The sequence below is a fragment of the Oryctolagus cuniculus genome, chromosome 21, assembly GCF_964237555.1.
Source record: "Oryctolagus cuniculus chromosome 21, mOryCun1.1, whole genome shotgun sequence".
Taxonomy (NCBI): Eukaryota; Metazoa; Chordata; class Mammalia; order Lagomorpha; family Leporidae; genus Oryctolagus; species Oryctolagus cuniculus.
The window spans coordinates 15,366,635-15,642,230 of NC_091452.1; the positions used below are offsets into that span (position 1 = coordinate 15,366,635).

At 50.8% G+C, this 275,596-nt stretch overlaps 1 protein-coding gene across 1 annotated transcript; it reads left to right on the forward strand.

The window, feature by feature from the left end:
• Positions 1-49,083: 49,083 nt before the first annotated feature.
• Positions 49,084-238,806, forward strand: CCDC60 (coiled-coil domain containing 60). The gene is made up of 14 exons (XM_051826621.2): positions 49,084-49,528; positions 130,227-130,306; positions 163,369-163,539; positions 170,029-170,133; positions 190,734-190,841; positions 203,594-203,684; positions 208,299-208,533; positions 227,239-227,323; positions 230,769-230,840; positions 233,153-233,215; positions 233,761-233,883; positions 234,844-234,975; positions 237,345-237,534; positions 238,452-238,806. The coding sequence occupies exons 1-14, from the start codon at positions 49,439-49,441 to the stop codon at positions 238,551-238,553; spliced, it is 1,647 nt and encodes a 548-aa protein (XP_051682581.2). The 5' UTR covers positions 49,084-49,438; the 3' UTR covers positions 238,554-238,806.
• Positions 238,807-275,596: the final 36,790 nt, after the last annotated feature.

Sequence of the window (275,596 nt, forward strand, 5' to 3'; positions counted from 1 at the left end):
TTTCTTCCGCAAACGCGGATTAAGCGCCTGCCTCGAAGCAAGCGCTCTGCTGGGTCTGGGAAGGGCGTCTTTCCCCAGGGAAATCCGTGAAGAGGAGTGGCTGATGCAGTCAGAAGTGACCGTGCGAATCATCCGGCTCACTTCAAGACGGCCTGATGTCATTTTAAGACAACATTTCAAAATGGACGTTTGCCACTTATTCACAAATTATAATTTTTGCAAGCAAAACATGGAGTGGCCTTAAGGTTTGCCCTCGGAGAAGGACAGCCTGACTTCCTGGAATGACAGTATCTCTGCCAGCTTCACAGTATTTGCCATTTTTGTGTATCGCCTATTCATTTTTGTTTAATATTATTAAATTAATTAACTTTCAGCAGTTCAATACCTGTATTTCAAGAGGAACTATAATGGAAAGCCAGTAGCCCTGTACATTAAGTAGAGGTAAAGTTAAATACAACAGGGGCTGGCCCTGTGGCATAACAGGTGAAGCCACTACCTGCAGCGCCAGCATCCCATATGGGCGCCAGTTCGAGTCCCGGCTCCACTTCTGATCCAGCTCTCTGCTGTGGCCTGGGAAAGCAGTAGAAGATGACCCAAGTCCTTGGGCCCCTGCACCCGTGTGGGAGACCTGGATGGAGCTCCTGGCTCCTGGCTTCAGATCAGAGCAGCTCTGGCTGTTTTGGCCAATTGAGGAGTGAACCAGAGGGTGGAAGACCTCTCTCTGCCTCTGCCTCTATTTCTCTGTAACTCTTCCTTTCAAATAAATAAATCTTTAAAAAAATAAATACAACGAGGCCGGCGCCGCAGCTCAATAGGCTAATCCTCCGTCTTGCTGCGCCGGCACACCGGGTTATAGTCCCGGTCGGGGCGCCGGATTCTGTCCCAGTTGCCCCTCTTCCAGGCCAGCTCTCTGCTGTGGCCAGGGAGTGCAGTGGAGAATGGCCCAAGTGCTTGGGCCCTGCACCCCATGGGAGACCAGGAGAAGCACCTGGCTCCTGCCTTTGGATCAGCACGGTGCTCCGGCTGCAGCGCACCGGCCGCGGCGGCCATTGGAGGGTGAACCAATGGCAAAAAGGAAGACCTTTCTCTCTGTCTCTCTCTCTCTCACTGTCCACTCTGCCTGTCAAAAAATAAATAAATAAATACAACGAAACTATAGAATGTGCCTGCATCTGAATATGGTGACCTCACAGAAACCCTGATCCTCGGGCCCCCCCTGTCTCTCGTGAAAGGGGACATCAGCGAGGGCTGTAAGGTTAAGTCACGCTGGCCCCGTAACGGAGGCTTTCTCCTTGTTGTGTTTAGAGCCATTAGCAGAAAACCGAAAGGGGAGGACCAATTTCTCACGGAGGATTTCAGTCTTATTTAATGCTGCCCCTGGTACCACCACAAATTATCTCTTTGGCACAAAGTATGTTACTTTCTCATTCGCGGAGGAACACGATTCTGGCCAAATCTCATTTTATAGCTGAGCACATTTTAGCCCCGAGAGATAATAAGACTCTCCAGCCTGCTCAGCGTCCCCAAATCCAATCCTGTTTGATGCCTTTCATTGGCTATATGTCATGATTACCTTCTCATTAAGGCAAGTGACTCTGGTTTTTATTTCTGATAATGATGCCAGGCTTCCTTTCAAAATAAGCATTCTGGCTCTTTCCCCCTCCCCCCCCTGTTGAGACTCACTTGAAACAAAGCCTCAACCGTGCCTGCCGGCCCCCTGTTCCCCACCGCCACCGCCACCTCCACCTCACCTCCAAGGCCAGGCAGGCCCGGGGCCTTGCCCCGTGCTGGAACCCGGGGGATGCCCCATGACGTGGGTCGTTCCTCCCCACCAAGGAGGCAGAACTAGCAAGTAAGGTACAGCACCTGCTCAAATTCCAGCACAGGGCTTCTCAATGAGTGTGCGCTGTCTGGGGCAAGGGTGGGGCTGCCCTGCGTGCTGTAGGATGTTGGGCGCCCGAGGGCGTTTCCGACAGCCAGAAACTTCTCCAGGCACCGTTGAGTGTGCCCTGGGGACACAGCCACCCCAGGTCACAACCAAGGAGTGGCTCAAGGCTGACATGTTCCCATCCTAGCCCTTCCGGTTTTCACAGTGAACCTGAGATACAGAGCATTCCTTTGCTCTAAGTCTAAAAGATGGGAGCAATTAAAGGTCACTTTTTTTAAAAAGAGTAGGAAATGTCATAAGCAGAAAGTCTATGAGATCACCGGCCCGCCCACCATAGAGCTCACGCCCTCGGCACAGTCCTCACCCCCGCGCCCCTCCGCGTCCTGCTATGCCGGTGCTGAGTGCGTGCTCCACTTTGTCACAGCCCCTTTGCCTCTGAACTTTGGAAACCTAAAAGCAGGGGCGCTTCCATGCCTCATTTCGACATCTGGAGCTGGTCAGTGGCACGAGGTGTTGATGACCGCCTGCTATGCTAGAGAAAACCTGAGCAGGACTTAATGCCCCAGAAAGGCACCTGACCTTCTTAAAGGGCCATCGATGCTAAAAATGCTGGGGGTGGGGGCAGGCATTTGGCACAGCAGTTAAGGTGCCACCTGAGACATTCAGCTCAGCTCCCCGCAATTGTAGCTTCCTAGCAGCGCAGACCCCGAGAGGCAGCAGGTGATGGCTCAAGTACCGGGGTCCCTGTCACTCATGTGGGACGCAGTATTGGGCACTCCCTTCCCTCAAGCCTATCATTGAGGTCCATGGGGTCTCTGGGAGGGGACAGGGAGACCAAGATAGAAACCAAAGACCCTGATACTGTGTGTGCCCAGGAAGCTGCCATAGACGGAACACGTCCCCAGGCACGTTCCACAGACAGTCAGTTATTTGAGGATTAAGTCTTTCTGGCCTGAAGTTGCTTAACAGAAAGTCAGGGATGGGAAACAGGGCTACCAAATTTGGAAAGAAAATCTCTCTTGATGGATGCAACGGGTAGCACATGGGACTAGCATTGTGGCGTGGACAGGTTAAGCTGCTGTTTGCAATGCCAGTATCCCATAGGAGTGCAGGTTAAAGTCCTGGCTGTTCTGTTTCCAGTCCAGCTCTCTGCTATGGCCTGAGAAAGCAGTGGCCCAAGGGCTTGGACCCCTGCACCTGCGTGGGAGACCCAGATGGATTTCCTGGTCCAGCCCCTGCCATTGCAGCCATTTGGGGAGTGAATCAGTAGATGGGAGCTCTCTCTCTCTCCCTGTATGTGTGTGTCTGTGTGTCCCCTCACCCCGTAACTCTGCCTTTCAAATCAATCAATTAATCTTTAACAACAGCTACAAAACCTGAAGTAGGTAGCACATGGCCCTGGGAGCAGGAGGAAGAAGCAAGACAGAGAAAGAGAAGACGCAGTTGCGCGTGGCAGCCTCTGCAGGGAGCACCTGTGGTCCCCGCCCAGGCCCCTGGGAGCTGCCGGGCCCAGCAGGATGCACAGAGCTCCGTCCTTGGGGCCTCAGAGGCGTCTGGGCAGCTCCTGGAGGCTGGCAACAGAGCAATGGGGTGAGGGGCTGGGACGCGTGGGGGCAGATGGGTTTAATTATGCAGGAGCCATTTCCTGTTTACATAAAAATATCTTGAGTAATCAGTGGTGATGAGCAAAAGAAGTGAAGAGGCTGTCTGAGAGTCTGAGGATGCTGCCATCAGTTAGATGCCAACTTCCCAAACGCGTGCAGAGGCGAATGTTAAGGTGGAACTGACTTTAACGGGACAAAGACAATCTGAAATTATTTTCCTTGGGGGTCCAGGATACGCACCTCACCTGTGTCCCTGTCTTCACAGGGGGATATGGCTGCATCCCCTGCATGTTCTCGCCCCCGTAGTTTTAGAGTGGGGAAAACAAAGCAAAAAAAAACCAAAAACAAACCTCTAAATTACCTCTGTATCAGGTGTGTTGTAAATCTTACTTCTGGCAGGCGCTGCGGCTCATTAGGCTAATCCTCTGCCTGCAGCACCAGCACCCCGGGTTCTAGTCCCGGTCGGGGCGCCAGATTCTGTCCCGGTTGCTCCTCTTCCAGTCCAGCTCTCTGCTGTGGCCAGGGAAGGCAGTGGAGGATGGCCCAAGTGCTTGGGTCCTGCACCCACAAGGGAGATCAGGAGGAAGCACCTGGCTCCTGGCTTCGGATCGGCACAGCACACTGGCCGTGACAGCCATTTGGAGGGCGAACCAACAGCAAAAGGAAGACCTTTTTCTCTGTCTCTCTCTCTCTCTCACTGTCTAACTCTACCTGTAAAACAAAAATCTTATTTCTAACCTGTAATAATAGGTGCTATTATCTCTACTTTGTAGGTAAGGATGTTGAGGCTTTGAGAAGCCTAAGGCTACCCAGCCAGATGGAGCTGGAGGGCCTGACTCACAACCATGCAAAGCTGGTGCCACTTCCCTGTTGGAGAGCTCAAACTCACCGCTATTCCAGAGGACAGAGCTGAGCCTGGAGGAAGAACGGGGCCAGGCCGAGGCAGCTTGGGCCCTTCGTATCCCCAAGAGAATGCCGGGATCTCAGTCCTGGCTCTGCCCCTGATTCCGGCTTCCTGCTGATGTCACCCTGGGAGGCGGCAGGTGATGGCTCAGGGTAGAAGGGTCCCTGCCACCCACGTGGGAGACCTGGGTGGAGTTGCTGACTCTAGGCCCTGGCTCTCAGCTCAGCCTGGCCCAGCTCTAGCTATTGCATGCATAAGGGGAGTGAACCAGTGGATGGAAGGTCTCTCTCTCTCTCTCTCTCTCTTCCTTTCAAATAAATACTAATTTTAAGAAAAAATTTTGGCCGGCGCCGCGGCTCAATAGGCTAATCCTCCGCCTGCAGCGCCGGCACACCAGGTTCTAGTCCTGGTCGGGGCGCCGGATTCTGTCCCGGTTGCCCCTCTTCCAAGCCAGCTCTCTGCTGTGGCCCAGGAGTGCAGTGGAGGATGGCCCAAGTGCTTGGGCCCTGCACCCCATGGGAGACCAGGATAACCACCTGGCTCCTGGCTTCAGATTGGATCAGCGTGGTGCGCCGGCCACAACACGCTGGCCGCTGCGGCCATTGGAGGGTGAACCAATGGCAAAGGAAGACCTTTCTCTCTGTCTCTCTCTCTCACTGTCCACTCTGCCTGTCAAAAAAAAAAAATTAAAGAAAAAAGAAAAAAATTTAGGAGACCTCCACTTCCTACAGGTGAAAGGTACTGGGTCAGCCATAAACAGACCCCTGCACATCCTGCAGCCCCGGCTCGTCAGCGGCTTCGACCGTGGCCTTGTCGTTAAGGAGGAGAAGGAAACACTCTGGGTAAAGGAACAAGGTGGAGAATCCATCACTGTGGGGCCAGACAGGCTTCACCTGCAGGCTGCGTGGCCTTGAGAAAGGCGCGCAACCTTTCCGGGCTCCAGTTGGCACATGTGTGAGTCAGTGGTAATGTTTGTACTAATCAGTGCAGGATGAGTGTGATGATGTCAAGTTAATGCCTGGCACCCAGTGGGTGTTCGTCAAAGTCAGTACACTTCCTTCTGCATCATTCGTTCAAGGTCAGCCCTGCGCGTGGGGTCCTCACCTCCCCCATGCAGTCCCACCTGCCACGAGGGGCTAGTGTGTTCAGGAAGGTCTCAGCACAGTCACCGGCACAGCTCAGAGCAAGAGCACAATGAACAGTAACAGCTGCAATCAGAATTATTCCCGCCTTTGGTATTTAAAATATATGCCCCTTTCGTCTAAAGATAACCCCCGTGAGCATGTTCCATGTACACTTACAGATATATAGTGTGTGAGAGAGAGCTTTCCTCGCTTTGTCCATCATCATGTGTATTGTGAACCTTTCTCTGTGTCCACAAATATCTACAGCATTACTTGCAAAAGCCGTGTAGCAATCCAGTGCATTTCCACGCCCAAGCCCTTCTTGTTGGATGTTTCGGTTTCCATTCTTTTTATGCTTTCTTAGAGAAGTGTGCAATAAGCAGCACCTAGCTAAGCCACTGTGCACATCTTTCTGCATAATCCTCAAAGACACTGCTTTAATGCCCAGAACACAGGAATGTCATAATTTATTTACCAGTCTGTTCATTTATTGAAGCCAGTGTCTGCCTGTTAGGTATTTAGATTATGTTCAATTTTTTGCTCCGATAAATAATAATATGACTGTCTGGATACCACATCTTCACATCTTATCTAATGATTTCCTTGGGATAGATTCTTAGGGGGGAAATGAACGGGATCTTGGGGGAACTTACATTTTTAAGGCTTTTGACACTCTCAGAAAAATGCCAATTTATTCACTCACCATCTTCCCCCGTCGCTTGGGTTCATTCAACAAACATGCGCTTTGTTAGGAAGGGCTGCTGGCCCTCTCTCTCCTCAGCACAGTAATGCAAAGATGCCCCTGGGACTCAGCCAGACCTGCACTGGAATCCCGGCTCCGTCCTTTCTAGCCGGGTGACCATGGACCTGTTCCAGCAGCCTCTAGTTGGATGGTGATTATCCCGTGAGATGCTGGGTTATTTTAAAGTTTTATTTATTTACTTTTATTTATTTGAAAGGAAGAGCAACAGAAAGAGACAGGCAGACAGACACACAGACAGACAGAGATCTCTCATTCTCTGGTTCATTCCAGAAGAGCCAGGGCCAGGCAGGCCAAAACTGGGAGCCTAGAACTCAATCCAGGTCTCCCATACGGATGGCAGGGGCCCAAGTACTTAAACGACCGTCTCTTGCCTCCCAGGATGAGAAACTAGATTTGAGAGAGCTTGGAGGGCTGAACAAAGAGAAAAGACTTATTGCTAACACAAAGAGAATTTCTTATGCAGCATTCTCATTATTTTGGCTTTTTTTTTTTTTCACAAAACTGTATGTTTGCCATGAGACTCCTTTTCAAATTTTCTTAACTCTCGCCTGCTGTGGTTTCCAAGACACAGATTGAAAATAATGTCTCAAGCCGGCGCCGTGGCTCAATAGGCTAATCCTCCACCTTGCGGCGCCAGCACACAGGGTTCTAGTCCCGGTTGGGGTGCTAGATTCTTTCCCGGTTGCCCCTCTTCCAGGCCAGCTCTCTGCTGTGGCCAGGGAGTGCAGTGGAGGATGGCCCAAGTGGAGGATGGCCCTGCACCCCATGGGAGACCAGGAGAAGCACCTGGCTCCTGCCTTCGGATCAGTGCGGTGCGCCGGCCACAATGCGCCGGCCACGGCGGCCATTGGAGGGTGAACCAATGGCAAAAGGAAGACCTTTCTCTCTGTCTCTCTCTCACTGTCCACTCTACCTATCAAAAAAAAAAAAAAAAAAAAACCTTTAAAAAAAGAGAGACCCTGTGGCGTTCCCTGGCCCCCATGAGCCTCGGGCCAGCTAAGACGTCCATCATCAGCCTGCTGTCTGGGCCGTGTTTCTTGCTCTTGCAGGTCATCAGCCTACAAACAGATACTACCCCAAAGAGATGCACCTGTATACATAACGAATCTCATGGCGCCAGCAATGTAAAATGTAAAGACCATCTACTGTTGAGAACTTTGTAGCCAAATAAAATCCAGTGACCCTTTGCGTCTCTTTCCAGAAGCTTGGGGATGATCGCTGAGGATTGGAAGGAAGAGGGAGGGGGGTGAGACGGCAGATTCCTGGAGCACTGAGATCACCGCTTGCTTCTGTATTCACCCTGCTCTCAGCACAGCGCTAGGCCCTCTGCGGAGGCAGCCGCTGAGCCGTAGAATAAACATTCATTTGGAAGCTGCCAACCCAGGCTTGAATCATAGCTTTGTCCCTTTCTCACTGATCCATCAACACAGAGCGTACCGGTTGCCCGTGTGAAGTCAGACACTGCCAGGGGCTTTTAGCACGTTTGACAACTTCTCTGAGCCTTCGTTTGCTACTCTGGGTAACAAGAATTGTGATTCCTACCCACTATGATTTAGAAGGAAAAACCCGAGAGGGAGGCCTGCACCCATGATGGAGGTTCAATGGCAGAATGAACTGTGCAAGATGCGTAAAATGACCAAGCGACACAGCAACATTTCTTAGTTCAAATGTATAACCACAGGTGTCTACCTGGAGACTCCATGGGGTCCATCTCGGAAACCCCAACAAAGGCAAGTGTGACTGCCCTCCTAGAGTAACCCCTCAAAGCCCATAAAAGAGGCCATGTTAGTGATTCACATCATACATGCCTCTAGCTCCCTTCCCTTGTCCACAGCAGACATTGCTAATCAAACACAAAGATCATTGCTGAAATGCTTCCCAATTACAAATTCTAGCCAGTTGCCACTGACAGACCAGGCTTGACTAGTGTGATGAGACCCAGACAATCCCAAATTTAGTTGATGAGCGCACTGTTACATTAAATAAGCCTCCTTGAGATTTTCTCCCTGCAGTTGCAAAAACACAACCTCTTGAGACCACACTGGAGAAGAACCAGTTCTGTGTACTAAAGACCATCAAAGCAATCTTTCCAACAGTGACCTTGTACCCAGTGGGCTGCAGGAGTAGCGTCTTTCAAAAACAGGGAATGCCAGAAACTCCCCAAGCCAGGAACACTTAGGGTTGTCAAAGGTTAGGTTTTGGCGCCAGCTCAACCAAAGCGATCCCCTGTTCTTACCTCCCAGCCTATAGAGAAACTAGCCTTCCCACTAGATATTTGACCTTAGACGAGTCACTTAGCCCTGCGTCTCAGTTTCCAAGCTGTAAAATGGAAGCATTTGACAACAGCTACCTGCAGGTTTGATTAGAACATTACAGAGATAATGTGTAGTGTGTGTGCATACGCTCTACGTATTATGAGCTACTATTAATAAGCACTTAACAAGTGCTAGGCATCACTGAGCATTATCTTGTACCTCTAAAATAGTCCTATGAGGCAGGTTTCCTGTTGTTAATTTTTTAAGCTAATCGTTGTTGATTGATTTGCACAGGCATATGGTGTTTGTTGAGATAAGGCGTTTAATGAGGAGCTGGTTTCGTCCCGCGCCCACACTTTCTTCCTTGGCAGCCCTGGCCCAGTGTGAGGAAATTTCTATGTGGAAGGTAGAACGACCTTCGTTGTGCGTAGCTTTCAACAGGTGATGCAACAGTTACCTGGGGAGGCGAGGTTTGAAGCCGCCGTGTTTTGGCTCTGGGGGCCCTGAAGCTTGCTTTGGTCTTTTTCTGCTGCCCGTCTGCTGTGTCCAGAATGGTGTGTCGCCCTGGATACATGCACAAGCTTGGTCCCTCTGTTAATGATATTGAAAGAGTGGAAAACTTCATCCAGTGATGGTGTTTAGAGACGAGGCCTTGGGGGAAGTGATCATATCAGACTGGATTGGATTGGATTGAACTGGATTAGGTTGAGGTGGAGCCCCTGTGATTGAATCCAGGTGACTTTATAAGGAAAGAGAGAGGCTGGCGCCGCGGCTCACTAGGCTAATCCTCCGCCTGCGGTGCCGGCACCCTGGGTTCTAGTCCCGGTCGGGGTGCTGAATTCTGTCCCGGTTGCCCCTCTTCCAGGCCAGCTCTCTGCTGTGGCCAGGGAGGGCAGTGGAGGATGGCCCAAGTGCTTGGGCCCTGCACCCCATGGGAGACCAGGAGAAGCACCTGGCTCCTGCCTTCGGATCAGCGCGGTGCGCCAGCTGCAGCGCACCAGCCGCAGCGGTGATTGGAGGGTGAACCAACAGCAAAGGAAGACCTTTCTCTCTGTCTCTCTCTCACTGTCCACTCTGCCCGTCAAAAAAAAATAGCATAAGGAAAGAGAGAGAGACCAGACAGAGACACATGCACTCCCAGCGGGATGTGAAGCAGCCCGGGGGTCCTCATCAGAGCCTGCACTGTGCTGTTGGCACCTGTGCCTCCAGAACCAACACAAACCTCTTCTCTCTCTCTCTCTCTCTCAAGCAGCCTGCGTCTGGATCTCATTATTGCCACGGAAAGATGACTAATACACCCCCCACCCCTTTCTCACACGTTTTTTGAGAAAACAGATGTCAACAAAAACAAATCAAAGAGAAATGGACACCGGTGCCACACAACCTCTTAGGTTGACCCTCTCTGCTCTACGCCATCATCACAGTAGTCCCCCAAAGTAGGGATGGTTGGTTTTCCTGTTATCCAGGAGTCCTGGAGACCTGCTGAACACTGAACGGAGGAGTGATGGCCTTGAAAAGCGCACTGCTGGCTGAAGAGCCCCACCCCACCCCTGCGGGAAGCTGAGCCAGTTAAGGAACTTCCATCTCCATTTCCTAAAGATGGGAATAATTACCTCCACCTCCCAGAATTTTCCTTTTTTTTTTACTAGACATTCATGAAACATCTAATGTCAAAAACGGTGCCATGCACACGATAGATTCTGCAAAACAAAGTGGGCGTCATTGACTCTAAGGAACTTCCTGTCTGGGGTTAAATGTAATTATTTATATAAAACCCAGAGCCTGGCAAATAAAGCATGCTACACAGTAAGCTGACATCATGTTTACTGCTGTTATTAAGACCAAGGCAGGATTTGAATAAAAGTTTTCTTGACTCCAAAATGTTTTCCATAAAGACGGGACTGCTTCATCAGATAGAAACAGAAGGAGACTTAGGGATATCTGGAAAAAAAAAGACTTCAGACATGACATTTTTAATATGGGCAACAGCAACCTGCAGGAGTCCTTATATTTGCAAGTGCTTTTAGATCTTCTCATTTTCTTTCTCATCACCCACCCCAGCTGGATGGAGCCACGTCTTTGGATTTGCATAAACCCACCTCTCTCTGTGGGAATAAATCTATCTCTCCCTTGAATGTGGACCTCATGTGTTTTAATTGCCTGGAAAGGTGTGGAAACCACCCAGACATGGTGCTAATGGGATATGACAGAACTCACAGCTTCGCAGGGCCTGGGAGGAAGAATGTTGACGAAGGGAGCTTAATGAGCTTCCACCCACATTTCAATTACCCTAGCAATCTGCCAAGGGAAGCCCTGTTTGCTGTGCTGCATTCTGGAAAGTTTTGACAAGCCCAGGAGGAATCTGTCCAGGATGAAGCCGAGAGTACCTAAGAAGGGAAAACAGTCTTTGTCTGGAAGGGATTTGTAAGGATGACAGGGCCAACCTAGGCATCAGCCTTGTCATCTGATATTCGGAAGGGCCTCCTCTGCTCAGACACCACTCCCGCGTTAGCTATCCCGGTGCAGTGTGTCCATTGTCCAGGGCCATCTCAATGCTGCATCTCAAACAACCACAAAGCCGCACCCTGGCTGACCCATTCCCTCCCAAGTCCGTAGGTCGGCTGGGCTGTGCGGATTCGCAGAGCTGGGCTTGGTGGCGCTCACACCTGCCTCTGCTCAGCTGGGTGGCTTTGCTGGCCTTGGATGGGCGCCCTCACACATCAGAGACCAGCAGGCTGCTTCAGCTCGTATCCACGTTGTCCTTCATCCTAGCCCTGGGATTGTTCACAGGGCAGCAGGAGGTTCTTAAAGAAAGACCCAAATCATGCAAGACCTCTTGATCCCAGACTCAGAAAAGGCACAGTGTCCCTTGTAGCTTGTGCTGTTGGTCAAAGCACTCACAAGGCTAAGCCTGAATCCAAGACTTCATTCCTTGATGGGAGGCTGCTGCTAGACACGTGGGAAAGGGTGTGGACACAGACGCCGCCAACTGGGTCTGTCCTCGAAGGATGTCTCCCACAGCAGTGTAAACAAAACAAACACACTGCATCGGACAGGAACGGCATGCCTGTGTCATGTATGTAATGCACCTGTTGGTCTCAGCTGAGGGCTCTGGCCAACAGTAGGAGGAGATGCTCAAACACCTGACATTGGCCTTGCAAAGCGTCTGGGTGACTTCTCGCTCAGCACCAACCTCCAGGTCTACAGAAGGTTGACGCTGGACACTGGGGAAGGGAGTGTTCAGAGCCCCTCTGACCGCAGCCTTGCCCTGAGAGGAGCTTCAAGGAGATGTCTCTGGTTTGCTACAAAGTCCCTGCAGTCTGGGGAGATCAGAGTATAGGTTTGTCCAGCTGTGATCGTCCGTGGCCCAGGTGCCAAGGTTGCGTGAAGCCATCCGTGAGTCTAGCAGGTGTGGAGGAGCTGGACTGCGGTTGTCTTAAGAGCACTGCACAAAAGGAGCGAAAGGAGGCAGTGGGATCTCTCCCGGCACAGAGCTGAGAAAGGGGCCTCACGGGGGGCGGGGACTGAGGAACCCCCACCTGAATACAGTCCTCTACTGAAGAGTCAGGGGCCCGTGCAGCGAGGAAACCTGGAGAGGGCCCTCAAATAACCCACGATGAGAGCGCGGGGCTCCTGCACCCTGTAGGTGGGAATGTAAATTAGCACAACCACTCTAGAAGACAGTACAGAGATTCCTCAAAATATCAGAACTTCCACGGGATCCGCCAATCCCGCCCCTGGGTATGTGTAGCCAAAGGGAATGAAGTTAGTATGCTCATTGCATCATTGTTCACAATAGCCGAGACAGGGAATCGACCTAAATGCCCATCGAGGGATGAATGGATAAAGAAAATGTAACACGGAATATTATACCTCCATAAAAAATGGCATCCCATCATTTGTGGCAACACAGATGAACCTGGATGACATGATGTTAAGTGAAGTGAGCCAGTAAGACAAATATGAAACAATGAATGAAAAAATAAGTTTATTTTGGTGCAAAAAATTTGGAATCCATGCATAGCTTTTCTCATAATATGCATTTTCCATACATTTTGAAGACCCCTCCTACTCATGGGGTGCCAGTCACAAGGCCCAGCCCAGAGGGAGGGATTGGGTAGAATGTGACTATCAGGAGATAATTAGGTCGTCATCATGGAAGTTCCTATCCACATAACAAACAGACTGACGGTTACAGCAAGACACCATGGCCGTTGGCCAAAGAACTGTTGTAATTAACACATAGATCTACAACGTCTATATACGAGCAATGCCCACGAGTCTTACATGTTTTAAACCTGCCAATCGCATCTGGATGGCAGGGGAATTAATAACATAAAGTAGTAAAGTAAGCAGGGCTCTTCTTGCTTCCTTTCTGTCCCAGCTCTTGGCCTCCAAACCCACTAGTTGTTGAGAAGTAAATCTTAGACATCACCTTACTAACGCAGGTGAGTCTCTACACAGCACATGTGCCATCGCATAATTAATAAGTATTCCTTACTTTCATCTACCGTTCATTCAATGGTGTCTGCATTTCTCCAATTATTTCAGAAATCTCCCTCTCTCCCTCTCTTTTTGTTTTACAGTTGGTTTGCTTGAAAAAACATTTTAACCTTAAATGGAAACCGGAGTTTTAGTACTTAAAAGCAGGCATTTTAATTACCGAGACAGAACTACTCTGTGAGTAAAAATGACTGTAGAATGTTTAGTATCCAAGAATGACCAGTCAAGTAAGGGTGGCTGCCCAAGATTGCCCAGGGGCGGAGAAAGCGCCAGCTCACCACAGCCTTGTCAGTGAGACAGTGGAGAAGAGACAGAGGCTGCTTTGTCGCACCTTATGGAATCCTGGTTGCTTTGGGTCAGCTGTTATGATCCTCATTTTTACAGATGAGAATATGCAGATGTGGGAGATGCATCCGATGCACACAGCTCTGTTTGAGGGCACTCAGATTCCGACTCAGGTCTGCTGAGCCCAGGGGCCTCTGGAAGCCAGCTGCACACTGACACTGCGATCATGGCTGTAGGTACTGGGGCTGTGTTTTCACTCAACCCCCTCTCTCTCCTCCTTGGGAAAGCCTTTTTATTTGATACTGCCAAGAACCGAGCCATGGGCGCTGTTGACTGCTGTTTCCCAGTGCTTGGTGCAGAAATGGGTGCATACCTGCCGGTTCTTCCTCACCCTTGCAACAACCATGGCTCAGGACCTGATATGAGGAAACCCCAGTTCTGACTGCCAAACAGCTGCTTGGAAAAGCAATGTCTCTCCACTGCCCCAGCCACCATCACCTGGATGGCAATTCTTGTCTCCTTGACGACAGTAGCAACAGTGGAGGCAGCATCCAGAGATGGGGGAGAGACAGATTCATGCGGACACTCCGGGAACTGACCCGTGAATATTCCATTTTCCTGCAAACCAGGTATGGAAAGGAGTCTGGAGGGGAGACTCCAGCAGACTTTCTTTGGATGGGGCAGCTAGGGCCAAGCAATCTGCATTCTCCCATTCCATGGAAGCTCTCAGAAGCCATTACCGCTGTCAGAAAATATCCATCCCCTTCTCTTTGCCTGACGAAGTCGTAATCCTTGAGGGCCCAGTACGAATCTCATTAGCTCGGTGACGCCTTCTGTCTTCCCCGGTGAAGGTGCCTTCCTCTCCTGGAGACACCTATCACGTGTCCAGTCTGTCTTTCTCTCAAAACTAGACACCAGGTAAGACAAAGACTGCTTCTGTCTTGAATCCAAAATATAGTAGGCAGTCAATAATATTTACCAGCTGATTGATTCTTTAAAAAAAGAAAAAACAAAGCACAATTTGAAAACTGCATTCCCTGGAGTCTCTTTGAAAACATTGTGGAGCATAGAAGCATTCGTTCATAAAGTAAAGCAAAACTGAAATTGGCTTCCTTTTCCCCATTGTGTTCCGCCCAACTCATTCCAGCAAGTGTCTCGCCCTGGTTTTGTAAACTGCCTGAAATCAGCAAACCCAGCCAGGCCTCTGCTTTGTCCTCTCTCCTCTTCGGAAGCAGCCCTTTCTCCTATGAATCGGCTCTGCCGTTCGGTCTCCTCGGAGCACTTACCAATTCACCAGAATCTGGGAAATGAAACCAGAGACTGCCTGAGAAAGTGGGAGAGGATCGGACGCCCCAAAGGCACAGATTTCGGCTTGTTTTGTTCCCTGCTGCACTCTCCGCGTTTAGGAGGGTACCTCTGCCTGGCGTTGGTGCTCCATCAAGGAGGATTGGTTGAATAATATATTTTCTTTTGAACGTGTCACATTTTTGTTGTTCTTGTTGAGGAATAAATAACAAGAGGTATTTCAGCAGAGACAGGAAGCCAGGGAAAGATTAACAAAAATATTTTCTCTGGAAGGCTAGGATGGGAAGTTTGCCTGCAGTACCAAGCGGCTGGACCAAGTGAAACACAGCCCCTGGTCATTCTCCAGCCAGGAGGGCCACATGCTGCTGAGTCAGCAGGAGACGGCACGGCTGGGGACAGCTCAGCAGTGTGACAGCAATTTGGCTGACAATTTCCTTCTATGTTTCAGCATAATTGAATTAGCATCCATGGAGACTGTCTCCCAGACATCAGCAAATGCGATACCGTGGCGCAGACACGACAATTCATCTGGCATTACGAGGGATTGAATTGCCATCCAATCCTGCACCTCTCCTCCTTGCTTTGTGTGTGCTCATTAGAGGAAATTAGGTGGATGTGATGAGCCTGGCAACAATTAAAATCTTCCCACTTAGCCGATTCCCAGCAGCGATGTCCAAGTTCTCCTGATGGGCACGCACGCTTGTTCTACTAGCACGTGTAACTTTCCAACTATGCTCTCAATGTCTGACCTATGGCTACAAACATGCTGCGCTCCCGATAAGGACATGAACTTACAGGGACAGCTAGAGTGTGGGGCCCCCAGAACATCAACCCATATTGGGTAGCATCAACAGCCAGAGTCCCGGAGCTCAGTCCAAGAGGAAAGAGTATTTCTCAAGGCAAGTCAAGGGCGTGGGGTCAAGGTTAAGGGCCAAGAAGACAGCAGGCGACATTGAGTCCAAGGAGGTAATTGAGAGTAGAGCAAATGATGGCAGAATTCGGGTTGTGAACATCGAGAGAGTGGTGGATTACTCTAGAGAGTGGTGGATGACTCAGGTTGATGCCACAGCTGACCACTTAGAGGACTGGGTTTTACTGGCCGGGGGAAATGACCATCAGCAGCTAGGGAGAAAACAAAGCAGATTTTTTGGAGTGATATGGACCGAGGTTGAATCCCAGTGCTGTCGTGTTGGATGGCTAAACCACGTGAGCCCTCAATTTTCTGCTTCTTCAACGTACGACCGTGCAAGACTGGGAGAAGCTGGGGACCAGAGGGATCAGGATAACCGGACTTGGTCTTCATTTGGGCCCCGGCAGCAGGGTGCGCTGGGAGGAAGACTTGAGAGCAAGTGGTTTATTCGGGAGGTGACGGAGGGACGTGGGGGAAGTGAACAGAAGCACTGGCCCGTGAGCATGCAGCCATCTGGCCGTGTTCTGCTTGGGCGTCGACATGGCAGCCAAGAGAGGCCTACTTGTAACTTGCGAGAGTCAGCATCCCTTGGCCAAGCTGAGATCTGAAGGCAGGAGAGAGCTTTGTTCTAATTCTGATGAAGGTTTTGCTGTGTTTTGGAGCCTACAGAGTCCCAGTTCCCAAGCACAAAGTAACTCCTGCAGAGCCACACTCACGGCACTCCCCGCGAAGGGAGACAGACCTCTCTCTGCCTCTTTCCTGTCCCCTCTGGGTCCTCGACAACATCAGAGGGCAGGGGCAGCCTGGCTGGGGAGGGGCTCGGGGGGCAGTATCAGCACCCACTTAGAGGAAGCTCAAGGAGCTGACCCTGCCCGTTTCCCACTGCGGCTTCTGCCTGTGGAGTTGCAAATGAAGCCTAGAGGTCAGACCACTGTACGGAATTGGACATACAAGCGCCCAGCTGAAGTGGTCCTGGGGGACCACAAATGGCAGCCTTTGTCACCTGTAAGTAAGCAGGTGAACACGAGGACCTGTCCAGTGTTTATCAGAGACTGTGAGGACCAGTCCTGCGAGGATACAACTGGCCTCGGGTGGAGTAGGGGAGGGCAAAGGCAGCTTTATGGTCGCCTCCCCCAAATCCTGCTCTTTCAATGCAACAGGTTATTTGTCGCTCCCCCTCTTCGTGGAGGAACGACACAGGACCCTGCGCTGTTCTTTCGTCTGCTCGGCCCTCCCCAGGTTTGCTGCTGGTTCTTCCCGGGTTGGCTACTATCCCTTCCACCTCCGTGGAAGGGCGGTTCCCCCTGCCACTTTCCCCACTTCCGCGGGGGAGCAGCACACCGCCGGCCGGCTCTCTGGGGGGCTGCACAGGTGTTCCCCTTAGATGTTCCTGGTGCATGCCGTCTCTCTCCTCCTTTATAGTCCTCCTCCGCCAATCCTAACTCGGCTGCCCACACGCCGAGTACGCTGCTCTCCAATCAGTAGCAAGTCCTGCAGCTTGTCAAGTTGGTGAGAGGCAGCTGGGTAGAAGCTGTTGCCTCCTCTCCCAGCGCCATATTGTGGGAGAGCAGATGCATAGAATAAGTCTTAATTCGAGTAACAGTCTAGTCCGGGTTGCTCCCCACAGATCCCCCTTTCTTTTTATTTTTTGGCGTTGATACGCGCCTGTCTTCGGTGTCCCGCGGCACACACTCTGCTCTACTTGCTAGAGTTGCCACAGGTTCTTACAAGTCCTATCAATCAGGCAAACCGAATCCGGGTCCTCTCTTCGCCATGTTGTGAGGAGGTTTTTAGGCGCTGATGCGTGCCTGTGTTTGGTGCCCTGCAGCGCATGCTCTGCTCTGCCTGCAGGGGCTTACAAGCCCTATCAGGCAAACCGAATCCAAGCCTTCTCATTGCCATATTGTGGGGAGGCTTATTGGTGTTGATTCGTGCCTATCTTCGGTGACCTGCAGCTCATGCTTTGGTCGAGCTGCTTGCTGGTGCTTACCGCCTTAAATCAGGCAGACCGAATCCAAGCCTCCTAATTGTTATATTGTGGGGAAGCCTTACTGATGTTAATTCGTGCCTGTCTTCGGTGACCTGCGGCGCATAAGCTGCTAGCCGCCCGCAGGTGCTCATCGCCTCACTAATCAGGCAGATCGAATCCAAGCTCTCTAATTGCCATGTTGTGGGGAGACCTTTCTATTTCTCTATTTCTCTATCTCCGGGCATTCCTATTTCTCCCATTTTACTTCTATCTTCCAGCATTCCTATTTCTCTCATCTTACTTCTAAACTTCTATTTCTCTTATCCCCGCAGCTTCCCGCTGCCCGCCCCGAGGCTGCTTCTCGGCGGCTTCCTGGCTGAGCCGCTTCAGCCCGCGCCTCTTTCATCTGCGCAGCTTCCCGGCTTTGCGCGGCTTGGCTTCGCGTGCTCCGCGGTCTCCACGCCCTTCGCGTCTGCACCACGGCCTCGCGCCAGCCCCGCGTTCCCTATCTATTCACGCCCCGTGCTCTCTCTGCACGCGGCGGCTTCCGCGAATGTTTCCGCCACCACCGGCATTCAGTCCAAGTTCCCCGGACTAACCTGGCGAATTTCAACCTGGCGGCCCACGTCTCTGGTTCCAGATCTTCGCCTCTTGCTCCCCGGGGTGACTTGAAGAATTCCAAGGTGGCTTATGTCTCCGCCTTGGCCTGCACTCGCGGCTTCATCCTCCCTAACATTTTTCTCTACCCGGTATGTTTCCTTAAGTTTTCTTCCAACAATATTCCTCTCATTTCTCCTGGCCTCTCCCCACAGTCCGTATCCAAGTCTAAGTTTCTTATAGGTTTCACTTTCACTTTCAACCTGCAGTCCCTATCTGAGTCTAAGTTTCTTCTTGCTTTCACTTTAAATCCTAACTTCTTTCCCACAGTCCGTATCCGAGTCCAAGCCTCCTCCAGGTTTCACTTTCGCTTTCAATCTCCTAGCTTCCCCGCCATAGTCCGCATCCGAGTCTATGAAAGCTTTCACTTTCGCTTTCAATCCTAACTTCTTTCCCACAGTCCATATCCGAGTCTATGCCTAGGCTTTCAATAGCTTCTTCCAGCACCTAGGCTCTTTGCTAGTCTCTCTCTCCGGTATTTTCCATTTCTTCCCGTTTCTTCCCTCCTAAGTTTCTTATCCGTCCTAGGTTTCCTATCTGAGTCACGGCACCATTATGTCGCTCCCCCTCTTCGTGGAGGAACGACACAGGACCCTGCGCTGTTCTTTCGTCTGCTCGGCCCTCCCCGGGTTTGCTGCTGGTTCTTCCCGGGTTGGCTACTATCCCTTCCACCTCCGTGGAAGGGCGGTTCCCCCTGCCACTTTCCCCACTTCCGCGGGGGAGCAGCACACCGCCGGCCGGCTCTCTGGGGGGCTGCACAGGTGTTCCCCTTAGATGTTCCTGGTGCATGCCGTCTCTCTCCTCCTTTATAGTCCTCCTCCGCCAATCCTAACTCGGCTGCCCACACGCCGAGTACGCTGCTCTCCAATCAGTAGCAAGTCCTGCAGCTTGTCAAGTTGGTGAGAGGCAGCTGGGTAGAAGCTGTTGCCTCCTCTCCCAGCGCCATATTGTGGGAGAGCAGATGCATAGAATAAGTCTTAATTCGAGTAACAGTCTAGTCCGGGTTGCTCCCCACAGTTATTTAGAGAAAGCATCCAACAGGCATCGTATGTGGAAAGCACCAGAGAGGTGGACAACAGATGGTAACTCTTATCATGAGCTAGTTGTATAGGCAAAGGATCCTCCAGAGTTTCGGAGCTATACCCCAACCTATCTGTATTTGCCCATCAGTCCTGGGCTGCACAGCCCCTGGTCCAGTGGAAGGAAATGATAGCTGAGAGCAGAGTCCCACCGCCCCACCAGGAAGTTCTACATTGGCTGCATCCATGATGCCAGCTGGAAAAATAATTGGAGAGAGAGAGAGAGAGAGGCTTGCTCACGTTTCTTCCTTCAGCTAGACCTCGGGGTGGGTTGGAGGGGGGCAGTGGGTGGAAACGGGACTGCTGACTGCTGGTGCAGAATGCACCAGACTGTAGAGCCAAGCTCAGCACAGACTGCGGGAACTCCTTTGGAGTTTAGGGAAAGTGCACCTGCAGACTTCAGGCAGGTGCCAAGAAAAAATAAAACAGGACTAAGACCAAGGCACACGCACACACAGCCTGCACGCCGATGGCCCTCCTTCCTCGCGGCTGAGAGATGGAGACACACGGCTTTATTTATTAGGCGTGATTCATGGATCAGCAGGGAGCTCTTTAGCTGAGCTTCTGGAAGACGCACAGCTCCTTGAGGGCAGGGACTGTGTCTTAACTCACCTTTGAACTGCTGGAACCCAGCCCAGAGCCTGAAGTAACGCAACAGAAGAGTGGACTTTGCACACATGCAAATCCAGGTTTGAGCCTCCACTCTGCCACGGACGAGCTGTGGGACCTCAGGCGTGTCACATGACTCCTCAGAAGCTCAGTGTCCCTGTCTGAAATACGGAGATGAAGATACAGACCGCCCACCTGGGGGGAAGCAGAACCATATCTAATGGGCTGATCACAGCCTTTGAACCCTGGAAACAAAGGGTAGTCGTCATTGTCGTCATCGTTCTCATCATCGTCGTCGTCGTCTCCCACTGGCCTCCCCTCCTGCCCTCAGCTCTGTTCAGATGGCCCCGGTTATCTTCCAGAACGCACTGCAAACGTGGCCGCATCTCCTGAGACCACCTCCTCTCTGGGGCCCTAATCCTTGGCTTCGCAGTCTGTAGATGCCAGGAGAGCTGGAAATACACTTTCAGTGTCGCAGGCGAAGACTTCCTTCCACAGCCTCTCAAGGTCCAGCTCGGCCCCTGGGCGGGCCAGCGGGAAGCAAACCCAACATTTTCATCCATTCCCAGAGTGCCAGAGGCTCGCCGCACCTTTTGTTTCCAGACAACTTCCACCACATCAGTTTGAGACTCAGCAATGCACCTGTGCCTCAGGTGCCCCATCTGCAAAGGGCGGGGGGTGGGGTCTGTAAACTTCTGTCCTCGTCATGTGACTGGGGAACGTGGCTTGTTCTCGCTGTCACTTTTTTTTTTTTTTTTTTTGACAGACAGAGTTAGACAGTGAGAGAGAGAGAGAGAGAGACAGAAAGGTCTTCTTTCTGTTGGTTTACCCCCCAAATGGCTGTTAGGGCAGGCACACTGCGCTGATCCGAAGCCAGGAGCCAGGTGCTTCTCCTGGTCTCCCTTGTGGGTGCAGGGCCCAAGGAATTGGGCCATCCTCCACTGCACTCCCGGGGCACAGCAGAGAGCTGGCCTGGAAGAGGGGCAACCGGGACAGAATCTGGCGCCCTGACCGGGACTAGAACCCTGAGTGCCAGCGCCGCAGGTGGAGGATTAGCCTAGTGAGCCGCGGTGCCGGCCATCGCTGTCACTTCTGTCAACCTCTTCTGGGCCAGTGGAGCAGCTCCGTGGTTCCAGTCTTCAGGCACTGTTTGCCAACAGTGTCCTGGCTGCATTTGGGCAGATTGGTTCTTGAGCCAATCTGACCACCTGACACTTGCGGCAAATTCTGATCCAATACTCCATGCGGTGGGGCTGTGGGGTTCTGTTCCGGTTTATTCCTCTCAGGGCTCTGTAAGCTAGAGAGAGGACGGAGCCTTTGGGAGCTGGAGGCACCTGCCGCAGGCTTTGGGCGTCGGGGCTGGTAAGAGCAGGGCAGAGGTGAAGGTGAAGAAGCCGGGGGCAAGTGTCTGAATATTACTCCCTGGGTGTCAGGGAACGGGGAAAATCGGAACAGGAAAAGGTGTCTCTCTCCTGTCTGACTCAGCCACGTGCCTTCGCACAGAAAGATGTGCGTGCGTTTGGTATTCGAAACCCCCCAAAGAGAAAACAGGAGGAAGGGAGGTGGAATCAGAGCTGCGGCTCCAGCTTCCCTTTGCACGCAGAGTGTTTGCAAACCGCAGAATCACCGCATGGCGGGTAGCGTCCTCCTCCGCACACAGAGCTGCTCCTAGAAACCCAGAGCGGTGACTGCGGCCGGATCCCCCACTTCGACCTTTGCTGGCTGCCAGGTGGCTGGTGGTTCCGCCCCTCTTCGATCTTCTGCTGGGTGGCAGGCTCCTGGGCCAAGCACCAGGTGAGTGAGAATCAGGCGAGGCAAAGAGTTCCAGGGCCAAGAGGCCAGCGGAGCACAGAGAGCACAAACCACTGACCGCCTGGAAGGTTCTGGAGGCTCAGAGAGGTGCAGTCACTTTCCCCAGGATGCACAGCCAAGATACGGCAGAGCCGAGATTGGAGTCTAGATTTATTCAAGGCTAAAGGCTTGGTCTAAACTGCCATGCTCTACCACCCCTCCCATAGCCTGCAGCCTTGAGCCGCCCTGTGTCTGCCTGGACAAGGGGTGGCCCACTCCTAGGAGGGCTGCGGCAGCGAGGGGCTGACAGTAGGGAGAACAGCACAGGGGCCCCGCCCCTCACCAGCTGTGTGTGAGACCTTGGGCACGTGCCTCAGTCCTCTCACCTGTGGAATGGGAACATACCATGGCGTTCTTGGGGGGACTCCACACAGGTCCTTGAACACAGGGAATGGGCACCCTGGGCATGCCCCCCCCACCCCTTCCCAGCAGTGTCGCACGCGGGCTTCGCTGACCCAGAGGCAAAACAAAACCCACGTAGGCCCAGGAATCGTGAAGGAAATGCTGCTGCCGGTCACCAAAGCCTTAAAAGCATCACCTTCGGGGCCGGCACTGTGGCTCGGTAGGTTAATCCTTCACCTGCAGTGCAGCATCCCCTATGGGCGCCGGTTCAAGTCCCGGCTGCTCCACTTCCAATCCAGCTCTCTGCTGAGGCCTTGGAGGGCAGTAGAATATGGCCCAAGTCCTTGGGCTCCTGCGCCCACATGGGAGACCCAGAAGAAGCTCCTGGCTCCTGGCTTCAGATTACCCAGCTATGGCCATTGTGGCCATTTGGGGAGTGAACCAGCGGATGGAGGATCTTTCTCTTTCTCTCTCTCTCTCTATGATTCTACCTCAAATAGATAAATAAATCTTTAACACACATACACACCTTGGCAAATAGTAGTGATGGATAGTGTAAAGCAGTTGTTGATGGGTTATTTGGGGGTATTGTCTGAATAACAGGCATCTCTCTAAGAATGTATTTGATAAAAACAAAACCTTGCCAACTCTGTATCTTTCATAGTGAAAACACATCCAAACATGTAAGGCATGCTTGAAATAAAAATCTATTTATAACCTCAAATATGGAATTCACCCTTTGAATCTCTTAGTTTCAGCTGTTGGTGACAAATTTCTGATTCTCTTAGAAGGTCAATGAAATATGGGCATTTATTTATTTTCTGAGAGACAGAGAGAGAGAGAGAGAAACAAGACCAGGAGAGAGACAGAGGGAGGGACAGAGCACTCCCGCCCCTGGCTCACTCCCTAAAAGCGCACAGTGCCCGGGGCCTGGCCTGGCTGGAGTCAGGAGCTGGGAACTTTAGCCGGACCTGCCGTGTGGGAGGCAGGAACCTGAGGACTCCAGCCAACACCGCTGCCTCCCAGGGGCTGCATGAGCCAGAGGCTGGAACTGGGAGCAGAGCAGGGACCCGGCCCCAGGTGCTCCAGTGTGGGGTGCTGCTGTCCCACCGGTGGCTTAACCAGCGACTTAGTGATCACACAAAGCACCCACGTCAGAACATTTATCTTTTTTTAAATTAATTAATTAATTTATTACACAGAGAAGGAGAGGCGGCAGGCGGGGGGGTCGGGGGTGGTTCTTATATCTGCTGGTTCACTCCCCAGTTGGCTGCAATGGCCGGGGCTGTGCTGATCTGAAGCCAGGAGCCTGGAGCTTCCTCCGGGTCTCCCACACGGGTACGGGAGTCCAAGCACTTGGGCCATCTTCTACTGCTTTCCCAGGCCATAGCAGAGAGCTGGATGGAAAGTGGAGCAGCCAGGACTCGAACCAGCGCCCATATGGGATGCCTGCACTGCCGGTGGTGGCTTGTACCCACCACGCCACAGCACTGGCCCCTGGAATATTTATTTTGCACTTAAAATTTATTTTCTTCTTTTTCTCTTCTGCCATAAAGCCTTCCTCACCAAGACCCCCTCCACTCTCCAAAGGAGGGACTTGTCTCATGTGCAACAGCGGCGCTGAGCTAATCTTCTCTGTGTCTTGGGGAATTCGCTGGCCTGTTGACCCAGACGCCCTATACATGCTGACAAAGCCCACCTGCCAAACTCCATTAGCCAGTTAGGCTGCAGTGGGGGCTGAGCGCAGTCGCTTCTTTTCTGGCATTAATTTGAAACATTTTCTCACCTCTGCAGGCATGCTTCCCCGCGTTAGAGGCTTAGAAAATGGATTGCAACGGATTTTGTCACAAATTGCCCAAAATCAAAATGTTTGGTTTCATTTCCTGTTTCGTTTCCACATGATTAGTAGTGGCTGCCGGGAGCACCTGCCAAGAAGGACCCAGAGACCACTTCCAGGCAAAACCGGCAGCAATCAAAAGGCACACAGCCTTTGTAAATTAATGTCTTCTGCTCCCGGTCCACTGACGCCTTCCGTAGCAGGACACCCAGGGCTATTGGCATATCTGACATCCCAACTCTAATAAAGCGCCGTCTCCTTTCAGTCCCAAGAAGCAAACTGGCAGGAACCTACTGGTGCAGTGTGGCAATAGCAACAGCTATGATTTATGGAGTGCGACTATGAGCTACGGGTTTTTCCGGACATGACAGGTTTTATTGCACACCTCCCCCGCCCCAATTATCATAACAGTTTTGGTTGCAGGTGTCAAACAGCTAACTCAGACTAGCTTAAGTAAAAAGGGAGCGTTTGGGTTCATATATCTGAGCCCGAGGTTGGAATCCTAGGAAGTTTCCGAAATCAGCATCCGTGGTTAGATCCAGAGATGTCCGTCTTCCCTTTCCCTCATCTCTCCTTGTCTCTGGATCGCCTGCTGATCCCATTTCCCCCTCTACAAACAGATCTGGCACAGATGAAGAGAAACAGAACCGCATTTTCCCAACACATATAAAGTGCTACTTTCCCCCCCAACATATGTAAATAGCAAGACCAGGAAAGAATCTGATTGGTCGGTTTGTGTCACATGCCTGTTCCTCTACCCAGTCACTGCTTGTTGTGATGTTTTGGCCAGAACTGGCTTATACTTCCAATCTGTTGTCCGCGGGGTCTCTGTCTGCTAATAGACGAGTTAAAAAAATTTTAACAAGCAGATTGAAACAGAACCACCAGGAACAGTTGTTCTGGATGCACACTACACAAAGGCTCCAGTGGAAGGGCTACATAACAAAATCCTGCTTGTGCCCTGTTCTGTAAACCATTCATCTGGCTTGCATGAACCCTCTGCTACAAAGGGAATGGCTGTTTCTAATTTATGCAAAGATGTTATATGGGGGCCGGCGCTGTGGCGCAGCGGATTAAAGCCCTGGCCTGAAGCGCCGGCATCCCATATGGGCGCTGGTTCTAGTCCTGGCTGCTCCTCTTCCAATCCAGCTCTCTGCTATGGCCTTGGAAAGCAGAAGATGGCCCAAGTGCTTGGGCCCCTGCACCCGCGTGAGAAGACCTGGAAGAAGCTCCTGGCTCCTGGCTTCCGATCGGCGCAGCTCTGGCCATTGCGGCCGTCTGGGGAGTGAACCAGCGGATGGAAGACCTCTCTCTGTCTCTACCTCTCTCTGTAACTCTTTTAAATAAATAAAATAAATCTTAAAAAAAAAAAAGATGTTTTATGGACAGGAAGAATTGCAGCAGCCTTGAGCAAAAGCAATAGCAATTGTAGGCCCCCCCCCTTTTTTTTTTTTTTTTTTTTTGACAGGCAGAGTGGACAGTGAGAGAGAGAGACAGAGAGAAAGGTCTTCCTTTGCCATTGGTTCACCCTCCAATGGCCACCGCGGCTGGCGCACTGCGGCCGGCGCACCGCGCTGATCCGATGGCAGGAGCCAGGAGCCAGGTGCTTTTCCTGGTCTCCCATGGGGTGCAGGGCCCAAGCACCTGGGCCATCCTCCACTGCACTCCCTGGCCACAGCAGAGAGCTGGCCTGGAAGAGGGGCAACCGGGACAGAATCCGGCGCCCCGACCGGGACTAGAACCCGGTGTGCCGGCGCCGCTAGGCGGAGGATTAGCCTAGTGAGCCGCGGCGCCGGCCTTGTAGGCCCATTTTCAAAAGAGAAAATAGAGGTCATAGAGGTAAAACGATTTGCCCAAGTTTACACGGTAGGAAGCAGTTGGGTCAGGATCTGAATCCAAGTGTACCTGGCTCCAAAGCCCATGTGTTCATCCACCTGTGGAAGTGGGGCTCCCCTGGCCCCTAAGAGCGTGAAGAAGGAAGTGAAGTCACCTGTGGGAGAGGCACCCGCTCTCCCAGGTTCCTCTGTTCACGAGAGCCGTGGCGTGGAATCTACCGGAGCACCCGTCGGCTGTTGAGTGAGCAAAGCAAACGTGCTGCATAGACTCGATGGAACACGACTCAGCCATGGGAAGGGTGAAATTTCGTCACTTTCAGCAACATGGATGGAGCTGGAGATTCACCATATTAAGTGAAATAAGCCAGGCGAAGAAAAACAAGTGCCGCACTGCCACACGCCCTCACTCGTGTGTGGAACCTAAAGAAGTTGATCTCACACACGTTGAGAGCAGGGCGGTGGTTACCAGGGGCAGGTGTGCGCGAGGGAGGCCTAAGGAAAGGCTGTTTAACGGGGGCACCGAGTTATAGCTGCAGAGGAGAAAGACGCCCGCTCTGAGGGTCTCCTGCACACTCGGGTGACTATTGTACAGGATAATGTGGCGTGTATTTCTCTTTGAAAAAAGCTATGTGAGGGGCCGGAGCTGTGGCGTGGAAGGTTAAGCCTCCTCCCGCGGTACCAGCATTTCATATGGGTGCCAGGGCAAGTCCCAACAGCTCCACTTCCGATCCAGCTCTCTGCTGTGGCCTGGGAAAGCAGCGGAAGATGGCCCAGGTGCTTGGGTCCCTACACCCGTGTGGGAGACCTGGAGGAAGCTCCTGGCTCCTGGCTTCAGATCAGCTCAGCTCTGGCTGTGGCGGCCATTTGGGGAGTGAACCAGTGGGTGGAAGACCTCTCTCTCTCTGTCCCTCCCTCTCTCTCTCTCTCTATAACTCTGCCTCTCAAATAAATAAATAAATCTTATAAAAAGGTAAATGAAAAGACTTTGAATGTTTCACCACAAAGAAATGATGAATGTTTGAAGAGAGATCTGTTTACTCCAATATGAACATCACAAAATGTATCCATGTATCAGCATACTACATAGAACCCTGTAATATGTACGATGGTTATCTATCAGTTACAAATAAAATTCACAAGGAGTAAGAGATGTGTTCTTTGTGCTTTTTCTCTCTGAAAACCCAGGGGGTCCGACAATCTACTAAAAAAAAATAATGAAACCAAAAAACAAACAAAAAACCAAGCCGATCCCCAAACAAGGCACTCCATAAAAGCTGTGCTTGCAAACAGCTTGAAAGTCATGGTGTTTTGCTTAAAAAGGTAATTTCTTGCTTGGAACACTGAGAAATTAGACTCAATCTGGTTTGATTTCTTCCCAATTCAGGACACGCTTCACTGACCCATCTGAGCACACGGCAGCGTCCTGCTGTCTGCAGGCCGCGCTGGCTTGGTTTATGTCTCTGTTCATCAAGGAGGCCCGACGCTTCCCCCCCAGCAGAGGGGCCTGGCAGAGGCGCAGCTGGCACAGAGCCGGGCTGAGCTGGCTCTTTCCGGATATTCTCACTGCTGAGAATCACAGTAACCCCCCGCGTCCTGGGCAGTTCCTCTGGGTCAGGCTTGGGGCTGTGGGCCTGCGTCAGCACGAAGCCAGCTATTCAGCCTCAGGGTGGGGTTTGAGCAGCCTCCATGCTGGGGAGACTCCCCCTGCCCGATGCTTGCTGACAGGAGCTGCACCTGCTTCCCCCCACAGACGCAGAACAGGCCACAGATGCAGGAGCCTAACAGTGTCCTCCCTGGACATGCCAGCTCTAACAAATAGATGCTGTTCTTTTTTTAATTTGAAAATGAGAGAGAAAGAGAGAGAGAGAATCAGGGGGAGAGAGAGAGAGAAATCTCCCATCCACTGGTTCACTCCTCAAGGCCCACAACAGCTGGGGCTGGGCCAGGCGGAAGCCAGGGCTGGCAACTCCGTTTAGGTCTCCCACATAGGAAGCAGGGATCCTGGTGAAGCCAGGCCTGAAACCCAGGCCCTCTGCTACGGGATGCAGGCCTTCCAAGCAGCAACTTGACCGCTGTGCCAAATCCCCCCCCCCAATAGACAATTCTTTAGAGCAGTTTTAGGTTCATAGCCCAACTGAGTGGAAGCCACAGAGACATCACCCACTTCCCCATCTATTGGCTTTGCAAACTTTCTTTTTTTTTTTAAGATTTATTTATTTATTAGAAAGTCAGAGTTACACAGAGAGAGGAGAGGCAGAGTGAGAGAGAGAGGTCTTCCATCCGCTGGTTCACTCCCCAGATGGCCACAATGGCTGGAGCTGCGCCAATCCAAAGCCAGGAGCAGGAGCTTCTTCCGGGTCTCCCACACGGGTGCAGGGGCCCAAGGACTTGGACCATCTTCTACTGCTTTCCCAGGCCATGGTAGAGAGCTGGATTGGAAATGGGGCAGCCGGGTCTTGAACCAGTGCACATACAGGATGCTGGCACTGCAGGCAGTGGCCTAGCCTGCTATGCCACAGCAAGGACCCTGGCTTTGCAAACTTTATCAGCTCCCCCACCAGAGCGGTACATTTGTTACAACTGATGAGCCTATCACTCAAACTCTCTAGTCCCCACTAGTGTTCACTTTCGGCATTGCACGCTCTGTAGGAACTGACATGGAATGACACGTGTCCACCATGGAAGTGTCATACAGAGGGGGTTTACTGCCCTCAAAATTCCCCAGATGCCACCTACTCATCTCTCACTCCCCGCAAACCCTTGACAACCACTAAGCATTTGGCTGTCTCCGTAGTTTTGCCTCTCCCAGAATGCCACGTAGAAGGGATCCTATGGTATGTAGCCTTCCCAGATTGTCCCCTCTCACCTGGTTTTATGCATTTAAAGTTTCCTCCGTGTTTTCGCATGGCTTGCTAGCTCATTTCTGTATTCCATATTTACCAAATGATCCCTAGTCTGATTCCGTCATTTACATCCAAGAGCCCACTGCAGACATGTGTTATAGCCTTTTTACAGATTAAAGAAATGAGACTCAGAGACTTGGTGAAGGGATAACAAAGCTAGAAAGGGCAGAGCAAAGCTAAAGAGTGCACAAAGAGAAAACACTGGGGTTGGGGCTGGCGCAGCTTTGTAGCCAGGCTGACTTGGAGATGGAAGCCAGCGTTGTCACCCACCGAGGCGGGGGCCGGAGGTGTGGAGACCTCTGGCTGGTTATTCAGACTCTCCCTGGGTCTGCATTTCAAGATCCATAAAATGCAAGTAGTCGTGTCTATCATGTGGAATTCCTGGGAGCATTAAAAAAAATGACCCACACAATGCCCCCCACACAGTGGGCGTGGCACACAGAAGGCATTGAGCACAGGCCCCATAGCTATCGCATCTGTCACTGGTATGGGTGTTCATTAACTTTTTCTACCCTATCATGTTCTACATGGGGGTTGTCTGACTGTCTAGGAGAATTCTGTTTGTCCTATTTTGTCTTTTCTCCAACCCTCTTTCCCCAGCTGAGGGTAAGTACAAGCATACTTCCAAAGTTTAGTAGAAGATGGAATTAAAAGACGGGTGAATGTGGCTGCCGTTTCTTTAATCAAGCATAGTTTTTCCTAACACGCATTCCCACGACCCTTTGGAAGTCGCCTCCTACACAGCGATTGCTCTGCCAGGGCGTCCCAGACTTGGGGGTGACTTCTGAAACCAACCACACGTCCGCTCGGTTCTCCCCGCGTCTCTGGAGGACCCAGCACAACTCCACAGGATTCAGCCTGCGCTCGCCGACCCCACTCATGATGATGGATTTCCTCCCCTTTGCCACCTGATCACCGGCTGCCCAGGGCTTTATCCTCAGCTCCCAGGGCCCAGCAGGCCACTCCCAGCCCTGCCCAGGAGCCAGCTCGGCCTGTCTCACTAGTGTCACCAGAACAGAGCCACATTCCACCCCTTTAATTACAAACAGTGCAGAGCGCCAATAACACTGAACAAAGGACAGATTTACTTACCCCGGGATGTAAACAAGATTATCAGAAACAAGCACTGGCTCCTGGGAGAATTCTAATTTGCTGACCCCTGCCTTTCAGAAATCTTCAGTCTTTACACATAATTATAAAACCCCAAGAGCCGCGCCTGCCTGAGTTATTTGTTGGCACACATTCACCCCCCGCGCTCATTGGTCGGGATAAGCTTCTCTGCTGGGGCTTCACTCTAAGCTTTTTGGAGACTATGCAGGAAGCCAGAAAGAAATTCTCTTTCCCTGGTGAAATTCTTTTTCCCTAGAGGCTGCTGGACCGCTGAGATCCATAACCAGGAGGGAGGAGGTGGCATAATTACACTGATTAGAACACCTCTCGCTGCAAATCACTTAACCCCACATCGAAGTGGCATTCAGCCAAAAAGGGAATCTATTCTGAGTGAAAAGGCTACCTTTAAAGCCAACGTCAAGCGTGGCTCAAATCGCCTTCTGTGTCCCTCTCCACGGCTTCCAGCACTCCCAAGTGTGCAACCCATCAGCTCGGAGACTCAAGTCCCCTTGGACTAGCTCTGATCAAGGGGCCATACTTAAACCAATCACTGTGGCTAGAGGATATGATACTCACTGAGACTCAAGTCTCATTGGACCAGCTCTGATCATGTGCCCCTGCTTAAGCCAATCACGGTGCCCACATCCCATATTGAAGGGCCTGGTATGAGACCTGGTTACTGCCTGCTTCTGATTCAAGTTCCTGCTAATGTGCCTGGGAGGCAGCAAGTGGTAGCACAGGTCCTTGGGCCCCTGCAGTCCATGCATGTAGGAGATCTGGAAGGAGTTCCTGGCTCCTGGCTTTGGCCTGGCCCCACCATGGCTGTCTCAACCGTTTGGGGAGTGAGCCAGAGGATGAAAACTCTCTCGGCCGGCGCCGCGGCTCAATAGGCTAATCCTCCACCTGCAGCACCGGCACCCGGGGTTCTAGTCCCGGTCCGGGCGCTGGATCCTGTTCCGGTTGCTCCTCTTCCAGGCCAGCTCTCTGCTGTGGCCCGGGAGTGCAGTGGAGGATGACCCAAGTACTTGGGCCCTGCACCCCATGGGAGACCAGGATAAGTACCTGGCTCCTGGCTTCGGCTCAGCGCGATGTGCCGGCTGCAACAGCCATTGGGGGGTGAACCAAAGGAAAAAGAAGGCCTTTCTCTCTGTCTCTCTCTCTCTTGCTGTCCACTCTGTCTGTCAAAGAAAAAAAAAAAGGAAAATCTCTCTCGCTCTCTCCCCCTCTGTATGGGTATGTGTGTGTGCATCTCTCTCTCATTCTTTCTCCATCACTCTGCCTTTCAAATAAACAAAAAATGTTTTAAAAGTAAGAATGTGGGCCGGTGCTGCGGCTCACTAGGCTAATCCTCTGCCTTGCGGTGCCGGCACACCAGGTTCTAGTCCCGGTCGGGGCACCGGATTCTGTCCCGGTTGCCCCTCTTCCAGGCCAGCTCTCTGCTGTGGCCAGGGAGTGCAGTGGAGGATGGCCCAAGTCCTTGGGCCCTGCACCCCATGGGAGGCCAGGATAAGTACCTGGCTCCTGCCATCAGATCAGCGCGGTGCGCTGGCCATGGCAGCCATTGGAGGGTGAACCAACGGCAAAGGAAGACCTTTCTCTCTGTTTCTCTCTCTCACTGTCCACTCTGCCTGTCAGAAAAAAAAAATTAATAAGAATGTGGATGCAGCGTGTAAATGTGGGTGTGCTGGTTAATTTTACAAGTCAGCTCGGCTAGCCCATGAGGTACCCAGCTATGTGGCTGGACACTGTTTCTGGGTACCACTGTGACGGTATCTGATTCTGAACCGAGTCAAGCAGACTGGTCCCTGAGAATGCGCCTGATCCAATTCGTGGAAATCTCTGAGTAAAATAAAAATCTCAGTGGGGGAGAATTTTCTGTGTCTGCTTGAGTGTCTCTGAGCTGTCCCATTGGTCTTGTGCCTTCAGACTCAAGTTCAGGCTAAATCTTATGCCGCTGACTCTCCGACTTTCTGACTCTGCTGTGGTCTGAATGTTTGTCCAAAACTCACATGGAAATTTAATTGCCCATGTAGCTGCATTAAGAGGTGTGGTCTGGGGGCCAGTGCTGTGGCATAGTGGGCTAAGCCTCCTCCAGCAGTGCTGGCATCCCATAAGGGCGCTGGTTCAAGTCCTAGCTACTCCTCCTCCAATCCAGCTCTCTGCTATGGCCTGGGAAAACAGTAAAAGATGGTCCAAGTGCTTGGGCCCCTGCACCCACGTGGGAGACTTGGAAGAAGTTCTTGGCTCCTGGCTTCGAATGGGCACAGCTCAGCCCATTGTGGCCAATTGGGGAGTGAGCCAACAGATGGAAGACCGCTCTCTCTCTGCCTCTCCTTCTCATTGTGTAACTCTTTCAAGTAAATAAATTAATCTTTAAAAAAAAGAAAGAAAAATGACATGATTCATATTTTAAAGAATATGATAAGGCCACAAGGCCTCGACTCTATGGGTGAAATTGGACCCATAATTAAAAATAAATAAATAAATAAATAGGTTCAGTCCTTTCTTGCCCCTCCCCCTTCTGCCATTGGATGATACAGCAAGAAGGCCCTCACCAAATGCAGGCTCCTTGATACTGAACTTGCTGACCTCCAGAACTGTGAGCGAGAAGTCTCTGTTCATTACAAATCACCCAGTGCTGGGTGTTCTGTTGTAGCAGCAGAGAACAAACTAGGACAGACCCTGCCCAGAACTTGACCATCGGCTCCTGCGGGGCCGGAATTCTCGGCTCTGTGACCCTGGGAGCCAATTCCTTACAACAAATATGTATCAGTACAGGGTCTATCATGCGAACCCCGACCAGCACACAGGGCCATGGGGCACCATGACCTCTTGGCAAGAGTGGGATTTTCTTTGAAGGGAGTGGAAACTCCCACTGCCAGTCATCTGGGAATGAGGCCAGACACGAAGGAGGCAGAGGCCCACAGCGGGCAGTGGTAGGCGACTGTGAATGCCAAGACTGGCAGTGCCCCGAGCCCACAGGCACCAACAGGATGGGGGCAGCTCTGGCACTCACCGCAGAGTGGGCTCCACGCCTCTGAGCCGTGGTCTCCAGAGCAGCTGGAAACAGCTCCTTGCCTCTGCTTCCCGTCTACCCGTCTGGAACTTCCACTCGCGTCAGCGTAGTAAGTATCTCGGCCGGTGGGTAGCCACCTCCAGGGGAGACGAGGAGAGACTGTGCTGCGCTTGAGGGGAGACGCTCAGCTCGAGGCTGCAGCCGGAAGCAGCAGGCAGGGAGGTGGAGGAGGGAGAGCGCGTGGGACACGTGAGGCCGCGGTGCAGAGCCACGCGGGCTGGGGTGACACGCCGGATGGATTTGTGCAACACGCTGCGCTCCCAGCGAGGGACGCCTGCCTCCAACAGGAAAAGAAACCGAAAAAGGGAAAGTAAAATAGGGGGAGAGAAGCTTCTAGAAATCAGTGGAAGACTTAAAAGGTAGCTCAGCACCACAAACTGGTACAATCTGGAGCCGACTGGTAGCGAAATACATAAAAATCAAGATTTGTGTTTTGCAGCAGCACTGAGACCTATGTGATTTTTCTTACTTTATAAATGAGCAGGGTGAGGCTTGGTTTAGATAAATGGCTCCCAGTCCCAAGGCTAGGAGTTAGTGCAGGGAGGGTTGAGCTTGGGCCCGTCTGACTCCAGATATGGGGCCGAGGTCCTAAGGGGGCGTTTCTACAGATCAGCATGTCCCAAAATGTCTCTGCTGAAAATGGAGGGAGAGAGTTGGCTAAACTGGAACTGGACCACAAGGCATATTATCACCCGCCCCGGGGGGGGGGGGGGGCTCACAACACAGCAGCCTCTGTAAGGGGCTGTTCCAGTTATCTCCTCCTGCAGCAAGCCGGCCCAGTACTTGGCTGGCCCATGGTACCAGATGTTTTGTCAAACGCTAGTCTAGATGATGCTATGAAGTGGTTCTTCCCTTCCTCCCTCTCTTCCTCCCTCTCTTCCTCCCTCTCTTCCCCCCCCCTCTCTTCCCCCCTCCCTCCCTCCCTCCTTTCTTTCTTTCTTTCTTTCTTTCTTTCTTTCTTTCTTTCTTTCTTTCTTTCTTTCTTTCTTTCTTTCTTTCATTGACACTTAATGCTACGGGTGATCCCACTGCAATAAGTTGAAGGTCTAAAGAGAAAAAAGACAGCCCTTCCTCAAAGAAGAGGAAGATCTGCCTACAGTCTCCCTTTGAACTTGAACCACGATGTCAGCTCTTCTCTGGGCCTCCGGCCCCCCGCCTGCCACCCACCCGGAAAAGAGTGGACTTGCCAGCCATCGTAAGTGGATGAATCACCTTCTTAAAGTCAACCTCTTTCTCTATACACAGTTTCCAACTTTAAATGTCTGACGATGCTGCAGAAGCCGTAGGTAGTCCGCGGAAGCTCTGTTTCAGATTTTGAATTTTGATCTTTTCATGAGCTAGAGCCATGTGCCCCAAGATGCCAGGCCGTGGCAGCTGCCAGTCAGCTGGTTCCAAGTCAACCCCATGACCACGAGGGGAAGCGATCAGTGCTCCACAGTGGACTGTGCTGCGGAGCTAATAGGCTCAGCAGGCCGGGCAGAGTGTTGCATTGTCGGTTTATGATGTTTTCAACATGTGATGGGCTTGTCAGGATAGAACTTCATTGTAAGTCAAGGAGTTTGTGTGTGTGCATGTGTGTTCATATGTGTGTGTGTAATGGTTCTCCGGAGAAACAGACCAAAAGGAATGTGTATGTGTGTGTCCTATGAAACATGCATTAACCTATGGAAATTACACACACACACACACACACACACATTTCTGTGAACTTCCAAGGTAGCTTTCCTTTTGTTCTTAGCTCTTGTTAGAAATCATCTCCATGTCCCACCTGTGAGGGACTGCTCTGAACTGGAGCAGGGAAATGGGGAATTCAGCCGCTCATGAATCTCCCCCCAGGTAATCTCTGCCAAGGGGTGTGTGCGGATGGGCATCTCACTGTGGCTTATTATTTCTGTCATCCACCACTGATTCTCTTTAAGTGAACTTGGTCAACTGGAGACTGCTCCGTCCTTGCCCACGTCAGTCCCCAGGGCAGGTGGCCAGTCCCAGTTCCAGGGTGAACACCTGATCCAAACCTGGCCAATCAGAGCACTCCATTCCCCTCGGCCAAAGGCGGTCAAACAACCCTTGGCCATCAAAGGAGAGTTAGTAGTGGATCTTTTAGGGAAAAACACTATTGAGAATCAATACCTGAGAGTGAGGTCTACGTAGAGAAAAGAGCTAGAAACAGACACCAAGTTTCAATGCCATTAGTCAAAGCCCGCACACACATACAGGGTGATTGGTGTATTCAATTTCACAAGCAAACACACACCCCTAGCTTTTGTTTTCTTAATTCAATTTGAATTGCACTTCTATCACTTGCTCCTGAGAGAGATCTGACTTCCTGAAACCTTGAGCAGGTAGATGAATTTACATCACAACAATGCAAGTAATATGAATTCAATATTCTATATTCCTGTTTCTAAAGGCTCTTGGCTTGTTTTGTTAATTCGGGTTCTGCCCGCCCCTCCTGCCCTGTATTCCGCACTGCTGTTTATTCGAAGTGTAGAGTGGTTCTGCTACTCCCCCTCCCCGGCAACACCCCTCAAATAAGCACTCACAAAGGTATTTCCCTAAACAAAGAAAATGCCCTCCCCGAGGGGGATTCTGGCAGCAGCTATGGAGAAAATAAAATATAACTCCTGTGCATATAAAATAAAGAGGCTGGGCAAGACCTTCCTCTATGATTCTGCACAAGTTAAAAACTCTGGCGTACAAAACATAATAAAGCCATTAAAACTGTAGCTTAGGAGACTGTTTTTCAAAATGCAAGTCACAGCCTATTAGTGGGTCATGAAACCAATTTACTGGGTCATAACCAACATTTTTACAATATGAAAGGGAATAAAACATGAAATAACAGAGTACGTCTTACATAATGGAGGTGAGTATTGGTTCAATTATAAATATATACGTACTGTATACACACTGTACTTGATCATAGTTTAAAATGCATTTCTCACTGCATGTCACAGTACAAAAATTTTGAAAGCCACTGGTGTAAATCAGTACTCGTTGAAAGGAAAGCTCTTGGTAAGCTAAAAAGTAATATATTTAATGCAATGCAATTTCATTTTTAAAAACAACAGAGGGGCCGGCATTGTGGCACAGTGGGCAAAGCAGCTGTTTGCAACACCAGCATTGCTTATCAGAGAACAAGTCCTGGCTGCTCGCTACACTGATCCAGCTCCTGCTAGTGCACCTGGGAAGGCAGCAAAAGATGGTGCAAGTGGGAGACCAAGATGGTGTTCTGGGCTCCGGGCTTCAGTCTGGCCCAGCCCCCGTTAGTGCAACCATGCGGGGAGTGAGTCAGTGGATGGGAGATTCTCTCTGCATCACTCTGCCTGTCAAATAAATAAAATAAATGTTTTTTAAAGAGCAAAAAAATAAGATATGGATATAGAGGTAGATATAGGTAACAGATGAAGAGATATCTAAAAAATACGAATGATATATACCAAAATGCTAAATTATTATCTTGGAGGTTAGAAGAATCATGGTGCTTTTCATTTTCAAATGTATACCATCATTTGGGGATGGCACCGTGGCGTAGCGGGTAAAGCTGCCACCTGCAGTGTGGGCATCCCTCATGGGTGCCAGTTTGAGTCCCGGCTGCTTCACTTCTGATCCAGCTCTCTGCTGTGGCCTGGGAAAGCAGTAGAAGATGGCCCAAGTCTTCGGGCCCCTCCACCCACGTGGGAGTCCCAGAAGAAGCTCCTGGCTCCTGGCTTCGGATCGGCTCAGCTTTGGCAGTTGCAGCCATCTGGGGAGTGAACCATTGGATGGAAGACCTCTCTCTCTCTCTCTCTCTCTGCCTCTCCTCTCTCTGTGTAACTCTAACTTTCAAGTAAATAAATACATCTTTTTAAAAAGAAAATGTACATACACCATCAGTATTATCTGTTTTTTAAAAAATTTATTTCTACAGTCAAAAATTTTTTGCTTATTCTTTATTTTGAGTGATATACTTCTTAAAGGCGCCTAAGAAAAATATCTGGAAAAAATGTACCCAATATTAACAGTGCTGACGGTATTCATCTGTCTCCTGTTCCCATATAAAGAGAGAGTTTATGTAGCTTGCCGTTTTGAGGTGAAAAATCCAGACCTTGTGTCATCTGCTCTGGCAAGGGCCCCCCTCATCTGTGTCACCTGGCATCCCGGTGGGGCTCTGAGCACGAGGGAGAGACCAGGTGGTGCGACAGAGCAGCAGAGTGATTCAGGATCAGACTCACTTTTTTTTTTTTTTTGACAGGCAGAGTGGACAGTGAGAAAGAGAGAGACAGAGAGAAAGGTCTTCCTTTGCCATTGGTTCACCCTCCAATGGCCGCCACGGCCAGCGCGCTGTGGCCGGCGCACCGCGCTGATCTGATGGCAGGAGCCAGGTGCTTCTCCTGGTCTCCCATGGGGTGCAGGGCCCAAGCACTTGGGCCATCCTCCACTGCCCTCCCTGGCCACAGCAGAGAGCTGGCCTGGAAGAGGAGCAACCGGGACAGAATCCGGCACCCCAACCAGGACTAGAACCCGGTGTGCCAGTGCCGCAAGGTGGAGGATTAGCCTAGTGAGCCGCGGCGCAGGCCCAGACTCACTCTTGTAGAGCAACTCGCCATGGAGGGAACCCTCTGGGGTCCCAAGAGGCCTGCCTTGGTCTCTGAGGACAGCGCCCTAGCCAGCCCACCACCTCCACCGGCTCTCTCTTCCGGCTCCCACCTCCCCAGCAGCATGCTGGGAACCAGCCTTCCAGCATCTGAAACCTTGGGGTTTCATCAAAACCATAGCACCATTTATTGCATTTATTGACAAGGTAGGTGTTTTTGGTTGGTCGGTTGGTTGGCTTTTTTGTTGTTGTTGTATTTTCATTCTTTTCTGTTTTCTTTGTATTTTATAAATTTCCCACATGCAAAAGCAAGAGGGAACATTTTGGGGGTTTAGCTTTGTTGTTTTGATTCCGTGGTTCTATGGGATGAGACAGAAGTTTGCAAATAAAACCTGAAAAATAAAAATAAAAAGTCAAGCCAAAGAATGACTGGGTGGAGCCAAATGGGGCATGGGGGGTATGCAAATGCTCTGCATTGATTTTCCACATCACTGAGCTCCTTTTGTTCTTTTAGCTCCGGTCTGATGAAGGTATATGTTAGAATGCACCTGTTAGGTATTCCAAATGTCACATTCCTCAACATCTGTTTGAAGGAGCATGATTTATTGAGAAAGAAGTGTCAGCGAAGCTAAGAGAAAGACAGTTTCTATCCAAGTGCAAGAAGTCAGACGGCGGGGACTAGACAGGCAACGGCAGAGAGCCTCCAAGGCTGCCCTTGAATGAGACACAGACAGTGGCAGAGGGCAGCGTCCAGAGGAAGACGCTGTCAGGGAGCTGCAAACCTGGGCCACCGCACCCCGTCGGTCTGCAAGAAGACCAAGGTGGGACCCTTGCTCCCCAAGTGGCTGGTTGAATTGCGAGTTGAAAATTGTTAAGCTAGGGAAAGAAATCTTGGAGGGAGAGGGTAGTGGTGGGGAATTAGGGCGAGGGAAAAGAAGAGAGGCAAAGGTAAACAGTAGCGGTCAACTAAACTCAGCTTTTCAGAAGAGCAAGGAGAAAAGTAGCTCAGGGAAGAGGTGTGCTGGGGGCAGACACACGGGAGGGTGAACGTTGCAAACCTGTCGTCCTGGTGACCCCTCGGACCTGCTGCAGAGTCAGATGGAGAACAGACCACTGCCAGCCTAACAACAAGGATCTGGTTGAACCACCAGTGGGCAGCCAGCAACTAGAACCACATTGCAGCAAGCACCCTTTTTAAAAACACAATCAAAATGCATCCGTAGAAATGAAAGAGGCTATGATCTTCTTCAGGGCGAAAGCAGCTTTCGAACAAAGTCTGCAGCAGAGATTCTGCCCCTACCTGTGTGCCAGAAACACCTGGACTTTCATTTTATGGAATCGAATATTCAGTGGTGCCTACTATTTAATTTTAAGTAATCAACTCTGCAGAGCTCTTCTGCAGTCTTCCCCTGCCATTCCAAAACCTTCAATAAAACCTGGCCATATACAGCATTGGGACACCAGCATCGTGAAGGCAATAACTTGGAAAGAAACAGAAGCTACAGCCAAGATGGGTGGCATATTACTTTCCTGGGACTGCTGTAACAAGCGACCACAAACGGTGTGGATCAAATGAACAGAAATGGATTACCTCAGCCCCAGAGCTACCAGTCCAAAATCGAAGCATTTGTGAGACAAACCTTGCTCGCTCTCCGTAAAGACTCTGGTGGTTGCGGGGCGGCCAAGGTTGGGGGGACGGGGAGAGGCCGGTGTTGGTGCTGTGGTGCAGCAGGTTAAGCCACTGTCTGCAGCACCAGCATTCTCTATGGGCACCGGTTCGAGTCCCAGATGCTCCACTTCTGATCCAGCTCCCTGCTTATGCACCTGGGAAAAAACAGAGTGTGGCTCAAGTGCTTGGGCATCTGCACCCAGGTAGGAGACCCAGATGAAGCTTCCAGCTTCTGGCTCCAGCCTGGCCCAGCCCCAGGCGTTGTAGCCATTTGTGAGTGAACCAGCAGGTGACAGATCTCTCTCTCTCTCTCTCTCTCAAATAAATAAATAAATAAAATATAAAAAAGACTCCAGGGAAAGGTGCTTTCTTGCTTCTCCCCAACTTCTGTGGTTGGCAGGAAATCCCTTCTATTCTTTGGCATGTAGATGCCTCATTCCAGTTTCTGCTCCATCATCACATGGTATTCTCTTGTGTGTCTCCTGTCTCTGTGTATAAAGTTCCCTCTTCTTCTAAGGACCCACGTGCTTGGATCAGGGCTCACCCTAATCCAACAGAATAGAACCACATCGTAACCTGACCTCCACAAAGTCTCTGTTTCCAGATAGTGTACCATGCACAGATCCTGGAGTGAGGGCTTGGCTCTACCGTTGTCAGGGTAGCATCTTGCCTGCAGGAGGAAGCAGGCTGGAGGGGATGCTGAACAGGAAACTGAGAGCTGCTTGGGAATCCATGGAAAAGCTGAGAGAGAGGTGCCTTCTCTCAGGCGTCAGGAATGGAGAAGCCTTACTTGGATGTTAAAATGTAGCAAGCTGGAGAAGTCAGTCTTCCGGCCAGGTGCCCTGGAAATCCCAATGATGTGTTGTCTTGGCAGAGCTAACTACTGAACTGAACCCAAAACATACACACGGGCTGCACTGAACACACACAGACATGCAGACACACACGCACATGCACACTGAAATGAAAGAGCATTAAGACCATGGCCCAGAGTGCTACATGACATCACTGAATCAGGAATTTAAAAACTGGAGTCTCAGACAACTGCTGCTACTAATTACTGGAGCCCAGCACTTGCTTGCGTTTGTATCTTTGGGAAGCTGGATGAGTAAATCCACCATCCCCATCTGGCCGCCTCCTAGGGGACGGTGTTGAAAGCTCCACTCACAGAGCTAGCTTGGGCCCCGGAGCTGGACAGTGGGAAGGGAGCTCACTCAGGATGCTCCTGGGAGCCCTCCACGTCTGCTCCTAGACCGGGCGAGCCGAAGAGAGAAAGGAAGGGAAGGAGACACAGGGTGCCATCGCACTGTCACCTCTTCATCTCCCGATTTACCTCTGCCACTTGGACCGCAGTTTGAGACTAGGGCAGGAATGGGATGTGGGCCGAGATCACCCCCCTCCCAAGGCAGCGCCACCTGTCATTGTCTTTCCTCAACCCAGTGAAGTGCAGGAATCACGGAGCTGCTACAAATACGAATCAGGCAGTGGCATTTCATCCTGGAAGCCGTCATCACCACAGTGCCAGCTACCAGGTATCCAGGGAGCCCCAAATTTTACTCTTGCCATGGGCCTCCCAATTGGCAACTCTAGCGCTGATGACATTTCAGGAAAGACAAAAAAAAAAAAAAAAAAACCAGAAGTTTTCTGGGTGCCGAATGCAACACAGAAAAGAATATTAAATAGACGTGGAAAATGAAGACTTTCCCAATAGGTTTTTAATGCTAAACATATGTAATACTGCCTGAAATTCGAGTGTTTACCAGATTTTGAGATTTCACTTCAGCCATCCCAGCTGGTGTCTGACACATTCCAAAATTTTTCTCCTACTTGATGCATCTATTTTTAATCCTTTCAGTTGCCTTTCTTTGTGGCAAATTGGGAGGAGAGAATGCCTGTCGCTTCAAGTCCTTCCGTTCCTGTTTTGCACAAATCAACCAGGAATTAAGAATTCAACAATGACTTCATATCTCGATTGTCAAATATTTCACTGCTGGGCAACGTAGTTGCAGCCTCTCGGTGCTGCTGGCATGTAGAAAACATCAGGAAACTCTTTAAGGGGTGGGCGGCTGGCCTGTGCTTGAGCTGCCACGTTCTGTATCAGAGTGCTGGGTTCAAGGCCAGGTTCCGGCGAATGTGCACCCTCGGAAGCAGCAGGCCACGGCTCAAGTAGCTGGGTTCCTGCTACACACATGGGAGACCCAGCCTGAGTGCCCAGCTCCTGGCTTCCTCCCACCCAGCCCCAGCGATTGCAGACATCTCGGGCAGTGCGCTCTCTCCCGCTTCGCAGACAAGTCAAATGGTTTCAAAGCGGAACACAATAGTTATAGCCATGAGAGCCATGGTCAGAAGAAAACTATGAGACTGAAGTGATTCAAGAGGCTGAGAAGCCCACGTGATGGAACAAGGGTGAGAACATCCAGGCGCCTTGGCAGTGAACTCTGGCTCAGCTTCAGGGTCCGAGTTTCCAATTATGCCCCTGTCAACACCAACCTAGGTAGGAGATCCTAGGATAAGAGTTTGGTTTACATCATTCATTTGGCAGGCCATCCAGAAAGTGTTAGAAGGGAAGTGAAGAAGTGGAGAGGTGAGACAGAGGAAGGAAAGAAATTAATCTGGTGTATGTTGGTGCACAGGCAGCCACTATGGGCCATGGGGTTGCCTACACGCTCCAGAGATGCCCTTCCCCAGGGGCAAGGAGGTGGAGTATTTATGCACATGCTCCTGCCAGTCCTTACCTAACGGCTAGTTCATCGGGGGTTCATTTCTTGTCCTTCTGCACAAAGGAGGAGCTGTGACAAAGTGGTCACAGCTCGGGGTTTCCCAAACAATGCATCAGTGCTTCAGGGTGCACTGAAGTCACAGAAGAGGCCCAGGATGTCTGTAGCTTTTGAGGGAAACGTTACAACAGTCACTGCCCACTGCAGGCATGACCAGCTCCAGCAGATCAGCGCTGGAGACGGAACTGCGCGCCCGCTCCCCTCAAACTCGAAGGTTGAATCCTAACCCCCTGTATCTCTGCACGAGACCTGATTTGGAGACGGGGTCTTCACAGAGGTCATTAAGGTAAAGCGAGGTGGTCCATGTGGGCCCTGATCTGGCTGAAGGAGAGGAAATAGGTGAGAGTCCTCTGTAGATGACTACAGAGGGAAGGCGATGTGAGAACGCGGTGAGAAGGCAGCCGTGTTGCAAGCCGAGGAGAGCGGCTGCGGGAGAAATCCATGCCGTCCACACATTGACCGCGGAAGTCTAGTCTCCGAATTATGAGAAAATAAATCTCTGTTGTTTCCGCCACCCAGGCTGTGATACTGTGTTAGGACGGCCTCAGCAAGCCACCATGCTCAGTTCAACAGTAGACTGTGTGATCTTCCTCGCATGACGTCATATCTTTGAAAAGCTGGGTTTGGGGCAGTCACTGTGTTAAACGTGAGAACTGTGAGAAATCAGTGTGCTACAGAAAATGAGGCCGATGGTGCCCAATTTGATTCCAAGGGTAGAGAAGTTGAGCAGTGCCCACCAGATGTACCTGCTTATAAGTAAGCAAGTGTGGGTATTTAAAAATCAAATACGGGAGGCTGGCACTGTGGTGTAGCAGGTAAAACCGCTGCCTGCAGTGCCAGCATCCCATATGGGTGCCAGTTCAAGTCCCACTGCTCCACATCTGATCCAGCTCTCTGCTATGGCCTGGGAAAGCAGAAGATGGCTCAAATCTTTGGGCCCTTGCAGCCATGTAGGTGACCCAGAAGAAGCTCCTGGCTCCTGGCTTTGGATTGGCACAGCTCTGGCCGTTGCGGACAGTTGGGGAGTGAACCAGTGGATGGAAGACTCCTCTCTCTCTCTCTCTCTCTGTAACTCTGACTTTCAAATAAATAAATCTTTTTTAAAAAGAATAAAAAATGGATATTATTTGGGAGGATATAAATACTAAGAGGCAAGTGTTTGACACTGCAGTTAAGATGCCGTTTGAGGTACTCACATCCCAAATCAGAGTGCACGGGCTCCACTCTCGATGCAGCTCCCTGGGAGGCAGCTGGGATGATGGCTTGAGTGCTTGGGTCCCTGTCACCCATGCAGGAGACCAGCATTGAGTTCCAGGCTCCTGGCTTTGGCTGGCCCAGCCTTGGCCACTGAGGGCGTTTAGGGAGTGATCCCAAGGATGTTTCTCTTGTCTGCCTGTCTTTCTGTCTCCCTCTCTGTTTCTCTGGCTTTCAAATAAATTGAAAGTAAATATGTAAAATTAAAAAAAACATAGTAAATTATATGGAATGAGCTAGTTAATAAATGAAGTTATTAAGATTTTTTTTGGCTTAGAGGTGCTATAAAACATTATTGAGAAACAAAGGGTGCTGTGAGCCAACAAAGTTCAAGGACTTGTGCTGCAGTCTGAAGTAGCCTCTGTGGGCGTGTGAGTGCCGAGGAAGACGGGCTGGACGCCAACAGCGTCAGCTGTCGCCACTGCGCCCTCTGCTCACAGAAAGGCTAAGCTCTGGAAACCGACTTCACAGTGGCCGTGGGGTCCAGCTGTATCCGCGCCACATCCCCCAGGAATAGCTGGCTTCGTGGACTTCTGCACGTGTCCAAAAGGCACAGCTGCAGCATGTTGGGAGGACGGGCGCTGCCCTACTCTGTGCAGTCCACGCACTGTGTCCCCAGCAATTCGGATGCGCAGATCTGGGAGGCAGGACCCAGAATCAGACCCGGCCCCACGCCTCTGCCGTCCGGTGACCCACAGAAGGAACGTGTCCTTCCTGCTTCTGCAGCCCAGACTCTGCAGGCTTAGGGGGCTGGGGTCACAAAGTGCGTGTGTGTTTGCCAGGGCACACAGCATGGACCGTATTGATTACTAGCTACACTTGTCATGGGGATAGTTCAGACTCCTTGTCCTCAGTGGCCAGCAGGGGGCGTGACCGTTTGGCAGGGCTAACTCTTCCTGGTTGGCAGTTACACAAGAGCAGTAGGAAGGAACGCACGGAGCACCTGAGGATCCAAAAATCTCAGGCGCCTCCGACTTCTTTTCAGCTGCAGCCAGGAGTCAGTATGGGCAACGAACCAGTGAGGAATGTTTTTAAAAGGGGCAAGTCGCCGCTTTTTTTTTTTTTTTTTCAAGATTTATTTATTTAGGGGCTGGCGCTGTGGTGCAGAGGGTTAATGCCCTGGCCTGAAGCGCTGGCATCCCATATGGGCGCCCGTTCAAGACCAGTCTGCTCCACTTCTGATCTAGTTCTCTGCTATGGCCTGGGAAAGCAGTGGAAGATGGCTCAAGTCCTTGGGCCCCTGCACCCATGTGGGAGACCAGGAAGAAGCTCCTGGCTCCTGGCTTCAGATCAGCACAGCTCTGGCCGTTGTGGCCATCTGGGGAGTGAGCCATTGGATGGAAGACCTCTCTCTCTCTGCCTCTCTTCTCTCTGTGTAACTCTGACTTTCAAATAAATAAATCTTTATTTAAAATACAGAGTTTACAGAAAGAGGTAGAGACAGACAGAGAGAGGTCTCCATCCGCTCCTTCACTCACCAAATGGCCACCACAGTCGGAGCTGAGCTGATCCAAAGCCAGGAGCCAGGAGCTTCCTCCTGGTCTCCCAGGGGCCCAGGCACTAGGACCATCCTCTAATGCTTTCCCAGGCACATTAGCAGGGAGCTGGATCGGAAGTGGAGCAGACAGGGCTGGAACCAGCACCCCCATGGGATGCTGGTGCTGCAGACCGGGGCTTTGACCTGCTGCACCACGGAGACAGTGAGGAATTTATATTTACCGAAAGGCTCAGAATCCTCAGGAGTGGCACACCGTCACCTAGACACCGCGATGAGCCAGGGGCGAGGAGAATTTAAAACAGGGAGGGAGGAGGAGGATAGGTATGAGTTTCATCTCTGAGAGCAGCTGCAAGTATGAGGGCTACTTTGTCCCACTAAGAGAGGCAGACAGGAGCTGCGACAGAGAGAACCTGTGTCCCGAAGTGAAGCGTCGCAGCCCCAAAGGTGGCCAGGAGCGGCCCTGGAGATACCAGGCTTGAGCGTCTCATCTAGGGGAAGCTGTAGGGAAGGTGGCTGATTGACAAGTGCTGCGTCTTTGGACTCACTGCATACTTTGGATCCAACGCACTCACACCCTTGCCCAGCTCGTCCAGGCGGCCACTGAGCAGTGGAGGGGGCCTAGAACCAGCCCTTTCCTGCTCGAGGGGATTCCGCTATCAGCAGCTGGCTCAGGGGCTGCCCATCAGCCCGGCTGAGTCTCTCCCTCCCGCAGGTGTCTCCGTGTGTGGCTCCTCCCATCCAGTCCTCTCCCTCCTTCTCCTCTAAGTGGTCTTTCCCAGCTATTTCTGCTTTCTTCTCCTTTTTAACATTTTCCCCAACAAATATCCTTCACTTTGTGTTAGCTCATTTCCTCCTCTGGGGAACTTACCATGAAAAGGGGTTTATTTAGCTCACAGTTTTGGAGGCTGAAAACCCAAACAGCCAGCTCTGGGGAGCACTCTTCTGACTGTGTCTCTTCGTGGCAGAAGGCACAGGAGAGAGGGAGAGACCCCTCGCTGAGACAGGAAGCAGGGGAGACCAGCGAGGGCCCGGCTGGATCTCTTACAACAGCCCTCTCCCTCTCCCGTGAACTCACTGGGGTCCCACGAGAACTCGATCGATCCCTTCCAAGGACAGCACCCTCAGCGACCGAGTTACTTCCCACAAGCCCCTGCTGCTGAAAGGTTACACACCGCCTCCCAAAACTGCCAACTCCCAACACATGGATCCTTGGGGAGTGCACTCAAACCATAGACATACAACAGCACACATCTAGTCCCGTGCTGGCATTCTCTTCTTGGAGAATCGCAATCTGCGTGCCCTGTTGTATTCTTGTGCATCAGGTGTGTGTGTGTGTGTGTGTGTGTGTGTGTGCACGCATGCGCTTTCCACCAAGCTAGACTGGGAGGTGAGACCAGGAATTTCTTCTTTTAATGCTAATTGACCCCAAAGAATACTAGATTCTAGAAAACATGCTGATTGATATTATCATAAAATAAAAATAGCAATCACTTATCGAGCCCTTATTTTGTGCAGGGTTTGTGCTAAATGCTTTATGTACCTTACGTTATTTTCTTATAGGCACTGTGATTCCCCATTCTATAATCATCAGAAAGCTAAAGCTCTTTCGGTCATCACACAGCTGGGAGTTGGCCGGTAGGGATTTAAACACTGGCTTAACCAATATTCCGCACCGTCTTCCAAGTTCTGCTTGGAAAGAACCTTACATGTCATCTAACACCCTTGAGAGATCACCCAGGAAGAGGCCGCATAGCCTTGGGTCGAACACCTCTTGTGCCGGGGAGCGCGTTCCCTCCTGATGGAGACAGAGAAGGGAAGCAGCACACAGCGCATCCTCCCTGGGCGCAAGGCTCTCTTCATTTTGCTCAGCCCTCCCAGGAACAGGCTTCACCCACCACACCGAGTGACGGGTACCACCACCACAGGATAGGCATGTTGAAATGGGGGCTTGGAGGAGCCAGTAACGTGGCCTAGGTCTTGTCCCCAGGGAACGGCACAGCCAAGATTCGGATGCAGGTCTTTTCCACTGCAGAGCCCTTTCTACTGCTCACGTGGCTCTGGGAGACGAGTACCAACAACAAAGTCTTAAGAGCCGACATCATTGAGCACTCCCTTTGCAACAGGCTCTGTGCTCTGCCTGGATGACGCCACTTGCTTTTCATTATAGTCTTAGAAGAATTTTTATCATTGAGGCTACTCCATCCCCTGGCTCACTCCCCAAATGGCTGCAAAAGCTAGGGCTGGGCCAGGCCAAAGCCAGGAGTCTAGAACTCCATCGGGTCTCCCATGATGGCGGCAGGGGTCCAAGCACTTGGCCATCTTCTGCCGTCTTCCCAAGCGCATTAGCAGGGAGCTGGATTGGAAGTGGAGCAGCTGGGACTCAAACCAGCACCCATATGGGAAGACAACTCCACAAGCGGCATCTTAACCACAATGCTGGCCCCAGCTCACACCTTTTAGGACAATGCTCTGCTGTGTATGTATGCCCTTGTGTTGAGCCTGAACCCTCAGTCCTTTCTCTGGTCTCAAACAGAATTCCTGAAGCCCCCATTTCCCAAGTCATAGAACTGGGATGAGGATCACCTTCTATTGTCACCCCGGTCACCCTCAGCCCCATCCTTGGAAGGAGATTCCATGTATCTGTCCCCCGCCCTGAGAGCTGCCAACTGCTGGGTGCTGACTGCCAAGGAGGAGGACCATACATTCCGGTGAAAAGCAAAGTCAGATCGGCTCTTCAACTAACGGTGAGAAAGCAGTGACTGCCAGGCACCCGCACCGCAAGACGCATGGCAAGGCATTGTGCATTCTGGGGAGTGTCCTCCTGCAGGGCTGCCTTCCGGGGGGACAGGGAGGCAAGGATGAGAGCATGACCCCCCGCAGCTCAAGGGTTAGGGATGATATATGGATCGGATCGATCCAGTGTGAAATAATGCCAAGAATAAGGATGCAAATCAAAACCCAGGCAATAAATCTGCTGGGAGCTGAGGACTTATCTCATAGGGTTATTGGAAGGATTAAATGAATTAATGTATATAAAGTGCTTAGAACCGTATCTGGCACAGAGCAAGCGATCAATAAATATTAGTTAGTATTAATATCGGCTTTGAAATAAACCCAGCACGGTGAGAATGTCTCGTTCTTCCCAGGGAAGGGCTGTCAGGAAATAATAATAGTACCACTTACCCCAGACTGCCCGTGAGCTCAGCCTCGTACAAGGACGCATCACCTACTTCAGTCCCAACAACCTGTGTGTGGTAAGGCTCTCACCCTCACTTTAAAGATACGGAAGCCAAAGTCGTCCAAAGCTAGGCATCTCATCCCCGGCCGCGCAGCAAAGTGGTTAGGAGCTGCGGCTTCAGAATCAAACAGTTCAAGCTTTGAGTCCTGGCTCGGGCTTTGGCTGTGTGACCTTAGGCACGTGATGGAATGTCTCTGTGCCTCGAGTGCCTCATCTGTAAAGTGAGCTGATGAAAAATATTTTCAGGGTGCCGTGGGCGCAGCAAGTTAAGGCACCACTGGGAATGCCGTCTTCCCATATCAGAGCACCAGTTCAATTTCCGGCTGCTCTGCTTCCAATCCAGCTCCCTGCTAATGCGCCTGGGCAGGCAGAGGGAGATGGCCTGAGTGCTTGGGCCCCTGCCATGCACGTGGGAGACCCAGATGGAGTCCTTGGCTCTTGGATTCCATCTGGGCCAGAACTCCTGGCTGTTGCAGCCCTTTGGAGAGTGAACCAGTGGATGGAAGATCTGTTTCTCTGCCTTTTAAATTAAAAAAAAAAAAACTTTTAAAATTAAACAAAGGGGTGCTGTGAGGATGGAGTTACTAACGCATTGTAAAATACTTAGAACACACTCTAAGCATCCCATAAATGTCACACACACACTTACACACACACTAGGGCACTTGAAAATGTTCATGGAAAATGGAATAAAAATTAAATTTCATTTGGTGCAAAACATTTTGAAACCCGTGCACGGATCTTTCATAATACACACTTTGCATCAATTTTCTGATGACCCCGGGTGTGTGAATTTCAGTTCAATTTGGATTTGAATCCAAATGAACTTTGACTCCCATGCCCCAGGAGCCTTTGCGGTACCCTGGTAAGTGCGTATGCGTTTTTACATGTGCCTACGTATGCGTGCATGTATGTGCACCTGTGCACACGTGTACGCACGTGTGTGTACGCATGGGCGTGCGTGTGTCTACGTGGGCTTTGAGGGATGCACAGGAGTTTGCCAGGTGGAGAAGGGGAGAAACAGTGACAGGGCTGAGAGCACACACGGAGCCTCCCGCCCACAGCACCGTGGACTAGCTGAGCCCTAATCAAGGGGCAAATCGCCCTTAGCTGGAGAACAAGGGGCGGGGCTCCCCGGGGAAGAGCTTGGAGAACTTGGTCTCCCTGCCCGCCTCTGCGCATGGCCAGCAGCCCAGCAGTCTGGGAGTTCGCGACCCCGCCCCCAACAATCCCAGCCAATGAGGATGCCCACGTGGCGTCCCGTTGCCAGGCAACCGAGCGGGCCGGTCCTTAGGGTCAGCACGGTTAGCGCTGGTCGCCGAGGGCAGCAAGCCCCGCGCTGGGCCTCCCGCAGTTCCGGGGGCCGTGAGAGCGTGGGAACTTTGCCAGCGGAGTTTTATTTTTATAGTTGAGATTTTATTTTCATTTTTGGGAGAGGGAGAGCGCCCCCTGGCGAAGGGGAGTGTAACTTTCTAAGAAGTTCCTGGTTCTGGGCCCTTCCGAGGCTGCGTAGCTGGGACTTGGTGACCTGGGGAGACTGCTGGGCCGCCTCTCGACGTGGAAGGTTCTGGAAAAACCCCTCCCTTGGCGCAGGCTAGAGCCTGAAGGATTCCCAAGATGACCAAGGTTTCGGCCGCTAAGAAGGCGCAGACTTCCCCCCACGTGGGCGCCGTGTGGCCCCTCTGCACCTCCGAACACCTGATGCAGGTAAGTCCCCCCTCTCTGCCCAGAGAGGCCCCGGGGGCGTCAAGTTGGCCAGACAAGGTCCTGATGCTCTCGGGGGAAATGAAGATGAACGGAGGGTTTGTCGCCAGCACACTTATTTCCAGAGCCGGGCGGGGCCGGCAGGGTGGGGGTCGTGCACATCCCCCTGCCCCCGTCAGGCTTTTGGGGCTGACGGCTGGGTTGCTCCTCCCTTCGCGTCGCCGAACCTTTTGTTTCTCGCGTCTGGGAAATGAGAGCAGGTCCTTGCGCTGGGCCGGAGCCCCTGATGCCGTCGCTTGATAGCGCGTGTTCCTGTTCGGGACGTGAAGTTGTGTTGGCTTGAAAGACGGGGAAGCGTGGGCTGGTGCTGAATGAGTGCGGTCAAGGGCCTCTGTCTGTAACCCACAAACAGACGTGCGTTGTTGGTACCCTCAAACCCCCGCGTCCCCACGGCTTAGCCACGGAGGTGAGCAGTGGGAGCGCCACCCACACCTTGTGGCTCATGGCCAAGCCCCAGGTGGCCTTGGGGAGTGGGGGTGGGGATCAGTTCGCCAAGAAGAGCCTGAGGTGCAGGTGCACTTTATACAGGGTCCGGAATAGTCTCTGGCTGCTTGCTGTCTAAGGATTCGCATATTTTAAATCACCCCTCCATACTCCGCCTTCCTAACGTGGCCGCCTTGCAAGACTCGGCTTTCACACACCTGAAAATGCCACACCCAAGCGTGTTCAGTGTTCAGTCCGAGCAGCGCCCTCTGGGGCCGAGCCCCCCAGCAGACCCGTGGGGCAGAGAGAATGTGAGCGTGGGGGCAGCAGGTGCAGCCAGCCTGGGTTTAAGCCCTCTGCAGCCCCGGGCCCTGGTCAGGTGGTGGAACTTCCCTGCCCCTGTGTTGGAAAGGGGGCTGTCTTTGCACCTGCTCCTGGCCGGCCCAAGCTCCTTAGACCCTCCCTGCCACGCCGCGAGCTCTCTCCAGATTTCAGCGGCAAGGTTGTTTTGTGCATTTAGCAAAGATTTATTGAACTCCTGGTCTGGGCTAAAACACTTGGCTTTTGTTAGACGAGACACGTCATTAAGACTCTCAGTCTAGAGTGTGTGTGTGTGTGTGTGTGTGTGTGTGTGTGTGTGTGTGTGTGAGTGATGGGGAATGAGAGATAAGACACAGCTGCTTCTGATGCAGGGCGATTAATGTGAGCCGGGCAAGGATCCCAGGGTGCTGTGGGGGCGCAGAGACAGGAGCAGCTACTTCAGGCTGTGCGGGCGCCCGCACGTGTGTGCTGGGTTTGCAGCAGAAGTTGTCACGACCCCAAGTCCCTGCAGTAGAGCTGTGCATCGCAGAGTGGCGGAAGATCAGAGAGGGGGAGGGGGGACTTCAAGGAACAGGGAGGAGGCTTCTAGGGAGCTGGCAGGGAAACGAAGACCCCAGGCCCTAAAGCCTCTGCAGACTCCTGCTGCCTTGGCCCCAGGTTCTAGGACGTGAGGAAGACCCCAGGGTGTCCTGGCTCAAAGGGGAGTGTCTGTGGACTTTCAGATTTTTTAAAGATTTATTTTTATTTATTTTAAAGGCAGAGTGACAGAGGGAGAGAGAGAGAGAGAGAGATCTTCCATGCACTGGTTCACTCCCTAAATGGCTGCAACATCGGGGCTGGGCCAGTCCAACGCTAGGAGCCAGGAACTCCATCCGGGTCTCCCACGTGGGTGGCAGGGGGCTAAGCACTTGGGTCGTTCTCTGATGCTTTCCCAGAGGCCTTAGCAGGGAGCTGGATTGCAAGTAGAGCAGCTGGAACTTGACATGGCCCTCTGCTGTGGGATGCTGGCATCGCAGGTGGCAGCTTAACCCGCGAGCACAGAGCACAGGGCCCACGGGCATGCACGCTGCTGACCCTCATCCAGGCTGCCCGGAGAGTAACACACCCAGAAGCTCCACCCAGAAGCGACCTTTCAGAACCTCCCACAGTGCTTCAAGGTGTGGCCAAGGCTCAGAGAACAGAAGTCCCCTTCCCACGGGTACACAGCCGGCAGGGAGCAGAGGGGGGACTCGAACTCGGCTCTTTCTTGCTCCAGACTTCCAGCCGTCTGCACCTCTCCATGCTAACCAAGCGGTGCAAGGGATTTAGAAAAAAGGTGCAAGGCACAAGCAAAGGGCTTTGGGGTTGGTTTGGGGGCGGCGGGGGGAATGACACCCAGAAAGAGAGCAGTGGAGTTCTGGGCAGCCGGGTAGCAGTCCAGCTGAGAGTGACCCAGCGCCACCCTGTGCGGGGGGGGTGCGGGGACACTCCTGGCCCTGCGGGGCTGCATGGTCTCCCTGGCCCACCGCGGGCTGGCGTGGTTCTTGGTCAGACCCCTGAAGGACGTTGGGACGAACCGTTTCCCCTGCGCACGGGGAGAGAGCTTGCCGTCGTCTCATGGCCCCTGTGCTGCGGGTGTCTGTCCGGCGGAAGGAGGGTGAACAAGGGGCCAAGTCCTCTGCGTGGAGGTCGTCTGGGTGGGGGGGTGACCTTTCAGTTTGCCCCAGCTCGGGCTCCCTGGGACCCGCCTCAGGCTCCCTTCTTCCCGTCGTTTTCCAAGGAAGCAGGAGAGAAGTCTAACGGGATGAGCTCTGGAGGGAGGGAGGAGCAGGCTGGTCCTGTGCCTTGAGTGCGGGATTGCCGTGCACGTCCGGTCTGGAAAAGGCTGAGAAAGGGGGCGTTAGAATGCCCTGCGCCGCGGTCTGGGGTGGAAATGCAGAAACAGCACTGGCGGAAGCCGAAAAGCTGCCCAACCCTTTAGCCAAGCGGTGTCACCGGCGGCCCAGGGCAGAGGGCACAGGTGCTGATGGGAACGCAGCCAGACCTGAGGGTTTTGCTCAGATCCTGGCGCGGAGACCGCAGGAGCAGACGGTGGACTTGCAGGCCCCAGCTCTGCCGCTTCCTGGGCTGTCAGGTGAGTGCCTCTCTGCGCCTCAGTCTCCCCCTCTGTGAAATGGGGGCGCTGTGCTTTCTCCACTCCAAGACAAGTCATCAGTTTCTGGGTGCCATTATGAAAGAAAGCTACCAGGTCGACAACGACAACCCTGGGTTGTGTGTCCCAGTGTCAGAGATGTCAGAACACGGAAATAAAGGGTCCATCTTGGAGTGAGTGGAGTGGGCTGAAAGTGGCGCCCCCTCCCAAGCCTACTCTTGAGGGGCAGCGCAGACACCAAACGTTGGCCAGGACGCTGGCAGGCTCAGACGGAGCCTCGGCGCCGAGGGCCGGGCCGTACAGGACCAGGAGGGAAGAATGGACACTTCGGGAAGGATTTGCCCCCCGGACAGACTCCCAGCACTAGGCACAGAGCCGAGCTCCTGCGTGGGTGTGGGCGCTCAGCGGGGGACGCCAGGCTGCGTCAGCGGCTGAAGCTGGAAGAGTGAGGGGCGCGCCCTGTGTGCGGGATGCAAGAGGCCAGTCCACGTGGGGAGGGGTCGGGGGGCAAAGTCTCGATGTGGGGGGGCTCTGCCTGTGGAGGCAGCCTGGGCTGGGCTCTGCGCCCCTCATGGTCGCTGGGCGGTGTGAGCGCCTAGGCGGCGGGTCGGACAGCCCCGAGGTCTCAGGTCCCCGAGGCAGAGGTGTTGGGAAGAGGGGGCCTGTGCCCCAGGGAGCTCGGTGCCCGCGCCCCCTCCCCCGCAGGTAGAGGCGCTGGTTCCTGGTTCCTGGTTGCTGGCTGGAGGTGTGAGGTCCAGAGGAGGCGGAGCGCAGACGGGAGCGCCCCCGAGCAGGGCCCATGGCCAGCGGTGCCTGTTCCCGTAAGGGTGGAAGGGGAGGAGCAGCTCTGGTCTCACCTCTAGGACTGGGGGGGAGCGTGTTTGCAGGGGCCGTGGTGTGTTCCAGGAGAGCTTGCACCCCAGTGGCAGAACCGCTTGACCCGGCCAAGAGCTGAGCTGTGGGGAAGGGGGTGAGCAGGGTTCGAGTCCCATTCTTTGTGTTGGATGCCCGTGGAGAACCAGAAATCAGTGACCAAACAAAAAACAAATCCCAAAACTTTTTATGGCTGCAAGTAGAGTGAAAACTAGAAAACAGTAACATAAACAGATATGAACTTAATTTTCTCATGTGAGAAGTCTGGAGGTAGATGACAGCTGGTATCGGTTCAAGAGTTCACTCATGTCAGGGCCGGCAGAACCTCTTCCTTCACAGTTACAAAACAGCTGCCCCAGCTCCGGGCATTACACCCTTATTCCAGCAGAAACAGGAAATAGTGGAGAGTTAAGAGCTGTGTGTAAAGCAGGCAAAGGTTTTCCAGGGACCTTCCCAGTGGATCTCCTCTTGTGTCCGATTGTCCAGGAAGAGTAGAGTCCTCCAGTGGGAATATTCGTTCATGCAATTAGAGTGAGCTCCAAGAATGCACCAGGCATGGTTCTAGGTGCTAAGCTCCAAGTATGTACTAAGCGTGGGGATTCAGAAATGATAAAAACAGGACCGACAGGCAGAGGGGCCCGGCCCAGGGCAGCCTGTGCCTTCTACTGCCCTGGCCACCGTCTGTGTCCCCTGCATGTGGGAATCCTGGCTGGACAAAGCTTTGCACAGAGGCGGCAGAGCCCTGCTGGTGACCCCCTTTCAGCGTCCCCGCAGCCCCTGCACCCCCAGCCGTCAGCTGTTAAAGGCAAAGGCTGCAAGAAGCCAGATGGGGTTCAGCGCAAGCAGCCCTCACACAGAGTCTGGCAGAAGCCAATTAAACCTTTCCCGGACCGAGCAAACCGATGTGCTTTTCTCGGCGATATTTCCGACAGCGAAATTCAAAATCCTCACCGCTGGTAATGGGGCGCCTCCTATCACGAGGCGGTGGCCTTTTCCCTTCCAAATTCCTGTTTCCAGACTCCGCTGAGAAATTTCTTGCCTGGGCTCAATTTTTGAGCTGATGGGTTTCTGCCTAAATTGGAATTTGTACAATCAGTAGTTTTATTTAATAACTTGAAAATTAACCACGGCTGGCGATCTGGTGGCGAGCCTGGACGTGCCTCCGGGGTCCCTGGGTGTCGTGGAGTGGGGAGATCATACAACCGGGAGGGTTTCCGGGGTGGGCGTGGCTTTGGGAGGGGCCTCGGTGCCAGAAAGCACAAGGTCGAGCCGGGCGTGGTCATCTGTGGAGGCCTGAGCACCTGCTCCCTGTCCAGTGCTGGGAGACGCTGCAGTGAATCGGATGTGGAGCCTTCTCTCCAGGAACCCTCAGTTCCATGAGAAGAAAAAGCAAATCCAGAGGAACTGCCTGGCGCTGGCCTAGAGCAGGGCCGAAGAAGGAAGGCAGGACCGAGGTGTGCCGTGGGCAGACGCCGCCAAGCCGCCCGATCCACACCGTGCACGTTGTTGGTTGTTGGCTGGGCGTCGACGGGCGGGACAGGAAAGGGAGCCCACGCCGGAGTGCAGGACCATGGAGGGGGCGAGTGTGCGACCGTTCTCTCCCCAGGAGCAGGCTCTGTCCTGGTTCCCATCTGACAGAGGTCCCGGGCCAGCCCTCTCCCGGCTTCCCATTCCCCGCACAACCCGGAGGCTGTCGGGAATTCCCACTAAGGCTTTGCGTCGCTGGTGAGGCTGCCTCTCCCCAGGTTCTGCACTGAAGGCAGAGCCGAGTCTCAGACCTGGCTCCAGGACCTGGCAGGATGTCGAGCCGCATCCCTGGCTGCTGTGCGTTCCGTGCCGGAGGCGGGTCCCCGTTGCATGACCAGAAATACCTCCATGTAAGGAAGGGGCATCGCCGCCAATGGAGATCCACGAGCAGAAAGCTGCTGAAGACCTGGATGCTCCTCTCCGCCGGGCGCTCAGCCCATGGTGACCCTTCCCCGTGCAAGCAAGCGACATCGACGGGGCCCCGGCTGTTCAGACAGAAAGCAGAGCTCTCCCTCACCTCCGTCAGCTGCTGTGGACAGAGGTTGTACGAACCAGTCTGCTTCCTGGGGCCATGGTCACGGCCTCCTTCCCAGGTCACAGCCTCCTCCCCCAGGGCAGCACCGCCGTCTCTCGCCTGGACTGTGCCGTCATCCACCTTGCTGCCCTCCTTACCTTCAGTGTGACCTTCTGCCCCGCCGTCCTCCCCAGGGCTGAAACAATGCGGTGGGCGCCCGCTACCCTCACCTACCCTCACGGTGAAGACGGCTGTCTTTATGAGGTCAGGGGGGCTCCTCAGATCCAGGCCTTGCCAGCCTCTCCAGCCGCAAACTCTCACCACTCAGTCAGGAACCAAACTGGTTTTTTTGTAACATGCTGTGCCCTTCATCTTCCTCCTCCTAACGCCCATGCCCTCCCTCCCTCCTTCCCTCCCTCTCTCCCTCCCTCCTGCTTCCCTCTCTCCCTCCTCCCTCTCTCCCTCCCTCCCTGCTTCCCTCCCTCCCTCCTTCCCTCCCTCTCTCCCTCCCTCCTGCTTCCCTCTCTCCCTCCTCCCTCTCTCCCTCCCTCCCTCTCTCCCTCCTTCCCTCCCTCCCTCCCTGCTTCCCTCCCTCCCTCCTTCCCTCCCTCTCTCCCTCCCTCCTGCTTCCCTCTCTCCCTCCTCCCTCTCTCCCTCCCTCCCTCTCTCCCTCCTTCCCTCCCTCCCTCCCTGCTTCCCTCTCTCCCTCCTTCCCTCCCTCCCTCCCTCTCTCTTTCCCTCCTTCCCTGCCTCCCTCCCTCCCTCCTGCTTCCCTCCCTCTCTCCCTCTCTCCCTCCCTGCTTCCCTCCCTCCCTCCTCCCTCCCTCCCTCTCTCCCTCCATCCCTCCCTCCCTCTCTCCCTCCATCCCTCCCTCCCTCCCTCCCTCCCTGCTTCCTTCTCTCCCTCCTTCCCTCCCTCCCTCTCTCTCTCTCTCTCACACACACACACACACACACACACACACACACAGGTCACTCCTCCTCCTTTCAGTACCATCCTAGATGTCCTGTATCCTGAGAAGCCACCCTTGACCACCCCCTTCCAACCCAGGCCACGTGCTTCCTGTGCACCGTGAGATCCCCTTCATTGCATCACCCTGCCCTTCATTGCGTCACCCTGCCCTTCATTGCGTCACCCCGCCCTTCATCATGTCACCCCGCCCCGAAGACACTGGGCTCCCCACAGGCAGCATGTGTGTCTGCCCTTGGTCGTGGCCACGGTAATGCTGCAGCCCAACCTGCCACCCAGTAGCCATGCAGCCAAGACTGGGTGGGTAGGCTGAGCTCCCCAAGGCTCTCTCGTCTCACAGGCAGCCATGGTTTGGGACAGAAAGAGGAGCCCAAAGTGCAGACAGACTAGGAGGGGACTGACCCTCGAGACCTCCCCTGAAACAGCCAAACCCTGGCTGGTTTTAAACGGTGAGATATTTCCGGAGCTCTCAGTAGCGGCAGAGCAGGTGTAGCCGTCACCCGGAGCCAGGAGGTTCCCAGCCCTCCCACTGCCTGGCTGGACAGCGCTGGACAAGTCACTTAATCTCTCTGGTTTCCTTATCTTCATCTGCAGAAGCAGAGTCTAACCTGGATCTTTCCAGACCACCTCGCAGCCATGGGACTCCAGGAGGAAGATGATGGCCCCCGCAGTACATCTGTTACGTACTGTGCACGTTATTCAAGGAACCCCTCCATCCTTTGGAGCTGACATAACCCATGTTTGTAGAGGCAAAGAAGCCAAAGCATGGAGAGAATTCTGACCTTCCTTCCCAGAGACAGCAGATAAACAGGTGGTGGAGTCAGGATTCGAACTCAGGGCAGGTAGCTAGAGAGAGCCTGCTCTCCTGGTGAGCCCAGCGGGCTGCAGTGAGGAGGGGCAGTAGACAAGTATTTGCTCAAAGGGGGCATCCGTAGGAGCAGTTTGTAAAGAGAAAAAGGAAAGTGCCAGTTTTAGCTGCAGGCAATGCAAACAAGGATGCGACTGTGCCTGTGACCACAGACAAGGACATTTACATTTCCCCGAGCTCTTGCTAAAATATGCTAGCAAGTTTCTGGCAGAGAAACGCAGCTAAGAATGGAGAAAAGAAAAAAAATTTTTTTAGAAAGATGTTTGTGGCTTAGCCTCATCTCTTTCTAAACAATGCTCATTTCAGTGACGATGTATCAGCCATTTCTAATTAGAGTCACCTTTCTAAGAAAGGCGTATTTCGATTCAGGGTCAATACAGCGCCGAGCTGGCGCTAGATGAAGGCGGGGAGGAAGATGGCCCCAGCCAGTGAGGGATGCGGTTCTGGGATGTGTGCAGTCTTCAGCAGCTTAATTGGGTTAAATAATTCAGGTAAATATCGAGCTAGGGGACTCGCCGCGAAGCCAATCCCTGACATGCTGAATTTTTTTAAATTTTCTACAACAACAAAAAGCCCCCGGCATCAGAACTGCCTGTTTGTCTGTCTGATCTCACCCCTGGGGAAAGGTGACCACGACCCTGGGCTCTGCCTCACAGCCTAAGGCTGGGAAGAGGCCCGAGTCTTCCAGTCTCTGGTTTCAGGACCAAGGATAGCTCCCTACACGGAGGCAGGCGGCACCACTGTGGATTCCATGTAGACAGGGGCTGCGTGCTCGCCCGTGAGCAACCATCGCGATGCGTGCTCTCTGACCGTGTGCCTCAGTTTCCCTTTCTTTCATGGGAAAGCAGTAACAGCTCCCACCTCCTGGGGCCGTTGGGAGGAACAGTGACATCATCTTAGGAAAAGCCCGCCACACACAGCAAGTGCTCATCAGATGCAGGAATCAAAGCCCGTGGCCCCCAAAATACCAAGAATCAAAACATTTAAATACTGACATTTCCAGAGATGATGACTCTGTTGCTGATCTTTTTTTTTTTTATAATGCATTCAGGAAAAGGCAGCCCAAAGGGTAACGGGACCAAAATGTTTCATTTCCAAGAGCCCTCAAAGAAAACGCCCAGAAGGCAATTAGCCGTCGCTTGTGTCGCTGTTACTTATTAGCCGATGCCAACCTCTGCTAATCAGACTGCTGCTTTGATATTTTTAGACCTTTTAAGAGAGGCGTCTCAGAACTCAGGGAGCCGTGCTTGTTGGCAAGCACTCGGGAATTGGGGAGCACAGGAATCTGGCATCTCTGTAGGACACGGGGAGAAGGCGGCAGTGCAGGTGCGTGCCCGGGATGGGCAGGAACTGGAGTGGGCAGCTGGACACCTGCCTGGCCTCAGGGGCCTCCTCGCCTTTTGTTCCCCGCCCCTCCCCGCCGCCGCCCTGAGTCTTGGGGTGGGAGTTGTCTCGGTGAAAAAGCTTCCTCCACTGACCACAGAGGCTCACCAGGGCTCAGGGACATGGCACCTGGCCTGGACGCTGGCTGTACGTGCTACGTCTGGATTCCAATGCCACTTGCCTGCTCCCTGGCCTTAGGCCATCAGTCCTGCCTGTCTCGTGCTGAGTTTTCTCACCTGCCGCCGAGTCTGGTGAAGAGTCAAGAAGACGCCTATGGAGACTGGGTCTTGGATAACTAGAATTAATTCACAGCTGAGATTCCACCCCGTCGGTGCCCCACGTCCATCCCGGCCATTCCTGTGTTCTGTTGCGTGCAATGCTGACATTTTTTTTTTTTGATCCATAAAAGATGGTATAGTGTTGAGGAAAAAAAGTCTTAACTCCTAATGAATCATCATTCTTTTTTTAATTATTTTTTTGACAGGCAGAGTGGACAGTGAGAGAGACAGAGAGAAAGGTCTTCCTTTTCCATTGGTTCACCCCGCAATGGCCTCTGGGGCCAGCGCGCTGTGGCCAGCACACCATGCTGATCTGAAGCCAGGAGCCAGGTGCTTCCTCCTTGTCTCCCATGTAGATGCTGGGCCCAAGGACTTGAGCCATCCTCCTCTGCACTCCTGGGCCACAGCAGAGAGCTGGACTGGAAGAGGAGCAAATGGGACTAGAACCCGGGGTGCTGGCACCACAGGTGGAGGATTAGCCTAGGAAGCTGTGGTGCCGGCCAATGAATCATTCTTTCACAGCTGTCCTGGGTATAGCGAAATAAATGGTACTTTCTGCCCTCCATGAGATTAAAAATAACATAACTCTTTATTCAAAGTTTAAATTTAAATAAAGTTTACTCTTTATTTAAAAATAAATAGTAAATTCTACAGCCATAATGGTAATAGGAGTAATTGACATAATTGGTTGAACACTCATTATGTGCTGTGTGCATGCCCACCACTTACAGGAGTGATGCCGTCCCATGCCTGCTGCAAGGTAGTGAGGTAGCCGCAGGGTAGGCACTCCTGACCCATTGTGCAGGAGCGGAATCCCAGGTTCAAAGACTTGATCAGCTTCGTTTTCAACCTCTCACTGTTCCCTCTGCGTATTTTCAGTGGAGGAAACCAGGCATCCCCTGCCTTTTCCCCTTGACTTGGTGGTAGGCGGTCTCGTCATATCTCTAAGCCATGGAACAGAGTCAAGATCAGAATCTAAAAGAACCAAGGCAACATCTGACCCTCCCCCCAAGAAGAAGAGGGTTCTCTCTCCGCTCCATCCAGGGCGGGTGTGGGTCACGCCCCTTCTTCTACCCACGAAGATGCCCCCGTCCCCTTCGCCTTCTCGCTGCCTGGGCTGGCAAGGAAGCTCCTCTAGGTTCTGTTGTCGATAGCGCCATCCTCCCTGGGTGCAGAGGGGCCTGAAGCTGGTGCACTGCCCCCTAAGCTCAGAGAGGCTCTCCCCTGCAGCCCTCCCTCTCCAGCCGTCTGCACACTGCCTCCTGGCTGCACCCACAGTTCGCTCCACCCAGACTCACGGCGTGGGGGTCGCCTGTGCCTCTGGAGGGCCCCAGGCTGATGCTCCTGCCCCAATGTCACACGCCAGTGGCATGGTGACGATGACAAGCCCCAGTCCCCAACACAGCAGCCGCTCTCCATCTCCACGCCCTGCTCCAGGGGACCCCCTCACCGGCTCTGTTCTCTGGATTTCCCAGGAGGCTGCCAGAGACCAGCCCACCTGCCTTCCAGCTGCAGGGGGGGCAAAGGACAACACATCCTCTTCCGTCTGGAGTCAGGATTCAAAGCATCACTGAAGTGGAAGGAATCACAAGTCCTGCCCTCACTCTTTCTGCCTATTTTTATATTGTCAAGGGGCTAAGAATGGAGGGCCCCACGCTTCTGTGTCCACCTCAAAAATCCCTTGAAGTTGGCCCCCTCACCTCCCTTTGGAGGCGGATGCCCATGGTATCTTGACCCCCCCGTCTGCCTCAGCCCCCCCCACCGTTAGTCTGTCCTGCTGCCCTGCGAGCTGGTTTACAGACGTCGTCTTGAGGTCCTGTGACAAACCCTACAGGACGGCGTCGCTTCCGTTTTACAGGGAAGGCAGCTCAGAGAGAAGCGTGGCTTGTGTGAAGTGGCACCACTAGTGGATGGAGGGGCGGACGCTCAAAACCAGGCCCTGGTGCTCCCCTCTGTGGGATGCCCAGAGCTGCAAAGACGAGCTGGGGTGGAGACGTGGCTTCACTCTCTGCCCTCTCCAAAAAGCCCATTTCCAGCCCACACTCGCGGAGCCCATGGTCTTCCCCTTCCCGGTCTGTCTGTCTGGAGCTCACCAGAAACCACGGGAGCGTGGGGGGAGGGGGGTCAGGCAGACGTCTCTTGGTGACTCGTGAAGCTGTGTTCCCTTTTCTTCCTTTATTGATCTTCGTGGTCCTCCTGTGAACTGGCCTGCAGGGAGGCCTGACCCCGTGGAGGAGGGACCTGACTTTCATCCACGGTAGGGGCCTTCATGAGAGCGTGGGGGGGGACGTGGGTCAGAGGTCAAGTGCTCCCTGAGCAGCCAGCCCTGACTCGGGGAAATCAAAGCAGTTCTATTTCTCCAAGGACTTGGAAGTCGTGCATTAAATCTCTCCCTCCCCGCCCCCACCCGCCATTATGACACCTGGTAACATCGACAGTCATTTCTGCTTCCTCTGGGCTTCTGTAAGGATTACAACGGGCCAGTGCCGCGGCTCACTAGGCTAATCCTCCACCTGTGGCACCGGCATCCTGGGTTCTAGTCCCGAATGGGGCACTGGTTCTGTCCCGGTTGCCCCTCTTCCAGTCCAGCTCTCTGCTATGGCCCGGGAAGGCAGTGGAGGATGGCCCAAGTGCTTGGGTCCTGCACCCCATGGAAGACCAGGAGAAGCACCTGGCTCCTGCCTTCAGATTGGATTGGCGCAGCGCGCCAGCCGTGGCAACCATTTGGGGAGTGAACCAACAGAAGGAAGACCTTTCTCTCTGTCTTTCTCTCTCTCTCACTGTCTAACTCTGCCTGGCAAAAGAAAAGAAAAAGGATTACAATGATCTCTCATGTTTAAAAGGGAGAGAGAAGAGCCGTGGCTGTCCCCTGGACCAGTCACTACGCAGTATAGCCCCGCCGACGCCCGGGTTCCTTCCCGTGCTTTGTCTGCCCTGCCTTGTAACAGGAGTGTGTGTGTGACCGTGTGCTTTAGGTAACTAGCCCATCACATGAGATGGAGAGCAGGGTGGCCCAAACAGTGTTTTAAACCCAAAGCGAAAGATCATGACGGGGTCTCCAGCTGTCCGGGGCAGGACAGTCCCTGAGGTTTTGGTGGCGAGTCGGCCAGGGGTTTCCGGGGTGAATCGCCATTTTCTGAGGGGTTGCCTTTCTGCTGTAACAAAGAAAAGGCAGCTTCTCTTTGCAGCCACAACACAGGGCACGGGGCTTCAGGCAAGTGGACGGAGGTTTGTTTTGATAGAGAATTCGATATCGAGTTACAACTCATTAGTGTAGACCAGTGTTCTTGCAGATAATTTCTTCATTTTACAAAGCCTGCTTCTCAACAAAGCATACTATTGTCTCCAAAGGAAAAAAATAAAAAAGAGAGTAGATAGCACGAAGGCCTAGCAGGCTCAAGACGGGGAAGGCACAGCTGTGTAGAACGCACAGACTCGCCAGGGTGCTTTTGTCACTGGCTGTGCCAAGATCCCTGGACACTCAGCCCCTGTCTTCATGTTCACGTGGAGGTCAAATTCAGCCCAGCAGAGACGGTGCCAGAGAATTCCTCTCTCAAGGAGGCAGCAAAATCCAAGTCAACACATTTCCCAGTTCTGAGAAACCCTGACAATGCAAACCCATCTGAGAACTGCAGAGCCCCAGAGAAGCGTGGGAGGGGAATCTAACCGGCTTCCTGCCCAAAGCCGGGAGAAGGCCGCCGTGTCTTTGCGGGTCCCGGGGTCTGTCTGGCATAGTACACGCCCTGGCTCTGCCGTCTCCCTCTGATCATGAGCAAATCATCGCTCACCCCAAGCCTTGGTTTCCATACCTGAGAACTGGGGGTGAAGATAGTCCCCGCTTTTAGGAGCCTTACGACGACATTGAGTTTGTAGGGTACCCGGTCTGTGTGAGAGAGGGCTGGTGAGGGCAGGCACAGGACGTAAATGGAGCTGATGCTCTCTGTTTTCTTCCTGTTTGCTGCTAAGAATACTGACTTGGGTCCAGGCACATAGTTGGGGCTGATTAAAACAAGATGGATTAGGAAGTTTTTCCCTTTGTCGCCTGCGTCCCCAATTCTGTGGCGTTCCACAGTTACAGCCCTCATCATGCACTTGATAATACCTCTGTGAGACCAGCAGCAGCAGGTCTGTGGGAGCAGGGACCACCATTTAGAGTCCTTGAATTCATTCATTCAACAACTGTTTGCATCACACCTATTAGGCGCCAGTTGCTGTACCAGTCAGCTCTCATGGAAACACATAAGTATTTATTGAATAAATTAATCCAAAATCTTCCTTGTTAGACCTATGACTCCTTGCTAATCTGCTTTCTCTGAACAATACAACTTTATTTAAATGTATTTTTCATGGTATTTTTTGGAAACTTCTACTCATTCTTACCCTTATGTTTTCTGGATTATTCCAGACTATGTGTTTCTGGTACATGCCTGCCCATCCATGTTGGGTGGAAGTTCCTTGAACATCTGAGCTTACCAGCGTTCCCTGGAAGTCAGGCTGTCCTTAGATGCCGTGCCCTTCCCTCATGATTAGACCTGTGCATTGCTATGCACTTCATTCCATACATAACCATTCATTTTATTCATTTCATTCAAAGTTTCATTATCTAGAGGACTTTACCCATCTATTGCTATATTCCTAAAGACTTTGACCATGAACCCATGTAATCTCTTAACCAATTTTTAGACTACTTCCCTCTAAAGACTAGTGCACAATGTGATCAGAATTCTCTTCCTAGTACAACACTAATCCCATATACAGGTCCTGTGGTCAACCTTCCCCCAAGTTCCCATCAAGTTTGCCTACTTTTTTGCTCCCTGGTCCATTTTTCACTTTATTCCTATGTCTTTTCGGAGACTACATTCCTACCAGTGCAAATGAGCAATATTCCAGATGCTTCACTTTGAATTTATAAGAAAGACCTGAAGAATTGGCCTCTCATCAAGGCAGTATCTCACATCAGGACCAATTCTTGCAGTTTCTTGCGTTTGCCTGTATGTTCTGAAGTCTTTTTCCACTGGTACATTTTCCCCAAATCGTTTTATTCTCACCCAAAGGCTTTCAAAAAAAGAACAATTTTATTGAAGTATAACACAGAGAAAAGTATCCAAATATAAGTGTGCAGTTTTATGAATTTCTGCAGTGAGAAGATCCTCAAAACCTCTTCATCAGAACCAAGATACAGAGCACTACCAGTTTTATGGTTTGAATGTCTGCTCCCTCCAGTACACACATTGAAATTTAATTGGCACTGTAACAGGATGAAGACATTGGATCTTTTTTTCTTTTTTTTTTTTTTTAAAGGTGCTTTTTATTTGAAAAGCAGAGTGATTGGAGGGGTGGGGGCGGAGATCGACCGTCGTGTCTGCTGGTTCACTCCCTAAGCGCCTGCAACAGCTGTGGCTGGGTCAGGCTGTGGCCGGGACAGGAACTCCATCCGGCTCTCCCAAATGGGGGGTCAGGAATCTAAGTAGTTGGACCATCCTCTGCTGCCTTCTGGGGTGCATTAGCAGGGAGCTGGGTTGGGAGTGGAGAAACCAGCATTGGAGCTGGCACTCACTTATTGGATATAGCTATCCCAAGCAGTGGTTTACCCTGATACATCGCAGTGCCTACCCCTGGATCTTTATTATTATTATTATTATTATTATTATTATTATTATTATTTTAATTTGAAAAACACAGAGACAAAAACTGAGACACACAAACAGATCTCTTATCTGCTGTTTCACTCCCCCCAAATGTCTGTAATAGCCAGGGCTGGACCAGGCCGAAGTCAGGAGCCTGGAACTCTGTCTGGGTCTCCCATCTGAATGGCAGGGACCCGAGTACTTGAGCCGTCGGCTGCCTCCCAGGGTGCACGTTAGCCGGAAGCTGCATTCAGAGATGGAGCTGAAGACTCCAGCCCCGTCGTTCTGACGCGGGATGGGGGTGTCCCAAGTGCAGCCCTCACTGCTACACCAAACGCCTGCCTTGAAAGCTTGGATCTTTGAGAAGTCAGGAGGCCACGAGGGCCCCACCCTCATGGGTGGGATCGGTAGCCCTGTAAAAGGGCAAGCTGGCGGACTGGGGTGGAGCAGCAGTTTAAGCCACCGTTCGCAATGCCAGCATCCCATATCACAGTGCCAGTTCAGGTCTATGATCCGAGTCCCATATGCTCTGCCTCTGAGCCAGCTCCTTGCTAAGCAGCGGGAGATGGCCTAAGTGCTTAGGCCCCTGCCGCCCAGTGGGAGGAGGAGATGCAGTTCCAAGCTCCTGACTTCAGGCCCCAGTCTCAGGCGTTGCAGCCATTTAGGAAGTGAACCAATAGATGAAAAAATCAATCTCTCTGTCTTATCTCTCTCTGTAACTCTGCCTTTCAAATGAATCTTTATCAAAATGGGGGCTACAATTGGACCCTCTCACCCTTTCTCGCATGATGATGCTGCAGGTAGGCCCTCACCAGACACTAGCATCTTGACGATGGACTTCCCATCTGCAGCACTCTGAGTTGCCCGGTCTCCTTTATTCTGCTACAGCAGCACGGAGCAGACTAAGACAGCCAGAACTCTAGGAACCCCTCCAAACTCCCTGCCAGCCATGACCCCCAGCCGGGACTCCCCAGTTGTAACCACCGCCAATCAGCCTTTCCTGTCTTCTGAACTTTGTACACACGAACCATGTAACGCATGTACTCTCAGACCTGGATTCACCTGCACAACATCCTGTCTATGAGAACCAATTGTGTTGGCCGGCACCGTGGCTCACTAGGCTAATCCTCCGCCTGTGGCGCTGGCACCCCGGGTTCTAGCCCCTGTCAGGGCGCCGGATTCTGTCCCGGTAACTCCTCTTCCAGTCCAGCTCTCTGCTGTGGCCCGGGAGTGCAGTGGAGGATGGCCCAAGGACCAAAGTCCTTGGGCTCTGCACCTGCATGGGAGACCAGGAGGAGCACCTGGCTCCTGGCTTCGGATCAGCGCAGCGCGCCAGCCACAGCGGCCACTGGGGGGTGAACCAACGGAAAAGGAAGACCTTTCTCTCTGTCCCTCTCTCTCACAGTCCACTCTGCCTGTCAAAAAAAAAAAAAAAAAAAGAATCATGTTATCGTGTGTACTTTTCATTTGCTTGTTTTCATTGCTATATGGCAAATGTACCACCATTCACTTACCCATTTAATTCTTGAAGGACTTTGGGGCTGTGGGGGTGGGGGAGACTCAAGAGGGAGAGCTGTGACTGCTTTTTGTACATGCTAGCTGATGAGTGAATGCAGGTTTCCTCCTGGGTGGAATCGCTGGCATAGGCTGTGCACATGTTCTGTTCAGTAGATGCTGCCAGGCTGTGACCATGACCTCTCACCACCGGAGCAGGAGAGTCCTAGCCGCCCCGCATCCTCCACGGCCCTGGCGTCTCCACTGCTGTGGTCCGTGCCTAGTGGCACCGTATTGTGCTTTGATACGCATTTCCCTGACAGCCAGGGAGACTGAGTGTGTTTTCCTCGGTTTATTGGCCAGTTGGGTACACACTTCTGCACAAGGCCAGTTTGTAGGCTTATTGGCCAGTTGCATATACACTTTTGCGCAGTGCCAGCTAAAGTCCTTTGCTCAGTTTGTTTGTTGTCATGTCTGAGGTCCACCTGCAAGCATGGGGAAGTGGGTACTTCCAGACAGCGTAGAGGGGAGTGAAAATCTGTACCTCTTTAGAGCATGGTTTCAAATACATAAAGATACCTAATTAGTAATCCTACTGTTAGGTGTTGGTTCACTGTAAATACTGCCCTCGGGAATAAATAATTTATATATATATGATATGTTCTTGAGACATATACTCTTGAATATATATGCATATGTTTCTTACTATAAGTTGATCTGCTTATCACAGCTGTATTTCGTCAAAACTCTGAGTTGTGGGTAACAGAAAGTCCCCTCAAACTTGCACAAGCAAAACTGGAAAGAAATCAGAGGTTCACAGTGCAGAAGACTCAAGGGGGTGTGGTTTCAGGCATGGCTGGATCCAGGCACTTAGATAAAATCATCGTGAGTCTGCCTGTCTGTGTTCGTTGTCTCTACTTCCATCTATGACGGTTTCAGTCTCAGATACGCGCTCTCCACTGAGTGTCAGAACAGTCACCAGCAGCTCCCAGCTTAAATTCTTATTAAGGAATATCAGGAGAAAAAAAGGGTATTCTCTTTCTCGAAAGAATCCCTCCTAAACAGCCCAGCGACCAGCATCACTCACATCCGAACCCCGCACAGCAGGGAAGGAGGAGGGGCAGATCCTGCAGGGAGAATGCAGGCGCTTTGATCACAAACAGGCCGCTCGAGCGTCGCCAGGGCAGAGCCAGCCTGCGCCCAGGCCCATCAGCGTCGGTAGCGTTATCAAATACCTGGTGGAAACCTCAGGTCTCTGTCACAGGAGTAGCCTCTGAGTTTACCCCTTTTGCCTGTGCACGGACGTTGGAGTTGGTTCCAGTTTTCCTTCCCGTAGGGAAACCGTAGCACCGTGAGTAAGTCACTGATGCCCTGATGCCCAGCCTGGCGAGCAGAGCACAGCCCTGGCCCTTGCGTCAGCTGCAGCGGGAAACTCACGTTGCGTGAGTCACTCCAGGCGTGGTGAGCAGTGCAGGAAGGCAAGCCAGCCCGGGCTGTCACGGGCGCAGGCGGCAGGAAGACCTAGCGTGGTCCAGGAGTGCGGGGAAGGCTCCCTGCAGAAACTTCCGAGCGAGCGGCCAGGGCGACTGGGAGTGAACGGGGGAGACTGGAGCACGGAAAACTCCGCGGACGGGGAAGACGCGAGCAACCGGCACGTAGGCAGGCAACGCCGCAGGGAGACGGGTGTTCAGGATGGACGTTTCTTAAAACCAGCATTTCACGTCATCCTCAGAGCAGTGAGGAACATGCTCAGCTGCATCGTACAGAGGAGAGGTTGCAGATTCAGGGACGTGAGAGGCCGCGTCCCAGGCGACGCTGTTCGTGGGAGTCGTGGGATTTGAACCCAGCTCTGTCTGGCTGCAGAGTTCACACCTCCTCCCCAACCTGGGCCAACCCTGCCTAGTCTGATTGCAGGGGCGATGGAAAGAACGGGTCAGATAAAAGAAAGAGCAGCAGGTCCCTGGCGTGGAATAGACGCCAAAGATAGTTATACAGGTGCATACGCGTCCTGAAAAAGGAAGCTTAAAAAAAAAAAGGTTTATTTTATTTATTTGAAAGGCAGGGTTACATAAAGAGAGGGAGAGAGACAGAGCAAGAGAGAGTGCTTCCATCTGATGGTTCATTCCCGAAATGACTGCAGCTGGGCCAGGCTGAAGCCAGGAGCTTCTTCCACGTCTCCCATGTGAGTAGCAGGGACCCAGGCACTTGGGCCATCCTCCATTGCCTTCCCCAGGTGCATTAACAGGGAGCTGGATCAGAAGTGGAGCAGGCCAGACTCGAACTGGTACCCATTTGGGATGCCAGCGTCGCCGCGGGTGGTAGCTTTACTCACTATGCCACAAAACTGGCCCTGAAAAGGAACATTTTCCCCATTATCTCTGTTTCCTCATTTATATCTATTTCATTGTTTGAAAATAAAAATTAAAAGATTTTTTTCTCCCAAATACATCAAATGCTATCCATTCTGCTCTCACAACATCACATTACACAGATGTAGAGCTTGATATCGTGGGTGTGCGTGCATGTTGTTTTGTTTCTGTGTGGTCAGAGGTAAGAGCTAAAAGAAAGTGGGGGCCAGGCCGTGGCTCACTAGGCTAATCCTCTGCCTGTGGTGCTGGCACCCCAGGTTCTAGTCCTGGTCGGGTCGCTGGATTCTGTCCCGGTTGCCCCTCTTCCAGGCCAGCTCTCTGCTGTGGCCAGGGAGTGCAGTGGAGGATGGCCCAAGTGCTTGGGCCCTGCACCCCATGGGAGACCAGGAGAAGCAGCTGGCTCCTGGCTTCAGATTGGCGCAGTGTGCTGGCTGCAGCGCACCAGCTGTAGCAGCCACTTGGGGGGTGAACCAACAGAAAAGGAAGACCTATCTCTCTCTCTCTCTCTCTCTCTCTCGCACTAACTCTGCCTGTCAAAAAAAAAAAAAAAAAAAAAAACTAAAAGAAAGCGGGATCAGAGAACTACCAAGAGGTGTTTACAAAGCAAAGGACAGAGGGGCCAGCACTGTGGCACAGGTTAATCCTCCGCCTGTGGCACCAGCATCCCATATGGGCACCAGTTCTAATCCTGGCGGCTCCTCCTCCAATCCGGCTCTCTGCTGTGGCCTGGGAAAACAGTAGAAGATGGCCCAAGTGCTTGGGCCCCTGCACCCAAGTGGGAGACCCAGAAGAAACTCCTGGCTTCAGATCGGCCCAGCTCCAGCTGTTGTAGCCATCTGGGGAGTGAACCAGCGGTTGGGAAACCTCTCTCTCTCTCTCTCTCTCTCTCTCTGCCTCTTTGTAACTCTGCCTTTCAAATAAAATAAATAAACCTTAAAAAGAAAAGCAAATCTTTGCTCTTCCCACTCCATATCTCAAAAAAAAAAAAAAAAAAGGCAAAGACAGAGTGATCCCTGCGTTCACCAAAGCGAGATAAGTGTAAGTGCACTGCCAGTTAAGTTCATGTTCAGAAGCAGTGAGCAGAACACGCTGCCCAAACGGTGAAGAGTTGCCGTGAGCCTTCTTCGCCTTGGGTGTTGTCTGCATGTGATCTGTCCCCTTATCCGTTGAGATGTAGAATCCTGGAGGCAGCCGGCTTTGTTGGGAGGCACACAGGCGCCCGACAGGATGGAGACCAGAGCGGTCTCTCCCCGGTGAGCTCACAGATTGCAGGGAGCACCGTCTGCCTAATAAGCCAAGGGCTCTGGGGCCACGAGGGCGACGTCTGAAGGTGCAGGCCTGCCGCCTGGGGTCCCAGCCTCGTGCCGGTGGTAACAGCAGTGGTGCACGGAGAGCCTAGGTGTGTGCAAGCTGCACTAATGCTTTACATGAACGCATGCACCTCATCCGCAGCCCTCCAACGGGAAGAGACCGTGTTATGCCCATCGAAGAGGTTAGGAGACTAAGGATAAAGGCTCAGCGGCTGGACCATGGATAGGAGACCAGGAGCCTCTTCTGTCTTCTGTGGGTTTTAATCTTGACTCCTTGTTGTACCCACACTGCGCGGGGGAAATGAGCAAGGGAGTTATGGGGCAGGGCACAGGATGATCGACTGCCTGCCTGGGGGTTCTGAGACACCCACTTCCACAGAGACAAAGCTGTGCCATGGAGGTGGGGGGGGGGGTTCCACTCAACTCGCCACCTTATTCCTAATACTCCCCCCACCCCACTCCAATGACTCGTTTCTGTTCTCCTCTGCTGCTATTAACCTGGTCCATTTCCAATTCATCTCCTTCCTTCTTTTTCCTCCTCTTTGCTTTTCCAAATTAATATTGCAAAAGGAGAAAGAAGTAAGAAGGGGTTGGGGTGGGGGGAACCACCTGTTCCCTCGGGTGACCCGGGAGGAACCGTGGAAGAACCGTGGAAGGCGGAGCAGCATCCAGCCTCACAGGCGGTCTCGGCTGATGGGGTTCCAGGCGCGAGATAAAAACCAGGCGGGCAGGTTTATGCAGGAAGATGAGACGCTCACAAGCGTGACCTTATATGGGGCCTCTCTCTCCTCTGCTGGAGGAATGAACAACACTGTAGCCAGGCCCGAGAAGTCACCGTATTTGGGGAGAAAGACGCTCGCCACGGAGGTTTTAAAAAAGATTTACAAGGCACAAAGCCCCAAGCCTCCTCTCCACGCCAGTCTCCCCCTTCAGCTCGGAGAGAGGCAAAAATGGCAAAGGAAGGGTCCACAAACAGCACTCCCGGGGTGGGGAGAGAGGCAGCCCCGGTTCTACTGGGTTGAAAAAATAAAAACGCCACTGGCGTCGCACTGCGTTTCTTAATTCAACAGAGCAAGAGAGATTCAGAGGCTGGCGGCAGCTTAAGGCCAGATGAATCCCTGAAGGCTGATGTAAGCTCCGGGGATCAGGCTGAGCAGAGCCGCGGTGATGGGTACAGCTTAGGAACGTGGGGTTGCTCACCAGCTGTGCAACCACAGGCCAGACACCTCGCCTCTCTGGGCCTCGGCATCCCCTTCCACAAGCCGGGAACCCCTACAGCACTGAGCTCACGGGGGTGTTGTCAGCCTGAGCGGGAGAGCAAGCTGCAGCAGCATCTAGCCTGTCCCTGTGCCCAGCCCCCAGTCCGGGGCCTGGCGGAGAGCAGGTGCCAGGAAGTGGTTGTCAGATGCATGAAAGTGATGCTGAGCCCCATCCAGGGCAGCTGTAAACGCCTCCGTTCCTCGGATGTGTGTCTCTTCACCAGCCTTGAAAGCAGGGATTTCAACTGTAAATGGGTTCAAAGCCCAGGTAGGGGGAATGGGCGAAGGCAGCCTGGGAACCGAGACACAGTCCCGCCCTATCAAACACAGAGCCTGTCAGAGACGGCGGTCACTCAGCCTCTCGCAGCCTGCCTGACATTGATGCCATCCTGCGCCCCGCCCCCATGCTCAGACCATTCCAGAACAACACAATCCATCTCTAAAGTTCAACCTCTCTCCAGCCCTCAGAATCCATAATGAGCTCAGGAGAGCATATCAAATGGAGTCACGCAGGGTTGTTCAATTCTTGGCCAAGTTGCCACGTGTCAGGCTGCCGGCGCGCCCTCGATGCATTCCGGCGTCTGGGACCGCGGCTTAAGTTGTCACGATAATGAATGGCCCTGCTCACTTAGGCTTGGGAATGGGTCCAGAATATCAGGCCAGGCTGAAAAAAGAAGCACCTTGCAAAGGTGACACTTGTAGCTCCTTCACAAGGCAGCGATCCCAGGCACACGTGACAGTTACATGAGTGAGGGAAGGTTCTCTGAGGGCCTGCAAGCTGTCGGAAAGGGTCACAGGGGTGGAGCAGTCCACTGTCCCCTGTCCATCTCAGGAACATGTCTGCCACCTCCCCACCAGCCAGAGGCAGCAACTTAAGCCTGCAGGAGGCGGGGACCCTTGTCAGAAAACACCTGCCGTGTTCCCCAGCAGTTCTGTCTGAATGACCTTGGGCCTGGGACCCACACACATGCCTCTGCTGTCAGGCATCTGGGCTCGCTCTCAACCCAGTTGCATTTCTTAAGATGTCTTTGTGTTTCTACATCATCGCTGGGAAGTTTGGTCTCTGCTGTAGAACAAGACCTTGTAGTTGTGTGTCCATCAGCAAGATGGATACTTGAGATCATTAGCAATGTGCAGAACCGCTGCACCACCAAATCATTGCTACATCTGAGGGGCAGGAGGTAGAGGGGAGCGAGGGCTTAAGCCTAGAAAGTTCTAAGGATTTGTTGTCCTCAGCACCCAAGTCTCAAACATAGTTCCTGGCCTATTCCCAAGACCCGGACAGAGCAGGGACTTGATACATGGTTGTGGAGTGAATGATTGACGTTTCCCTGTGTATCAGGATGTAAGCTTTCGCAATCAGAGTGGGATAGACTCTCTTTCTCTCTCCTTCCCTCCCTCCCTCTCCCCCTTTCAAATAAGTCAAATCAAGTAAATAATACTCTAAGGAAAGAATTCCAGTCTGCCACCTTACCAGCTGTGAAATCACAGACAAGAGCGTTTACTTTCCTAAGCCCAGGTTTTGCCCCTGTCGGGACCTTGGAGGCCTCCTAAGCTGATGTTCAGATTTCCTACCACAGACCCGAGCCTCCACCCAGCTCTCCCAGCAGCTGTGCCTTCTGACCCCAAGGCTGCTCATTTCTCCAGGAGAGGCTGCCTTCCAGACCTCCACAAAGACTGTCTGCTCCCCGCAGAGCCCGGCCAGGGGTCTCTGCCCCAGTCTCTGGGCAGAGCCCAGCGGCTGTAGCCTACATCCATTACTGAAAGGGACTTCTGCTGAGCTCCTGTGATGATCCTACCCAGGGACCCCCCCTGATCGGCAGCCCCAGGTGGGAAGGTGGCAAGGGGACAAGATCCAGACAACAGCAGAGCAGTGTCTTGAAGAGCTTGGGCTTTGAAGTCAGACTCACCTGGGCTGGCACCTGGGCTCCTCATTTGACACCGATGCACAGGACCGAGGTGACCGGGAGCCACCCTCCATGGCCAGGGCATCAAGGGTCCCAGGTGGAGACCAGCATCAGGCAAAGCCTTAGAGATCTGGTAATACGAGGAGACTGCTCTGCACCATGGAAGTCAGGCAGTGCCTTGGTCCAAACCTTCTTAAAAGCAGCTCAGTCTCCAGTCTCCACCAGAGCAGCCCCACTTGGAAGGAGAGCCCAGTGCTTGGGTCCCTTGTCCACCCGTCAGCAGGTGCACTGTGGATTTCACACAGCACCTGGCCTCGGACACTGCTACACAGGCCGCTGGTGAGAGACAGAATGAGTTCAAGTGGTCGGACACTTGTTCACCATCTGTTCATTTCCAGGATACGTCCAGGGAACTCTACTGAGCTCATCCAAAGTCATGGTATCGTGCATACCACCACTTGGGAAGGGTTTCTGTTGCTAAGAACACAGGACCACAGGCTGGGTAAGACACGAAGGAAAGCCACTTTATTTTGGCTCACGGTTGTGGAGATCAAGGTGGAGGGAACAGGGAGCCCACGTCCTTCCCCGCCCTCAAGGGCTCCTTGCACCTGACAGAAGCCTTGAGCAGAATGGACCGAGAGCAGGGGAGCGCAGTGACTCTAAGTCATTAAAATTCCCTGCGCTTCTGTGCACATCGGATGCAGTCTGGGGGCTCTCTCCAGAAGACCCCCAGGGCCAGCTTGCAGAACGAATCGAATCCACTGCACCTGCCTCCAACAGCCTCCCCCTCTCTCAGAGTTCCTCGTAGGAAGTCTGACGAACGTAGAGGCACCTAATTAACTCGCCTATTCTCTCTTGGAAATATCTCCTCTCCTGGCTTACCTCCGAGAAAAGAGCAGGGCAGTAATCAGACGGAAAGGTCACAGTATGCCAGGAAATGCGACTGTTGGCAGAAGGCCCACATCCCCAGCGCCCCCGGCCAGACTCCTGTGTTGGACACATTTTCTCTCCATGTTTCATTAATAACAAAGAAAATGCGGCCACCTTCCGGGAAGCCCAGCGAACCTTAGCTGGCCTCACTGGAGCGGCAGAGACACCGCGTGTCTCCACACTGAAATCTGGATTCGCCAACCTGCCTTACGCCATAAGGGCTCTTCCTTGACCACCTCAGTGCTTCTGGTTCTTTATTCCAGGAACCCCTGTGGGCATCCACTTAACCGGGGTGAAGAAACTGGGCTCTCTGTGGCCAGGAGAGCATGGGTGCTTGCATCAGTTCTGGTTCCTTTGGGTAGCAGATGTCAAGACAGAAGGGCAGGCGGTTTTGGGAGTAATGCTTGTGAAAACTGAAGAGGGAATGAGGAGGATTGGATAGGTGGTGCCTTCAGACTGCCATGCAGGTCTGAGAAAGAAAAAAAAAATGGGAGGACAAGGGGTTGGGTAGGAGGAACCTCGGATTCCAGCACAGCCAACACTCCCTGTACAGCTCCAAAGCAAAGTGCCCAGTAGAGGAGACCCAGGCTGGGCAGCCAGGACCAGGTGTACTGCACTCACAGTGCGTAGGCTTTGGCTAGAGCTGTCCAGGGACGGTGGGCCCTCTGCCCTCGTGCTGCAGTGGGTTGACATGTGAGCGCACGCCTTGCAGAAGGGGAGCAACTCATCTCCGCACCTGCCTGTGTTCAGGGTCTGTGCTCTCATGTGACACTGGGAGGGCAGAATAGGTTCCGTTTGCCTTCTAGTAACTCAGGAGATGGACCTAAGTGTGCAGAAGTGACTCCAGGCTGCTCCATTCTTTTTTTTAAGATTTATTTATTTATTTGAGAGTCAGAGTTACACAGAGAGAGAAGGAGAGGCAGAGAGGGAGAAAGATCTTCCATCCGTTGGTTCTCTCCCCAAGTGGCCGCAATGGCCAGAACTGCACTGATCTGAAGCCAGGAGCCAGGAGCTTCTTCCAGGTCTCCCACATGAGTGCAGGGGCCCAAGGATTTGGGCCATCTTTTACTGCTTTCCCAGGCCACAGCAGAGAGCTGGATTGGAAGTGGAGCAACTGGGACTTGAACCGGCGCCCACATGGGATGCCGGCACTGCAGGCAGCAGTTTAACCCACAACGCTACAGTGCTGGCCCCTGCTTCATTCTTCATTTGGTTCCCATCCTTAAGCAGATGGCCATGAATATTTCCAACAGTTGGGCCATCTTATGGGAATGGATGGTGTCAGTAGTAGGAAGTGCAGTCACTTTCCCATTTCAGAATCTTGGGGCTCTTCTGTAACTGCAAAGACTTGGTGCTAGAGAAAGGCTTTGGTCTGGAGAATACTTGGAGGGTCCCACCAGACCACGTGGATGGAGACTGTTGTACCTTCAGTATTCCAGCCTGAGCCTCAAGAGATGGAGAAGGAGAGCAAGAAGAACGTCTCCATTGTCATGAAGCCTTGTCTTTATGGGTCACAGAAATCTGGGAAACTCAAATCGCCCTTTGCAGTGATTTGCATGCACAGATAATAGTGTAAGTACGTCAACTTTATAAACAGAGTAATTATAATATCAAGAATTAGAGGGGAAAAACCACCCAGAACTAGGTGGCATTAGCCAGTTAATGTGATTTCTTCCCTATCCCCACTTTTATGTACAACTAATAAGTGGGAAACTTGGACTCAAACCCAGGGCAGTTTGGTCCCCAAATCTTGCCATCTTTTCTCTACATATTTTCTCCTACATTAAATGTAACTACCCTATGAGAACACAGGCTCTTAAACACTTGGCCATAAAGAAGTGCTTGATGGATGTCAACACTGCAGAGAACCTCAATTAAGTTTACAACAATAAGGTGGATTGTTACTGGTCCCATTTTAGAGACATACAAACTGAGGTTCAGGAAGATTAAACAGCTGTCATAGAGTTAATAGGCATGGCCAGTGCTGTGGCACAGAGAGTTAATGCCCTGGCCTGAAGCACCGGTATCCCTTATGGGCACCGGTTCGAGACCCAGCTGTTCCACTTCCAATCCGGCTCTCTGCTATGGCCTGGGAAAACAGTAGAAGATGTCCCAAGTCCTTGGGCTCCTACACCCATGTGGGAGACCCGGAAGAAACTCCTGGCTCCAGATTGGCACAGCTCTGGCCATTGTGGCCAACAAGTGGAAGACCTCTTCTCTCTCTCTCTGCTGCTCCTCTCTCTGTGTAACTCTGACTTTCAAACAAATAAATCTTTTTTTTTTCATATAAATACACACATTTAATGAACAGATAAAGTAGCTTCATAAGGATTTTCCAGTTTAGCATTTATCACATCACGGTAACAAATTACTTCTAATATTTAAGGTGAAGACAAAGATTAACTGAGCCCTATTAAGTGGAATATTAAAGGTAAAGGGAAATATAAACTTTTATCAAAAATCACATGGTCAGAAGTCAGAATTAGGATCTTAGCCGGCAAAAGAGTTAATAGGCATCCGGCATGCAGTTGGAACCCGGATCTGTCCATGACTTTAACAAACATGAGAAGACTTCAACACATTTCATGGTGGAACCAGTGCTGTGGCACAACTCCAAGTCCTTGGACTCCTGCACCCATGTGGGAGACCTGGAAGAAGGCCTGGGCTCCTGGCTTTGGCCTGGCCCAGCCCCAAATGATGTGGCCATCTGGGAAGTAAACCAACAAATGGAAGGTCTCTCTCTGTTTCTCTCCCCCTGTTGTTCTGACTTTCAAATAAATAAATCTTTAAAAAAAAACAGTTCATGGAAATGGAATTAAAAGATGTTTATTTTTGGTGCAAAAATTTAATGAAATCCTTGCATAGTTTTTTCATAATACAAATTTTCCACAAACTTTTTAAAGACCTCCATTATGGCACCTGCCTCTGTGGACACAGGGAGACATTTGCTGTCTCTTCAACAAGTGGCAGATTCATTGCCAAAATTGGTTTCTTTTGCCAAATCCACAGGCATAAGCCTAGATAATATCCCAGGCAAAGCCCTGTGCAGCAGCCAAGTTTGACACAGGCTTGTCAAGACAACGGGCAGTGGGCCTGCTGGACGTTAACAGAGAGCCAGACCCGTGGCTGGAATGCTCCCTCCGTACTTGCTGTGCAAGCTACTAATCTAATATATCGGTTACAATCAATGCTGCCCAGAGCCAGTACAGTCTGGTGGGTCTGGAACCAGGGAGCAAGGTCATTAGATGATTGGCTCTATCCAGGAGTTCTCCACTCATTCTGGAAACCTCCAGCTCAACCTGGCTTGGTTGGACCAGACAGAGGCCAGTTCCAGCATTGACAGAAGAAAGAAAAGAAAAAAAGACACAGCAGGTGCTCATGCCAAACCTCTACTAGCAATTTAAAAATAGCTGTTGCTGCCGATGGCCGCAGATCACGGAACACATATGCTGGCAGAATAGCCCTGTGTAAAAATCACCCCGTGAGGGGCGTCCTCCAAGCCACTCATAATTAAGCTTAAGTGCTGATATGGAAAACGTCATTTTTCTGAGTGGAAGACAGTCCAATGCTTGGAGGCCTGGGCACCCAAGAGATCTTGAGGGGTGGGGATGGGGGAGAAAGAGGCTGGGTTGGACTGAAGAACAGCCAGGCTTGTACCTGGAGCCACTGGCAGCCTCACTGCCATCACCAGGGGTTGTGGAGCCCATAGCACTGCTCTCAGCTTTGTTGTGTTCCATGAGCAGAGAGAAAGCACGGCATGGCAGAGGTGGGTCGGCTTCCTAGTTAATGCCCGCCACAAGTCTTTAAGATAAACACTGCAATCGTCATGTAATGCCTGGCACACAGTGGACCTCGACGAAGCATTATCTAGACACTGTGCTTCCTTGAATATGTGTATAGTGGAATGTGCAGACAATTAGATGAAGACTTGATGGCCAGGGTGTGCACAGAAATCCACCTGCCTAGAGATGGAGGTGGTGAGTGATGTGTGGGAGATGCTACATCTTGAAGGAGGAAAAGAGTGTGACCAGTTTGAACTGACCCAGGCAAGCTACTGCTATGACTGAATCGGGTAGGAGTCTGAACACTGGGTACAAAGCAAAGCTCTCAATGAGAATATGCAAGTGAAATACACCTGTGAATTCAATAGGCACAAAGTGGTGGTATAGTAAGATAATAGCTTGGGTGTTCCTCAAAGACTCGTGTAGTAAAGGCTTAATCCCCCAAAGTTTTACGTTAACGGTTGGTGGGCTAAGGTTAGTGGTCAGTGGAGTGCGGGTGGAGACGAGATACAATTACGGTGTCTAGGAGGTGGGCCCGTGGGAGGTCTCTAGGCCGCTGGGGCTGTGCCCTCAGGAGGTAGTTGTCGAGAGGGGGTTGGTTATATGTAAGCTGAGTTGAGCCTCCTCGTCACTGCTTCTGGGTGCGCCGTGCCTTCTGCTATCCATCCCTCTCATCAGCCAACAGGCTAATCGAACCTCCAAAACTGTAATCCAAGATAAACTTTCTTCCTTTTAAGGAATTGGCAAACACTATAAATCAGAGCAGTTTTATCCCGTAGAGAGTAGACTGTTAGAATTTGCTGCACTTACCGCCTGAAAGATTCAAATCAAGAAAGTAGAATAAGAGTGTGAGGTCATCAGATCACAGGGCTGGAAGGAATTCTAGGCCTTTTCTTATGCGCTCTCAGATTTGGTGCTAGAATTCTTCTCCCAGGGAGGGAGGCCTGGTACCATCTAGCAGGAGGTGGGATGCTTTTTTTCAGTGTTACACAAAATAACTTGAAATTTCGTAGTGGAAAATGTATTTGGTAGTTGTTTTTAAGTCCTCTTCTGTCCTTTTTTTTTTTAAAAAATATTTTATTTATTTTTATTTGAGAGGTAGAGTTACAGACAGAGAGAGGGAGAGACAGAAAGGTCTTCCATCCGCTGGTTCACTCCCCAAATGGCCAGAGGTGGGACAATCTGAAGCCAGGAGCTTCCTCCAGGTCTTCCACATGGTTGCAGGGGCCCAAGCACTTGTGCCAGCCTCTGTTGCTTTCCCAGGCCATAAGCAGAGAGCTGGATGAGAAGAGGAGCAGCCGGGACATGAACCTGTGCCCACATGGAACACCGGCACTGCAGGTGTTCTAACTACGCCACAGTGCCGGCCCCTTTCACAAATACAACGTCCCTGCTGAGTGCCAGTTCGGTCTTTAACACTCCTCCAGCACTTGCTTTCTTCCCTTTTAACAAAGAGAGGGCAAGACATTAGGCTCAGAGCCCTGTGTAGGCAATACTGTCTTGCTATAATTGAATAGCCTTGCTTTGTTTTTATTGTGCTTCAAAAAGCTCACAGAAAGTGGAATTAAAAGATAATTTTCCTTTGTTGCCAAAAAAGAAATCTATGCATGGCATTCTTCATAGTACACATTTTCCATGAACTTCCTGAAGCCCGTGCATCTTGGCTTGTAGTCACCCTGTATTAAATTCAGCGATGACTTTCTGCCTCCAGTGGTGGGAGATCCAGTTTCCTTTTGCCAAGTCTTTCAAATGATTACATTTAAAGGCACAAACACCCAGACGTTACTAATACAAGTGGTACAGAGAAATGGCACATGGGAAGGGGGGTCTGTGAGTGATCAAAATGTACCCCAGTTGCTGGATTACATCCAGTGACAGGAGAGAGGTCACCACTTGCAAGCTGTCCCTTCTGTTACTGTAAGTGAAATGTCTCATTCAAGAAAAAGCCCTGTGTTCCCCTCCCACACACACCCACTGCCACCATTGTCTTAAAATTAAGTAGATTTTCTACGATAATCCTCCAAACCGGCCCAAACCACTCAGTCCTTAAGACTTCCAGTTTCGTGGCCGGCACCACGGCTCACTAAGCTAATCCTCCGCCTGCGGCGCTGGCACCCCGGGTTCTAGTCCCAGTTGGGGTGCCGGAATCTGTCCCAGTTGCTCCTCTTCCAGTCCAGCTCTCTGCTGTGGCCCGGGAAGGCAGTGGAGGATGGCCCAAGTGCTTGGGCCCTGCACCCACATGAGAGACCAGGAGGAAGCGCCTGGCTCCTGGCTTCTGATCAGCGCAGCGCTGGCCGTAGCAGCCACTTGGGGGGTGAACCAATGGAAGGAAGACCTTTGTCTGTCTGTCTCTCTCTCTCACTGTCTAACTCTGCCTGTCAAAATAAATAAATGCATAAATAAATAGACTTCCAGTTTCTGCGCAACCAGCATGGAACTGAGAGCTGCCTGTGCATTCTCTCACTCAGAGCTTACAGCAGCCCTGGAAGGCACCTGTCCTTACTGCCTCGTTCTGGACAGGATGAACCTGGAGCTCAGTCGAGGCCACTTGGCCCGTCAGCAACAGAGACGGGACTCTCGGATCCATGAGTTGTGACTTGTGAGCCAATGACAAGGGTTTGTCGTCTCCAAACCCCAGACCTACAATGAAAAGTTGACCCCAGCAACAAGGGGAGTGTCCGCACTATACCAGAGACGCTTAGAGAAAAGACCTTATTTCTAAAGTCAGAAGAATGAGCAGGAAAGTGAACAAAAGGCAGATTGGCTCTTGACAGACATCTGCCACCTGCTCGTAATCTTCCCATCCTTTATCTGCGTTAGAAAGAGACAGGGCCGGCACCGCGGCTCACTAGGCTAATCCTCCGCCTTGCGGCGCCGGCACACCGGGTTCTAGTCCCGGTAGGGGCACCGGATTCTGTCCCGGTTGCCCCTCTTCCAGGCCAGCTCTCTGCTATGGCCAGGGAGTGCAGTGGAGGATGGCCCAAGTGCTTGGGCCCTGCACCCCCTGGGAGACCAGGAGAAGCACCTGGCTCCTGCCATCGGATCAGCGCAGTGCGCGGGCCGCGGCGGCCATTGGAGGGTGAACCAACGGCAAAGGAAGACCTTTCTCTCTGTCTCTCTCTCTCACTGTCCACTCTGCCTGTCAAAAAAATTTTTTTTAAATTAAAAAAAAAAAAAACAGTAAGGGATCAAAACGGTCAGACACACACAGGGGTAGGCTTTACATACCCTCATCCAGACAAATCCATACTCTCCTCACCCTGATTTTTTGGGTGCTTTTTCTCTTGTGGGCAACCTGTGAATGAGCTTGATAGGAGTCTGTAGTGTTTCACCACGAGGCAGGGGATCTGTCTTCCAGCCCTTTTGACAACTTTCACCCACTCGGCAGACATGGCCTGGTACCGTACTGCGTGCGAGTACAGGGCAGGTAAGTGGGCACCGTTTCTGCCCTCCGCATCCGTCCCGCTACATCCTTACCAGTGACAAGGAGAAGCCTAGGCTGCAGAATGCTATGGGAGCACTGAACCGGTGGAGAGGCAGAGGGGCGAGCGCTCCCCACAGGTGCATCAGCCCCGAGATACAAGGGGGAGGAGTATAAGGAGGTGCGGTGTGACCCATGTGTGGTAGGCATTCAGTGAAGTCAGAGTGACTGAATGAATCGGCGCATGAGCAGAGAGCGTGATTGGAAGCAGTGAGGGTGGAGATGTTCACTTAGGCTGAGGCCTGGAGTTTCTGAAGTCCGACTGCGAGGGGAGGCCAGGAAGCAGTTAACTAACAGTGGCATGATCATATGTATGTCTCTCTAGAAAGATAAGGCCCCCGAGCAGTGACTCGTCACCCACCCATCCTAACACCCTCAACGAAGCTTTAATTCTCCCTCTACTCCCAGAGAGGTGAGGTCGCTGAAAATGCAGCAACTCCTGGGAGTCGTCTCTCCCCTCCATCCGCCTTTCCTCCCACAGTCGGTTTTGCACATGGGAGAACTCCACGGCCTGTATGCTAACCATGTTCTTATGTTTTTTTTTTTTTTTTTTGACAGGCAGAGTAGACAGAGAGAGAGAGAGAGAAAGGTCTTCCTTTGCCGTTGGTTCACCCTCCAATGGCCACTGCAGCTGGCGCACCGCGCTGATCCTATGGCAGGAGCCAGGTGCTTCTCCTGGTCTCCTGTGGGGTGCAGGGCCCAAGCACCTGGGCCATCCTCCACTGTACTCCCTGGCCACAACAGAGAGCTGGCCTGGAAGAGGGGCAACCGGGACAGAATCTGGCACCCCAACCAGGACTAGAACCCGGTGTGCTGGCGCCGCAAGGCGGAGGATTAGCCTAGTGAGCCGCGGCGCCGGCCTAGCCATGTTCTTGAAGCTTGGCTCATAGGTGTGACTCCGGGTGGTGGCCACACTAGATTATTTTCCTCTGTCAAAGTTGGTTCCTGCAAAAGCAGAGAAAAGGAACTCGGGAGTCCATTTGGGAAGTGATCCTGGGCTGCAGGAATGAGAAAATGAGACAGAGAAAGTTGAGAAACCAACAAAGGATGCATCACTGAACCTGTCACCCTTGTGGGCAAAGCAGGGTTGCAAGCAAACCCCAGAGTGGGACGCTGGAGTCATTATCCACTGACGTCCATCCTGCGTCGACTGGAGTTGTTTCCAGGTGTGTGTTCCTCCCAGAACTTGTGAGCTGCATCTACACGGAGGCCCAAAAGGTTCCCAGGACTCCTGGAGAAAGACCTAAGGCATAAAGGAGCCACGCAGGTGTTCAAGGTGGGACTGTCCCACCATAGCAGCTGACAGTGGGGTCACACAGGTGTTCAAGGTGGGACCGTCCCACCATAGCAGCTGACAGTGGAGTCTCACAGGTGTTCAAGGTGGGACTGTCCCACCATAGCAGCTGACAGTGGAGTCACACAGGTGTTCAAGGTGGGACTGTCCCACCATAGTAGCTGACAGTGGAGTCTCACAGGTGTTCAAGGTGGGACTGTCCCACCATAGCAGCTGACAGTGGAGTCTCACAGGTGTTCAAGGTGGGACTGTCCCACCATAGCAGCTGACACTGAACGTGAGCTGAAAGGATGCAGGTGCTCTGAATTGCGTTTACTGGACACTTGCTATGCACCAGACTCATCATGTCACATTTTCTATACGCTGACTCACTGAGCACAACCACATGAGGTATCTGTTACCACCCAACCCCACCTCATGTGCAGGATAAAGACACTGAGGCTTAGAGAAATTAAGTATTTTATTGGGAAGTGGTTGACGAGCTGGGACTTAAATCCAGATCTCATTTTGGCATGTCTTTCTGGAAGTTCTGGAGAAGCCATCCTGGCTCCACCCACATTCCAGCTCTGGGACCGGAAGCTGTGCATAGCCCCGCCCCCTAGCCACAGAGGATCGGACCAGGGGAAGTCACCCTATACAAGCCGCACCAATCAGGTTTCCTCTTCTTGGAATTTAGGTTCTGGATGCTGGGGGAGTGGTGCAGATGGCTACAGAGTGTGGAGATCAAAGTCCAAGAGGCTCCAGGACTGGGAGTGCTGTTTTAGCACAGCTGTGGTGGGTTCTATAGTAGAGCAGAAGGGGCCATGATACCTTGAAGAAGAAGAAAGAGGCAGGTTGCCGACAATGAGAGAGCTGGGTCTCCACGGCATCCTGAGAGCCCAGGAGACAGAGCAGGTAGCCGAGCTTTCCCGTCCTTGGAGTCCACGAGATTTCCTACATCTCTAAATATGCGAGTTGGATGAGTGCATTTCTGTTTCTGCCAACCACAGATCTTTGCGTAAAACCCAGTCTAAAAAAATACAAGAGACATTCGCGAGGGCATGTTCATGAGATGCATGAGTGTTTTACAGACAGATGAAAAGATGGGGTGGGTGTCCGTGGCTGTCTCTGTAGCATCTCTGCCTAGCGGCTTTAGAGAGAGGAGCAAAGATAGCATGCGGATGAGAGAGAGTGACGGGAGAAAGGTGTCAAGTGCGGGTCTACAAAATGAAAGATGCTTCATTAGGGGTTCAGCATCTGCTTCTTAAAAAGAGACGAGGAGCACGGCTCAGGCCTCCTCTCTCCCTGCAGCTTTCCTGCTAATAAAAGCAGCTGGGTGATGGGTTTCTGGATCCAGCGAATCTACTTTATTTTTCTGTCCCTCTGTCGACTACAATGTAAGATAGCTGGAGGAGAAATTAATACTCGGAGTCAGTGTCAGTCCTGCTGACAGGCAGATCAAGGCTGAAAGACAAATTGCTCATTACAGTTCAGGGAGCTGGAGTCGGGAGAAGACAGCCATGCACGCTCCGGGCGGTGCCCACCAGGGACTAACTTTGCACGGGACCCGCTCTGGCTCCTACTTGCCTGCGAGGTTTGTGGGTGGTTGCAGGGGGCTGGTTCGGGGGGAGCAGTTCGTGTGTTACCCTCAGGAATCTAAGTCAGCTGTTTCTATGCATCTCCTGTCACCTGCCCAGCCTGGATCACCCTGCTGACCCAAATGTGATGTGGAGACCAACAGGCAACCTGCACTGCACTGGCTAAACCATGTACCTTGGCACAGGGTTGCATCCACCTGGGGAGGGAGGGGGTGGCTTTTGTAAAATTAGTGTGAAGGCTCTGCTCCTGTCAGCAGAGGTCATTCTGTTTCAGAGCTCTTGGCTTAGGTGCTTATTGTCTGTCTCCCCCCCACAGAATGTGAGCACCATGAGAGCAGAGAATGTGCTGGAAACATTTTATCTGGCTCTCCAGGACCACTTTTCACCCTCCTCTTCCCTGCTCTATATCCCAGGGGGATGACAACTTTTTCAAACTATTAATTTAACTTATTTTAAAGGGAGAGAGAGAGAGCGAGAGAGAGAGAGAGAGAGAGAGCTCCCATCTGCTGATTCATGCCCCAGTACCCTCAACAACCAGGGCTGAGCCAGACTGAAGCCAGGAACTTAATTTGGGTCTCCCGTGTGGATAGCAGGGACACAAGCACTTGAGCCATCACCTGCTGCCTCCCAAGGTGTGAATTAGGAGGAAGCTGAATCAGAGGCAGAGCTGGAATTTGAACCCAGGGACTCCAAGATGGGCATCCTAACCAGTGTGCCGGATGCCCACAGGGGGATGACACATCAATGATGTCCCTTGTTCTCCAGCTCCTGGTTGGATTCATCTACCAGAAGTTCCCTCCCTAGGGCTGAGACGGGAGGGGAGCTAGAGCGGAGATCCGAGTGTTTATTTCCCAGGTCCCCTTGCTGCTGCACTGACTTGGTTGTTTGCCACTCTGCAGAGAGCAGCGGTTCCCTGCTGGCTTCTGCTCTCTGCTCCCTGGCTTTGCCTCCCCAGGCCTAAGCAGGGGTGACGGCTCCCCGCTGTTGCTGCCAGCCCCCAGGTGCGCAGGACCCCTTGCAGGTCTCTCTATACCCCGCCTCTGCCTTTGTGAATAGTCCCTTTGTTCAGCTCACCTCAAACTCCCCATGTGGTGTGCTTGGTTCATTGCAATCTCTCCCACACCCAGAAGGGTGCCCAGCGCAGAGCAACCACCAGGATTTGTTGAATGAATGAATGCTGGTACCCAAACAGGAAGGGACTTGTTTGCCCGGTGTTTTGTCGGAAAGACTCACCAGCCCGACAGCTTGGAAACTGGTCACAAGGGCTGCTCTTCCCATCTCATCTTTTCTGTGTTCAGCAGACCTCAAATCTCTGTGTTTTCAACCATTTATTTCGTATGACGATTAGACCTTGTCTGAGAAGTTTTGCATCTGTCTTTTGCCAGAAGGGGGAGGAAAAAAAAAAAGAGGAGTATCCTTTTTGGATTTCGGGGGTGGAGGTGTGTGTTTGTGTTGGGTGAATATTTTCCCTACTGTTCTTTTCTTTACACCCATTCGTCAGCCCTGATCTCCTAAATTAGTGCTAGTGGGTGCTCGCCAGCCAGGATAATTCCACTCCGAAAAAGCAGGACGCAATCACAGGCACGCCAGAGCTGTTTCGTCTGGGGAGGCATTGTGCAGTGGCAACAAAGGCACGTCTTCAGGGGCAGCGGCTCTGGGGCTGTTGGGCATAATGACCAGGCGGGCGCGTCTTCAGGGGCAGCGGCTCCAGGGCTGCTGGGCATAATGACCAGGCGGCGGCATGCCTGTCCCCGGGATGGAGCACAGTGTTTCCCCCTCAGGCTCCTGCAGAAATGACACTGTCAGGGAAAACAATGATTTAATGGCCACACGACAGGAGCCTGGAGACTAATGGTACCCAACTCAGAGAAACGCAGGCGACAACTGGAAGGCAATTACGACACAGTCCGTGCCTGCGACTCTGTCATTACCGGCCGAGCATCGCGAGGCAGCTTCTCTCCTCCGGAAGGTCAGATTCCTGTGGTGTCGGAGCAGAGCTGGTTCTGCAAGACTCGGGGTGGATGCCTCCATGGAGGATTCTCCAGAACTGTGGACGGAGCCTCCCCATCCGTGCCCCCTCCCACTCCCGTGCCTTCCTCCCCCTACCTCTTCTCTCCCTCTCCCTCTCCTCCACCCCCCAATCCCACAAATGATGCAGCTCTTCCATTGTCCAAACCCAGTTCCCACAAAGCTTTGTTTACTCAGGCTGGGAAATGTGACACTGCCTACTTGACAAGTAGCTTTTGATTAAAAACACTGAACTCTGCCCAACTAATTGTGCTGCACACAAGGAAAACCTCTGAGGGCCAGAGGAGGGGTTCCTCTTTGTGCCCAAGAAATCTGAAATGCTGATTTAAAAAGGAAGGAAAAAGAACGCTGTCTTGCATGGGATGAACAAAACTTATATTGATGCATACTGGTATTTGCCAGATTTTTCTATAATGAGCATGTGGAATATTTTCTGAACACATTTATTTTGGAGAAAAGTCAGAAATGCACCCATTTGTGTTTCCAAAAGGACAAGTGCTATATGTGATAAAGTGGAAGTCTTTCTTAGTGATCACTGCTGTCCGTCTCCCATCTCCAGATACATTTGGTGTGGCTCCTCCCACCCCCTTTACTGTAGTTTTGGAGGTATGTATGTGAGTCTTGACATGTTTTCTTTTGAGGATTATTTTAGTTTTCATAAACAAGTTATACCACATGCATTTATTTCACAATGTTTTAAAACTTAAGAATGCGCCTCACGTATCTTTCCATGTTGGAATTGCTACGTAGAAAATGACCTTCGTGGTTTGTTTTTTTTTTTTTAAGATTTTATTTATTTATTTGAGAGGTAGAGTCATAGACAGTGAGAGGGAAAAGCAGAGAGAAAGGTCTGCCTTCCATTGGTTCACTCCCCAAATGGCCGCACGGCTGGAGCTGCACCGATCCGAAGCCAGGAGCCAGGTGCTTCTTCCCGGTCTCCCATGCAGCTGCAGGGGCCCAAGCACTTGGGCCATCTTCTACTGCTTTCCCAGGTCACAGCAGAGAGCTGGACTGGAAGAGGAGCAGCTGGGACTTGAACTGACGCCCATGTGGGATGCCAGCGCCACAGGCAGAGGATTAACCCACTGCGCCACGGTGCCAGCCCCAGACCTTAGTATTTTTAATGCCAGGAGAATTTGGTAGTGTTACTGAACATTGCTGTATTTCAAGGGGTCTGCACTGATATACATTCATGCTACTCCTGTGTTCAATTTTAGTTGCAATACTAAAATACTTGCGCATTCCCTGTTTGGACACGTGAGCCCCTACTTCTGTATGGGAGAGATAATCATATCAGTTAAGGTACTTTGAGCTGCCAATGAAGGAACACCCCAGTGGCTAAACAATAACGGCTTTATTTTCTCATGTTCGCAAGAAGTCTAAAGGTAGAACAGTTGCACGACAGTGAATTCAGGGGCTCAGGGCTGCCGGCATCTTTCCATCTTTCTGGTCTACCATTCTCAGTGAGCTGGGCACGAGTCCCCAGTGGTTACGTGGTGGGGGGAGGTGTTTAAGGTGATGAGGGCAGTCACAGCTCCTCAGCATCCATCAGGTACCACTGGCCAAGACTGCACTTGTCATCGGGATGGGGAGTGGAAAGATGGCGTGGACAGCTCATGGCTCTGCTCAGGGGTCTTGGGAGAATAGGTGGATTTATTAATCAAGATCCCTTCTAGAAAATCTCAACGATTCACAGCCCACATATGATAGTACCTGAATACCACTTACTTCTCCTCCTCCTGTACTGAGTGTTTAAGTTTTGCTGGAGTGACAGGCATCTCACTGTTGTCTTATTGCACCAACCTGGTTATTAATCAGATTGAAAATCATCTTTCTATTATATTGTCCATTTGTATTTTTCTCTTCTAAGAACTGCCCGTTTCTGTCATTTGCTTTGTTTTCCGTTGGATGGTTTGCTATGCTTTTATTGATTTGTAATTGTTCTCTGGCTAGTTCTATATAATCAAGGCATTTTAAAAGATTCTTAAGACTAAAGAACACTTCAGGGGCTGGCGCCGTGACGCAGTGGGTTAATCCTCCGCCTGCAGCACCAGAATCCCATATGGGCACTGGTTCACGTCCCAGCTGCTCCTCTTCCAATCCGGCTCTCTGCTATGACCTGGGAAAGCAGTAGAAGATGGCCCAAGTGCTTGGGCCCCTGCAGCTGCATGGGAGACCAGGAAGAAGCATCTGGCTCCTGGCTTCAGATCAGCACAGCAGCGGCCATGGCGGCCATTTGGGGAGTGAACCAATAGAAGGAAGACCTTTCTCTCTGTCTCTCCATCTCACTTTCTGTAACTCTACCTGTCAAATAAATAAATAAAATCTTTAAATAAAAAAGGAACACTTTAGTCATCCACATTTGTGGTTTTTTTGCGGGGGGGGACAGGCAGAGTTAGTGAGAAAGAGACAGAGAGAAAGGTCTTCCTTTTTTCCGTTGGTTCACCCCCCACGTGGCCACTACAGCCGGCGTGTTGTGGCCGGTGCGTTGCGCCAATCTGAAGCCAGGAGCCAGGTGCTTCCTCCTGGTCTCCCATGCGGGTACAGGGGCCCAAGCACTTGGGCCATCCTCCACTGCCTTCCCGGGCCACAGCAGAGAGCTGGACTGGAAGAGGAGCAACCGGGACAGAACCGGGACTAGAACCCGGGGTGCCGGCGCCTCAGACAGAGGATTAGCCTAGTGAGCCGCAGCACTGGCCTGTATTTGTTTTTACATAGAGCCTCCAAGGGCTTCAATAACAAATCAGGGAGCAGAAGAGCATCCACTCAGGAGAAGGCCGTGGTGGCACGCTCTCCAGACTGTGCGCCTCAGGACACACGTCCCGTGACAGATGTTGACACACAGGTGGGAAACAGCACACAACCTGCTCATCACTCAGAGCTTCACTGTGCACAGGGAGATAGAGGCCAGCTCTGCTTCGGTCAGGACCGCGCCCAGCTCAGGACCTCAGGCCCTCGTGCCACCTCTCTGAGCCTTGTTTCTTCCTGCCTCTCAGAGTTGTCAGGAGGTAGCAGGCAGCAGATGCGTCATGGCTCTGCCCCTGTCCTGTGGGGCTGTTTCCACGCCACTGTGCATCCAGCCCTTTCTAAGCAGCCCCTGTGGCTCCCCACCTCCCCTCTGGTGGTCTGAGGCAGTCCAGAGTGGCGAGAGGGCAATACCTTCGAGGAGCAGCCCTCACCAATGTCAGACAGGTGTTGGTGGACGGACATCCAGCTGGCCTTTACCTTCCGTTGTGGCAACTCTGAGACATAGTCTATACCGGGGGTCGATGAGTTACAGCCTGGCAGCCAACTGGCCCACAACTTGATTTTGTAATAAAGTTTTTTTAAGACGCAGCCATATTCACAGGGCAGCTTAGTGCGACGGAGACCATACTGCACAATGGCTGAAATACTTATGGAGGGGGCTCTTTCTAGGCAAGTTTGCTGACTCTCTGATCTACGGACCCCCTGCCCCTAGTGGCCCCAGCAAGGTGGGACCCAAGTTGCTCAGTGGAAACCTGCTTACTCGTGAACGTACCTTGCGCTCCGCCTCACCCCTCTCCCCGTGCTCCGTGAGGTCTCCTCATTACACTACTTGTGCTCCTAAAGCTGTACTGCCCTAGGCATTCTTGGAAAAGGAGTAGACGGAACGAGACAAAGCAGGGCATTGCAGATCATGGCGGGTCTGAGTACCAGGGTCAAGGCATCTCCAGGGTTAGCCTCTGCCTCAGCTCACATCTCGTTCACAAATCACCACCAACTCATTCTCTCTCTCTCTCTCTCTCTCTCTCTCTGTCTCTCTCTCTGTCTCTCTCTCTCTCTCTCTGTCACACACACACACACACACAGCTTACCATTCATTTGGTTGGAGACTTGCAAGGTAAGTGGAAGACAAAAATGCCTTTCTCCTCTGCACCAAGGACAACACCCTAACTCCTGTCTAGTGTGTGAAGATGTGTAAGAGGTTGGCTTTCCCCACAGAGAAACATACCTGTGTGGTCTGTAATTGTGCATATTTCCATATGTAAAATAAATGGGTGAGAGTGGGCATTTGACACTGTAGTTAAGTCACCACTTGGGACCCCACATACCACATCAGCCTGGCTCCTTCAGTTCTGCTCCAGCTGCCTGGGAGGCATTGAGTGATGTCTCAGGTCTTTGGGTCCCTGCCACCCCTTTGGGAGTTGTGGACTGATTTCTGGGCTCTTGGATCTGGCTCTTGCTGGTTTTGGGATAGTGAACACGCAGATGGAAGATTTATCTCTCTCTCTCTCTCTCTCTCTCTCTTCCCTTCCTCCCTCCCTCCCCTCTCTCTCTCCCTCTCTCTCCTTCCCTCTGTGTGTGTGTGTGTTTCTAACTTTCAAATACAGAAAAATACATAAATAGGTCATCATCATCTCTCCTAACACCTCACTGCTCTGTGCAATGCTACGATAGTACCACTTTCAAAATTCAGAGAACAAAGTTATAATGTCTTACACACATATTGCATCTTCCCACCTTTGGACATTTGCACAAGCTGCCACTGCTGCCTAGAACACTATGTTCATGCACGTACTTTTGTAGTGATTTGGGGTCTCCGTTTGGTGATCCTTTCAGCAAAGAAGCGTTCCTTCCTCCGTCTTCTGAGCATTCTCAGTCACACCAAGCAGTTAAGGTCCTTTATTTATTCATTTATTTATTTTTGACAGGCAGAGTGGACAGCGCGAGAGAGAGACAGAGAGAAAGGTCTTCCTTTGCTGTTGGTTCACCCTCCAATGGCTGCCGCGGCTGGCACGCTGCGGCTGGCGCACCGCGCTGATCCGATGGCAGGAGCCAGGTGCTTCTCCTGGTCTCCCATGGGGTGCAGGGCCCAAGTACTTAGGCCATCCTCCACTGCACTCCCTGGCCACAGCAGAGAGCTGGCCTGGAAGAGGGGCAACCGGGACAGAATCTGGCACCCCGACCGGGACTAGAACCTGGTGTGCTGGCGCCGCAAGGTGGAGGATTAGCCTAGTGAGCCACGGCGCCGGCTAAGGTCCTTTAAATAACTGTGTTTGCAGGACTTAATAAATGTATCCATTGAGATTCTTACCATAGTGCTGAATTGGTGTCTTCCTCTCCCACCAGACAATAAGCTTCTTGAGGTCAGGAATCACATATCCCTGGTTTATAGCCAGAGCATCAGTGCCTGGCACTCTGTGGATACTCAGTGTGTGCTGAAATGGATAAATGGATGGATGGATGAAAAGATGGCAGATGTCTGTGTGGATGGATTGGCTGAATGGAAGGATGGATAGGTAGATGGATGGAAGGAAGGGAGGGAGGGAGGGAGGGAGGGAGGAAGGAAGGAAGGGTAGATGGATGGGTTGGATGGATGGATGGATGGAGGGATTGAGGGATGGATGGATGGATGGGTGGATGGATGGATGGATGGATGGATGGGTTGGTGGATGGATGGAGGGATGGAGGGATGGAGGGATGGGCAGATTAATGGAACCCTTAGAGAATTCAGTGGACATTCTTCTGGTCTAGGAATTCCAAGACAAATCAGGTAGTGACCTTAGGGAGCTCTCTGCTCAGATTCTAAGGTGCACACCAGTCACCTGTCGCCTGGACATCTTGTTAAAATGCAGATTCTGACCCAGTAGCTCCAGGGTGGGGTCAGGACTCTCCATTTCTAACAGGTACCCAGGTGGTACAGATACTTCTGGTTCTTGAAACGTACTTTTAGTAGCAATGTCATAGATTATCTTAACCAAGAAGAGTGGCAGGTGAATTTATTGTTAAGATGCTCCTTCTTTTTGCCTTCCTTGATATTTATTTTTATAAAAGTTCTAAAAGCAGCAGTACTTCCAGGCGAGGCAGCCTGCCATGTGGCTTAATATCCTGGTGGTAAACCTTAGATTTGCTACTCAGACCTCAGCGCACACCCTTGATTCTGCACGAGGCCATCCCTCAGTTGGTAGCAGGTTGTAACCACTTGCCTCTCGGAAGCATGCACTTCCTTATGATGACACTGTGCAGAAGGAATGTGAGAGGAGGGTGTGGGGTGCTGAGCTTAATCAGATTCAGAAAACTGGCATCCATTGTCCTGGCACCTCCCCCCATCTCCTCTGTGCCACACAGGGACCAGTAGCCTTGTTGTCATTGTTTATGCCACTTGTGGCTACTTTTCCCAAGTATGTACATGTGTGTGTGTGTGTTTGTGTATGTCACACACACACACACACATAAATGTGTATACCTGTATTCTCATATATGCATATACATATACTTGTATATATATATGTTTATATGTTTGTGTCTTTTCTTTTTAAAAAAGATTTATTTATTTGAAAGGCAGAATTACAGGAAGAGACAGAGAGAGAAAAAGATCTGCTATCCACTAGTTTGCTCCCAAAATGGCCACAACAGCCCAGGGCTGGGCCAGGCCAAAGCCGGGAGCCTGGAGCTCCATCTGTGTCTCCCATGTGGGTGGAAGGGGCTCCCAAGCACTTGGGCCATCTTTGGCTTCCCTTGCAGGTGCATGAGCAGGGAGCTGGGTCAAAAGTGAAACAGCCGTGACTGAAACCAGTGCTCTTATAGGATGATGATGTCAGAGGCAACAGCTAAACCCACTGCGCCAATGCTGGCCCCTTGAAATGCCATCTACACATATGCATGTGTGCACTTTCTGGATTTACACACAATCTTCTCGAGCTATAGAGCCTAAGGAATTTGGCACGAACTGTAAACCTGAATACCGGGTTGGGCACGCATGTAATGTTCCAGGTTAGACTTCTGTCTAAGATCGATTTGGATGGGAATACTTCAGAGCTGTGTGACTTCAGGCAAGTTGCTTAGGCACCCTGAGCCTCGTGTCCTGCCCCTGTACGATGCCAGCAGTAATGACCTTGACCTGAAAGGGCTGCTGGGAAGGTCAAGCAGAACAGTGCATGCAAAGTGTAGGCTGCAGGGCCAGGCACACGGCGAGTGTCAGCACACGAGAACTGTCGCTGCTGCTGTTGGCTGTTGGCGTCATTGGTGATAGCCCTGGAGAGAGCTGATGGAATTTGATGTGTGCATTGAAAGGGCTGTTCAGTGTAAGTGAAGGCCTGGCATCTCGCTTTTCCTTCCGGGCTCCAGGGAAAGGCTCAGCCTGGGGTTGCCACCTTTCGGACCCTTCTGCAAGGTGGGTTCTGCAGCATGGCAGCGGGCTGCTTGGCATGACTGAGTGCTGAAGACCCCTGTGCATCTGTGTCTCCATTCCTCTGTGCAGTTCTGGGCAGAGCACTGCAGAGGACAGAGGCCCAAACTCAGAGCTCCATAAACACTCAAATCTCTGACTGCCTGGCCAGCTGGCCCAGGCTCTCAGGGTCATAACACAAACCCCTTTAGGGACCAAAAGATGGCATGTATCCTGGAGCCAAGAGGTGTCCTGTGGAGTTCAGTGGTAGGAAACACAGTGGGACCTCCCACAGGAGTAGTCCCAGGACCAGGGATGTCATTGGTCTCCTCCCATCCCTTCACCTGGCCCCACAACCAGCCTCTGCAGACCAGCAGGCATGGAAGCAGGTGGCTGTTCAGAGAACCCAGCCTCTCTGAGAACTGCCTCTCACTAGATCATAGTCAACTTAAAAAAAAAAGATTTATTCATTTTTTGAAAGAGTTACATAGAGAGAAAGAGAGATCTTCCATCTGATGGTTTAATTCCCAGATGACCACAACAGCTCGGGCTGGGCCAGGCTGAAGCCAGGAGCCTAAAACTCCTTCTGGGCTTCCCATGTGGGTGTAGGGGCGAAAGCACTTGGGCCATTCTCCCTGCTTTCGTAGGTGCACTAGCAGGGAGCTGGATGAAAAGTAGAGCAGCCAAGACTCGAACCAGTGCCCATATGGGATGCTGGCACTGCAAATGGAGGCTTAACCCACCGTGCCAATACGCCAGCCCCTCATATCTAGCTTTGAACCTCGTGACACAGCTCTGCTCTCTTCATCTTGGTTGTGAGCAGAGAGGGACACTTGACCCAAGCTGGGATAGTCTTATTCTTCTCGGAGAATTTGGAATTGAAGCTGATGAACTGCTTTTAGATGATTCTCCCCTCTTTAAGATGGTGATAACTGTCATAGTGACATTGCCTTATAGGGCTGTGGTGGCGATGGAATGCGAGGTTCTGGCCCACACAGGGTCCATCAAAGCACTTAGTGAGATCCATGTGTTGTCCTCATTGTCCTCCCTGACACCTAGAGCCCTAGCAAGCCGCTGAGCACTCCATGATGCTCAGTGAATATTTACGTGATGGATGATAGAAACAATTCACCGGGCAATCGGGGAGTGCCCTAGGCCTGCCCGGTGATGCCCAGTGTTAACAACTCATGGAACACGTGTTTGTGCAAAATTCCCCCCCCCCCGGAGAACACGGCCTTCACCTCCAAGTTGAACAGCCCCACCCTGGATCTTGGGCTTGCGAGATACAGGTGTTGTGTAAGAAGTCTGGAGGATGCCAGGTGCTCATAACACATTTTACAGGTCATTAAATCTCCAGCGAGGCAAACTCAATCATGTGCGTTCGTTGAAATGAGATTTGGGCCATTTCATAGATTAGGCTTATAGTGCAGGAAATACGGTTGAAGTTTTCCTTTGAAAAAGAAGGGGGGATGCATTTTACAGCAGCATCTAAGAGTTCTGCAGTGTGTTTCTCACCTTGCACCTTCCTGCAGTCATTCTCTGTCTTCTAAGTGATTCCTTGCTCTGTTTTCACTACTCATGAATTGTATTTATTTTGTCTGCCTCTCTACCTACAGCACAGGCTCCAAAAAAAAAAAAAAGTGCATCCTGGAGATTTGTACCTGCATTAAACAGGGGACGTGTTTATATTTCTAAAATGTAGCTGCCATAAACGACTTTTGAAATGTACACCGAGTAAACACAGACAAACGCGATTCATCAGCTTGCCCTAGGAGAGCAAGTCACGGGAAGTCGTGCAAATGAAATTTTCTCCCCAAGAGCCTTCGAAGAGGCGCCCTTTTCCCACACCTGGGCAGGTTTCAAAAGGAGAGAAATACCAGTCGGCAGCGTCCTGCTTTTGAGTGACGTTTTCTGCAAAGGGATACAGCAGGGAAACACAGGTTCACTTAGGGGGACTCGCCGCCCATGTGGACAGGATGACAGCAGGTCACATGACCTGCTTGCCCAGCAGGGCTGCACGGAAGCCGTCAGACACTAAGGAGTACCTTCAGGAAGCAGGCCTGCCACACTCCTTCTTAGGCCTTGTCAAACAGTCGAGCAGCCCTGAGCACCTTGAGCATTCTTGAGTGCCAAGATCCTGGAACAATGACAGACCCTTACCAGGCCCCCAGAAAACATGTGTTGAACACATAGTGTTTCTCCTCCATCAGAACTGGACTGGCAGGTGCCACTTACCAAGTGCTTGCTCTGTGTTGGGGATTCTGTGTACACCCAGTCTAATTTTCCCAAGTGCACTTTAGGGCAGGTATTATAAGAGCATCTTTGTCACTTTAGAACTGAGAATACTGAGACTCAGAGAGAATAGAGAGCTCCCTCCACCAAGAAGAAGGCGGAGGATTTTAAAACTCTAACATGAAAATCCAGGTTGTTGGGAGTGGGTGTTAAGCCTTGCAGTTATGATGTCCACCTCCTGTATCAGAGTTCCTGGATTCAATTCCTGCCTCTAACTTATTCCTCCAGCTTCTTTTTTTCAAAGATTTATTTGTTTATTTGAAAGTCAGAGTTACACAGAGAGAGAAGGAGAGGCAGAGAGAGAGAGAGAGAAAAGAGAGAGAGGTCTTCCATCCGCTGGTTCACTACCAAGTGGGCCGCAACTGCTGGAGCTGCACCGATCCAAAGCCAGGAGCCAGGAGCTTCTTCCCAGTCTCCCACACGGGTGCAGGGGCCCAACGACTCGGGCCATCCTCCACTGCTTTCCCAGACCATAGCAGAGAGCTGGATCGAAAGTGGAGCAGCCGGGTCTCGAACTGGTATCCATATGGGATGCAACTTTACCCACTATGCCTCAGTGCTGGCCCCTCCAGCTTCTTTCCAACACATACACTGGGAGGCAGCAAGTCATGGCCCAAGTGCTTGAGTCCCTGCTACCCACATAGGAGACCTGGATGGAGTTCCCAGCTCTTAGTTTTGGCCTGGCCAAGCCCTGGCCATGGCAGGCATTCAGGGAGATGGGAGTTTGTTTCTTTCTCTCTCTCTGCTCTCTCCCTCTCTTTTTCCCTCTCCCTCTCAAATAACTAATTTTTAAATTCAGAAACCTATATATTTACCCTCATTTCCTCCAGCCTTCCCCTTCAGCTTCTTAAGAGTCCATCCCTGGTTCGTTCCGCCAGTCAAGAAGGAAGGAAGCAAGGTCATTCCCTGGTGTGAGAGATCATAGCCAGCCACCGTGTGGCAGTCCACGTACAGCCATGTTCCACGGACCCTGTGAAGCCTGGAGAGGCCTCTGACTGCCCCCCGGCACTCCCTAACAGCACAGCTGCGCTTCCTAATTGTCCCAGAATGAGCAGGCTTCCGGGTGCATAGAAAACACTGATTCTCATGGGTGGCCACGGCGTGGCACGCGCAACCAGATGGTCACGGGTCTCCCTAGAACAGGCTGGGCATCCTGAGTGTCTTCCTCTTCCTCGTCCCTGTCTTCCTCCATTGAGTCTGCCACCTCCCAGCTGCTGCAGCTCCTATTAAAAAGATCACTTCCCTCCGTCTTTCATTGTGCAGTCAGTGAGTCTCTTGCAAAGACAGGACCAGCCCTGATCTGGGAGCTTACACTGGAATGAAAGCAGATGTGTGACGAGTTTTGTCGCTCCCCCTCTTCGTGGAGGGACCCTGCGCTGTTCTTTCGTCTGCTCGGCCCTTCCCGGGTTTGCTGCTGGTTCTTCCCTGGTTGGCTGCTGTCCCTTCCACCTCCGTGGAAGGGCGGTGCCCCCTGCCACTTTCCCCACTTCCGCGGGGGAGTGGCACACCACCGGCCGGCTCTCTCGGGGCTGCTCAGATGTTCCTCAGGTGTTCCTTCAGATGTTCCTGGTGCATGTTGTCTCTCTCCTCCTTTATAGTTCTCTTCCATCAATCCCAACTCTGCTACCCACACGCCGAGTACGCTGCTCTCCTCCAATCGGGAGCAGGATCAGCTCCTGCAGGTCATCACTCAAGCTGGCGAGAGGCAGCTGCATAGAAGCTGTTTAATCCTCTCCCAGTGCCATATTGTGGGAGAGCAGATGCATAGAATAAGTCTTAATTCCAGTAACTTAGTCTAGTCCGAGTTGCTCCCCACAAGTTTCACTGGCGCATGAGCTGGGGGCTTGGCCGACACAGGAACACAGAGAGGCACGGCGGAGGGAGAACCGAAGGAAGCGATGCTTGGGAAGGACTCATCATGGTTTTGATGTTTGAAGTGGGTTTTGAAGGATGAGCAGGAGTTTGAGAAGTGGGAGAGAGAAAGAGCAGGAGACACACCGTGTGCCCAGGAGCTCAGTGTGTTTCAGACGTAGTCAGGATGCCTGTAGGAGGAGGGTAGAGGCTAGGTCAGCGAGAGGCTCGGGACTCCCTGAAGAACTGAGGCTTTGCTTTGAGGTCCGAGGGAAGCCGTGGGAGGGATTGAGCGAGAGTGCGGCAACGGGCTTCTCCATGGAAAGATGCTGTATTCATTTTCTTGGGCCGCCATAACAAATCATGGGCGATTTCAAACCTCAGCGGCTTATAGTCGCCCAGTTCGGGAGGTCCAAAGCTCAGAACCGAAGGGCTAGCAGGGTGGTTCCTCTGGAGGCCATAGGACACCGTCTGTTCCCTGTCTCTACCCCAGCTCCTGCCAGCTCCAGCAGTGCTTGGTGCTCCTGGCGTCCAGCTGCATCCGCCAGTCTCTGCCTCCATCCTCTCATGGCCTTTTCTTCTACTGTCCTCTGCTCTTCCCGCAAGGACACCACCAGTGATGAGATTTAGGGCCCACCCTAACCCGCCATGACTCTGTCTTAACTGAGTGCGTCTACAAAGACCCTGTTTTCCAGTAAAATCCCATTCTGAGATTCAAGTGGATTTGGGGGGACACTGTTGAACTCACCAGAGTCTATCAAGAGGCCAGAGTGTCTGTCAAGACCTAGGAGGGCCGGCGCCGTGGCTCACTAGGCTAATCCTCCGCCTTGTGGCGCCGGCACACCATGTTCTAGTCCCGGTCAGGGCACCGGATTCTGTCCCGGTTGCCCCTCTTCCAGGCCAGCTCTCTGCTGTGGCCCGGGAGTGCAGTGGAGGATGGCCCAAGTCCTTGGGCCCTGCACCCCATGGGAGACCACGATAAGTACCTGGCTCCTGCCTTCGGATCAGTGCAATGTGCCGGCCACAGTGCGCCGGCGGCGGCAGCCATTGGAGGGTGAACCAACGGAAAGAAGACCTTTCTCTCTGTCTCTCTCTCACTGTCCACTCTGCCTGTCAAAAAAAAAAAAAAAAAGACCTAGGAGGCCATGCAGGAAGCCAGCCCCACAGAGTGTGGGAAGGGCTTGTGGATGCCGCGAGGGAAAGAGGACCTGGACCACACCGGGCACTTCCAGGTGGGCCTTTGCCCAAGAAGCACCACGAGCCCCCCTTAGAGGGCACCTTAGAGACCGAAGTGCTCACTCCTCCCGTGTGTACTGGCAGACTTGAGGGGGACACTTCGGAGTGGTGGAGCCAGGACTTTGTAACCAGATGCTCTGTCTTACAGATCCCTATAGAGCCCTTGAGGTTGTCTTAATTGAATTGGCTCTTTCTAGTAAGGTCTAGTTTATGCAGGGCCTTCGAGAATTGAAGAGCTTATGATTGGCAGGGTTCACCATCATCTGGGTACCCAACTTTTATCAAGCACATACAAAATGCCGGATGCCATGTGAGGAGCCTTTAATTCATTAACTCCAATTCTCACAACATCTCTAGAAAGAAAGGCAGTGCTAGAATGCATCCTGTGTACAGATGAGGGCACTCATGGACAGTGAGGCTGTAACTCACCCAGGATCACACAGTGGGGATGCTGGACTGCACTCAGGGGCCAGGTGTCACCCAGGGAGGATTCTCAAATAAGCAAAAAGTCCATTAGCAAAACAAATGTGGCGTGAATATTGGATCAAATTACAGGGCCCCAGTTTATGTTGCTTCCAAAGAAGGAGTTTCCTTGTCTCTAACATGGGACAAAGGACCAGTTCTGGAAGGCTGGGTGACAGACCGGAGTCCCTGCCCCGGTCCACAGGGTAAACAGAGGGCACACACTCAGGACCCAGGCAGGTGCTGTCTTGTCGAACGAGGGACCCAAGATCCAACTTAATTAAGTCCCCTCTCCCCGCCAACAATTCCCTCACCCTCCATCTGTTCAGATGAAACCTCTCTGTCTCCGGGGACCAAGGGACCTTTTCAGTCTCAGCTCATTCAGGATGAAGCTCCTTCGAACGACTCGGCTTATTCCTTTAAGCCTGACACACAGAGCACAGCTGTAGAGTCAGGAGACTCTGCCAGCAGAGCCTGTCCTACCCAGACCTCATCTGGTGTATGCTTGGGCTTTTTTTTTTTTTTTTAAACAGACTTGTAGGGTTTACTTGCCTTTTAATTATAATTACACTTCAGAGGGAATCTGGAACTTGCAGAGCCGAAGATCAAAGCCTCGGATGGGAACATGTGCTCGCTAACAGCCCCCAAGAGGACCCCGAAGACACGGGGGAAATGGCAGTGGAGGTGGTGCCAGGCCCACCCTCATCACCATCAGTCGTCCCGTTCAGCCTGTCACCAAGAGGCTATGCATCTCATCCACCCAACCCTGGGTCTGTCCACCCATCCTCCCATCCACCTGTCCGTCCGACCATCCATCCCTTCACCAAGCATTTACCAGCAGCTTGCTGCTGCCCATCAGACCTGTGCTCAATGTTGGGAATCCTCTTGAAAACAAGATGAGGTCCTAGCCCTGAGGGAGCTCAGCATCTCTTCCCCACATTCCCAAGACTTGGGCAGTGAGATCAGTCCACCGATGCCCCGATGTCCAGTGCAGGTTTCTTTCTTACGGCTCAGGTGGATTTATGCTCCTATGGAAGGCTGAATTATTTATTTATCTTTAGCATGAATAAAGCAATTCCAGATCCTCAGTAATGAGCATTCAGCAAATATTCAGTCATCACATTTCTGTGTTTATAGAATATCAAAGTGCACCGCACATTGTAAAACTTGTAATTAATTCTCATAACGCTCTGGTGTCATGAGCAAAGGGCACATGATAACCCTGGTTCACGTACGGGAACAAAGACCACTGGGATTCAGCAAGTAGCCTCTGGCCACCTGCGTGTCACACCTTCATTAGCAGGACAGCTTATTAATTAGGACAGTTATATTAACAACTAGCGTTTGTTGAGCCCCCCCCCCCCGTAACCCCAGCTCTGTCCTGAGAGCTTCTCTCTCTCTCTCTCTCTCTCTCTCTCTCACTAGATGTATTGTGTACTTCCTAGTTCTTGGCTGGGACCCTAACAGGGGGTTCAGAAAGTCAGTTTTGCATGCAAGAGTGTCCAGTGTATCCTGGACAGCGTGCATAATTCATCGACGAGTCCAAGGGTCAAGAGAGCAGGACGCAACCATCTAAAGACCCCAGGCAGGGCTGGGTGAGGTCAGGCAAGTGGGGAACTCTTGGGTCTCAGCTCTAGATAACCACTTCACTCAGCCCCCAAAGAAAGCAAGCTGCAGTGGCCGACATCATGGCACAGAGGGTTAGGCTGCCGCCTGCAACACCAGCATCCTGTGTGAGCGCCGGTCTGTGTCCCCGCTGCTTCACTTCCTATCCAGCTCCCTGCTAATGCACCTGGGGAAGCAGTGGAAGATGGTCCACCTGCTTGGGCCCCTGCACCCATGTGGGAGACCCAAATGGAGTTCCAGGCTCCCGGCTTCAGCCTGGCCCAGCCCTGGCTGTTGCAGGCATTTGGGGAGTGAACCAACAGACAGAAGATCTCTCTCTCTCTCTCTCTCTCTCTCTCTCTCTCTCTCTGACTCTCCTGCTCTCTCTGTAATAACTCTACCTTTGAAACAAAAATAAATCTTAAAAACAAATCTTTGCAATTCCCACCAAAAGCTTAAGCTCCTGAAAACAGAGACTGACCCCCGCCCCTCTTTCTGGCACGTGGTTCATGTCCCTCTGATTGCCAAGGTGAATCTGCCTCTGCCTCCTGATCAGCCCCAGCCAGGCGGGAACATGAGGGTGCGGTGGCAGCAAGGGCATCCGGCTTCCCCCTCTGCATAGCAGGGCTCTCCTCTTCCCTGCAGGCTGCTACAATTCCTTTTTCTTTTTGAATTATCTAATTAATTTTAAAAGCAGAAAGAGACAGAACATTCCATGCACTGGTTCACTCTGCAAAAGTCTGTAGGAGCTGGGGCTGGGCTGGGCTGAAGCTGTGAGCTGGGGACTGCATCCAGGTCTCCCACGTGGGTGGCAGGGATGCAGCACTTGAGCCGTCACCTGCTGCCTCCCACAGTGCACGTTCGCAGGAAGCTGGAACAGGGAGCGGAGCTGGGACTCGAACCCAGGTCCTGCAACAGGGCATCCCAAGCAACAACTACTGCACCCACCACCTGCCCCTCATCGACTCGGGGTCATTGTCCATCTCTGTGGAGTGCAGACTTTCTCATTTGGAAAGAAGAAACAGGTTCAGCCCCTGTCTCCACCCTAGACCGCAGGCGGCAGCCTTGCCCTGCCTCCACCCATGCCCCTCAAAGAACCATGTTTGCTAACGAAGAGAAGGAGGGCGTTTTGCTTTTCAAACAGGGCTGAACCCCAATTAGTTAACCCACGCTTGGTACTCGGTGACGGCGACTGTGCTTTCTCATCCTGCGTTGTTATTGATTTGGTCAGAAGTAATTAAGGAGATAATTCTTACTCAATTACATTTCCCTGAATTTCCTGAGGTTGCTAACTCTGCTCCCGGCTGTATTTTCTTTTCCAAATTAATTTTGTCTTGACTCTGAAATGAGGATGGATATGACGGGGCCTGTTGCGCTTGTTGATTTTCCCGGGAACAAAGCAGGGCTCTGTATTTTAATTCCGAGTAGGGCTCCCAAACTCGTTTAATTTTTAGAAAATTAATTGAAAACTTACACCGGTTAAAAATAGCTCCGATATCAAGGAGCGTCGTCTTTCTGAAGAGCAGGGCCCTCTCCCTGCCGCCTCTGCTGCTCGCTGGTGAGGGCAGCCCCCAGGGCAGCTGTGGCCACACCTTCTGCGGTTTCTCCCACCGTCCGTGTCGCTGGTGACTGGTTTTACCTGGACTTCTCAGTTCATGCGCTTCAGACTGGAGAGAGATTTGTGCTATGAGAGAGGAGGCCGTCGCTCCCTTGCGTCTCTGTACGACTTCTCACTCTCAACACCCGTACCCCTCAAAGCGAGCGTTTCCTTTCTGCTCAATTCTCCAACTCTATTTTTTAAAAAGATTTATTTTATTTATTTGAAAGACAGAGTTACAGAGAGATAGCGACAGAGAGAGAGAGAGATCTTTCATCCGCTGGTTCACTCCCCGGATGGCCATAATAGCCAGAGCTGTGCCGATCCGAAGCCAGGAGCCAGGAGCTTCTTCTGGGTCTCCCATGCGGGTGCAGAGGCCCACGGACTTGGGCTGTCCTCTACTGCTTTCCCAGGCCATTACAGAGAGCTGGATTGGAAGAGGAGCAGCCAGGACTAGAACTGGTGCCCATATGGGGTGCCGGCACTTCAGGCCAGGGCGTTAACCTGCTGAGCCACAGTGCCAGCCCCTTTCCACCTCTAAAATGTGTCACAGGTGTGTTTCTTTTTTTAAAAAAAATTTAAGAGTTTTTTTATTTATTCGAAAGTCAAGAGTTTCAAAGAGAGAGTAGAGGCAGAAAGGTGGGGGTCTTCTATCCACTGGTTCACTCCCCAATTGGACACAACGGCTGGAGCTGTGCTGATCCGAAGCCAGGAGCCAGGAGCTTCTTCCAGGTCTCCCACGTGGGTGCAGGGGCCCAAGGACTTGGGTCATCTTTTACTGCATTCCCAGGCCACAGCAGAGAGCTGGATAGGAAGTGGAGCAGCTGGCACTAGAACCGGCGCCCATATGGGATGCTGGTGCTTCAGGCCAGGGCGTTAACCTGCTGCGCCACAGCGCCGGCCCCACAGGTGCATTTCTTGCCTCGTTCTCCCTAGAGTAGCTCTGGCTCCTGACTTTGCCCAGGAAGAGTGAGCTCCTCATAGCCCTCTTGCCGCCTTTTACCACCATCCTCAAGGCTGGAAACGTTCACATCCCATTCTGTACCCTGAAGTCGGTTTTCCCAGCTTTGTCTCTGAGTTGAGTCTAAAAGTTGAAAGCCAGGGAACGTCCCATCGTGTTTTCCCGCACTCATCCACTCACTCGACAAGCACCTGCCAGGAAAGCACTGTCTGGCACTGTTCCCAGAGACGCAGTGTGACCGGGTCGTGCGCCCCGCGCACGCGGCCAAGCTGGAATCCAGGGGACGAGAGGAGGAAGAGAACTCATGCCACGGACAACGGGAGAAGACTAAGTGTTCCGAAAGTTACGTTTAAATACAAACACATGCAGCACTGTTTACAGCAGCCAAGATGTGGAAACGACCCACGTGTCTACTCCCTGGTGCATGGGTAAAGAAAACGCAGAACCTACACCTGTACACAAGGAAGTACTGTGCAACCACTTAGAAAAGAAGGGAGAAATCTCATCGTCTGCAACAGCAAATGGATGGGACCGGGGGCCGTTACATCAAGGGAAAGGAGCCAAGCGCAGGAAGACAGATCCCACGTGAGCTCGCTCGCTCGTGACGTCTAAAAGGCCAGCCTCACAGTGGCTAAGCTTAGGCTGTGGTAGGGTGGGTGTTCGGCACAGCAGTTAACACACTGCTTATGGTGTCCACACCCGTATTGGAGTGTCTGGGTTTGGGTCCCAGCTCCATCCACTCCTGGTTCCGTCTTCCTGTTGATGCACACCCTGAGAGTAGCAGAAGGTGGCTCAAGACCCTGCCACCCACACGTGAGACCCAGGTTGAGTCCCTGGCTTTGGCCTGACCCAGCCCCAGCTGCTATGGGAATTGTGGGAAGTGAACCAGCAAATGGGCGATAGCTTCCCCCACCTCTTCTCTCTCTCTCTTGCTCTCACTTTCCCCCTCCCTCACTCTGTCTCTCTGCCTTTCAAATAAATAAATATTTTTTAGTCTGTGAGATGGGGGTGGTGGTGGTGGTGGGTGTTGGATATAGCAGCTGAGACACTGTAATGCCTGCCTCTCCTATTGGAGAATCTGGTCCAGATCCCGGCTCCACTCTCAACCCCAGCTTCCTACTGATGCACACCCTGGGAGGCTGCAGGTGATGTCCCAAGTCCTTGGGCTCCTGCCACCCACATGGGAGAGCCAGATTGAGTTCCTGGCTCCTGATCCAGTCCCAGCTGTTGTGGGCACTGGTGTGGGGGGGATATCAGCATATAGTAAATCTCTTCTCTCTCTCTCTCTCAATAAATGAAAAATAGAAAAAATATTTTCTACATGTAAAGTGGGCATTGAAAAGTATGTGTTCCTTATACTCTTGCCCAGAGTAACAGCAAATGGCAGAGCCGGGATTTGAACCCGTGTCTGTCTCTGTCTGATTCCAAAGTCTGACCTCTTCAGCACCACCATCCACTGGGTCCTGTGGTAGCTCGGCTGTGGAATGATCTTGTTTGCAATCAAGTCATCGCTTGGACCAAGTCACACCCTGAAACAGAGCAATGCGTTTTCCTCAGTGGTTGAGACTGATGTGGTCAAAGTGGCTCCTTTAATCCTGGGAGATTCTGTGACCCGAATCACTGTTTCCTGTGGATACTTTATTCCTCTGTGGCTGTACTCAACTCATATGTTTATGTGCAACACATTATCCCAAAACGTAGCACCTGAGGAAGGGGAACACCATCTCTCCATTTCTGTGGGTCAGAAAGCCAGGTGTGGGTTAGCTGGGGCCCACTGGCGCACAGTGTCTCCCAAGGCCATGGTCAAGGTGGCCGCTGGGGCTGCACTCATCCACAGGGGAGGGTTCACTTCCAAGCTCACTCACTGGCCATCGGCAGGTGGCAGGTGCGCACTCCCTGCCTGTGGTCTGGAGATGTCAGGCTCCTTGCTGTCCAGGCCTCTCTCGGGGGGAGGCTCACAGTCTGGAAGCTGGATTTCCCCAGGGCCAGAGAGGATGCCCAAGGCAGAAGCCGTGTTCCTCCTGTAACCCGATCTCAGAAGTGGCCTGGTACTGCTTTTGTCACGCTCTACTCGGGAGAAGCGGGAGGTGGAGGTCTCCAAGGACCATCCTGGGGGGCCGCCCCTCAACAGACGAGTTGGGGGAAAGCCAACCTCAGACCCTGGATCATCAGCATGCAAGGTGCAGGATGCCCTTGCGTCTCCGGGGGAGCTGGAACACGGCACTCATCATCTGCAGCGGCAGCCACGTCAGCTCTGGGCGGTCAGGAGCGGATACGGGACTGCGCTGCCCATCGCCGGATGTGCAGCAGCACCAGCGACATCTACCCGTGTTGTGACAGCCGGAACGAGCATCAGACACCTCGGGAAGCAGCCTGGGTGTCTGCCTAAGACTCACGGCCATGCGGAAGAGGGGGCATTGCCCCAGCCGGTCTGCAGAAACCCTTGAATGAATGGCACCGCTGTGATCACCCCAGAGCCCTCCAGCCCTCACCCCAGCAAATAATTCGGACCTGAAAGGGCGGGCGTTTGGCACGATGGTCAAGGTGTGGCGTGGACATGCATTCTACATAGTCCTGGCTCCACTCCCAACCCTAGCTTCCTGTTACTGCCCGGCCTGGGTGCCAGCAGGTGATGGCTCTAATACTTGGATCCCTCCCACCCACGTGGGAGATCCAGAATGAGTGCCCAGCTCCTGGCTTTGGCCTGGCCCAGTCCTGGCCATTGGAGACATTTGGGGAGTATGAACCAGCTGATGGGAGAATTCTGTCTGTCTATCTATCTTTGAAACAAAAACTTTTTTAAAGGAAATATACGTGATTTGGGAAATTTTTTTATAAGCATAGAAGGCTAAAACATCACCGAGTGTCTATTTTCTTTAAATAAAATAAAAAGTAAGCGCTTCTCCGTGTCTCCGGTTTGTGTCCACACACAAGCCAGGTAATGGGCTGCAATTCTGCTGGCCTAACTTCTGTGATTCTCCACTGTCCAATCTTCTCAAACACGACGAGGAGATAATGGCAAGAATTATAGAGAAGATCCCGGCCCCACGGCGCCGCTGGCGCACTGATGGTATGAGGCCTGGAAATTCGCCCTTGTTTACTTGGGGGTGGTATCTGTGCGTGTCCTTGACAGTAATCTACGGCTGAAACCTCAGGCAGGAGGAGGCTGCTCCATTCTCCTGCACCAGGGCTCAGCACGTGTGTTCTGCACGTGTGTCTGGGACACGCAGTCTCAGTCCAGTGTCCTCCGAGATTGATTGATTATGCGGAGGGGAAGCAGGCACAAGCAGAACAGCCGAATGGGTACTTGCTGTTGGTAAAGGAAATTGTATGTGCACACGTGTGTGTGTGTGTGTGTGTGTGTGTTTGCTTCTATATAGTCTCCCCGGGAGGATACACATGAACTTGGCAACATGTGCCACCCCGTGGAGGAAGTGAACAGCTTGAGGACAGGGGAGAAGTAAGGCTTTTTCGCTATACACCCTTTGGCATGCTCCTAAACCATCGAGAAGTACTGCTTACTTTTTTATGTAAATTTGTTAAAAAAAAAAAAAAAAAAAAAAAAAGGAGCTTGATGCTTGCCTGCAGTCCCTGGCTGGGGCCCTTGGCCCTGGGCTGATCTTGTTGAAGTGACTCCTCATGATTTCTCAACTTCAGGAATGTCTTCTCCAGCTTGGATCCTTGGGGGACCTTCCCTAAGCTGCTCCACGCCATCCCACTCCACCATCCAGCCGTTCCAAGCTCCTCGTGGGTCTGTTTGTCTGAAACACCTGATGAGGAAGAGGAAAACCCATACCCCACTACCTACCACCCCACTCCCTAACCACCCCCCACCTCCAGGCACTGTGGCAAGGGTCAAGCTGACACCCTCAGGCCAGCTGACAGACCAACAAGAGAGGGGCATGGCAGCTTTCTCCAACCAGTGCGTTTGGGACATGGGAGCCTGCAGAAACCCAGCCCCGAGACCCAGGGAAATGAAAGAAGAATGCTTGTGGAGAAACGCTGCTGCTGATTGGACAGAGGGGCCGACCCAGTGCGCATCGTCCCGGGGCGGGGGGAACCTCGGTGGAGCCCTTTTGTTGGGATTCTCGTCCTGTGTCTCAGTGAGACATTCCTACTCCAGGGATGGGCCAGGGCACCTGTCACCCGCGGACCTGCAGGGGGCAGGGAGTGCCCCTGGGGCAGGGGCATTCTTGCTATGATCTGCCTGGAGGAGAGAAGTTCCGGGTTCTAGAGCCTCCCTGGAGGCAGGGAGGGAGGGAAGAGAAGTGGGAGTGGATGAACTTCAGGGACAGCTGGTTTCTGCTTCAGGTCAAAGCACTCACCAGGGAGAGGAGGCGTGGCCGGGAACATCAGGTTCTGGGAGGCCCTCACACCCTTCCCCCAGCTCTGTGTGTTCAGCTCAGTCGGAACCCCGGCCAGCCACCCTTCCAGGCTGTATACACCACATTTGCCATTAGGGTTCGTTGATTTGCCTGCTCAAAGCTTGTCTGCCTCCTTCCTGGGGAAAAAGAAGGCGCCCTGTCCAGAGTCATAGCCCCAACCTTAGGAAACCCTGGGGCAGCTCTTGTTCCCCAGAGGCCACTGGCTTTGAAGGGCACCCTGGGGGCAGCACCACACCCTAGCACCCCACCACCACCATGGGTAGCCCACAGGGTCCTACCCAAGCCCCAAGCCCCAGCCCGCCCCAGCCCTCCCCAGCCAGCTCTCCTACACCCTGATGCTTTTCTCTTTCACCAGCTGAAGCTTGCTCTGCTTCTGCTCCTCCTGGGGAAAGATGGGTGCAAAAGCCGCTGACCAAATGGGACGCTGGGCTTCTTTGGAGCTTCAGGGAGTTCACCTGATTATTGCAAGGTGGAGGCCGCGTGGGGACGTAAGCCCCCAACACACCACTCTTCTTAGAAAGTTTCGTCCTCTAGGAATTGCTACATAATTGGCCTAATTTCCAAGAAGGGCAGCAGTAGGCAGCGGTAGAGGGGATCCTGCAGGCAGGGAAACGTCTGGCTCTTCCCCTCACTGCCTAGGTGACTCGGGCACGTTATCCGACTCCTCAGCACCCCCCCACACACACTCCCAAAATAAGGGAGATGATGTTTACCAGGACAGCAGCCTTTGGAGTGGTCAGGGGGGTCAGTGAGGAGAGGCAGGTGAATGCGCCTGCACAGGAGTGACACTTCTGTATCCTTGATGCTTCTGCTCTCCCTCCTGGGTCCATGGCAGACATCGCTAATCAATCACAGATTATCGCTTCTGATAAGATCGGACTGTGGGGGCTTCAGGCAGCCCCGGGTACTCATGGGTAGAATGAAGCTGGCACTCAAATTGAGCCTACTTGCCGTCAGTAGCCACATTTCCCCAGACATGGGGGATGCTGAGTCCGTAGGCACAACACGAGTACTGCTGGCAAGGTGCACAGAGCAGAGCAGAGCAGTCCTCCCACCCTTGGGCCCATTTGCTGAAGCTCCTCCCAGTCTTTGAACGGCTGCCCCCAGCCCATCACACAAATTCCTGTTGGCTGCTGATACCTGACAGCTGGACTGCTGGCCCCTCACGTCCCGTCTTTCAAAAGAGCTTATGAGATTAATGTATTTGATTAATTTTTTTAACAGGGTGGATAGCACATTGGCTGCAGGCACGCCGGCCAGTCCCAGGGCTGATAGGGGCTCATTGATGCTGGCAGCCAATTTCCATTTCAATCAAGCAAGAGAGGAGGGTGGCAGAAGCCAGAGATGGGAGAGAAACCAGGTTTCAAAGCTATGGCATCTAGTGCCACCTACTGTTCTGTTGTTGTGCTACAAGCATTGAGGACAGGATTATTCACTGCCCTTGAAGGGTTTCTTTGGGGACATTTTCATAATCTCACTCAAGTTCTACTTTTCATGTATAGTTTATGATTACGGTGTAGTGACAGGGACAGTTATACTTCCTTGGCAGGTCTAGACCACACGTCTCCCTGGAGCTTCCCTCCCAGCTCTTGGAGGACGACGCAGCAGGTGTCGGGTGGGAGCTCTAACGTATAGAGGGAATGACTCTGCTGGGGTCACACACACAGCCAGGGGTGGAGCTGGGGCCCTCTGCCCCTTGCCTCTGTCATTCGCCCACCTCTGCTCCTCCTGGCCCGCCGTAGGGCTTGCCTTGCATTTCATCAGGCCCCCCCCCCCCCCCCCCCGCCAAATCTCGGTTGCACTGCAGCCGTGTCAGTGCGTGATGTGGCTGCACAGGAGGGTTGACAGGAGAGACGGAGAAGTCGCGTGCACCACTCCCTGTGCGGGGAATATCAGCGGAGCGGCTCTTGCAAAGCTTGTGGGTTTGTCATAGATTTCAGTTCCCCTCCTTCGCCCAGGCCCCCACCCCCGCGCCAAGCCCCCATCATGCATCCCTGGAGCAGTTCTCTCTCCCTGCGTGCGCTTCTCCGAAGTGCCTCGCGTCATCTTTCTGCTCAGTAAACCAACTGCCCTCCTGAGAACACAGGGGGCATTTACCAAGCAAACGACAGAATCACATTCCCCTCCCTTGGAAGACTTGTGTTTTCAGGAAGCCTTAATGGCCAAGGACTCGAATTGTAAAGACAGGGGCTTCAGGGTTCTCGCCTCGGCCCTGACAGCTGACCGGCTCTGTGACCGTGAGCAGCTTCCCCTACGTCCCCATCCCCCCTCCCGCAAGAGGCCATGGCTAATCGACGGTCTCGTGCGGCTGTTGGAAGGAATAAATGAAGTGGATGGTGTCAGACACGGAGCACAGTAGCAATGCTTCAGCAAGTCGCCAACTTCAGTGACTTAAGACCCCCTCGAGACGGACTCCATTCACAGATGCGGAAGTGTGAGTAGGGTGTCTCTCCGGAGTTGTGCAGTGCCCAACCTGTGCATCCAAGTGTGACAGCCTGAAAGGCTTAGAGAGATCGAGGAATGTATCCCAGCAAACAATTACAGGGTGCGTCAGAGGGACAAGGAAGAGATAGCCGCAGGTGCCAAGGCCCCAGGGTCAGAAGGAGTGTGGCGCATCCAAAACCCATTGCAGGGACCCCTGTGGCTGAACCACCAAGATGGCACATGGGGGCAGTGGGAGATGGAACAGAGCAGGGTGGTTCACAGGAACAGAAAGGAATATTTTTCAGATGTGCTAAGCAAGGGAGACCTGGGGCTGGGTGCCCGTTTTGGAGGGGTCGCTGGCGGGAGGCCGGTGGCGGCTGTGTCTGCTGCCCAGGTGAGGGTCAGTAGGGGCATCCGGAAGCCTGGAGGACGGGCTGGGAGGGAAGAGAGATTTGCCAGCTCCTCCGGAAGCAAAGGCAACAGCGCTGGAAGAATTAGCCCGGGGCTCAGCCAGGCTTTTTCTTTCTTCACATTTTATTTTATTTTGATTGACTCTGGTGAGCCAGCTTTTCCTATAAAAGCCCAGATGGTAAACACTTGTAGTCCCGGTGGGCCACGTGGTGTCTGAGCCACTGCTCACCCCTGCTGCTCTGTCAGGAAGTAGGTGGGCATGACTGTGTTCCAATAAAACCTTAATTGACAGGGGTTGATGTTGTGGCATAGGGGTTAAGCTGCCGCCTGGGATGCCAGCATCCCATGTGGGTGTCAGCTCAAGTCCTGGCTGCTCCACTTTGGATCCAGCTCCCTATTAATTTTTTTTATTTATTTATTTGGGGGTCAGCACCGTGGCACAGTAGGTTAAACCTTTGCCTGCGGCACCAGCATCCCATATGGGCGCTGGTTCTAGTCCCGGCTGCTCCTCTTCTAATTCAGCTCTCTGCTATGGCCTGGGAAAGCAGTAGAAGATGGCCCGAGTCCTTGGGCCCCTGCACCCACAGGGGAGACCTGGAAGAGGCTCCTGGCTCCTGGCTTCAGATCGGCACAGTTCCGGCCATTGCGGCCATTTGGGGAGTGAACCAACAGAAGGATGACCTTTCTCTCGGTCTCTCCCTCTCACTGTCTGTAACTCTACCTCTCAAATAAATAAAATCTTAAAAAAATATATTTATTTATTTGTTTGAAAGGCAGAGTTACAAAGAGAGAAAGAGAGAGAGAGATAGAGTGATTCTTCATCTACTGGTTCACTACCCAAGTGGCCGCAACAACTGGTTCTGGTCCAGACCAGAGCCAGGGACTTCCTGCAGGTCTCCCACCTGGGTGCAGGGGTCCAAGCACGTGGGCCATCCTCTGCTGCTTTCCCAGCCACATTAGCAGGGAGCTGGATCAGAAGTAGAGCAGCTGGGACTTGAAAAGGCGCCCATGTGGGATGCCGGCACTGCAGGTGGAGGCTTAACCTGCCTCACCACAGCCCTCTTAATTTATCTGGGAAGGCAGCAGAGGATGGCCCAACTGCTTGGGCTCCTTCCACCTATATGGGAGACTGCGATGGAGTTTCTGGTGCCTGGCTTCAGCCTGGCCTAGCCCTGGTCATCGAGGCTATTTGAGAGGTGCATTGTGGGTGAAAGATCTCTCTCTCTCTCTCTCTCTCTCTCTCTCTGTAATTCTGCCTTTCAGATAAAAATAAATAAATCTTAAAACCTTTAATTTACGAAAGTCGACAGCAGGCGACTGTTTGCTTGCCCCTGGATTAGTGTAGGCGGGGGAGCGCATCAAGAGTTGGAAGGGCCTGAGCCCACTGCTCACTGTCCCTGTCACCTTGAGGGCGTGGCTTATCTTCTCCAGCCCTGGGTTTCCTTTTAGTCAAAGTCAGAGCAAGCATCATACCTTGGAGGATTGGTGTGAGGGTGAAGTAGGGCAGTGAGAACAACCATCTGCCGTGGGAGCAGCTGGGAGGGCTTGTGCACAGACACACGCTCATGAGAGGGAGTGCCAGGCACCTGCTTATCCAGCTACACACAGGGCAGCCTCGGAGGGCAGGAATGGGGCTTTGTTACAGATGCCCCCAAACAGAGAGCACACGAAACTTATGCAGGAAACTGAATCTGCAGGGTTGGGGGCTGGGGCTGGGTTGGGGGGCTGGGGGGACGGGCAGATCAACTGCATGTCACTAATGTCACAAAATAGAGGCCTGAGGTCCTCGTGGGAAGTGGAGTGAGCCAGGCACAGAAAGACAGAGCCTGCGTGTTCTCACCCATCTACGGCCGCCAAGAAGCTCGATCTACAGAGGTAGAGAGTGGGGCAGGTGTCATGGTGCAGCTGGCCGGGCCACCACCTGGGATGCCTGGTTCAAGCCCCAGCTACTCTGTTTCCAAACCAGCTTCCTGCTCGCGCACAACCTGGGAGGCAGCAGTTGATGGTTTGAGTGCTCGGGCCCCTGCCACCCATGTGGGTGACCCGGATGCAATTCCTGGCTCCAGGCTCCTAGCTTTGGCCCCGCCTGGCACTGGCTGTTGCAAGCATTTGGGGAGTGAACTAGTGAATGGAAGCTGTGTGTGTGTGTGTGTGTGAGACACTGTCAAATACATGAAAATGAATAAATAAGCATTTTTAAGAGTGGAGAGCAGAGTGGTGGCTACCGGGCTGAGAAGGGTGGAGGGGAGTGGGGATAGGCCTGGCGGAGGGTGCATGATCGCAGCAGAGGGACCAGTGTCAGCAGTCACTCACCGTGTGTCTCAGAGATTTGGGGTGTTCTCGTCACAAGGAAATGTTGACTGTCGAAGGTGACAGGCGAATTACACTGATTTGATGATTACACGTGTATCAAAGCATCCCATTCTTCCCCATAAATATAAGTATTTATATGTCAATTAAAACTAAGATCTGGGCTGGCGCCGCGGCTCACTAGGCTAATCCTCCGCCTCTGGCGCCGGCACACTGGGTTCTAGTCCCGGTCGGGGCGCCGGATTCTGTCCCGGTTGCCCCTCTTCCAGGCCAGCTCTCTGCTGTGGCCCGGGAGTGCAGTGGAGGATGGCCCAAGTGCTTGGGTCCCTGCACCCGCATGGGCGACCAGGAGAAGCACCTGGCTCCTGGCTTTGGATCAGCGCAGCACGCCAGCCGTGGCAGCCATTAGAGGGTGAACCAACGGCAAAGGAAGACCTTTCTCTCTGTCTCTCTCTCTCACTGTCCACTCTGCCTGTAAAAAAAAAAAAAAAAAAAAAAAAAAAAAAAAAAAAAAACAAAAAAACAAAAAAACAAAACTAAGATCTGATAAAGAAAAAAAAAGCTTCTCCCAGGCCCCCGGCCCCCGGCGTGACCTTGCTCCCCACAGGGCGACCCTGTGCTTCTGAGGGTGCCAGGGAGGGGAGCTGCTGTCCAGCGAACAGTCGGTGCTGAGCAAAGACAAGAGAGCCCTCCTATAACACGCAGAGATGCAGCCCCCAGGGTCAGTGGTCAGACCAGCCTCGTCTGTTAGCCGGAGCGGGAGCTGGCTCATCTGGGCTCCTCGGACTGCATCAGCAAGGTTCCTCTTCCTCCTCCTCTTTCTCCTCCGTCATCCTCTCCTTCCTCCTCCTCCTCCATTGTTGGCTCCAGGCTGCCAGGCTTTCAAGCCCCCTTCCTCAAGGCCTCTCATTCCTGTTAGGGCATCTGTTGCTTCTTCCTGATTGGATACAACCAGGGCCTGCCCCCAGTTGTCCACCGATGCCCAGCCCTGGGGTGATTAGAGCAGGTGCTTAGTGGCCCCTGGGTGTGAGCCCCCCCACCCCTCCCAATAATGAGAATGGCTGGGGTGTGGACTTAATCGGATCCTCAAGAAGAGGAAGGAACTCATCTAGCCAGGGCTCAACACTGAGTCAAGACAGCATTTCAGGCCGGCGCCGCGGCTCACTAGGCTAATCCTCGGCCTTGCGGCACCGGCACACCAGGTTCTAGTCCCGGTTGGGGCGCCGGATTCTGTCCCGGTTGCCCCTCTTCCAGGCCAGCTCTCTGCTGTGGCTCGGGAGTGCAGTGGAGGATGGCCCAAGTCCTTGGGCCCTGCACCCCATGGGAGACCAGGAGAAGCACCTGGCTCCTGCCATTGGATCAGCGCGGTGTGCCAGCCGCAGCGTGCCAGCCGTGGCGGCCATTGGAGGGTGAACCAACAACAAAGGAAGACCTTTTTCTCTGTCTCTCTCTCTCATTGTCCACTCTGCCTGTCAAAAAAAAAAAAAAAAAAAAAAAGACAGCATTTCAAACACAGAAGAGGGGGCGTTCGGCACAGCAGTTAGAGACACTGGTTAGGACCCTGCATCCAGTGTGCAGTACACGGGTTCCGTACCCAGCTCTGACTCCTGACTCCAGCTTTTTTTTTTTTTTTTGCCCTTTTCTTTGTTAATATAAGGTGAACAGATTTCATGTATTTCACATACGTAGGTTTAAGAGTATAGTGATACTTCCCACCCTACCCTCCCTCACACCCCCGTCCCACCCTCATCTTCCTTCCTTCTTATTTTTTCTTTTAATTCTCACATGACATACTTTCAGTTTATTTTATTTTTTAAAGATTTATTTATTTATTTGAAAGTCAGAGTTACACAGAGAGAGAAGGAGAGGCAGAGAGAGAGAGAGGTCTTCCATCCACTGGTTCACTCCCCAATTGGCTGCAATGGCTGTAGCTGTGCTGATCCAAAGCCAGGAGCCAGGAGCTTCTTCTGGGTCTCCCATGCAGGTGCAGGAGCCCTAGCACTTGGGCCTGGATGGGAAGTGGAACAGCCGGGACACAAGCCAGCGCCCATATGGGATGCCAGCACTTCAGGCAGCGGCTTTACCTGCTACACCACAGAGCCGGCTCCTCAGTTTATTTTATAACCACAAGCTTAACCCTTCATCAAATAAAGAATTCAAGAAGTAGTAAGTAGAAGAACCACTGTTCTTCAAGAGCGTAGACAAGGGTTATAAACAATAATGAACTCTCAGAGCGTCAATTTCACCCATATACAGTACATGTTTTTGTGCTCTGTATAATAATAATTACCACAAATCAGGGAAAACATATGGTATCTGTCTTTTGAGGACTGGCTTATTTTGCTAAGTATAATCATTTCCAGTTGCATTCATTCTGTTGTAAAAGACAGGATTTCATTCTTTTTTATGGATGAGTAGTATTCCATAGTGTATATATGCCACAGTCCCTTTATCCACAGTCTTCAGTGGATGGACATCTGGGTTGATTCTATATCTTAGCTATTGTGAATTGTTGACTCCAGCTTTATGCTGATGCAGACCCTGGGAGGCAGCAGGTGATGGCTCCTGCCATTACTTGAGAGACCTGTTAATTCCCACCTCCGGGCTTTGGCCTGGCCCAGTCCTCCTAGCTGTTGCAGGCGTGGAAGTAAACCAGAAGATAAGACAAATTCATTCTTCCTCTTTCATTCTCCCTCTCTCATTCTCTCCCTCTCCCTCCCTCCTTCCTTTCCCTCTCCCTCTCTCCTTCTCTCCCCCCCCCTTCCTGTCTTCCTCTCAAATCAATAAAACAGATAAGTTTAAAAAAACAACCTGCAGGACAGTTGGTGACTTGTGTACTCTGACAGGCCCCCATTTCTCCAGCTTCAGAGACTTGAACCCAGCACCCACCTCCATCCAGGCGCCCACCCTGAGGTCAGCAGGAAGCCACACGCTCCCTCATGTGGAGCACCTTTTCTGTGAGACCCTCCTGCTCTACTGACACGTGACCCAAGAGAATTAATTACAGCAAAGCAAAACTTGAAACTAGGCTAGCATTTCATCTTTTCTCCCCCTCAGCATTTCATTGTAAAATATTCCCAACCTCCAGAAAGATTGTAAGAATGGCACAATGGGAAATCCTACACCCTTAACCTAAATTTACTCTGTAATCTTTTGGCCATGTTTAGCTTTAACATTTTGCCTGGATATTTTACATGAGGGGCTTTCAAAGCTTCCTACAAATATGGAATTTTATTTTAAGAATTGAGCTTTTTAAAAAAAAAAAAAAGATTCACTTGTTTATTTGAGATGTAGAGTTACAGAGAGAGGGAAAGACAGAAAAACAGGTTCACCCCCCAAATGGCCACAAAGGCTGGAGCTGGGTGGATCCAAAGCCAGGAGCCAGGAGCTTCTTCCAGGTCTACCACGTGAGTGCAGGGGCCCAAGCACATGGGACATCTTCTACTGCTCTCCCAGGCCATTAGCAGAGAGCTGGATTAGAAGCGGAGCAACTGGGACTTGAACCAGCGCCCATATGGCAGAGGCTTAACCTACTATGCCACAGCACTAGCCCCTTAAATATAGAATTAAAAGGAGGGTCTATTTTGGCTTAAAAAGAATTTGGGGGACTGGCATTGTGGTGTAGCAGATAAAGCTGCTGCCTCCTGTAATGCCAGCTTCCCCTATGGTCACCGGTTCAAGTCTCAGCTGCTCTACTTCTGATCCAGCTCCCTGCTAATGGGCGGGGAAAACAGTGGAAGATGGCCCAAGTGCTTGGGCCCCTGCACCCATGTGGGAGACCTAGATGAAGTTCTTGGCTCCTGGCTTCAGCTTGGCTCAGCTCTGGTTGTTGCAGCCATTTGGGGGAGTGAACCAGCAGATGGAAGATCTCTCTTTCTCCATCTTTCTCTCTCTCGCTGTTAACTTTTTCAAATAAATAAATCTTTTACAAATTTTTGAAGTCCACACATAGTTATTTTATATATTGATAAGCGTTTTCTGCATATCATTAAAAAATTGTGCCAAAAAATCTTTTTTATACCAGAATAAACTCAAGTTTTGAGTTCTGTTTTCCAGACTTTTTGACACGCCTGTCACATGTGTGCATGTGTGACGCACACACACGGGCATGTGTAGGCTTATTTGTGATATGGTTCAGCCGAGGCCTTTGGCCATCAGTCGCAGGCACCTCACATCTAAGCACGTCAGGGCACTACCTAATAATATTCTCCTTGATAGCACAATACAGCTAATGCAGAAACTCCGCGTCAATCCGATACTGCTATCCAATAACACACTAATTTCCCCACTTGTTCCAGCAATGCCCTTTATAGCTCTTTCCAAAGCACAGGCTCACTCGCACATTTGGTTGTGAGGTCCCCTTGGTTTCTTAAAGAAACAGACCCTCTGTCTTCTTCCTCCTTTGTGACACTTTGGAAACCAAAATGCTGTAGCCCTCGGTTCTCCCTCCAGAAAGGATCTTACTGTGGAGCCACAAGGAGTGCAGGCAGCTGGGAGCCTCCAGCTGTCGGCACTTCCCCGATCCACAGCAGCATTCACACCGAGGCCAAGGTCTTCCCTGGCAGTCCCCAGCTGCCAGCATGGCCGTTTCCGCCCACAGTCGCAGTCCTGCACCAGACAGTCTTCTCTCCAGAGCTCGCTCCTGCCCTGGCTGGACGTCGGTGGGTGTGCACCCTTCTCTGCGGCTCCTCCTGCCCACTGCTGCTTCCTCCTGCTTTTCTCTTGGACAGCCTTGTCCCCACTGGGCTCCTTGTGACCCTGTCTCAGTGCGTCCCAGAGGCCCCTGTTGACAAGAGTGCAGGGCATTTGTTTCATGGAAGGACACTCCGGCCCTGTTTCTCAGTCTGCTTCCTCATAGTTGGGTTCAGAGTGGACAGATGGGGCAGGGAGCATACGCAGGGGGTGTAACCATGTGGGTGGCACCGGGTCTTCCCCAGTGCATCCCCTGGGGTCACGTGTGTGTGCCCCCCTGGGTGGCGGGACTAATAAGAACCTGTGGGACTACGGCTTGGGAAACATGCGTGGCTTCATTCCTGCAGCAACAGAGGCACAGCCTCTGAGTCAGGCACTGCGGGGGGCTGGGCATCAGATGCTTTCTCCCCAGGAATCATGGTCCCTCCCTCTCACACCCCCCATGCACCCAAGAGGACCCCTTCTGCTCAGTCTCCCCTTGAAGCTTCACCAGAGGGCTTGCTCATCTCCCCCAGGTGACAGACCCCTCTCCCATCACCTCTCCCTCCCAAAGGAAGGACCACCATGAAATGGCCAAAATCTCAGACAAGGTCTCTGGGTCCCCACGTGTGTGCTCACCGTGGTCCAACCTACTTCCCGCCTCCTCCGTCCTTTATGGCTCCTCAGCGATGAATCCGGAATCAGCTAATCCCCTTGCTTGCTCCTCGATGCTCTCCCTCCCCCCTCACCACTTGTCGGAGCATCCCAGCTGTTCCCCTGATAGGCGCCTTTAACAGGAATTCATTTCCATCTCAGGCTGATGCCAGGAAGGAGATCATATTTTTGGGAATAACAAAGATGAGGTTGGAACACTTTCATAAAGCAAGGAGAACAAGAGATATTTAGAAGACCAGCTCCCCGGCTGTGACCTGCAATAAATCATTCTGATTTTCTGCCATATGAAACTCTTGATGACACACCCAACAGAACTCAATGGATATGCTGTGGAGACAGCACCTGTCAATCCATGGCTGGCAACCGCTCTCCGTGCAAAACAGGGCAGGGCAGGGGCAGGCAGAATGCTTGAATGTCACTTTGAACTTGAGTTTCATCCAGTTTTCACCTTTCTAAGCCTCCACCTGCTGCCCCATAAAATGGAGATAATAAGGACTAAATGAAAGCGTGTCGTTCCCATGAGAAGCCACTTAGGATGGTGCATGGCACACAGGTGCACAATAATGTAATCGGTAGGATCTGCATTAGCCCCTGTTCACAGACGGGGAAACTGAGATCCGAGGAGTGACTGTAACTCAGGGTCCCTCAGCACCCGAGTGACAGAGCCAGGACTCAAACCTGGGTCTTTCTGACAACAAAGCTCTTACCATTCATTCCTGACCCTTTCTCTGTCTCAGTGGAGAAGTTAAAGCCACATCACTTCCAAACGGGTCCCGCCCATGAATATTAGCTGTGAGTATTCCTGGCCGAAAACATTGCCTCCTCAGGCTCCACTGTGAGTCCCCGCATCTGTCAGCCGTTAGCCGGACACATCACTGCAGAGGACGTCACGTTCCCCGTGGTCCCGCTCCAGGAACTTGTCAGCTGGAGAGACCACCATTTGCAACGCTGGCGAGAGGCTGGCAGCCCAGGCAGAGGCTGGACTTTGTGTTCCAGAAACAGGGGACGGAGTCGTCACCGGGCTCCACAGAGCAGCACAGAGACGGAAGGCTTTGAAGGCAGTCAGTGCACAACCGAGGCAGCAAGAACGGAAACATGCAGGTCAAGATCCCCAGGACGGCTTTTATGCAACCAGGAAGGAAGGCGTCCTGGGCGAGGAAACCTAGGACGTTACAGATGGAGCCAGGGTTAAACCTGGCTTTCCTTTTCTCCTGATGCTCTTAGCCGTGGTTTTTTTTGTGTTTTTTTTTTTTTGTTTTGTTTTGTTTTGTTTTGTTTTGTTTTGTTTTGTTTTTTTAAGATTTACTTATTATTTGAAAGGCAGAGTTACAGAGAGAGAGAGAGTCTTCCATCCACTGGTTCACTCCCCAAATGGCCGCAACGGCCGGAGCTGTGCCAATCTGGAGCCAGCAGCCAGGAGCTTCTTCCAGGTCTCCCATGTGGGTGCTGTGGTCCAAGGACTTGGGCCATCTTCTACTGCTTTCCCAGGCCATGGCAGAGAGCTGGATCGGAAGTGGAACAGCCGGGACTTGAAGCGGCACCCATATGGGATGCGGGCACCTCAGGTGGAGGCTTAACCTACTACTGGCCCCGAAAAACGTGTTTTAAATAATGATTTAGAGAGAGAGAGAACGATTGATCTCAGTTCTGTATATGCATGTGAGCCAGGGAAGACTCAGGGAGTCTCCTGCTTAGAATCCAGGCAGAAATAAGGAACACCCATCCAAAGTCACCACCTGGGAGGGTTCCTGGTGAATTTAAGGTGAGAATCAGGTTTACAGTTCAAACGCAAAGGAATTTGCATAGGCTGCAGCCATGACCCTTTGTGCTTTGACCCTCATTTCCATTTCCTGCTCCCAACAAGGGGGGGCTGATCCTTACAAACTACATTTCCCAGGAGCCCTTGCCAGCTGCCTACAGAGCAGGTCCCGCCCATGGGAGGCACGGGGAGGCAACTTCCTCCTTCATCCAGCTTCCGAGTAGGGGGCACCTCCAGCTCTAGCTCTCTCCTCCGGGAGTCCAGGTCATGCTAGGTAGCCCCATGCCCATGCCGGGGCTTCTGGAGGCCAGCTCTTCCCCTGGTTCCTGCAGCCCTGGAGGCAGTGGAAGCTTCCTTCTTTTGTAAGCTCTAGCTCATCTTCTCACTGCTTATTTGGCCTTTCAGATCGTCCAGCACCTTTGCAAATGCTCCTCCGCATAAAACTCCCGCTGTCGAACCACTTGGCATAAGCTCTGCCTGCCTGCTTCGATGCTGCCTACAGCACAATGTGTTAAAAGAAACCGCTAACTTATATTATCCCAGGCCCTTTGATTGCTCTCTTTAAATCAGCATTAAACATTTATGTTTTGCTTGCATGAAGAGAATGCATCAAAATTGCTTTACAAACATGAAAGACAGTATTATTTTATTAGAATTAATATATGTCAACTGTAGAAAAATTAGGAAAAAATATAATCAAAGTTTAAAAAGAATAAATTACCTAGGGGCTGGTGCTGTGGCATAGCGGGTAAAGCTGCCACCTGCCGTGCCAGCATCCCATATGGGTACCAGTTTGATTTCTGGCTGCTCCACTTCTGATCCAGCTCTCTGTTATGGCCTGAGGATGCAGCACAAGATGGCCCAAGTCCTTGGGCCCCTGCACCCACATTGGAGATCTGGAAGAAGCTCCTGGCTCCTGGCTTTGGATCGGCACAGCTCTGGCTGTTGTGACCATCTGGGGAGTGAACCATCAGATGGAAGATCTCTCTCAGCCTCTCCTCTCTCTGTGTAACTCTGACTTCCAAATAAACAAATAAGTAAATCTTAAAAAAAAAAATTACCTGTAATTCTGACACCCTAAGATAATATCTGTATTAACAATTAGTTGTATTTACTTCCAGTTTATTGTATTTGTATATATGAGTCTGTATCTTGCCACATATCAGTATTTCAAAGCTTAATTTGTATCAGAATCACGTATATCTAGAAATTTCTGTAGAGTTTATGAATATAAATGTTAAAACTCTCCATGATCTAATTTCTTTATGTTTCGTTAACATGCATTTTTCACTTGAAATTATATTCAGATCCCACCTTTGTTCCTCAATAAATAAACATCTACAGCAACATTAAGTGTCAGCACCAGCGCTCAAAGGCACCACGTGCCATTGTCTGGAGAGTCACGATAGATCCTCCTCAGTGCCTGCCGATGGGCACTGGGTGTTTCACCATCATGCACCTGGCCGGCCGTGACAGACATTCCCATGGAGAATCTTTTCATCCTTATCACATGATTTCCTTGGATAGGGGTAGAATTGCTGGGGCTAATGGATATGCATCACTTCTTTAAGAGGCAGACACAGATCCGGTGCTATGGCGTAATGGGCTAAGCCTCGGCCTAAGGCGCCGGCATCACATATGGGCGCCAGTTTGAGTCCTGGCTGCTCCACTTCCAATCCAGCTCCTGCTATGACCTGGGAAAGCAGTGGAAGATGGCCCAAGTCCTTGGGCCCCTGCACCCACGTGGGAGACAAAGAGGAAGCTCTGGATTGGCCCCCCTGTGGCCATGGCAGCCATTCAGGAAGTGAATCAGCAGATGGAAGTCCTCTCTGTGTGTCTCTGCCTCTCTCCGTCTATAACTCAGCCTCTCAAATAAATAAATCTTTAAAAAGGGGGGAGGGGGGGGCGGGGCGGAGCCGTGGCTCACTTGGTTAATCCTCCGCCTGCAGCACCAGCATCCCGTATGGGCGCCAGTTCTAGTTCCAGTTGCTCCTCTTCCAGTCCAGCTCTCTGCTGTGGCCCGGGACAGCAGTGGAGGGTGGCCCAAGTGCTTGGGCCCTGCACCCACATGGGAGACCAGGAAAAAGCACCTGGCTTCTGGCTTCGGATCAGTGCAGCACCGGCTGTAGTGGCCATTTGGGGAGTGAACCGATGGAAGGAAGACCTCTCTCTCTCTCTCTCTCTCTCTCTGTCTATAACTCTACCTGTCAAATGAATTTTAAAAAAGAAAAAGAGAGGCAGATACAGAGAGCTCTCATCCTCTGTTTCATTCCCCAAATGACTGCAATGGCTGGAGCTGGGCAGATCCAAAGCCAGGAGCCAGGAGCTTCTTCTGGGTCTCCCACATGGGTGCAGGGGTACAAGGACTTGGGCCATCTTCTTTTTTTTTTTAACTTTTATTTAATGAATATAAATTTCCAAAGTACAGCTTATGGATTACAATGGCTTCCCCCCCCACCATAACTTCCTTCCCACCTGCAACCCTCCCCTTTCCCGCTCCCTCTCCCCTTCCATTCACATCAAGATTCATTTTCAATTCTCTTTATATACAGAAGATCAGTTTAGCATATATTAAGTAAAGATTTCAACAGTTTGCACCCACACAGAAACACAAAGTGAAAAATACTGTTTGAGTACTAGTTATAGCATTAAATCACAATGTACAGCACATTAAGGACAGAGATCCTACATGAGGAATAAGTGCACAATGACTCCTGTTGGACTTGGGCCATCTTCTAATGCTTTCCCAGGCCATAGCAGAGAGCTGGATTGAAAGTGGAGTAGCCAGGACTTGAACCAGCGCCCATATGGGATGCTGGCACTACAGGCAGTGGTTTTTACCTGCTGCACCACAGTGCTGGCCCCCACATACATATTTTGAAAGCTGGTCAAAACTAATTGCACATAAAAGATTATAGAGAGTGATTTTTGGATGCATCGTAAACATTTAATTCTGTTAACATCAACAGAAGTTTCTAAATGGCCTGACAACCAGAACTCTCCCACCCAATGCTGGTTATTAATGCTCGCTCTTTAGGATCATAATTAAACAATGGTCACAACAAAAGTGGTTTCCTGGGGGCCGCTGAGAGGCCGGCGTGGCTATGGGGCTTGTGGGCTGCGTCCTGCCTGCGGACGTCTTGAGTCAGGTTGAGAACACAGCTTGGCGTGGGTGCTGCAAGGTGTTCAGCTTGAACCCAGTGGGCACCACCTCATTCTTAGGCAGAATGTGAATCTGGTGTAGACAGCTGTCCTTAGGTGGCACTGGAAAAACAGTGCTTCAGAGCTGGACATTATAATTATCTCCTGAGAAAGGTGAAACTTAAGGTAGTTGAGAGGGTGGATGGATACCACCACTGTCAACTCAAGAGAGATTGCAGTTATGTGTTTTCAAATTAGCTCTGTGGGGAAATGTGAGTGTGCTTATTTTTCCTTTGTTCATAAATACATTTAATTCACAATATTGCTCAAGAAAGTTACTTTGATCTTGCAAGAGAGTTGTGGTAAGGAACTCAAAAAAGAGGGGTTAGAAAAAAAAGACTTGGGGAGGGCATTTGGCTCAGCAGTTAACACAGCTGTAGTCCATATGGGAGGGCCTGGGTTCGAGTCCCAGCTTCACTTCTGATCCAGCTTCCTGCTCATGCACACCCGGAGAGGCAGCAAGGGATGACTCTAGGACCTGGGTCGCTGTCGCCCATGTGGGTAACCTGGATGAAGTTCCAAGCTCTTGGCTTCAGTCTTGCCCAGCCCTGGCCATTGTGGGCATTTGGGGAGTGAACCTTTAGATGGACAATCTCTGTCTATTTGTGTGTGTGTGTTTGACCTTTTTTTTATTTCTTTTTTGACAGGCAGAGTTAGTGAGAGAGAGAGACAGAGAAAAAGGTCTTCCTTTTTCCTTTGGTTCACCCCCCAAGTGGCCGCTACCGCCAGCGCGCTGTGCCGATCCGAAGCCAGGAGCCAGGTGCTTCCTCCCGGTCTCCCATGTAGGTGCAGGGCCCAAGCACTTGGGCCATCCTCCACTGCACTCCCTGGCCACAGCAGAGAGCTGGCCTGGAAGAGGGGCAACCGGGACAGAATCCGGCGCCCCAACCGGGACTAGAACCCAGTGTGCCAGCACCACAGGCAGAGGATTATCCTAGTGAGCCGTGGCGCTGGCCCTGTGTGACCTTTTAAATAAATTTAAAAAATAAAGAAATAAAAACTATAGAGAAAAGGAGAGACACCCAGTCTTAATTTCCAGTATTTGGCAGTCTCATTGTTTCCACTGCAAAATGCGCCAGGATGGAGGTCCTCTGGTCTTGACCTCTGGAGAGAGGTGGAGGGAGGGAGAGAGGAACTAGCTAAAGTAACTCTTGATCTTGTGTTTGCCTGGATGCTCCTGAAGGAGGAACACGTTTCAGACAGAAGTCTTGCGCGTCCAGGTAACAGGAAGTCCAATTCAAGGTGGTTTAAGTAATAAAGGAAATTTTCACGAAAATGCCAAGTTCCAGCGAGGCTCGATTAGGTACATAAGGTGCCATGGGGCTAACTCCTCCTCTCTTCCTCCCCCACACATCTTTACCCCAAGGCCAGCTCCCCTTGTGGGCACACCATGAGTCCCTGCAGCTCCCAAGGGATGCCTGCTTCCTGTTCACAGTCAGTGGCAAAAGCAAAGACCTCTGCCTGTGCTTCCCGGGAGCCCCCTAGAACTCATCTGCAGGCATCTCTTTGGCCCAAACTGGGTCACACGACCACCCCTAAACCCGGCACTGTGGTGGGGGATGGGCGGCTTTGGTGTCAGTCCTTCGGGGTCACCCCAGTGCTGCTGGCACCATGCGCCCCTCCCCAGGTGTGAGGGCTGACTAAGGGACAGACACAGGGCCTAACCAGGGAGCTGGTGTCAGGAGAGCGAGGGGGCAGGGCTGCTGGCTGTGTAAGAGACGAGACTGTCCACCATGCGACTCCCGAGACCCTGACACGCCCCCCTGAGAGGTCAGTCCCTCCAGGGGCCCCACCTGTGCCTCAGATGAAGCCCGAGGACTTTGCCATCAGCTCTCAGCTGAGACTGAAGCACCCTGCTGCACTGAGATGAGCAAGAGGCACCAGCCACTCGTCACCAGGAAGAGCTGCACAGCAAGTCTATCACCAGTCGTTCCATTGCTCTGCATCACGTTGCGCTTCTTCACCGCCACCCCACACTCTTCTTTGTGTCCCACAGCCTGGCTTGAGTGAGCAGAGAAGCTCACACATCATCTGGGGACTTGCCAGAGGCTCTTCCCTGTTACTCTGAGCTGTCCTACAAGGGAGCACGCACGGGGTGACCCAGGAGGACGATGGTGGAGAGGCAGGCAGGCCAGGCCTTCCTTTCCCTGCACTTCCTCCTCCACTCCCCACCTCCAGCCACACCTCCTGTCCACACCTCTAGCCACACCTCCCATCCACACCTCCAGCCACACCTCCCATCCACACCTCCTATCCACACCACTCCCTCCCTGCCTTGGCAAAGCTCTCCCAGAACTGTCTACCAGTCAGCCTTTGGCAAATAACACTTGACTGTTTATTTTCTAGTCTTTTCTCTGTTTATTGTGCAACTATGATTTGTTGCAAAGTCATTAGAAGCACACCACCAGTTAAGAAAAAGAAACGAAATCTTAGGGGTAGGCATTTGGCACAACAGTTAACACACCACGAAGGATGCCCACAACTCACGTCAGGGTGCCTGGGTTCAAGTCCATTCCATTGCCAATTCCAGCTTCCTGCTAATGCATGCCCAAGTACTTGGGGTCCTGACATCTGGGTGGGAGAGCCAAATGGAGTTGCTGGCTCCTGGCTTCAGCCTGCTCCAGTCCTGGCTGCTGCAGGCATGTGAGAGGTGAATCAGCACATGGGAGAGCTCTGTCTGTCTGTCTGTCTGTCTCTGTCTCTACATCTCAAAGAAAAATTAATTAAAAAGTAAGTAAATAGGTAAATAAAACCTGCCACAATCCCATTGCTTGAAAGAATCACTGCATTTTGGGGCCATGTTCTTCCATATCTCTGATATGTGTACATCCACAAAGATCATTTTTCTTTTTTAAAGATTTACTTATTTGAAAGAGTTATGGAGAGGCAGAGGCAGAGAGAGAGAGAGAGAGAGAGAGAGACCACAATGGCTGGAGCTGGGCTGATCCGAAGCCAGGATCCGGGAGATTCTTCCAGGTCTCCCATGCGGGTGCAGGGGCCCAAGGACTTGGGCCATCTTCTACTGCTTTCCCAGGCCACAGCAGAGAGCTGGATCAGAAGTGGAGCAGCCGGGACTGGAACTGATGTCCATATGGGATGTCGGTACTGCAGGCGGCGGCTTTACCCTCTATGCCACAGCGCAGGCCCCAGATCATTTTTCAAGAAATGAAAATAGTCATGCTAGAAATATGACTTTGTTGCATGTCTCCTCACTGCAATTTCTTTGCCTGTCAATAAATACAAGTATATCAGGATGTTGCTGTTACACTTAAATGCTACATAGTATCCTGTGGCTGAGGTGCACCACAGTTGTTTACTGGGAGATGGATAGGTGGTTCCCAAGAGTGTGTACCACAAGCAGAATTGTGGTGACCAGTTCTGTGGATGAGTCTCAGTGTCCACTCGGGGACATCTCCTGAGGGTGCGTGGCAGCACATATTAGATGAAGAACTTGACCGTTTTTAAATCACTTGGTAGGCTGTGATGGACGGCTCTTCCACAAAGCTAGAGTGGTGCATTCTTCCTCCGGCGTTATCTGACAGTGATGGTTTCCCCGTAATTTCTTAGTATTTCTTTTTATTAAACTCAGTAATGTGCAGCAGTTAATTTCGAGACAGGATAATTCAATAAATATTCTGGTTGTTGTGCCTACAAAATGGGGTCTGAGAAAAGTGGCTTTTATAATAAAATATGGCTTATTTATTTAGCTATCTTTTTTTAAAAGATTTGTGTATTTACTTGAAAGAGTTACACAGAGAGAGAAGGAGAGGCAGAGAGAGAGGAGAGAGAGAGGTCTTCCATCTGCTGGTTCATTCCCCAATTGGCTGCAATGGCCAGAGCTGTGCTGATCCGAAGCCAGGAGCTAGGAGCTTCTTCTGGTCTCCCACACAGGTGCAGGGGCCCAAGGACTTGGGCCATCTTCTACTGCTTTCCCAGGGCCACAGCAGAGAGCTAGATTGGAAGTGGAGCAGCCGGGACTTGAACTGGCACCCATATGGGATGCCGACACTGCAGACGTGGCTTTTCCCGCTACGCCATAGCGCTGTCCCCTTTAGCTATCTTTTTTATGTTGACCTGGTATCAACCTCTGAGTAATGAAGTTAAGTATCACGTGGTTCCTCTCTGTCCAGGCAGGGCAGATGAATAGAGGAAAAGGAAAGAAAAACCCTGTCGCTCCCCCTCTTCATGGAGGAACGACACTAAGCCCTGCCTAGGCTTCATATCCGAGTCACGGCACCATTATGTCGCTCCCCCTCTTCGTGGAGGAACGACACAGGACCCTGCGCTGTTCTTTCGTCTGCTCGGCCCTCCCCGGGTTTGCTGCTGGTTCTTCCCGGGTTGGCTACTATCCCTTCCACCTCCGTGGAAGGGCAGTTCCCCCTGGCCACATTCCCCACTTCCGCAGGGGAGCGGCACACCGCCGGCCGGTTCTCTCGGGGGCTGCACAGGTGTTCCCTCAGATGTTCCCCTTAGATGTTCCCCTTAGATGTTCCTGGTGCATGCCGTCTCTCTCCTCCTTTATAGTCCTCCTCTGCCAATCCCAACCCGGCTGCCCACACGCCGAGTACACTGCTCTCCTCCAATCAGGAGCAAGTCCTACAGTTTATTGGTTGAACTGGAGGCAGCTGTGCAGAAGCTGTTTACTTCTCTCCCAGCGCCATATTGTGGGAGAGCAGATGCATAGAATAAGTCTTAATTCCAGTAACTCAGTCTAGTCCGGATTGCTCCCCACAGATCCCCCTTTCTTTTTATTTTTGGCGTTGATACGTGCCTGTCTTCGGTGCCCCGTGGCACACACTCTGCTCTCCTTGCTAGAGTTGCCACAGGTTCTTACAAGTCCTATCAATCAGGCAAACCGAATCCGGGTCCTCTCTTCGCCATGTTGTGAGGAGGTTTTTAGGCGCTGATGCGTGCCTGTATTCGGTGCCCTGCAGCGCATGCTCTGCTCTGCCCGCAGGGGCTTACAAGCCCTAACAATCAGGCAAACCGAATCCAAGCCTTCTCATTGCCGTATTGTGGGGGAGACTTATTAGTGTTGGTTCGTGCCTATCTTCGGTGACCTGCAGCTCATACTCTGGTCGAGCTGCTTGCTGGTGCTTACCGCCTTAATCAGGCAGACCGAATCCAAGCCTCCTAATTGCTGTATTGTGGGGAGGCCTTACTGATGTTAATTCGTGCCTGTCTTCGGTGACCTGCAGCGCATAAGCTGCTAGCCGCCCGCAGGTGCTCATCGCCTCACTTAATCAGGCAGACCGAATCCAAGCCTTCTAATTGCAGTATTGTAGGGAGGCCTTTCTATTTCTCTATTTCTCTATCTCCGGGCATTCCTATTTCTCCCATTTTACTTCTGTCTGCCAACATTCCCATTTCTCTCATTTTACTTCTAAACTTCTGTTTCTCTTATCCCTGCGGCTTCCCGGCGCCTCGCCCTGCCGGCAGGCTCCGCCCTGAGGCTACTTCTCGGCGCCTCGCTGGCTCTGAGCCGCTTCAGCCCGCGCCTCTCTCATCTGCGCGGCTTGGCTTCGCGTGCTCCGCGGTCTCCACGCCCTTCGCGTCTGCACCACGGCCTCGCGCCAGCCCCGTTCCCTATCTATTCACGCCCCGTGCTCTCTCTGCACGCAGCGGCTTCCGCGAGTCACACAGCGTAGCTTGCGTCTCCGCCACTAGCATTGAATCCAAGTTCCCCGGGCTAGCCTGGCGAATTCAACCCAGCTTACATCTCCGCCCCACGGTTTGGCTTCCCGTCCTTTGCTCCCCGGGCTAATCAGACGGATCCCAATCTGGCTTACGTTTCAGCTTCTGGTTTCAACTTTTCGCCCCCTATTCCCGGGCTAACTTGAGAATCCCAAAGTGGCTTTCGTTTCCGCCTTGGCCTGCCCCCCGCGGCTTCAATTTCCCTAACATTTTTCTCTACCCGGTATGTTTCCCTAAGTTTTCTTCCAACAATACTCCTCCCTCATTTCTCCTGGCCTCTCCCCACAGTCCGCGTCCGAGTCTGTTTGTTCTAGCTTTCACTTTCGCTTTCAACCTTAGAGATTTCTCCCAGCTTCCCCCTGTAGTCCGTATCTGAGTCTATGCCTAGGCTTTCAATAGCTCCTTCCGGCACCTTTATCGTCCGGCTTTTCCCTAGGCTGTTTGCTAGTCTCTCTCTCCAATATTTTCCCAGTTCTTCCCGTTTCTTCCCTCCTAAGTTTCCTATCCGTCCTAGGTTTTCTATCCGAGTCACGGCACCATTATGTCGCTCCCCCTCTTCATGGAGGAACGACACTAAGCCCTGCCTAGGCTTCATATCCGAGTCACGGCACCATTATGTCGCTCCCCCTCTTCGTGGAGGAACGACACAGGACCCTGCGCTGTTCTTTCGTCTGCTCGGCCCTCCCCGGGTTTGCTGCTGGTTCTTCCCAGGTTGGCTACTATCCCTTCCACCTCCGTGGAAGGGCAGTTCCTCCTGGCCACATTCCCCACTTCCGCAGGGGAGCGGCACACCGCCGGCCGGTTCTCTCGGGGGCTGCACAGGTGTTCCCTCAGATGTTCCCCTTAGATGTTCCCCTTAGATGTTCCTGGTGCATGCCGTCTCTCTCCTCCTTTATAGTCCTCCTCTGCCAATCCCAACCCGGCTGCCCACACGCCGAGTACGCTGCTCTCCTCCAATCAGGAGCAAGCCCTACAGTTTATTGGTTGAACTGGAGGCAGCTGTGTAGAAGCTGTTTACTTCTCTCCCAGCGCCATATTGTGGGAGAGCAGATGCATAGAATAAGTCTTAATTCCAGTAACTCAGTCTAGTCCGGATTGCTCCCCACAAACCCTTGAACAATTACATGAATAACTCACTCATAAAAATCGATGTGGGCAGAAGAAAACGCAGAAAGTACATTTGCATCTTGATTCAGCTCTTCAACTGCCAAGGCCACCACCAACAATAATTATTTTTAATGTTTAATTCTTTGCTTTCCTTTGAGTGCAATGCTAATAATAGTCACTTCCATTCATTATCAAATACTCACTTGTGAGTCAGGAGTTCGGCAATTAACTTAATCCTCCAGGCAGGATAGGAATTGCCTTCCCCTCACTCTACTAAAGCCACCCAGGTTGTGCGAGTGGTCCACGGACAACACCAGTGGTCACTGCAGAACCAGGACAGGGGCACCTGTTTCCAGAGCCCTCACTGTGTCTGCTGTGCCCCACAGGGCCCCTTCTGGGGCAGAGGTGGACTCCAAGCCTCCCAGGATCCCTCACGTGCACTCAGGGTGTGACCTCCTGTGGGCTGGCTCTGTTGGGACAGTTACGTGATCATCCCTTTTCCTCTCACTCTCCTCTGCCCGCCAGGTTCCAGACAAGCCCATGAGGAACATCAGGTACATAGACAAGGAAATAAAGAACCTCAAGAAAGACCTCCTGCGAAGCCGGTGAGTGAGCCCGTCGGGGAGTGGCCCACAGACCCCAGGACAGGGGCAAGCGGGCTGCGGGGTGGTGACAACAAGTCCTCACCAAGGCCTGCTGCTCCCTGACCCTGAACTTTAATCTGGAGTCCGTGGGAGGGCAGCCCCCTGAGGAGCAGAGGCCAGGACCCCTTTGTAGGCTGATGCTTCAGGTGTCCTTGGGCCGTCCTCCACATCCTTGCTCCACCCTGTCTCCTGCCCTGGAATTCCCTCTGCTCTCCTGCCTGGACCTGAATTCCAACTCAAGAACATTCCAGACTGCTCTGGAAAATCTTCCCTTTTCACCCCTGGTCCACACTGTGGCCATGGCAGAGAGACAGACTCACTGTGAAATACTTGACACAGCCACCTGCTAACTGGTGACACTGGAGAGGTCATTCATCCCCCCCTCCCTGCCGGGTGTCTGTGTCCCCATCTGAAAATGAGAATAACCTGAGGCCGTCAGAAGAATGGGGTAGGGGGGGCAGAAATGCCACATGCAGAGTGCCCCGCACTTGACCCTGAACGCAGGCCCCATCTCACTCCCCATCCCCCCGCTTCCTCCATGATGTGAGCCAGCTCAGGTCCAGGTCACATTTGACTTGTCTCTGGACAGTGGGATGGGCTTAGCTTCCCTCGTCCCCTTCGCTCCTTTCTGGGACCTGGCGTAGTCCAAGGTGGGATCATAAGGGGGGGGGGGGGAGGAGAGAGAGAGAGAAAACTAAAGATGCTTTTAGCACAAAACACTCGAGTGGTGTGCTGAGAGGGTGATGTTGGCTGCAGGTGGGAGGGGACTCGTGTGCCTCTTAGACATCTTCTGCTCTGAGCCAAACCACAGAGAGAGGCACCACAAGGCCTCCGCCCCCTCGCCTGCATCATCTCCCCTCCCCCAGGGCCCCCAGCCTGTCCACCCCACCCAGCCTCAGTGGCTCAATTTGACAGAACCGGGTGGGGGTGTGGAGCCCAGGAGGACCCAAGGAAGCAGAGGGCAGGGGAGGGGAGCAGGAACAGACTTAAGGGACGCAGGGAATGGTTACGAGAGGGTCCCAGAGGGGTGACCGTGCCAGCTCTCAGAGGCCCTGTGCAGTGGAAAGCCCATGTGAGCCATGGATGCAGTTTTAAGTTTGTGTATAGCCACACTAGAAAGAGTGAAAAGAAAGGGGAGTAATTCTAGTGAGAGAATTCCTTTAATCCACTGTATCCAAAATGTCACCATTCAACCTATCCATCAGTCAATTTAAAAAAAAAAAAAAGTAGTAATGAGATGTTTTGCATTCTGTTTGTCATGCGTGATGAAACGTGATGTGACAGGATCAGAAGTCCAGAGTGTGTTTCATACTTGGATCACAGATCCACTTGGACCACCCACCTCCCAGGTGCCCCAATAGTTGTGATGCACAGAAGGGTGCAGACACACACATTCCTGTGTTGAAGCCCTGGCACCCAGCGTGGCTCTGTTTGGACGTGGGACCATTGAAGACATAAATAAGGTTAGGTGAGGCCATAGGATGGGGCCCTTAATGATATCCTTATAAAAACTGACATCCTTATAAAAAGAGGAAGAGACACGAGGGGTGTGTGGTTAAGGACAGCAAGAAGGCAGCTGCCTGTAAGTCAGGACAGGCAGCCTTGGGAGAAACCCAACCCTGCTGGCACCTCGGTCTTGGACTTTGCAGCCTCCAGAGCAGTGAGAAAGTACATATCTATTATTTAAGCCGTCTGGTCCCTGTTCTTCTCTATGACAGCCCCGCTAACTAGCATCCATCAGTGTTGGGCTCATCCCACAGTCACTGCTCAAGGGTCTCAGAGTCTCACAGAGCCAAGTTCAAGAATGGCCTTTGAACTTGGATCTCCAGGTCGAGGGCTGGGGTCCATAAGGCCCCTCTGCTGGTTGTAGACGTGTTGTTGGCCTCTACCCTGTTTGGACCCAAGCGTGAAGGGCTCTCTGAAGCTGACGCCTTGAGAACCAGGCAGCCCCGGGGAGTTGTCTGAGCAGGGGGCAGCGTTCACCGCAGGGAGCAGAGAAAAGAGGTTCACACGGCTGAAGAGGAGCCCCCCATCAGGGATCCGCACTCCGCTGCACCGCGTGCCTGGAGAATGCCCCGTGCTTCACCAGGAGTGGTACATCAGGGAAGCTGTCCATCCGGGGCACCAGTCGGTCCAGCACAGGATGATGCCACCCAGAGCTCCAGCTGCTGAGACATCCCGGGCCCTCTAGAGCCTGAGGCACAAGGTTTACATGATAATCCCTGCAGACCAGTCTGTAAGTCCCAGACGGCGGCCAGCCTGAACCCAGAGCCCATCGCTAAATCTTCAGGAAGTTCTCAAACCAACGGTTAAACACAGCCATTGTCAAAAACTCAATTACAATGATAAACTTACAGTTAAATGAACACATAAGTGTTAAATACTTGAAACGCAGCCCTTCCCAATTCTCTCTAAACCTAAAGGACAAGCACAAGGAGAAGTTGCAGAGACGATCGCTCAGGGAGGGACGGGGCCGTGGAGGACCATGCTCATGTTCAAGGACGTCGAGGCAGGCGGAACCTTGTCTCCTTTTTAAAATATTTTTATTCTTTTGTTTGTTCATTATGATTTTAGTTTTTAATAGATACAATGTGCTTTGTAGAGAGAACTCTAAGAACATAGTGATACTCCCTCCCTGCCCCTCTCTCATTCCCACCTTCCTTCCTCATTCCTTCTTTTTCCTTTTCATTTCTGAAATAACATATTTTAAATTTACACTATACCAAGCAGAACTTTTTAAAGGCAACATGAGAGGGATTACGTAAAGTTATTTTGCAACAATAGTCTTTGGCTGCAAGGGTCAATAACGAGAGTGGTACCAGTCCAGCAGTTGCTGGGCAGGCATAATTTTTTTTAAATATTTATTTGTTTTATTTGAAAGGCAGAGATACAGAGAGAGAGAGAGAAAGAGAGAGAGAGAGAGGTCTTCCATCCGCTGGTTCACTCCCCAAATGGCTGCAATGGCGGGAGCTGGGCCGATCCAAAGCCAGGAGCCAGGAGCCAGGAGCTTCTTCCAGGTCTCCCACATGGGTGCAGGGGCCCATGGACTTGGGCCATCTTCTACTGCTTTCCCAGGCCATAGCAGAGAGCTGGAAAGGAAGTGGAGCAGCCGGCCCATACAGGATAGCGGCCCTGCAGGCTGTGGCTTTCCGCGCTATGCTACAGCATGGACAGGCATCTTTTCAGAAGTAGTTTTGAATGAGGGCGTGGAGCCTTTGTGCAAGGTCGTGGCTGAGTCCTTGTGGTCATTCTTGTGGTCAGGCGCAGGTGCAGGACGTTCCTCCTCCCTAGCCTCCGGCTTTATGTATGTATTATTTATTTATTTTGGTTACTGTTAGAGTTTGGCAAATGTGACTCTTGGACTCTGACAGCTTCCCCACTGTATCATGCGTTTGCTGTTCTCTGTGCTCTCAAGGTGTTGCTGGGCACGGTAACAGCATGGTAGGAATCCAGTATCAAGAGAGCTACAGGCGATCTCTTTCCAGCTCTGGGATCCCTGGCATTACCTTGGTAGCTCAGAAACCCAACCCCAGGGGGAACGCCTGCCTCCTGGGAGCACGGCTCCCCCCACCCCGAGCTGGTTTAGCCATCTACCTGCATGCCACTACTGCCACAGGCATGACGAGGGCTGCACCTCCCCTAACCCAGAAGAACAGGGGTTAAAAGCAAGACCGTGGCTCTTGTGCCACCCTTTGGTTGGCAGATGGAGTCTCTCCCTCCTGTCAGACACATTTGCCACAGCTCCGAAATGAGCTGAAATGTCACATCCTCATCACACAGACTGGGCGGTCCAGCAGCTCGGCTTGAAGGGGAACATGGGAAAGGCCAGACAGGAAGACTGGCACCTGCCACGAGACCTTCCATCTGGACACAGCCCGTCCCCCACCCCACCCCGGGCCCCAGGGACATGTAAGGAATCAGCAGTTCCCCTTCAAAAGGAGATGTCCCACCTTCCTGGGGGCAGCTGCCTCTCCAGGAGGAGCAAACCCCACCCCCACGCCCATAGCCCCTTCTCCCAGTATTAAATGGGGCAAATTCTTAGCAAAAGAAAAAGATGTGTCTTTTCCACTCTTTGTTTCTCAGATCCATTTTACCACCACCCCCGCCCCATTAGCATCTCCCCCACCTTGAGCCAAACCCCTTGGCTGTCTCTGGATTTTTGTTTAATACTTCAGCCGTCTTATAATTCAATTGCACCATCCCTGGTTTCATGGCCGATTTAACATGATGCTAAAAAGAATAAAACTCTAACTGCTTTCCTCCCCGCCTGTCCCGCCAGATGTTCTGTGACACTAGGCAGTGCGCGGCGTGCTCAGCTGCCGAACTTTCTGGGAGAAGTTAACCATTGGGGCCTCTGCATGTGTTCAGTTCCCGGTTAACTCTTTAAGATTTATTAATTTATTTAAAAGGCAGAGAATCAGAGAGGGAGAGACAGAGATGGGATGCAGGGAGGAGGAGAAAGAAAGAGAGAGAGAGAGAGAGAGAGAGAGAGAGAGATCTTCAGTCTTCAATCTGTTGGCTGCGATAGCCAGGGCTGGGCCAGGCTGAAGCCACAGCCTGGAACTCTATCCAAGTGTCCCACGTGAGTGGCAGGGTCCCAAGCACTTGGGCCATCTTCCATGGTTTCAAAGATGCATTAGCAGGGAGATGGATCAGAAGCAGAGCAACCAGGACTCAAACAGTGCTCATATGGGATGCCTGCCCGTGTCACAGGTGGCACCTTGACCTGCCGTGCCACAATGCTGGCCACTCTTGGAGCCAATGACTATTTTTCTTCCAAAACCATCAGCATTTTTTTAATAACAAATGTTCTAAGAAAAATAATTATCTCTGAAACTAAAGCAACCGAAATGCTGAACCTAGAGCTGTGATTTACCTGTGGCAAAGTGTAGATGGGTTCAGGCAGGTTACAAGTAAATAGTGACAACTTATTCCACCCACCCCCACCTCCCCCAGCCAAGGTTCTAGGGAGCAGGCGTGTAGCTGTCAAGGCGCCCCCGTCACACATGGGAGGACCTGGGTTCCACTGCCAGCTCTGGCTCCTGATGGAGCAGACCCTGGGAGGCAGCAGTGATGGTTCAAGCAGTGGGCTTCCTGCCACCCACGTGGGAGACCTGGATTGAGTCCCTGGCTTCAGTGAACCGATGATAAAAAGCTTTCTTGTACAGTTGCTCGCTCGCTCGCTCTCTCCTCTCTCTCCTCTCTCTCTCTCTGCCAAATAAATAAATAAACCATTTACACAAAGATGTAGAAGAGGAGAGAGATGGAGGATTTCAGAGAAATTATAATGGCTTGGATCAGAAAAATAGCAGTGAATTGAGAGAAGTGGATCAATTCAGGGTCACTCTGGAGGCAAAGCTGCAGGACCAGGTAACGGATTAGATGTGGGAGCCAAGGGGGAAGCAGCATCCGTGTGCTCCAGTGACCTGTTTCCATCTCTGCCCTCCTCACCAGGGTGTCAGAGCCCTCACAGCATGGACTGTGCCATGTCCACCGCCATGGGACTGGACAGGTGCTTGTTTGTGGGATGAATGAATTCTCTTGTCTGTCTCTAGAATTTACAAGGTAAAAACAAGAGGATGTCTCAGCAGGAGAAGCCAGAGAGACGTTGCATCTGTAAATCCATGGGATAAATCGGAAGATGGGAAAATCGGCCCATTGCTTGGCGACCTCAGGAATGCTTGCTGACTTTTCTCCTCCCACTGTCACTCATGCAGGAGTGCCAGCCCCAGCTTGCTGTTGGGGACTGGCCTGGAGCTGGGAGGAGGAGCTATGAATGTCACCCCGCAGCCAAGCCAACTTGTCCTGTGAGTCCCCAGGGTCTAGCTCACTACCTGTCATGGAGTGGATATGCAATAAATATTTGCTGAAATTTTTATTTGCAGAACGTTTTAAAATCCTCCCCGAGGCAGGCAGAAAGGTCCTATTGATTCATCTCTCCAATGAGACGAGAGACTCAGAGAAGTTAAGAGATTCACTTAAAGTCATTGTATCAAACAGATAATGCTTCCTGACAACCACCCCGAAAACTCAGTGACTGCAAATAATAAGCACTTGTAAAAAATGTATCTGAGAGACAGAGCAACAGAGAGAGAGGGAGAGACAGAGAAAGTGAAAGCTTCCATCTGCTGCCTCACTCTCTAAATGGTTACAACTGCCAGGGCTGGATAAAGCCAGGATCCTGGAACCCCATCCTGGTCTCCCACGTGGGTAGCAGGGACCCAGGCACTTGGGCCATCATCTGCTGCCTCCCCAGGTGCAGTAGCAGGGAGCTGGATCAGACGCAGGGCAGACAGACGCTCTGACATGGGATGCTAGCTTTGCAAGCAGCAGCTTCACCTGCTATGCCGCAACTCTGACCCCAGAACAATAAGCATTTATTCGTGGTCACAAATAACCCTGGATTCTCTGCTCTCAGCTGGCTTCGCCTGTGCATCCGTAATAACTGAGGGTTGGGTTGGTGGTTTTTCTGATCTTGGTTGGGGCTGTCTTGTGTATTTGGAGGTCTGCTAACTCTAGGCAGCTCTTGGATGGCCTTCAGCAGAACACCATGGTCTCTCATTCTCCTGCAGGTTAGCTAGGATATGTTGTTTTTTTTTTTTTAATTTTTATTTATTTATTTATTTATTTTTAACAGGCAGAGTGGACAGTGAGAGAGAGAGAGACAGAGAGAAAGGTCTTCCCTTGCCATTGGTTCACCCTCCAATGGCCGCCACGGCCAGTGTGCACTGCGGCTGATCCGAAGCCAAGAGCCAGGTGCTTCTCCTGGTCTCCCATGGGGTGCAGGGCCCAAGCACTTGGGCCATCCTCCACTGCACTCCCGGGCCATAGCAGAGAGCTGGCCTGGAAGAGGGGCAACCGGGACAGAATCTGGCGCCCCGACCGGGACTAGAACCTGGTGTGCCGGCACCACTAGGCGGAGGATTAGCCTATTGAGCCGCGGCACCGGCCGCTAGAATATGTTTCCACTGTGGCAGGGTCCTGAGAAAGAATGGGAGGATGCAAAATCCCTGGAGCCCTAAGCCAGGAACTGGCCAGAACATCACTTCTGCCATAGCCATGTGGCCAAAGCAAATCACAAATCCAGGCCAGATGAAAGATGGGGAAAGAGATGCCACTTGTTGATGGGAAGAAGAGTCAGTGCAGTGGGTTAAGCCACCACCTGCAGTGCCGGCATCTCACGTGAACACCTGTTCAAGACATGGCTGCTCGACTCCTAACACAGCTCCTGTGTCCAGTAAAAGAGCAGAAGATGGCCCAAGTGTGTGGGTTCCGCCCCGCCATGGGGAGATCACGATGGAGTTTCCGGACCTTGGGTTTAAGCCTGGCTCAGCCCTGGCCATTGCAGCCATTTGGGGAGTAAATCAGCAGATGGAAGTGCGCTCTCTCTCCTCTCTCTCTCTCTCTCTCTCTCTCTGTAACTGCCTTTCAAATAAATAAAATAAATCTTAAAAAAAAAAAAAGAGCTTCAGTTACATCACAGAAGAGTAGAGATTTGGGGCCATTAGTCATTGGCAGTTCTGAGCCGGCCTTTGAGACCTGCATGCGTGTCGACAGGCATCTGTGTAAATCACGTCTCACCCTTAGGGGGGAGCAGTGAGAGTGGAAGTTCCAAGGCCCTGAGAAATGAAGACCAGGGGGGCCATGGTGAGCTGGGTGGAAGGCAAAGGGATAAGGGAACAATGACAGTGGGTGAGCAGATGTCACACACTGAGTAAGGGTGGAGGAGACGCCAATTAGGAGGGGAAAAAAAAACAAAGCCACAGAGAAGGAGGTCCCTGGGTGGGCCGGTGCCACAGCTCACTAGGCTAATCCTCTGCCTGCAGCGCTGGCACACCGGGTTCTAGTCCCGGTTGGGGCGCCAGATTCTGTCCCGGTTGCTCCTCTTCCAGGCCAGCTCTCTGCTGTGGCCCAGGAAGGCAATGGAGGATGGCCCAAGTGCTTGGGCCCTGCACCCGCATGGGAGACCAGGAGGAAGCACCTAGCTCCTGGCTTCAGATCGGCACAGCGCACCGGCCATAGTGACCATTTGGGGAGTGAACCAACGGAAGGAAGACCTTTCTCTCTGTCTCTCTTTCTGTCTAACTCTGCCTGTCAAAAAAAAAAAAAAAAAAAAAAAAAAAGGAGGTCCCTGGGTAACACCCACATACACCCTGAACTGGTGGCCTGCTGAGGGCCCCGAGGCTGTCTTCTGCGGTCACCAGTCCCTCTCTCTGGGACGTTTCCAATCTTGGATTCCCAGGAGCTCTTTAAAATCCTGGAGCGATGGCTCCCACACGTACTTCTCAAATGAGCACCACTCCTGCTTGCCACCCAAGGAGCCGGACTAAGTGACATCCCAGTTCATGAAGTGCAGAGAAATCCAGAGAAAACACGGTGCTTTTAGCACCCTGCCCTAGTTCTTGATCTGAATCAATGGTATTTAATAGTGGTAATGGTGTGTATTTTGAGTCATGGGTTGTGTACACAGTGGTATGTAGAGTAAGCTTCTCCCAACTGTCTTTTTTTTTTTTTTGAAACAAAAAGGGGTGAAACTAATAACCAAATTGAAACAATTAGATTGAAGACGGTGCCCATAGAAGACATCACTAATGGATCCCACCACCCTTTCCATTCGAGCCCAGAGTTGGTCTCCAGGACCTTCTCAGCCCAGAACTCCAGGAGACTCCCACCATGGGTTAGAACTGCTGCATAGGATTTCACTTATTTGTCATCTGGAAATTAGAAAACTCAAAAGGGAACTTTAATATCGTGTTAACTCAAGGGGAGGGCTGGAGAAGAGATCAGCAGAGGGAACATACCCTCCCCGGTCCCTTTGTGACTGAAGCTGAATCTTAATCCGAGAACTTGAGCAGATGGAGAAATCGTTGTTGGCCTCGGATACTTCTTGACTGCTCTCGGGAGCCCTCTCTGCATCTCATGACTCATGGCCCAGGATCCCCGCACCCTTAGCCTGCAGCCCAGAACCTCATTTAGAAGTTCAGCCCTCCTTGCGGCGCCGGCACACCGGGTTCTAGTCCTGGTCGGGACGCCGGATTCTGTCCCGGTTGCCCCTCTTCCAGGCCAGCTCTCTGCTGTGGCCAGGGAGTGCAGTGGAGGATGGCCCAGGTGCTTGGGCCCTGCACCCCATGGGAGACCAGGATAAATACCTGGCTCTGATTCTTCCATTGCTCCCCACCGCTTCAGACTGGAGACCTATCCCCAAAGCCCTAGAATTGTTTAGCGTCACGGATTCATACGCTGGTCCCTAACGTGCATGCAGGCATAGTTAGGGCTTCAAATTGTACCTTGTGAACCATTCAGAGAAAACGCAAGTCTTCCCCTCCCCACCACACACATATAACAGCTTCCCTACACCCTGCAGCCAGTGAGCGGCCGTTAATGGGAGTCCCTGGTTTGCTCCATAAGAACAAACATCTGGCCCCATGTCCTTAACCCAGAACCAATAAACACAGCTACATCCCCGGAACACAGGTCAGTGCTACGGGCTGAAGGAAGCTGGTTCAAGTTCATTGCATTTTATCCTCTTGGATGCGAGCTGCAGGCTCAGCCCATCTCTGTTTCTGGTGTCTCCGTGTTAGACACCTCTAGTTAGCAGTGATTCCAGGGCAGGTTTTCTTCTCTGCTTTCTTGCACTGCTCCCGACTGAGGGTAAAGATCTTTTTTCTTCCTTTCCTTGAGGCAAAGGCTGCCTCTGAGAGTCCCACATGGAAAAAAGGGGAAAAAAAAAAAAAAAGGAACTTAACCAGAGGACCAAGTTTTCACATTTAAGCAACAGAATATTACGAATCCTTGACCTTGTATGCCCCAGGGGCTTGCATAGAACTGTGTTTTCCAGAATGCTTTCCCAGGTGACAAACGCTGTGCTCGGTTTTATGGCCAGGCCAGGAGGGCAACATAGTGTAGTTGAAAGTCCACTGGCTTGGGAAGTTGGCTGTGGGTTCAAAATCTCAGCCCTTCCAGTGATTAGCCACAGGGCCATGAACCAGTCAGTGTGCTCTCCAGATCTTAGTCTTGCCATCTGTGGCACGGGACCTAAGGATCACCAGATCCATTTTGCACCATTGTTGGGATCTGTGGGGACAGACGCACATGAGGAATGTAGGAGTTGACCAATAAAAGATAACCAATGTTGTTTGATGCTGGTTGTTGTGAGAGAGAGCCCCTTGAAAATCCCCAGGGGTGGGCCGGCGCCGCGGCTCACTAGGCTAATCCTCTGCCTTGCGGCACCGGCACCCTGGGTTCTAGTCCCGGTCGGGGCGCCGGATTCTGTCCCGGTTGCCCCTCTTCCAGGCCAGCTCTCTGCTGTGGCCAGGGAGTGCAGTGGAGGATGGCCCAAGTGCTTGGGCCCTGCACCCCATGGGAGACCAGGATAAGTGCCTGGCTCCTGCCATTCGATCAGCGCAGTGCACCGGTTGCAGCGCGCCGGCCGCAGCAGCCATTGGAGGGTGAACCAACGGCAAAGGAAGACCTTTCTCTCTCTCTGTCTCTCTCTCACTGTCCACTCTGCCTGTCAAAAAAGAAAAAAAAGAAAATTCCCAGGGGTGGCAACCACGACCCTGAGCTTTTTTTTTTTTTTTTTCAGGCAGAGTTAGAGAGAGAGAGAGAGAAAGGTCTTCCTTTTCCATTGGTTCACCCCCCAAATGGCCGTTACAGCCAAAGCCAGGAGCCAGGTGCTTCCTCCTGGTCTCCCATGCGGGTGCAAGAGCCCAAGCACTGGGGGCCTTCCTCCGCTGCCCTCCCGGGCCACAGCAGAGAGCTGAACTGGAAGAGGAGCAACCGGGACTAGAACCCGGCGCCCATATGGGATGCCAGCACCACAGGCAGAGGATCAACCAAGTGAGCCACGGCACGGGCCCCAACCATTGTTGTTTGATGCTGGTTGTGGTGAGAGCACCTTGAACATCCTCAGGGGTGGCAACCACGACCCTGAAACAGAGACCCAGGCCTGTCTCTCATCAGCTGAGTGACCTTGGCCTGGTCAAGGTCTCTCAACCTCAGTTCCTCCTCTCGGGATGGACCGATGCCTTCTTTCTGGGATTTCTGTGTTATGTGCGAGGACAAAATGTATAAAATCCACTGCTGTGCCTCAGTTCCCTCCCTTAGCCCCTGTAATGTCCTGAGAACAGAGGCAAGGCCAGGTAATCAGAATCCCAAGAGACCCACCCATCTCGGATGAGCTGGAGGTCCCTCTGCCCGGCCTCTTGCACCCCTCAGTGCTCCTAGACCTGGGCAAACACGTGCTCCCCAGCCTTGAAGGTGGAGGGTGGGTCCTCACTCCAGAGCTTACAGACCACACAGCCTTCTCTGCTGGGCAAAAACCGAGTTAATGTCGTTCCTGAACTGCCTGCAAAACGTTTAGGTAAATAGGTCCTAAGGTGAATTGATCCTGTTGATTGTGTGTGTGTGTGTGTGTGTGAGAGAGAGAGAGAGAGAGAGAGAGAGAGAGAATAAAGATGACCCCCCAATACCCACACATACACATTAGATTAGGTAAGTATGTAACTTTCCCAGAGCTGGGAGGAAGAAGAGGATACCCAGCTCAGAGTCTGCTCCCTTCATGTCCCTCTGTCACCACTGGGAGAGCCCAGGTCAGCTACGGTCATAAAGGAAGTACCAGCAGATAAACCCCTGCCCCTGCCCAGCCCCCACCAAGGAGCCAAATGTTCCACCACTGGCCCCACCTCTACTGCCAGGAGCAGTATTGGGAAAGTTCATGGAAAATGCATTTTATGAAAAATGGATTTATGGATTTCAAAGCATTTTTGCACCAAAATAAGTTTTTCTTTAAATTTCATTTGTCCATGAACTTGTTGAAGTCTGTTAACCGAGTCATTACTCTTCCAGCATTTCGGTACCGTTGCGATAACACTGACCTCTGCTCCTCTAAATCGTGAACAGAGGGAGCTAATGAATCCAGTGAATCTTGACCCTAAAGGAAAACAGGTCATCGGGGCTGGCACTGTGGTGCAGCAAGTTAACACCCTGGCCTGAAGCACTGGCATCACATATGGGCACTGGTTCTAGTCCCAGCTGTTCCTCTTCCGATCCAGCTCTCTGCTGTGGCCTGGGATAGCAGTAGAAGATGGCCCAAGTCCTTGGGCCCCTGCACCCACGTGGGAGACCCAGAAGAAGCTCCTTGTTCCTGCCTTTGGATCGGTGCAGCTCCAGCCGTTGCGGCCAACTGGGGAGTGAACCAACAAATGGAAGACCTCCCTCTCTCTCTGCCTCTCCTCTGTGAAACTCTGACTTTCAAATAAATATTTAAAAAAGAAAGAAAACAGGTCATCGTGCCCCGAGTTTCTCAGTGTTTGTTAAGCCAGGTACCCATGCTACAAACTATACGGTGAGAAAAATGTTCTCTAGTCATGCATGCTTGGGAAGTGCTGTGAACTGCCTGTCTCAGAGATTCCTGGCACGGTAGTATTTTATTCTTTTAAAAATTTTTATTCGGAAGGCATAAATAGAGGAAGAGAGAGACAAGGACACAGATCTCCCATGCACTAGTTAATTTGCCAGATGCATGCAATAGCTAGGGCTGGGCCAGGCCAAAGCCAGGAGCCAGGAACCCAATCTGGCTCTCCCACGTGGGTGACAGGAACCCAGGTACTTGTGCCATCACTGCTGCCTCTCGGAGTTTACGTTAGCAGGAAGTTAGAATCAGGAATTGAGCCGCGGTTCAAAGAAGTTGATGTGTAGTGTATGCTGCTAATTTCTGTGATATAAATACCCCCCACCATAGTCACTTCCAAGCTAACAACATGATAGCACACTGGGCATGGAGTTGGGGAGAAATCTGCACAGTTGGCTCAGCATCCTACTGAATCCACTCCTCACTGCCAGCTGGACCGTGACGAATCCAGCTCCAAAAGCCCCTCGCTCCTGCACCAGCTGTTGCAGGAATCAACAGAGATGGAGACAGGCATGCTCACTGGGAAGGGCGGCACCTGTGAGTTAGTAGGGGAGGCGAGACTGGGCAGAGAAAGGAGTTAATCTGAGAAGCAGTCCGAATCCCACAGCGGGCCCTCGAGCTGGATGGTCCTGCAGAGAGGTCCTGCTTTGGGGCAAGAGGACGAGAGCCTGGTGCCGGTGCAGCAGCCAGTCCTGGGATGCAGGCGTCCCCCAGGGAGAAGCCTCCCCTTTATTGGGGGAGCTCCCTGTGTGGGGGGAGCACCTGCAGAAGAGCTCAGCCATGAGCCCTCCTCTGTCAGCAGCAGCTGGGGAGACAAAGGCTTTCCCCCGGAAGAGAGAGTCAGGATGGCACAGTCCAGGATCCACTGGAACGTGGGTCTGGGACCGCACGCATGGTGAGAAGGAGCCAAGGGGTCCTGATAAACGACCCAGTTATTCGACAATGGAAACCCTTTCCCTCGCACACAGCAGTGACGCGGTAGCCAGTGGAAGTCACCTCGGGAACTGATGACCTCACTGAGGACCTTCAGGGCCCAGGTGAGGAGGCCAAGACGAGAGAGAGAGAGAGAGAGAGAGAGAGAGAGAAGCTGCCTTGCCCGAGATCACACAGCCGCTGGCAGCAAAGCGGGGATTGGCGAGCTCCCCCAGGCCTGTGGTCCACATTCCACTCCTTCCTTCATGGGTTTAGTGTTTGGAAAGGCATCAGTCTCCTACGTTGGACTAAAGGTTCCATAAGAGCAGGGGCCATGTCTGTTTTTGATGGCTCATGTTATGGCAGCCTAGTGCAGTGCCTGGGAGGTACTTAGTGCATAACAAGTACTTGTTGAATGAATGAATGAATGAATGAATGAATGAAAGCTTCAGAATTCCTTTTGACTCTTTTAGAAATCAGGATGGGAGTAGAGGAGGGACAGAGTGATAGATGCATCGCTTTAAAGACCGGGTGTCTGGACTAAGTCACAAGGGAAGTTGGCTCAGTACAACGCGCACAGACCGGGCTTCTGCCTCCTGAGTTCCCTGCAGGCTTGGAACCAGACTGCATGAGTTCAAACCCAAGCGACACCACTTACTGACTACACTGTGCCCAATTTCTGTGATCCTCCAAGCGGGGATTGCAAAAATGCCTTCTCCCTCTCCCAGGGCTGTTGTGAGGATCAAATGAATTAATACATACAAAGCACTTGGAACAATGCCTGACACACGTTAAGTCCTCAGTAAACGGCAGTCGTATGCTTTACCTCATCCGTGCTCCCCGAGTGACTGTAACTGTTTTACAGTATGATTGTGACTGCCTGACTTTCTCCCTGAGTCCATCACTGGGCCACAGGGCCACAGGCCAGGCTCAGCGTCATATCCAGCCTGTTGTACCAGAGTTTGACAACAGCTGGGGCAACTACGATATGGGAGGGGAAAAAAGTCAGGACATTCCTTCCTGGGGGAGCTGGGCAGGTGTACCTGTTAGACTGGGATTTCACACTGATGTTCAATCTCTTCCTCCTGTGATTGCTGAACGAGCCACTGCTCTAACGAATGTACCCACAGGCTGCACCGCTAGGCACTGGTCCACCACCAGTCCTGCACACATAAGCCCCGTAGTTCTTCAACTTTGTGTTGAGTTATAATGTACCATAGGAAAGCATACAAATCACTAAGCGTACAGCTCCATACACTTGTGTTGAACGAGCATATCCACGTCAAGGGCAACATCACCAAAGCCTTCCAGAAAACGTCCTCGTGTCCCCTTCTCACCACTGACACCCCAAAGGAACCACCTGCCTGGCTTCTGACGCTTAGACGCGCTTCTCTTGTTTTGAATTTCCCATAAACGGAGTCGTGCCGTTGGCCCTCTTATTGGGCCTGATTGCTTGCACTCCCTATCATGTCTCCAAGACTTGCCCTGACCGCCTCTCGTACACAGAACTGGAGCTCCTCGCAGTTCCTGTGTCGTTTTCATTGTGTGACGGCAGCATGACTTCTGCATGCCAGCACCGATGGACATCTGATTGTCTCCACTTCGAGGCTGCTAAGAATGGGGCTGCTAGGCAGGTGTTGTGGTGTAGCAGGTGTAGCCACCGCCTGCAACACTGGCATCCCATGTGGGTTCCAGTTTCACGTCCCAGCTGCTCCACTTCTGACCCAGCGCTCTTCTAATGTGCCTGGGAAAGCAGCTGAAGATGGCCCAAGTACTTGGGCCCCTGCCACCGATGTGGGAGACCCGGATGGAGTTCCTGGCTCCAGGCCAGAGTGATGTGGCCATTTGGGGGGTACATCAGCAGAGAGAACAGCATTCTCTCTTTCTCCTTTCTCTCTCTCTCTCTCTCTCTCTTTCTCTCTCTGTGTGTGTGTGTGTGTATATATAACTCTTCCCTTCACATATACAAAATAAATCTTAAAAAAAAAAAAAAAACAGGGCTGCTATGAACATTCCTATACCCCTTCTTTGTGCTCAGCATAGGCGTGTGTTCCTACTGGGAATTTACCTGGAGATGGAACTCTTGTCTTCGAATTTGCATGTGCTCAGCCTCAGTACATAGTTCCAGTCTCCCAAGCCCCAAGTTTAAAAACTTTTTAGCATACACAAGCAATGCAACCTAGGAAAATCAGAAAATCTAGGTAAGAAGTAAGCAATAAAACCATCCACAATTACCCTACCCAGGAATCACTCGTATTTTGGTGTGTCAACTTTCAGTAATTTTCTAGGCAAATCTATATATGTGTGTGGGTTTTTTTTTTTACAAAGAATGATTCTGCATATACTACTTTTTTATTTAACAAAAGATTGTGAACATCGTCCCCAAACTCAGTAAATGTACATCCACTCACAACTTCTTTTTTTTTTTAACCTTTCATTTGGAAAATGTTCAACTATGAGTGGAGGCAGACGGAACAATAAAATGAACTCCTATGTGCCAGATACTCAGATTGGGGATGGTCAACTCGTGGCCGGTCTCGTTTCATTTTCACATCACCCTCTGCCCCGTTATTTCCAAACATTCCATCATTTTACATGTGAATGTTTCCATAGCTGTTAACCACCGGGGCCAGCACTTGGGCACAGTGGGTTAAGCCGCTGCCTGTGATGCCAGCATCCTATATCATAGCACGAGTTTGAGTCCTGGTTGCTCTGATTCCAATCCAGCTCCCGGATAACGCACCTGCTTTTCCAAGGTGCATTTCCAACACCAGCACCGAAAGTAGCATAATTTATGGAACCAATCTCTCCTCCTTGGAGTTCTTGTTTATTTCCACTTTGCTCTCCTTTTATGCTTAGATGGACACCGTCAGGGTCATATCGTTATGTACTAAAGGATAAATTTCTTAGGATAAATTCCCAAGATGCACAGCGTTATTCTGCCCACTCAGCGGACTTTGTCTAGGTCACAGCCCGTTTCAGCTCTGAGACAACACTCACCACCCATAACCGCTTGCAACAAAAGGAACTTTGCTCACAAGAAACCATAGGCAGCAAGACACAGCGTGCACAGAGGTCAAACGAGCTTCCGTCGTGGCTTGTGGCCCCTTTGGCTGTAGCATGCGCAGTTCATGAAGAGTTACGTGGAAAACAGAACATTTCCGGGCAGTGTCCAGTGGAGCCAGAGGCAGAGCCAGCCCGGACCAGGGATCCACTTCCCAGCCCTGGGATTCCGCCCAGGAGCACCCTGGGCCTGCAGCTCCTTGATGGCCTTCACCATGGTGAGCCCGATGTGCGGGTCTAGAACCCAGGAACCCTGCTCCACGGCGGGGCTCGGACCCCTGCCCCGTCTGGACTTTCTCCATGTGAACTGGTGTTTTCTGCAGGCAGGATTTCTCCTCAGACAAAACGAAATCTGTTTAAAAAGCCAGGGAGCCCACAGGTCCGCCTGTGCTGTGCTCAGGGGCCACACACAGGATGCCCCACCGGGCAGGAGGGGACACCCCTGTCATTCATCCAACCCAGACCCGCCTGGGTGCAAAGTAATCATAATAACAGGATCGTGGGCAGTTCAAGCCCTGTTATTCCAAAATTAAGGCTTAGTAAATAACGTTTCAACAGGCATTAATTTCCTCTCAGTTCTGTTCCAAAAGTGCAGGCAAACAAGAATCGTCTTTAAAACCAGCCTCCGGGCCGGCGCCGCGGCTCACTAGGCTAATCCTCCGCCTAGCGGCGCCTGCACACCGGGTTCTAGTCCCGGTCGGGGCGCCGGATTCTGTCCCGGTTGCCCCTCTTCCAGGCCAGCCCTCTGCTGTGGCCAGGGAGTGCAGTGGAGGATGGCCCAGGTGCTTGGGCCCTGCACCCCATGGGAGACCAGGAAAAGCACCTGGCTCCTGGCTCCTGCCATCGGATCAGCGCGGTGCGCCGGCCGCAGCGCGCCGGCCGCGGCGGCCATTGGAGGGTGAACCAACGGCAAAAGGAAGACCTTTCTCTCTGTCTCTCTCTCTCACTGTCCACTCTGCCTGTCAAAAAAATAAAAATAAAAAAAAAAAAAAAAAAAAAAAACCAGCCTCCCCGCACCTCCCCTCACCTGAGCTAATGTGTCGACGGACAGAATCACACAAGGAGCCCTCAGAAAGTCCAGAGATGCATGTGATTAAAAGAAAATACTATGCACAGATTTCTAAAACAAATTTTTGCATCAAAACAGAATTAATTCCATTTTTCTATGGCTTTTTTGAAATACCCTCATGGATCCTGGCTTTTGGAGCTAGCCTGAACCTCGACTCCACCGTCTACTAGCTGCTTGAGTATGAGCAAGTTACCTAAGCCCTCAGTGTTCTCATCTGTAAAAATGGGGATAATAATAAACCTACTTCATAGGGTTGTGGTGAGTTTAGTGAATTTAGCTTCGTACGCCAGGCACACAAACGTTACGCACACACATCCAGAGCCCGTAGCTCTGACGACTGCTGTATACACTTCGCCCCAGCTGCTTGGCCACACCACACGAATTCTGTCCGTTCTGGAGGTGAGATTTTCTTATCACGCGTGCAGGGACTCAGAGCTGTCTCACTGGAAGAGAAAAGGCTGGGCCAGCGCCGTGGCTCACTTGGTTAATCCTCCACCTGCGGCGCCGGCATCCCATATGGGCGCCGGGTACTAGTCCCGGTTGCTCCTCTTCCAGTCCAGCTCTCTGCTGTGGCCCAGGAGTGCAGTGGAGGATGGCCAGGTGCTTGGGCCCTGCACCTGCATGGGAGACCGGAAGGAGGCACCTGGCTCCTGGCTTCAGATCAGCGCAGCACGCCAGCCGTGGCAGCCATTTGGGGAGTGAACCAACAGAAGGAAGACCTTTCTCTCTGTCTCTCTCTCACTGTCTAATTCTGCCTGTCTAATGGAAAAAACAGGCTGAACAAGAAGCAGGCCTACGTGGGGTGGGCGGTTAGCGCCACGGTTAAGACCCCCGTGTCCCACTGCAGAGCACAGTGCCTGGGTTCAGTTCCCGGCTCCAGCCTCCCACTAATGCAGACATGGAGAGGCAGCAGTGGCAGCTCCAGTGACCCTGCCCTGGCCCCCACCTGGGAGACCTGGATGTGGAGTTCCCAGCCTCAGGCTTGGGCTGTTGCAGGATTTGGAGGCTGAAGCAGAGACAGAGGTTCGCTCTCTTACTCTCTCCCCTTTGCAAAGAAATGAAGAAACCTTGCTAAAAAGAGATCCACCCAGACCTCCTTCCTCCACACCCACAACCCCGTCATACTAACCCGGATCGTGAGGACCATTTCTTTGGGCTACAATTTTATGTCTCTTCTTGTCTTTTTTCACTTAGCCCCATGTGCCGGCACCTGGTGTGCCCCTGAAGGAGCTTCCCATCCCCTCCCCCCAACTGTCCATAAACTGCAGGTTTGCCAGGTGGGAGGAGGAGGTCCATGCTTACTGAGTGCCTCCCTGCCATTCTTCTCACAACCACAAGGTGTCTCCATAGAGGTCGGGGCTTCCAGGGTCTCCCAGGCCACGCAGGCCATGGGCATAGACATCTCTGCGGGGCCACAGCATCCCGGCTATCAAAACCCATGGTGCTGGGGTGGGTGCCCTGCTTCCCCTGGGCTCCAGGGTGCACTTCCCCTCTCGGTCTGAGAGCGGCTGCCCTGCCGTCTAACCAGAGAGGTTTTCTGATCCTTTTGCTGACACCCTTGTGGGAAGAACACAGTCTATGTCTGCTTTTGCTAATGAGATGCCCAGCTAGTTCCACAAGGCACCTCAGTCAGTGTGCGACGAGGTGAACAGAAAGGACTCCCCGAAGTCAGATGACCCCCGTCCTCCCCACGGCGCCGTCCACCCCACCCCGGGGTCAGGAGGATGCCTCAGCAACTTGCCTGAACTCCCTCTCCCCCAGATTCCCCATGAAGACAAGAACAAAGCCGGCAAGAACACCCAAAGGGGCACTTTCCTGCCCTGAGCCACAAAATGCGGGACAGGCAAATCAAGCAGCCCGAGGAGCGCCGGGAGTGATGATGCTCCAGCGGCCCCCGTAGCTGCGGCTGCCGCAGACGGTTTCGGGGGTCGGGCAATTCTGTCCTCCTGTTCTCAGCAGGCCCAGGGGTCCTGTTGGAAGAAGCAGCATGGCCCAGCCTTTCGGCACGTCTGATTGTGTGTTTAGCTTTAGGACCCGTTCAGGGTCAGCCTAGCTCCGAATGAACAGGTGCGTCTCAGCAGAACAGGAGTGCAAAGTTAGGGAAACCGATTAGAACCGTGTTCCACAAGACAGCCTTTGAGTCAGAAAAGCTTACGCAGGCTTTCATTAGATAAAGCCAGACCCACGCGGTAAGTTGACACAGAAACCTGTCTTCATCCCTGCCCAAGACAGCTTCCAATGCGCATTCACCAAAAAGCAACCCCTAGATGCTGGGGACTTGGAATAAGGGTCAACTGTTAGCGCAGCCCAGGGGTGGACGGGAGCAGGGGTTGTGGGAGGAGGCAGGTGTACCAAGGCAGAGGCCCCCCTGCACAGTTCCGGGGGAGTCGCTTGCAGTGTAGGCTTGAGGGTGAACAAGGCCACCCAATGCAGAGCGTGGCACCCGTGGCGGCCTGGGGTTGTGCACCGAGCACCCTCTACGGCTCTGAGCCCAAGGGGCTGTCCTTTCTGGTCACAGCACCTCCACCTGCCTCGGGAATCCTCTTCCCCCAGTTCCATGCTTCGGGTTTGAATGGGTCTGACCAAGAGGCAGGACAGAGCCTGTGACCCAAGGCAACCCCAGGGGACAGTACATCCCCTGTGCAATGGGCACGTGAGCCCAGGCTGACCCCCGAGACCCTGGGGGCTGAAGTAAGGGTGTGTGTGGAAACTGGGGGAGAAGAAGCTGAGGGCAGGAGCAAATGATGAACTGAAGTCCGTGCCCCTAAAGAGTGACTGTGAATTTCAGGAGATAAAAACAGGAGCTTCAAGAGACGAGCCAGGAGCGTAGGGGCCGAGGGGAGGCGAACCCCACGAGGTTCTGAGTGAGAGTGTCTGTGTGCTGGATCCCCAGACACAGCTTCCAGAGGGGCCTGCGTGCCCGTGTGTTGGGGCTCACTGACTGTGAGCCTTTTTCGAGGTTCTTTTTCCCTTTGGAAGCGTCTGGTCTAGAAAAGGCGCTAGGAGATGACCTGGTGCAAGGTTGCGGAGAGGGGCAGGTGCCTGGTGCGGTGGGTAAGATGCCATTGGGAACGCCTGTATCCCGTATGGGAGTTCCTGGCTCAAGTCCAGGCTCCACTTCTGTTTGCACCTTCCTGCTGATGCATAGACACCAGGAGGCAGCAGGTGTGGCTCAGAGCCCCCAGTCCCTGCTGTGCCAGTGGGGGTCCCACATTGACTTCCCTGTTCCTGGCATTTGCGTGGCCCAGCCCTGGCTGTTGTAGGCATTTGGAGAGTGAACAAGCAGATGGAATGTCCCTCTCTCTCTCCTCTCTCTCTCACCACCCCAGGCGATCTTGTGCCTTATCCCGCTGTCTGCTGTCTGTGCTGAAATCGTAAGGCAGGACTGCTCTGGAACCTGCCCACGTGCACTGAAGGAAGTGTCCCCCGCACGCAGCCCCATGGGGAGTGCTCCTTCCCTTGCAGTCCTTAACCATGCCTGGTCATAGTGGGCGCTCCAGGATGGGCCCACCTTGCAACTGCAGGCCGGCTGCTGACCGCCTGCCCTCATACTAAGCCTCTGTCTCCCTACACGGACAGGCAGGAGGGCGCCGTGGAGAAGCAGGTGCCTCCAGAGTCTTCCGTAGTCAGACTCACAGAGACAGAACAGGAGCGTGGTTGCCGGGAGATGGATTTGCAGGTAGCCCCGGCAGAGACAGCAGGAGCTGCATTTGTCCAGAGGTACAAAGGCTCCGTCACGCGAGATGAATTATGTTCTGCGGATCTAACATACAGCGTGGTGACCACAGGCAGCCACGCTGTCACGTATACTGGGAACCTTAGCAAGTAGATGCCATATATATATATATATATATATATATATACACACACATACAAATCATCCAGTTGTGCACCTTACACATCTACAATTTTAAAAAAGGACTGCGGTTCCAGGATTCGGACAGACCCGAGCCCTCTTCTCGTTGTGTGATTTGAGGCAAGTGGCTTCGTGGCTGTGAGCGTGGTCCTCCCCACGTCCTTGAAGCGAGAACAGCTCCTGCCGTGTCAGGCTGTGGTGGGGATTCAGCGAGACAGCGGGAGTGAGGCGCAGGGCCCTGCGGGACCCTCCAAACGAGTTCTCCACGGCCTGACTGTCGCCACGATGATTTTCCAAGCCCGAGCCCTCTGTCCTCAAGGACACTTGGCTTCTGCAAGGCCCTTCACAAGCCGTAACTTGCTGCTGATATGATGGGGTAAAGAGACAGGCTCAGGATGGGGAGGGGAGAGAGGGGAGTGGGAAGAGGCGCGTTAGGCTCCTTAACAAGGCAGCCTTGGCCCTGCTCCCTCTCTAGCGAGGTTCGGAAACACGGTTGCCTAGAAACCAGTGCCGTGGAGGGCTGCGGATGCCTTCCGGAACTCACCCTAATTGGGATGCATATAGAAGAGTTTGTTGACACTTGGCAGGGTTTTTATTTCTTCCTCCAGAAGAGATGCAGCACTCTTAAACATGTACAGATGCTGACTCGCAGGAATGAAAGAGGAGCCCTGAACCAGGGCACCTGCTAACCCTATAGAAGCTGGGGGCCGGGGAGGGGACAGGCAGCCTCAGTCAGCTTCCTCCAACAAAATGACCATTTTAAATCACAGCCGCTACGCTTGCATTTCAGGACATTGCTGGGGTCCAGGGCTGACTCCAGGGCAGGATGCTGTGTGTATGAGGGTGTGTGCGCGCAGCGTGCATGAGAACAGGGAAGTCACAAAAGCTTGCAAAGCCCATGAGATTCCGCCATCAATCAAAGCCCTACACGCGCGTGCTGTGTAACCTGATTTTCAGAGCTGGATCCGTGCTCCCTTTGGGGGTGTAAACACCACCGGGAGTCATGTAACCCAAGGTAGGTCAGAGACCGCGTGCAAGCTGGAGAGATAACGTTCCTGAGAGGCACAGAGACAGCCTGTTTGATTTGCTCACCTCCTCCGGAACACGGCTCAGGTTCCCCAGTGGAAAAGGCACCTGTTTCAAAGGTATCCATTTAGCTCTACAGTGTTTGGATCATCCAGCTTCTTCAAACACGCTGTTGTCGCCTGACCCGTCCAAAGAGAATGCAGCTGCACCATGGTGGTGGAAGGTGGTGTCCTCTTGCAGAGAGAGAGAGAGAGAGAGAGAGAGAGAGAGCGCTGCGTTCAGTTAGGATTTTTAAATCCAAGAATTGCAAACAGTTTGATTATTCATGCAATAACATTTTAGGGGTCCTCCCTTTGTGCCAGTCATGATGCCAGGTTCTAAACACACTGAAAAGATTCAGAGATGGTCTTCACCCCCTCCAACAAGGAGCTGAGGCCAGTCGTGGGGGTTGGAGGGAGGGCTCGGCCAGACACATCAACCAGCAGTTCGTGGGAGCACTGATTAGGGGTGCCCAGCCCCGACGGGACACGCAGAGCTACCTTCCTGCAGAGGTAAGGGGCTGAGGCTCCTCTCTGAGGAAGTTTTAGAGGATGAGAGAAGTTAGCCAGGCGAAGGGGCGCATTCTAGGCAGCGCGTGAGCTGGGGAAGTGCACAGTTGCGAAGCAGAGTCTTTGGCACTGCTGGAGCACCAAATGGCGCGGAAAGGTCTAAGGAGGCGGGGCACGCCCACTCTTGCAGAGCCCTGTTGGCTGCGCTGCAGGGTCTGGAGGTGCCCCGTGGTATAGGAGAGGGCCAGAGGTCTGAGGCTGTTGGCGAGTTACGAGAGAGTGGCAGGTGTCCAGGGGAGAAGTGACAGCTTGATGTCAGCGCCTGGATGGGAACCAGCAGGTAGAGCCCTGAGAGAGAGCAAGGCCAGGCCACACAGAGGGAGAGGAGTCACTGAAGGACTTCAAAGAGCGAAGTGATGCATTGGTCACAGGAGGCACCTCTTCCTGTTCAGGAAGAGACCTTGGGTGCAAGGTGGGAGACCAGAGGATCACGGGAGCACAATGTTGGTCATTGCACTGCCAAGATTTTGGAACTTTTTGTCTGCTCTTAAGTTCCTTGGGTGGCACCTAGTACCCTAGTGCCTAGTACCTAGTACCTGAGAGAGTGACACGGGGCTGGGCATCCTGAGCCCCGCCCCCACCATCACTGCCCTGGCTCTGCCTCATCCTTGCCCTGTGAACCCCTCTCCTCTCTCAGCCTCAGCTCCCTCAGCTCTGCAAAACAAGGGCTCAAGGCTTTCACCTCCAAAAGGCTCAGTCTGGCTTCCAATTGAGGATAGACGTCACAGCAGTGGTTTCCAAGGGCAGGTCACACCCGCCCCAGTGGAGGGCTTCGGCTCCCAGGTGCCAGTGAAAGCACAGAGACTTTGAAGGCAGGGGCCGACATTTGTGCCTCCTTTGTCAGCCTTGCACAGGGCCTCGTGCACTGTTGGTATCCAGTAGACACATCGGGAAGGTAGGCACTAAACGAATTACCTTGGAAAATCAGGCGACATATATGTAAATAGGGTTGGCAAGTTGCAAAGAGATTTAGATTAGATACTGACAGTAAATGCACGACTCACGAGATGCACGGGTCTCTTAATTGTCGAGATGAATAAGAAGAGAATCGACCTCCAATAGGAGGTCAAATAATCAGCCTAATCCTTATCCACGAAATTAGTTAGCTGCTTTCTAAGTTGGTGATCGAAAATAATATTAAGTCCCCAATTATGTGCCAAAGGAAGGGTGAGAAAGGGTGGAAGTAATGAGAACAATATGGTGTCTGCCTCCAGGGAACTTAATTTCTACAGATCCGTTTAGCCAAAACTCAGGCTGCTTTGCATAGAGATACAGCCTGTTTTGCATCTTAATTTCACTCGTCAGCGTACGTACTCATTTCATCTATGTATGTATCCTCTTCTACTCGTGGCCCTGGTAATTAGCAATAATATGATTCGGTGGCAAGGACCAATCCTTCCTCTTTACAAAGCCGTTTTGAACATCCAGTTTAGAATTGTACTGTGTGTCTGCAGGACAGATTTAACATCTTGCGGCCGGCGCCGCAGCTCAATAGGCTAATCCTCCACCTGCGGCGCCAGCACCCCGGGGTTCTAGTCCTGGTTGGGGCACCGGATTCTGTCCCGGTTGCCCCTCTTCCTGTCCAGCTCTCTGCTGTGGGCCGGGAGTGCAGTGGAAGATGGCCCAAGTGCTTGGGCCCTGCACCCGCATGGGAGACCAGGAGAAGCACCTGGCTCCTGGCTTCGAATCAGTGCGGTGCACCGGCTGCAACGGCCATTGGAGGGTGAACCAACAGCCAAGGAAGACCTTTCTCTCTCTCTCTCTCTCACTGTCCACTCTACCTGTCAAAAATAAAATAAAATCTTAAAAACTGCTTTTCACGTCTGTTTCCTCGTCCGCGTCGATCACAGCCAATCAGGTCAGAGGAGAAGCTTCCGGAAGCACAGCTGAGACAGGCCCGGGCTCAAGCCCCTGTCCAGCGGGAGGTGGGGGTGGGGAGGGGGAGGCAGTGATCCTGGCGGTGGCAGAGGTACTGGTGGTAATGATCATTCACTCCTACTTGATGGAACAGAGTGGCTAATTATTCTGCCCGTATCACACAGAAAATCGCTAGTAGACTTGGAATCAGAACCTGGCTTTGTAACAGGCGTGTGTCGGTGCACACACCGCCTGCAGGTTGCAGATTCGCCTGTCTCCCAGTGATCCCACGGGTGTCTCCCTCTGCCGCGTCTGCCCGCAGGGCTGGGCGCCCCTCAGTTTCTCCCTCCCACCTTCCCTGTTCCTTTTCTCCACTCCCTTTCTCTCCCCCTTCATTTTTGTTAGTGAAGATCTGAGAGACAGACTCAATTCTTAACCATCCAGAGAAGAAAACCACTTAACATAATTAGGAGGTTTTTGCATACAACTTCTCATTCAGGAGAGCAGAGGTTAATTCCCTGGCCCTTTAGCTTAATACGTCTCATCGCTTACATGATAGCTGAGCGTTTATCCTGCTACCACTATGCACAGTGCCTTCCCAGACCTTTGTGAATTACTTCATAATGCAATTTACTAAATCCCAAAATAATCGCGGTCTAATTAGATGCCTCTTGCCATCACCCGCAGAGGAGAAAACCTCCTAGGCTTGCCACTCGAACCGTGTGCCACTTGCCAGGCGCCCACGGGGCTCACAGCCAAACCACCATCCCAGCTGTGCACCAAGCAAGGCAGTTGTTTGTGCTAGCTGTCGTTCATGGTGATGGTGATGATGGTGATGAGGGAAAGGAAGAAAACAACGAAGATGGACTCGGTTTAACCTCCCGTGTTCTAGGCCCTGTGCTAAGTGCCTCTCACATACGGTTTTTAACAGCATCATTAGGCTAGGTGACCATTTATAAGGATTTTACAGATAAGGAAACTGCACCTCCAGGAAGTCAGACACTCCAGGCCACTCACTTGCTGAGTGACAAGGAAATGATGGCCGGTTAAAACCAGAACAGACCATTGCCAATACCATGCATTGCCCTCAGGCAGCGCTTTGAGATCCGGCTGCGCAGGCTTTAACGCCAGCCCCGGTTCCTGACCCTGTAGTCAAAGCTTTGAGCCTTAGTTCCCTTGCTGGCCGGATGGGATGTGGCAGGGGTCCAGTGAGATCACACACATGAAGTGCTGAGCAACGCGCTGAGCTCAACCGTGGCTCTGCACCTCCTGTCGTGCCCATTTCCCGCCCACTGTGCCCCCTCCCCGGCCCGCCCAGCCCTCATTCCTCACCGGCTCACTCCTCCTGCCACCCAGTTGCCAGCTGTCTGTCCCAGGCACCCTCACTGGGGACCCCTCTACTGCTAATGCTCATGGAAGACTTTCCTGCTTCTCCATTTCAGGTTCTGTTCCCACGTACCTCTCCAAGCATCTTTGCCTAACCCGTGTATAGAGCCAGTTTCTCGCTACCTTGCCTAAAATCCTGAGAGGAGCTGACTGCGAAAGGCAAAGGTTGATTTTCACCCATGGTTTTATAGGCTCACAGTCCAAGATTGGACAGCCCCATTTGGTCTGGCCTCTGATGAGGGTGCCAGATAGTAGATCATGTGCGTGGGGGGTGGGGATCACCTGGTGATTTTAAGATGGGGGGGGGGGCGAGAGAGACAAGCTGGGCCAAACTCAGCTTATATAAGCAATCCTCTTGCAAGAACTACCTCCCAAGGGCATGCCCAAATGACCTAAGAACCCTAGACTCACTGCCCAGACATCGTAACTGTTCCAAGCCTCCAACCTTATCCCATCAACCATTAATGTTAATCTATTGACTGTTAATAAGAGACTTTGAGGCTCAAACATCTGCATGAGTTAGGGGGCCAAGTCACAGTCAAGCTATAGCACCACGGCCCGTGATTCAGCCAAGGATGATGGCGTTTTCAATGTGTGAATCCTGACAGCTTGGGCAAGGGGGCCGGGAGGCCGATTGAGGATTGTCACGTGGAACTGTGTTCTGCTACACAGTGACAGAGCCCTGGCGTCACCACGGCTTAAACGAGATAGAGTCGCCTTCCTCAAATAAAGATTTGCCTTCGGAAGGGAGGTGGCCGGTACTGCTACGATAGTTCCATGGTAATCTAGCACCCAGAGTCCTTCCACGTTTTAATCCACAACCCTTAGTGCTTTTTTTTCCATCCATAAGAACTCCTCATGATCATAAAAAAGGCTGCTTTGCACACAGTCCCGTAGGCAATCAGCACAGGGTTCGGGAAACAAAGAAGGAAGACGGGGAACAGGTGCCAAAGGGCCTACACCACCCAGTTTTGTCAACTTCATTCAAAGACTTTTCCTAGAAACTTCTCCTAACCACTTCCACTGGGCCCTCATCAGCCCTGTAACCTACTTTCAGGGGCACCTGCCAGGGGTCGGGGGAGTATATATTGTGTTGAGTTTTTCATGTAGGCATATTGATGCCCAAGATAATGTGGCCTGTTACAGAGAAAGCAAAAGAAATGGGTCTTTGTTGGGACCTGGAAATTTCTTCTATTGGGCGCGAAGGGGAGAGGAAGGAAAAGAAACCCAACGCGTGCCAGCTGCCTGCTCTTGGCCAGGCTTTGTCTTCAAGGAGCTGACAGTCTAGCAGGAACGGCAGGCGGGTAGATAGGCAGCAGCCACAGAGTGTGATGAGGGTGATAGTGGGGAGTACGCGGGCAGGCACAGGGAACTGTGGGTGCATTTGGTTTAACCCAGAGCTGGGGGATGGGAGGAGGGAGGAGTACAGACAGTCGACAGTAGGCAGCTTTTCCTAACCCTTGAAGGAGGACTAGAAATCAGCAGAGTGGATATGGTGCTGCAGGGACAGAGCGAGGCACCTGCGACTTCCCGAGGTAGAGGAGCAGAGCCGTGGCTGGGCGAGTGGTTCGAGGCTGAGCCCAGATCCTAGAGCACACTGCTGCCCTGAAGAGGAGGAGTCTGGACTTCCTCCTGGGAACACTGGGAAGCAGGTGGAGGACTGGGGTGGGAGGAGGGGGGCGTGAGGAGCAGAGTGATGAAGTTTGCGTTTCGGAAAGAACCTGGTGGAAGGAGAAAGACCAAGAGTAAAGGAAATAACAAGCGATGGTTCCGGGCTAGGGAAGAAGGTGGGGTGACATTTACCAAGTAGAATCGACATCGCTTCATGGTCCCTCAGTTTGGAAATGAAGGAGAGTAAAGAAACCACAAGTGGTATCTCCATTTCACAGGGGAAGCAAATTGGTTTATGCGTGATCTCTGAATTTCACGCCTTGGTCAAAGAAACTTTCTACCTCGTGCTTTTGTTCCAGCTCAAACAGTGGTCAGCAGACAGTGGGCGCCACTTGCCCACAGGCACCTCACTAGGAAATGCTGTGCAGATGTTGGGAAGGAGAAGCAGCCAAAGCAACCTCCTCTCCATTTAGAGTCAAGTTTCATCTTAGGACCCACAGGAGCCCTTCGAAGAGTCCTTCCCTTTGGGCTGAGTCACCCAGAAGGGAGAGAAATCAGTCTGACACCTGACTGGGCAAACTCCCCCATGGCTGGGCATCACGGTTAGCAACCGCTGGGCTGTGATGCAGTAAGAACGCGGTTGCAGGAAGCACTAAGAATATGTTTGCAATCAATTTGCTGTATACACAATATGCTACCTGTGCAATCTTCCGTGTATGTAGTTGACCTTTATCTCTGGCAATCTTGTCCTATAAAGAAGAGTGAAATCCTCCATTGCAAATCATTAGCGCTCAGGAAATGGCTTTAATTTGCATGCTGACAGAGATATTAACTCGGGGGACGGGGGTGGGTGGGAAATAATACAACACGTCCTTTTGTCTGAGAGGCAGTTCAGAAATCTGTGTTGTGACTACTGTTGACTGAAGTTCAATTACTGTAATAAATGTATTCCAAATTTCATCTCAATCGCATTTGCATTTTAATGAATGATTCTCACCTTCTTGTCAGTTTGGCAGCCAGGCTAGATTTATTAAGTTATTGTATAAACAGGGCATTCTAATGCAGAAATTTAAATGCAAAATATTTGCTCGGTGCGTTTGAACTGGGGCTGCGAGTTATTAATTTGCCCACCCTGGAGGATCTGAGGATGACGACTCAGTTCCCTCCATCCCATCGTGCCGTGCTCATCTCTCCCCTCCCCCCCCAACCCTGCCTCTGGAATCCGTACATCTGGGTGGGCTGACACAGCAGGGTGCAAGGCAGCCGGGCTGAAACAGGCTGGCCAAGCTGCCAGCCTTCCGCATGCTGGGAATAAGCCGGTTTATTTTGCTATTATTTGAAGACAGTAAAATTTGTTAAGTGGAAATTTCCCATGTAGGCAATTCCCTTCTGCGAACGAGCAGGACATCCCCGAAATGGGCTCGCCAGGAGTGTTTGTCTTCGTGTCATGCTGCCTTCCCCGTCCAAGCACACTCAGCTTTTATCGTCCCATATTTCTTGTAAGCAGAGACCAAAAAAAGTGAAACCCAGCTGGATGGAGAGCCATAATGCTATTACAAGTTCTGAGGGTTTTTTTTTTTTCCCAAAGTACATCTGGGCTATTGGTTTTTAATGAAGTTTTGTGGGGTGCTTTGCTGTAGTTCATCCCATGCGCCCCACACCCCATAATAGTAAGGTTGGCCATGAGTTCCTCTCCACACCTAGCGGGCTGCTTGCAAGGCCCCTGAGCACAGGGCTGGGACTGTCTGTCTCCGGTGAGCTCCAGCCCTGGGTTCCCTTGGGACCCCTGGGATGGAGTCTGGATGGGAGACTGTTGCAAGCCCGGTGCCCTCCTGCCATACAGATCCGCCTAACAAGCCTCTCGGAGTCACTGATTGCTAGCAGGTGTCATAATTCTTATCTCCAACTTGCAGCCAGGGGACTAGGCTCCTAAATAAAGCCAGTTGGAAGATTTCTGCTTGTTTTTTTTTTTTTTCCAAGGTGGGGAAAGCTGGCTAGACCAGTACACATCAGTCCGTATGTGAATCACCAATCCAGGATCCTGTTCAACATACAGGTTCAGCTTCAAGGAGTCTGGGTAGGGCCCAAGATTCCGGGATTCTAACAAGTCCCCGGGTGCTCTGATGCAGCTGGGCCACGCCGGAGCAGCAGGCAACTAGACGACGCCTCTTCAGGAGGAGATGCAAAGCTATAGTTGAAGGCTAATACGAATGGCTGTCAGGAGTCTGGGAGGCCAGCTGTGTGGATAAAACTAATCCCCCAGAAAGGCCTGGAGCTCCCCGAGCCTATCGGAAAGTTGCTCAGAGGCTTAATCGGATCCACTAGCGACTTCTCAGGAGGAGGTATTAATTACATCACACTCCAGACTGCACCGCGATTTCTCTCAATATGTATGCTATCATGGCTGAGAAAGGCACATTGCCCTCCGACCGCCAACGTGTTCACGGCTCTGGGCTTGGAATGCAGTGTTCGCCCTTCATTCTGTTGGCGTCCCTTTTGCTTCTTCATGACTCATACATAACTGTGCGTTTCTCCATGGATGATGTATTAGTCACCGAGACGCGTCCTAACAAGCTGCCCCCCACCCTGACACAGTGGTTTGCCGTCTGTAGTTCTTTCATGTTCACGTGCGCGTGGGCTGCCTTAGCGGTTGGCTGCTCAGGGCATGGGTTGCTCAGTGCAGAAAGATCGGTTATGTGCCTCTGTCACCCTCCAGGGTCCTGTGAGCTTTGATGAGCATGGTTCTCGCGGATCCAACTGGGAAGGCTCAGCCCACGCATGCACTAACATCCCCTCAACCCAAGAAATCTCCTGGTCAAGTTCAAAGTCAGGGGCACTGGGCGATGGCTCCCATGCCTGAATGTGGGGGATGGGGATGTCCCTGCTTTGCCGCTTTCCAGCTGTTACGACCTTCCGCACTGACTTAACCTTTTCCCCCTGTTTGCTCGTCTGTGACTCATTCCAGAGCTGACAGTCCCAACAGCAGCTCCCTGTGACTGAGACCTGTGCACTGGACACTCTACTAAGCTCTTGGTGCCCACCATCCCAGTGAGTCCTCCCAATAGCGCTTTGAGGCAGGGACTAACTTTTCGCCTGTGTGAAAACGAAGAAGACGCTGTGGGTCAGAGCGGATCCCAGTCTGTCTGACAGCGCGAAGGAGCCTGGAGCGGGGCCCAGAGCTACGTCAGGCACCATAAGTCCACTTCTGCATGTTCTCACTTCTCCCTGGAAGCAGATAAGTCTGTCCCACAGAGGTTGATAGTAGAACCAAGATCAGCAGAGGCTGGCGAGGGTAGGGCTGGAGAGACCATCGGTGCCTAACACGGAGGAGGAATAACTCCTAATGTGCTCGTGGGGCGACTTCAGTTGGCCACAGCTAACTGCCCACTACAGAGCAGCTGATAAAGGATTCTGAATGTTCCCAGCACAAAGAGACGAGGAGCAACTGTGGCAGCGGAGATGGCCAGCACCCTAATGGACACCCAGTACCGCACGTGCATGCAGAGAGACGTCACACTGTATCCCATGGCTGTGTATGCTTGTTCTGTGTCAATTCAAATTAAAATGGGAAAGGCCTGTACACCTGTGCCAGAGCCTAACAAAGACCACTGCACACGTGCCCCTCGAGTCCCAAGGCACCTGGACTTCCAGCCCCAAGGAGCCCCGCATCTCCCAGTGCCCCTGACTTTGAACTCGACCAGGTAATCGTCGGGCGGCACTGAGCCCCCGTCCGTCACTCATGGACACACATGCAGACTCCTATACAGAGAACACAGGTCCCTTTAAAAAGAAACTCAACCCCTCCCATACCTCTGCTGAGAGGGAGTTGTACTGGGTGGAGGAAGACTCCCAGTTTGTGATCTGCCCCTCCCCGCCACCAGCCTGCGCAGTAATTATCTTACTCCCCATCATTCCCCGAGATGTTAGCCCAGGGAGTTCCGCAACGTGCAAAGCAGTAAGCAGGAGGCCCTGGGTGAGTGGATTTAAAGGCGAAAACTGCTCTTCCTTGCAAATAGCTCCCTTCGCACAAATAGCCTGGTAATCAGCAATAATGATGAAGACGACGTAGGGGACATACAGGGCATTAAATGGGAATTTGCTAAAATATCAAGCATCCGTCAGTGGGCCTGTGTGGTACCGGGGGAGCAGTTCCAGACTCGCTGGGTAAACAGCCCACGGACCCGAGTTCCCGGGATAGACCCGTGTGTCTGACCCAGGGACCCAGATCCTCCCCAGCCCCGTGCACCCAGCAGGCAAATGTAGCGACTGGAGCTCTCAGCTGAAGAGAGGCTGAAATTTCACTGCAAAGCCAGCTTGCCAGCTTCCCCAGACGGCCCAACGTCAACTCCCCCGCGCCCTTTCTGCAGAATTCAGACAGGCAGGCAACCATCACTCCGTCTGCATCCGGGGCGCGTTGCAGACGGGGCTCTGCACGGCCAACTCCCTGTACAGATCTCTAAGAGAACAATGTGCTTCCTAGTCTCAGCACCAGGGGTAGCTCGGCAGCTTTTTAAAACATCCTGTGGCCATTAGGAATCACCTGAGGGTCGGATTTCCTTCTTTGCATTGGCCACCAGTGATGCTCAGGGCCGAATTTGTGTGCTAGCTCAGGTAACACAGATTTTGATACTTGTCTATCTTATTTTGTTTTCTTGTTTTTCCTGTCTCCCACCTCTCTCTCTCTCTCTCTCTCTCTCTCTCTCTCTCTTTCTCTCTGTCTCCCTCTCTCTTTTCCACTAATCTTTTTTGGAATAAGGTCATCAGTAAGCAAAAAACAAGCAAAAAAATTCTTAGCCATGTTTTACTACAAAAATAACCAAGAGGGAGGACTATGACTCCCTTGAGGATGTGTTTATCTGTTTGACCCCAGTGTCTCAAACAGGACTTGACACAGAACACGTGCCCAACACAGAACTCACAAGGAGTTGTCTGATCCTGTGTGGTGTGCCCATTGACTCTCAGGGTGCTAGCAGGCAGCGTGTGCCCCTCAGTATTTGCTGATGATGGGATGATGGTGGTGCAGAGGGGCCGAGTGACTCGTCCAGGGTCTCCGTTAGAAGGAAGTGGATCCAGAACTTAAACAAAGTCCATCTGACTTTGGGAAAGGTTCCCGCCCCGCAGAGGCGGCACTTCCCAAGATGGTGGGACGTCGTCTTAGCAGAACTCACCTTTGTTAGCTGCTTTTAAACGCCCGCCGCCCTCTCTCTCCCCACCCGCCTCCAGTTTCCTGATCCAGGCCGTGAAGATAGGCCGTGGGTATTTTACCATCCTGAGGGAGGAGACGGCCATGAAGAAGAGGCAGCAGCAGCTTCAGAGACTGCAAGAGGAAGAAAGAAACAAGTTCCAGCCCGCCAAAAAAGTCTCAGAAATCCTCTACGGGGACTCCCTGTTGGTGTAAGTGCGTGGGGCGGCTGTGGCGCCGAGCACCCTGGGAAGGACCCTGGGGAGAGAGCCCTGCCCGGCTGGGTGGGAGCGGCAGCCGCTCTCCTGGAGCGGGGTCCCTTTCTCAGCCTCCACGCCTTCCTCTCCAACCTCACCTCTGATATCAGAAAATCTCCTGGAAATGTCTGTCCTCCTCCCCGCGCTCAGGGGCTGGTCCCTGAGCTTCTGACTTTCACCTTCCTAGACTTCTCCCATGCTGTTCCTTGGGCTATAAAATGCCCTTCCCTGCATTCTCTCTTTCTCTTCCAACTAAAGTTCTTTTTTTTTTTAATTGAAAGAGTTACAGAGAGAGAGAGAGAGAAAGAGAGATCTTCCAACCACTGGTTTACTCCCCAGCTGGCTGCAACAGCCAGCCCTGGGCTAAGTGGAAGCCAGGAGCTGTGGGGAGCAATCCGGACTGGACTGAGTTACTGGAATTAAGACTTATTCTATGCAACTGCTCTCCCACAATATGGCGCTGGGAGAGAAGTGAACAGCTTCCGCACAGCTGCCTCCAGTTCAACTAATAAACTGTAGGACTTGCTCCTGATTGGAGGAGAGCAGCGTACTCGGCGTGTGGGCAGCCGAGTTGGGATTGGCGGAGGAGGACTATAAAGGAGGAGAGAGACGGCATGCACGGGGGAACATCTAAGGGGAACATCTAGCTGAAGGAACACCTGTGCAGCCCCCGAGACGAGCCGGCCGGCGGTGTGCCGCTCCCCTGCGGAAGTAGGGAATGTGGCCAGGGGGAACTGCCCTTCCACGGAGGTGGAAGGGATAGTAGCCAACCCGGGAAGAACCAGCAGCAAACCCGGGGAGGGCCGAGCAGACGAAAGAACAGCGCAGGGTCCTGTGTTGCTCCTCCACGAAGACGGGGAGCGACAAGGAGCGTCATCCAAGTCTCCCATGTGGGTGCAGAGGTCCATCTTCCACTGCCTCCCCAGGTACATTAGCAGGGAGCTGGCTCTGAAGTGGAGCAGCCTGGACTTGAACTGATGCCCATATGGGATGCACGCAGCGGCTTTACCTGCCACGCCACAGCGCTGCCCGTTCCCCCCACCCCCACTAAAGTTCTCATCGTTAAACTCCCAGCTTGGATGCTGCCCTTGGCAAACACTTCCCGGGTTTCACCCCAGCTGTCTCCTGGGCACATTTGTACCCTCCTGGGCACATTGTTCCCATGACGTCCATTGGTAGGCGAGTTTGCCCGATCACACGTCAACACCTCTGTTCTAAGCCCAGGCCAGCGTCTGCACAAAGCAAGTGCACCAACAGCGTGTGTCAGCGTGTTGAGTAAAGTAGGCCTCTTTTGGCAAAGGACCTGTGATTGGGGAACTCCATCAACAGACTGCTCCACTGTGAAATGTTCTCCCAAATAATCGTAATCATAATTTTTTTTTGGACAGGCAGAGTGGACAGTGAGAGAGAAAGAGACAGAAAGAAAGGTCTTCCTTGGCTGTTGGTTCACCCTCCAATGGCCGCCGTGGCCAGTGCACCATGCTGATCCGAAGCCAGGAGCCAGGTGCTTCTCCTGGTCTCCCATGGGGTGCAGGGCCCAAGCACTTGGGCCATCCTCCACTGCACTCCCGGGCCACAGCAGAGAGCTGGCCTGGAAGAGGGGCAACCGGGACAGAATCCGGCGCCCCAACCGGGACTAGAACCCGGTGTGCCAGTGCTGCAGGAGGAGGATTAGCCTAGTGAGCCGCGGCGCCGGCCGTAATCATAATTTAATCATAATCCAGGTTGATCTCCAGTCCACAGATCCCAAAAACTCCCAAATCTGAAACTTTGTGAGTGCTCACGTGACGTCACAAGTGGGAAATTGCACACCTGACCTCAATACAATAGGCTGGAACACAATAAAAATAATTAGAGAATCAGCTCCAGATGATGTTATAGAGTAGCTATGAACCCCAAATGAATTTTGTGTTTGGACTTAAGTCTCATCCCTAAGATATATCATTATGTATAAGCAACTATTTCAAAGCCCCCCAAAATCCCAAATCTGAAACGCTCTGGTCCCCAGTGCTTCCAATGAATGATATCTGACCTGTAATGAGAACATCCAGGGCTGGCCTTTGGTACAGCGAGTTAAGCCCCTACTGGAACTCCAGTGTTCCACACTAGAGCAGCAGTTCAGGCCCCAGCTGCTCCACTTCCCATCCAGCTCCCTGCTAATGCGCCTGGGAGAGAAGCGGATGATGGCCCAAGTCCTTGGGCCCCTGCCACCCATAGGGGAGACCCAGGTGGAGTTCCAGGTTCTTGTCTTTGGCCTGGCCCAGCCACGGACATTGCAGCCATTTGGGGAGTGAACCAGCAGGTGGAAGATCCTTCTCCCTCTGTCTCTCCCTCTAACTCCACCTTTCAAATAAACAAGATAAATTTCTTTAAAGATAGATAGCAACCATGACAATCAAAGTAGTGCTGCTAATGAGAGTTTGCTGAGTGCTTTATGCACATTTGCTCGTCTAAACTTCCAATCATTGCTGTGAGAGAGGAGCTTGTTAGCACTATTTGAGGGATTTAGGAATGAGGCTTAGAGATGTTCTCTCATTTCTCCCAGAGTTGTTCATTACAAAGCACCCCTGAGTGTGAAACTCGGGGGTGCCAGAACTCCATGGACTGTGCCATGCAGTGTGACCCAAATTCGGGGACACTTGGCTTGTGCAGACTGAGTCACGCACGCCCCCGGATGCACGGGAGGTGCTGCAGGAGGCAGGGAGGAAACACACGGCAGAAGTGGCTGCCTTGTCGCCATGACCATGATGGAGCAGCCGCCCCGAGCCCAGCTGCCTGCTAGAATCACCCAGAGTTTTGTTAGAACAGCGATGGCCAGGCCACGTCCCCGGCCAGGTATTCCATGCTCTCGGCAGCGTCGCGTGTTCGTGGTATTTCCTGAAGTTTGCCGAGGCAGTCCCGGTGTGAAGTGTGTTTAAGTGCTGATGTGTGAGACGGCCATGGCTGGGTTGCCTGTGCAAGTGGACCTGGAAGCCACGGGAGAGACCCCCTCTTCTCTGTCCTGTCCCCCAAGTTCTGTAGGCGAAGACAAAACCTGGAAAGAACCTCTTGAGTTGTGACTTCTTTTTGTTATTATTTTCTGTTTATTTGAGAGAGAGAGAGAGAGAGAGAGAGAGAGAGAATCTCCTGTCTGCTGGTTCAGTGCCCAAATGCCCACAAAAGCCCAAATTATGCAGGGGCCAAAAGCCAGGAGCCAGAGACACGAGGCAGGTGTGGCACAGTGACAGCATCTGCTGCCTCCCAGGGCCCACATTGGCAGGAAGCCAGGTGCTTCTCCTGGTGTCCCATGGGGTGCAGGGCCCAAGCACTTGGGCCATCCTCCACTGCACTCCCAGGCCACAGCAGAGAGCTGGCCTGGAAGAGGGGCAACCAGGACAGAATCCGGCACCCCGACCGGGACTAGAACCCGGTGTGCCGGCGCCGCAGGCGGAGGATTAGCCTAGTGAGCCACGGCGCCGGCAGCCCTCGTGCCTTTTAAGTGGTTCAGGTGGAAGGAATGCTCCCTCTCGCCTGAGTGCAGCTTCTAATCCATGGTCCTAGAACGCAGCTCTCCCCAAGCCGAGCTGAGTTCCCGCGTGCGAGACTTTTATTCAAAGCTTAACAAGTTTAAATCTGCCTGAGATCGCCCCTCTCGTAGACAGGGCTGGCGCTCTCCTTGGGTAGGTTCTACGAGCTGTACAAGACTGGTCATTAAGATAAAACCAGAGGCCGTCCCTGCAACGTAGCCATCAGAGGCCGGGATGGACGCTGGCAGGGAGCAGGAGACTGTTGAGGCCAAGCCCCGTGGCCGATCAAGACTTGGATTTGAGTCCTGACATCCCCCATGCGGCCTTGTAGCTCTGGACAAATCCCCGTACGTCTAGATGAATGGCACCAAATTCCCAGGTGCGTGACAGGATTAAATGAAGGGCTGCTGAGCCCCGAGCCCAGGCTGTAGGTCAGGCTCCACGGCTGTTCGCTCTCACCATGCAGTAAACTAAGTTTGATCTCTTGAAGCCTCGATTAGCTAAAAGCCTTCATTTTAAGCCTAAAAACATTCATGTCCATGAAGGCCAGCAAGCGTCCCCCACCAAGAGCTGTGCCTCTGCAGATGTCATTCTAATCGCGAAAGTATCAAAGCTACAAGTGTTCATTTATAAATCTTTTTTTTTAAAGTAAAAACAGAGTATTTGATCTTCTGCGTTATAAGAGCAAAAGAGATTTTTTTTTTTTCTCCTTTGGATCTGAGACCAAGGAGTAAGTTCTTTCAGACAAAAGTGTTCAGTCTGACAAACTGTAGAGAGAAAAAAGAACCGGGCGTGTCCCCAGAGGTCCCTGCCTGCAAGCAGTCTCTCCCCCTGGGCTCCGTGACCTCATTTCTCCGCTGCAGATTCAGCGGAAAAGGTGAAAAAAGGAAGCCACGGGTAGAATTTGTTTTATTATTGTGGCTGAGAGAAGACATAAAACCCGAGATTAAGGAGTGTAAAAGCTGGGTTAACTCTTGCATATTCTAAACCGCTGGGAGACAAGGCTGAGGTTGAGCCAGCAAGATAAAGCACTGGGATGTATTTATTTGCTTTTTTTTTTTTTTTTTTTTTTTTTTTTTTTTTTGCAGTGGGTTTGAATAGAGTCAATAAAAAGTGGACATTGGCACCGGACCCTGACCCCAGCTCTGTGTTAAGTCTGTGACCCCAGGGTTGTCCTTAAATTCCAGGGGGAAGGAAAACGCTTGTGTCCCTGCATCACTCCTGTGGCCCTCCCTGCTCGCCGCCCCCACACCATGCCAGAGTGATCTCTGCGAACTGTAACGTGCTCCCAGCTGTACACCCTTAATGGCGTCCCATTCCTCTGCAGAGTAAGGCAGAACCTGAGCAGGGCGTACAAGGCCCTGGGTGGACCGAGCCCTTGGCTTGCCCAGCCCCCCATCCCAGTCACACTCCCTTAGCACAGTGGAGCTGGTCACCTGCTGAGAACTTGGCTCTCTCCCCCTGAGGGCCCCCTTCACCGGCTGCTGCCAGTTTCCTCACAGCATGGAGTCCCTGACAGTCCCTGGAGCCCTGCCTCGGGCCACTTCTAGAACATTCCACCACATCAGCCAGTCACAGAGCCAAGATCCAAGGGGAAATGGATGTAGACCAAACTCCCTGTAGAAGGCTGTGTGTGCACCATGTGGTCTCCCGCTGAGCACCTACTCCGCCCACCCACCCCCAGGTCCTGTGTGTTTGAGCTGGCCATCTCCCCCACTACTGACCGTGGAGAGGCAGGGTCTGGCCCAGCCATTGCCACATCTGCAGCCCCCAGGAGGAGATGTTCAGTCACTATGGGTGGGGAGGAGTGAACCAGGGAAGTCGTCAATGATTCCACCCATGCAAGTGCTTAGGCTGGGACTCGGGGACTACAAGGCACCAGGAAACAGGCAGGGATTGGGGTTGGTTACGGAGGAGGGGAGTGAGGATCCAGGCACACGTGGACTGGGAGCAGCCCGTGAAAGTCGAGCCTTGTGCCAAGCTGGCGAGTGAGCGCCAGTCCTCAGCTCTGGCCGACCCCCACTGGTGGGAACGCAGGGCCCAGGGTGGCCAGAGCATTGAAGCTTTTCCAGCTCTATGTGAAATCTCTCAACTTAAACATGTAAGGAACTGGAGCCGTGGCAAGTAAAGCGGCTGCCTGTGACGCTGGCAGCACATATGGGCACCAGCTCATATCCTGGCTGCTCCACTTCCTATTCAGCTCCCCGCTGATAGCCTGGGAGAGCAGTGGAGGATGGCCCAGGTGCCTGGGTCCTGGCCACCCGCATGGGAGACCCAGATGAAGCTCCTAGCTTGAACTTGAGTGTTGCAGCCACTTGGGGAGTAAACCAGCAGATGGAAGATCTCGCTTTCTTTCTCTCTATAACTCTTTCAAACAAATAAACCTTTATATTCACACACACACATATATAATCAGTTGATCCAGTTGTAGGCACACACAGTAGGCTAATTAAAACATGGCCTTGGATAACATATATAATATATATATATAATTATCCACACACACATACACCCTATGATCCAGGCATACAAAAACCAAAAAAGAAACCATTTTGTATAACTGAAATGACTTGGTTCATGGTGGTCATTGAAAAACATTTAAATGTGGTGCTCAGTCGCTGTCTCTATTACACAGGCGAAAAGAACTCTCATCTGGCTCTTTAAGAAAGCATGCCTAACCCCTGGGGTGCTGTGCTGGTGTCCCCCACGATCCACCTGCTGATCTTGTCTACTCCCTTCACCCCTCCCACAGAACACACGCTACAGGGTTTTTCCTATGCTGTCTTCACCAACTGCATGGAGAACCCTCCTCACTCAGCTGGGCACGTTGCCTGGCAGGTGCTCATAGGATCCACCAAATAAGCTGTGGCCAGAAAAGAAGGTGTTGGCAGCAGCCACGGTCATTCACCCTGGGTCTGTGTTTCTGCTTTGCCTTCAGCACCCACGAAGAGAAGTTTAAGAAACTGGGGACTGGAGCTATACTTCGCCCATTCACCCCCGTCCATAGCTGCATCCTCTCCTCCTGGCTGCCGGAGGCTCACATGTGAGTAGTCTTCCCCGCCCGTCCATTTGCCTGGCTGGCTCGGGACTGCAGCCGAGCTGAAAAGACTCCACAAGCTAACGTGTCGGGAGCCACCGAGCTGCTCCTCCTTCCTCTCGAAAGGGGACATGAAGCCTGGGGCCAGCAAAGCTATTCAGTGTCCACAACTGGACACAGTGGCTCAGAGCTAAGTGGCAAATCAGCTGAATTGAGTTGTTCCATCCTCTACCAAGCCAGACGCTCTAATGTCAGATGGTTTGCAGAGCCTAGGAAGATCCGTCTGCAGCCCTCGCTGAGTGCGTTCAAGAACATCTCGGCCCCGGTTCTGGGGGCAGGATTTCCTCCCCCCGCTCGAGGAGCCGTTCCCCAGTGAGGTCCCTGGAGTCTGCAGCCCACAGCGTGACTCACTGACGCGTGCTCTCACGCCATCACCACTCGTCTTCTCACCCCATGGCATCCTGCTCCCCTTGTATCTATTCCAAAGAATGTCAAGTCCCATCTTGCTTTCGCGCTAGTTGGCGCTTTGCAACTGACAGATTTCGGGCACGGAGATACAGGCTTTGGACTCTAGGGCAGAGCTGGTCAAGCTCAGGATCAGCAGTCCTTCCCACGAGGGTTACCCTGTGTATTGTGGATGTTTAGCAACACCCATGGCCTCTACCGTTCCATGCCACCAGCCCAGCCGCTTGGACCCAGCTGTGTTAGCTGTGGACAGGACCACAGATGCCCTGGGAGCAGAAGTACGCACTGCCCTTACCCCCATATGGAGCGCCCACGTTGCTCGTATAGCTTTAAGGCAATGCGTTCTTTTGAGAATAATTCCTGTCGCTCCCCCACTCATGGAGGAACGACACCGGACCCTGTGCTGTTCTCTTTCCCCGGCCCTTCCCGGGTTTACTGCCGTTCCCCACCCCCCACCTCCGCAGAGGGGCAGCACCCCTGCCACTTTCCCCGCTTCTGCGGAGGAGCGGCACACCACCAGCCGGCTCTCTCAGGGGTTGCTCAGATGTTCCTGGTGCATGTTGTCTCTCTCCTCCTTTATAGTCCTCTTCCACCAATCCTAACTCTGCTGGAGTTCTCTCCCCACGTGCTGAACACACTGCTCTCCTCCAATCAGGAGCAGGGTCAGCTCCTGCAGCTTGTTAGTTGAATTGGTGAGGCAGCTGTGTGGAAGTTGTTTACTCTTTCTCAGCGCCATGTGATGGGAGATCAGATGCATAGAATTAGTCTTAGCAGTTCCAGTAATTTAGTCTAGTCTCAGTTGCTCTCCACAATTCCCCCTTTCTTTTTATTCTTTGGCGTTGATACGTGCCTGTCTTCGGTGCCCTGCGGCGCATACTCTGCTCAGTTAGAGTTGCCCACAGGTGCTTATCGCCCTACCAATCAGGCATACCAAATCTGGGTCCTCTCATTGCCATGTTGTGAGGAGGCTTTTAGGTGCTGATGCGTGCCTGTGTTCAGTGCCCTGCGGCGCATACTCTGCTCTGCTAGAGCTGCCCACAGGTGCTTATCGCCTTACTAATCAGGCAGACTGAATCCGAGCCCTCTCATCGCCATGTTGTGGGGAGGCCCTTTTTATTTCTCTATTTCTCTCTATCTCCGGGCATTCCTATTTCTTATTTTACTTCTATCTCCCTCCTATCTGCGTGGCTTCCCGGCTCCACGCACGTTCCATGGTCTCTGTGGCCTCCGCGGCCTCTGCACTCACCCCACACTTCTCTTATCTGCTCGCACCCCACGCTCTCTGCTCGCGCCCCGTGCACTCTCTCTGCGCGCGGCAGCTTCCGTGAATCACGGCCTAGCTTACGTTTCCATTATAGTTTAGCTTCGGTCTTTTTTTTTTTTCTTTTTAAACTTTTATTTAATGAATATACGTTTCCAAAGTACGAATAATGGATTACTATGGCTTCCCCCCCATACCGTCCCTCCCACCCACAACCCTCCCCTTTCCCACTCCCTCTCCCCTTCCATTCACATCAAGATTCATTTTTGATTATCTTAATATACAGAAGATCAGCTTAGTATACATTAAGTAAGGATTTCAACAGTTTGCTCCCACACAGAAACATAAAGTGAAAAATAATAGATGATTTTTTTTAATGATGATGAAATCAGATCAGACCTATTGTCATGTTTAATCCCAGTGAGAGTCAAGTTGGGAGTTGATAGTTTCTTTTCTTTTCTTTTCTTTTTTTTTTTTTTTACAGAGGATCAGTTTAGTATGCATTAAGTAAAGATTTCAACAGTTTGCACCCCCATAGAAACACAAAGTGAAATATATTATTTGAGTACTCGTTATAGCATTAAATCTCAATGCACAGCACATTAAGGACAGAGATCCTACATGAGGAGTAAGTGCACAGTGACTCCTGTTGTTGACTTTACCAATTGACACTCCTGTCTATGGCATCAGTAATCTCCCTATGCTCCAGTCATGAGTTTCCAAGGCTATGGAAGCCCTCTGAGTTCTCCGACTCTTATCTTGTTTAGACAAGGTCATAGTCAAAGTGGAGGTTCTCTCCTCCCTTCAGAGAAAGGTACCTCCTTCTTTGAAGACCTGTTCTTTCCACTGAGATCTCACTCACAGAGATCTTTTGCCAGAGTGTCTTGGCTTTCCATGCCTGAAATACTCTCATGGTCTTTTCAGCCAGATCTGAATGCCTTTAGGGCTGATTCTGAGGCCAGAGTGCTATTTAGGACATCTGCCATTCTATGAGTCTGCTGAGTATCTCACTTCCCATGTTGGATCACTCTCCCCTTTATTTATTCTATCGGTTAGTGTTAGCAGGTACTAGACTTGCTTATGTGCTCCCTTTGACTCTTAGTCCTTTCATTATGATCAATTGCGAACTGAAATTGATCACTTGGACTAGTGAGATGGCATTGGTACATGCCACCTTGATGGGATTAAATTGGAGTCTCCTGGTATGTTTCTAACTCTACCATTTGGGGCAAGTCAGCTTGAGCATGTCCCAAATTATATATCTCTTCCCTCTCTTATTCCTACTCTTATGTTTAACAGGGATCACATTTCAGTTAAATTTCAACACTTAAGAATAACTGTGTATTAATTACAGAATTAAACCAGTCATGTTAAGTAGAACAGACAAAAAAACTACTAAGAGGGATAATGTATTAAGTTGTTCATTAACAGTCAGGGCTATGCTGATCAAGTCACCGTTTCCCATAGTGTCCATTCCACTTCAACAGGTTTCCTTTTTGGTGTTCAGTCAGTTGTCACCGATCAGGGAGAACATATGGTATTTGTCCCTTTGGGACTGGCTTATTTCACTCAGCATGATGTGTTCCAGATTCCTCCATTTTGTTGCAAATGACTGGATTTCGTTGTTTCTTACTGCGGTATAGTATTCTAAAGAGTACATATCCCATAATTTCTTTATCCAGTCTACCGTTGATGGGCATTTAGGTTGGTTCCAGGTCTTAGCTATTGTGAATTGAGCTGCAATAAACATTAGGCTGCAGACCGCTTTTTTGTTTGCCAATTTAAATTCCTTTGGGTAAATTCCAAGGAGTGGGATGGCTGGGTCGAACGGTAGGGTTATCTTCAGGTTTCTGAGGAATCTCCAGACTGACTTCCATAGTGGCTTGACGAGTTTGCATTCCCACCAACAGTGGGCTAGTGTCCCTTTTTTCCCACATCCTCGCCAGCATCTGTTGTTGGTAGATTTCTGCATGTGAGCCATTCTGACCGGGGTGAGGTGGAACCTCATTGTGGTTTTGATTTGCATTTCTCTGATTGCTAATGACCTTGAACATTTTTTCATGTGCCTGTTGGCCATTTGGATTTCCTTTTTTGAAAAATGTCTATTGAGGTCCTTGGCCCATCTCTTAATTGGGTTGTTGGTTTTGTTTTTGTGGAGTTTCTTGATCTCTTTGTAGATTCTGGTTATTAACCCTTTATCTGTTGCATAGTTTGCAAATATTTTTTCCCATTCTGACGGTTGTCTCTTCACTCTCCTGACTGTTTCTTTTGCAGTACAGAAACTTCTCAATTTGATGCAATCCCAATAGTTAATTTTGGCTTTGACTGCCTGTGCCTCCCGGGTCTTTTCCAGAAACTCTTTGCCTGTGCCAATATCTTGAAGGGTTTCTCCAATGTTCTCTAGTAACTTGATGGTGTCAGGTCGTAGATTTAGGTCTTTAATCCATGTTGAGTGGATTTTTGTGTAAGGTGTAAGGTAGGGGTCTTGCTTCATGATTCTGCACGTGGAAATCCAATTTTCCCAGCACCATTTATTGAATAGACTGTCCTTGCTCAAGGAATTAGTTTTAGATCCTTGATCAAATATAAGTTGGCTGTAGATGTTTGGGTTGATTTCTGGTATTTCAATTCTGTTCCATTGGTCTATCCATCTGTTTCTGTACCAGTACCATGCTGTTTTGATTACAACTGCCCTGTAATATGTCCTGAAATCTGGTATTGTGATGCCTCCGGCTTTGTTTTTGTTGTACAAGATTGCTTTAGCTATTCGAGGTCTCTTGTGCCTCCATATAAATTTCAGCACCAATTTTTCCAGATCTGAGAAGAAGGTCTTCGGTATCTTGATTGGTATTGCATTGAATCTATAAATTGCTTTTGGGAGAATGGACATTTTGATGATATTGATTCTTCCAATCCATGAGCATGGAAGATTTTTCCATTTCTTGGTATCCTCTTCTATTTCTTTCTTTAAGGTTTTGTAATTTTCATCGTAGAGATCTTTAACGTCCTTGGTTAAGTTTATTCCAAGGTATTTGATTGTTTTTGTAGCTATTGTGAATGGGATTGATCTTAGAAGTTCTTCCTCAGCCATGGCATTGTCTGTGTATACAAAGGCTGTTGATTTTTGTGCATTGATTTTATACCCTGCTACTTTGCCAAACTCTTCTATGAGTTCCAATAGTCTCTTGGTAGAGTTCTTTGGGTCCCCTAAATAAAGAATCATGTCATCTGCAAAGAGGGATAGTTTGAGTTCTTCCTTCCCAATTTGTATCCCTTTAATTTCTTTTTCTTGCCTAATAGCTCTGGCTAGAACCTCCAGAACTATATTGAATAGCAGTGGTGAGAGTGGACATCCCTGTCTGGTCCCAGATCTCAGTGGAAATGCTTCCAACTTTTCCCCATTCAATAGGATGTTGGCTGTGGGTTTTTCATAGATTGCTTTGATTGTATTGAGGAATGTTCCTTCCAAACCCAGTTTGCTTAGAGTTTTCATCATGAACGGGTGTTGTATTTTATCAAATGCTTTCTCGGCATCTATTGAGAGAATCATATGGTTTTTCTTCTGCAGTCTGTTAATGTGGTGTATCACATTGATTGTCTTGCGCACATTAAACCATCCCTGCATACCAGGGATAAATCCCACTTGGTCTGGGTGGATGATCTTTCTGATGTGTTGTTGCATTCTATTGGCGAGAATTTTATTGAGGATTTTTGCATCTATGTTCATCAGGGATATTGGTCTGTAATTCTCTTTCAGTGCTGCATCTTTTTCCGGCTTAGGAATTAAGGTGATGCTGGCTTCATAGAAAGAATTTGGGAGGATTCCCTCTTCTTCGATTGTTCTGAATAGTTTGAGAAGAATTGGAGTTAGTTCTTCTTTAAATGTCTGGTAGAATTCAGCAGTGAATCCATCTGGTCCTGGGCTTTTCTTTGTTGGGAGGGCCTTTATTACTGTTTCAATTTCTGTCTCAGTTATGGGTCTGTTTAGTTTTTCGATGTCTTCCTGGTTCAATTTAGGTAGGTTGCATGTGTCCAGGAATCTATCCATTTCTGATAGGTTTCCCTGTTTGCTGGCATACAAGTCCTTGTAGTAATTTCTGATGATTCTTTTTATTTCTGTGGTGTCTGTTGTTACATTTCCTTTTTCATCTCTGATTTAATTGATTTGGGTCTTTTCTCTTCTTTTTTTAGTTAGTTGGGCCAATGGGGTGTCAATTTTGTTTATTTTTTCAAAAAACCAGCTCCTCGTTTGGTTGATTTTTTGTAATGTTTTTCTTGATTCAATCCTGTTGATTTCTTCTCTGATTTTAATTATTTCTCTTCTCCTACTAGATTTGGGTCTGGTTTGCTGTAGGTTTTCTAGATCCTTGAGGTGAATAGAAAGCTCATCTATTTGGTGCCTTTCCAATTTCTTGATGTAGGCACCTATTGATATAAACTTTCCTCTTAACACTGCTTTTGCTGCGTCCCATAAGTTTTGGTATGTTGTGCTGTTATCCTCATTTACTTCCAGAAAGTTTTTGATTTCTCTTTTGATTTCTTCTATGACCCATTGTTCATTCAGGAGCATGTTGTTCAATCTCCATGTGTTTGCGTATGCTCTAGGGATTCCTGAGTTGTTCATTTCCAACTTCATTCCTTTATGGTCTGAGAAGCTGCATGGTATGATTCTAATTCTTTTGAATTTGCTGAGACTTGCTTTATGGCCTAGTATGTGGTCAATCCTAGAGAAGGTTCCATGTACTGCTGAGAAGAATGTATAATCTTTAGCTGTAGGATTGAAAGTTCTGTATATATCTGTTAGATCCATTTGGGCTATAGTGTCGTTTAAATCTACTGTATCCTTGTTGATCTTCTGTCCTATTGATCTGTCTATTTCTGAGAGTGGAGTATTGAAGTCCCCCAGTACTATTGTATTGGGGTCTGAGTCTCCCTTTAAGTCCGTTAACAAATCTTTTAGATAAACCGGTGCCCTGTAGTTAGGTGCATATACATTGATAATTGTTATATCTTCCTGTTGAATTGATCCCTTAATCATTATGTAGTGTCCCTCTTTGTCTCTCTTAACGGTTTTTGTGGTAAAGTTTATGGTGTCTGATATTAAGATGGCTACGCCTGCTCTTTTTTCATTTCTGTTGGCATGGTATATCTTTTTCCAGCCTTTCACTTTCAGTCTGTATGGATCTTTGTTGGAAAGATGTGTTTCTTGTAAGCAGCAAATAGATGGGTTTTGTTTTTTAACCCAATCAGCCAAACGGTGTCTTTTAACTGGACAGTTCAGGCCATTCACGTTCAATGTGACTAATGATAAGTGGTAACTTTGCCCTGCCATTTGCCAAAGATAAGTTCTAATATATGCTTTGATTTCCCTGTGATCTTTTGCTGTGAGCTTTCCTTCCTTGGTTTCCTTCCTTTACCTTCTTTCATATTGATGACCGTGTTTCTTTGTTTCTGTGTGTAACACATCTTTAAGCATCTTTTGCAGGGCTGGACGAGTGGCAACAAATTCTTTCAATTTCTGTTTGTTATGAAAAGTCTTTATTTCACCTTCATTCACAAATGATAGCTTTGCAGGATATAATATTCTGGGCTGGCAGTTGTTCTCTCTTAGTACCTGGGCTATATCTCGCCATTCCCTCCTAGCTTGTAGAGTTTCTGATGAGAAGTCAGCTGTGAGTCTGATTGGAGATCCTCTGAGAGTAATCTGACGTTTCTCTCTTGCACATTTTAGGATCTTTTCTTTATGTTTCACTGTGGAGAGTTTAATTACAACGTGCCGTGGTGAGGGTCTCTTTTGGTCGTGTTTATTAGGGGTTCTGTGAGCTTCCTGTACTAGGATTTCTCTGTCCTTCTCCAAACCTGGGAAATTTTCTGCTAATATCTCACTAAAAAGGCCTTCTAATCCTTTCTCCCTCTCCATGCCTTCAGGAACTCCTAGAACCCGAATGTTGGGTTTTTTAATAGTATCCTGAAGATTCCCGACAATATGTTTTAGATTCCTAATTTCCTCGTCTTTTCTTTGGTCTGACTGTATCCTTTCCTGTTCTCTGTCTTCTAAGTCCGATATTCTCTCTTCTGCTTCTCCCATTCTGTTTGTAAGGCTCTCTATTGTGTTTTTCATTTGATCTATTGAATTCTTCACTTCAGTCACTATCCCAGTTTCCTGTTGTACTAGTTGTTTCGTTTCATTTTGATTCCTCCTTAATATTTCATTTTCACGAGAGAGATTTTCTATCTTGTCCATTAAGGATTTCTGTAGTTCAAGAATTTGTTTTTGAGAACTTCTTAATGTTCTTATCAATTTTTTGAGATCTGCTTCTTGCATTTCTTCTATGTCATCATCCTCATAATCTTGAATTGGGGTGTCTTTTTCATTTGAGGGCTTCATGGTGACTTCCTTGTTTTTATTACCTTGGTTTTTGCGTTTGTTATTTGTCATATTGGAGATATTTGGTTTCTTCACTGTGGTGCTTTTTCTTGTTATACTATGACTCTAGATTAAGTGGACTATCTGTTTTTGATGGAGCCTTAGGGCTTGAGATGGGTGTGGCCTGAGAGCTCTGTTTGGTGTGCCAAAGGTGACACTCCCAGGTTAGGCGTGGTAAACCTCTCTCTCTCTCTCTCTCTTTTTTTTTGATTCAACAGGGAAGTTATTCTGCACAGCTGAACGAAGTTGGAGGTAGTTAGCAGGCAAATGATATACCCACAGGAGCCAGAGATTAGAAGCTCTTTCCCAAGGACCACACAGGGAATCTGTTCGGCCCTTAGAGTGGGCTCAAATTCTCCTTCAGTCTCCCACTGGGTTGCCAAAGTTACGGAATTGTAGCGTCTCTGGAGAGTGCTCACGTGAATTCCGTGAGTTCTCTCCCCCACCGTCTCTTTTTTCACAGTCTCAGTTCAGTAGCAGGACAAATTTACTAGGTCCTAATCTCCTGTTAATTCGCCCCACCCAGAGTCAGGTTTTACTGCTAGGCTCAGAGCCGGTGCAGACCTGAGGTCGCTCTGCTTATGACGTATGTCCAAGATGGCGCCTGCTCTTTGTCTTGCTCGCCCTTGAGAGGTGAGCGGAGAGAGAGAAACCCGTGTCCGTACCAGTTACCTTTTTTTTTTTCCCTCTCTCTCTCTTCCAGTTAGCTTGGTGAAGTCCCCCCCGCCCCGGGGGTCGTTCCCTCTAGTCTCCTCTCTCTGCTTGCCTGCCGGTGTCTCGGGTTATTGAGGTTTGGCTCACCTCGCGTTCCAGCGCTGGTGTGTTGAGTCTGCCGCTGGTGTCCCGAACTGTGGGCTCCCATGCTCTCCACGCAGGTCCGCTCCCCTTCCAGTGCCGATGTGTGGACTCGGAGCCCTGGACGTCCCAAGTCTCCCCGCTGTTGCACTCCCCTTCGAGCACTTGCGCGCAGACCCTGCAGCTTGCGCAGCTCAGTCCCGCGGCTAGGCTTCCGCGGCTCAGTCCCGCGGCTCGGTCCTGCGGCTCGGCTTTCGCGCTCGGTGGGCGACCTTGTTCTCCCAGTAGGTCCTCCGATTCACGCCCACTGGATCCAGAAGAGTTTTGTCTGCAATATTTTCCTGGTTCTTTTTTCTGAGGCTACCGTAACTCCCCTTTTATTAAACTAAATTTTCCCGGACTATCGGTGCGCGCCCTCACTATTCCGCCATCTTGGCTCCGCCCCTAGCTTCGGTCTTTGTTCCCCGGGCTAATCTGACGAATCCCAACCTAGCTTATGTCTCCGCTTCGGCCTACCCCCGTGGCTTCACTTTCCCTAGCTTATATTTTTCTCTCTCCGGTACTTTTCCTAGCTTTCTTCCAGCAATATTTCTCTTTCATTTCTCCTAGCTTCTCCCCGCAGTCCATATCCGACTCTAAGTTTCTTCTAGCTTTTACTTTCACTTTCAATCTTAGATTTCTCCTAGCTTCTCCCTGCAGTCCATATCCGAGTCTATGCCTAGGCTTTCGCTAGCTTCTTCCGGCACTTTTTCCATCCGGCTTTTCCCTAGGCTCTCCCTAGTCTCTCTCCAGTATTTTCCCACTTCTTTCCTCCTAGGTTTCATATCCGAGTCACGCACCATTATGTCGCTCCCCCACTCGTGGAGGAACGACACCGGACCCTATGCTGTTCTCTTTCCCCGGCCCTTCCCGGGTTTGCTGCTGTTTCCCCCCACCTCCATGGAGGAGCGGCACACCACCAGCCGGCTCTCTCAGGGGTTGCTCAGATGTTATCCGGATGTTCCTGGTGCATGTTGTCTCTCTCCTCCTTTATAGTCCTCTTCCACCAATCCCAACTCTGCTGCCCACACACTGAGCACACTGCTCTCCTCCAATCAGGAGCAGGATCAGCTCCTGCAGCTTGTTAGTCGAATTGGTGAGGCAGCTGTGTAGAAGTTGTTTACTCTTTCTCAGCGCCATATGATGGGAGATCAGATGCATAGAATTAGTCTTAGCAGTTCCAGTAATTTAGTCTAGTATTGGTTGCTCTCCACAATTCCCACGTAGCAGTGCCTGTGTTCAGTACCCAGTTCCAGCTCCCAGCTCTCAGCTCCCAGGTCCCCTGTCCTGCTAAGGCAGACTCCAGGAGTGTGAGTGGTGATGGCTCAAGTAGTTGGGTTCCTGCCACTCTCTTGGGAGACCTGGATGGAGTTCCTGGCTCCTGGCTTTGCCCCCCTTGGCTGTCGCAGGCATCTGAGGAGTGAACCAGCGGATGGTTTATGTATGTCCATTTTTCTCCTCTCTCTCTCCATCTCAAATGATTTGTTTAAAAAATAGGCTTTGGCCGGCACTGCAGCTCAATAGGCTAATCCTCCACCTCGCGGCGCTGGCACACCAGGTTCTAGTCCCAGTTGGGGCGCTGGATTCTGTCCCTGTTGCCCCTCTTCCAGGCCAGCTCTCTGCTATGGTCCAGGAGTGCAGTGGAGGATGGCCCAAGTGCTTGGGCCCTGCACCCCATGGGAGACCAGGAGAAGCACCTGGCTCCTGCCTTCGGATCAGTGCACCAGCCGTAGCGGCCTTTTAGGGGGTAAACCAACAGAAGGAAGACCTTTCTCTCTGTCTCTCTCACTGTCTAACTCTGCCTATCAAAAAAAAAAAAAATAGGCTTTGCAATTTCTTATAACGTCCCCTGGAAGCACACGGGGCTGCGCAGCCCCGTCGTGGACACGCCCTCGGAAACCAGGGCACACTCGCTCGCTGGCGTTCAGATCGTCTGGGGTGGGAGGAGCAGACACCTGGGGAAATGCACACTCCTGAGCCTCCCCTGATCACCTGGCTGAGCACACGGAGGCCTAGGTCAGCTCTGCAGTGAGTGCAGATGGCTTCTTGTCCATCTCCCTTCCCTGCCCTGGGAGGAGGCAGAAGTCCTGACCTTTGACTGCTCTATCAGGCTTGTTGGAGGGGTCATCGTCATCATCATCATCACCACAGTGGGTGCTGGTATTGTTTGTCATGCCCTAGACCCAGGCTTAGCAAACTTTGCCTTCAAGGGCCATGCAGGAAGTCTTCTAAGCTTTGCAGACCAGATGCACTCCCTTTGCGTCTACTTAAGTTTGCCGTTATAGCCTGGGCTCTACCGTGAGGGTTTGTATGCCCTGTGTTCCACTAAACGGTTATTTACAAAAACCCACGCTGTTGGAAAGCTTGGGTTGCATTGGATGGCTGGTCAGGAGCCTTTGGCTGTGTCACAGGTCCCCTCAGCCTGGGGCGGCTCAGAATAGCCACATAGCATCATCTGCAAATCTACAGGTTGGCTGGTCGGGCCAGCTCCGTGATCCTGAATGGGTCTGTTAGGTGTGGGCGCCCAACTGATGGCTGCGCTGGAGGTTGGCTGTCCCAGGATGGGCTCACCCACGAGTGAGTGGTTGCTTGCTTGGTTGGCTGACTGACCAGTGGTGACTAGGATAACAGGGCGGCTCTGACATCGAGCAGGCCAGCCCAGGCCCGTTCCCATGGCAGTGAGTGACCACTGCAAGAACAGGCGCCTCCCAGAGCCTGTTGACGCTTGAGCTAGGAAGGACGCTGTGGCCCTTCCCACACACTCTGCTGACTCAGCAAGCCCCGGAGCCAGGGGTGGAGAAAGGGCTTCCCCTCCTGCAGGGGAAAAGGGGCAAAGTCACAATGAAAAGTGTGTACAGCAGGCGGCCCCGGGAAACAGGCGCTGTCTCATCAGTCTCCTGCTGGGTCAGCTCTCAGGTCCGAGGTCACCACCAGCTAGGAGCCCGCTCGCCCTCCCTCAGCCCTGGTGGCTCAGGTCCCACGCTGGCTGAGAGTTCTAGTGTGGGCACCAGTCCATCCAGGGGGAGACCCCACGTTGAGCTGTTCGCCGTCTTCCCCCAACACACACAGCCTTTTGTGAGTGTGGACAAAAGCAGTGTCTGCAACCCCCACCCCCACCCTCACCCCATCCAGGGTTGCCCTTGGCCAGCAGCTTGGGGGGCTGGAAACGACCTTGCAAATGTTCTCTGACTTCCCTTAGCAAAAGGAGAAGTGCTGTCTCCTTCCAGGAGTGCCTCCGCCCACTGCCCCTCAGGTGGGCGCAGCAGGCAGGCGTGTCCACAGCGCGGGCTGTGCAGCTGCGTGACCGCGGGTGTCCACCCAGACTCCCGAGTTCAGGGCTCTCAGGAGCAGGCGCTGTGCCTCCCTGTTCTGTTTTTCTGCCTGCTACGCCCGGCCTCCAAGAAAGGAAATGCTTTCTTTGTAACTTGGTAAAAGTCCTGACACGGGCTCCTCGTGAGAAAGAGCCGATTCCCATCAAAGCGCGCTTCCGGGGACGGTTTCCTCTTTGGCCTGTTTCCCCATCGGTTAGATCACCGGGTCTGAGGCCAAGAAAGAGGTCCAGGCCCACGGGACGAAGCCCCATCCTGCCGAAGCAGGAGGCCTCCAACGTTCGGCCAGAAACTATGCGCCGTGGTTAAGAGCACAGATTCTGGGCTCGGATCCCAGCTCAGCCATCTGCCGACTTGTGCGGCCCTGGACAGGTTACCTGGCCTCTCTGCCTCTGGTTCCTCATCTGCAGAACCTCCTCCCAGGGTTTGATGAGGATGGAAGTAGGTCACAGATGTTAAGCACTCACGGCGGTTTCTGGCCCTGTGTTGGCCTGTTTTCCATGGCTATTACATAACACACGGCATGCGTGCGTGTGTGGGGGAGGGGGTGTCATGAAGAAGAGAGCCTTGTCTGGCCCAGGCTCGCTCTTTCTGTGGGAGCTAATCTACTCCCAGAAATGAGCTTTTGTCAATTCCAAGAATGGAGCCCCCGTGACTGCACCACCTTCCACTAGGCCCCGCCTCTTAAAGACCCACCACTCCCGGCACAAAGCTTCCAGCACATGAACCTTCGCGAACACACTTGGACCACATCCAAATCCTAGCAGGTGCACAGTAAGCACTCCTCGAGAAGAATTTGCTACTACTGCTATTATTATGTTGTTGTTGTTGATGTTGTTGTTACTACCCTTCACACCCCCGTGGCTCTGTGTCCTCGGATGAGAACTGTGCCCGAGCTATCAGCTCAGGAAAATGTCAGATGGGAACTCCTGCATTCCCGTTGTCTTACACATCTTCCATCTATTAACCAGAGACGTGTTGGGTCCTGCAGTGTGTCCCACAGTGAACAACATGCTGTAGCTTGCAGCCTCACAGACTGGAGGGACAAGCAAATGGGTAGTTCTTACAGAACAGGGACCCAAGGTGAGGGGTCGAGGGGTCACGTTGTAAGGATGCTTTAGAAACCCCCATGGAGGGAGCCTAATCTAGACTTAGGGCAATCACACAGGGCTTCCTGGTGGAGGTGATGTTTGCACGGAAGTCCGATCGCTGAGGGGCAAGGGGTTGAGGGATGTGTATCAGGAGCAGAGAGCAATGCTAAGCTTTAAACCTCACTCTGAGCCTGTGAGGGAGATGCTACCATTGCTGCCATTTTACAGATGAGAAAACTGAGGCCTGGGGAAGGGAAGTGACTTGGCCAAGGCCACACGGCCAGTAAATGGCAGAGCTGGGATTTGAAGGCAGGTGGTGCCAAAGACAAAGGCGATGAGCTGGAGTAACTGAGGGGCATCTTGCCGAACTGCAGGTGGGAGCATGAGCAACAAGTGGGAAGATTGCAGATTGGAGAGGTGGACGGGGGACCCATGTGTGTCGGTGTGCATGTGTGTGAGTTTGTGATTGTGTGTGTGGCTGTGAGTTTTTGTGTGTGACACTGTTAGGTCATGGTGTGTGAGTGAGTGACATGTATGTGAGTCATGGTGTATGCACATGTGACAATGATGGTGTGTGAGCATGTGACTGAGACATGAGTGTGAGTCACAGTGTATGCATACATGTCAATGTGTGTGATGGTGCATGAGCGTGTGGCATGTGTGTGTGAATCATGTATGAGTATGCGAGTCATAGTGTATGCATACATGACAATGTGTGTGGTGGTGTGTGAGCGTGTGGCATGTGTGTGAATCATGTATGAGTATGTGAGACACAGTATATGCATACATGACAATGTGTGATGGTGTGTGAGCGTGTGGCATGTGTGTGAATCATGTATGAGTATGTGAGACACAGTATATGCATATGTGACAATGTGTGATGGTGTGTGAGCGTGTGGCATGTATGTGTGTGAGTCATGTATGAGTATGTGAGTCATAGTGTATGCACACGTGACAATGTGTGTGTGATGGTGTGTGAGCATGTGGCATGTATGTGTGTGAGTCATGTATGAGTATGTGAGTCATAGTGTATGCACACGTGACAATGTGTGTGTGATGGTGTGTGAGCATGTGGCATGTGTGTGAATCATGTATGTGTATGTGAGTCACAGTATATGCATATGTGACAATGTGTGATGGTGAGTGTGTGGCATGTGTGTGTGTCATGAGTCTGTGAGTCATAGTGTATGCATACATGACAATGTGTGTGTGTGATGGTGTGTGAGCGTGACTGAGATATGAATGAGTGTGTATGAGTCACAGCATATGCATACATGACAATGTGTGTGTGAGAAGGTGGCGGTGTGTTACTAACAGTGTGTGTGTGTGCATGGGCTGTACTTACCATCACAAACACCAGAAGGCTTAGATATAGAAGTTTGTGTGTCGCATTTGGGATTCAGGCAGTCCGAGGTCAGGGCAGGCCCCTTGTGTGGCCTCCCCAACACCCCCCAGGCTTCAGACGGCCGACTGGCCCCTGGGTCCCCACGTGGCCTCTCTGTGTGGGCAGCCCTGGCATCTCTTCCCATGGCCACGTCTCATCAGGACGCTGGAGAATTGGATTAGGGCTCTGTCAAGGCTTCACCTTAGCCGAAGGCCCAGACTCTGACCCCACACAGCCACAGTCCAAGGGATTGGGGTCAGCGGGGAAGCCCATGGTTTCAGGAACTTGAGGAATTTTTTTCCTATGTTCAATTGACTTTATACACATATGTTTAACTCTGTTAAGAGTTCAACAAATAGTATGGAAAAAAAAAAAACCTGTTCCTCAACAGTCAAGAGAAGGGATGTTCAAGTCATTGCTTCTCAAAGTATCAATTTCACTTCTACAGATTGCCATTTAGGTCCTCTATTAGTTATCACAGGTCAGGGAGAACATATGGTATTTGCCACCTTGGGACTGGCTTATTTCACTAAGTATGATGTTTTCCAGATTCAGCCATTTTGTTGCAAATGACGAGATTTCATTTTTGTTTTTACCACTGTGTAGTATTCCATGGTGTACATATCCCATATTCAGTCTTCAGATGATGGGCATCTGGGTTGATTCCATGTCTTAGCTAGTGTGAACTGAGCTGCAATAAACATGGCAGTACAGATAACTCTTTCATATGCTGATTTCATTTCCCTTGGGTAAATTCCCAGGAGTGGATGGCTGGATCATATGGTAGGTCTATATTCAGATTTCTGAGGTATCTCCATGCTGTCTTCCACAGTGGCCATACCAGTGTACATTCCCACCAACAGTCGATTAGGGTACCATTTTCCCCGCATCCTCGCCAGCATTTGTTTTTTGTTGATTTCTGTCTGAAACCTCATTGTGGTTTTGATTTGCATTTCCCTGAAGGCTAGTGATTCTGAGCATTTTTTCATGTGCCTGTTGGCCAAATGGATTTCCTATTTTGAAAAATGCATATTTAAGTCCTTTGCTCATTTCTTAACTTGGTTAGTTTGTTTTATTGTTGTTTTTGATCTCTTTATATGTTCTGGTTATCCTTTATCTGTTGCATGGTTTGCAAATCTCTCCCATTCTGTCAGTTGCATCTTCACTTTCCTGAGTGTTTCTTTTGCAGTACAGAAGCTTCTCAATTTGATGCAATCCCATTTGTTGATTTTGGCTTTGATTGCCTGTGCCTCTGGGGGCTTTTCCAAGAACTCTTTGCCTGTGCCAATGTCTTGAAGGGTTTCCCCGATGTTCTCTAATAATTTGATGGTATTGTGTCATAGATTTAGGTCTTTAATCCATTTTGAGTGGATTTTTGTGTAAGGTGTAAGATAGAGGGTCTTGCTTCATACTCCTGCCTGTGAAAATGCAGTTTTCCCAGCACCATCTATTGAAGAGCTCTCCTTGCTCCTGGGATTGGTTATAACTCCTTTGTCAAATATAAGTTGGTTGTAGATGCTTGGATTGATTTCTGGTGGTTTTTTTTAAGATTTATTTATTTATTTGAAAGTCAGAGTTACATGGAGAAGGAGAGGCAGAGAGTGAGAGAGGTTTTCCATCCACTAGTTCATTCCCCAAATGGCTGCAGCAGCCGGAAGTGTACCGAACCGAAGTCAATAGACAGGAACTTCTTCTGGGTCTCCCACACAGGTGCAGGGGCCCAAGCAACTGGGCCATCTTTTACTGCTTTCAAAGGCCATGGCAGAGTGGGATTGGAAATGGAGCTGCCAGGACTCGAACTGGCACCCATATGGGATGCCAGCACAGCAGGCGGTGGCTTTACCCACTATGCCACAGTGCCGACCCCTTCTGGCATTTCTATTCAGTTCCATTGGTCTGTCCAGCTGTTTTTGTATCAGTATCATGCTGTGTTGATTATAACTGTCTTGTATTATGTCTTGAAATCTGGTATTGTGATGCCTCCAGCTTTGTTTTTGTTGTGTAACATTGCTTTAGCTATTCAAGGTCTCCTGTGTTTCCATATGAATTTCTGCATCATTTTTTCTATATCTCAGAAGAATGTCCTTGGTATTTTGATTGGTATCGTGTTTAATCTGTAAAATGCTTTCAGAAATATGGGCATTTTGATATTCTTCCAGTTCATGAACATGGACGATTTTTTCTTTTTCTTTTTTCTTTTCTTTCTTTAATGTTTTGTAATTCTCATCATGGAGATCTTTGACACCCTTGGTTAAATTTATTCCAAGGTATTTGATTATTTTGGTAGCTATTATGAGTAGACTTGATCTTAGGGGTCCTTTCTCAGCTGTGGCATTGTCTGTGTATACAAAGGCTTGATTTTATAACCTGTTACTTTACCAAACTCTTCTATAGAGTTCCAAAAGTCTTTTGGATCCCCTATATATATATGGAATCATGTCATATTCAAATAGGAATCCAATTTGAATTGGATTCCTTCCCAATTTGAATCCCTTTGATTTCTTTTTCTTGTCTAATGGCTCTGGCTAAAACTTCCAGGACTATACTGAATAGCATTGGTGATACTGGGCATCCCTGTCTGGTACCGGATCTCAGTGGGAATGCTTCCAACTTTTCCCCATTTAATAGGATTCTGGCCTTGGTTTTGTCATAGATTACCTGGATTGTATTGAGGAATGTTCCTTCTATACCCATTCTGCTTAGAGTTTTCATCAAGAAAGGGGGTTGTATTTTATCAAATGCTTCCATGCATCTATTGAGAAAATCATATAATTTTTGTTCTTTAGTTTGTTAATGTGATGTATCACATTGATTGATTTGATTTGTGAATATTGAACCATCCCTGTATACTAGGATGGCTACACCAGCTGTTTTTTGGTTTCTGTTAGCATGGAGTATCTTTTTCCATCCTTTCACTTTCAGTCTGCATGCATCTTTGTTGGTGAGATGTATTTCTTGTAGGAAGCAAATAGTTGGTTTTTTTTTTAATCTATTCAGCCAGTCTGTATCTTTTAACTGGAGAGCTGAGGCCATTTACATTCAAAGTGACTATTGATAAGTAACAACTTGGCCCTGCCATTTTTCAATAAATACTCCTATTTTTACTTTAGATTTCCTTTGTACTTTTACTGAGAGATTTTTCTGCCTTTACTTTCTTTCATAGTGATGACTATGTTTCTGTGTGCAGCACATCCTTAAGGATTTTTTGTAAGGTTGGATGAGAGGTGAAAAATTCTTTCAATTTCTGTTTGTTATGGAAGATCTTTATTTCACTTTCATTCATAACTGAGAGCTTTGCAGGGTACAGTATTCTGAGTTGACAGTTTTTTTCTCCTAAGACTTGGAATGTACCTGGCCATTCCCTTCTAGCCTGTAGGGTTTCTGATGAGAAGTCTGCTATGAGTCTAATTGGAGATCCTTTAAAAGTCATCTGGCGATTCTCCAGTGCTCATTTTAGAATCTTTTCTTTATGTTTGATTGTGGAGAGTTTGACTACAATGTGTCAGATGAAGATCTTTTCTGGTCCTGTCTATTAGGAGTTCTGTGTGCTTACTGTACTTGGGTGCCCCTTTCTTTCTCCAAATTAGGGAAGTTTTCTGTTGTTATTTCACTATAAAGGCCTTCTAATCCTTTCTCTCTTTCCACGCCTTCAGGAAATTCTAGAACCAGTATGTTGGGTCATTTAATAGTATCCTGGAGATTCCCAGCAGTGTCTAATTTCTTCTTGTTTTTGGTCTGACCTTGCACTTCCTGCAATTTATCTTCTCATTCGGATGTTCTTTCTTCTGCTTTTCCAATTCTGTTCTTAAGGCTTTCCACTGCATTTTTTATTTGTTTGATTGAATTCTTCATTTCTAAGATTTCATTTTGAATTCTCTTTATGATCTTAATTTTGTGGGAGAAATTTTCTTTCATGTTCGGATTTCATTAGTTTGTGCATTTGCTTCTGATTACTTCTAAGTAACCCTATGATCATTTTTTTAATACCATTTCTGGCATTTGTTCAATCTCTTCATCATCACAGTCTAATACTTAAGTGTTGTATTCTTTTAGGGGTGTCATGTTGTGTTCCTTATTCTTGTTTCTTGAATTGGTACATTTATTATTTGGCATTTGTGGAGATATTTGTTGGTTTCTTTGTTTTTTTCACTGTGGCAGCTTTTGTCTTTGGGCTATACCTCCAAAGATTTTTAAGATTTTATTTATTTATTTGAAAGGCAGAGTTACAGAGAGAGAGAGAAACATCTTCCATTCGGTAGTTCACTCCCCAGATGGCCAGAGCTGAGCTGATCCAAAGCCAGGAGCCAGAAGCTTCTTTCGGATCTCCCATGCAGGTGCAAGGGCCCATGGACTTGGACCATCTTCTGCCTTCCCAGGCCATAGCAGAGAGCTGGATAGGAAGTAGAGCAGCTGGGACTCAAACTGTCACCCATATGGGAAGCCAGGCACTGCTGGCGGCAACTTTACCTGCTACACCACACAGTGTCACTGTTACCCGCCCCTCCTCCTGGATCACAGTTATACAGGAGGCATCTCACATCTTGTCCGTTACAGTGTTACAAGGAGGGTGACAGGCCAGGACCCCACCTTGCTTCCAGGCAGCTGTTTAACCCTCTCCTGACCACTGTGTTGGTCACACACATCCTTGCTGTGTAACCTCGGGTAACTCACTTCCCCTCTCCCAGGGAAGAGGTGGGAACAGGACCCCCTCCCACGGTCATTGCGACTGCTCCGTGGGCTACTCAGACCCCATCCTGGACCCCTGAGCTGCATAACCTTGAGTAAAGCCACCATGCCTCACTGAGCCTCAGCTTCCCTGTCTTTAAAATGAGGATTCGTACCCCTCAGGGTTGCTGGGAGAATTAAGCCATGTGTAGAGACTACACTAGCCAGTGCCTGGCTTCTTGCACACAGCTAATGCAAGGTGCCTGCACAATCAGAAAATGTCAGGTAGACATTTTTTTCTTTTTTTGAGAGAGAGAGAGAGAGTGTGTGTGTGTGTTTCAAAGATTTATTATTTACTTACTTGAACAGCAGAGTTACAGAGAGAGAGAGGTCTTCAATTGCTGGTTCACTCCCCAAATGCCCACAACGACTGAGGCTGGACCAGGCCAGAGCCAGGAGCCAGGAGCTTCTTCCACATTTCCCTCGTGGGTGCAGGGGCCTAAGGACTTGGGCCATCTTCTACTGCTTTCCCAGGCCATAGCAGAGAGCTGGATTAGAAGTGGAGCAGCCCAGACTTTACCCTGCCGTGCCACAGCACTGGCCCCTCTCTGTTTTTATTCAACATCCAGCTTTCAAGTCCTTTGCCTTTTCAAGCAAAGGACTCGAGGATTTAATGCATGGCCCAGTCACTGACCTGTTTTTTAAAAAGGTGCAGTTAATATATTCATTTCCCTGTGTTCTGGACTTTTTGCACATTCAGTCTTACTAGAGTAACACCCATAGGATACTAATTTCTTCCACTCTTCTCATTTGCTTGAGTAAAGACCCCCACATTGTCCCTGTCCACCCTATTCCCCGTAACTGGCTCAGAGTTGAATCCCAGCCCTGCCACCTGCTGGCCCACAGACCTGGCATGGCTTCCTTAACTCCTCTGAGCCTCAGGGTGCCCATCTGTAGAATGGGTCTGATGAACACCTCCAGAGTCTGCTGCAAAGGTCTAACGGGATGATCTGTGCAAAACCTATACACGTGCCTGGGGCGTGGTGCCGCTCTCTGACCAGGAGCCAATGCAGCGGCCACCTCCGTGGGATTCCCATAAAGAGCGTAGTTCTAACCGAGTGCTGCCGGGCTCCCTCCTCTTTCCTTGCAGTGAGCCCCTCTTCCGCCAGCTCTGTGCCCTGCATTGGCTACTGGAGGCCCTGACCATCGACCACACCCACCACACCATGAAGCCGCTGATCACCTGCTGGAACCCAAAGTAAGTAGCACCCTAAGCCAGCAGCAGCCTGGCAGTGGGGGCGGGGCTCCTATTAGGGCTTTTCCTCCTTGTGCTGTTTTTGGTGGGTGGGCGGCCGTAGGAGTCCTTCCGTGTGCTCTGTGGGATCCGAACAGGGTGAGCTGGAGGCAGCACATCCACACATGGCTGCCAATCATGTGTGTCTCCTGAGCTGGAGGCAGTGCACCCACATGTGACAGCCAATCATGTGTCTTGTTCCCCTGGCTCTCGTCAGCTCCTCATTCAGGGACTTCCTGATAGTAGCCCGAAGTGGATCAGAGGTGGGGAGAGTGCTCACGCCACGGGCACTGGCCAGCTGTGGCATGCTGGACCCCCAGCCACACATCTCTCTGGCTCTCTTCTTGGGCTGAGTCTTCCCCCAAGACAGCTCTTTGCTCACTCTTCTTTGTTTCCTCTTCCTCTCTCTCCCTTTTATTCTTCCCTTTCTCATGGCACTGATTTTCTCCTTCCTCTCAAGTTGTTTGGGGGTATTTTGGGTCTGTTTGGGGTTTTAATACAAGAGGATATTAAAAAAAAAAAAAAGCCATGGAGGGAAGGGGAAGAGAGGAGGTTGGGTAACAGGCGCCCAAGCACAGTGGGGCAGACGTCAAGGTTCTGTGGTTCACTGGGGGTGACTATGGCTCATGGAGATGTAGAATGTCCTGGTTGAGAATAGGAGCAGGGGAGCTGGTGGGCTCCCCACACAAAGCACAGATAAGGCAATGTAGAGGCCTGGCATGGGTGGTTGAAGCTGTGTATGTGTGTTGAAAAGCTGCTTTCTACCCCTTAAGAATGTGCAAGTCTTAAACGGTCATTCAGAATTTGAACATAGGGCGTTGTGGTGCAGAGGGTTAAGCCACCACTTGGGAAGTCTACATCCCACATCGGAGTGCCACTTGGAGTCCCAGTGTCTCCACTTGCAATCCAGCTGCTTGCTAATGCCCTCTGGGAAGCAGGCAGTGCTGCGTGGTTCAGGTGCTTGGGCCCCCATGACCCATGTGGGAGACCCAGATGGTATTCTGGCCTCTTGGCTTCAGCCTGGCTGACTTACTTGTTAGCAGCTGATGCTCTCTCTCCCCCTACCTCCTCCTCCCTCTCTCCCTCTCCCTCTCCCGCTCTGCCTTTGAAGTAGATTAAAAATAAAACATCTTATTTAAAAAAAAAAAACACAAAATTTTAAGATAAATTTTTAAAAGTTCATGGAAAATGCAATTAAAAGATAACCTTTATTTTGTTACCCCCCAAAAAATCCTGAAATCCATGCCTGTGAGAGATCTTTAAAAGATTCATGGAAAATGTGTATTATGAAAATGCAGTGCATAGGTCTCAAAAAAATTTACACCAAAGCAATTTTATTTTCAGTTCCATTTCCCCACAAGCTTTCTGAAGTCCCCTCGTATTTGAGTGACTATTTCTCCCCTTGGACCCAAAGGAGGACTTGGTATTCAAGTCCCTGGAGCAGCTGGGTCCAGCACGCATTGTCTGGGACCCAGAAAAGTGAGAGGAGCGACTACACCAAAGGGCATGGCCCACAGGAAAGCTTTGAGGCCACAGTTACAGGAACCGCGTTGTGCACACAAACCCCAACAGGAATGGACATGCAATGACACTGATGACACTGGTTTGTTTTTTTTTGTTTTTTTTTGTTTTGTTTTGTTTTTTTTTTGTGACAGGCAGAGTTAGACTGTGAGAGAGGCAGAGACAGAGAGAAAGGTCTTGCTTCCGTTGGTTCACTCCCCAAATGGTCACTATGACTGGCGCTGCACCAATCTGAAGCCAGGAGCCAGGTGCTTTCTCCTGGTCTCCCATGGGGTGCAGGGCCCAAGCACTTGAGCCATCCTCCACTGCATTCCCTGGCCACAGCAGAGAGCTGGCCTGGAAGAGGGGCAACCGGGACAGAATCCAGCGCCCTGACCGGGACTAGAACCTGGGGTGCTGGCGCCTCAGGCGGAAGATTAGCCAAGTGAGCCGCGACACCGGCCAACACTGGTTCTTTAAGCAGTCAGTTTGCCTATATGAAGGTGACCACAGCAAAACCAGGGAACATCTCTGCCTTGAGGAATCTGTGCTGGGACATCAAGGCTGAGTTAAAGGTGAGCTGCCCGTCCACAGTACTGACACTGTGACATGGACCCCAGCGTCTGCTCACAGCCCCACCCCCCAGGACAACGCTCTCTTCTTCACCTTCCAAAATCCTAAGCCATAAGCAGCCCCTTCCTCCTGGAGACCTCTGCCACCCATCCCCCAGCGCCCCCCACAAGCATCTCCTCTCGGCGGGGCCCGGGTATTCCACCCCAGAATACGGGCAAGCACATAAATCCTGCATCTGTCGACACGTCCACAACTCCGATTGATTCAATGTTGTAGGTTGGAATGAATTTAAAACTAGTTTCCTTTGAAAGAGTCGCTTACAAAATTTATATCTTTAAGCAACAGAAATCTATTATTTTTAATGGAAACTCCAGCAATGTATGAGGTTTTGGGGGTCCCTCCCACTGGATCCCATCCCCGCCACAGCACCAAGTCAACTCTAAAATATCTTTGTAACTCCCAGGATTTGTTTGAAAACCATAGGCTTAACACATGTCTCATGAATTATTTATCTTTCTTTAAAACAGAGCTGCTCAAGTCCTAAGTGAAGACAGTGCATTCTTATGGAGATTTTTTTTTTCTAAAAATCCACCATGTAGAAAAGCCTTTTCTCTCCTCAACCACCCCAAAATTCCTTTCTAAGAGAAAACTCCTTTTCAGGCCTATGGGGGTGTCTTTCCAAATCTTTCTTGTTTCTTTTATACAGATAGAGTTTTTTTTTTAATTTATTTATATATTTGAAAGGTGGCATGACATGACAGAGAAAGAGCCTCTGTGCCCTGGTTTACTTCCCAAGTGTCCCCAACAGCTGGGGCGGGGCCAGGCCAAAGCCAGGACCCAGGCCCTCCATCCAGGTCTCCCACATGGCTGGCAGGGGTCCAAGTACTTGGGCCATCTTCTCTTGATTTCACAGGTGCATTAGGGAGCTGGACTGGAAGTAGAGCAGCCAGGATTCAAACCGGCACTCCCGTGGGATGCCACCAGAGTTGCAGGCAGTGGCACCACAGCCCCAGCCAAAAGATGGTTTTTTTTGTTCGTTTGTTTTTAGCAGAAATGGAATCTGCAGCCTGCTCTTCACACAGCTTTCCCGGTGATCTGTGGCCATGAGGGTTCATGCAGATCTTGCACATCCTTAACCAGGAGCAGCGGGCTCTCTTCTGTGAAGGAGGTGCAACCTAAATCCCCCTTTGTCTACTGACAGACACGGATATCATTCCCCAGGTTTTGACTTCCCAAGCAGGACTGCACGGAACAGCCATATACATGTATTTTCTGCCCAGCTGCAAATGTTTCTGTCATTGTCAAGACTCTGAGAAATGGGAATTGCTAGGTCAAAGCAACATTGATTTTTCTTTGCAGTTAATTGCTTAGATTCTAAGAAACAGCTCCCTAGCCAGCAGGCTTATTTTTTTATTAGTGGTATATTTTTTTTTTTTTTTGATAGGCAGAGTGGATAGTGAGAGAGAGAGACAGAGAGAAAGGTCTTCCTTTTCCCGTTGGTTCACCCTCCAATGGCCGCCACAGCTGGCGCACTGCGGCCGGCGCACCACGCTGATCCGAAGCCAGGAGCCAGCTGCTTCTCCTGGTCTCCCATGGGGTGCAGGGCCCAAGCACTTGGGCCATCCTCCACTGCCTTCCCAGGCCACAGCAGAGAGCTGGCCTGGAAGAGGGGCAACCGGGAAAGAATCCAATGCCCCAACCGGGACTAGAACCCTGTGTGCCGGTGCCGCTAGGTGGAGGATTAGCCTATTGAGCCGCGGTGCCGGCTATTATTAGTGGTATTTCGAGATCTATTTATTTTGAAAGGCAAAATTTATACAGAAAGAGAGTCTTCTATCCTCTGGTTCACTCTCCAAGTGGCCATGATGGCCGGATCTGTGCCCGTCCAAAGCCAGGAGCCAAAAGCTTCTTCTGGATGTCCCATGTGGGTACAGGAGCCCGAGCACTTGGGATGTCTTCCACTGCTTTCCCAGGTGCATTAGCGGGAGCTGGATGGGAAGTGGAGCAGCTGGGACTCGAACCGGTGCCTATACGAGATACCAGTGTCGCAGGCGGCAGCTTAACTTCTAGGAGCATTGGTTCATCTGCTCTGAGCAAGCCACCCGCAGCAATGGTCTGCATCTGACACGTGGGATCCGCTCTCCCACGCTGAGGTGGGGGGGGGGGGGGCGCATCACGTAGATTTGGGTGGAGGATAGAAAATGGGCCATCTTTATTTCCTCAGGTTGATGTTAGAAATGTCTTTAGGATGTGGCCCAAAATGATTAATTTCCATCTTAAGACATACAAGAGGACTTCAGAAAAGTTCGTGGAGTATGGAATAAGACAGGTTTAGGGCAAGTGCGGTGGCACCGCAGGTTGAGCCACCTCTTGGGACACCTGCATCCCATATCAAGTCCCACCCACTTTGCTTCTGATCCAGCTTCCAGCTAATGCATCCCGGGAGGGTAGCAAATGATGGCTCAAGTGCTTAGGCCCCAGCCACCCATGTGGGAGACCCAGATGGAGTTCTGGCTTCCTGGCTTTGGCCTGGCCCAACCCTGGCTGTTGCAGGCATTTAGGGAGTGAACCAGCAGACAGAAGCCATTGCTCCCCCAACCTCAGCTCTGCCTTTCAAATATATGGAAAAATAAATATTTTTAAAGATTTATTTATTTATTTGAAAGAGTTACAGAGAGAGAAGTCTTCCATCGCTGATTCACTCCCCAGATGGCCTCAAAGGCTGGAGCTGGGCCAGTCTGAAGCCAGGAGCCAAGAGCTTCTTCTGGGCCTCCCACATGGGTGCAGGGGCCCAAGGGACTTGGGCCATCTTCTATTGCTATCCCAGGCCATAGCAGAGAGCTGGATCGGAAATGGAGCAGCCAGGACTCGAACCGGCACCCATATGGGATGCTGACACTGAAGGCAGCAGCTTAACCCACTACGCTACAGCATCAGCCTCCAAAATCAATATTTTAAAATGTTTATTTTGGTGCAGAAACATTTTGAAATCCACGCATAGTGTCTTCGTGATGTGCATTTTCCACGCACTTTTTGAAGGCCCCTCCTATCAGTCATCCAGAGTCCCACAAGTCCCACCAGGACATGCAAAGGCAGAATCCATCAGGCGCCTGGGGCTGAAGCCCCCCCCCCCCCCCCCGCAAGCGCAGGACCTGAACTGAACAAATTCTCTGACTTCCCACGGGCCTCTTTCCTGGGCTACGTTTTTCCCTCAGCTGCAATAGGTGTCACAATTTGGGTGTCACAAGTGACAGCTTAACCCGTGGCATGGTAATGCCAGCCCCCTCTTTTTAAAAGGAAATACCGTACAGAAATACATACCTTAGAGCACAGAGCACAGACAGCCAGGGGGCCCTTGGTCCCCGCCCTGTCATCAAGCAAACATCTCTGCAGAGAAGTGAATATTGATCCCCTGTGTGTGGCCCAGGTCAGCGAAGGCCACCAGCAGGCTGCCACAGCTCATTTCATGTTTTGTAGCAAAATCAGTTATTATGAAAATTTTCTTTTGTTTGCAAGACCTTTTGGATTTTGGAATTGAGTAAGGGCTGTGACCCTGAATTGACATTGTTCTTATTTCCAAAGGTCAACCAGAGAACTAACTAGAAATGATTGGACCTTTACAGAGAGGCAGATGGCACAGTTTCTTCTTCTTCTTCTTCTTTTTTTTATGTGAAAAGCAAAGACTGACAGAGCAACCTCTCACCCACTGGTTCGCTCCCACAGCATCCGGGACTGGGTGATGCTGAAGCCGGGGACCAGGAACTCAATCTGGGTCTCCTACATGGGTGGCAGAGACCCAAGTACTTGAGCCATTGCCTGTCACTCCCAGGGTGCACATGTGCAGGAAGATGGGACTGGAAGATGAGCTGGGATTTGAACCCAGGCCCTCCGTTATGGAATGCAGGCTTCCAAAGGGTTATCTTAATCCCTGCACCAAATGCCCACCCACAACAAGCTTTAATCCTACCTCCCCAGCCCCTCTGCCATCCTCTCTAGTTAGGCTGGGCAGGAGGGGAACAGGGTAGACTCCTGGACAAAGAAGGGCGTGACACAGAAAGACAACTGCATGTTTCTTGTTTGTGGAAGCCAGAAAGTTGATCTCATAGACCCACAGAGCAGAATAGTGGTCCCCAGAGTCTGGAAGGGTGTGGGGGATGGGGCTGGAGAGAGGATGACGGTTAATACAAGTGCAATAGCATAGTAGGGTAACTGTGGTTGACAACAAGTAAAACAATAAATATCCAAGGTTGTAGATGAATGCCAATTCCATGGATCAGCTCATCACACATTGTATACATGCATTGAAATGTCACACTGCATCCTGGAAATATTCATAATCACTGTGTGTCAATTAAAAATTTTTAAAAATGTGTTATTTTTAAATTGTGAGTAAAGAGCTGCCAGTGTGTCCCCAGGCAGGGTACAGCACACACAGGCCTCCGGGGCCACAGAAGTCACAAGTGTTCTAAGTCTTGCTGCCTCAGGATATCCTAGAAAGGTGCCAGTGGTCCAGCCCCTCCAAGCCCCCCCCCTTTTAAATTTTATTCATTTATTTTCCTGCCAATGCAGACCTGGGAGGCAACAGTGGTGGCTTAAGTAGTTGCGTCCCTGCCACCCACGTGGGAGACCTGGAGTAAGCTCCTGGCTTCAGCCCCAGCCAAGCCCGAGCTGTTGTAGACATCTAGGGAGTGAACCAGCAAATGGGCTCTCTCTCTCTCTCTCTCTCAAGTAAATGAATGATTATTTTTAAATATTTATTAATTTATTTATTTGAAAGGCAGAGTTAGGGAGGGAGGAAGGGAGGTCTTCCAGCCAATGGTTCACTCCCCAATTGGCTGCAACAGCCGGAGCTGTGCTGATCTGAAGCCAGGAGCCAGGAGTTTCCTCTGGGTCTCCCACATGGGTGAAGGGTCCCAAGCCCTTGGGCCATCTACTGCTTTCCCAGGCCCTAGTAGAGAGCTGGATCAGAAGAGGAGCAGCTGGGATTCAAACCAGCACCCATATGGGATGCTGGCACTGCAGGCAGTGGCTTTACCTGCCATGCCACAATACCAGCCCAAAATAAATATTTTAAAATGTTTATTTTGGTGCAGAAACATTTGGAAATTATTTCTAAATGACCTGGGGTGGGGGCTAGCACTGTGGCTTAGCAGGTTAACACCCTGGCCTGAATCGCTGGCATCCCATGTTGGTGCCGGTTCTAGTCCTGGCTGCTCCTCTTCTGATCCAACTCTCTGGGAAAGCAGTGGAACATGGCCCAAGTCCTTGGGCCCCTACACCTGCATGGGAGACCTGGAAGAAGCTCCTGGCTCCTGGCTTTGGATCAGCGCAGTTCTAGCTGTTGCGGCCAATTGGGGAGAGAACCATCGGATAGAAGACCTCTCTCTGCCTCTCTTCTGTGTAACTCTGACTTTCAAATAAATAAATAAATCTTACAAAAAAAAAAGACCTGGGGTGGACATTTAATGCAACAGGTAAGACAAGACACCTACCTCCCATGTTAGAGTGATTGGACTCAAGTCCTGCTCTGCTTCTGAGTCCAGCTTCAAGATAATACAGACCCCAGGAGGCAGCAGGGATGGCTCAAATACATGGGCTCCTGACATCCATGTAGGAGACCCAGAGTGAATGTCTAGATCCTGGTTTCAGCCTGGCTCAGCCCTAACCATTGCAGGCAATTGGGAAGAGAACCAATGACAGAAAGCCTCTCTCTCTCTCTCTCTCTCTCTCTCTCTCTGCTTTTCAAATAAATAATGAAATAAATTTTAAAGCATCTTGTAAAAAAGAGACTTTGAGATGGCAACAAGAAGAAAGGGCTGGATGATGCGATCACAATGGGGTGGGGAGTTTTCCAAGAAAACTTGAGCAGGTGCCACTTGGTGGAACCTCTGATTGGCCCTACTCTCCTCTGTGCACTGAATTAACTGCATCCCTGCTCCCCTCGGCTACAGAAGTGGACAGAGGCGCAGCACCTGCAGGATGATGAGGTCAGCTGTCGGGCAGGCGGCAGGATGGAGCCACCTGGCTCTTTCGGGAGCGCTTGAAAGCCGGGACCTGTGCAAAACCAGCCGTTCTTCTCCTCAGCCATGAGTGTGTGGACATACCCTAAGCCGGCCGGCCTGACTTCCCGCTCTGACAGACAGATGTTTTACCCCCCAAATGCAAGTTCCAAAAGCGTGCAGCACTTGAGAAAATTGCTCCCGTCGTCACTGTGGATAGGCATCTTCAAGTGACCGCCAGGAGCAAAATGTGTTTGGCGGATACGATGAAAAGGAAAGTGACGGTGCTCAATAACCTCTTCCCTTGATTTCTGGCAAATAAGAGCCCTGAGACAGCTTCAGCGGGGAGAAATTAGGGCCTGAAAATTATAGCTGCTTCTCCCTCCATGGCTCTGCCTGAAGCCTCATCCCCCACCCTTAGCTCCTCCTCAAAGCTGCATCTGTGTTGATAAAAGCCAGTCATTGTTAACAGCTGCACTGTGTTAAGTTCTCTGTCCAAGGTACCCAGTAAGCCCTTACAACCCTCATTTCTCAATATCCTGAACGCAGTCCTGTGCAACGGCCAATGTCATTCCCCCATTTAATAGATGAGCATGTAGAGGTCCCAGGAAAGCTAATAAATACCAGGTCACACATAGGAAGCAGCTGGACAGCTACAGGACTTTACCAGCTGCTCCTCCTGGTGTTGAAATACACCCTCAACTGCCAACATGACGTTTCCTGGTTCTGATGCTCAGAGAGACTTGCCAAGTTCATACATAGACCGTAAGTCAAGGGCATGAGGAGATGAGCTAGCCTAAGCTGACATCCAAGACAACCCCAATCTCAGTAGCTGAACCCAAGAGCAGCTCATTTCTTGTCCAGCCTCTGTGTCTGCAGGAGAGCTCCTTACAGGTGCACAGGGGGAGAGATGATAGAAGTGCAGCTCCCACCATGCCCCAGGCAGGAAGAGAAATCTGACGACTTGAGGACTGGTTCTGAGAGCATCCGCCCAGACTGCCTGCCACATGTCACTTTGGCTCCTGTGTCTTTGAACAAAGCAAGTCACAAGGCTATACCTGACCACAGGGAGCAGGGAAGAACTGGGCTTCTGGCAAGGTGGCACTAATGATGTCTCCACCAGACCTAGGGCAGGAGCATGAACTCGATTCTAGCCTTTTCCACAAGGTGTGCAGAGACTGAAAAAGTGCTGGTGTTTGTTCTTTCCTGCTTCCTTCCCCGATTGATCTTGCCTGTTGGTTTATTTGCCACTGAAAATGAGACATCAAGAGAGACCGACGCTGTCTAACCAGGCCTTTTTCTTTATCAACGGCTTCTCCCGAGCCAGGGCTCGGGGCTCTTTAAGGTCTGTGGGAATCTTGCTGCATTTTTAGCTCATTTAGCTGCTGCTTGAAGTTGCAATAGATTTCAGGTCGTCTTGGAAGTCGGCATTAGCGCAAAACTTCCATCTCCCTCGATTGGGCCTGAATATTTAAGATTTTTCAAAGCTTGGCTGGGACCAGATTTAATTCTGAAAGAGGGAGGGGGGAGATGCTTTTGAACTCCAGGAAGAAAGCTGGGGGCACAGCAGGGGCTGCCTTTGCAAAGGGAAAAGCGAAAAAGACCCTGTGGTCTTGAAAGAAGCGCTCCAGAGAGGAAACGCTAAAGCTTCCAGCCAGCAAGCCTTAAATCAGACTTCAAAAGCACCGCCGTTGGTTTAAATATTGTTTATAGGACTGAAGCCTTGCTCCGGCTGGATTTTAAATATTCCCTAATTTGATTACTCAGGGGAGAGGCAGGCAGAACCAGCTCAAATGAGCTTCACTGTTAATTATTCAGAGGGCTTTTTATTGTGTAATCAGACATAAAGTCTTACAAAAAGCTCTGAGGCACATTCTCACCCCACCCCTCCCAGCCCAGCCTCCACCCTGAGGTCTTCATGCATTTCTCCAGTCTGGCAAGTGGTGCTGGTGAGGGGCAGGGACCCCCATCCCCATGTGAGCTGGCAGAAGTCTTTGATTCTGCTGCCTACGCACCCACCCCGCCCCCCACCCCATGCTATGACAAGACAGCCTGAAGTTGGGTTTACCCTGATCCCCTTTGGCCTAACGTATCTGAGCACCTGCCATCCCACCAGCCCCTGGCAGCCCATGACAAGCCCACACCCCTGTGAGTGTCTCTCCCATCCATGCTGGCCCATCTTCTCATTTCCTCAAGTCTCTTATCTGTGCTGGTGAGAGCCTGCCAAATGATGAAAGGGGTTCCAGCCAACTCAAATGCATTCTGCAGAGAAAAGGAGGACAAAGAAGGAGATGGGTGCATGGACAGTTAGATGGACAGGTAGATGGATAGATGGACAGGCAGCTGCAACAATGGACAGGTGGAGGCCGGCGCTGCAGCTCACTAGGCTAATCCTCCTCCTGCGGTGCCGGTACTCCGGGTTCTAGTCCCAGTTGCTCCTCTTCCGGTCCAGCTCTCTGCTGTGGCCCGGGAAGGCAGTGGAGGATGGCCCAAGTGCTTGGGCCCTACACCCAGATAGGAGACCAGGAGGAAGCACCTGGCTCCTGGCTTCGGATCGGCACAGCGCACCGGCCATAGCAGCCATTTGGGAGGTGAACCAATGGAAGGAAGACCTTTCTCTCTGTCTCTCTCACTCACTGTCTAACTCTGCCTGTCAAAAAAAAAATGGACAGGTGGAAGGATAGACAGATGGACAGATGGATAGATGGATAGGTATATGGATGGATAGAGGATGAATGGACAGGTGGCTAGATGGATGGATGGATAGACAGGTGGATGGATAGATGTACAGGTGGCTGGCTGGGTGGACAGAGGATGATTGGCCAGATGGTTGAATGGACAGGTGGCTAAGTAGATGAACAGTTAGATGCATAGATGGACAAGTGGATAAGTGGGTTGATGGACAGATGGGTGTATAGGTGAACAGGTGGATGGTAGATGGACAGGTAGATTGATGGATATACAGGTGGCTGGATGGATAGAGGATGAATGGACAGGTGGATGAATGGACAGGTGGCTAGTTGGATGCACAGATGGACAGGTAGATGGATAGATGGATAGGTGACTGGAAAGATGGACAGATAGATGGATAGACAGGTGGATGGATGGATGGATGGATGGACAGGTGGATGGATAGATGTACAGGTGGCTCGCTGGGTGGACAGAGGATGATTGGTCAGATGGTTGAATGGACAGGTGGCTGAGTAGATGAACAGTTAGATACATAGATGGACAAGTGGATAAGTGGATAGATGGACAGATGGGTGTATAGATGGACAGGTGTATGGATGGATGGATAGGTGGATGAATGGATGGGTAGCTGGCAGGTGGATAGATAGAGGGACTGATGAATGAATCAATCTGTGTGTAAAGGTAGTTGAGAGATCACACCTCGAGACACCCTGCTTGCTTGTCAGTAGGAATGCACAACTCTACAACCACAAGTCCAAAATTGAAAAGGCTCTGAAAACTCAGTTTTTCCTAATTCATTCGGCAGCAAAATCTAACAGATCCCAGTGGATTTGGTTGCAATACTTGGCTTTAAGCTATGCATTGACTTTTTCCCGCCTAATGTAAATACTTCATATTCAGGAATTTCGCTGCACAAATATTAACCTGTTTGGTTACAGGAGGCCTCCACAGGCCCCACTGGAGAGATTATGTTAACATGTAGTATGCACCACCAGTTTGCTTTCCAAATAGCAAAGTTGTGAATTTGGCAGCATGCAAGGGTACTTTTAAATGTTTGTGGAAAAAATGGAATTAAAATGTAAGTTTAGTTTGGTGCAAGAAAGTTTTGAAATCCATGTATAGTTGTTTCATAATACGCATTTTCCATGAACTGCCTGGGACCCCTTGGGCTTCAGATAAGGAGCTGTAGGCCTGTCACCCATGTAGCGTGCTGTGTGCCACCCAGAAGGTGCCCAGCCCATGAGGGGAGGATCCAGGTTTTGTGGGGCCTGAGCTTGTTCAACTGGGGGAGCGATGGGTGCTTTAAGAAGAGGCACACAGAACTCTAACACCAAACTAGACACGAGGCCCTGGAGGAGGAACCTATGTGGATGAGAGGAGGTAACAATTTAGCTTCGTTAGTTCCATTGTAAGTCTGCATCTGAGTGAGTGCCTTTGGCCTCCCTGAGTTTGTTTCCACCTCTGTGAAATGGGATGACGGTGACCTTGTCACAAGCGGCGATCTTCATTGTGCTGCCCCCAACCCCACCCAGGAACGCCCCCTTGGTATTCCCCTGGGAGCCTTAGGTAACAGGATACACAGAGGTTCCGGAGTGAGCTGGCTTCTCTGTCTACTCCCAGGAGTAACCGCACAGCTGCCGTGCAGCCCCTCAGAGGACCTGCACCCAAAATGCAACTAGACGCGGAATGCACGCACTGGCCTCCCACCTCCCCATGCCCCCCTCCCCCGAGCAGCCCTCCCTCCCTCACCCTCACTCCAGAGACCCAGCTGTGGCAATGGGGAGCACCGTCCCTCCCTTGTCCCCTTGAGGGGAGGGGAGGGGAGGGGAGGGGAGGGGCAGCTTCCAGCCGCCATTCCTCCCCGACTCAGCGCTCTGGCTAAAAGAGCGTGTGCTACACCTGCTACACCGAGGCTCTGGAGATGGAAAGCTCATTAACCTGTTTCTCACGCAGGGACCCGGGTGGAAGCAAGAGCACCGTAAAAAAAATCAATAAGGACAAGTACATGGGACAGAGGTGGGATCACTTCATCACAGCTCCAAAGGTAACCATGCGCCCGCGATGCCCCCAGCGCGCTTCCGGCCCCCAGCTCCTGTGTGCTGGCGGGGAGGGGGCTGCTTTGGCCAGTCTGCCCTCCAAGGAGAAAAATCTGGTTTTTCTAGTTGATGCTTGGAGTAAAGGCAATGTCAGACCACATGTTGCTGGACGGCTTTTGTAAATTTTAATGAAAATGGTTATCTGGGGCTTAGAGGACAAATGACGTTTGGCTGGACACTGCTTGATGGCGAAGGGAGGGAGGGCTGAGCGGCTGCTTAATAAGATGTCACCAGGAGGAGATGGACTCGCCTCGCCCAGCCCTGGATCAATAACGTCCATTCCTCCCTCTCTCTCTGAAAATAGTGAGTGATTCAGCAGACAGGACCGCTCCACTGGCACATGGCTCACTATTAAGGGGACCTCAAGAGGCCCGGTCTCCTCACCCCAAACTCACTCCTGTCCCCAGAGCTCCCAGTTCTTCCACGAAACAGGCAAGCCCCATAGTAAGAAGGAGGATGACAACAGGTGGCACTGAGGGACAGGACGGTGGCTGAGCCCCGCCCCCAACCTCCCAGCTGCAGCGCTGGCCATGGGTTTAATGCTGCACCCTAGGGCACCAGGGAGGACCCCACCCTGCAGACCCACTCGGAAAGTGGGCAGGTGCTGGAGCCACGTCATTTCTGGAGGGTGATTTTCCACGGCGCGGCAGCCGACCTGGTGCCATGAAACGCAAGCTCCTGGGTGCTCCGGAAAGTTCACGGAAAAGCAGAAATAAGTATTTGGGCACCAAAAAATGTTTGAAAGCCCTCTGTAGTTTTTTCATAATATGTGTTCTCCGTGGACTTTTTGAGATACCCTGTATTGTCCAGCTCTGCCCTCCTAGGAACACCAGGCAGGGGGCCCCAGCTGCCTCGGAACCCCACCCCACCCCCCACCCCCAGCCAGACTGCTGCAGCAGGAGGTTGCCGCCTTAAATGAATCTTGCTTTGCTTAAAGAGGAGGAGGAGGGGCAGGAGGAAGGAGGAAGAACAATGCCGCAGGGCCCTATTCTTAACCTCTGATGGGAGAGGATGAAGTTGGTGCTCAGAGAGGTTGAGTGACGCCCATGAGGTCACACAGCAGGGTAGTGGTAGTCAGGAGTCAATCTCCTATAACTAGTACTCAAATAGTATTTTACACTTTGTGTTTCTGTGTGGGTGCAAACTGTTGAAATCTTTGTTTAATATATGCTAAATTGATCTTCTGTATATAAAGATAATTGAAAATTAATCTTGATGTGAATGGAAGGGGAGAGGGAGTGGGAGAGGGGAGTGTTGTGGGTGGGAGGGAAGTTATGGGGGGGGAAGCTATTGTAATCCATAAGCTATACTTTGGAAATTTATGTTCATAAAATAAAATTAAATTAAATAAAAATAAAAATAAAGGAGTCAATCTCGGGTCTGCTGTGTGAAACACCAGGCTCTTCAAATGCATCTTCTCCCTGCTCTGGTTCTACCCGCCCCTCGTGAAGACTTGGACAATTTCTTCGCTCTTTCACCAGGTTGCTGGGAAGTAAGAGGCTTTGTTTTCAACCAGAGAGAGTTGCTATGGAGATAACCTGTGCATCCATTTCCAGAAATGCACAGAAAACGCAGTGGGAGCCACAGACCTTTCAAAAAAAAAAAAAGTCCTGGATCCTTCAGAGCTGGAGTGGGAGGAAGGGAGAGTGAATGGCTGGACGGGAATTCCTCACAAAACTGAGTTCTGCAGCAATTGTGTAGGCCCCACAGGCGGCTGCGGCTCGGCCCTCTCTGGGGCGGGAGAGCTCTAAGCTGGGGCGGGTGCGGGAGCCCTGGTTGGACCCCTGTGCCTCAGTTCTCTGTGTGCTCTTGGACACGTCCTTTCCTCTTTGGGACCCCGATTTCTCCACCTGTATAAGGAAGATGCTGAAAGACTCCAGCCAACTCCCACAGCCCTGATTGGCTTTCGTAGGGGTGGCGTTCATCCCCGTCCGTGACAGGGCGATGTTCCTAGGACCGAGAAATCTGGGCGGAGTGGGGCACAGCAGGGAGCGGCGAGGCCTGTGGCAGACCACACCACCTCTGCATAGCTGAAGTAAAGACCCTGCTGAATCCCAGCTCATGTCACCCTGTGACAGTGGAAGCCCAGGGCTTGTCATCGTCTAAAGAAACCAAATACTTGGGCTTTTCTGTTTAGGAAGAAATCTCCCCATTGGTCAGTTCCTGAGTAGCTGGACACGTCTCCCCGTGGGCCAGCAGTTTGCAACGCTTCTTTCTTAGAGAGCATAAGGAGCCATTCGGGGACATCTTTCCCTCGGTCCCTGCTGAAGTGGAGCGCAGCCGCCGGTGACCACCGCTCCTGAGCAAGATGTGAGAAACAGAGAAGGGACTGGGATTTCAGTCCCCTCCCAGCGAGCCAGTTCAGCGCTGGGACTGCCTGTCACAACCCCCGCCCCCATTTCATTTTTCTGCCATTCTCAGTTAATCAGAAGTGTCAGCCCTTCTCTTTGGATTTCCTGATTGGAGCGATTAATTGAATATTAATGAATGGAAACCTGAAGACCAAAAGAGGAAACCCTAGCCCTAGGAAGGCGGGCACAGAACCCTGGATGTGGGAGGCTCTTCTGAGCAGTTGCTATGTCGGGACAAAGGAAGGCTGGCACGAAACTCCTCATTCAGCAAAAGAGAAAACGTGCCAGCTCTTGGCTTTTGCTTTTTCTTTGTTGTAGTCACTTTGCAATGCACATGCCTCCTGGTAGATCTGACTCAACCCACTTCAAACTCCAACTCCCCAGTCTGTCACGTGCTGAAAAATTTCCACCACTTGTCCAGAATTTCACTGCAGACTGGGGAGAGAGGAGGGACGGCCACAGGGAGAAACCCCATCTGCACCCCAACCCCTGCTTTCTGTCTTCCCAAACCTTCTACTTCCTCTGTGCAACCAAGAAATCCCTCCCCTCTCCTAGTGCAGGGAAGTTGCACCCGTATTCAGGGCCCCAGGAGGCAGCCAATGGCAGTTACAGCAGAGCCCTGGCATGAGCCCTGCCACCCTGTTCACTATGGATTCAGTCCGTGTGGCCTCCAGTGCCATCTCTCCTCCCTCTCTTCTTTCCTTGGGCGTCAAACACTGTGAGTTTGATGTGAAGAGGGCATTAGCCCGCCCCCTCTCCTTCTCCCCCTTTTTATGGAGACCCAGCTGTTTCTCAAGGGCTGCCAAGGGCCTACCCTCCCCCCACTGTAAACCTGGCATCTTAGCGCCAGGTTCACCAGCCACCAAGAGAGGCGTTTATGGGATTTGTAAGCAAGGTTTAGAAATCAGCTTTGGTGTGTTGGGCAAGTTAGGGAGCCCCTCTGAAATTTGGGTCAGGGGTTAGGTAAGGACGTGACCACAGACTGTACATTCAGGTATCCGTTGCACAGTAGGCTGTGCGCGCACACACACGCACACACACGATCTATAACCAGTTCCATCTGACCACTCCCCACCGCACGTTTCTCTAATGCCCATTAAACCCTTCTGGGACTGGTCACCCAGTCCTCCCCACCCACCCAAACTGTGGCTTCTCCACGCCCCTCCCCCCAAGAATATCGGTGCCATTGAACAAATCTGCTTCCTGCTTCTTCCTCTGAAAGGTCAGGCCTGGAATCTTCTCCGTCTTGTGATCTTTAGAAAACCCCCAGTAAACACAAATCTTCCCCCATGGAGGCCCAGGCATCAGCTTGCTATGCAAGAAGTTGATCTTTGCCATCTGCCGGGGCTGGGGGTGGGGGGTCAACACCAAGATGGAGACAAGTTTAGACCCATCCTCTTCTGCAGCTTGAAAACCAGTTCCACTTCTCTTCCTCGGTGCTACCTATGGAGGTGGCTGCCTTCTACTCAGCATCATGGCTGCCCTCAGACACCTGGTAAAGCCCAAGATTGTCAAAAAGAGGACCAAGAAGTTCATCCAGCACCAGTCCGACTGAAATGTCAAGATAACTGGCAGACACCCAGAGGTGTTGACAACAGGGTGCAGAGAAGATCTGAGGGCCAGACCCTGATGCCCAACATTGGTTACAGCAACAGGAAACCCAAGCACATGCTGCCCAGCGGCTTCCGGAAGTTTCCAGTCCACAACGTCAAGGAGCTGCAGGTGCCGCTGGTGTGCAGCAGATCTTCCTGTGCCAAGATTGCTCCCGCCTCCTCCACGACCCACAAAGCCATCGTGGAGGGAGCAGCCCAGCTGCCCGTCAGAGTTGCCAACCCCAAGGCCAGGCTGCGCAGTGAATAGACAGCTCGGGTGCTGTTTAAATAAAACCTTGAACACTGAAGAAAACTCCAATAGTTACTGCAGAAGAAGAGTCCAGGACCCTTCTGGGCTTTGGCAGCCTCGTTGCTTCCGGGGGTGCCCCCTGGGGTGATCATGCACCTGCTGTGTACAGTCAGCTCCATCACACCACCACACACTGTCATTATCTTGCTTTGTGCCCAGAGGGCTCCGCAGATTCAGAGTGTGTCTCGTGGGCATTCAGAAGCAACCAGAAGGAATTGGCTGTCAAAGCTGGCTCTTTGCGTTTTCCTTCCCTCCCTCCCCCTCCTGTCTTTCCATCCTCCTCACCTCTTTGTCCTCTCTCCCCTTCAGACGAAGAAATTCAAAATCCCTTGCACGCGCACCACCTGCCGCAAGCCCAGCCGACGGGGCTCCATGGTCAGTCTGTCCAGGATCAGCGGGGGGTCCTCCCCGCAGAGCAGCATGGTCTCCATTAACCCCAGCTCCGACGAGCCCCAGAGCATGCTCACCCAGGTGACCAGCAGCAAGGACATCGAGGACAACGAGTCGTCTTCAACCAAGCTGGATGAGGAAGTTCTTCACATCAGTAAGTCCCTGCTGAGGTCTGATCCCTTCCACCGTGGGGCCTTGGCAACTCCGCTCACTCTGCCTCCATCCCCACTCAGCTACAGCACCTACGGGCTGAACAGTGACTTTTGTTAAATGTGCACACTCTCCACCATCTAATTCCACCACGCTTCCACCCCAAAGAAAATTCTGTGCCCGTTAGCAGCCCCTCTCCTTTCCCAGCTAGAACTCCCAGGCAGCCCCAAAGCCACTGTCTGTCTCCATACGTTCGGCTTTTCCAAACACTTTGTACGTGGGAGCTGGATCCCTCTGTGTTCCTTGCCATGGAATGAGCCTTCCCATGGTTGAGTCTCAGGGACACAGACCCTTTGGAAGATGTGTTGACAGACAGGAGCTGTCGCTCCCCCATTCACGGAGGAACAACACAGGACCCTGCGCTGTTCTTTTGTCTGCTCGGCCCTTCCCGGGTTTGCTGCTGGTCCTTCCCAGGTTGGCTGCTGACCCCTCCGCCTCCGTGGAGGGGCGGCTCCCCCTGCCACTTTCCCCACTTCCGCGGGGGAGCGGCACACCGCCGGCCGGCTCTCTCGGGGGCTGCTCAGATGTTATCCGGATGTTCCTTGTGCATGTTGTCTCTCTCCTCCTTTATAGTCCTCTTCCACCAATCCCAACTCTGCTACCCACACGCCGAGCACGCTGCTCTCCTCCAATCAGGAGCAGGATCAGCTCCTGCAGCTTATCAGTCAAATTGGCGAGAGGCAGCTGCATAGAAGTTTACTCCTCCCCAGCGCCATATTGTGGGAGAGCAGATGCATAGAATAAGTCTTAATTCCAGTAACTTAGTCTAGTCTCAGTTGCTCCCCACAAGGAGCCCTCACTCGAGAAAAGTATCAACATGCACACACACACGCATACACACTACACGCATGCACACACACGTAGCTACCATTCTGTGTACTTTGTAGAGGTGCAGAGGCTGCAGGCCTCAACCAGAAAGAATCCACGTAAAAAAGTCATTTTCAGAACTTTTCGGCTTGAGCTTGTGTCGTAAAAGGAGTTAAGAACAAGAGTCAGCAAAAAGATGGAGAAGGCACAAGTGGGAGAGAGAGGCAGGTGCATCAAGGAGGACCGGCCCACTGCAAAACCTTCAACCAGGTGCAGGGGTCACCCTCCTGCTAGGGCCCCTCCATGGCGGCCAGGGTGAAGCCTGCCAGGCCCCTATCTAGAGTGTCTGTGACAGCTGAGGAAGGGCTGGGCTGGGCTGACAAGCATTGGCTATGGAGCTCGAGGTAGACCAGGAGTCTGTGCAGGGCCCTGCTGGATGAAGTCAGAGGTGAACAAAGATGCCAAGGCCCAGTAGGTGGTCGGGACTTGGAGTAGTGACTGCCAAGTGGAAAGCAAACCCTATGGCCTCACCTCACTGGCAGGGACTGAGAAAGACCCCAAGGTGATCAGCAGATGTGGGATTCTTCCAGATTTCATTTTTGTAAAAAATTTTAGCTTCGGCCAGCGCCGTGGCTCAATAGGCTAATCCTCCACCTAGTGGCGCCGGCACACCAGGTCCTAGTCTCGGTCGGGGTGCCGGATTCTGTCCTGGTTGCTCCTCTTCCAGGCCAGCTCTCTGCTGTGGCCAGGGAGTGCAGTGGAGGATGGCCCAGGTGCTTGGGCCCTGCACCCCATGGGAGATCAGGAGAAGCACCTGGCTCCTGGCTTCAGATCAGCGCGGTGCGCCAGCCGCGGCGGCCATTGGAGGGTGAACCAACGGCAAAAGGAAGACCTTTCTCTCTATCTCTCTCTCTCTCACTATCCACTCTGCCTGTCAAAAAAAAAATTTTAGCTTCTATATTTTCATTTTATTTGAAAGGCAACAAGACAGAGATCTTCCATCCACTGACTGACTCCCCAGATGCCACCAACAGCTGGGGCTGGGCCAGGCTGGAGCCCAGAGCCCAGGACTCTGCTGGCAGAGACCTGAGAGCTGGAGCCCTCACCTGTGCCCCCGGGGGCCGGGTCAGAAGCAGAGGAGCCGGGACTCAATCCCAGGCACTCTGATGCCCGGTGCTGGTTTCCCAAGTGGTGACTCAACCGCTGCATCGGACGCCCACCTGGCCTTGGATTCCTTAAACCTTACTTCATTCAACATGTACTTACCGAGTATCTGCTGTGTGCCTGGAACTGAGTTTAAAATCTGCCCTCCCATGCTAATATTTTAGAACGAAGAGGCAGACAGTAAACAGGAAAGCCACAAATAGGCAACCGCAGACAACGTGCTCAGAAGAGAACGCACCTGGAAGTCAGGCTAGAGAGAGAAGATACAAGATACTTTCAAAGGTGTCTGGAAAATGGAGTTAAAAGTTTAATTTAGTGCAAACGAATTTAGAAATCCATGAATAGCTTTTGCACAGTACTTGTTTCCATGAACTTTTTTTATTCTTCTTTATTTTTTCATGTTAATGTAATATTCATACAAAGAGAACAGATCCAGTGTAGTTCACAGCTAGAATCCTAAGAACATGATATTTCCTTTCTCCCTCCCTCCCCTCTTTTCTCCCTCTCTCCTTGTCCCCTTCCTTCCTCCTTTGCTTCCTCCTTAGTTTTTGAGATACATATTTTTAATTAACATTACACTCATTGGCTTAATAATCCACTAAATAAAGAAATCAACAAGAAAAATGACCCAAGTTCAGTGGCAACGCCGCTGTTTATAGCCGGGGCTATAAACAATAATCAGATGGAAAGATGAACATTTCACCCATATGTAGTAATTTTTAAAATAATCACAGATCATTAAAACTATAGTAGTATAACATTGTTGGCCATTGTTTTGACAAAGATATAAAACAGAGTTTGACAAAGATGTATTCGCAGCAATACTGACACAGGCATTTCTTTCTATATTTGTTTTTTGATTGTTTTTTAACTTTAGCTCACACATAGAAGGTAGAATGTACGGTATTTGTCTTTCTGTGCCTGGCTTATTTCACTCAACATACCCCCCCCCAGTTGCATCCATTTTGATGTAAATGATAGAATTTCATTTTTTTATATTTGAATACTATACCATTGTGTGTATATAGAAAGTTTTCCTTGTCCACTCATCTGATGACAGATACCTTGATTGATTCCATATCTTGGCTATTGTGAACAATGCTATTATAAACATGGTGGTGCAGGTATCTCTTTGGTATATATCCAGTATCGGGATTGCCAGATCATATGGCAAGTCTATTTCTAGTTTTTAAGAAATCCCTACACTGCTTTCCTTGGTGGCTGCACTAATTTGCATTCCCACCAACAGTGTACGTAAGTGTTCCCCTTGTCTGCATCCTCACCAGCATTTGTTACTCTCTCTGTTTTGGATTTTAACCCATTCTGATGGGGGAGAGGTTGTATTTCATTGTGGTTTTGATTTGCATTTCCCTGATGGCTAGTGATGTTGAGCATTTTTTCATATATTTGTTGGCCATTTGTATTTGTTCTTTTGAGAACTGTCTGCTGAGGTCCTATGCTATTTCTTAACTGGATGGATTCCCAGTTTTTTAAATTGCTGATATATTCTGTATATTAATCCTTTGTCCATATGTAGCTTGCAGATATTTTTTCCATTGTGCTGGACATCTCTTCTCTTTACTGATTGTTTCCTTTGCTGTGCAAAAGCGTCTGAGTTTGCTAAGTCCTATTTGTTTACTTTGGCTTTTGTTGCCTGTGTTTTTGGGGTCTTATCCAAGATATTGTCACCTACAATGTCTTAGAGTGTTTCCCCTACATTTAGAGACATTTCTTCCAGCAACATCATAGTCTCAGGTCTTAAACTTAGGTGTTTGGTCCATCTTGAGTTGATTTTTGTATAGGTAAGAGGTATTGATCTAGGTTCATTCTTCTCCATATATACATTCAAGTTTTGCCAGCACCATTTATTGAAGAGATTATCCTCACTCCAGGGTATAGTCTAGGCGGCTTTGTCAAAAATCAGTTGGTTGTATGTTTATGGATTAATTTCTGGGCTCTCTACTCTGTTCCACTGATCTGTGTGTCAGTTTTATGCCAGTACATGCTCTTTAATTACTATAGCTTTGTAGTATGCTTTGAAGTCAGGTATTGTGATGCCTCCAGCTTACTTATTTTTGTTTACTTACTTTCTGCTCAGGTTCACTTTGGCAATTCTGGGTCTTTTGTGATTCCATATGAATTCTTTGATTGTTTCTCCAATTCTGTAAACAATGTCATTGGTATTTTGTTGGGATTGCTTTGACTCTGTAGATTGCTTTAGGAAGTACATTTTAATTTGTCATTTAGAGACATTTAGAGACATGATTCTTCCAATCCATGAGCGAGGAATATTTTTCCACATTTCTGTGTGTCCTGCTGATTTCTTTTATTAATGTTTTTATGATTTTCATTGTAGAGATCTTCCACTTCTTTGGTTAATTTATTCCTAAATATTTGGTTATTTTTGTGGCTATTGGGATAGGGATTTCTTAATCTCTCTTTCAGTGAGTTCATCATTAGCATATAAAAAGCTACTGGTCTTTGTATGTTTATTTTGCAACCTGAAACTTTACTGAATTGGTTTAGGAATTCTAACAGCTTTTGGCGGAATGTTGAAGTTGTTCCAAGTACAACATCGTGTCCTCTGCAAACATGGATATTTTGACTTCCTTTTTCTAATTTTGAAGCCTTTTATTTCTTTCTCTTCCCTAAGTGTTCCTGCTGATACTTCCGGTAACATATTGAATGAGACTGGTGAAAGCAGACATCCTTTGTCTTGTTCCAGATCTTAGGGGAGATGCTTTCAGCTTCTCCCCATTCAGTAGGACATGGGCTGTTGGTTCATCATAAATAGTACTTACTATTTCATGAAGTTTTTGAAGATCCCTTGCATGCCTGGGTTTCAGATTTTTTTTTACACCAAAATAAACTTATCTTTTAATTCCATTTGCCATGAACTTATTGTAGTGCCCTTGTGTTGGTTGACCCAGGGCTAATGTAGCCAGGGAAGTCAAGGAAAGCCTCTCTCTGCTCTGAGGTTGGAGCTGAGACCTGAAGAACTGAAGCCAGGGAGGGCGACAGGGCCAGAGCACACAGGGCCTTCCCAGGGCAGCTAAGAGTTATCCCAAGCGCAGCAGGAAATCTCTGGACGATTCTAGGTTCAGGCAGAACAAGACCTGGTCTACTTTTCCACGGTGCTTGGATGGTTATCCATGTTATACCCATGCCTTTGTGTCTTCTACCTCTAAAAACCTTGCTCTTGAATGAGGAGGGCACAGAAGCACTCCAGCTTCAAGACGCTGTGTCAGTCCCAGAGTTTGCCTGTCTCGGCGGCAGCCAGAGCGTCAGAGCCAGCAGGGAGCAGCAGCCGGAGAGGGCGCAGCGCGTGGAGGGCTTCTTTCCAGACACCTCCTGTGGCCCCTGCCTCCCACGTCTCCAGTCCGTGCCATCCCCTGAACTCCCTCAAGCCTTGCCCTCTTCATGTTGCTTTGTCTTCATTTAGAGACAGAAAGCTGGAGGTACAGCAGATTTTGCCATTTAATTTTTTTTTATTATTATTACAGGCAGAGCGGACAGAGAGAGAAAGACAGAGAGAAAGGTCTTCCTTTACCGTTGGTTCACCCTCCAATGGCCGCCGCGGCCGGCGCGCTGTGGCCGGCGCACCATGCTGATCCGATGGCAGGAGCCAGGTGCTTCTCCTGGTCTCCCATGGGGTTCAGGGCCTAAGCACTTGGGCCATCCTCCACTGCCTCCTGGGCCACAGCAGAGAGCTCACCTGGAAGAGGGGCAACGGGGACAGAATCCAGCGCCCCGACCAGGACTAGAACCTGGGGTGCCGGAGCTGCAAGGCGGAGGATTAGCCTATTGAGCCGCGGTGCCGGCTGCCATTTAATTTTTCTAAAAAAAGATTTTACCTACTTATCTGAAAGGTAGAGTTACAGACAGAGAGGGAGAGACAGAGAGGTCTTCCGTCCGCTGATTCACTCCCTAAATGGCTGTAGCAGTTGGATCTAGGCTAATCCAAAGCCAGGAGCCAGAAGCTTCTTCCAGGTTTCCCATGAGGATGCAGGGGCCCAAGCACTGGGGCCATCTTCCACTGCTTTCCCAGAGAGCTGGATCAGAAGTGGAGCAGCCAGGACTCAAACCAACACCCATATAGGATGCCAGTGATGCAGGCGGAGGCTTAGCCTACTATGCTAGAGTGCTGGCCCCCTGCCACTTAATTTTGTTTGGCATTCACAGCCTTTGTTTTAAGAACAAAAGAATAGGGGCAGGCGTGGTGGCTCACTTGGTTAATCCTCCACCTGCGGCTCCGGCATCCCATGTGGGCACCGGGTTCTAGTCCCGGTTGCTCCTCTTCCAGTCCAGCTCTCTGCTGTGGCCCAGGAGTGCAGTGGAGAATGGCCAAAGTGCTTGGGCCCCTGCACCCGCATGGGAGACCAGGAAGAAGCACCTGGCTCCTGGCTTTGGATGGGCACAGGGCCAGCTGTGGCAGCCATCTGGGGAGTGAACCAATGGAAGGAAGACCTTTCTCTCTGTCTGTCCCTCTCACTGTCTATAACTCTACCTGTGGGAAAGGAAAGGAGAGGAGAGGAGAGGAGAGGAGAGGAGAGGAGAGGAGAGGAGAGGAGGGGAGGGGAGGGGAGGGGAGGGGAGGGGAGGGGAGGGGAGGGGAGGGGATGACTTTTTTTTTTAATCTTTTATTTAATGAATATAAATTTCCAAAGTATGACTCATGGGTTACAATGGCTTCCCCCCCCCATACCGTCCCTCCTACCCACAACCTTCCCCTTTCCCACTCCCTCTCCCCTTCCATTCACATCAAGATTCATTTTCGATTATCTTAATATACAGAAGATCAGCTTAGTATACCTTAAGTAAGGATTTCAACAGTTTGCTCCCACACAGAAACATAAAGTGAAAAATAATAGATGATTTTTTTTAAATGATGATGAAATCAGATCAGACCTATTATCATGTTTAATCCCAGTGAGAGTCAAGTTGGGAATTGATAATTTCTTTTTTTTTTTTCCAGAAGATCAGTTTAGTGTACATTAAGTAAAGATTTCAATCGTTTGCACCCCCATAGAAACACAAAGTGAAATATACTGTTTGAGTACTCGTTATAGCATTAAGCCTCAATGTACAGCACATTAAGGACAGAGATCCTACATGAGGAGTAAGTGCACCGTGACTCCTGTTGTTGACTTTACAAATTGACATTCTTGTTTATGGCATCAGTAATCACCCTATGCACCAGTCATGAGTTTCCAAGGCTATGGAAGCCCCCTGAGTTCTCCGACTCTTATCTTGTTTAGACAAGGTCATAGTCAAAGTGGAGGTTCTCTCCTCCCTTCAGAGAAAGGTACCTCCCTCTTTGAAGACCTGTTCTTTCCACTGGTGTCGCTCCCCCTCTTCGTGGAGGAACGACACAGGACCCTGCGCTGTTCTTTCGTCTGCTCGGCCCTCCCCGGGTTTGCTGCTGGTTCTTCCCGGGTTGGCTACTATCCCCTCCACCTCCGTGGAAGGGCGGTTCCCCCTGGCCGCATTCCCCACTTCCGCAGGGGAGCGGCACACCGCCAGCCGGTTCTCTCGGGGGCTGCACGGGTTCCCTTAGATGTTCCCCATAGATGTTCCTGGTGCATGCCGTCTCTCTCCTCCTTTATAGTCCTCCTCCGCCAATCCCAACTCGGCTGCCCACACGCCGAGTACGCTGCTCTCCAATCAGGAGCAAGTCCTACAGTTAATTGGTTGAACTGGAGGCAGCTGTGCGGAAGCTGTTTACTTCTCTCCCAGCGCCATACTGTGGGAGAGCAGATGCATAGAATAAGTCTTAATTCCAGTAACTTAGTCCAGTCCGGATTGCTCCCCACAGATCCCCCTTTCTTTTTATTTTTTGGCGTTGATACGCGCCTGTCTTCGGTGTCCCGCGGCACACACTCTGCTCTACTTGCTAGAGTTGCCACAGGCTCTTACAAGTCCTATCAATCAGGCAAACCGAATCCGGGTCCTCTCTTCGCCATGTTGTGAGGAGGTTTTTAGGCGCTGATGCGTGCCTGTGTTCGGTGACCTGCGGCTCACACTCTGGTCGAGCCGCCTGCTGGCGCTTACCGCCTTAATTAGGCAGACCGAATCCAAGCCTTCTCATTGCCTTTTTGTGGGGAGGCCTTACTGATGTTAATTCGTGCCTGTCTTCGGTGACCTGCGGCGCATAAGCTGCTAGCCGCCCAGGTGCTCATCGCCTCACTTAATCAGGCAGACCAATTCCAAGCTCTCACATTGCAGTGTTGTAGGGAGGCCTTTCTATTTCTCTATTTCTCTATCTCCGGGCATTCCTATTTCTCCCATTTTACTTCTATCTCCCAGCATTCTTATTTCTCTCATTTTATTTCTAAACTTCTATTTCTCTTATCCCTGCAGCTTCCCGGCGCCTCGCCCCGCCCCGAGGCTGCTTCTCGGCGCCTCACCGGCTCTGAGCCGCTTCAGCCTCTCTCATCTGCGCGGCTCGGCTTTGCGCGGCTTGGCTTCGCGCGCTCCGCGGTCTCCATGCTTAACCCTTTCGCGTCTGAACCACAGCCTCGCGCCAGCCCCGTTCCCTATCTATTCACGCCCCGTGCTCCCTGCACGCGGCGGCTTCCGCGAGTAACACAGCGTAGCTTACGTGTCCGCCACTAGCATTCAATCTAAGTTCCCCGGGCTAGCCTGGCGAATTCAACCCAGCGTACGTCTCCGCCCCACGGTTTGGCTTCCCGTCCTTTGCTCCCCGGGCTAATCAGACGGATCCCAACCAGGCTCACGTTTCAGCTTCTGGCTTCAACTTTTCGCCCCCTATTCCCGGGCTAACTTGAGAATCCCAAAGTGGCTTTCGTATCCGCCTCGGCCTGCCTCCCGCGGCTTCAATTTCCCTAACATTTTTCTCTACCCGGTATGTTTCCCCAAACTTTCCTCCAACGATATTCCTCCCTCATTTCTCCTGGCCTCTCCCCACAGTTCACGTCCGAGTCTGTTTGTTCTAGCTTTCACTTTCGCTTTCGACCTTAGAGATTTCTCCCAGCTTCCCCCCGTAGTCCGTATCCGAGTCTATGCCTAGGCTTTCAATAGCTTCTTCCGGCTCCTTTTTCGTCCGGCTTTTCCCTAGGCTGTTTGCTAGTCTCTCTCTCCGATATTTTCCCTAGGCTGTTTGCTAGTTTCTCTCTCCGATATTTTCCCTAGTTCTTCCCGTTTCTTCCCTCCTAAGTTTTTTATCCGTCCTAGGTTTCCTATCCAAGCTAGGTTTCCTATCCGAGTCACGGCACCATTATGTCGCTCCCCCTCTTCGTGGAGGAACGACACAGGACCCTGCGCTGTTCTTTCGTCTGCTCGGCCCTCCCCGGGTTTGCTGCTGGTTCTTCCCGGGTTGGCTACTATCCCCTCCACCTCCGTGGAAGGGCGGTTCCCCCTGGCCGCATTCCCCACTTCCGCAGGGGAGCGGCACACCGCCAGCCGGTTCTCTCGGGGGCTGCACGGGTTCCCTTAGATGTTCCCCATAGATGTTCCTGGTGCATGCCGTCTCTCTCCTCCTTTATAGTCCTCCTCCGCCAATCCCAACTCGGCTGCCCACACGCCGAGTACGCTGCTCTCCAATCAGGAGCAAGTCCTACAGTTAATTGGTTGAACTGGAGGCAGCTGTGCGGAAGCTGTTTACTTCTCTCCCAGCGCCATACTGTGGGAGAGCAGATGCATAGAATAAGTCTTAATTCCAGTAACTTAGTCCAGTCCGGATTGCTCCCCACAACTGGGATCTCACTCACAGAGATCTTTTTGCCAGAGTGTCTTGGCTTTCCATGCCTGAAATACTCTCATGGGCTTTTCAGCCAGATCCGAGTGCCTTTAGGGCTGATTCTGAGGCCAGAGTGCTATTTAGGACATCCGCCATTCTATGAGTCTGCTGAGTATCTCACTTCCCATGTTGGATCACTCTCCCCTTTATTTATTCTATCGGTTAGTGTTAGCAGGTACTAGACTTGTTTATGTGCTCCCTTTGACTCTTAGTCCTTTCATTATGATCAATTGTGAACTGAAATTGATCACTTGGAATAGTGAGATGGCATTGGCACATGCCACCTTGATGGGATTGAACTGGAATCCCCTGGTATGTTTCCAACTCTACCAATTGGGGCAAGTCAGCCCGAGCATGCCCCAAATTATACATCTCTTCCCTCTCTTAATCCCACTCTTATGTTTAACAGGGATCACATTTCAGTTAATTTTCAACACTTAAGAATAACTGTGTGATAATTACAGAATTAAACCAGTCATATTAAGTAGAACAGACAAAAAAAATACTAAGAGGGATAATGTATTAAGTTGTCCATTAACAGTCAGGGCTATGCTGATCAAGTCACCATTTCTCATAGTGTCCATTTCACTTCAGGAGGTTTCCTTTTTGGTGTTCAGTCAGTTGTCACCGATCAGGGAGAACATATGGTATTTGTCCCTTTGGGACTGGCTTACTTCACTCAGCATGATGTGTTCCAGATTCCTCCATTTTGTTGCAAATGACTGGATTTCGTTGTTTCTTACTGCGGTATAGTATTCTAAAGAATACATATCCCATAATTTCTTTATCCAGTCTACCGTTGATGGGCATTTAGGTTGGTTCCAGGTCTTGGCTATTGTGAATTGTGCTGCAATAAACATTAGGGTGCAGACCGCTTTTTTGTTTGTCAATTTAAACTCCTTTGGGTAAATTCCAAGGAGTGGGATGGCTGGGTCGAACGGTAGGGTTATATTCAGGTTTCTGAGGAATCTCCAGACTGATTTCCATAGTGGCTTGACGAGTTTGCATTCCCACCAACAGTGGGTTAGTGTCCCTTTTTCCCCACATCCTCGCCAGCATCTGTTGTTGGTAGATTTCTGTATGTGAGCCATTCTAACCGGGGTGAGGTGAAACCTCATTGTGCTTTTGATTTGCATTTCCCTGATTGCTAGTGACCTTGAACATTTTTTCATGTGCCTGTTGGCCATTTGGATTTCCTCTTTTGAAAAATGTCTATTGAAGTCCTTGGCCCATCTCTTAAGTGGGTTGTTGGTTTTGTTTTTGTGGAGTTTCTTGATCTCTTTGTAGATTCTGGTTATTAACCCTTTATCTGTTGCATAGTTTGCAAATATTTTTTCCCATTCTGTCGGTTGTCTCTTCACTCTCCTGACTGTTTCTTTTGCAGTACAGAAACTTCTCAATTTGATGCAATCCCAATAGTTGATTTTGGCTTTGACTGCCTGTGCCTCCCGGGTCTTTTCCAGAAATTCTTTGCCTGTGCCAATATCTTGAAGGGTTTCTCCAATGTTCTCTAATAACTTAATGGTGTCAGGACGTAGATTTAGGTCTTTAATCCACGTTGAGTGGATTTTTGTGTAAGGTGTAAGGTATGGGTCTTGCTTCATGCTTCTGCATGTGGAAATCCAGTTTTCCCAGCACCATTTATTGAATAGACTGTCCTTGCTCCAGGAATTAGTTTTAGATCCTTGATCAAATATAAGTTGGCTGTAGATGTTTGGATTGATTTCTGGTGTTTCAATTCTGTTCCATTGGTCTATCCATCTGTTTCTGTACCAGTACCATGCTGTTTTGATTACAACTGCCCTGTAGCATGTCCTGAAATCTGGTATTGTGATGCCTCCGGCTTTGTTTTTGTTGTACAAGATTGCTTTAGCTATTCGAGGTCTTTTGTGCCTCCATATGAATTTCAGCATCATTTTTTCTAGATCTGCGAAGAATGTCTTTGGTATCTTGATTGGGATTGCATTGAATCTATAAATTGCTTTTGGGAGAATGGACATTTTGATGATGTTGATTCTTCCAATCCATGAGCATGGAAGATTTTTCCATTTTTTGGTATCCTCTTCTATTTCTTTCTTTAAGGTTTTGTAATTCTCATCGTAGAGATCTTTAACGTCCTTGGTTAAGTTTATTCCAAGGTATTTGATTGTTTTTGTAGCTATTGTGAATGGGATTGATCTTAGCAGCTCTTTCTCAGTCATGGCATTGCTTGTGTATACAAAGGCTGTTGATTTTTGTGCATTGATTTTATATCCTGCCACTTTGCCAAACTCCTCTATGAGTTCCAATAGTCTCTTAGTAGAGTTCTTTGGATCCTCTAAGTACAGAATCATATCGTCTGCAAAGAGGGATAGTTTGACTTCTTCCTTCTTGATTTGTAAAACTTAACAGATTTTACATGAAAATCTGATTTTAAAAACTCACCCTTTGTAGTAACAAGCGACCCGCAACCCTCCATGACAACTTGGGTTTCTCTGTGTGGGGCGTGTTGTCTACAGCCTTCTACAGCTCACAGCACTCCTTGCTACCCCCAAACAGTGCTCTATCCATCTGTTCTTGTACCAGTACCAGGCTGTTTTGATTATAACTTCCCTGTAGTATGTTTTGAAATCTGTTATTGTGGTGCCCCAGATTTGTTTTTGTTGTATAGCATTGCTTTAGCTATTTGAAGCCTCTCCTGTGTTTCCATATGAATTTCAGAATTTTTTCTGTACCTGAGAAGAATGTCTTTGGTATTTTGATTGATATCACATTGAATCTGTAAACTGCTTTCACAAGTATAGACATTTTGATGATATTGATTCTTCCAATACATAAACATGGAAGATTTTCCATTTTTTGTGTCTTTTTCAATTTCTTTCTTTAATGTTTTATAATTCTCATTGTAGAGATCTTTGACATCCTTGGTTACATTTATTCCAAGGTATTTGGGTTTTTTGGTAGCTATTATGAATGAGATTCATTCTCAGCTGTGGCATTGTATGCATATTCAAAGGCTGTTGATTTTTGTGTGTTAATTTTATTTCCTGCTACTTTACCAAACTCTTCTATGAGTTGCAATAATTTTTTGGTGAAGTATTTTGGATCCCCTATATATAGAATCATGTCATCTGCAAATAGGGGTAGTTTGACTTCTTCCTTCCCAATGTGAATCCCTTTGATTTCCTTTTCTTGTCTAATGGCTCTGGCTAAGACTTCTGGGACTATATTGACTAGCAATGGTGAGAGTGGACACCCATGTCTGGTTCCAGATCTTAGTGGGACTGCTTCCAACTTTTCTCCCATTCAACAAGATGCTGGTCATGAGTTTGTCATAAATTGCCTTGATTGTGTTGAGGAATGGTCCTTTTATCTGCAGTTTGCTTAGAGTTTTCATCATGAAAGGGTATTTTATCAAATGCTTAATCTGCATCTATTAAGATAATCATATGGTTTTTGTTCTTCAATTTGTTAATGTGATCTATCACATTGATTGACTTGGAAATGTTGAACCATCCCTGCATACCAGGGATAAATCCCACCTGGTCTGAGTGAATGATCTTTCTGATGTGTTGTTGGATTCAATGGGCTGGTATTTTGTTGAGGATTTTTGCGTCTATGTTCATCAGAGAAGTTGGTCTATAGTTCTTTCTCCATTGTATCTTTTTCAGAATTAGGAATTAAGGTGATGCTGGCTTCATGAGAATTTGGGAGGATTCCCTCCTTTTCAGTTTTGAAATACTGAACATTCAATTTGAATAACTTGAGAATAATTGGAGTTAGTTCTTTAAGAAGAACTAGTAGAATTCAGCAGTGAAGCCATCCAATCCTGGGCTTTTCTTTGCTTGGAAAGTCTTATTACTGATTCAGTTTCTGTCTTGGTTATGGTTATGTTTAAGTTTTCTTTTTTTAAGATTTATTTATTTATTTGAAAGAGTTAGAGAGAGAGAGAGAGAGTCTTCCATCCAATGGTTCACTCCCCAATTGGCCACAACAGCCCGAGCTGTGCCGATCCAAAACCAGGAGCCAGGAGCTTCCTTTGGGTCTCCCATGTGGGTGCAGGGGCCCAAGGATTTGGGCCATCAGAAGATGGCATGCTTTCCCAGGCCATAGCAGAGAGCTGCATTAGAAGTGGAGCAACCAGGTCTCAAACTAGCATCCATACGGGATGCTGGCACTTCAGGCCAGAGCATTAACCTGCTGCACCACAGCACTGGCCCTGGTATGTTTAGGTTTTCTATGTCTTCATGGCTCAATACAGGTAGGTTGTATGTGTTCAGGAATCTATCCATTTCTTCTAGTTTTCCCCAGTTTGTTGGCATACAGCTCTTGGTAGTAATTTCTGATGATTCTTTTTATTTCTGTGGTGTCATTTCATTTCCTTTTTCATCTCTGATTTTATTGACTTATGTCTTCTTTCTCCTTTTTTTGGTTAGTTGGGCCAATGGTGTCCATTTTGTTTATTTTTTTTTTCAAAAAGCTAGCTCTTCGTTTTACTGATCTCTTGTATTCAATTTTGTTTATTCTCTAATTACTTCTTTTCTCCTACTAGTTTTGGGTTTGCTTTGTTGTTGTTTTTCTAGATTCTTGAGATGCTTTGATAGCTCATGTATTTGGTGTGTTTCCAATTTCTTGATGTAGACGCCAATTACCATAAACTTTCCTCTTAACACTGCTTTTGCTGTATCCCACAAGTTTTGATATGTTGTATTGTCATCTTCTCTTTCTCTTTTGATTTCTTCAAAGACCCACTGTTCATTCAGTAACATGTTGTTCAGTCTCCATGTGTCTGCATATGTTCTAGAGATTCCTGAGTAGCTGATTTCCAGCTTCATTGCGTCATCTGAGAAGGTGCATGGTGTGATTTTGATTTTTTTGAATTTGCTGAGATTTGCTTTGTGGTCTAGCATGTGGTCAGTCCTAGAGAAGGTTCCATGCACAGATGAGAAGAATGTGTATTCTGTGGCTGTAGGATGGAATGTTCTGTAGATATCTGTTAGGTCCATTTGATGTATAGTCTCGATGAACTCTGCTGTTTCCTTGCTGATTTTCTGTCTGGCTGATCTGTCCATTGCTGAAAGTGGGGTATTGAGTCCCCCATTAATATTGTATTATAGTCTATGTCTCCTTTTAGATCCCTTAACATTTCTTTTAAATATCCAGGTGCCCTGTAATTAGGTGCATATATGTTCATAATAGTTACCTCTTCCTGTTGAATTGATCCCTTAATCATTATATAGTGCCCCTCTGTATCTTTTAATAGTTTTTGTGTTTAAAGTATATTTTTTCTGATATTAGGATGGCTACACCAGCTTTTTTAGTTTCTATTAGCATGGAGTATCTTTTTCCATCCTTTCACTTTCGATCTGTGGGTATCTTTGTTGGTGAAATGTGTTTCTTGTAGGCAGAAAACATATGGGTTTTGTTTTTTAATCCATTCAGCTGGTTTGTGTCTTTTAACTGGAGTGTTGAGGCCATTTACCTTCAAGGTGACTATTGAGAAGTAACCACTTGGCCCTGCCATTTTTCCATAAATATTTCTATTGTTTAGTTTGGATTTCCTTTGTACTTTTACTGGGAAATTTTCTGGCTTCACCTTGTTTTGTAGTGATGATCATATTTCTGTGTTTCTGTATGTAGCACATCCTTAAGCACATTTTGTAAGACTGGACGGATGATGACAAATTCTTTCAATTTCTGATTTTTATGGGAGGTCTTTGTTTCACCTTCATTCATAAATGAGAGCTTTGTAGGGTACAGTATTCTGGGTTGACAGTTTTTTCTCTAGACTTGGAATATATCTCACCATTCTCTCCTAGCCTGTAGGGTTTCTGAAGAGAAGTGAGTCTAATTGGAGATCCTCTGAAAGTAATCCAGCATTTCTCTCATGCACATTTTAGAGTCTTTTCTTTATGTTTGATTGTGGAGAGTTTGACTATGATGGATCATGGTGAAGATCTTTTCTGGTCATGTCTTTTAAGAGCTCTGTGTTTTTCCTGTACTTGGATGTCCCCTTCTTTCTCCAAATTAGGGAAGTTCTCTGTTATTATTTCACTAAAATGCCTTCTAATCCTTTCTCTCTTTCCATGCCTTCAGGAATTTGTAGAACTTGTATGTTAGGGAGTTTGATAGTATCCTGTAGATTTACAGCAGTGTTCTTTGGTTTTCTAATTTCTTATTTTTTGTCTGACTATATAATTTCCTGTGATTTATCTTCTAAGTTGGGTATTCTTTCTTCTGCTTTGCCAATTCTATTAAGACTTTGCATTGCATCTTTTCTGGTCTATTGAATTCTTCATTTCCATGATTTCATTTTTATTTTTCTTTAAGATCTCAATTTTGGGGCAGAATTTTTCTTTCATGTTATGTATGGATTTCATTAGTTCAGGGATTTGCTTTTGATTCTTCTAAGAAATCCTACAATCAATTTTTTCAACTCCATTTCTGGCATTCTTCAATCTCTTCATCTTCACATTCTAGTATTGAAGTATTCTTTTGGTGATGTCATCATGTTTTACTTATTCTTGTTTCTTGAATTGCTGCATTTATTATTTGGCATTTGTGGTGATATTCATTGGTTTCTTTTTTTTCCTATTATGGCTCTAGTCTTTGGATTATGCCTCTGTGTCTTAGTGGAGTGTTTGCTTTTTCAGTGAATATCTAGAGGCATGTGGTAGGAGTCACCAGGGAGCTCTGTTCAGTGCTCTGGAGTGAAGGGAGTGTTCAAGGTGACACCCAAGTTCGGCATGGTAAATCTCTTTTGTTTTTTCTCTTATTAGAGGGGAGAGGTTTGTTCAGCTCTGTTGGTATAGTCTCTGCTCATCTCCTCTCACAGGAGACCAGAGTCTGGGTACTAGTCCCAGTTTGTGTAATATTTGCACTGCCACAAGAACCATACTGTGTAGCCCTCAGTGTAAGCACATAAGATCATGTCCAGTTTTTAAAAAGATTTTATTTATTTATTTGGGACCCAGAGTTAGAGAGAGGGAGAGACACAGGGGGAGAGGTCTTCCATCACCTGGTTCATTCCCCGAATGGCTGCAATGGCCAGAGCTGGGCCAATCCGAAGCCAGGAGCTTCTTCCAGGTTTTCCACATGAGTACAGGGGCCCAAGGACTTGGTCCATCTTCCACTGCTTTCCCAGGCACATTAGCAGGGAGCTGGATCAGAAGTGGAGCAGCTGAGACTCAAACCATACCCATATGGGATGCGTGCACCACAGGCAGAAGTTTAAACTACTATGCTACAGCGCTGGCCCCAAATAATGCATTTTTAAGACTATTGTTTCAGTTGCTCAAGTTCCAGTAATTGTGGATTGTATTCTCTTCTTGGTTCCTAGAATTATTTGAAAACCATCCCAAAAGTTATTCCCTTTTATTTCTTGAGACATTTCTGATCCTCCAGTGGCTCTCTATTGGTGTTTTTCCTCTGCTCCTCATTCCATATGCATTCTCCTCTCTCCTTGATCATAAACCAGGAGAAATTCTGGAGGAGCTGTAGTCATCAAGTCATCACACTGTGATATTTCAGCACCACGGACAGCTACAACTCAAAGCAAAGGATGGCCCAAAGCCCATGGTTTTGCATCAGAAGATTCCACACAAGGGAGTAAAAATGAGTCAAGGGGACTGGACTATATAAGACAGGATCATTCACTCCCACTCTACCAGTGTTCTTGGAATGCACAGCTTACTCCATTTCACTTTCCAACTTTTGAGATTGTCCCATGTGTTAGTTTCCCAGGGCTGCATAACCAAGTTGCCACAGACCACGTGGCTTAAAACAACAGAAGGCTACTGGTCTCACAGTTCTGGATGCCAGCCATCCAGAATCCATGTGTTTGCAGGGCCTCACTTCCTCTGATGTCTCTGTAGAGGCTCTCTCTTTGCCTCTTCTAGCTCCTGCTGGTTACTGGTGATCAGTGGCATTTCTTGAATTCTGGATGCATCATTGCAGTCTGCCTCTATCATCACCCAGTCATTTTCTCCATGTGTGTGTGTCTCTACTCTTACTATAAGGACACAAGTCACACTGATTAAACACTCCCCTACTCTAGTACAACATTGCCTTAACCAATTTTATCTGCAGCAACTCTGTTTCCAAATAAGGTTGCATTCAGAAGTACTGGATTGGGGCCTGCACCATGGCTCACTTAGTTAATCCTCCACCTGTGGCTCCGGCATCCCATATAGGCACCAGGTTCTAGTCCTGGTTGCTCCTCTTCCAGTCCAGCTCTCTGCTGTGGCCCAGGAAGGCAGTGGAGGATGGCCCAAGTGCTTGGGCCCCTGCATCTGCATGGGAGACCAGGAGAAAGCACATGGCTCCTGGCTTTGGATCAGTGTAGCTCTGGCTGTGGTGGCCATTTGGGGACTGAACCAATGAAAGGAAGACCTTTCTCTCTGTCTCTCTCTCTTTTTAACTCTATCTGTCAAATAAATAAAAGAAATACTGGATTTCAACCTATTTTTTTTTGAAGGGGACCCAAATTCAACCGCTAACATTCAGGTTAAAGAAGTATTTCTACACTATTAAAAAAAAATCAATAATATCAAGTCTAAAAATAAAAGTCACCTAATGAAGTGAGGGGTAGTGGAAGCCAGGGGGAGCTGGAGAGTCCCTGCCCAGCAAAAGACCATGGCCAGCCTGCAGCAGGAATGAGGGCCAGTTGCCCCACCCCAGATTCTGTTCGAGGGGAGAAGAGAGAGAGCAGATCCCTGAGGCCTCACCAGCCATGCAGAGGAATCTGGAAAGAGAATGGAAGAGTCATGGCATGGTCAGATACACAACCCACCGACCACCACAAGCTGCTCCACCACAAGCTGTCAGACCCCTCTCCCTAGAGAGGCAGAGGTGATCCCAGTCTAGGCTCTGGCGCTGCCCAGCACAGGTCTTTCTCCAGGGTACCCTGCACTCAAGAATGGCCTCTTATGTTCCCATCAGATCTCCAGAAGCTCCTGGAGATAGTTCGGGAGCATGCCCGGCGGACGATCCTGATGGAAAACGGGCTGCAGAAGAAAGCACCCAGGTATGTTCTCCTGCCTCCTTGAGGCAAGTGAAGAATGTTGGCCGTGCAGTGATAACGTTCACTGTCGCAGTTACCCATGACCAAGCATTTCCTCCGTGACAAGCACTGGTAGGTATCACCTCCCGAGTTCTCACCACAGCCCTCTGAGTTGGGTACTGTTATCCTTATTCCATGAATCAGGAAATGAGGCTAAGTGACTTGTCCAAGGTGTATCAGTGAGTGAATGATGAGACCATGACTCAAATCCAGATCTAATTCCAGAAACCTTTCTCTTCACCGCCCTGCTACACCGCCTACCAGGATGCAGTACTTGCTCATTGGTCTTTGAGTGAACACAGATGCCAGTGTGCAGGCCGGGTACTGATTGTTACTGAGGCATTGGGAAAGGAAGGCTCAGAACTGTGAGGACAAGCAGGGTGTTGAATATAGTCTGGGATGGGGTGGGGAGCAGAGAAATCGCCTTCAAGACAGAAACTTGAAGTTGTGATCTTGGATGAAACATGAAAAAGAGCCGGCCTGCCAAGGCCCAGGGTAGGGATTGCAGGCAGAGACATGGAGGTGGAAGAGCCTGTTACAGGAAGCAGATGTGCCAATGTGGTCAAAAGGGACCACGGTACCTTTGAGAAACTGAAATGCAGCCTACATGGGACGTAGGGAAAACGTAACCTGGGCTGGAGACATTGGAAGCAACCTCAAGGATTCTGGTTTTTATCCCAAGTGGGACAGGAATTCTCTGATGTGTCAGGTCAGCGACCGGAGGGATAATAGGACTCCCAAGGAGGTGGTGTCAGACTTGAACCCGTTCCTCCCGGTGGGAAGCCTCAGAGAACGCGGGCTGGAGCTGGCGCTCCCTTCCCAAGTATAGATTCCTCTGAGTAAGCAAATTGCTTCCTGAGAATAAATGAGGCACCAGAAGAGGTTCATCATCATTGCTTTCAGCCTACGGGGATGCCGGCTCTGACTTATTGGTTATTGTTATTACCGTAATTACAGTTCAGCAAGCATTGCTCTCACTGGTGATGAATTTGTCTGCTGCCACCTCGGCTTACATCAGGGCTCTGGGAGGTGACACTGGGGGTGCCCAGAGACAGCGTTGACCCCAAAGCCCCCACTGCTGGGCCCGACTGTCAGCATGAGTGACAGGGAACAGTGAGGGGTGCAGCTTCAGTTCAGAGGGGCCCCGATCCTCCCTGTAAGAGCTCAGATCGCGAGCCTTGGCCTGGGGGGTCAGACGGACATGCATCCAAATCCTAGCACCCTCGGACAAGCCACTCAGCCTCTCTCTAAAGCTCTGTTTTCTCAGCTGTAGGGTGAGGTGGCGTCAGCTTTGGATCCACAGAGCCCAGGGTCAACCTACATCCCCATACGTAACCGTCAGGTGGCGCTGAGCCAGCCGCTGCTTCTCTGTGTCCGATTCTAGCTCTTCAAAGTGAGGCTGATCAGTAACCCATCCCGCAGGGCTGTGGCGAGCACTCCACCACCAGGGATATGACCCCTGCAAAGCAGTATTCATGTTCTAGAACTAACATCTGAGTCCGTGAGTCATTTTAAGTGCACAGTGAGAGGATGCGTTTATGTGTTGTCTTAGCATGGGCTGGCCTACAGGAAGTGCTCCAGCCCTGGTGGCGGTGGGTGGGGTCAGCCCCTGGCTGAGTCAGGCACCTCCACCAGCACCCCAAAATGCAGCCTACATTTCAGAGACTTCTCCGGGTCTTCAAAGACAGGTACACACACAAGATCCCCCACGTGGTCTCCGCACTTGATTTTTTTAATGATCAATAACCATGGTGACCGAGCAGGAGTCCATTGAAACATCCCTCACTCGCTCCTTCCTCCTGGAGAAGCAGCCCCCTCCTTTCCCACTCAGGCAGCACACAGGGGCCACACGGTGGAGCTGAGGGGCCCTCAGGCAAAGCTGCACCTTCCCTTTTGCCCCCTCCCCTTAAAATCCGGGTTCCTTTGTCACTGTAGGCACCGGAGCTGCACCCACCACGGTGGACATGGAATCCTAGGGTTTCTGAAACCCCTATAAAGCCAGCTGGTCTGGTCTGGCCTCCAGGCCAGACGGCTCCTCTCTCCTCATCTAAGGCAATGCCCTTCCTTAAAATACCCTTTCCCAACCATCCCTGAGGGACCAGACCTGGCTTGGGCTACTTGTGAAAAATACCAAACCCCAGACACACTCAATGTCCAGAGGCAGACAGCCAGGGTTTCTGGAATTTGTTTGAAAGGCAGGGAGGAGAGAGAGAGGAGAGAGCTCTCCCACATGCTGGTTCACTCCCAGAAGGCCCACAACAGCCAGGGCTCAGTCAGGCCTAAGCCACAAGCCCAGAACTCGGGCCTGGTCTCCTGCATGAGTGGCAGGGACCCGACTATGTACGCCGTCTCCGCTGCCTCCCAGGGGCTGCATTAGCAGGGTGCTGGGATCAGAAGCAAAGCCAGGACTTGCACTCAGGCCCTGTGGTAGAATGTGGGGATCCCCAGCAGCAACTTTTCCACTGCACCCCATGTCCCGCTCCCCATGGCAGCCACATTTCTTAACCAGCACTTCTCATAGATGTGATTTCACAGTATGCTCGGAATTCTAGGGGTATGTGTGTCAAAGATTTATTTGAAAGGCAGAGTTACAGAGAGATTGATTGACCTCCCACTCACTGGTTCATGCCCCAAATAGTCACAAGGGCCCAGACTGGGCCAAGCAGGAGCCAGGAGCTTCTTCCAGATGCAGGGAGCCAGCACTTGCACTGCTATCTACTGCTTTCCCAGGCACATCAGCAGGGAGCTGGACCAGAAGTGGAGCAGCTGGGACTCGAACTGGTGCCCATCTGGGATGCTGGCTTAACCTACTAATACCACAGTGCCAGCCCCATGTGCATTTTTTTTTGTTGTTTTTTGTTTTTTTTTGACAGGCAGAGTGGACAGTGAGAGAGAGAAAGGTCTTCCTTTGCCGTTGGTTCACCCTCCAATGGCCACCGCGGCCGGCGCGCTGTGGCCGGCACACCGCGCTGATCCGATGGCAGGAGCCAGGTGCTTTTCCTGGTCTCCCATGGGGTGCAGGGCCCAAGGACTTGGGCCATCCTCCACTGCACTCCCGGGCCACAGCAGAGAGCTGGCCTGGAAGAGGGGCAACCGGGACAGAATCCGGCGCCCCGACCGGGACTAGAACCCGGTGTGCCGGCGCCGCAAGGCGGAAGATTAGCCTAGTGAGCCGTGGCGCCGGCAGTGCAGTTCTAAATGCAGCTTTCTGGAGCCCACTTCAGGTCCAGTGAACCCAACCCTCTAAAATGCGGCAGGAATCCATATTCTGAACCCGTTCTCCAGGCTGTGCCCACGGCACCCGAAGATCCCTGCTCCAGCAGGAGCACGTCCTGCCCTCCCCCGTGTTTGCCACCCCAGGGCACCATGCGTTCAGAGCCTGACTAAACAGACTCCTCCTGCTTTGCAGCATCCTGTCAGTGTTAAAACCCAACAAGAGCGATTCTGCCCTCAAGGATGGACAGACCACCCACAAGTCAAGGTAGGGAGAACTGTAACCTGAACAGGAGGCAGAGCAGGGATGCCCCTCCCCAGACTGTGGGAGGTAGAGATGGGGCGAGGGGCTTCCTTCTTGGGCCCTCACTGGAAATGGCCCCTTCACTCCCAGGCTGCGGCTGAGCACCCAGGGGTTTCTCCCCGGCATAAAGTGAGCCGGTAGTGGCGCGGTAGGAGGGGGTGGTGCTTTGTGTGTAGTGAGGTATGGAGCCAGGAGGAGCTGACGCAGGGTCAAACAGCCCTGCCCTCTTTACTTGGGTGATTTTTCATGAGGGAGGTGGACGTGTCCCCTCCAATTCATTTAAAGAATAATCTTAGCTCCCCTCTGTGTGCCAGCAATGGTGGTGGGTCTGGGTGACCCAGGAGCAAACAAACTCCTTCATCCCTCGGGGATCTCACTGGGCTGATGTCATAACATCTGGGGCATCTGTGGTCCTTGGGGAGCCTGAGAAAGCCCATGGACTTCATCCAGCTGTGTTTAAATGTGTGCTGTAATTGCAAATGATTACTGCGAAATCTATAGCAATATAGGTTCTATACTGCAACCATATTTGGGATATAGCAGTCTGTGAGCCTGCGTTATAGTGAATTATCTAACAAGACTTAACAGCAGGTCTAATAACTGCTATAATTTTGGATTAGTGGTGAGGGTAGATGATTTTTCAAAATATCTCCTGCAGTTGTAGTATAATATGCAAATGCCCATGACTTCCACTTTAGCAAAGTCTAGCTAGAATAAAGGTGTAGCATTTCTCATATCTGCAGTCACGGGTCCCTCGAAGCCTGCCCACGTGTAAGCAGCACTGGTTGAACAAAGTGGGGGGTGGGGGTCCCAGCAGCCCTCAAATAGCCCCACCCTTAGCCAGGAGATCATGCCTGGGAAGAATGCTCCGAAGGAAACTGACGCCTGGGCGGACTTCCAGCACCAGGGTCCTAACCCGTGCTGGCCTTGACGTTTAAGCAAAGACCTGAAGAAAAACTGGCTGGGCTCAGAGGAGGGAGAGGTGGGAGCAGTGTTCCACACAGAGGTAGCACACGAAAAGGGCCTGAGGCAGGAGGAGACTTCAAGGCACTGAGCAAACACCAGTGTGGATGCAACACCAGGAGGACCAAGGGGAGGGGAGAGAGAGGCAGCATTTGTTTACCTGGTTTCCTCCATCTCCCATCTGAGCCACTTACAGGAGGAAGGTCAGGGCCATCACGGGCCCTCAAAGGATTCATGTGCAGGGGTCGGGGCAGACGACCGGAGCCCAAAGATAAGGCCAGCCTTCGGGTTGCTGCTCCTGGGGCCTGCGTGCCTGCCCGGTGGGACGAGGGTTTGCCAATCGCTGACTAAGCCTAAGACTTCTGGCTCCAGTGCCATGAGCTTCTGGAAGAAGCAATAAAAAGGTCAGGACCTTTCACACCAGGAAGGGTCTGGGATGTGTCCAGGCCCACTCACTGCAAGAAGCATCCAGTGTCATAGCACTGGACGTGATGGGGCAGCCCCACCTCACACAGACAGCCAAGCTGCTACGGCCCTGGAATCACACAGGTAACGTGGCAGACCCATTGCCTGAGCATCTGGAAGGAGAGAAAGTGCTGGACGATGGCACTTCAGGCCCTGCTCTAGAGGGGGACTGGGGGAAGGGGCAGGCCTGAGAGGGGCCCCTCCCTCTGTTCTATAAACTCTGCAGCAGTCCCAGGAGGGAGCGGGCACTCAGCCAGGGTCACAGGAGGAGACTGACCGTCCCGAGGGGAATTGACTGCTCACAGACTGGAGAGTGGAGAGCAGGGGCCGCTAGGTTGGGCTCTGGAACTATTTGTGTCTGCCCCTAAGGCAGTGTCCAACTCAGTCCTTGCATGGAGAGAGAATCCGGGGGCAGCGACACCCGGGGAGGACTCGGCCATCCTGTCTCCAAATATGCACTTGGCCCTGGGTCAGTTCTGGGGATGGTGAGGAAGGTGGAGGAATCCCAGAGAGAACCCACCCTCCAGCGGGAGAGAACAAGGTTATGCCGAGCCGGGGACCCAGCTAAGATGCAGAGCCAGAAGGCCAGCGGGACTGCAGTGTGCAAATGTCAATCACTTGCTGGGGACCACAAGGCAACGTGAACAGGTGGGAGAGAAACGAGGAGGACCTCCAGGAAGGCAAAGAGGTGGAGAAAAAGCCACAGAGTTCCATGACAGGTGCCCCGATTGGAGGCACCCGCCTCCCCTGGAGTCCGGAGGCTCGCAGGTTCACTGGGGGCCTGAGGTCACCTGTGTGTGAGAAGCAGACTCAGGGTAACCTGAAGCCATCTCACTTTTGTGTTTCAGTGAACGGTCTGGCAGCACGAGTGCAGAGAGCCACACGCTGCTAGTCCAGAAGAAGTCCAAGAGGTAAGGCCACCCTCTCTGGCCTCCCAGAGGTGTGGAAGTGACCCCGTGCAGACCAGACTTGCGGAAGTCACAGGCAGTGCTGAGGGACAAGGGTCTTTGGCCACGATGCTGGGTGGCAAAGCAGGCAATGGCGCTCCATCCCTGCATGGTGCCAGGCACCGGGGGAGCCTTCTGCACCTGCTGTCTTGCTCTACCTTGCTTAGTCCTCAAAACTGACGGAAGAGTGGGCAGGAACATGGCCACATCGGGAGTGAGGCCACCCAGGTGAGGAGTGTGGACCTGGAACCCAGATCTCCCCACTCCAAATGCCCTCGCACTGTCCATGACCTTTGCCGGGCTCAAGTGGGCCAGTGTATCACCATAGGCTCATTTAGCAAGGCCTGAAGATCTGGCCTCCCCACCCCCACAGAGAGGCTGAGGGAGGCTCTAGGGGAAGGCAAACAGCCCAGGTGGTTCAGGAAATCCCACCACAGGGCAGCAAGGTCAGAGAAGGCCCCACAAGGCCAGGGGGTGGTGTCCACTGAACCCTTCTCCTCTGTCTGCAGCCGGGCCACCCATGACCTCATCCACTGCAAGATGGGGGTGTGTAACAGCATGAGGGCCAAGTTTTACAGTGTGGCCCAGGAGGCTGGCTTCTGCCTTCAGGACAAGATGGAGATCTTCTTAAAGTAAGGGCACACACATACCCCTTCCCGCAAGAGACATCCCCCCGGGCCCTACCATGTGTTCCCTCAGCATGAGCTGCTGGGGGCTGCAACAGGGCAAGAGGCACTTACAGTCTCCTGCAAATAGGGGCAGAAGCAAAATACCAGCACCTACAACCACGTGGGCACCAGTTAGAACTGCCGTGCCAGGAGGAGGTGGGCACGAACCTAGTTGAGGTGGGAGGATTTCCAAGGAGGGGACTTGCAGAGGAGCTGGGACCGTGATGGGCAGGGTGAACGTTGTTCCAAGCAGAGGAGCAGCGCATCCAAAGTCCTACAGTGGAAAAGGAACCCGGGGCACCTCAAGAAGAACGAGTGGTGGCAGTGAAGGCTGCCTCTCACACGGTCACAAATGCAGGCTCCAGGGCTTGGACCTGTTTTCAAAGCTTCAGCAGGCCCCCGGAAGCTTTTCCCTTCTACCCCGACAGCCCGATAGAACGCGGGCTAGGACAGCGAACGGCTGACTACAGCGTCCACCTGTCCCCGTGAACCCACCTCCCCGGAGGAGGGAGCATCACCATCCCCCGTGTAACAGGTGGGACACGTGTGTGAACATGGTCAGAAGCAGAGGGAGGAAGACAGAGAGGTTCGATTTAGCAAGAACAGTGTTTCAGGACCCTGGAGAGCTATGCAGTGGATTTTGAAATCCACACTTTCCGTGGCATGCATTTTCCATACACGTTGAAGACTCCTTCAATGCATGGATTTGAAATCTTTGCACCAAAATAAACTTACCTTTAATTCCTTCTCCCTGAACTTGTCCAATTCCCCTCTGTCATCTTGGTGCAAAGGCCAGATGGTGAAGAGCAGCTGAGAGGTCGACAAGGACCTCTGGAGGCTGAGGAGAGTGTTTAGGTGAGCAATCTCTGGGGGCAGCTGGGATGGCCAAAGGAGGGGGACCCAACTCCTCTTACAACCCTGTAGGCGCCAAGAAGAGAGAGGTCTCCAGAAGTTCGATTCTTTTGTGCTCGTCTCAAACTTTCAAAAGGATCTGGCGAAAATGAGACATCAAGTAGCGGTCATAAAGGGGGACGCAGAGGAAATCGCAGACCACTGGTAAGGGTCCCGAGAACCAGGCGAGACGATCCCCGAAAGGGGCAGGGGATTGCAGTGGATTCCGTAGACAGAATCACCCAAAAACCGCCACTGGCCACCAGCAGGCCCCCATGACCAGGCCAAATCCAGAGCAGTCGGGCAGGAACAGCCACATTGTTAAACTGTGGATAACCCGTCCACGGTGTTCTCCATACTTGAGTTCTGTTCAATTCAGATCCACAGCTAAGGACCACCCTGCCCACCCACTGGGTGAGGCTCACCAACACAAAATTCCCCATGGATTTTTAGGTCTGTGGGGTGATCCGCTCGTTTCCTCTCATGTTTAATCCCTAAAGGATGCCTGGGCATGTATATCCTAGGGCCACTGTGCCTCATCCCAAGGGTGGTAACAAAGTAACAACACTATGCAGCCCTAATTGAGTGACTGGTGGATGGCAGGTGCTACCTGAGGAACTTCCATTAATTATCTAGTTCATCCCATACCAGAAGAAATCCTCAGGGCATACAATGCAACCCCTGTTTCACAAACAGGAAAACAGATAACTTGTCCAAGATCACTTCCATAGCAAATGGTGAATTTAGGATGTAGACCCCCACCTGACCCCAGTCTGTATGCTCACTTGCAAGAATATAGCATTGAAGTCCCATGAGCTGTGCTGTCCCCATCCTAACAGCGGAAGATGACAAAGCCCAAAAGGTGTGTCCAGAATCCCTTCCGTGACTATAGTACCACGGGATGGGAGCTTCAAGCCAGTGCCTGGGTTCCTGGCGGGGTGGTGGGACCTTCCCCACTGCCTCTCCCTCACAGAGCATCCTCCTCCCAACACCCACCCTGAGGCTCTCAGGGGCAAGGGGTCTTCTGTGACCCCTCTCCCCTCCTTGGGAGGGAAGTGGATGTCAGGCAGGGGAAGAAAAGTCATAAACTAACCACATAGGAGTATTGCAGTGGGAGATGAACACTGGTCCTCCACGGTGGGCTTCAACCCATCCTCTAGGAGTTGAATTTCCAGCATCTTCCTGGGGGGAGCGGTTGTCCTCTGTAGCGACATGAAAACCTAGGCAGACACACCCAGCCTAATGTGACGCCCAGTCCTAGTTCTTCATCCATCCAGTTACTCACTCAGTCCTTCAAGTAGTAACTGTTGTGCACCTGCTATGAGTCAGCAGATTTCTCATACTATGGATACTCAGTAATTCAGACAAGGTCCTGATCCCATGGGGATTTCATCCTAAACCAGGAGATATAAATACGTAAATAGCTACCATAAAAGTTAAGCAGTAGGAGTAGCCAGAGATGGATGATGAAGGATCGGTATCTTCAAAATTTTCCCACAATGGGCACAGACCCAGGGGTACTTCTAAAAGCCCATGGAAAATAGAATTAAAAGATAAGTTTAGATCCAGGCATGGTTTTTTCATAATGCACATTTTCCATGGAATTTTTGAATATCCCTTGGGGTTGAGTGGATACTTTTTCTAACAAAGTTATGTTTCATTTATTTATCTGAAAGGCAGAGACAGAGCAGGCATTCCCATCTGCAGGCTTACTCCCCTTCCCCAATACTCACAATGGCATTTGGGAGCCAGAGTGTCAACCAGGGCTCCCCCAAAAGTGAGTAGGACACTTACTCAAGCCATCACAGCTGCCTCCCAGGGTGAGCATCAGCAGGAAGCTGAACAGCAGAGCCAGAGCTCACACCCAGGTACTCCGACTCGGATGCAAGCATCCCAGTGCATCTTAGCCACTATGCAAAATACTGGTCACTTTTCTTTAAGGAAATGTTATTCCCTGCCCAAAGCCTTGATCACATCTGACCCATCCATGGAGGCAGGTTAGTACCTGCCTGTTCCCACCTCTCCAGGCTGGGGTCCTGTTGCGATGCTGGAACACACTGAGCTGTCAGGGACATGGAAAACACGCACCCACGTCCTCTTCCACGGGCCAACCTCCCGCATCCCCTGCATGTAATCCACGTGCAGCCCTCTTCCACGGGCCAACCTCCCGCATCCCCTGCATGTAATCCACGTGCAACCAGCCTGGTTAACTCTCAGAAGGGAAGCTACAATCCCAACATCCCTTCCTTGCATCTAGCTTTTCCCACTCCCTGCATGAAATAAAGCCAAGTGCATCCCTTGAAAGCACACCCTCAACACCGAATGGACACAAGTCACACGTCAGCATTTCCTAACCCCTACAAACAAAGTCCTGCCCCTCCCTGTGCCCTCACGAGCTGGGGCAGGGGGAAAGTTCCCAGGGAGAGATGCACGCTGTCCTTGCGGACACAGAACGCAGAGGTGGAGGGCGCAGGCAGCCCAGACCCGTCTCCCACAGCTCCCTAACCGGCCCCCCTTCTTCTTTGGGATCGAAGGTACTTTGACCTCCTGTCTAAGCTCCCCGAGGACCTGAAGAACTTCCTCCCCGCCAAGAAGGTCCTGCTGAAACTGCAGAAGTTTGGGGAGAACTTGGACCTGAGGATTCGGCCCCACATCCTCTTGAAGGTGCTGCAGGAGCTGAGAGTCTGGGAGCTGTGCTCCCCCGACATCGCCGTGGCCATCGAGGTCAGCCCCGTGCCCCTTCCCCCACACAATGCCCACATCCAGTCATCTCTCAGCACCCAGGCACTGGTCAAGTGACCTTGGCCGTGGGCCTCCATGTCTCAGAGATGTTCTATTCCATGCAAACAGCACCCACTGGAAACCCAGAGGCTTTGGCCAATCATAGGAAGGTGCTCCCTGCACCTTGCTACCAGAATGTGGTCCAAGGGCCAACAGCATGAACCTGGCTCCCTGGGGAACTTGTAAGAAAAGCAGAAGCCCCAGCTTCAAGCCCTATCTCCCCAGCACGGGACTTGCAGGGCAATAGGGCCACAGGTGTTCTGTCCACACGATAAAGTTTGAGGTGCTCCGGTTTAACGTAAGTTAGCTCACCTCCTCGGAACGTGGCTTTGAAGTTGAGGCCCAAGCAACGTGAAGACAGCACTAGGAAGAGAAAGGGTCAAAAACAGGACACGTGTCGAGGCCATAGGGCAGGACCCAACCGGGTGAGAGAAACACAGTGGCCGTCAGTGGGTGTGGAAGAAGTGAGCAGGGAGGTGCGTGGGTCCCCACGGGCTGGAGAGACCGGTGTGCACAGACCCTGGTAGAGCAGGGCCAAGAGTTAGGTCTTCATCTCTGAGTGGTTCACCCTCACGAGGGGAGGTCCCAGGACTCTGTCCCCTCCGGCCGTGCAGCAAAGACTCCTGGCTGTAAGATGTTAGCCAATACTGATGAGGTCCCTTCCTTAATTCTATAACATCTGTGCATCCTAGTAGAGCTTCCAGTGCCTCCGGCTAAAGGGACCCCTGGAGTTCCCAGCCTGGGACAGGCCACAGAGCTGTCAGCATGGGTGGATTTCCAAACAGTCTTGCACTGAACTAAGCTTACCTTTCAACTCCATTTTCCATGAACTTTTTGAACACCCTGTGTTTGTCCCACAGTTTGTACGGGAACACATCATCCATATGCCTCAAGAGGATTACATCAGCTGGCTCCAGAGCCGGCTCAGCACGCCCATCAGGCCCCACAGCACCCTGGCGTAGCCTGAGCCTGGGTCCACCAGCTGTCCCCGAGGGGAGAGGGCCAACCGACACCATGTGCCTGCCTCCACCTGCCCCCACGACGTGTCCATCACGATGCAGAAGGAGCACCTGGAAGTTGGATCCTGCCTTGCCTCCCCCACCACACCCCCTTTCTTCCTGTGGGCCAGGCCTGACGCCAAACCCCCTCTCAGGATCCCTCCACCCTGGTCCTCCCTCTCAGATTCTGAATAAAGTCGAGCCGAGTTTGATATCACCCCGGAGTTTGGGTGCAGTATTCAGATCCTATCAATAGGGACAGTCCCCACCCTTCGAGCCTCTGCTACGCAGGTGATCTTCTACGGGAGGAGTCTGGCTAAGTCTCCAGCGCACGTTGTTAAGCAGGTACTGCTGTCATCCCCATCTCACAGCACTGAAACTGCAGCGTTGTTCCTCAACATTATATGTGCTTCCTGGATGGATGGATGGCTGGCTGGGTAGGTGGAGGGATGGGTGGATGGGTGGATGGGTGGATGGCTGGCTGGGTGGGTAGGTGGGTGGAGGGATGGGTGGAAGGGCCATTACCCATCTAGGCAACAAGGTACAAGGTACAAGATGTACAAGAAAATCCCAACAGTGGAAGTGCTCACAGATTTTCTGGTGGTCTTAGTTACACAGGGAAGCTTACCTCCCTGTCATCCCCAAACACGTGAGTGTTCTTTGCCTTTGAACCCTTCACCTCCTCTTGGTCTTAAGCTCACCTAAGCTCTGATATTTGCGGAGCTGTGGTCATGTCAACTCTCAAGTGATTGCTGAGCGGAATAAACCATTGAGAAACTGGTCTTAATCTGCCGTTATGCCCAGATTATCATGGTATTCACGTAGGGGGCTTCCATCTCTCTCCGTAATTCCAAAGTGGTGAGGAGAGTTGAATAGGAAACACTGTTCAGTCTAAGCAGCATCTGCTCCATTCACCTATTCTGTCACTCACTCATCCAGCGCACATCGAGAGCCCAGGAGGCATTAGCCAAGTCCTGGGTGCCGAGAATGGAGCCGTGAATGAGGCAGGAAGGGTCTCTGCTCTCGTGGTGTTCACATGGAGGTTGGCCAGCCAATGAGATGGGACAGGGAACCCAGGGACTATACGACAGACGCGTCTCTCCTCCCAGGTACCCTGTGGCTAACAAGATGCTTTGCCGAGCTATTCCAGGCATTAAGGTGTGATGCCATCTATGCAGAGACTGAAGGAGACCCTACACAGCTCTGTATTAAATGGAAATTTGAGTGAAGGGTAGCAGAGAAGGAACAGAGCCAATTTAAGAAAAAAGAATGGAGAGAGAAATGCGAAGGAGGGCGAGCAAGAGGAGGAGCCCGCGAGTGAGTAGAGACCTTGGGAGAGAGGCTTCTGCTGAAAGGCTGGCCGAATGACCTCTAAGAAATACGATGCCAACACCCACATCCCTCCATCACCTTGAACTTCAGCGATTCCTGCCACATGCCCAAGTGTCCTCCATGAGCAGCATTTTAAAGAAATAAGGAAGAGGCACTGTGTTTTCCCTCTGGGTTGCTTGGGGGCAAATAGAGGGCTTTGAGGGATGTGGACCCCAACACACTACTGAGCTCTGAAGCACAGGAGGCCAAGCTAGAGAGACCAGGATCACGTGAGCTCTCCAGAATGCAGACCTGGGACAGACACTTGGCTTCCCACCAGACGTGGGATGGGGACTCTACCAGGGTGACCCATGTCTCAAGTGACAGGCAACCATCAAAGCTGACATCTCATGACACTGGCCAGTCAGTGCAGCGGTGCCCAATTAAAGCAGGCACAGGAAGATTGCAGGGGGCGGGGGGAGGGAGCACCGACTCATACTTGAGATGTCTGGGGAGACTTTCAAGGAGAGGGAATGAAACTAAGGGAAGCAGGACCTTGCCAAGAAGGGCATCCAGGTGAGGAACAAGGGGAGAATTTCCAGGTAGAACAGCTTGTGCAAAGGCCCAGGGCAAAGAGAAGCTGATTTATCATTTAAACATGAGCCCAGCTGGACTTTAGTTCAGATTGGAAGGATAAAGAGGGCAGGGTGGGGCTGTTGTCTGCAGTGCCAGCATCCCTTAAGGGCACCGGTTCAAGTCCTGGTGGCTCCTTTTCCGATCCAGCTCTCTGCTGTGGCCTGGGAAAGCAGAAGACAGCCCAAGTCTTTGGGCCCCTGCACCCATGCGGGAGCCCCAGAAGAAGCTCCTGGCATGGGATCAGCTCAGGCCATTGTGGCCACCTGGGAAGTGAACCAGCAGATGAAAGACCTTTCTAACTCTGCCTTTCAATAAATAAGTCTTTTTTTAAAAAAAATTTTTTTTTAAAAAAAGGCAGGTTAAGGAGGGAGGCAGAAGTCAGGTTTTCAGATACCCTAGAAGGAGGCCATGTTATGAAACTTGAACTGTATCTTGCTGGCAGTAGAGAGCCACGGGAGGATTTTGAGCTGGGGAGTAATAAGATTTGCCTTCAAGAAAATAAATGAGGGTCAGCACTGTGGTGTAGCAGGTAAAGCCGTTGCCTGTAGTGCCAGCATCCCAAATGGGCACGGTTCAAGTCCCAGCTACTCCACTTCCAGTTCAGCTCTCTGCTGTGGCCTGGGAAAACAGTAGAAGATGGCCCAAGTCCTTTGGTCTTTGCACCTGCATGGAAGACCCAGAAGAAGCTCCTGGCTCTAGATCAGCTCAGCTCTGGCCATTGAAGCCATTTGGGGAGTGAACCAGTGGATGGAAGCTCGCGCGCTCTCTTTGCCTCTCAAATAAGTCTTTCATAAAAAATGGCTACTGTGTGCAAGGCAGGGTTTAGGGAGCTTGGGAGGCTGTGGCAGTGACTGTGGGGAGAGCAAGGTGGAGCAGCAGGGACAGGACACACACTCAAGAGATGTAAAACTCAGCAGCCTTGGCCACGCTGGAGGTAGAAACGTGATGTCCCCCTCCCAAGGGTCAGGATGGCCAAAGAAGAGGCAGGAAGAGGAGAGATGAGAGGGGGCTCCAAGGGCAGAATCACAAATCATCAAGCAGCCGCTGACATTTCCAGACCCTATGCAAAATGCTTGACACATAGCATCTCCTGTCCCCTTAAACCTGCAAGGCAGGAGCTCTGAAGAGAGCATTGCCTTCACGTCCGGCCGACAACACGGTCCCCTCTGCACAGCGCTGCCCCCCGACCCCAGGAGGTCACCCAAGCTGCCATGCTTTTTGGAGCTGCACCACGGCGAGGAGGCTGTGTTTCAAACTCACATCTGCGGCTGCACACATGGTTTCCAAAGAGCCTTCTCCAGTCGGTCTCTTGACACAACATCCAAGGTGGGCAGGATTCTAATCTGCCTTTTGCATATAAGGCTATTGAGGCTAAAGGTCGCTTGCTGACAGTCACACGATAGGTGAGTGACAAGGGCAAGTCGAGAACAAGATCTGTCTATCCAGGGCAAGACCCTGAAATCCGGAGACCTACTCCTCCCTGGCGCCAGGCACTTTCTGAGCCCGTTTCTAAGAGGTATACCGCCATCAAGTGGTCCCTGTTAGTATTACCTCCCCACTGTGCCCTCCAACAAAACGTAACCCACCTGTCACGAAGAAGGTAAGAAGTAGCCACAGTAAGAAAACAAGAAGTATTTACTCAATTAAGGGAACACCTTTTACTACTAAAATAGCTCTGAGATCAGAGGGAGGCAACACATGGCCTCTGAGCTCCCAGTCTCACAGAGGGAGGAACCTCTTTGCTCTGAACCCCTTCATCAGAACCCTGACTGAGCACCTACTATGTGCCAAGCCTGCTCCAGGTCCCAAGGAGTCACTGTCCCATGCCCCTGACCAGACCATCTGAGTGGCTATCATGAGCGTTTTAAAAACCACACATGGGGACCAGCACTGTGGCACAGTGGGTTAAGCTGCAGCCTGGGATGCCAGCATCCCACTTCGTAGCACTGGTTCATGTCCCAGCTGCTCCACTTCCAATCTGGCTCCCTGCTAATGTGCCTGGAAAGTAGCAGAAGATGGCCCAAGTGCTTGGCCCCCTGATAATCACATGGGACCCGGATGGAGTTCTGGGGTCCTGGCTTCAATCTGACCCAGTTCCAGCCATTGTGGCCATTTGGGGAGTGAACCACCAGCTGAAGATCCCTCTTTCTCAGCCTTTCAAATAAAAATAAATCTTAAAAAAAGGGGCCGGTGCCATGGTACACTTGGTTAATCCACCGCCTAGGGCGCCAGCATCCCATACAGGCACCAGGTTCTAATCCCAGTTGCTCCTCTTCCAGTCCAGCTCTCTGCTGTGGCCCGGGAGTGCAGTGGAGGATGGCCCCAGTGCTTGGGCCCTGCATCCACATGAGAGACCAGGAAGAAGCACCTGGCTTCTGGCTTCGGATCAGCACAGACAGATTTGGGGAGTGAACCAATGGAAGGAAGACCTTTCTGTCTCTCTCACTGTCTAACTCTACCTGTCAAATTTTTAAAATCTTAAAGAAAAAACACTAGGGGCCAGCACTGTGGTGTAGTGGGTAAAGCCGCCACCTGCATCCCATATGGACACCTGTTCAAGTCCCACCTGCTCCACTTCCCACCCAGCTTTCTATTAATGTGCCTGGGAAAGCAGTGGAAAATGTCCTGACTGCCTGGACCCTGCACCCCTGCGGGAGACCCAGATGAAGCTCCTGGCTCCTTGCTTCAGCCTGGCCCAGCCCTGACCATTGTGGCCATTTGGAGAGTGAACCCATGCATAGAAGATCTTGCCCTCTCTGCCTCTGCTTCTCCAAGTCTTTCAAATAAATAAAAAATCTTTAAAACAAAACCACTATTTTTGCTCTAGAGAACCTTTTCAGTAAACAGCCAGATAGTAAATATCTTGAATTTTTTATATACAGTTTTTAAAAGTATTATTTAAAAGAGCATGGGGTGGGGAGAGAGAGAATGCACTTTTTTTAAAGATTTATTCACAGAGAGAGGGAGGGAGGTCTTCCATCCAATGGTTTCCTCCTCAGATGGCCGCAATGGCCAGAACTGCACCAATCTGAAGCCAGGAGCTTCCTCTGGGTCTCCCACATGGGTACAGGGGCCCAAGGACCTGGGCTATCTTCTACTGCTTTCCCAGGCCACAGCAGAGAGCTGGATTGGAAGTGGAGCAGCTAAGACTTGAATGGGTGCCCCAGTATGGGATGCTGGTGTCACAAGCTGCAGTTAACCCATTGTGCCGCACACAGGCCCCATGGAATCCCTGAAGGGTCAAGGCCATCTTAGAAGTGGCACAAAGACAGATCCCAGGTCGGATCTGGGGGAGATGTCATGGTTTGTTGGTCCCTGCTAGAGGTGAAAATAGTACAGTGAGTATGTAGACCAAGGGGTTTTCTGCTCTCTTCCTAAAAGTTCTTGTCTGTTTTTGTGAAAAAAAGAATGGCTACAAGGGGCAATCTTCTAGCAATGCAGAAAGATCCAAGTTAAACATCAAGTATCCCACCCACTTCCAGACCACAGGCCAGTTGAGAGGCAGTGACACTGTACCTGGGAGCTTGTGTCTTTCCAACGCTATTCTTTGCCAGTACAAGCCAAAAAAAAGTTAATTAAAAGGAAGCACTTATTGTGTGCTTACTGCATTGTTCTAAGTGCATGCTGATCTTAGTTTATTCTCACATTTCTATGAGGTAGGTATCCCTGTGACCCCCACTTTGTAGGGGAAAGCTGGGTGCAGATAAGTTGAGAAGCCTGCCCAAGGATGCCCGGCTTGGGGTGGTTCCCCGTTTCCTTTTAACAGACATAATGAGCTCCGTGTACAAACTTGCACATGAACTTGTTATGTTGGTGGTAATCTCTCATCCCAGCTCCCTATTTATAGGAAGGGGGAAAGTGGCTCAGCTTTCCCACCTGCATCTTGAAACCAGCAACCAGATGTCACTCTCTGACCCAACATCACTTTTCATAGCTCTCAGCTCAGGCAAGACACGAATCAACAGCTACCACCAACAGTCAACGATGAAAATCTAGGATCAGGCATTTGTCCTAGCAGTGAAGAAACCAGTTAAAGGGCCAGAACTATGGCATAGTGGATAAAGCTGCCACCTGCAAAGCCAGCTTCCCATATGGGCACCGATTCAAGTCCCAGCTCCACTTCCAGTCAAGCTCCCTGCTAATGTGCCTGGGAAAGCAGGGGTAGATGGCCTGAGGCCTTAGGCCCTTGCACCCACGATGGAGACCCAGAGGAAGCTCTGGCTTTGGACCAGCCCAGCTCTGGCCATTGCGGCCATCTGTCTCTCCCCCTCAAGCCCTCTGTAACTCTGACATTCAAAGAAATAAATCAAAAAAAAAAAAAAAAAACCAACAGCAGCCAGTTAAGACATCCGTATTCCACATCAGAGTCTGGGTTCAATCCCTGACTCTGGCTCCTGACACCAACTCAAGTAGACCCTTGGAGGCAGCAGTGACGGCTGAAGTTATTGGGATCCTGACACCCACATGGGAGACCTGGATTGTATTCCCAGCTCCCAGCTCCAATCCCAGCCCCAGCCATTGCAAGCATCTGGGGAATGAACCAGCAGGTGGGAGTGCTCTTTCTCGGTGTCTCTATCTCAACCTTTGTTTCTCTGCTTGTCAAATGAAAAAATTTTTTCCTAATAGGAAAAAATACACTTAATAAGTGTATGAAAAAAAGGAATTCAAACATAAGTTTATTTTTTAAACTAGAATTAAAGCAGAATAAAAGCCCAAGCTAATGCTAAGTCAATTCCTGTGTCACCATCCTCTTCCCTAAAACCACACATATTTAAGTCCCCAAGCCTCACCTGCATAGCCAAGGTGAAGTGTCCTTTCCTGTTCTGGGGTCCAGAGAGAGTCAAAGGACGCCCCATGTGGCTAAGTTAGAGAAAGAATTTTTTTTTTTTTTGACAGGCAGAGTGGACAGTGAGAGAGAGAGAGACAGAGAGAAAGGTCTTCCTTTTGCTGTTGGTTCACCCTCCAATGGCCGCCGTGGCTGGCACACTGCATTGGGCCATCCTCCACTGCATTCCCTGGCCACAGCAGAGAGCTGGCCTGGAAGAGGGGCAACCAGGAGAGAATCCGGCGCCCCAACCGGGACTAGAACCCGGTGTGCCAGCGCCGCAAGGCGGAGGATTAGCCTAGTGAGCTTCAGCGCCGGCCAAGAGAAAGAATTTAACACAGACATTTGCCAGGAGACCTTCTACCACCCTGGCAGTCTGAGATTATCGCTCTTGTTCCTACCACGGATATCAAACACGTGAAGCTAACCCAGGCCATGTGGCTTGCCCAAGTCATACACCTTCAAGCAATGAATCCAGCATCCAAATCATCATCTTGCGATTTTGCAGTATTTTTAAAACTACATTTCACTGCCTAGTTCTTGGGTTTTTGGCTAGAGGTTCCAGCTGGTCTTCTTTGGGCAGGAGTCAGAACCAGAGATTTAGTAATAGCAAAATTTTAAAAGCCATTCACACACTTCAAAGGATGTCCCTGTCCATTTGTACCCGTGATCTCCAAAGCAACCCCCAAGGTTTGCAAAGCAGAGCTCAGCACGTGTGCAGACATGACACGCTCGGTCACTTGGGATGTGGGTGTGGCTCTCCAACGCTCAAGCTTTCTCAGCCACACCCAGCATGGGGACTGAACACAGAAGGTACACTCCGAGCAACCTGGAGAGGTCCTGAGCTCTCGTCTGAGTGGCTCCCCCAACTGAGGCTCCACAGGGCAAGCATGCATCTGCTCTCTGTCGAGGTATTCTCAACACTTACCATAGGGCTCCTGGAGTCACCTGAACGGATGGGTGGTTGTACAGGTACATAGATGGATGGATGGACGATTGTGAGTTAACCAAGATGAGCCATCAGTGGTCTCCAGATCCCCACTACTTTCCTGGAAAGAGAGATTCAGGAGGCTTGCACATACGTTGAAACTGCCATCCTAGTGGTATCAGAAATAAGCTCACAGTTGAGAGCATTCTAAAGCAAAACCAGCAGAGACAGTTCCCGCAATGGCCTGCCAGGTTGTCAAGAATAAAGCTGAGTTGTTCCTTTTACCTTAGATGTATAAGTGTGAAAAACCTACTTTCAGAATTCAGGGGAAGTTTACCATTAAACATCACAGAATTAGGCTCCCTTGTTCTTGCCTTAAGCCAACAAATGCACCCCTATCCTTGTCCTAACTCACTCATCACGCTCTAATGGGAAGTCACTTGCCCTTTGAGACCATGTGGCCGACTCCGAACCCCCTTCCCCCATTCTTCCTTGGCTAGGAGTTCTGGCTTTGTTCCAGTGTCTTCCCTCCCCATATGTAAATCCTGATTGGTCCAAATCCACGTTAACTCCACTCCTGATGCCCGGATTGGTTTATAAATGACCACATGATCCAGATTTGCCAATAAGATGCAAGAAGCGGCTCCTGACAAAGCCTGCTTTCTTCTTAGAAATCATCCTCCTGGAGGTTGTCACATCTGCCCTGATTACTGAGTTTTTTTCATGTGAGAATCAAGCCTCATCGTCCAAGGCAATCGAGTCTGGGTTTTCTGCCTCTTGATCCTGAAAGCACTCGATTACAGAAATACGGGATGACAGCATTCTCCCTTCTTCCTTAACCACCATCCCCTCTTGTAGCAGCCATTTGACTGACAACCCCCTCATCATCAATCTCAGAAAAGGCAAGATGTCATCATGCCAAAGGGAATCCAGGTCTGTTATGTCCAGGGCTGCACAAGGAGGCACGGTCAGCTCTGCCAAAGCCCTTCCCGAGATGTGAACCCTGAGGGTCACCGAGGACTTGGGAAGTAGGGATGAGGACCTGACCTTAATGGAGCAGAGAAATCTCCATCGCCAGCGTCCCAAGAATCTAGGATCAGAGATAAGCAAGGAACACTGGTGGTCAGAGATTTACCACGTTGATTTCGAGAGTGTTCAGGGTTACAGGTGCGGGAAGGCAGTGACAAATAGTTTATGGTGATTGGACAGCAAATCCTGGAGGCAGCAAGTGGGAAAGAGGTGTGCAATTGGTGGGTAGGAGGCAGGCAGCCCATGGATGTTCAGAGTGCTTGAACCAAGTGAAACCTTGTCCTGTGGCAGAGTTTGAGTATCCACTGAGTGCCGACCATGAGCCAGGCCATGTGAGAGAGGTCAGGGGTGTAAAGACAGCCCGGGCCCCCAGGAGTCTGCAGAAGGGCTAAGAGAGCAGGTTCTCGAGTCAGATCCTCACGTGCCCACACGAGCAGTGGGACTCCGAGAGGTATCCTCACTTCTGTGTAACTCATCTGTGAAACGGGGGCACCATCACACAGTGCACGAGATGGCCTGGGTAACGCACCCAGTCCACAGTGAGACCTCGACGCTGCATTGACTACAAACACGACGGCAGCTGCACCAGGGAAAGTGACGCAGATGGAGCACACGGAAAGCCACCTCCCCAGTCTGGCAAACCGAGGAAGGTGCGCCAGCCGCATCAGACACAGGCAACACTTTTTTTTTTTGACAGGCAGAGTTAGACAGTGAGAGAGACAGAGAGAAAGGTCTTCCTTTACCGTTGGTTCACCCTCCAATGGCCGCTGCTGCCAGCGCATCACGCTGATCCAAAGCCAGGAGCCAGGTGCTTCTCCTGGTCTCCCATGTGGGTGCAGGGCCCAAGCACTTGGGCCATCCTCCACTGCACTCCCGGACCACAGCAGAGAGCTGGACTGGAAGAGGAGCAACTGGGACAGAATCCGGTGCCCCAACTGGGGAGACTAGTGTCACTCCCCGTCTTCGTGGAGGAACGACACAGGACCCTGCGCTGTTCTTTCGTCTGCTCGGCCCTCCCCGGGTTTGCTGCTGGTTCTTCCCGGGTTGGCTACTATCCCTTCCACCTCCGTGGAAGGGCAGTTCCCCCTGGCCACATTCCCCACTTCCGCAGGGGAGCGGCACACCGCCGGCCGGCTCTCTCGGGGGCTGCACAGGTGTTCCTTCAGATGTTCCCCTTAGATGTTCCTGGTGCATGCCGTCTCTCTCCTCCTTTATAGTCCTCCTCCGCCAATCCTAACTCGGCTGCCCACACGCCGAGTACGCTGCTCTCCTCCAATCAGGAGCAAGTCCTACAGTTTATTGGTTGAACTGGAGGCAGCTGTGTAGAAGCTGTTTTCTTCTCTCCCAGCGCCATATTGTGGGAGAGCAGGTGCATAGAATAAGTCTTAATTCCAGTAACAGTCTAGTCCGAGCTGCTCCCCACAGATCCCCCTTTCTTTTTATTTTTTGGCATTGATACGCGCCTGTCTTCGGTGTCCCGCGGCACACACTCTGCTCTACTTGCTAGAGTTGCCACAGGTTCTTACAAGTCCTATCAATCAGGCAAACCGAATCCGGGTCCTCTCTTCGCCATGTTGTGAGGAGGTTTTTAGGCGCTGATGCGTGCCTGTGTTCGGTGCCCTGCAGCACATTCTGCTCTGCCTGCAGGGGCTTACAAGCCCTAACAATCAGGCAAACCGAATCCAAGCCTTCTCATTGCAGCATTGTGGGGAGGCCTTTCTATTTCTCTATTTCTCTATCTCCGGGCATTCCTATTTCTCCCATTTTACTTCTATCTTCCAGCATTCCTATTTCTCTCATTTTACTTCTAAACTTCTGTTTCTCTTATCCCTGCGGCTTCCCAGCGGCGCCCGCCCCGAGGCTGCTTCTCGGCACCTCGCCCCGCGGCAGCTTCACGGCTCTGCGCGGCTTCCCGGCGCCTTGCCCCGCCGGCGGGTTCCTGGTTCTGCGCGCACGCTCCGCGGTCTCCACGCACTTCGCGCCCGCACCACGGCCTCGTGCCAGCCCCGCGTTCCCTATCTATTCACGCCCCGTGCTCTCTCTGCACGTGGCGGCTTCCGCGAATGTTTCCGCCACCACCGGCATTCAGTCCAAGTTCCCCGGACTAACCTGGCGAATTTCAACCTGGCGGCCCACGTCTCTGCCTCTGGTTCCAGATCTTCGCCTCTTGCTCCCCGGGGTGACTTGAAGAATTCCAAGGTGGCTTATGTCTCCGCCTCGGCCTGCACTCGCGGCTTCATCCTCCCTAACATTTTTCTCTACCCGGTATGTTTCCTTAAGTTTTCTTCCAACAATATTCCTCTCATTTCTCCTGGCTACTCCCCACAGTCCGTATCCGAGTCCAAGCCTCCTCCAGGTTTCACTTTCGCTTTCAATCTCCTAGCTTCCCCGCCATAGTCCGCATCCGAGTCTATGAAAGCTTTCACTTTCGCTTTCAATCCTAACTTCTTTCCCACAGTCCATATCCGAGTCTATGCCTAGGCTTTCAATAGCTTCTTCCGGCACCTTTTCCGTCCAGCTTTTCCCTAAGCTGTTTGCTAGTCTCTCTCTCCGGTATTTTCCCATTTCTTTCCTCCTAAATTTCCTATCCGTCCTAGGTTTCCTATCCGAGTCACGGCCCCATTATGTCGCTCCCCGTCTTTGTGGGGGAACGACACTAAACCCTGCCTAGGCTTCATATCCGAGTCACGGCACCATTATGTCGCTCCCCCTCTTCATGGAGGAACGACACAGGACCCTGCGCTGTTCTTTCGTCTGCTCGGCCCTCCCCGGGTTTGCTGCTGGTCCTTCCCGGGTTGGCTACTATCCCTTCCACCTCCGTGGAAGGGCAGTTCCCCCTGGCCACATTCCCCACTTCCGCAGGGGAGCGGCACACCGCCGGCCGGCTCTCTCGGGGGCTGCACAGGTGTTCCTTCAGATGTTCCCCTTAGATGTTCCTGGTGCATGCCGTCTCTCTCCTCCTTTATAGTCCTCCTCCGCCAATCCTAACTCGGCTGCCCACACGCCGAGTACGCTGCTCTCCTCCAATCAGGAGCAAGTCCTACAGTTTATTGGTTGAACTGGAGGCAGCTGTGTAGAAGCTGTTTTCTTCTCTCCCAGCGCCATATTGTGGGAGAGCAGGTGCATAGAATAAGTCTTAATTCCAGTAACAGTCTAGTCCGAGCTGCTCCCCACATCTAGAACCTGGGCTACCAGTGCCACAGGCGGAGGATTAGCCTAGGGAGCCACGGTGCCGGCCAAGACACAGGCAACACTCTTGCCATTACTGCCTCTGAGAACAGAAAGAGCTGATTTTTTTTTTGCCATTTTTAAAATATAACCTTTATTGCTTTAGATGGTTTGATACAGAACAGCTTTCTTTTCATTCTGAATCTGGAAGTTCTATACAACTGAATACAAAGAGGAACAAAAAGTACCAAAACCAAACTTGTGATTCTCTGTTCATGTGGCATAAACCCATTTTGTACATAACGTGTAACAGCAGTTTTTTAAGTTCCCTTTAGAAAAATATGAATTCTACACATTTATTATTGTTTCCTGTTTAATGCATGGGCTGAAATCAATAGGATCAACTTCCTTCTTGAAGAGAGAGGGGAGAGGAAAGAGACCTTTTGGCCTAGAGGTGAAGACACCTGCTTCCCACATCTTAATGCCTAGGTTCAAAACCCGGCTCCAGCACCCGATCCCAGCTTCCCGCTAATGCGCACCTTGGCAAGCAGTGGTAATGGCCCAAGTGACTGGGTTCCTGCCACCCTCCTGGGAATTCCACCCTCCCGATTCCCAACTCCTAGCTCCAGCCTGGCTCAGCCTCAGCGGTTGTAGGTTGTTGGGAAGTGACCAGAGGACAGGAGCCCTCCCCCCACTTTCTGTGTATATGTGTGTGCGTGTGCCCATCTCTCAAGTTTAAAAAGTTTTTGAGGGTCCAGTGCTATGGTACAGCAGGTTAAAGCCCCAGCCTGCAGCACTGGCATCACATATGGAGGTGCTGGCTCAAGTCCCAGCTGCTCCACTTCTGATCCAGTTGCCTGCTAATGTGCCCTAGGAAAGCAGTGGAGGATGGCCCACATGCTTGGGCCCCTGCACCTGCATGGGAGACCCCAAGGAAGCTCCTGGCTTTGGATCAGCTGAACTCCAGCCGTTGTCACCATTTGGGGAGTGAACCCTTTGTCTCTGTCTCTACCTCTAACTCCTTCTTTCAAATAAATTTTTCAAAAAAAAAAAAAAGGCTTTTGAAGATCTGCTTGCAAAGCCTAGGTCGCATGATCACATGCTGGTTGCAAAATAAAAGCTGAGAAAGCAAATAGCAGACTTTTTCAATGTTTATGCAGGGAGAATATTTATCTCATAGCCAAAGATTTCCAAGGAAAAGAGTTGTCAAATTTACACACACACACAGGTCTTCATGAGGGATTGCAAGGTACAACCAGGTGGGATCTTTAGCAGTCAACTTGGAAATGAACATTCCACCCTCATGAACAAGTTAACCCATCCACGGATCAACGAGTTGATGGACTAAAGGGTTATCTCAGGAAAGGGTCTGCTACAAAAGGCAGGCTGGCTCTGTCTCTTGGATGCACCCCTCTCGCCGGGGGATGCCCTGGGCTGCCTAGGAACTCTATCGAGTTGCCATCAGCCAAAAGCCCGTCACCTGATACAGCTCCTAAACCTTGGGTCTCCAGAACCATGAGCTGGATAAGCCTCTGTCCCTTATACACCTCCTGGTCAGTCACAGCAAAATACATCTTAAAAAGCTGTAATCCTAAGTCACACGCTCACCTGAGTTCCATGAGTGGTCCCCTGGGGAATTACTGGCTAGTGGGAATCCCCGAAATGGGGCCAGTTGGTGGGAAATGCCATTGGCCTGGGGTCTCCCGCGCGTGTGACTAGCAGGTCCTCTACCTGTGAAATACAGCCGAACTCTGGGGCCTCAGCTTCCCAGTTGCAGTTCAAGGACAAAGACGATGCCTGCAGTTGAGCCCCTGTCGAGAAAGTCTTCATGCAAAGGAAGAAAGCAGGTTGTCGGCGCCTGCCCACTTCCTCTTCCTGTAGCAACCCCTTCCCTGTCTGCCATTCGCCGTGGGTCCAGCAGTGCCTCAACCCTCGCACTAGGTGTGCTCCTGCGACCAAGCCCTGGCCAATGCAAGTACCGTGCATCCCTGATCATAGGACAGGGTTCACGGAGGGCACCCAACCCCTGAACTTCCTCAGGACTGGAATCGGGTACAAGGAACTCTTTCCTCTGCAATTACTGACAGTGAGCACGAAACAGTCGTGGGGCCTCTAGAAGCCGCCCACAGGGAGATGAGACCAACAGAGAGGACAACAAATCTGGGAGCAGAAGATCACAACTTGGTGACATCTTTGAGCCACTGGATCAAGCCAGATTTAGCACTGTTCAGTGATGGAAGCTAACGAATTCTCTTTTTCTGCCTAAGTCCGAATCAATTTGATTTTCTTCACTTGCAACAGAACAATTCCTAATTAATGCAGCAGAAGAGAGAACGGGGACCCATGCACAAGCACAACTAAGATCTAGACACTCATGAGGGCAGCCCCGTCCTCTCTCAATGGAGCTGGCAAGGCAGTGAAGGAAGACACATCCGATACACCATGCAGATAAAGCAGAGAGAAAATCCCGAGTTAAACCCACAGCATCCGCCAAGAGCTAAGGGGAAGACTACAAACACAGATGCGTCATCACTCGGCTTTTTGGCAAGTGTGAAAGTGCCAATTTGAACTTAAAAAGAGCTTGAAACAAATGCAAGGTGGGGATTGCTGTGGGAGCCAACCCCCAGGTATCAGCTGCTGTATGAGAAGGGGCCGAGGAAGTCTCCATGGAGGATGCTGGGGGGCTGGGGTGCAAGATGACCCACTGGGGGCAGAAGAAAACATCAGAGCTTACAGCTCTAAGAGAAAAGTGTGTTTCACGCTTTCCTAGTCACGTAGATGTGGATCGGCCCGGGTTCTTCACCCAGTCTACACTGAAACAGCACCAGTCAAGGCAAAAAAAACCCAGAGGAGATAAGGGGTACCCGGTAAGGGACGACGTGGCTCTCTCGTCTTCTTAGCCTCAGCCTCACTTCCATAAACTGCGAAGCCTGTCCTTTGACTCTCACTCTAGATCAACCCCGTAGCATCGAGTGTGCCCGAGAGAGAGCATCGCTCCTGCTGTCTCCAGGGGTGCCTCCGGATACCTGAGGATGCTCCAGGCACTGCTGACAAACGCTCCTCTGGTTACCTCTTCCTCGGGTGTCCAGCCGCTCTCCCAGCAAAAACCGAGGCCTCTGGGAGGAAACCCACCAAGCTCTGGCAAAGCGAAAGCATATATATACTCAACTCCTCATTCAACATGCATGTCTGCAGCCGCTGAGACCACCAGGTGCCTTGAATTCATGAGCGTAAACAACACTGCAATATTCTTTAGTTCCACCTGCAAACTGGCTCTTCTGAGTACATTCTAATTCTCTCCCTGCTCCCCCCACCCCCCGCCCCACGTGATGACGAAGACGGTTGAGGCCTCAGGATATCAGAGAAGCAGGTTATTCACCCCAACCCGTATTGACTTGGACTGACACAGAACCAGCCAGCCTGTTGGCTTGCATTTGTGAACAGTCCCAACTGGGAAAGGGGAAGACGAAAATGTACCAAATCAGGAGGTGTGACACTCTTACTCTTTCCACCAGAGCTTGCATGAAGATTTCGATACTCATCCAGCCACCTGGGGACACAGGACATGCGGCTTGCATTTGCAGACATTTTATTTACACTTTCTTATTTCATGAACCACTGACTGCTGAAAGCCTCCACTTTCCTCCTCATCTCTTGTTCAAGTTCGTGTTCTCCGTTTTCAGAAAACTCGCCAATGAAGCCTGGCAGGAGAGCTGAGACTGGCGAGGCAGGACATGGGCCAGGTGGCAACAGACTGAGCTCTCTCACGTTCTGGGAGCTGAGCTAGATTACAAGGGTCCATACCTACATTTCTACCAAGACTGGGCAAGGGGAGAGAGTGAACAAAACGAGGTGGGCGTCACAGCTCAGTTCTGCTCTTTGACAGGTGCTACCCCAGCCTTGGACCTGGTGAAGCCAACAAATACAATAGAAACTGTGTTCTGAGTTTTGTATGAACCATAGCAGGGTTGAGTTGAGCCCCTTCTAGATGAATCCTGGAAGTTATTAAAAGGAGGGGCCGGCACCGTGGCTCACTAGGCTAATCCTCCGCCTGCGGCACCGCCACCCCATATGGGCACCAGGTTCTAGTCCCGGTTGCCCCTCTTCCAGTCCAGCTCTCTGCTGTGGCCCGGGAGGGCAGTGGAGGATGGCCCAAGTGCTTGAGCCCTGCACCTGCATGGGAGACCAGGAGGAAGCACCTGGCTCCTGGCTTCGGATCAATGTAGCGCCGGCCATAGCAGCCATTTAGGGAGTGAACCAACAGAAGGAAGACCTTTCTCTCTGTCTCTCTCTCAGTGTCTATAACTCTACCTGTCAAATAAAAAATTTTTAAAAAAAGGAGGAGGCACGCGAGTTGGGGCTCCGAAAAGGAATTTTCTAGGTGGAGGAAGAGCAGGAGAGCGGGGTTGGCGTTCCCAGCAGAGAAAGCCATTGAGCGAAAGCAGAGAGGCCCGGGCGGGGGTGGGGGCGGGGGCGGGGGCGGGGCGGAGACAGCAAGGGCATCAGAACTGGAGGGCTTACGGGCAGGTCGTCTGGAAAGGTGACTTGGAACCACATCAAGAAGAACCTTACGGACTTTATCTTAGGAATAATGGAGAAGCCAGGACGCATCTTAAAACATCAAAAGGCCTGGTGATATTTGCATTTCGGGAAGTCCATTTGCCTGTAGGGTACAGAAAGAGGTAGAGCTGAATCATCCAATGTGGTAGCCATTAGCCACGTGTGGGACTGAGCACTTGGACCAGGGCCAGTTCAACCTGAGATATGCTGCAAGTCTAAAACACACGTGGGGCTTTGTAGCCTGACTACGAAAGCCTGACTCCCTCTAACATTGTTTCCTATGGATTACATGCCAAAATGTCGCTCCCTTGCCCGCAAAGGAACGACGTTGCTCGTAGCTTATCGGTCTTCAGTAGACTTTATTTAAACAGGATAGGAAGAGAAACCCTTGAGCAAGGGGAGCTCCGAAAGAAAGGGGAAGCTCCCGTTACTATTCCACAAACAGCTTATATAGTATAACATTGCAGAAGCATGTAATGCAAGCTTAGTCCATGCTACAGTCCATGTGGCGGCGCTCCAATCGGGTGCCTGATCACGCACAGTCCATGCACTCCTTGTCCAACCATAAAGGTGATCACGCGCCTTCATCCAATCAAGCTCCTGGTCACGTAGCAGGCGACTCGGGTGCTAACAACAAGCTTCCACCTGGTGTTTTCTCAGCCTTGGTCAGTGGGAAAAGAAGTATGGGAAGCCCGAAGGCCATAGTTGTTGACTCAACCCTGGGGTCATGGAAGGGTCCCGATATCGCAGCTCAACAGAAACCATAAACATCCACACAGCAGTAACTATTGCCAACGGTCAGCAATGCTAAGCCTTAGCATGTGGGCCCATGGCCGGCTCATGGGTCCCCACAAAAAGGATAATACTTAGAATAGATTGGGTTAAAGAAAACATTGACTTCAAATTTCTCCTACAATTTTTACTTTTTTTTAAATATTTATTTACTTGAAAGGGAGAGTTACAGAAAGGCAGAGAGAGAGAGACAGAGAGAAAGGTCTTCCATCAGCTGGTCCACTCCCCAAATGGCTGCAATGGCTGGAGCTGCACTGATCCAAAGCCAGGAGCCAGGAGCTTCTTCCAGGTCTCTCACATGGGTGCAGGGGCCCAAGCACTTGGGCCATCTTCCACTGCTTTCCCAGGCCATAGCAGAGAGCTGGATCAGAAGTGGAGCAGCCGGGACTAGAACCGGCACCCATATGGGATGCCGGCACTGCAGACAGCGACTTTACCCTCTATGCCGCAGCCGCCAACCCCTGCTTTTTACTTTTTTAATGTGACCAGCAGAAGATTTAAATGGCATTTTGGGTCACATTATAATTCCATTGGACAGAACTGAGTTCCAGGGGCTGACACTGCAGGCAGAAAGCCAATGAGAGTTTGAGGAGAGCTCATGAGAGGATGGGGTCTGAATTGGGCAGGGAAGAAAGAGGGTCATAGGGAGAGATCGGCAGGCTTTTGTCCTTGGGTGTAGAGGCTGAGACCGCGGCTCTGGGATCGCACGGCCCACTTCAGGACGTAGCTCTGGCATTGCCCTGCTGGGTGGTGTTGGGCAAGTCCCCTAATCTGTCACTCGCAAGTCCCCTAATCTGTCACTCGCATCTGAGCTTCCTCACCTGCACCATGTGGGTAGTCACAGCACCTGCTTCTAGACTCGGCCTGAGGATTAAATGCATTCTCACTGATTTTCATGCCTGACTGCACATTTGGATCAGCTGGGAAGTCTTCCACCCCCTAATGCCAATAGATTCTGATTTCATTGGTGCAAGGTGTGGCCCGAGCATCAAGGCGCCTTTAAATCACCCAGGTGTTTCTAATGTGTGGAAGTTTGGGAACCATTGAGCCAGAGTCCACTCAGTGCTCAGAAAAGTATCCAGTAGTGCTTGCTGTTGTTATAGTGTCAACGCCTTGAATAATTCACAATGTATCTAAAATGCACAATTAAGGGCCTACTATGTGCCGGTACATGCCACAGCAGAGACAGAATATCTTCCAAACTAATTCACAGAGCTCCCAGGGAACAACTGAACATGTCCTCCCCCGGTGAGTACACGGGAGCCAACTGGAGACCAAGTTTGGATGTGGTAACTCATTCAGCAGTTCCCGCTTTGTGAAGCCTCGGTTAGTGAGCGAGGGCGCGAGGGCAGCCCATTTCCCAAAACACTTCACTCCCACAGCAAGGCTTTAGTGCTTGGCAAGTCAGACGCAGAGTGCAATTAAGCCTTGGAGCTGTGCACTGAGAGTCTACAGTTGGGGCCAAATGGGAACGTAGTGAGGTGAGGCTCCACTGGGAGTCAGGAACACGCTGCCTGTGTTTCAGGTCCCACGCTGGAGACGCATCCTTAAGAACCGAGTAAACACGATGAAGGGGCTCCAGAACTCAGGTTGTCACCAGGAGGGCAGCATGTCTGAGCTTCATATGACGTTAAGCAAAAAAGTGCAAAGGTCAATGGCAGAATCAAAGCTGCATCCTTTCTCACTTGGTAGATTTGTATCCTTGTTCACCTTGTCTGCAGATGCCATGGGTCCTGATTCAGACAGTAGTCACTGCTAGCATCTACTGGGCACTTACTATGTGTAAACATTTTACATGTAATTTGAATATTCATACAAACTCTATGAGAAAAGGGTCTTTATCAGCGTTTCATGATAAAAAAAAAAACTGAAGCTTAGGGAGGTGCAGCAGTTTGGTTGCAAGTAACAGAATTCCAGCTCAAACTAACATACTGTACAGGGGAATTCATTGAAGCAAGCAATAGAATGAAGACTTGAAACTTCAAGCTATGGGGTGGACAAAGTGGTGACTTTGTTGCAACTGGTACCAGGGGCTCTGTTTTTTCCCTCTGCCCTCTCCTCGCTCTCTGCTTCAGTCACACCCTATCCAGCTTCTTACACGGCTGGAAACATGCCTTTGGGACTCCCAGGCTCTCGTCCTCTTTCCTGGTTTCAAAAATCCCAAGAGAAAATTCTGATCATCCCAGCTTGTGTTGGACGGCTGCCTTGGACCACAGAAAAAATAACCAAAAGAGAAAGATCATGGAAGAACATGGGGGCTCACTCAGATCGCGTGGCTTGGAGCTGGGGAGGAAAAAGGACATGATTTCCAGAACTGAAGAATGACCCATGCTGCCAGAAGGAAGGAAAAGCAACCTTTCGCAGCCCACTACCTCCAAGAATGGGAGCTAACGAGACTACCAAATGCAGAGGAAAGTCACTCTGCCTTGAAGTTGCGCCCCTCTGAAATTCTCAGAGCCTTTGAAGTTGAGATCACTCAGATGGATCAATCTAGTCCAGCATTAATTGAATTTTTGTGGTGTGCTGGCATGGTGTCCCAGGCTGACACACAGCATGGGCTCACTAAATATTTGTTGAATGAATTCTGCAAAGGTGAATAAGGCAGAGTCTCCCTGCCCAAAGAACTTACGTCCTAGTTGGTGACGCAGGCAAGGATTCCTCCCCAAAGGAGCAGACAACATGCTATGAAATCTCAAGTCAAAGATCACATCGGCCTGAGGACACAGAGGGGACGAAAAATTAGGGAAGGGACGGAGGAACGCAGTAGCATGTGAGAGGCCCTGGAGGTCAGATGGGGTCACAGCAGGCAGAGAGGGAAGACAAGTGTGCCCCAGGCAGAGCTAAGTCATGGACACAGGCATGGGCTTTTTCTCATCGTATAAAAATACATATAACATCCAATCCATGCATTAATTACACACAATCCCAGGGCATTCATTACATACACATCATTGGACAATCACCACTACCTGTTTTCAGAACTCTCCCATCACCCACAAAGAGAAACTCTGTCCTCATTAAGCAATACCTCCCCATTCCCAGGAACACTGGAAACTCTAATCTACATGCTCTTCACTAGTCTGCCTAATCTGTGTATTTCACAGAAGTGGAATTATACAACAGTGATTAACATTTTATTGAAACGCAGTATACACACCAAGAAACACAGCAGTGTAAATGAGTTTTTGGTCCTCTGAGCACACTCAAGACCAACACTCATATTAAGAACAAAACATTACTAGTACCCCCTGGAGTCCTCCCCATTCTCCACTTCTTTTTTATTTTTGTAACATGGGAAAGAAGAGTATGTTGTCATTTACGTAGTATGATTCAGTGAAGTGATATTAATAACTAAATACTAAGTGATATGACATCCACACAATTTTGATACTCTCTCTACATATATTACCTTCCACATGTGATATTTGTTTTTCTGGGGCTGGCTTATTTCACTTAGCATAAGGATTTCTAATTGCATGCATTTTGTTGCAGATATCGGGATTTGATTCTTTTTATGGCTAAGATGTAAGTTCTTTATGTCCAGCTTCTATAATTTGGCATAATGCTTTCATCCATGTTGTAGCACATGCCTGTATTTCATTCCTATGTGTAGCTAAATAACAACCCATTGTATGTATATGCCACATTTTGTTTAGCCATTCATCTTTTTTTTTTTTTTTTTTTTTTTTTGACAGGCAGACTAGTGGACAGTGGGAGAGAGAGAAACAGAGAGAAAGGTCTTCCTTTTGCCGTTGGTTCTCCCTCCAATGGCTGCCACGGGCGGCGCGCTACGGCTGGCGCACCGCGCTGATCCGAAGGCAGGAGCCAGGTGCTTCTCCTGGTCTCCCATGGGGTGCAGGGCCCAAGTACTTGGGCCATCCTCCACTGCACTCCCTGGCCACAGCAGAGAGCTGGACTGGAAGAGGAGCAACCAGGACAGAACCGGCGCCCCAACCGGGACTAGAACCTGGGGTGCCGGCACCGCAAGGCGGAGGATTAGCCTAGTGAGCCACGGCGCTGGCCACCATTCACCTTTGAATGGACACTTGGGCTGTTTCTACCTTTTGACTTGTGTGGATAACGCTGCAAAGAATACCTGGTGAACAAGTACCTGCTCGAGTCCCTGTTGTTAATTCTTTTAGGTGTGTATCGAGGAGTGGACCCACTGATCATACAGCCATTCTGTGTTTAGCCTTTTGCAGAACCATCCTATTTTCCATAGCAGCTGCACCGTTTTACAAGTCCACCAGCCATGTACAAGGGTTCCAATTTCTCTGCATCCTCACCAACACTCATCAAGTTCCATTTTTTTGTTGTTGTTTTCAACAGTCACCCTGCTAGGTGTGGAATGGGATCTCATCATGGTTTTCACTTGCATTTCCCTAACGACTGAGAATCTTTCCAGGTGCTTCATCAAGCCATCCAACTTTCCTGGTGCACACCCCCGTAGTGATACGCCAAGGTGTCTGGGCTTGATTGCGCTGCAGTGGTGATCCAATGACAGTTTGGAAGCCGAAGAACAACATAATGGAAACATATCACACTAATCTGAGATGTTAATTATAAGGAAGCCAAGTGTAGTTTATTACTTGTGACAGATTTACTAATATAAGATGTTAATAATAGAGGAAGGGGGTGTGGGGTGTATAAGAACCCTGTATGACTTCACAATGTTTGTTTTGTAAATTTAAAACTATCCTGAAAAGAGCTTACTTTTTAGGGGCTGGCAGTGTGACTTAGTAGGCTAAGCCTCTGCCTGTGGCCCCAGCATCTTATATGGGTACTGATTCCAGCCCCCACTGCTCCAGCTCTCTGCTATGGCCTGGGAAAGCAGTAGAAGAGGACCCAAGTGCTTGGGCCCCTGAACCCACGTGGGAGACCTGGAAGAAGCTCCTGACTCTTGGCTTCAGATCAACCCAGGTCCAGCCATTGTGACCATTTAGGAAGTGAACCAGTGGATGGAAGACCTTTCTCACTCTCTCCCTCCCCTCTCCATAACTCTGCCTCTCAAATAAATAAATAAATAAATTTTAAATATTTACTTTTAAAAAAAAGATTGATGGAGCCAAAGAACTAGTTAAGAGGCTATGTTTAAAAGAAAGTATTTGTATTTTACTTTAAAAAAATTATTTTTAGGTATTTCAAAGACAGAGTGACAGAAGGACATAGAGGGAGAGACAGAGAGAGATCTTCCATCTACTGGTTCATTCCCTAAATGACCACAACAAGCCTGGGCTAGGTCAAAGCCAGGAACCTAGAATTCCATCTTTGTCCCCCATGTAGGTGGCAGGGGACCAAGTACTTGGGCCATCTTCCACTGCCTTCCCCGGTACGTTAACAGGAAGCTGGATCAGAAGCAGAGCAGCTGGGACTCAAACCAGCACTCCAATATGGGATGCAGGTGTTTCAAGTGGTAGCTCAAACTGCTGAGCCACCTTGCCAGCCCAAGGAGGCTACCTCAGTGGTCCAGGTGAGGGACAGTGCAAACTTGAGCCATGAAGGCGACAGTGACAAGGGGCATGGTCCTGTCAATACACAAGAAGCAATCCACATTACAATCATGGGGGCTGGTTACGTCAGCCTGGTGCAGCCTATGTGATGAATTGCTCTGTGTCGATAAAAATAATGATGCGGATGAATAAATAATGAAGCAGAGAGATGCTCACAATATATTAAGTGGGAAAAAAATAAGGTTGCAACACAGAACATACATCATGATCTCAATCGTAGACAGATGATACATAATTGGGTCAGAATGGAAAGAGGAAAAAAGACCTTGAAAAGCACACACACAGATTTGTGAATAATGATCATCGCTTGCCAAACCAACCTCCCACCAAGTCACTCCTAGGCTGTATTCTATCCTCTTCACTGCCCCCTTATCCCTCTTGAAAATATCTTCCTCTGGGGCCGGCGCTGTGGCTCACTTGGTTAATCCTCCACCTGCGGCACCAGCATCCCATATGGGCACCGGGTTCTAGTCCCAGTTGCTCCTCTCCCAGTCCAGCTCTCTGCTGTGGCCCGGGAGTGCAGTGGAGAATGGCCCAAGTGCTTGGGCCCTGCACCCACATGGGAGACCAGGAGGAAGCACCTGGCTCCTGGTTTCAGATCAGCGCAGCGTGCCGGCCGTAGCAGCCATTTGGGGGGTGAACCAACGGAAGGAAGACCTTTCTCTCTGTCTCTCTCTCACTGTGTATAACTCTGTCAAATAAAAAGAATAAATAAATAAATAAATAAAAAAGAAAATATCTTCCTCATTTGTCCACCAGTTCCAGGAAGGAGGGACTCTTTCTGTCCTGTTTTCTGTCTGCTGCCAGGACACACACAGCCCCTAGCCCCAGGAGGAGCTCCAGAGTCTCCCAGTAGTATACACTGTACACAAGGAACCCACGACATTCGGAATAAGGCAGAACCAGCAGAGGAGAGAAATGTGGACAGGCATCGCTCTCACCACCTCCACCCCCAGTGCCGTGGTCCTGTGATGGAGGCTGTTGCCCCAAGAAGGACTCAAAGTGATAGGCTGCCACGGACACCACAAGCATCCAGGTGCTTTCCTCAGCCCGCAAAGCCACCCAGCGCTTCCTGGGGACGCGCAGCCTCTGTGGGCGCCCGCTCTGCGGGGGATGCAGCTGTCAACGCCACGCCCACCCGCGCAGGCTTGGGATCCCATAACAAGCCGCCGGCCGCAGGCAGGACACGTCCTTGGAAGATGGAGAGAGGAAGTCACAAGCCACGCCCAGGCCTGTCCTGGCCTCAAGCCTTACTTCTCTTTCCCCTAGTCCTTGGGGCTGCAGAAGTCATTTTTTAAACACCAGGGCCGCTCACCGTGGGAGCCGGAACCAGGCTGTAGGTCAGTTGTCCACGCAGGGACTCATTCGTCAGTCAGTTTGAGCGTTAGCACCTGGCCCGTGGGTGCAGCATCTCTAAACCAGATACATACAGATCCCTGTGTCTGAATGCCTGTGAGTAAGTCACAGTCATGGCCCACCGACAATAAAGTGCCAAGGACAGGTGGTCTCATATTTACGGTGACTGGGGCCAGCGCCATGGCATATCGGGTAAAGCCGCCACCTGCAGTGCCGGCATCGCATATGGACGCCAGTTCAAGTCCAGCTGCTCCTCTTCCCATCCAGCTCTTGGCTATAGCCTGGGAAAGCAGTGGGAGACCCAGAAGCAGCTCTGGCTCCTGGCTCCTGGGTCCTGGCTTCAGATCTACCCAGCTCCAGCCATTGCTGTCACTTGGGGAGTGAACCAGCAGAATGGAAGACCTCTCTCTCTCTCTCTGCCTCTGCCTCTCTATAACTGTGCCTTTCAAACAAATAAATAAATAAATCTTTTTTAAAAATAGAAAAAAATTACAGTACTTTAGTAGATAATTTATATATAGCAAATATATTTTGCTGTATGACATGCCTTATGGATGAAAGTGTATTTGCACATAACATATGCAATTATATATACAAAATCATACAGACTATTAGGCTTTACCACATACATCCAGGTATGCATTTCATGGTGTGTTCAATCATTCATTCACTCATTTGTGCTGTGAAACTGGACGCTGATGTTTTCTACCACCTTGTAGACTCACGGGAGGGGCAGACACCTATTTTAAAGTTCCCCACAGTTTCTCAGCAGCTCCTCACAGAGATTCAGCTCATCGTAAGGGCTTTGAAAGGAAGAGGAGGAAAGACTTGCATTGGTTTGGGGAGAAATTGCTCTCGCTATCTTTGTCACTCAAATCTTCATTTGTGGTTACTGAAAACATAATTTCTACAGTTTTCACATGCCAAAGAATATTATTCTTTTGCCAACCCCTTCAACATGCAAAAACCATTCTTAGTGCACAGGTCATGTGCAAATAGGTGGCAGGATGGATTGGGACCAGGGTGTAGTTTGCCTACCCAGAGTTGAAGATTAAGCCTGGGATATAAATGATAATAATTTAAATAGCCTATGGTTTGGAGCACTTGCTAAGTGTCAGGTGCTATGCCAGGTATATTTTGCTGTAATAATAGTAGACTTTTGGCTTTCCAGTGGAATTTCTTGAATGGGAAGGGAGGAAGAGGCATTGCTACCAATTTCCCAAGAATCGAGGGTAACTATGATCACCCTTGCGAACATCCCCCGTTCTATCTATTTTCAAAGATAGCGTGGAAATGGCTGCCCTCACCACCTCCTCTCAAACTCACACAATGCCAGGCAAAATAGTGTCATGGAATCCCATCTCACCCCTCGATAGAAGAACCGCTTTCTTGGAGGGAGTGACAGAAAAAGCACCCACACATAGCAACGATCCGGCCGCCCCTCCTGCTCCCTGTCACCACCACTCGCCCCCACCGCCAGTGAGCAGCCGACTTCTGATGCTGAACTTGGCAAAGAAATCATGGCCAGCCAGGCTGTCTTGGATCGGAAGAGCATCCTGCCCAACAAGGCAGCGTTTGGCTGAGAGCAACTCGGTGTTGGGACGGAGGCGAGTTTAACAGGCATCTGGGCAGAAAACACCACCCTATGTATTGATGGGAAGTTGTTTGCCACAGTAAGAGCTCTTTGGGGACCTCTGAAGATTTGGCAAGCCCCAGTGCCGAAGGCTGTGTGCTAAGAAAGGCCCCGTGGGCCTCTGAAAACTGGGCGGCCAAAGGTTACCTCCCCAGAAGCCCTTAAAGGAGGCAGCACGAAGAGTTCTCCATCCAAGGAGGTGGCAGGGGTGGGCGGGGGGCTAGCACGGCTTTTGTTTGGAGAGATGTCTGCAGTAGGCCAAGTCCTCCACCTCAGCACTGAGACTTTTTTCCCTTTGGAGCAATTTGCATAACTAACTCCTGACTGTATGTACTTTATACCCACAAGGCACCATGCCCTGTGTGTCTGTTGGCCGTGCTGTGGTAGCACCGTGCCAGGCGCGTGATTTAAAACTTGTTGACTGGGCCAGCGCCATGGCTCACTAGGCTAATCCTCCACCTGCGGTGCCGGCACCCCGGGTTCTAGTCCCAGTTAGGGTGCCGGTTCTGTCCTGGTTGCTCCTCTTTCAGTCCAGCTCTCTACTGGCAGTGGAGGCAGTGGAGGATGGTCCAAGTGCTTGGGCCCTGCACCCACATGGGAGACCAGGAGGAAGCACCTGGCTCTTGGCTTTGGATTGGCGCAGCACCTGCCATAGCAGCCATTTGGGGGGTGAACCAACATTAGGAAGAGCTTTCTCTCTGTCTCTCTCTCTCTCACTGTCTAACTCTGCCTGTCAAAAAAAAAAAAAAAAAAAAAACTTATTGACCACAACATCATCAAGACATCAGGTATTACAAATAAAGGGAAGTAAGAATTGGTCATATCTGAAAGTGTAACACTTATGATTTTCCAAAATTGTTTTTAAAATGGAACTGTAGGTTAATACGCTCAACAAATCTCAGTCAGAATAAATAAAAATCTTACTATGCATATCATAGAAATTTTAGAAAGAACAAAAACAGAGATCTAACAGGCAGCCAGAAAGACCAGAGTCATTTTACAAAAGAAATGACCAATAAACAGGACATATCTTACCAGCAGCATTGAAAGCTAGCCGTCAGTTAAACAGTACTTTGAAAATATAAAGAGAAAATAACTCCCTGACTAGAATTATTGTACTCAGAAAAACCATCTTTCAGGAATGTGGGCTACATAAAGATGTTTTCAAAAAAGCAAAACTAGAAAAATTTATTTCCAGCAGACCACTTTAATAGAACTTTTAAAATCTCTTTCAAAAAGATGGAAAATGATCCCATAAAGAAAATCTGAAATATAAAAACAATATCAAAGACATTGCTGAACAAACATAGCAAATGTTATCCACAAAAAAAAAAAAAAAAAAACCACAACACTTTATTTGTGAGGTGTAAAACTAGGCTTAAAATATTATGAAGCAAAAGAGATATACTCAAGATCTCCATCCTACAACATGGTGACGATAATCAGTAATGCTGTATTATATTCGTGAAAACTGCTGACAGTAGATTTAACTTCTCACCAAAAAAAAATATATATATGAGAATGCCTATGTTAATTAGCCGAATTCAGCCATTCCACAACACATAAATATTTCAAGACAATATGTTATAAATGACAACATGTACAATTTTTATTTTTCAATTAAAATAAATAATGTTTAAAACTTACACATAAGCCAGCACCGCAGCTCACTTGGCTAATCCTCTGCCTGCGGCGCCGGCACCCCGGGTTCTAGTCCCGGTCGGGGCGCCAGATTCTGTCCCGGTTGCTCCTCTTCCAGTCCAGCTCTCTGCTGTGGCCAGGGAGTACAGTGGAGGATGGGCCAAGTCCTTGGGCCCTGCACCCCATGGGAGACCAGGAGGAAGCACCTGGCTCCTGGCTTCCGATCAGCGCGCCGGCCGTAGCGGCCACTTAGGGGGGGTGAACCAACAGAAAAAGGAAGACCTTTCTCTCTGTCTCTTTCTCTCTCACTGTCTAACTCTGCCTGTCAAAAAAAAAAAAATGTACACATAAGCAGGAGGAGAGAGATAAAAGTTAAGTTTTTCCGACTGGTGCGGTGGTGTGGTGGGCTAAGCCTCTGCTTGCAGCGCCGGCATCCCATGGTGCTCTGGTTCCTGTCCCAGCTGCTCCACTTCTGATCCAGCTCTCTGCATGGCCTGGGAGAGCAGTGGAAGATGGCCCAAGTCCTTGGGCCCCTGCACTCATGTGAGAGACCTGGAGGAATCTCCTGGCTCCTGGCTTCAGATCAGCCCAGCTCTGTCCATTGCAGCCATTGGGGGAGTGAACCAACAGAAAGGAGATCTTTCTCTCTGTCTCTCCCTCTCTCTGTCAGTAACTCTACCTCTCAAATAAATAAATAAATAAATCTTAAAAAAATATTTAAGTTCTCCTGAGAGTCTGACCTTGTCCATGAACTTTCAATCTGATAGAGTTAGCTGTGAGCTATGAAATTGCCAGGGTGCAGGCAGGTGTTGGGCCTGTTAACCGCAGTGAGAGCACATGCGTCTGTATTGGAGGGGCAAGTGTTCAAGTCTCAATCCAGCTCCAGCTCCGCTCCAGCTTCCCACCAAAGCAGACCCTAGAAGGCAGCAGGCAATGGCTCTGGTGGTCTGGTGGGTCCCTGACATCCAATTGCGAAAACTGCATTGAGTTCCTGGCTCATTCTGGGTCCTGCCCAGTCCCGATTAGTGCAGGCATTTGGAGAGTGAACCAGCAGATGTGTGTTCTCTTTGTCTGGATGTCTTAAAAAAAAAAAAAAAGATTTATTTGTTCATTTGAAAGGCAAAGGCAGAGAGAGAGAAGTCTTCTATCCACTGGTTCACTCCCCAAATGGCCATAACAGCTGCAGCTGTGCCGATCCAAAGCCAGGAGCCAGGAGCTTCCTCCAGGTCTCCCAGGTGGGTCAGGGGCCCAAGAACATAGGCCATCTTCCACTGCTTTCCCAGGCCATAGCAGAGAGCTGGATCAGAAATGGAGCAGCCAGGACTTGAACCGGCACCCACCTGGGATGCTGGCACTGCAGACGGTGGCTTTACCCTCTACACCACAGCGCCAGCCCCTGGATGTCTTCTCTTTCTCCCTTTCTCTCTTTCCATTCCTTCTTCCCTCCCTCCCTCCTCATCTCCCTCTCCCCCTTTGCCCTTCAAAAAATATTGTAAGGGTATAATAATCAAAAAAATACATATAACTTCCAAATTCTAAAGGGAAAAATTATACAACGAAAAATAATCTAAAAGAAGGCCAAGAGTATGGAGGGGAAAGAAGCATAGAAACATGAAACAGAGCAAAGCAAGAAGTCAGAAATTAGGCCAGCGCCGCAGCTCACTAGGCTAATACTCCGCCTGCAGCACCAGCACCCCAGGTTCTAGTCCTGGTTGGGGCGCCGGTTCTGTCCCGGTTGCTCCTCTTCCAGTCCAGCTCTCTGCTGTGGCCTGGGAAGGCAGTGGAGGATGGCCCAAGTGCTTGGGCCCTGCACCCACATGGGAGAGCAGGAGGAAGCACCTGGCTCCCGGCTTCGGTTTGGCACGGCGCGCCGGCTGTAGTGGCCAACAGAAGGAAGACCTTTCTCTCTGTCTCTCTCACTGTCTAACTCTGCCTGTCAAAAAAAATTTTTTTAAAGAAATCAGAAATTAATCCAAATAGATCACTAGTAGAAATGCAAATGGGCTGAGATCACTAAAAGAGTTTTTATTTTTAAATCAGTTATAGGCTGTTTTAAAAAAAATAAATGAGAAAATAAGAGAACATACAAAGACTACAACAAGGGACTAGATTGTGGCACAGTGGGTTAAGCCACCACTTGTGATGCCAGCATCCTATATAGGCGCCAGTTCAAATCCCAGCTGCTCTACTTCCAATCCAGATCTCTGCTAATGTGCCTGGGAAAGCAGTGGAAAATGGCCCAAGTGCTACGGCCCCTGCACCAATGTGAGCCGGATGAAGCTCTTGTTCTCTCTGCCTTTCAGATAAAATTAATCTTTTTGTAAAAAGGGTAAAACAAAAGCAATTTGAAAAAAAGGTAATTAGAGGCAATAATAAAAAGAACAGAAAATAATGAAAAAACACAAAATTTTAAGAAAGACAATTAAGAAAGCCAAATATTGAGTCTCTGAAAAAACAACTGATAATACATGCAGTCCTCTGGTGAGACTGATCTTGTAGCAAGAGAAATAAAGCATGCACAATAAGCCTATTGAAAACTACCTACAGGGGGCCGATGCCGTGGCGTAGCGGGTGAAGCCACAGTCTGCAGTGCCAGCATCCCATATGGGTGCCAGTTGGAGTCCCAGCTGCTGCTCCTCTTCTGATCCAGCTCTCTGCTATGCCTGGGAGAGCAGTAGAAGATGGCCCAAGTCCTTGGGCCCCTGAACCCGTGTGGGAGACCCAGAGGAAGCTCCTGGCTCCTGGCTTCAGATTGGCACAGCTCTAGCTGTTGCAACCAATTGTGGAGTAAACCAGTGGATGGAAGATCTCTCTCTCTCTCTCTCTCTCTCTCTCTCTCTGCCTCTCTATAGCTCTGCCTTTCAAATAAATAAATATTTTTTAAAAAGAAGAGATTTCTAAATGAGATACTAAAGGAAAGCTGAGTCCTGTGTTCAGATGTGTTTGACAATTCTAAAACTTTTTAGGTACCATAAAGAGGGCACTTTACTTCCGGCTTCAGTGGACTACTCCATAATCAGAATAACTTAGAAAAGATTAATAAAATATCCATCCCCCCAAAAAATAAAAAAAAAACTATTTCAAGGCATTGCAAAGACTCCCAGGCAGCCAGGACTCTAGCCGTTACATTCTTTGAAGAAGGGAGACCTGCGGAGATTAGTCCAACATTCTGCGCTGCCTTTTGGCCAATTTGTCCACAGCACCGAGCCAAGAAGCTGAGAAACACAGAAGAGTGTGGAATAAGGGGTTGCGAGCTCAGGAAATCATTCAACAGCCTCAACAGGACCGGACAGGCGAAAACAAGAGCCCAGGTTCTGCCACCGAGAGGGGACGGTGGGAAACACACCCAGACTGTCACTTGAATTCCCAAAAGGATTACGCTCCAGAGTAAGGGCAAACCAGAAATAAAGCGACTCTCATGGGGGCTACACCCGGCGGTGTGCCGGAGCTGCCTTACAGCCTCTGTTCAGTAGAGCCATCATTTAAAACGAATTATAGGAACTTGTCATGAAATAAATTAGCTTTAAAACAAAGGCTGTATGTCCTCAGTGCTTTATGATATCTCTCATTTGTGCTCTTGGATGAGTTTCTTTTACCGTCTCTGTACGGCAGGAACATTATCGGGGGGTGCATTGCAGCACATCTCTTTCATTGCACTTACATCGGGTTAGCCAGAGTACCTACAGCACAGCACAGAACCTGGCAACCCTACAACCGAGACCCTGGTGGGCAGTGTTGATGCTTGTCCACCCCAAGGGCCAGCCAGCACTCTCTGGAGAGGGCTAGCTAACATTCACTTTCAGTCTCGTGAGCCGCACAGCCCCTGCTGCAACCACACAGCTCTGCATCACCGAAGCATCAGACACAACACGTGAACAAATGGGTGTGAGCGTGTTTGGCCCAAGACCACAATTTCTCAGTCCCCATCTAGACTTTTAAAAGTAAAACAGAGGATATTCACAGAGCAAAGTAAACTTAAAAGTAATCAACACATTATGGATTTAAAAAGAGGAAATATTCTTCTAGGATTTGAAATTATTATTCAATTTAGCAACATTGTGTTTATGCCATTGATATGTGAAATTTCCACGTCTCCCTTTTATCATTTTTTTTCCTTTCTTAATAACCTAACAAAAATGTCAATTAACATTCATGTAAATGCTACACTCAATCATCAGTGTAACCAGAAGTTGATTAATAATATAAGAGTTTAGCAAAAACCAATAATAGAATTCTGTGAGAATTAGATTTTTAGAATCTACAATGGGGAATGTTGTATTTGTAAACAGAATGTTATAAACCTATGTCTCAGAAAATGTATAATAAATGTCTATGTAACTTATAATATGTTACAGACAATGAATAGGAAAAGATGCATTGAAAAACACTAGAAATAAGTCAATATGAAATCTAAAAGTATTCAAGTAACCCACAGGAAGGCAAGAAAAGAGAAACAGAAGAAACAATCAGAAAGCAAATAATAAAATGGCAGGCGTACGCTCTGTCAAAGCATTAATTGCCCTAAGTGTAAATGTCTAAATGCATTCATTAAAAGGTGGAAATTGACATACTGGCAAAACGGGCACCAACGCAAGATGCAACCACAGGCCATTAAAAAAGAAACTCCTTCAAACTCAGTGGCATAGGTAGGTTACAGGGATTTTTAAGAAAGCAGAAGTGGCTACGTTAATATTAGAATTCAGAGCAAAGATAATTTCTAGAGATACTGTATAATGATTAAAAAGATCAATTCACCAGGAATATATAACAAAATACATGAGGGCAGAATTTCAAAATTCACAAATATAGTTGCATTTCAACATGGCTCTCCCTAGTAGAACTACTTTTTTTTTCCCCAGAAACCTTTTATTTAAGGAATATAAACATCATGGATTTCATAAGTACAACTTTGGGAACATAGTGATTCTTCACACTGTAGGTGCTCTCTCACCCCACTTCCTCCTCCCTCTTCTATTCCCATTCTTATTTATACTAAGATCTATCTTCAGTTAACTTTATACATAACATGATTAACCCTATACTGAGTAAACAGTTCAACAAATAGTACAAAAAAAAAAAAAAAAACCACTTGTTCCTCAACAGTCAAAACAAGGGCTGTTTCAAAGTCATTGCATCTCCACGTGTCAATTTCACTTCTGTAGATTACCTATTAGATACCACAGGTAATGGAAAACATACGGTATTTCTCCTTTTAGGACTAGATTATTTCACTAAGTATGATGTTTTCCAGTTTCATTTGTTTTGTTGCAAACAAAAAGATTTTATATGTTTCCCACTGTGTAGTATTCCATGGTGTGCATATCCCATAATTTCTTTACCCAGACTTCAGTTTACAGACATTTTGGTTGATTCTATATCTTAGCTATTCTGAATGGAGCTGCAATAAACATGGGGGTACAGGTAACTTTCATATGCTGATTTCATTTCTCTTAGGTAAATTCCAAGAATGGGATGGCTGGATCGTATGGTTTATATTCAGATTCCTGATGAATCTCCACCATGCTGTCTTCCACAGTGGCTGCAACAGTTACATTCCCATCAGCAGTACACCAGGGACCTTTTTCCCCCATATCCTTGCCAACACCTGTCATTTGTTGATTTATATATATATATGAGAGCTATTCTAATTGGAGTGAAATGAAAGCTCTCCTTGGTTTTGATTTGCATTTTCCTGATGGCTAGCAATCCGGAGCATTTTTTCATGTCTGTTGGCCGTTTGAATTTCCTCTCTTGAAAAAAAATCAGGGATTTAGAAGATCTGAACACAATCAACCAACAGGATTTAACCGACGTACATAGAGCACTCCACCCTGTAGCGGTAAAAACACTTTTTATTAAAGATTTATTTATTTATTTGAAACTCAGAGTTACACAGAGAGAGGAGAGGCAGAGAGAGAGAGAGAAAGAGAGAGAGCGAGAGAAAGAGAGAGAGAGAGCTGTGTCTTCCACCTGCTGGTTCACTCCCCAATTGGCCGCAATGGCCAGAGCTGTGCCAATCTGAAGCCAGGAGCCAGGAGCTTCTGCCCCGTCTCCCATGCAGGTGCAGGGACCCAAGGACTTGAGCCATCGTCCACTGCTTTCCCAGGCCACAGCAGAGAATTGGATCAGAAGAGGAGCAGCAGCCGGGACTCAAACCATTGCCCATATGGGATGCGGGCACTGCAGGCGGCAGCTTTACCTGCTATGCTACATCACCAGCCCCAGTAAATACACTTTTTTTTTTCCTGAGTACCCTTGGGATAGCTACTAAGATAGGTATTATCTTGAACCATAAAACAAACATCAAGAAAATTATAAAATTAAAATGGTAAAAAAAAAAATAAAAAATAAAGAACAGGAAAGAGGGACGAACTGAGGAAGAATTCTAGACTGAAGGAGACGAAAGAGGCAAGTGTGAGGCCAGCACCGTGGCTCACTAGGCTAATCCTCCGCCTTGCGGCGCCGGCACACCGGGTTCTAGTCCCGGTCGAGGTGCCGGATTCTGTCCCGGTTGCCCCTCTTCCAGGCCAGCTCTCTGCTGTGACCAGGGAGTGCAGTGGAGGATGGCCCAAGTACTTGGGCCCTGCACCCCATGGGAGACCAGGAGAAGCACCTGGCTCCTGCCATCGGATCAGCGCCGTGCGCCGGCTGCAGTGCACCAGCCACGGCAGCCGTTGGAGGGTGAATCAACGGCAAAGGAAGACCTTTCTCTCTCTCTCTCTCTCTCTCTCTCTCTCTCACTGTCCACTCTGCCAGTCAAAAAAAAAAAAAAGAGGCAAGTGTGCAACTCAGTTACAGATCACTCGTGGGGACAGGTGGCGAATTTTGAGCAGAGTCTGTAGATCAGACAGAAATGTTGACTAAGGTTGATTTCTTTACTCGAAGGATTATGTGATGGTGATGTGGGAGAGTGTATTTATTTAGGGGAGACACTTCCTGGAGAATTTGAAGTGTCAAAGCAACATTTGTAGCTTTTGGTCAAACAATTCAGAAAAGCTAATGATAAGGGGCTTATACATACATACACAGAAAAGAAAAACACGCGGAGGAGTTAGTGCAGACAAATGTTAGAATTTGGGAATCTGAGTGAGGGAGATAGGGGTATTGTTTTCACTTCCCTTCCAACTTCCCTGTGAGTTTGAAATCATTCCAAAGTAAATTATTTTAAAATAATGATGGTGAAATATACACATATTCAGACAAACGAAAGCTGAGAGAATCCACTTCAGGAAATCCACATAAACGAAACACAAAGCAGGTTCCTTAGGCCAAAGACTGTTGTGAAGTTCTGGAAACTAAGACATGCAGAATGCCTGCAAGGAGCGACTAACAGACCAACAAATGGAGTAGGCTCGCTTGATGAAATACCAGTAATGTGGCTGGATTCATCAGATTTCCACGTGGAAATTAATGTATGGAATCTACAATAAAAGTTATCGTATACGTTTAATTGTTTGTAAACTGAATGTTATACAACATGTACATCAGAAAATCTAATCTACAGTGTGGCTAGGTGGATGGATGGATGGATGGTTAGACAGACAGATACCCACCCTGATGCCCCTACAAAAAGATTCGCTGAAAGACGCTAGCAATGCATCAGGACAGAATCATCGGAAGTATTCAGCCTGACACTGAAGGGTCGCGAGGACTGCGCGAGACCTCGATTCAGGAATGCAGCCTGCCCACGGCACAGAGCAGAGGGTACCGCTGTAGCACCCCCTGTCGGCAGGCTTCAGCGTGCGGTGTGTAAAATGGGATTTCCTAGGGAAGACCAGGAACAGTAAGGAATCCCCCAGGGGCTCCTCAGAGAGGCAGAGCGCTGACAGCGCGGCGCCCCACACCTAGAAGGCATAAGCAGGAAACCGGACATGGCGTCTACAATGCACAAGGTGCCGTAAGCACATGCGACACAGCACCTGGGCCAGCCACACGGGAACCGAGAGGACCTCGTCATAGACTGGAGGTCGGGAGTAAGAGGGGGCATGGGCCAGCCGTGCTGTTAAAGTGACTGCTGGAGCTCAGAGAGGCACAGACCTGTGCGCTCCCTCCCTGGAGGGGAAGAGGCCTTGCCTACCGCCGTGCAGAGAGGAGCAGCGTTGGTTTGCCAGAGCTGCCGTCACAGAGGACAGAACGAGTGGCTGAGGCAGCAGGCATGTGTTTCCCCACCGTGCCGGGGGGTAGGGCTCTGGCATCCAAGCATCTGCAGGGCCGGCTTCTCCGGAGGCCTCTCTGCTCGGGCAGCAGATGGCTGTCGTCCGCCTGTGGCTTCCATGTGTCTGTGTCCTAAGCTCTTCTCACGAGGACGTCGGTCGTGCTGGGCCACAGTCCACTCCGCTGACCCCACTTTGACTTACTCTCGCTCTTTAACGGTCTTCCCAGTGCAGTTGCAGTCCAGGTCCCGGGATGGGGGACACACTGACCCCATAGCAGAAGGCATTTGGTAACTGCTGAGTAGATCAGGGATGAGCGAGTGAACGGGGGCAGCCCCGGCTCAGCCTGTCTTTGTGGAGAAGAGTTCAGCCCCAGACGCCCCAGCTGAGGCTCTGTGGGTATTAATCGCTGTTCTTAGCCCCTCCCCGCCGTGCTTTCAACCAAGGAAAGGAAGTGCAGATGCAGCTGCCCGCAGTGGGCGCCCAGGGAGCCGGGCTCAGCGCCACCACAGTGCAGCGCCCTGACAGCCTCAGGTTCCAGCACAGAACACTGCGGACAGTTTTGCAAACGCCACGCAGGCTCCCCGAGTCCACTGCCGCCACCTTTTGAAATTAACCCTCACTGATGCCCCAGCGCTAAGGAAAGCATTGAAGGGCACACGACCACCACATCCAGAAGAGCTTTCATTGTTGACTGCGTGGTTGGAGGTGGGTCTGCCTGGTCCAAGATCAGCGTCCATTTATTCCCAGCTTTCCAGGCCACTACATCGCGGCGTCCTCTATGGAGCTCCCTTGTGTGCCTGCCCAGGTGTTGGCAACTGTGGGAATGGTGATGAAAAGCCTGGATGCCACAATGCTACCCTCAGCCCCCATCTCTAAACACGTCATCGCCTAGAGAAACAACTGCTGTGAAGTTTCCCATCTCAGTGGTCCCACAAATTCCAACACTGCTCGTCTTTGGACACCTTGGCTTCTTAATTTTAAAAATTACGGCTTTGGCTGGCGCTGTGGCTCACTAGGCTAATCTTCCGCCTGTGGCGCCCGCTCCCGGGGTTCTGGTCCCTGTCAGGGTGCTGGATTCTGTCCCAGTTGCTCTTCTTCCAGTCCAGCTCTCTGCTGTGGCCCGGGAAGGCAGTGGAGGATGGCCCAAGTGCTTGGGCCCTGCACCCATATGGGAGACCAGGAGGAAGCACCTGGCTCCTGGCTTCGGATCGGCACAGCAGCCAACAGTGGCCATTTGGGGGGTGAACCAACAGAAGGAAGACCTTTCTCTCTGTCTCTCACTGTCTAACTCTGCCTGTCAAAAAAAAAAAAAAATTACGGCTTTGCCATCCACATGTCCCCTTACTCATTCGTGTACTCAACATCATTTACTGCATGGCGGGTGCTGTTCTAGGACCTGGGATACAACAGGAAATATTAGTGACAGGGACACATGCTAAGTAGATAGGAGTGGTGGTGGCAA

What these genes read in the sequence shown, in the direction of transcription:
- CCDC60 (XM_051826621.2), top strand. Translation starts at nt 49,439, where the DNA reads ATGACCAAGGTTTCGGCCGCTAAGAAGGCGCAGACTTCCCCCCACGTG. An exon ending in ACTTCATCACAGCTCCAAAG is followed by an intron (nt 203,685 to 208,298) that starts GTAACCATGCGC and finishes TCTCCCCTTCAG; the next exon opens with ACGAAGAAATTCAAAATCCC. An exon ending in CTGCAGAAGAAAGCACCCAG is followed by an intron (nt 227,324 to 230,768) that starts GTATGTTCTCCT and finishes CCTGCTTTGCAG; the next exon opens with CATCCTGTCAGTGTTAAAAC.